At 43.8% G+C, this 239,987-nt stretch overlaps 2 protein-coding genes across 2 annotated transcripts; one reads left to right on the top strand and one right to left on the bottom strand.

Annotated features, from left to right (window-relative positions):
• Positions 1-10,565: 10,565 nt before the first annotated feature.
• On the bottom strand, positions 10,566-229,964 carry TG (thyroglobulin). Its single transcript, XM_039523028.1, has 48 exons — positions 229,901-229,964; positions 228,063-228,171; positions 226,724-226,821; positions 225,251-225,454; positions 223,054-223,213; positions 214,952-215,058; positions 213,488-213,631; positions 212,028-212,213; positions 207,906-208,970; positions 205,457-206,044; positions 202,765-203,007; positions 201,577-201,714; positions 200,148-200,225; positions 195,588-195,700; positions 192,295-192,406; positions 186,349-186,549; positions 182,889-183,098; positions 181,598-181,752; positions 179,729-179,885; positions 169,773-169,997; positions 160,008-160,157; positions 157,984-158,154; positions 151,484-151,606; positions 149,164-149,279; positions 148,035-148,143; positions 145,812-146,009; positions 142,102-142,269; positions 139,811-139,876; positions 138,263-138,343; positions 135,841-135,978; positions 133,734-133,910; positions 132,690-132,801; positions 130,879-130,958; positions 129,150-129,287; positions 123,891-123,956; positions 113,327-113,461; positions 112,009-112,173; positions 111,296-111,518; positions 107,683-107,776; positions 98,226-98,388; positions 89,070-89,269; positions 52,193-52,357; positions 50,867-51,034; positions 38,906-39,087; positions 33,377-33,484; positions 14,551-14,691; positions 13,533-13,723; positions 10,566-10,935 (listed from the first exon to the last, which is right to left on the bottom strand). The coding sequence occupies exons 1-48, from the start codon at positions 229,962-229,964 to the stop codon at positions 10,814-10,816; spliced, it is 8,307 nt and encodes a 2,768-aa protein (XP_039378962.1). The 3' UTR covers positions 10,566-10,813.
• SLA (Src like adaptor) lies at positions 62,121-86,842 on the top strand. Its single transcript, XM_039523416.1, has 8 exons — positions 62,121-62,292; positions 67,258-67,351; positions 73,406-73,505; positions 77,183-77,269; positions 78,596-78,699; positions 80,389-80,520; positions 83,269-83,401; positions 84,671-86,842. Exons 2-8 carry the CDS (start codon positions 67,273-67,275, stop codon positions 84,888-84,890), a joined length of 855 nt encoding a protein of 284 aa, XP_039379350.1. The 5' UTR covers positions 62,121-62,292; positions 67,258-67,272; the 3' UTR covers positions 84,891-86,842.
• Positions 229,965-239,987: the final 10,023 nt, after the last annotated feature.

Here is a 239,987-nt window from a genome sequence, read left to right as displayed (position 1 = left end):
TGTCTTGGACTCTTGTCTCCCTGGTACCCGACCCAGCCTGACTCCTGATTCCCATTCTGATGACTAGGTCTGACTGCCCAGGACTCGGTCATGACACTTTGTCCCCCATTTAGTCACTTCTACTTGCAACAACTGAGTGCAAAGTGGTATTAAAGAGATTTTGGGAAAACATGCCACTGTTAGTTTGACATCACCATAGTATGGGACTGAAAGTGGAAATTCTGCCTCTGCATGCACAGGGTTGTGCATGTACATTTGAGGGCATAGTTTAGCAGGTGATGAAAGATTTACAGACTAAGGGTTTTAAAAACTTCAGCGCATTCAGTCTTCTGAGATTATTTTTGGTGTACTTTCTCCCCAACATGCACTTCTGCTTTGAAATAGGAGATGTATTCGATACCGGGCTTATTGCGAAAATTGAAGTACTCCCTACACTTGCTGCTGCAGCAAAAACTGGGTTATAAAGCAGCACAGATTATCTCAGAGTATATGCATAGCCCTGTTAGGGCTCATCATGACAGCATCTTGCAGTTATAGAAGACCTTTCATCCCAAAGGCGCTATACAATTTATACAAGGACTCAGCCACCCACCACTGGGAAAGAAAATGCTTCAGGACCCTATTCTTATCTAAGGCACTCAGTAGCCCTTTAAAGAGCAAGGAAGGAGCTGATTGCCCCCCCCCCCCTGCATATGGAGTTTGTGCTCCACTACTTCCCACAAGTTCCCTCCCTTAGCAGGTGGGAGATGTGGTAGAATTCAACTTCCCAGTGGGTAAGATAACTGTCTAAGGTACTCTCCTGCATTGTCTGTACTCAAGCAAAGCTGGTCAACACCACACGCTGTTGCAAAGGAATCCTGGAGATCTAACATGGGGAACTGCCCCAGTGTCCTCAACTCACCTGAGCTATGAGGTAGAGATGGTCTTGAATTGAAAATGCCAGATCTGAAATTCCCTGAACTTTGGGGTGGGTTAAAAATGCAGATCCAAATGATGTATTCTCTGGCCTATCTCTGCTATGAATGCACTGCTCCACCTACAAATGTATCCACTAGAGAATCAGTCCCTTTATCTTTTGGTCTCTTCATCATCATACTCCCAATTACAGGGTAGCGCAGTGATCTCATCTCTTCCTATATTTCCCTTCTCACTCACTCCCACTCTTCCCATTGCTGGTCTCCTTTCAGTACAGCTCTCCCATCGCCTTTGCTGCCACTACATCAGCCATCTAGCATAGTCTGTCCAACACTTTAATAATTGTATTCCCCCTTTTAAATGACAGTTCGGAAGCCATACACCTCTAGCCTGTGGTTCACCACCCTTCGTATCCTAACTACCTCTCCTTGACTTCCTGCCCAAGTCTACAGAGGGACTCAGGTGCCTAAAACCCAGCTGTAGGTACCTGAGTCCCAGTTCTAAGCACCATTGCAAGCCACAATCCCTGGTTGGCTACTGCCAACCCAGTAGGTGCCTAAGCTCACTCAGCACTTATGTTGTCACTGTAAGAGTTCCTCAGGTACCTTGTTTCTCTTTCTGGGCACGTGCACTGCTGTTCCACTCTAGGCATCTGGCCACCTATCGCCTGCCTAAGCCCCAGAACATGTCATGAACCCCTGGGAAGATAAACATTCCTCTACCTCGCTTGCCTCCGGGGTCTGATCTGGCAGGCAACATCTGACCATTGAGCATGGCAATGCCGGAATCCCTTTGTGGATCTGGGCCTCTGTCTCCAGTGGCTCACACACTTTTTCATCTCTGTTGTGCATTGCAAAACATTTGTATGACTGATGCATTATACCATTACATGGTGTAATACAGTTGTAATACTTGGACTGCCACATCATCCAGAAGGCTATTGCCCTTGTAATGGAGAGGTCCCACATGGTCCCACCTATACTGACTATCTGAGGCTCAAAGCTCACCTCCCTGGAAAGCTATTAATAACAATAATAATAATAATAATAATAATAATAACAACAACGTTTCACGCTAGAGAGCTGACCAAATTTGTTTTGAAGGCAAGGCTTTTCATTGGAAAGGTGCCTTTTTTCAGTTTAAACATTTTGTGGAAACTTTTTATGACCGCCTGCTGCAACGGTGTTTTTCAGTGTAGCCACTTGCCTAGGAAGATCTGGAGTGACACACTCCAATTCACTTTACATAGGCCACTGCACAGCTGTATGGTAAGATTTTTAAAGCCAACAGGGGATTAGGAGGCCCAGGACTCTTTAATTTTCCATGGATTGAATGTGCTAATTCCTTAATCACACCCATAGCTTTTAGGCAAATCCAAGCTTGGCTGGATTAGATCCACTACCTAAAGGACACAGTGTCATGACTTTGTTGTTTTGTCCCTTACTAGAGAGTGCTGAGTGATGGCCTATGCGGCAGCTGGCTCAGTTCTGAAAAGATACCATCTCTTAGCGGGAGAGAATGCATGAGAAATAGCATCCATAAGAGAGGGAGATATGCTTAAAACAATAACATATACCAGCTTTCATAATGAGTCAAGCTGTGCTGTGGAGCGTGCTATTTTCCACACCCGACCATATGGCTAGGCTGCTAAACTTCTGAGTAAACCGTTTGGCAGGGGCCCTGATGAAAAACTTAAACCATCTTTAACTCTCTGTAGCTGCACATCGGCTCTCATCGAGGTTTGCTGCATTCTAGCACTGCTAGCATGGAAAGGTCTTTTCCTGAAAATTCCCTTAAAGCCTGGAGTGAGGCAGCTAGAAAACTGGGAGGTGGCGCTCACATCAGTATGACTGGGTGTCGCTAAAGAGGAATCAAGTGTGTATGTCCAGGGAGTCGGATCATCTGGGTTTTGCATGAAATCAACGCCATGGAAATAAAAAAAAAAGTTAAAGTTGCTGGTTAATCTCTAACTCTTTTTTAAACTGGGTTCTCTCTCTGTCTGCATCTTAAATCTTTTTTGGGATCCCTGCTTTGACACTGGCTCGCTGCTCAAAAGGTTCTCTGTGATTACATTTGCTTTTCATTATGTTGCCAGTGGGGAGGAGCAGGGATGGTGGGAGAGCAGTGGCACATACCTCCACAGTTACTACTGCGTAAGTCTCTGCTATGTACGTTACAAAGGATACTGAGGTTGTCTTTAGTACAGTACAATTGCTGGAGAGCATCTACAATGGAAGCAATTTCAGCTACAGCAATTACAGCTGCCATTTGGCCCAGGGAAAGAAATCAGCACCTTTGCTGGCTTTCTAGAATAGAATCTTTCCCAATATGCTTTACCGTTGCCTAGCATCTTCCATACAAATGTATCACAGGATGTGCCACGCCTTAATAGTCAACAACTTAAAATGCAGATACAACCCAGCCTCATGTACCCAAAGCCTGGATAACGTGTCTGTCAAATATGCTCTTCAGATGAAATTTCTCATAGTTGGGGGGTCAACTAAGAGGTGAATTTTTTCAGGGGGAGCGGGGTAAGTTTCAAGACAGTTTTCACTTTTGATAAGTTGTAGTTTTTTTTTCTTTTCTGGTCATGCTATGCCTGTGCCGTGTTTTAGTCTCCGATCAATTTCAAATTGAAATCTGATGATCTCGACTACTCAGGTGAAGTAATAGCTTATGCTCCATGCTCTGCCACTGATTTCACTTGTGCTACTGTGGAGTTAATTACTGCTTGTAGCAGAGTGGAACCCTGCTCCTGCCCTGAGGGGTTTGAAAGCGGCCTGGCAGGGCTCGAGAGCTGCTGCTCTAAAAGCTGGGCTGATTGGGGAAGTGGCTGCAGCTGGGCCACAGCCCAGTCAGGCCACAGCTGGCCCCTATAAAAGGCCAGGGAAGCCAGAGGCAGGCAGTCTTCCTCTGCCTGAAGAGGGAGAAGGGCCTGGCTGCAGGGAGCTAAAGACAAAGTACCTGAGGGAAGCAGGGCTGGGGACAGGCTGAGGAGCTCCAGCCTGGAAAGCCCCAGGCTGTGGCCTAGCATTGGGCTAACAGGTACTAGGGGTTGCAGAGGGCAGCCCAGGGGTAGACCAAAGCAGCAGGTCCAAACCCTCCTTGCCAGTGATGAATAGGCTGATACTGCAGTCTGCCCCAGGATGTGGGGCTAAACAATGACTGGCAGTAGCCATACACTGAGGCAAGGTGGGGATAGAGGGTGGGGGTTCCCTGAGAGAAAGGGGTTACTGCCAGGGGGCAGCACCCCCATGTAAAAGGGCACTGGGTCCAGGGAGGGACACGGAGGCCAGAGGACAGGTGGATCACCGGCCTGCAGAGGGCGTTCCAGTGCTGGAACAGAGCTAATTCCCGGAGTCACCAGCAGGAGGCGCCGCAGGGGTGAGTCTGGCCCGTCTACACGTGGTGGAGAATGTGGGCATAGCAGTCCGCCCCTGATACAAGGGGCCAGGGCAAGGACTGTGGACTATTGCCTGGAGCAGAGACTTGAGAGACTAGGCAGTTTGTACCACATTGCAAGACTGAGAAGGACTGAGAAATAAAATGGTGGAGAAGACGAGAGACTATTATTGGAGAGCCTGTGTGGCCTGGCTCACCGAGCAGCAGGCAGGGCTGCTTCAGCTGCTGCAGGGCCAGGCACTTTGGGCTGGAGGCCAGTGCCAAGGCCTAAAGACTGTTTAGCCTGTGGGCGACGGGGACACTGGAGAAGGGAGTGCCCCTACTGGGTTGGGGCAGAGAGGCCTCACCCAGACAAGGCTCCCCCTGTGAGAGTAACAGGGGGGCCATCAGCTTGTTGGGCTTGTGGGGAGCAGGGACACCTAAGGAGAGAGTGCCCCTACAGGGCTCCCAAGGCCCGGGCCAGCCCAGAAGGAAGGGCTAGGGCCCACACAACCAGGACTGGGGCCGTGGCAGGGGGAAGGTGCCAAGGGTGCTTCCACTGCCACACCAAGGGCCACATCAAGAGGCATTGACCCCTAAGGTAGAAAGGGGAGTGCCTGAGATAAAGGCTCGGTCTGAGACCAGCCCCAGAAAAGGGGTGGTGAAGAGTGAGGCCCCTAAAGACAAGGGGTCTGGGGCAGAGAGGCCTCATCTTAATCAGGGAACCCACACAAGGGCCGGGAGGGCCGATGTGGGAACCCAAATGGAAGTGGGGACCCACGTAGGACTAGGGAGATCTACAGTGGGGACCCAGACAATAGAGGAAATAAGCAGGTGGCTCCAGAAGATGGAGAGCCTGCGAGCAGAGAGGGATTCCCTGCGGGCCCAGCTGAGGAGAAAGCTGGGCTGGTAGGACAAACACCCCGCCTGCCCCTGGTGGAGGGGTTCTTGAGGTGGGGTGTGTGTAGCAGAGTGGAACCGTGCTCCTGTCCTGAGGGGTTTAAAAGCGGCCTGGCAGGGTACATTTATCTGGCAAAACCATCCCCCCCCCCTCCATGGCAGAGAGTCTACAGACTTGGGCTCACACTATGGCACTAAAATTAGCTGTGTGGACATTCTGGCTTGGGATGGAGCTCAGGCTCTGAAGCCTGGCAAGGGAGGTGGGTTTCAGAGCCCAGGTTCCAGCCTGAGTTGGAATGTCTACACTGCCGTAGCACAAGCCTGATTCTGGAGACGTGTGCTCTGAGACGTGCTACTGTGGGGGGGTTGGTTTTTTTTGTTTTTTTTTTTGCCATGTAGACATACTCTTAAAGACTGGAAACAATAGGACCATTTCTGCTGCCATACCAGTCAATGGTAATGTTCATCCTGACTTCAGTGTGTTTGGGCTCAAAAGTCCAGGTGGGAATGGAAAAGGGGACATGGGGTGGGGGTAGAAGACTGGGAGGGAAATGGAGTGGGTGGTGTATTTGGTGAAGTGGCATGAAACTGCACCCATCCACTCCCTGGGAAAGGACCAGAGGGCAAAAGAAAGGCATGAAGGATGGATAGGGATGGGGACATGGAGGGGCACAGGGAACTGGGTGGCATAGCAGTGGGACATGGAAAGGAGAAGGAGACACAGAAGGGGAGTACGGGGCTCATGTTTGGCGCATGATAGGACTGATAAATTTCATCCAGTGTATGTGGAGTATTTTTTGGGCACTCAGCCACTAATGATGTTGAGAAGCTTTACAAAATCTGATACTTACAGGTGGCCTTTCTACCAAATGGAAGGTTGAGCCTGTTACCTCAGGAGGCCTAGTCAGAAATCAGGTCCGGGGTACGGATCAAACACTCATGGTCGATAAGACTGTGATTGGAAGGGTTGGAGCTCAAGCTGTGGCATTTGCATCTAAATCCAAACTTCCCACAGGGAGCAGAGGGGAGTTGGACCCAGCATTTTGACTCATGCTAGAGTTGGGCAAATAGTGGGGGGAAAAACAATTTACTAACTTATTCACAAAACAAGTTCATTACTGGATCCTGTCACGTTGGTGTCCGAGGCAAGGTAAGTCAACTAATATCTTTGATTGGACCAACGCCTGTTGGCGGAAGGGCCAAGCTTTCGAGCTACACAGAGTTCTTCTTCAGGTTGTTGTCTGGTAACTAGCCACAAATGAAGCTGATTAGTGGTTCTGTTGCTGGGTGTGATTGTGAAGTTTTATAAGAACAGTCCACTTTTGTACATTGTAGCTGTATTTAATGATGTTGTGGTGCTGAATACAGTGGGTTGACTGTGTTACAAAGTACACATGAATAGAACGAGGATGAGCATTATATGACATTTTTCTTTCTGGAATTTTGTGGGTGTTTATTTTGAGATGTTTTATTAGTTGATTTGAGTATTAAAAAGAAATTGAGGTTATTTAAGTTTAGGAGAATTGTTCATTCCAAAATGAGACTATGAAATAAGCCAACATATACACTGGATAAAGAACATTACTGGCTTGCATTTAGAATATATTTGTGATTTTGTAGATTTGCATATTAAGCATTTTTTTCACTACTGTGATGCCCATGCATTATCCTTCTCATTTTTGAATCCTTTTTTATTTAGCAGGAGTTATGGAATGTTGGCTCAGCTGTCAAATGTGTTTTGTTTCGTTCCCAAGGACCATTATTCTCCAAAGTGATGATTTGAGTCTGGAGGTGGTACTACACGATCTGCATGCAGCAGAAGTTTTCAAACAGTCCCTAGGTCACCATTGCTCCACAGCAATTGCTCCCTGGTGGTCTGCAGAATTTAAACATTTTGAGAACCAAGCAGTGGGTGGCTGGGATAAGAGTTGGCCTGGGAGATGGTGTCTCATATCTCTGGAATGAGAAACTGGAGAATCACCATACAAAGTGAAACTTGGACTGAATAAGTTTCAGACAAGTCACTGCATATTTGTTTAGTGGAAAAAAATAGAAAGAAATAGTCATTTTGTTGGCTGGTATTGTCCAATAACAAGACTGTCACTTGCAATAAGAGTCCTTTAAATCTTTGATATCTAGAGTCATGTCACACAAAAACAAAGGTCACAGTAGTGGAAATCAAGTGAGAGAGCTGGAAGGACCTTCTTTCATTTAAACTCACCTCTTCTTATAATGAACTACTGAAGCTTAGCTCTGGATCAACCCCACATTGGTGATGAGTATATAATATAAATATGGAGCAGATCTTCCCACTCACACCCACTATAATATGGGATTACTTGAGATTAAGTGGACAGTTTTAAACAATTAAATCTTTACGTGATACATTTCCCAGATCACACTTGAAGGGAAAAATTAAATCTAATCACAACCATCAAGTCACTATTGATGTCTCCATAATCACTGTTAACAGAGCATGTTTGGCTGAGCTATAAAATTAAGATCTGGGGTTTCATATTTTTAAGTTTTCTAATCTTTTTCATTCTGATATGATTTAGCCACTCACCATAAAAGCGAGACAGAGAAATGATGACCTCATTTCCCTAGCTTTGTATCTTTTTCTTATATCTTTAGGCAATAAATCTTTTGATTCCTCTGTTATTGTTTTGACTGCTTATTGAGCAGGATGTTAATCTTGAATCCAGGAGTGCTATATAGTGAATTGCTGTCCTCAGTAAAATCTTTGGAAACCTAGATCCACGCAGATGGCTCTAATTGCTCATTCACTGGCTAGAGTCCCAGCCAGCAAACAAAACTTCATGGATAATTTTATTATTAATGCATTTCAACACCACTGGTGAAACTTGGGCCTTTTTGGAGTCAATGGGAGTTTTGCCATTGACTTCAATAAGGCCAGGATTTTACCCAATTTCCAATAAGACAGTGTACTGTATTACTTACCTGTGATAGATTTGTGTACCTATAGTAGATACATGTTCACATCTTCTCTAGATACCTACATGGGGATCAAATATTTAATAATGGGCTCTTCGATCTTGCAGAGAAAGAGGTAACATGATTGAATGGCTGGAAGTTGAAGCTATTCAAATTCAGACTAGAATTAAGGCATACATTTTTTAACAGTGAAAATAATGAATAATGAACAGGTCGTGGTGGATTTTCCATCATTGACAATTTTTAAATCACAATTGGCTCTTCTAGGAAGTGATACATTTGAGGAATTCTTTGGGGGAAGTTATACAGTGGATCAGACTAGATTTATCACAATTGTGTCTTCTGGCCGTGGAATCTCTGAATCTCTGTGTGCATACCTCTTGATTCCCACCCACAACACACTGTCAAAGCTTATATCACTTCATTATTCTTGGACCTCCATTTTTTTTGTATAAACTTGCTGTTTGCAAGTTTCCTGCTTCTCTACAATGTGCCACATCAGGATCACATTCCTACTGGCAGCTTGTAATGGGATGAGTAAGAAAAAAGAAAACAAAATCAGATGCAATACTGTGGCCTAAGCATCCGATGGTGGCAACAGACGGGCAGTACCAAGTTACAAGTCTATGCTCAGGGATTTGCCTAGCCACGCCCAGACAGGCGTGTTTCTCCTGTGATCGCCATCTTCACGGTATTTCACTGAAGGGAACTGTGTGTGGTCTTTGCCTAAAGCTGAGAACTCACTGGTTGTTATGGTTACTGTCAGATGTATGTGCAGAAATCTTTTTAAGAGTTATGTAACATGTAGAACATGGTGTTCCAAAGCTCCTGGAAGTGAAACTGATCTCCAAGGTCGGGGTGGTTCTCACAGCTAACTCAATCCAGAGTTAGAACAACTGACATTTTTTGACCTGGCCCAGCTGAGGGTTGACAGCCTAGACAAGGGACAGGCTTAGATCTTTACAAAGCATAAAAGAACCCAAGACAAAGATCTTAGATAGGGCGACCATTGGGGTGAACTGAAGTTAACACAAAACCCAGGTTATGAAGTGAGACAAAAAGTCTGGAACAGTATAATAGGAGAAAGAAGGGCACAAGACGGCACCCATTTTGGCGGCAACACTGTCAGTGGGACTGTCTCATGGAAAGTGGATCCCAGCTCTCTCTGCTGGACAAGCGACGTATGGGTGAGAAATACCTTATCAGACAGGAATGAGATTTGTTTATATGGGTAGGCTCTAGACTGTTTTTTATATTTCTTACATCTATAAGCATACGTTTCCAGTCCTTTGACTTGCTTCTATTTTTGAATCTTTGTCAATGGCTTGTGGCCCAGCTGTGACTGCTAGCAACAAATATCCCCAGTGGCCAGTGATGGGGCACTTAAAGGGGAAAGCTCTGAGTTACTACAGAGAATTCTTACCCAGGTGTCTGGCTGGTTGGTCTTGCCGACATGCTCAGGGTCCAACTGGCTGCCATATTTGGGGTCGGGAAGGAATTTTGCCCCAGGTCAGATTGGCAGAGACCCTGGGGGTTTTTCACCTTCCTCTGCAGCATGGGGCACGGGTCACTTGCAGGTTTAAATGGTGGATTCTCTGTGACTTGAAGTCTTTAAATCATGATCTGAGGACTTCAGTAACTCAACCAGGTTAGGGGTCTAGTACAGGAGTGGGTGGGTGAGGTTCTGTGACGTGCAATGTGCAGCAAGTCAGACTAGATGGTCCCTTCTGACCTTAACATCTAGGAATCTATGAGATGAACGTCTATGTGTTTTTTCTAAAGGAACAATCAAGTGCTGTGTGAACGGAGGTGAACCTAGTGAACTGGGAGGCAGGGCTTCCACGGAGGCAGCAAATGTGTGTGCACTATGAAGTCAAGGGACCGGGCACTTGAGTGTACAAAATGGGGTGTGCAGACAAGTTGGGACTTGTAACCTGGGGCCAGAGCATAACTCCGGCAGCTAACTCTCTCCATAGATTTAGCAACAAGTTATCTCTGCTCTGCCCCAAGGAGTTACTTAGGGAACCTAAAGGTTGAGGTATGCAAATGGCTGGCCTGCAGAGGGAAAGGGCAGGGCTTGCTGAGACCAGAGTGAGCTGCTCGTGTTGCCAGCAGCCAGTGGCTTTGGGTGAGTTTCCCCCAGTGGGCATGGATAAGGCTCCTTCGCACCGTAAGAAGTGGTAGCAATTCACCCTGTACCCCTTGGTGACCCCAAAGGGACACAGATACCCAGTCAGTTTGTCTATTTTGCAGACTTCTTGGTGCTTTGGTATAAATGCTGACCTTGTACGTGGCACTGCTACTAGCAGTCCATCCCACATTAGGTTTCCTTTCATTGACTAAATGACTTTTTTAGGGTTGCAAGTAACAAATTCTGACTTTTAGGTTTTTTTGTTTGTTTGTTTTTTGCAGTTTTATTGCACACTGGTCTTACATCACAAAATACAGTTTCTTTTGGCTTAAAATTATTGCTGGCAGACTACTTTGCTGTGTTTCACTTAATAATGCACATGTATTTACACGGAATGTTGCTGCATCTAACTTAAGCTTTCATGATCGGAAAGGTACTGCAGTAATGGAAACAACTGTGCCTGTATTCCGTGACACTGTCACACAGATGTACAGTGACATGATTAACCAATCTAAAATGCAGTGTGACATTCTATTTGCTGTAAGCCACCTTGTCTTCCACGGACTGGCTCTGTGTGTCTTCAGAATTAAATGCTACACCTGGTTCTTCACTGGGACTGCTTTCCAGAGATTGCTCTCCATTAGCTGTTCTGCCTGAAACCACAATATACATAGGATTAAAATAAATGCAATATTATTTCATTGATGCAGCATTTGAACACAGTGGGCTAAGAGCAAAATGCTTCATCGATGATATTTTAATAACATTTTTATGCAGATGTAAACTTCCCAGTCAGCTAATTTGCATTTAGCAGCCCACACACAGACTGCATTGCAGAAATTACAGATTGCTTAATGATAAAATTAATGATCAAGGTGTTAACATGCTCTAAGTAACTGTCACTGGAATGTAAACCTTAATTTGCAGTAATTCTGTGGTGCAGTCTTGACCCTCCTGTGTCAGAAGTGGAGGTTGCCTCAAGAAGATTATAAAAAGTTGTTTTTGCTTCCCCCTCCCAGTGTAGCTTAGCCGGCATGCGCTCACATGCTTGACATTCTGGTGCGCTGACACCACATGCTTGCCTCATACTAATGGAACCTGTCATTCAAAGGATTTGTCAAACAAAACGGTGAAAACAGAAGTAGTACAACATGTTTGACTAAGTCCGGAAATTCTCTCAGTCAGTCTTGAACCACGTCTGATCTGCTCACAAAACTAGGGGTGGTTCGTTACATCTCTGCTATGGCTCCAAACTGTCTCTCAAAGCTTTAGGTGAACATTTTTGCTGTAGTCTGAGAGCCCTCAAATCTACCTATTGTGCAGGAGGGGGAAGTTTCCTGTGCAGGATCGTAGCGTTAGTCAGTGGAATTGACCCGGTCATGCAGATGGAATTTGAAGCCCTTGCAACTATCCCTGGATACCCACAAACATTCCATGGCTATTTTTTGTGGTTAATTTCAAGTTAGTAACATGGGCACTGGAAAAAGCCATATAGTACTTTCCATTATGCACGTCTCACTTCTGGTTTTGGTGAACCCCGTGCAAACCCATGGGAGCAATCATGAACCTGAACACAAAATATATGTGTGGGCTCACTATGAAATTCAACCCAGAAAACTCATTTTGTTGAAACAGACACCATTTCAAATTCTGTGATCTGCCTGACCCCATTTGAACTGTTCCCTACCTACAGTTTGCAAACCAGTTTCAAACCAAACTTGGAAGCGTTCATACAGCTTTGGTTACAAGTCATTTACAATGAAATAGACTCAGAATCTTCTCAATATCTTGCCAATGGCAATGCTAGTAATGAAATAATCCTTTCCACTATTTATAGAAAGAGTGTCAATAAATTATCTTCAAGTAAAGATAATAAGACAGCATATATTTGGAATAAATGTAACTATAAACACAGATGTTCCATTGCCCAGTGCTATGGTCTGGGTCAGATAATGAAACACCTATTTCAAGGTGGAGAACTTTTTATATTATTTCAGATTTATTTCATGGAAGTGAAATTACGGAGAGCAGCTCAGCTGTGTATATGCTCAGCCATTTCTAATCCAGCCGTGAATAACTTTAAATACATGCAACTACAAATTTTCAGCTAATTCTATATGCTGGAGGCTTGATTCTAGAAGGCACTGAGCACTGACTTCAGTGGGAGATGGGAACACCTGACAGAAGCACTCAGAGCCTTGCAGGATCAAGCTCTAGATATTGCCGAAGAAACACTGATTACTGCTAATTTGACATTTCTAAGATACATCATTTTGGGGGAGGAAGTAAAAGTAGCAAAGAAGCATGAAAAGTGTTCTACAAGCTAATTACACCCATTTGTTGGTTTATGATCACCTATGGCCAATGATTTGGCCAATTCACCTCCAGTTTGGCCAGAAAAATTGTGTTCTCTCCTTCTAGACCATACATGTGAAATTTGATGGGGAAATGACTCTGGTTTGAAGATTTTGGAAGGAGCGAGGCAGGCAAAATTGGATTTAGAATGGAAGCCTGTTTACAACCTTAACTATGGAGAGGTTACCCCAAACTCCTACCTTCCCCACCTATCTATGCACCCGCCCACACATATGACCCTCATCACTGTAGTATCTGAACATCTCCCATTAGTTAAAAGATGGTGATGTTCCATACGTTTCACTTTCACAACACACCAGCAATGGTTGCACACAGGGCTTTGCTATGTTTTCTCTGATCAATGTGGACAAGGATTTTTTTCTTGTAACTATTATAATAAACCTTTATTGTAGACCATATGATGGGAGATGAGGGACAATGTGCTCAATGCAGTTGTTGTTGACATAGTTTCAATTTTAGTCCCTCTTCTGCAGTCTCAAGAGAAGTTTTAAAAACAAGTTTTAAGAAAAATTATCCCATTACCACACCGATCAGCACAACCACGTTAGCAGAGGCAATCTGTGAAAACTATTTGCTAGCACAAAGGGAATTATGGTGTAGATAGGGCCATAGCATGGACAGGACTTTAAACAGAGGCTTCAAGCCCTATTAAAGCAGCAAAGAATCCTGTGGCACCTTATAGACTAACAGATGTTTTGCAGCATGAGCTTGCATCCGAAGAAGTGGGTATTCACCCACGAAAGCTCATGCTGCAAAACGTCTGTTAGTCTATAAGGTGCCACAGGATTCTTTGCTGCTTCTACAGAACCAGACTAACACGGCTACCCCTCTGATACTTGAAGCCCTATTAAGTGACAGAATATTATCTACTTACCAGTAGAAGCTTTGAGTGTTTTGATATAATCAGACCAGAAGGAACATTCTGCTCTTTTCAGTCCTTTGCGATTTGGCAAGGAAACAGTGAATTCCTTATAGTTATCACCATTAGCGTGTGACAGGAACATGGGCCACGGGGACACAGCTCCAGTTAATTTTCTTGAGAAGTTATGAGGATAGTTCGGATTTCTGAATGAAGAAATAGAAAAGATTACTAGAAAACAGTGGCATAAACATCACCAGTTTATAATCTGCACAGTGTATGATGGGGATTGGCTGGCTCAAGGGACCGGAACTTTTCACTTCTGGGTCACTGGGTCAAATTCAAGCCTGGTTAGCAAAAATGTTGGGCATGGTCATCTGATAGTATTTGGTGATCTATGATCAATTCGTACTGGACAAAACATGCATCACTCAAACACCATCAGGGCTAGCATGTTCACTGGCCACCTCAGCAGGCTTCAGACTCAAGACCATCCTCTGAAACTCTCAAAAGGGGCACAGAAAGTGGCAGTTTCCAAGTGAAGACTCCACACAAGCATCTCACTAATATTTCTCACACACAGAATGGGCCCACCTGACTAGTGCAGAGGAATATTCACAGAGTGGTGTGACAAAGCTTGCGCCACTACTTCCTGTGCTTCTAAAAGAGGACTCCAGGCCAAAATGACCCTTGTCTAACCCTATGGTTCTATAGTCAGATGTGGCTGCCTAAAGTTAAACTCCTAAAACTGGATTTAGTCACCAGTCGCTCCCATTTATTTGAATGGAATTTGTGCATGCTCAGCACTGCTAAAAGTCAGGCTATTTTTATGTAGGTGACTGACTATTTTATGCATTCAGGTTTGGCCACAGCCTTCTAACATTACTGTCCGAAACCTTACACATCTATCTAGATCCTACTCCTGTGACTGGAGACTATTTGAATAAGGGGAGAACTGCACCCTAAATTTGCTTTTGACTATATATCCCCACCCCACAAGATAGTAGATAGTACTTTAAGGTCACTCACTTACCCAGATTTTATGAAGTTGCCTATATACTGCATTATTTTTAAGGAAAGGCTCTTTTCTTCCAGAGTAAATTGTTCTTCATACTGTGGGTGGAACGGCAGTCCAAAGGCGTACTGAACATCAGGCAAGAGCTCCAGGCCTGAACTGAAAAATACACATACAAAAAAAGTAATGACCCCCCCCTATCCATTTACTTTGGGGGGTGGGCAGAATAAAAAAAAATAAAATTAAACATCATATTAAATTTTTCAAATCATTAAAAAATATTAAGATAGTGTTCAACTCTTCTGAAAACAAGCCATAAATATACACAAACGAGGAAGTGGAAGCAAAGAGAATTTACAACAGATTCATTCAGGAGTCTGGGGGAATGTGCTACAAGAGGGAGTGGTGGAAAAAAGGAAGACAAAATTTGCTGAATTAAGGCTGCAGATAAGAAATGGCAGAAGGAACAAAAAACAAAACAAAAAGAAAGCACTTGGCTGTTACTTAAATGTTCAATAATATTCGACCTGCTGTGTCACCAGGCCTCTTCCAAAACAAAGCTCAAAGAGGAGAAACCAAAAGGAAGGGTGACATGGACTGTGGCATTAATGATGGAAGAAGAAATCTCTGTTTATTTCAGAGACTTGGGATGAAATCCTGGCCCTACTGAAGTCAACGGCAGTTTTGCTTTTGATTTCAGTAGAGCCAGGATTCCATTTGTTGGGTCTTTGGAGTCCAATACAGTTTCTCTGTGGGGAACCTGGGGTGTAAATCTACCTTGCACTAGCCTGCCTGCCGCACAGTAACCAGACCCTGATGCCGCACTAAACAGTTCCCTGGTGCGTTTTGATCTACTTCCTTTCAAAGCGGGGTCAAAGTGCACTACCAGGGAACTGTTAGTGCATGGAAGCAGGGTCCACGTGCCCAGCTAGCATGCAGCAGGCTAGTGGGAGGTAGCTTTGCATCCCAGCTTGCTGGGCGCTGTTTGTGTAGACAAGCCTGGGGATGTTTATGCAAATTTCTTTTAAACATAGTTTTATTCTAGTTTCTTTGGTTGGGGTGAGGAGAGGGGAGTTGATCCCTGCAGCCAAGTTCTCCTTAAATTCTGAATGGTAGCCTAGCAAACATGCTGTAGATACCGCTGTCGGTCAGAGTAGGCATCTGCAACTCTCTTTTACTGCAGTGGATTCATTCCTGCATGCAACATGGAGTGTTCCAGCAGCGACAGAACTCTGGGCAGGCAGGATGATGCCAGACTTCCAGGACCTAATAGTTTGGGATATGTACTAGTATATCAGGAGACCAACCAAAATAGGTTGCTCAGCAGAAGTAATCTTCTAGTAAAGCGGTAACAGAATTGTGCTCAACACAGAACTGTGGGTCACAAATCAGAGATGTCCTTTTCCATACTCTGTCTTGGTCAAATATTGATAACATCAAGGCAGTCCGCAGCAATGGATTTTGGAGCAAGTCTGTGATGAATAAAACCTAGAGCCACTCAGCAAGATTCTATCTGTGAGTGGCTGCACACCGTTGCTATCAAAAGCAGTAGCTGGGGACACAACTGAAACTACTTTATTTATGGACATAAAGTGCTGCAGCATTGATAAGTCCCAGATGCTGCCTCCCCTGGAACAAGGTTTGCATTTCAAACCACCCTAGGCAGGCAGACTGAATGGAAGATGACTCTCTTATAGGCCAGGGTCAGAGGGAAGGTGGTGCTACTCTGTCTCCAAATTCTCTATTTCAAAAAACATCCACCCATCCTACTAAATGAAACACATCTTTGCTCTTATTTTCCTTAGTCCTATCATAAAACCTCAATAATACTTAGCATCTGGAAACGGAATTATTTACAGATTTTTCACTAAAAAAGTAGGCCCGACACTAGATTAAAGCATATTTTTCTTCTCCAAATGTTTATAAAGGATGAAGCACGATTAGAGTTTAATAATTCTGCTTTAAGAATAACTTGCTTGGCCTTCTACATTTCTAGCAATGTTTGGCATCAGTGCTGCGGCCAAAGTAGTAGGTACTTAAAGGAGCCGTTATGTTTAAGAAAAAGAGTCTGTTTGGAATATAATGGCTTCCATCAAATCAGTGATGAGGTAGTTAAAGGGCAAATTCATCCATTTAATGGAGTTACTCCAGGGATGAAATTGTCTCTCAACAGAAAACAGGCAGGTTGTTCCCCGAGGCCTCTCACACAATGAGATGATGTTCTCTGCACTAGTAGTTATAGATACGGAGTTAGATCGCAGTTTAAGAGCTTGCTAAACATACTTCTATGAACATAACTACCGGTAAGTAGGATGTTGTTTATTGTTCTTGTCTGACAGTACTGCTCTTTGGCCAGTGGGTGTCAGCACTAAGAGGTCAGGGAAGAAAAGACAAGGTTGAAGGAGAGGGAGGGAGGGAGGCAGTGTGAGTGTGTCTCCCAGATGACCAGGCAGCAAATATCTGTGGAGCTTTTCTCTCCCATGGGCAAAAATCTTCCCCAAGGGTTTGTATTGCCACTCATCACCACTGGATCTGAGTGCAAAGCACTAGAGACAGGGCCACCCAGAGGGGGGAGGAAAGTGGGGCAATTTGCCCCAGGTCCCGGGCCCCGCAGGGGCCCCGTGAGCCCTGGCCCGGCGGCAGTCCAGGTCTTCGGCAGCGGGGGGCCCTTCAGTGCTGCCAAAGATGCGGAGCGACTGAAGGGCCCCCCGCCACCGAAATGCCACCAAAGACCCAGACCGCCAGGTGAGTACAAGCGCAGCAGCTCCCCTGCTCTGCCCCAGGCCCCCTGAATCCTCTGGGCGGCCCTGACTAGAGATTGCTAGGAGCACTAGAGTGCTAAGAGATCGTGAATGACCTGGGGTCCAGCAGGAGCTCTGAACAGACAGGAGATCAACATTACTTAGATTTCAAAAGCCTTTGAGGTCAGTCCTAGGACCAATCCTATTCAATTTATTCATAAATGATCTGGAGAAAAGATCTCACAAAACTAAGTGATTGGGCAACAAAATGGCAAATGAAATTTAATGTGGATAAATGTAAAGTAATGCACATTGGTCAGGAAAAAGATCTTGGAGTTATCGTGGATAGTTCTCTGAAGATGTCCACGCAGTGTGCAGAAAAAGATATTCTAGCACTAAATGATTAGGGGTTTAGAGAAGGTCCCCATATGAGAAAGATTAAAGAGGCTAGGACTCTTCAGTTTGGAAAGAGAAGACTAAGGGGGGGATAGAGGTATATAAAATCATGAGTGATGTTGAGAAAGTGGATAAGGAAAAGTTATTTACTTATTCACATAATACAAGAACTAGGGTCACCAAATGAAATTAATAGGCAGCAGGTTTAAAACAAATAAAGGAAGTTCTTCTTGACTATAACAATGTTTAAAAGGGGACTGATAAATTCATGGTGGCTAAGTCATAAAATGGCTATTAGCCAGGATGGGTAAGAATGGTGTCCCTAGCCTCTGTAGGATGGAGATGGATGGCAGGAGAGAGATCATTTGATCATTGCCTGGATGGACCTTTGGTCTGACCCGGTACGGCCTTTCTTATGTTCTTATGTTCTTATGAGATCAGCAGCTAAGAGAAGCACCTGAAGCAGCCACTGACTCCCTTTGCAGTACAAGGGAAGCGGGAAGCTGAGTGTCTGTAACAACCGGTCTATAGTTTCCCTGTAATTAATTCATTAGTTCTTCCAGGGAGTATTTCTTTGCTGTCACTTCCCTTGCAACACTCCCCCTTTTCCAGAGGGCTCCCCACATTAGCTCTTAACTGGCCTGCTTCCATCCTGATTCTAAGTGGGGAGGTTCAGAGCCCAGTGGGGGGTGATTTGGCGGGTGTCTTTAGGAAGGACACACCGTAAAGACCAACAGTAAATGGGACTTTTAAATAATATGTTTTTAGGTGCAGACATTCAAATTAAAATATATCCCCCCCCAAACTGTTGTTTATAAAACAGCACCATCTAAAGAAACCTCTTTTAAAGCAATACACCAGTTATATTAACAAACCTCTGCTGAAGAGAGTTAATTGTAATGATATATGTAATGCGTGAAATCCTGGCTCTATTGAAGTCATGGGAGCTTTGCCACTGGGTTCAACGGGGCCAGGATTTCACCCAATAATATTACTATGTATAGCACTTTTCAGTCAAGGATTTCAAAGCATTTTCCAAACATGAATTGACTCAGCATGATACCTCTCTTATGAGATAGGGTATCTGCTTTACAGATTGCTAAACTGAGCCACAGAGAAGCTAAGGACTGTATTGTACTATCTGTATTGAACTGTACTTTGCTCAGTGCTTGATTTCAGTGGAAGAACTCCCAGAGTTGGGCACTACTCAATATACGTAAAGCCAGCTGGCACAATCTGGCACTAAGAGAATTCCCCAAGGTCAACCAGTAATTCAGTGGCAGAGTCAGGTGTATAATTCAGAAGTAGAACTGGTTGCGGATTTTTCAATGAAATATAATTTTCCTCTGAAAATACCCATTGACTCCAAATGCATTGGCTTTGGCAAAACTGTCCTTGAATCCAGAATGGAATTTCTGAAAAGAGAGAGAGAGCGAGCCCCAGAATAGCCTTGGGCAGGGACTTGAAGCTAGATCTCTCACATCCCAGGTGAGCGTACTAATCACTGCATTAGTGTGTATTCAGGGATGGGGGTCTCAGTCTCTTGCAAATGCTAAAAAATCTATTTTTCATTCTCATGTGTGGAACAAAAACAAATGTCAAAACTTCAGAATTATTCATGAAGCAGACTTCTTGTTTTCTGTCCAGCCCTACTCAGGACACACAATTAGAACAGGAGTGTGAGATGCAACAGACCACAATAGTTTCTTTGAGCAGGATCTTAGCTACACATACAACTGTTGTTGTCCATTCAAATTCTGACTCATTCTGTATTATTTCCCCTGAGCTGATATGCAGATAATTCTGAACTTTATCCATGTCCTGTATCTAGTTCATTATTTCACTCTAGAAAATCAGTTTTGGATTGTACAGTGGTTTGAATTTTAGATGAATGATGGACTCTCAAATGGAACCCTTCTCTTTTGTTACTCTCCATCAAATGTTCCTTAAGCCTATTATCTAACAATTTGAGCTAATCTTACAACATTCTGAGTCACATATTCTTCTACTTTTCAGCTGGTTTTATGACATTTTTTTTGGTTTCTTTAAAAAAAACTCCATCAGACAAAGATATAATCCAACATAAATCAATGTTGCAATTCAAAGGCAATAAATTTTAAACTATTTTGCAATCATTCTAAAGTTGAAAATAACAAGATAACTATAATTCTTTAGTGAGAACTACTGACAAAGCAGGGAAATAACTTAGTTGAACTAAACCTAGGTCATTAGCAAACTCACCAAAGGGATGCTTATTTGCAAAATGTCTTTTTGACTGCATTGAACAATGATGATTAATATTGTCCTCCTTGAAAGGCAGAGATAACTATTAACAGAATAGACTTAGAGTAGTCTAAGCTATATGACTTATAACAGGAAAGACACGTCTAGCCGTGTTTCCATTCCATTTTGCGTTGTTAAATTCTTATTCATAACTACACAACGGGAACAAATACATGGGGATTTAAACCGGGGGCGAGGTGGGGGAGTGCCATAGCTCAGATAATGTGTGGATGGAATTTAGTTGATATCCTCTCCCCAAAATTCATTCCATCTTAATCCGTGTGAAGAGCTTGACCCAGGTTTCCTGATATGGCATTAAGTAATTTATAGGCAATAAAAGTCCCCTGCTTCTACATTGTTTTGAACTTGCTCTTTTGGGTAGTGAGTGTGGTAGGACCTGGGTGGGGGAAATGCAAAGCAATGAGAGAGTCCGACGAGACGTTTGAGGCAAACATGGAACAGCAGCTGATTTGGAGAAGCTTAGGGTACGTCTGTACTACCTGCCGGATCGGCAGGTAGTAATCGATCTATCGGGGATTGATTTATCGCGTCTCATCTAGACGTGATAAATCAATCCACGAATCAACGCCCATACTCCACCTCGGCAGGAGGAGTAAGCAGCCTCGATGGGGGAGCCGCGGCAGTCGACTAGCCACCGTGAGGACGGCCAGGTAAGTCAAACTAAGATACTTCGACTTCAGCTACGCGAATAGCGTAGCTGAAGTTGCGTATCTTAGATCGATCTCCCCCCCACCCCTAGTGTAGACCAGCCCTTAGAGTTGGTATGATCTTCAACCCTGCCTTGGTTTTGGCTGCAGACATTGAGCAAAATCCTGCAATGCCGTGTGGTATCAAGCCAGACCTATGTACATCCCAGTGGGCAGTGCCACCATAACAACTACTAAAAGAGGTGATGGATTGTTAGGGCTGGCCTCTCTTGGAAAATTAGATCAACCCAGCTATGTCACTCAAGGATGGGAAAAATTCACACCCCTGAGCCACATAGTTAAGCCAACCTAACCCCCAGCGTAGACAGCACTAGGTGGGTGGAAGAATTCTTTGGGGAGATGGATTAACTACGATGGGAGAACCTCTCTGGTCACTGGGGGGCGTATCTACACTGAAGCCCTACAGTAGTGCAGCTGCAGCAGTAGAACTGTGCCACTGTAGCGGTCTAAGCAGGGCCGGCTCCAGGCACCAGTGCAGCAAGCAGGTGCTTGGGGTGGCACGTCCGGCTCTTCGGTGGTGGGTCTCTCTCGGAGGTGGCGGTAGAAGTGCCAATCATGGCTTCTTTCCCCACCCTCTCACCCCCCCGCCGGTTGGGGCAGCAAAAACGCTGGAGCCGGGCCTGGGTCTAAGTGTAGATAGAGCATTAGCCTCAGCGGATTTAACTGCCAGCCTGGGGATCTCAGCATCAAGCTAGGTTCTTTTCTCCTCTTGTATCATCACCAGTAACAAACGTTCTGCGGGCCAAATTAATCCCTCCGTGACGTGTGCAGACTCACTCCCGTCAGCTGATTTGCATAGGTGCAACTGGACCTCTAATTGGAATGCAGTAAACAACCCTGTTGATGCACAAGGAAAAATAGAACCCTGCACAGTCTCTTGGCTGTGGTGGGGCTAACAGGAGTAAAGCAATGTACTATGACTTATACTAGCATTGAAGTCATCAGATGTAGAACTGGGGAGTAAAAAAGTATCATTTTTACATAGTCCTTTGTAACAGAAGAATGGAATTTTCAGTGGCTTCACCCCAGGCTACAGAGGGAGTCAGTGTCAGAGCTGAGACCAGAATTCAGAGTTCCTGGTTTCCAGCTTCATGCCCAAGGCACTAGATTTTGATTGCCACTTAGCAGTAGCCATAGCAAGCCTATGTGTTTAGAAAAAAATCACAGGTTATTTATGGTTAGAAGGTAACACTTTCAGACTGATTTGACAGAACAACATGGGTGAAATCCAGGCCTCGATGAGATCAACAACAAAACTCCAAGTGACTTTAACGGAGCCAGATATATAGCTGAAGACTATGATTCCAAATTTCATTTGTACATAATGGATCACACATTTGCACAATCCTTTGACCCCTTTGAAAATCAGATCAAATGGTACAAATCCAGAATTCTTTTCTCTAGAACTATCGGAAATGATAAATTCACTTCTTTGTACAGTCGTCTAAATTCCCTTTGAATGAATACTGATAGATTTACCGAGAAAGAATCAGTGTCTGGTGATGACCCTGGCCGCACCAATCTTCTAGAAAAGGAGCAATCTTCCAGCAATTTAAGCATTTTGTTTGTATTTCTATGTTCATCCTTATGACTAACAAAAAAATAAAACCAAACCGCCTAGTGAAGAAGATCCTATTTGGCTGCAGACAAAGAAGAAAAGAAATAGCTAGACATTTATAGTAGCATAATCGGCCAAATTACTCCCAGGTGCGACCTCATAGCCTCCAGGGATACATTTGGCTCCTTGCGTCTCCACATATTACATAATCCTTTCAGACAGTTGGCAGAATAGATAAAAGAGAAAAACATTTCTCTTGGTTTCTTTAAGGAAAATTGGAACGTATGGAAAAAACTTACAGGAATGACAATTCCTACTGGCATAAAACGGTCACCCTTTGTACTAAACAGGCCCACGCGGATACATTTGAGTTGCAAGACCGCCTGACCTTTCTTGGGTATTTTCATATGATTCAATCACTGTATACTACTTCAACTGTACATTAGGGATGGACAAATTGAATCAAACAGATGTCAGCTAATGGGAACAGTGGTCCAAGTTAAGAATGTGAATGTTTGTTATTAGATTTTAATGCCAGAAGGGGCCATTGTGATCATCTAGTCCAGGGGTGGGCAAACTTTTTGGCCTGAGGGCCACATCTGGGTGGGGAAATTGTTGGCAGGGCCATGAATGTAGAGTTGAGGCAGGGCGCTGGGGTGCTTGAGGGAGTGTGGTGTGTGGGAGGGGTGTGGTGTGCAGGAAGGGGCTCAGGGCAAGGGGTTGAGGCAGAGGAGGGGTGGGGGTGTAAAAAAGAGCCCAGGGAAGGGGGTTGGGGTGCAGGAGCGGTGCGGGGTGTGGTGGGAGCTCAGGGCAGGGGGTTGGGCTGCAGGATGGATGCGGGATGGGGTTGGGGTGCAGGCAGGGGCTCAGGGCAGGGGGTTGGGGTGCAGGAGAGGGTGCACATTGTGGGAGCGGGCTCAGGGCAGTGGTGCAGGGAGGGGTGTGGAGTGCAGGAGCGGGCTCAGAGCAGGGGGTTGGGGTGCAGGAGGGGTGCGGGGTGTGGTGGGAGCTCAGGGCAGGGGGTTGGGCTGCAGGATGGATGCGGGATGGGGTTGGGGTGCAGGCAGGGGCTCAGGGCAGGGGGTTGGGGTGCAGGAGGGGTGCGGGGTGCGGCAAGGCATTGGGGTGCAGGCAGGGGGCTCAGAGCAGGGAGCCTGCCCTGGCGCCAGCCCGCACTGCTCCAGGAAGCAGCCTGCATCAAATGGTACACGTCCCTGTGGCCCCTGGGGCAGGGGGCGGGGGGGGAGAGCTCCACACACTGTCCTCGCCTGTGGGTTCCACACCCGAAGCTCCCATTGGCCACGATTCCTAGGGGCCATAGGGACGTGGTGCCAGCCGCGTCACACGGGTGCCAATCCCGTGGGCCAGATCCAATGCCCTAAGGGGCCGGATCCAGCCCGCGGGTCATAGTCTGCCCACCCCGATCTAGTCTGAACTGCTGCATAACATAGGCCATGGAATCTTATCCAGTAATTCCTGCATTAAACCCAGTCCAACGTGGTTCAGCTCGAGAATGTATTTAGAAAGACATCCATCCAGGCCAAGCATGCGCCTGGCAACTGACACAGACTCTGAGGGCCGGAGCACCAATAAAGGGCTGGGAAGGTGGACGCATTTTGTGCAATCCAAAATGTGGATTCCAAATGCCAAACTGCACTTATGGAAACTGAATGCTTGAGAACTTGGCCCTTTGGTTGATGTGTGTAGTTTCAAATGATACTTTTGCATTTTTGGTCCCCCCAAGACTTCTAGCTTGTTGTTGCAGAGACACTAGACTGCTGCTGATGTCTTCCCTGTCCATCAGCATGGCCCTATCAAATTCATGGCTGTGAAAAATGCATCACAGACTGTGAAATCTGGTCTCCCCCATGAAATCTGGCTCTTGGAGGCGGGGCGGGGAGGGTTGTGGGATTGCAACCTTTACTTCTGTGCTGATGTTACCTTCCGAGCTGGGCAGCTGGAGAGTGGTGGCTGCTGGCCAGGAGCCCAGCTCTGAAGGCAGTGCCATCGCCAGCAGCAGTGCAGAAGTCAGGGTGGCATGGTACGGTATTGCCACCCTTACTTCTGCGCCACTGTCAGCAGCAGCTTGCTGGAGCCAGGGGAGGTTCCCACAGGTGGGACCGTGGAGCCTGGCACACAGTAGGAGCCCAGCACACGTAGGAGTCCTCGGCCGGGGTGCCCTCAGACCTGCCCCTCCCTGGCTCCAGGTCTAGCTCTTGTGGGGTTAAAGGTTGTTAAAGGGGCAAAAGGGGCCTTGGGCTGGCTGCATGTGTGTGTCTGGGGACCCCAGCGCCACCCTTACTACAGCACCATGGGTGGTTGCCCACCCATAAGGCTGGCCCTGCCTCCACAAAAGTGATAACTCCCCTGTACCATGCCACCCTCACTTCTGTGCTGCTGCTGGCTGCGACGCTGCCTTCAGAGCTGGGCTCCCAGTCATCAGCCACAGAGCTTCCTGCGGCCAGGGGAGGTTCCCAGAGGTGGGTCTGACACAGCCGCAGGAGTGGCCCATGCAGGGAAAGAGGAAGTCCTGTCCCTCCCCAGCCCGGCTGGGATTAGCAGCTGGATCTGCTGAGTAATGAGGCCCCCAAATCTGAACATGACCACCCTAAAGGAAGAAATTTTAGAAAAAAGATTATATTTGGACCAGTAGGCTGGATATCAGAGAATCAGCAAAGAGACTTGAGATGTGACATGATTAGATAAGTGGGAAAGGAAGATTATTTTAGCGGAAGCGTATGGGATGGATAGAAGAGAAGTGAGGTTTGAGCAGAGTAGATTATAATAGTCCAAGGGGAAGAAAACCAAGTTTTAGTGGAAGCGGTGGAGAGAAAGTAGCAGATTTTAGAGGGATTTCAGAGGGAAAAGTGACAAGACCTTAGCAAGTGTAAATGTATACTCTGATTACTGATCCTGATTGGCTCAGAACTCCACACATCTTCCAGCATTTGTTACCATGGCCCCCTGCCCACCATCTTAATCCACTTGTTTGTCTCATCCACATGTTAGGCCTTGTCTTGTAGATACGTAAATTCTTAGAAGCAATTTCCTCGTACAGTGCCTAACACAATGGGACTCAACATGGTAGGCTGCTGAGTGCACCTGAACAATAATAGTTGGGCTGAGGTTCTCTGGGCCTGTTATGCAGGTCAGATTAGATCATTATAATGGTCCCATCTGGGATCATTAATTAATTAAATACATTTCTTGAAGTATAAATATAGAATGTCTGTTTTTATTCTGCCATATTATTGGTACGTTTTACCGCCAACATTTGTATTATCGTTATTAATCAGAAAACCAATATACTTCGTAGCTGAGTAGATTCACATCCAAACTGAATCTGAATGAAGAACTCTTCCCATCCCTTTTATTTATGGGTATCCTATCTCCTGCTACTGAAATGCAGCCAACCATGAGTACGTGGCAGCTGCTCCACAGCGCACAGCAACAGTACAGAAGTGAAGATTACAGCACCCCAACTACAGTTACAGAAAGTAAGCAGAACGCAACTACTGAGACAGGAATTTGGGCAGGACATCAAGGTTAACAACAATTACTCTTGCAAGAACTATTATGGAATTTTTACTGACTGTGCGATAGCTCCTCACTTAGCATAAATCAATGTAGCTCCACTGACTTTACTGGAATTACATCGATTAACAGCAGCTCATTAGCTGGCCCTTTAAGTGAGAAGGACCTTGATTTTTATACATCATCTAAAAGACAGCACCTCCGGCTGCACAGCGGGCCTGAAAACCACGTTGGGGCTTTGCTATAGTAATAATTCAGTCAGAGCAGCGCCACTTAATGAATCATTAACAAGCCAGATCACATCTGGGGTTATACAGAAACAGCCTAGAGCAGGGGTCGGCAACCTTTCAGAAGTGCTGTGCCGAGTCTTCATTTAGTCACTCTGATTTAATGTCCGTGTGACGGTAATACATTTTAACGTTTTTAGAAGGTCTCTTTCTATAAGTCTATAATATATAACTAAACTATTGTTGTATGTAAAGTAAATAAGGTTTTTAAAATGCTTTAAGAAGCTTCATTTAAAATTAAATTAAAATGCAGAGCCCCCCGGACCAGTGGCCAGGACCTGGGCAGTGCGAGTACCACTGAAAATCAGCTCGCGTGCTGCCTTCAAGACTCGTGCCATAGGTTGCCTACCCCTGGCCTAAAGGGTTAATGAATAGCTTCTTTGTCATTATCGGTACTATTTACAAAACCAAACAAACAGAATCATTGTGGTCACAGTGTACTTATCCTGTCGCCGTTTTCCTGTAACTAAAATTATATCCTGAATTTCTACACTGTAAAAACAACCAGTGCTGAGCAGCCACATTCTTGCTGCATTGTTTAGAACCAATGTTTACTCTAAGGCTTTATGTCTTCTGCAGAGGGTAAAAAAAATTCCATCTGTGTTATATGTTTTTGCTGCAGATCATTAATGCAGGAGTTGGCTATGCATTATTTTCCTTACTCAAATAGAAACTGAAGACTAAAACAGACAGACACAGTGTCACGCCAAGCTGAGAGAATTTTACCATATGGATAGTGATATTAGTTCACCCACTGCAAGTTCCACTCTGTTATTTGAGAACCTTCAGTTAATGGTTTCCTGTAATTCTGCACATATATAATAAACAGACGCGTCGACTGTTCTTTCCATCTATATCCGTGTGTTTGTGTACGTATAAAATAACATAGCACACACTATGTGTGCATAGATACATATCAACAACATTCTAATGCAAGACAAAGTTCTCTTTTTACCATCATCTCTATATTTTAATGCTTCTAACCTTCTGCAGTTATTTATTAATTAACTCTAAAAAGTTTTGGGAGCCCAAATGACTTACAGTGGACCAGGTAGTACCTTTTATTGGACCAATAAAAGATATTATCTCACCTACCTTGTCTCTCTAATATCCTGGGACTGACACGGATACAACTATACTGTGTGTTACAGTGGCTGACACACAGAACTTGCAACATGTTAGACTGTGTGATATATGCACAAGGTATGTGTAAAGCAGGCCTGCACAACATGTGGCCCGCGGAGCCTCACGGTGCGGCCCGCCGGGGGATTCTAAATCCCCCCCACACGGCGCTCTGCGGGCAGTCCAGAGCCCTTTGAATCCCAGCCGCGGCAGGGAATCAAAGGGCTCTGGGCTGCCTGCAGGAGCAGGGAGCCCAGAGCCCTTTAAATCTCAGCCGGGGCCGGGATTCAAAGGGCTCTGCGCTGCCCACAGGGGCAGGGAGACCAGAGCCCTTTAAATCCCAGCCGCGGCCGGGAGTCAGAGGGCTCTGGGCTGCCTGCAGCTGCTGGGAGCCCAGAGCCTTTTAAATCTCAGCCGCGGCCGGGAGTCAGAGAGCTCTCGGCTGCCTACAGCCGTGGGGAGCCCAGAGCCTTTTAAAATCCCAGCTGCGGCCGGGAATCAGAGGGCTCAGGGCTCCCCGCGGCTGCCAGCAGCCCAGAGCCCTTTGAATCCCAGCCCCTGGCCACTGATTGCCCCCTCCCCAGACCTCTGCCCCACTGCCCCCCAGGACCCCCACCCCCTATCTAAGCACCACTGGTCCTTGTCCCCCGATTACACCCTCCCGAGACTCCTGACCCTAACTGCCCCTTGGGACCCCAGCCCCTATCTAAGCCTCCCTTCTCCTTGTCCGCAACTGCCCCCTCCTGAGACCCCACCCAACTTACCCCCAGGACCCCACCCCTACCTGTCCCCTGATAAACCTCCTGGACTCCCATGCCTATCCAATTTCTGCCTGTCCCCTGACTGCCCCTCCGAACCTCTGCCCCATCCAACCCCCGCTGCTCCCTGTCCCTTGACTGCCCCCCGGAACCCTCTACCCCTTCTCCAACCCCCAAACCGCTTACCGTGCCACTCAGACCAGCGTGTCTGGCTCCGTGCAGCTCCAGACAGTTGCTGCCATGCTCCCCCATGGAGCCCACAGCCCTCTCCCACCCCCAACACCTGCCTTCCAGATTTGAACACCTCAAAATTCAGGAGTGCTCAAGCTCGGTTTGGGCAGCTTTTACTTCATTTCTCCCAAATCAAATATACTGATCCACTGTAACTTGCTGTAGAAAAAGTAGGATAAAATTGAGCAAGAAATGCTTATTAGGACTGGAATTGCTATTTTCAACAGCCATTGCCTTTTTGTTTGTTTGAAAGGAAGACAGTGATATTGCATTGGCAAATTCCCCATAGAAAGAAAGAGTGGAACAAAAGAATAGTAAAGGCACCTCAACTTTTCCTCATTTATGGAGGACAGTCTTATAATATGCATCCAGATATCCTCCAATCACACAAGCTGAAAATTGTTCCACTTTACTGCAGCTCTGTAACCATATGGGACCCAATCCTGTCTGTGTTTTGTGCACATCCAAAATTCCGGCTGAATGACCCACCCTGGGAGCGAGTTACCAGTGACCCAGGGCTGGGGCGGCAGGAGGTGTGCGGGGGGGCACTGGTGGGGGGGAGCCCAGGGCTGGGGCAGCAGCAGGGTGAGGGGAGGGCACTGGTGGGGCGGGAAGGGGGAAGCCCAGCGCTGGGGTGACAGGGGGTGTGGGTGGGGGGAGAGCCCAGGATTGGGGCAGCAGGAGGGTACCGGGGGAGCCCAGGGCTGGGAAGGGGGACAGCCAAATTTTTTTTTGCTTGGGACAGCAAAAAACCTAGAGCCGGCCCTGCCAGGTTCCCCCAGCCGCCGGAGCCCCGGGCCCTTTAATTTGACCCTGAGGGCTCCCAGCCACCTCTTCAGCTGGGAGCCCCTGGTTGATTTAAAATAAAGTATCACCTCCCCACCCCCAACCTTCCTTTTTGGCCCACAGCTGTTTTGGTGGGGTGGCGCTGGGGAAGGAGGGTTTGTTTCCGCAGGGCTGGGCGGCCCTGGGGCGGGGTGTTTCTGCGGGGCTGGGAGGTTTCGGCCCTCAGCTGTTTTCTTTGGAGGAATGTGGCCCTCGCCGCTTTACGAGTTGTGCAGGCCTGGTGTAAAGTATCAAGGCATATGTAGCAGGACACTTGAGTTTTGAGTCCATGGTAGAGCAGGAACTAGAAGACATGAAGGGATCATTGTATTGTGCAACAACCTGTTTGGGAACAGCCATCTTCACAGTATGATGATTACTGCTATCTATGGAACTTGGGTACTTATATGGTCCCCAGTACTGTTGGACCTGATCACATGACAATGTTTAATGTATTTATCCTTACAACACCTCTGTGAGGTAGGGAAGTGCTTTTGTCTATATTTTACAGATGGAGAACTGAACTGCGACACAGGGAGGCTAAGCGACTCTGCCCAACGTCACACACGAAGTCTATAGTAGAGCAGGGAATCAAACCTGCCTCTCTCAAGTCCCAGAGGAGCTCCTAACCACTGGGCCCTCCTTCCTCTCCTCCATGTGAAATTATCACAGCTTGTACAAAACACTCTGCAAGTCAATAAAGTGAGTCATGTCATATGCAGCTTCCCTGTCGCAAACATTTCCATATACTAGAGATAGGCTCAAGATGTAAAAACTAGACACAGGGTCAAATTTGAACTTCTCATGGCTTGAAGTAAAGCTGGGGAAATAGTGAAAAATATAGCTGTAAAAATGTATTCAGCAACAAAGAATCCTGTGGCACCTTATAGACTAACAGACGTTTTGCAGCATGAGCTTTCGTGGGTGAATACCCACTTCTTCGGATGCAAGAAGTGGGTATTCTTGCATCCGAAGAAGTGGGTATTCACCCACGAAAGCTCATGCTGCAAAACGTCTGTTAGTCTATAAGGTGCCACAGGATTCTTTGTTGCTTTTACAGATCCAGACTAACACGGCTACCCCTCTGATACTTGAAAATGTATTCAGAGATTTATGGAAAAATTTCCAATTACCAGGGAAATCTATACCGGTAGCTAAATTATGAGAAACTGTGTTTATGAATAGTGTGTTCAAATGAATATTCTAAAATGTGTCATCTGAATTACTCAGATTCAATCATTCAACTGGCTCTAGTTTGAGGGGGTCCTTTTGGACACATCTCTATCATACACAAGGATTTTGTATCTTACTACCTTAAGATTACAGGGTTTTTCTCATGTTATTGACTTGAAAGCACTCTGTGATGAGTCTATTCCATGCAAAGTCACACAAAGCAATGGACTCATCAGCATGGTTTGCTTGGTGTGTAATGGAGCGGTCAGACAGTGTGCTGGAGCGTGTACTGGAGTGATTTTCACCTGCCAGAAATGAGAAGAAGAATTCGGAGAAGCTCAATTAGAAACAAACGACTTACGTGGCCCAGGTAATATTTTTTATTGTTCCTCCCCCACCTTGTCTCTCTAATATCCTGGACTGACACGGATACAACTACACTGCGTGTTACAGTGGCCCATACACACACAACTTGCAGTATGTTAGACTGTGTGACATACCCCCAGATTTGGGCGCAGTATGGAGCTGTGCACTGAATAAGACTGGGGTCCTATGGAAAAAATGGTATGTCATCACGTATAAGTACAAGGGGATCAAATTAAGGTTGCACAGGCAACCTGAATTCTGGTATTTCCTAACTTTCAAGGGCCTGACTTTGCAACCTAAATAAAGCTCTTTTAACATCATTTTTGTTTGTTTTCATAAATCAAAGCATGAGTAAAGATGTGCCTGGACCCTGAAGTTTAGCTCCAACCTGAACCCGACACTTGGAAGATTCAGATCTAACATTCCAGTTTGGGCCCAGTTCTCATTATAAAGTGACTTAGCTCCAAGCTGCCCAGAGAGCCTGAGATTCTAACTGAGGAGTTCCTGGCTCCCCGTCTTGTGTTTTCACCACTAGACTACACCTTTCTACCTCCCTAGTGTCAGGCACCAGCTTTTTTGCAAGTGGCTGTGGGAAAGTGAACTAATAATCTTTGTTGCAACTAATTTTCTTCTATGATCAGTTCTGAACTGACCAAAAGGGAGGCACAAAGAATGTAATACGTTCAGCTGGAAAGCATGAAACAAGACTGAAAGAACTGGCTTAGATCCTGGCTGGCTAATATATAAATATCTGAAAAATGTGTACTCAAGCCAGGGAAAGCTATATAAACTTTTACTGATATGGGGAGTTGGAGAAGTAGTAAATCTTGCAAATACAAACAAGATCTCTAAGGGGACAAGATGAGGTGGAAAGTTTGCTGAATCCTCCTTGATTTCTGTGGTTCTAAAACAAACACTTCCTATGGGATCCACAAGCACTATCACATCTACCCCACAATTACCTGCTAGTATAGCCAATAAGTGGGCTATCTCCATTCTCCTGCAAGATGAAACTTGCTGGCTGAATCGAGAACACACCTTTCCTTTTTATCTTGTTAGGTTTTGGCAGAGTGTATCTCTGTTCCATTTGGAGTCTTGTAAAAGTCACTTATCTAAATACATTGGTAACCAGACAGAATTGTGTGACTGTTCCTGCAAGAGTTCCCGATGAAATGACGGCTCCCCAGGGAGTCAACTCTTCTCTGCTTTAAATAAAGCGACTATACCTGCTACAGCACCACAGTGGCCATCTTCTGTAGCCCAGATCTCAGTTGGTTTTAAAATGCTCTCTGCCATGCAATCGGAAACAAATGTATTCACAGTTTGTAGCCCAACTTCAGCTAAAACACTTTCCCGACCCACCAAAACAAAATCTCAATCCACTCAGCCATCCCATCTCTTCAGGGAGACACTGGGAAAAGAGAGCTCTAGCCACAATGCCATACATATTAAAGACACTACTGGACCAGGTGAATGGAGGACATGGCGAGAGAAAACTGCTGTACTAGAAACACTATGGCCGCAATTCAAGAATGCACTATAAGCATATGCTTAAGGGTAAGTATCTGCTTAAGCGCTTTGCTCATTCAAGGTCTTTAGCAGCAATGATGCGAGATGTTGCCTTTACTGACTCTCTGACACTTCTGGCCTGGGAAGGAAGGAACCAGATGCTTCTCGTGGCAGTGAAAAGCCCCAACCGCTAGCTGGAAACTAGGCTGCCGAGCCTTGACTTCTCTGGAGGGACATGTTTAAACGAGTTTGAAAATCTCCAGATAAAACAAGTAAAAGCTGATTAACCTTCATAACCTGCAGTTCTCCACTATGGAAGAGGATACTTGCAGTCCAGTAGAATTGGGGGGTTGGGCTTCGGTACTTATCAAAACCATTAAAAAAATTGTTTGAGAAGCTGTTTCTAGCTGGAGTTTAAACCCTTTCTTTTAAAACGTGATGCTGCTTCTCCACATAATGCGAGTAGCCCCCTAGAGTCACAAAAAGGAACCCCCTCATGCTAAGGTCAGACATGCTTGGCTTAGGCCCTGATCTTGCAAACACTCATGCATGAGAGTAACTTTCCCAGTGAACTCTGGGAAGGTGCAGCCAAGGCGCAGAGGAGAAAGATGGCTTTAAAAGACCATCACACCACCCAGGTTTTGGTTGCTCTGGGAACTAATGCAAACCCTGGTTGAATTATAGCATCCCAGAAGGCTGCTCTAACTTACGGCAGTCTTGCCATTACTGCCATGGGACTGCTCTGCAACCAAGAATGGCCGCAGCACAAATTGGTCCTATGGTGCTCCTGCACTGGGGAAGTTTTCCAGGGACCACTGAAGTTCCTTTGTGGCCTGTCAGTGCCACCAGAGAGGTGGACAGGGACTGGTTCAGGGCCCAGAGTCTGGTGCAGTGACCTGCCCAAGGTCACAAAGGTTATCTGCAGCAGAGCTGGAAAATGAAGCTAGATCTTCTGAGTCTCAGTCCAGTGCTTTAACCTGATCATCCATCCTCTCTAGTCGGAAGGTCATCATTAAGCTTCTCATCGTTGGGCAAACAGTCAATGGTAAAGCTCCATTGACTTCAACAGGAGTGGGCTTAAACCAATGCTGAGCGCATCTCAAAATTCCACCCCTTTCCCTTTTGTGCTTTATCAAGAATCATCACACTTAAAAAAAAAAAAAAAAAAAAAAAGTCTATTGACCATGGATGACTTATGCCCAGTACCACGCAAAGAAGGAAAAGCTGGTCCAGAGACTTGTCCAATGAAGAGCAGAGACAAAACCAGACCAGACTACCCTGGTTTTGGTTTCACAAACTCCACATCCAAACAACAAGGTAAGACAGATCTTACCTGCTCTGAGAGGAGCTCACGGGCACATGGTACATGAAGACGTTCCCTCTGGAGTTATCAGCCCAGTCCTTGGCCATGCTGATAATGGGACAGGTGATAAAGTGGTCACTGAAAAGAGGCAAAGAAGAGAATATTTTCATATGGAAACAATTATTATGTAACCAGAAAAGACTTCAAATACTCTTTCTATTTTTGACGGCAGGCTTCCTCAGGTCTCTCAGAATGGCTTCTGCCTCCTGTACCTGCCTTTCTCCCTAGTGGACTGAGCCAGATCCTCTGCACACCCATGCTCCACAGGGAGAAGGAGAAGGCAATTATAGCCAATGTCGTTTAGAAAGCTTTAAAAATTATGCTCTAAAAGTATGTTTTTCCATGCATAATAATGTTGCATATTTAAAATCTGACATCTTAGGAGCTTGCAGGCCTAGGAAGCATTCTCTCATTGGTTCCTGGCTTTCTAATGGTATAGATCTCCTATTTCTTGCTCCAGTGGTTTGCAAAATATGTATTCAGTGACATTTTGTGAAAGCAATTAAATAGCTCATTGATTAAGGCTGAATATCACCCATTCTGGATCTCGGATCTGTGTAATTTTGGAGGGAACTTCTGCATTTGGGAGAAGGAAAGGAACATTTATTTGGCATGTCTTAAAAGGCATCCATTTGACACTGCTTGGGGATACGGAATAGGATAAGCAGTTGTCTGGGAGAGATGGCTTTGTGGCAGGGGCAGCTCTAGTAATTTTGCCGCCCCAAGCACGGCGGCACGCCGCGGGGGGCGCTCTGGCGGTCGCCGGTCCCACGGCTCCAGAGGACCTCCTGCAGACGTGCCTGCGGAGGGTCCGCTGGTCCCGCGGCTCCGGTGGAGCATCCACAAGCATGCCTGCGGAAGGTCCACCGGAGCCACCTGCCACACTCCCGACGACAGGCAGAGTGCCCCCCGCAGCATGCCGCCCCAAACACACGCTTGGCGCGCTGGGTCTGGAGCCGGCCCTGCTTTGTGGGCAGAGTAAAGAGCAAAGTGATTCCAGTTACATGACAAATCTAATTTACCACATGGATCGGAAATTTATCAAATAGAAATCACCACCACACACTTTTATTATGTGCACAAAGACATCACACAAGACAGTGTGTGTGTATACATCCAGATCTACATATATGTGCATACATGGTATGAAAGTCAGATATTTCAATTCTTGTTCATTGCAGTGAATATGCTACCCTTGCTGCTTCATGGAGCTTTTATAGGAACTGCCGTAAGTGAGCAGTGAGGGGAAAGAATATATAAGAAGAGCACAACAATTCATTTCTTTATTTAAGCATTTCAACTACATGGCCCCTCCCTAGGGGCAGCTATTTTAGTTCACCAGAATTTATTTTAAGTACACAGAACCTCAGCTCAGAAACCACAAAGACCTGAGCTGACTGACCACAACTCTTTGTAGGCGCTACGGCAGGCAACACCCATCAAAAACTAAATCCACTATTCTTCGTAAACCTCTAAGCATGAGGTTTTATCAGAGCAGATGGTCTTTGAAATATCAGGAGCTACACCACTTTGAGACCATTAATTCTGGAGGAATATTCTGAAATCAACTGGCCATTAAAAACTAAATTCTGTGCAGGAGGAGCAGGGAAAGGAGTCAAATATTCTAGGGAAATTAAAAAAAAAATGAGATACTGCAACACTTTAAAACCTGTACATCTCTGCAAACACCTATTACAGTTGTAGGAGAAGAAGAAGCTTGGATAATTGAAAAAAAAAAGTTTCCTTGGGTATTTTAAGAATAGAAACTAATAGCACTGAGAGTACGTGTGGGTTTGTGTACCTTCTTATAGCTCAGAAAATACTGTATAGAAAAAAACGGTGAAACAATTTAAACCTGGAAAAAATATCTAAGAACACTACCAAAGCAAATTAAAAACAAAACCAAACCCCAGAAATACTCCTAACTCGTAATACATAGGGCACTTGGGTTACAATTTAACCACTTATGCTTCTTTCTCATGGTCTATGACCCCACTAGAACTTGACAGAAAAATTATAGCCCCATAACATGAAACTGGTCTGTGTTTATATATTTACTCAATTATTTTTTAACCCTTCTTCTTCCCTATCTAGCCATCTTCAGTATTTATAAGTTATGTATCACCGCCTTCTCCTCTCTGAAATGTCTGCCACAGCCTGGAGTAAATATTAGGGTGGAAGTGTTGTCTAGTGGTTAAAACAAGGGACTTGAATTTTGGTGACCTGGGCTCTCTTACGGGTCCTTCTACTTACTCACTGTATGAGTTTGGGCAACTCATTTATCTCTGTGAATCAATTTACTCATCTGATAAATGTGGGTAATAATATCCACCCCTAACGGTGGGTGCTCTGGGGCTTGTTTAGTGTTTATAGCTGGGCCCTACCAAATTCACAGTCTATTTTAGTCAATTTCACAGTCATAGGATTTTAAAATAGTAAATTTCACGATTTTAGCTATTTCAATCTGAAATTTCACGGTGTTGTACTTGTAGGGATCCTGACCCCAAAAGGAAGTGTGAGGGGAAGGGGGATACAAGGTTATTGTAGGGGGAGTTGTGGTACTGCTACCCTTATTTCTGCACTGCTGTTGGCAGCGGAGAGCAGCGGCTGCTGGCCGGGAGCTCAGCTCTGAAGGGAGAGCCATAGCCAGCAGCAGCACAGAAGTAAAAAAGACATGGTATGGTATTGCCACCCTTACTTCTGCGCTGCTTCCTGCCGAGCTCAGTCAGCAGCCACCACTCTCCAGCTGCCCAGCGTTGCAAGCAGCACAGAAGTAAGAGTGGCAATACTGCAACCCCCCTAAAATAACCTTGAGGCCTCCCTGCAACTCCCCTTTTGGGTCAGGACTCCCAATTTGAGAAATGCTGGTCTCCCCGTGAAATCTGTATAGTATAGTGTAAAAGCACCCAAAAGACCAAGTATCATGGGGGGAGACCAGATTTCATGGTCCGTGATGCGTTTTTCATGGCCATGAATTTGGTAGGGCCCTATTTATAGCATATATGGAGGCAGGGCCTCGAATGAAAGACGTGTCAGATGAGAAGTACCAAGTCTGAATATTATAATGGCTCCTTGCTGAGGTAGCCAACGCGCGGGCTGAGAGGTGGTGCCTCTTGTGAGTGACAGATTTATATATAATGGAATTTCCATGCTGCACTCCCACAGGTTATCATAATTCTCCCCATGGTTTTTAGCATGTTTAGTACTAGGATCCATACTGGAATAAGTTGTACGTAGACACTACAGTGATTGGCACCCCATAAACATGACAGACAGATGGATGGACATGGTGGGAAAACCCAGCATAGTGGTATTCTTGATTAAAAAAAAAAATCCCCAAATAACAGGCTGCAATTTGCTCCTTGAAATGATATCTGCTTCTTGCTTGTTTTCTCCTAGGCCGCAATGCACAGGCACACCAGGCACACCCAGAGGCCTTTCCCAAACACATTCATTCATTGGATTCTTGGATCAGATTTTCTACATTAACCTTGGCTCACTTTCAGCTCCCTCTCCCTTGGCAGTGGCCTGCAATGCAAATGAAGGCTGACAGGCTACTGAAAAAAAAAGCATGCCTCCAGTGGCATGCAGAGTGACCCGAGCACCATACTATGTAGCACAGACACTGGAAATCAAAACACTGCAGCGGCAAGTGTGAAACACACGAGTCTTCACATTGAGACAGCTCAGCAAGTCAAACTAACCCACCGCTAAATACATCTACTTGGGAATAAGGAAAAATCTTCACAACAAACCTGTATGGAGGGCCGTCCCTAGCTATTCTGGGATCCTACGCAGCCCCCCCCACCCCCCTCCCCATGGGGGGAGGGGTGGGGTCCCAGGCCTCTGTGGGGGGGGAACTGGCCTCTGGCCTCCACGGGGGTGGGCACAGGGCTGGCTTGGGGGACGGGAGGAACCAGGGGCAGCTCCAGGCCCCAGCACGCCAAGCGCATGCTTGGGGCAGCATGCCGCGGGGGGCGCTCTGCCGGTTGCCGGGAGGGCGGCAGGCGGCTCTGGTGGACTTCCCGCAGGCGTGCCTGCGGAGGGTCCGCTGGTCCTGCGGCTTCGGTGGAGCATCCGCAGGCACGTCTGCAGGAGGTCCACCGGAGCCGCGGGACCGGCAGAGCGCCCCCAGTGGCGTGCCGCCGTGCTTGGGGCGGCAAAATCGCTAGAGCCGCCCCTGGGAGGAACCACCCCCCAGCACGTACCAGCAGCGCAGCTGGGGCCAGGCCACTGCACTTCCTGCTGCCGGTGAGCGCAGGCCCGGCCCTGTTGCAGTCCTCAGGGGAGTGAGGGCGGGGCTGGGGCAGAGGAGGGGCAGGGCAGGGACGGAGCAGGGGCTGGAGCAACACACAGCTGTGCGGGGTACTGGTGCCCTACGCAGCTGCATACTTTGCGTATGGGTAAGGCCGGCCCTGCCTGTATGCTAACCAAAGATAGCAAAGAGTAGTTTCTGCAAAGAGGAAGGCTTTCTAATCTATTCCAATTAAACATGAAGGGTCAGATTTTAGCCACCTTTGCATGGGTGCAGTGGAGGAGAAGGTGCACGGAGGGAGCCAGGAAGTAGTTAGTGCACTAATTTAGGAGTTTGGCATTTTACAGTCACTGGTATAAATGACTACACAAGGTGCCAGGAAATGAAGCATCAAGCTCAAAGGCTTTCTCTGCCTTAGTTTAGCTGTCTGTGGAATGGGATCAATAATACACAGAGGTGGTGTGATAATTAATGCCCAAACCTGCAAGTCTTCTGTGTATGCAGATCCCATTGTTTTCCATAGGAGAGCCATTTGTGGAGAGCTTTCCAGAAAGGATAAACTATATTTTTACACTTTGATAACATACGCATGAGTGCAAAGGCCAACATTTTGAAATCTGACCTCTGAATGTTGTAGGCATCTAAATCCACACTCAGCCACCAGTTTTCAAAGTTTTTGGACTTGTCTAGTTTCTTCAAGAGCTGCTGTAAGGTGCTCCAAACCTCTGAAAATCAGGCCATTTATTTAGGTATCTAATTGTGCATGATGGTGACAAACCTTAGTCACATATCTTTGAGAAATGTGGCCCAGGAACTGTCATACTGTAATGAGGATCACCTAGGTGAGAAAATCCCTTCTTGCAACCAGATCATTTTTAATAGCAAAGGGTACCTGGACAAATACTGTCCAGTAACCTTTTTGGGCTCAATATTTTTTTTACTTCAAAATGCACCTGATGTGGAAAACCCATTTTCAAAAGGGCACCAAAACCCTTTAATCTTTTACTAACAGCACATGGCTATTAGAAGATTTAAAATAAACAAAAAGAAAAAGAAAAAAGAACCCCAAACAGCCAGCCTACTACACAATCCAAATCCTACAGCCTCCCTTTTCCCATCTCTTGATGAAGGTGCTTGGTAAGGTCCTTACCACCATAGTATCTGAGTGTGTATTTGACAATGATGAAAACCCAAATCTGTTTAACCCCAAATCTCACAACAGAATCCTAAAATGAATTTCTTACCGTGTGGCGTTCTCCAAAGCCCGGGAAAATGATGCATAATCGGCAGTCGAGTGCTGGAGGGAATAGTACCAGGCAGCTGCGTCTTCAATGAAGGAATTGGAGTCCTCTCCTCCGAGGGAATTCTGCAGAGCCTGATAAAAGGCTGTTTTGCTATTGGCTCTTCCTTGACTTTCTTCAAATTTCTGTGAGCAAAATCAGGGTCTTTTTTAAAAGTGAAAGTTAAACATTGCACAGAATGCCCTGTACATAGGCTCAAACCACCCTCTGCAGAATCACACGGGGAGACAGCACTCTTCACGCTGGTGAACTCCCATGGGAAGGCAGAGTGCTGTCTCCAACCTCTGCCATTATCATACAAAGATGCCCTCGGCTGAGGCTCTGTGGGGGATCACGGGAAGGATGCAGTAGGGGGATGCTGCTCTCTGCTGCATAGTCCTTAGATTTGCATCTGAAAATCGAAGCAGCGGGTAATTCAGAGCTGCATTACCTCCCTCTGAATCCTCTTCATCATGGCTACTACTAAGAAGCCATAGGGGGATGCAGCCATTAGCAGTGCAGCTACACTAGGGGCTACACTGCCAAGGTGGGGGGCAGTTCCAGGATAGAGGAGAAATCCCTTCCCCACAGATGCCTGAGATCGACAAGGGTGCAACCTTCACGCTTCACAATCCTCCAAGCCCTCTCCATCATGCTGGGAAGCTCCCTACTGGGAAGCCCTCTCATGGCTTCTTCCAGGGTGAGTCAATATAGCCCAAAGAAAATGGAGGATCAAACTTCAGTTATACTGAAGAGACCACAGGTCATATCCTCAGCTGGTGTAAAGTCAGAGGGTGCACACATGTGACCACAGGAGTAAGGAGGGGTGGAGGAGACAGGGCCAAGGCAAAAAGACTCCTCTTCCTATGGGAATCCAGAGATCGGCATGCAGAGAGCTGTCTCATGCCATGCCCAGTTTCCCGCCCCTGTTCTTGATGGAGCCAACAAGTCCTGGAGGCTTTTGACATCTCTGTTATTTAGGGATGTTATCTGTTATCCTTTTAGATCTTTCACATTCTGTTTTTAAATGGCATTGATTCCAGGTTTGGAAACAGAGCGACTTCTTTAAAAGCTTGAAACGAGATTTCCTGTCCACAGGAGACACTTGCACAGGTGCATGGGGGCTGAAATTTGGTAAGATATTTTTAAAACATTCCAGGTAGAAACATCTAATAAGCTGTCTTTATCATCATGGCTGGCCCTCCTGAAATAAAACAGATCCAAATCTGCCCAGTCAAAGTACTATAGATACTGTACTTCTACTGAATATTTTATTTTGTTGACCTGCGTCTGTTTTTCCTCAAACAACTCAAAAAATCTTTCCCACTACCTTGCATAGAATGTACCAAAAGCCACAGAAGGAATAATTGCTTTTCCAATAGATTCACAGAAATTAGAGATGGAAAAAAAAGTCTCAAGTCACAAAATCCATCCCCTGTTGCCATCATAGGATGGTCCTTACTACTCATTCTAGTGTTCTTTCCAGTCCAGTTTTCAATGACCGTTATCATGGGATCTGAAAGGCTCATAGATAGTGGGTAGGTGATGGGATAAACACAAAGAAAAGTGAAAGAGGAGTAATGTGCCCTGTTAGTTGCACAATTTCAGTGCAGCTTGGTTTCTTTCCCCCTTTTTTTCTTATTTTTAGGAGGTTCTGTCATCTAATTTGTTTCCATTTCACTGAGTGAGAATTAATGGTGTACATAAGTGCACATTTTTCGGCAAGAAACTGAAACATTATCACTAAGGAACTGATTTAAAGCCCATTGAAGTCAGTAGCTGTCTTTCTACTCACGTCCATGGAAGATCAGGTCTTTAGGAGCTGGCTGCATCACTTTATTTCTAACGATCTAGCGGCACCTTTCATTGAAGAATTGGTGCTGATGGATTTGAGCAATTTAGAAAGGGAGGAGTGGGGTAAAGAGGATAATCTTTTATGGACAGTGCCCAGTCCTGCTAATTGCTGAACACCTTGCATGATCCAGTCCTTATTGCATGTTTTAATAGAGAGAGCTTACACCCCCGCAAGTGACAGTAGCTACAATTGATGGAAGCTTTCTTCTATTCATGTAGCTGCATCTACACTAGAGGTCAGGTCAGCATAGCTATTTCAGTCAGGGATGTGTTTTTTTCACACCACTGACAGATGTAGATATGAGGAGCTAACTCCTGTGTATCACAGGCTGTAGATTTTCACCCACTTTCCCCTTTACTGAGACCAATAACTTGCATTTGATTAAAGCATATCATCCAAAAGGCATCCAAGTCTTGATCCGTAGACTTCAATAGATGTGGAATCCGCCACTTCCCTTGGTAGCCTGTTCCAATTGTTATTCACCCCACACTGTTAAAAATGTTGCCTTATTTCTAATCTGAATTTGTCTGGCTTTAACTTCCAGCTATTGGATCTTGTTCCGACTTTCTCTGCTTGAGAGAGATATTAGGTTACTTCAGCCCACCCTCTGGCCAGTGCCTGGGGGGATGGAGCCATGGCTCCACCTCCTCTCCACAACTTACTAAAAAGGAGGGGAAGGAAATACCAGGTGCACAGCCTCTGATCTTCCCCTAAATACCCCCACCTTGATGGAGGTATCCCTGACACGGCTGAACCAGTGCACACCGGGGAGACTTTATTTCTGTATATTGCTCTGTGCAGCCTTGCTGGGACTCATCAAAATCTAGCCCTTACATTGTGAGCTCTTCAGAATAAGGACCATGCCTCCTTTTATGATTGGAAAGCACTTTGTGCATTGTGGGCACTAGTGGAAAGAAATCACAAATACCACCCCCACCACCAAATTCTGTAGATCTACACCAGTGGTTCTCAAACCGTGGCCCAATCAGCACACAGCTGCGGCCTATGTGACACCCTCAAGGCCACACAAGTACTATAGGTATTATGTAGATGCAGCCCACATAACACATAGAGAGCGGCATATGTGGCTCAGTGGTAAATAGGTTGAGAACTACTGACCTACATATTCTCCGTACTGCCTGGGGTACAGAACTCTGTGATAAATATTTCCCAAGAGCTGATATGTATAAATATCCTGTTACAACACCTCCTATTGGGGAAGCACTGTAGTTTACCCTTTTTTTGCACTGTCTCATAATAGGTGAAATTCACAAACAGCAACAGGCCTTGTTCCACTTAAGCCCTATTTTGAGGTCTCTATCTATTTTAGGGCTTGTCTACACTTGAAATGCTACAGTAGCACAGCTGCGCTGCTGTAGTACATCAGTGTAAATGCTGACTGCCTACGCCGACAGGAGAGTTTTTTCCGTCAGCGTAGGGAATCCATTTCCCCAAGAAGCGGTAGCTAGGCTGACAGAAAAATTCTTCCATCAACCTAGTGCTGTCCACACTACGGTAAAGTTGGCTTAACTATGCTGCTCAGAGCTGTGGGTTTTTCACATCCCTGAGCAATGTAGATAAACCAACTTAATTTTGGTTTAGTGCAGACCAGGTCTCGGGTATTTATACAATAGCTGAGTGCCTCATAATCCTGTGGAGTAACTATGCCAACGGGAGCAGTTCTAGTAGTGTCTTTGCTGAAGCGCTAAAGTGGCACAGCTTCACTGTATGTGAAGACAAGCTCCAGGTTAAGAAATATCTGAAGTCCAAGGGATACATGGGAGGGATGGGGAAAGTGAAGTTATGTGTTCATAGAAAGCACTGCTAGTTCTAAACGTACCAGAACTCACAACACAGTGCACACAAAGCAGTGTCGATGTAGCCGTGTCAGTCCCTGCAGCCGTGCCAGTCCCAGGATATCAGAGAGACACGGTGGATGAGGTAATCACCAACAGAAGTCGGGCCAGTAAAAGATATTACCTCACCCACCTTGTCTCTAACCCAGAAAATGGGCAGATAAACATGGCTTGGTTCACATTCAGAAAAACAAAACACAATGCAAGTAACAACAGAGGCAGGCACCAGCCACTACTCAGCGATTAAACAGCCCTTCCTCCCCTACAGATCCTTGACAAGTTTCAACCTTAGTAGGGATTATCCATAATAGCCTTTAAATGCAGTTAGCAGTGCTGACAAAGAATGGATAAAAATGAATGGGCATGCCTGCACCCCCACAAAACAAACGTTGATAAGATTGTTAGAGGTTGAGTGCACTTGATAACATGTTTGTAGAGAAGTGTGAACAGTTAGGACAAAAGCATTGCACAATGGCCACATGACAACTCGGCCACCACCGTGGCAGCACAAATCCAACCCAAAAGGTGTTAACCCAGGGGAGGTGCCTTCTTAGAATTATCTGTAATTTGTGTGAATAGCCACAGGAAGGAATAGCTAGTGACCTTCAGCTACAGTCAGGGGCAGCTCTATGCTTTTTGTCGCCCCAAGCACGGCAAGCAGGCGGCTTTCGGTGGCGCGCCTGCGGGCGGTCCGCTGGTAACGCGGATTCAGCGTCCCCACCGCCAAATTGCTACCGAAGCCGTGGGACTGGCAGACCTCCTGCAGGCAAGCCGCCGAAGGCTGCCTGACTGCCGCCCTCGCAGGGACCGGCAGGGCACCCCCTGTGACTTGCCACCCCAGGCACGCGCTTGGAGCACTGGTGCCTGGAGCCGCCCCTGGCTACAGGGGAACAAAACCCTCACAAAGCTGTGTAACCCCCACAAGTGTGTGCCCATGTCCCCTCATGCTTTTCAGCAGTTGCACAGGGTGTGAAGCAGGGGCGCTGGAACAATTTGTATAGTGCAGGTGCTGTGGGCCATTGAATCAAACTGTAAACCCTGGATATGATGGAAAGCACTTCAAGCAAGGGGGTGCAGCAGCACCTCCTGCACCCCTAGTTTAAGCACCTATGGTGTGAAGGTGTCTAGAGCCCTGCGTGGATACAAAATTTGTATCCACATCCGATCCGCAAAAATGAGCCTCAGATATAAAACAGATATCTGTGGATTTGCAGGGCTCTAAAGGCGTCCCTCAGTACCCCCCTCTGTGTCTGTGCTGTTCCGATTATTGTGCACATTTGGAATCCCTGATTTCCCTTGCCTGTGTACATGCCTGTACAGGGTTTGTAAACCAAACTTGTGCTGGGCCCACTCGGGATGGAAGCACTCCCCTTTACTCTCCCAAATGTTAAGGAGTGTGCAGCAGACAAGGATAATATGAACAGCATTTGCCACATTGGCATCCAGACGGGGACCCAGGCACTGCCAATGAGATTTCAGCCCACCAAACACACACTCCATGACCATTCTACAGCTACTGATTCTGTAACTGAATTCCCACTGATGCTGGGGTATGGTTTCATGAGCCAATTTAGGAGCGGCAATGCCAAAACAAAAACTGGACAGACACACTGTAGAGAACCATATTGTTACTTGGGAATAAAGTGCCTTCTTTCCCCCTTCAAGAACAATCCCAGTCTTCTCAGGACCATAGTGTCATGAACTTTTCCAAGGTTTCCCGTGCTGGTATTCACGAATCTGCCTCAGTGGTCCACTAAGCCTTGCAGAATGAATGAATAATAAACTTTTCAGTTCACAACTACTTGGCCCATCAATGGCCCCTGCACAGTTTGGAAGCTCCATCTTCTCAAATTCAGCTATTATTTCTGGAACTTTTCTTATGGCAGCCACCTGTGGGTAGATCAGCATTAACAGTGTCACACACCTGCACAAACATGACCCTGACCATGGATTTTCCAACCCTGAAATGGTTTGCAGTGGACCTACAGCTGGTGCTGCCAGCTTCCACAGGGCAATAACCACCCACTTTTCTGAGTCGAGTGTCCTGGCATTGGAGGTTTGGTGCAAGCTCCTCACAAAGCTCCATAAGGTGTGATTTCCTCGTTTGGAAGTTCTGAAGTCACTGCTCATCATCTCGGGTTTCCAAAAGGATGCATGTTCTCTTGCACCACAAGCAACAGTCCAACCATGGGCAACCATGGCAACACCAGCATTATCATATCTATACCATGAGAGTGAATGAACTGTCATTCACCCTCCAGGTCAGCCATCTTTAATGTATCAGAAAGTTCTTCCCAAATTCCATCCAGCATCTTGTGATCACCTACTCCACTGCATAAATGTCTGTCCCGTGATAAGGAACAGGAGCAGAACCATGTCATCATCCCATCACTCCATGTCTTCCACCCAATTTGGTGGGGCAGGCATGATCAGGAACTACTACTGGGAAAGGCATGGGACAGTACCAACAACACACAACAAAGTGGTTCCTAGAGCAGTGGTGGGCAACCTGCGGCCCGCAGGCGGCTCATCAAGGTAATCTGATTGTGGTGGATGTGCTGGTTGCCGCTTCCCGCAGCTCCCATTGGCCAGGAACAGAGAACAGCAGCCAGTGGGAGCTGCAGGGGGCCGTGCCTGCGGACAGTCAACGTCAGCAAAATGTCTCATGGCCTGCAATCAGATTATCCTGATGGGCCTAGAGTGCTCCCCTGTGATGCACAGAACCCTGGGTACCACCTCTGAAATGGTAGCGCTGTTCTGTAACAACACGGCCATGTGGAGGTGGGTATGCACACGTACACAGCGTTATATACATGTCCAGCACAGCGTATGGGGACATTCAGCGTGGATATAGGGGACATGCATGAGCATATATACTGGGGTGGACAAACTTACTGAGCCTCCGAGCCGCATACGACAAACTTCAGAAGTTTGAGAGCTGGGGTGTGCCTGCCGGGGCTTGGGACTTCTGCCCCATGGAAGGAACCTGCGGGGGCTCAGGGCTTCAGCCCTGCTCCTGCTGAAGCCCTGAGCCCTGGCAGGTGTGCCCCATGGGGCTGTAGCCCCGAGACCCCCCTCCTCACTGGGCAGAAGCCCCTACCCCACCACCCTGCTGCAAGGCTGAGATTCCAAGCTCCCCCCCTGGCGCACGCCTGGTAGGTGGAGAATGGGAGGGCATCGGGGGGGCTCCACAAGCAGCACTTTAGCTGCAAAAGCCACAGTTTGGCCCCCCCGGTATATACAGTCAAGTAACCGAGTATATGCGCCAGCAGAGACACGGCCTCTGACAACTGCCCTGGGGACAAGCGTAAAGCATTCCAGCCAGTAATACATCTGCTTCTGCTCATGCAAATAAGTATCTTTGTTACTGTCAGCAGCCAGTCAGATTCATGACGTCGAACCCAACATCAGCTGGGCAAGAATTTTCATGTTCAATTGCTACTGTGAATGACCACCTGAAGGGACCACAGCTCTTAAACAGATGTTAATCAAACAAATGTTTTGCCAGTATGTAACTAACTGGTCTCTCTCATGGCTTCTGACACTAGATTTCACTATGAACCATAACAGTCTCAACAGCTGGAAGACCCAGCCAACAGGGCATATATTTTTCTGCGCCGCCTGTCTGCAGCTGGCTGGGATGGAAGCACTTATTCTGTAGTAAATGGAGGAGCAAGATCTTACCAGCTTCACTCTTTCCAGGATCCTCTGACACAGCTATTTCTCTCTAGGTACTTATCTAGGTTTTTAGCATAGTCTCTGAGCACCTCACAAGCAGTGATGGATTTTCTCCTTGCAACACCCCTGTGAGGTAGGGAAGTATTAACCCCAATTTACAGATAGGGCACTGAGGCACAGGATAGATTAAGTGACTTGCCCAAGGTCTGAAAGAAGGTCCGAGACAGAACCGGGAGTTGAACCCAGGTCTTTTAAATATAGTCCCGCGCCCTACCCATTACATCACTTTCCCAACCTGGTTAGAATATGAAGGCAGCAGGACACAATGAGGATCCCCTTCCACCTACGCCAAATCCATTACAAGGAGTGCAGGCCACTACCAGTTCTCATCCTCCATCTGATACAGGAGAAGGGGGGAAAGGGGAAGGGCTCTTTCAGATCCCTCCCCTAGATCTGACACAGCAGGAGGAAGAGGGAAGCAGGACAGCATGACGAGGCCTCCTCATGACATACTCCAGAAGGAGGGGAATACGCTGACACTGGTCGCCCTCAACACACAGACACATACACACACTAGGGTCTACTGATGCCACTAGATGATTTTGTTGCCTGTGCTGGATTTTGTCATCAGGCTTTGATTCCATGCAGGTGACCATGGCTGTGAGGCAGCATAGGACTTTGGGTGCTGGCTGTAAGAAATGGTATGAACAGTTTGTCCTCTGTTACAAGACAGAAGACAGGCTATGATTTTGCAGCAGTGAACACATTAGAGCTGAGATATTGAGTGTGAAGTTAGAAAGCTTTGCAGCAGCTCTTCAGTAAGGTATCCTGATGCCTGCAAGACAGACAGGAACCTAGAGCATTTGAAAGAAACTAAGGGTATGTCTACACTACCCACCAGATCGGCGGGCAGCGATCGATCCAGCAGGGGTCGATAATTGACCCCCGAGCGTTCTCTCGTCGACTCCTATACTCCAGCGCCACGAGAGGTGCAGGCAGAGTCGATGAGGGCGCGGCAGCAGTCGACTCACTGCAGTGAACACACCACGGTGATTAGGTCTAAGTACATCGACTTCAGCTACGTTATTCACATAGCTGAAGTTGTGTAATTTAGATCGATCCCCCCGCAGTGTAGACCAGACCTTAGGATATGAGAAGGCAGAAACAGAGCCAGAGTAGATTAGAATAATCAGCAGTTATTAAGAGGCAAAGGAATTAACTGTAGCCTGTCTAACATGGAGAATGTGAGATCACGGAGGCAGAATTGTTTGTGTTACATACCTGTACAGTAATTAGCACAGCAAGGCCTGGTCCTTGGTTGGGCTTCCGTGGCACTACTATAATTATTACTACTACTACTAGGGAGGAATTACAAGGACTTTCCAAATTCTCGTCTCAGAAGCTCAAGTTCTGTGTAAGTACTTAACAGGAAAGAGAAAACATCTGCACATCAGAAAAATCTGGCAGCTTCCAGCTGCCTCCCTTATTAACACCCTGGTTTGCCGCATAATCTTCTGTGAGACAACACAGTGGGATTTCACTCACTATTTATAATTAAGGTGTGATGCACAGAAGTGGTGGTAACACACAGGACTTCAGTTCCTGGCCCCAGCCACATGACCTGGGCCAAGGTTACAAAGGTTTATTCCCCATCACAAGACAGGGATCATTATGGGCTGACTCCAGTGGTTGCTGGTACGTCCTTGACCCTGGCCTTTTTAAAATCACTTTGAAAGGATTCAAAAGGAAAACATGAAGTCAAAGCAAAAGTAAAAATAGCCTGAAGGGAACCAATGCAGTCACTTTGTCTCTGTTCAGAATTGTCGTAACAGAGGTTCCTGTCAAATCCTTGGTTGTTATTTCTGAATGTACAAATGTCCTCTGTTACACCACCAGCTACTGGGCAGCATTGGGGTTTACCCTTTTCTTGCACTGTTTCACAATGGGTGAAATTCACCTCATTGCAGACAGACAGCAATAGGCCTTGTTCCACTTAAAGCCCTATTTTGAGGTCTCTCTCTGTCTTTTAGGTCTAGTTTACACTTGAAATGCTACACTACCTACACCAACGGGAGGGGTTCTTCTGTTAGCGTAGGGAATCCACTTCCCCGAGAAGCGGTAGCCAGGTTGATGGAAGAATTCTTCCATCAACCATGTGCTGTCCATGGTGGAGATAAGGTCTGCTTAACTATGCCACTCAGAGGGGTGGGTTTTTCACATCCTTGAGCAATGTAGGTAAACCAGCTTAATTTCTAGTGTAGACCAGGTCTCAGGTATTTATATGGCCCCCCCATTACCACAGTATCTGAGCACCTCATAATCTTTAATGTGTTTATCCTCACCACACCCCTGTGAGGTGGGGCAGTGCTATTAACCCCATTTTACAGATGGGGGCTAAGGCACATAGTAAGATTAAGTGACTTACCACAGGTCACACAGGAAGTTTGTGGCAAAGCAGGGACTTGAACTCAGGTCTCTAAAGCACTAAGCTAGCGACCTAGCCACTGGACTAGTTTTCCTCTTCAAAAATTAAGTAGTGCCTGGCTCATTGCACAAGAGTGAAGTTTAACCCTTTGTGTCGCAAGAGCCCTTCCTCCCATTCCTGCTCTCTTTAAATCTCACCTGAAAGCTTTCCTATTGTTTTAGATTCCTTACTAAAAGATATGTCAGTATCCAGCATTAATGGCCAGAATGGACTTTATCACCGGGCCCCATGGTAGCAAGCCTCGGTGTTTCGGAGCATTACAGTAGAGCACTGTAGCAATGTTAGTAAGAGTTACATTGATGGTTTGAAGTTCTGTTGCAAGAGGTCACAGCAGCTGATCTAAAGACTCCCAGCCAGTAGCACTGCTGAACATAGGCACTGACTCCGTGGGTGCTCTGGGGCTGGAGCACCTATGGGGAAAAATTGGTGGGTGCTCTGCACACATCGGCAGCTCCCCGCCCTGCACCCCCCGCCCCAGCTCACCTCCACCTCTACCTCCTCCCCTGAGCATGCCACTTTTCCCCCTAGCTCCAGTGCTTCCCGCCGTGAAACAGCTGTTTTGCAGCAGCAAGCACTGGGAGGGAGGACAGGGAACACGGCACGCTCAGAGAATAGGCGGGGGCGGGGTGTGGATTTGGGGAAGGATCCAATAGGGGCAGGGAGAGGGTGGAGTTGGGGTGTGGATTTTGGGGAAGGGGTTGGAATGGGGGCAGGGCAGGGGTGGAGTCAGAGCAGGGCCAGGGGGCGCGAGCTCCCACCGGCCCTGGGAAAAGTCGGCAGCTGTGCTGCTGAGCCCATTTCTCCATTTTGTACACAACCTAAATTCCCATTAAATCAGTGGTTACGCTCCAGTACCGAGCCCACTGTAAGTTTTTGTTTGTTGTTCTGGACAATTACTGAAGAATACTCTAGTCTTTCTAGATATACTCCTCTGCTCTGAGGCTCTTGCATAAATGGTCACGGAAATAAATATGGAGAGAGAGGAACAGACAATGAGAGAGGGACAGAATGTCTCCAGGGGGTCTGCTCACCTGTAAACAAAAATCACTAGTTTAAAGGGAGTTTGGCATAATTTATGGGGCAGGAATGTACCTCGCTCTTGAATGCATGTGTTAATTACTGAGCAGGGTAATGAAGAGAAAGCTGAAAGGGACAGGTTGGATGGTCAGTGCTATCATTTCAACGGGCTATAAGAACAGAGTAATTGCCATTAGGTAAAGGAACTATTTAACCACCGGGTCCAGGATTCTGTCTCCAACACAGCCAATGCCAGATGCTGCAGAGGAAAGTAGAACACGCCTGTAGTAGGACTATTTGTGTAATACTAGATAATTGTCCCCAGTGGGTGATCAGTTTGTGCCCTGATGCTTGAGGACTGATAACCCTTTTCATTTTGATCCTAGCTCATGTATCTGCAGATGCTATTCCTATTCATGGGCAGTTCTAACTTGGAAGCATCCTTATAAGAAAGGGGAGGATTCACAAAACAGAAAAACACAAGCAACGATACAAAAAATAAACCAGTGCAACAATCCATGAGCAAAAACATAAGATAGGAGTTGGAGAGGGGAATAACCTATGAATTTTGGACCCATATCTGAGTTTAGATTCTGAATCCTCAATAAAGTTCAGCAGGGTCTAAATGCAGGAGTTTGACTTGGGCCCATCCCTACTCTAGAGAAACCCAACAGCCAAATTAATATAAAAGTATCACCTACACAGTAACATACAACAGGAGAGATGAATACTACATGCTTTTCAGAAACCTACTAGACATGCAGACACATGCAAATATAAGCTAAACCAGCCTGGTCTCCCAGCTTTTTGCCCCTTCCCTGAACTACAGTATTATTGCATAAATAGGACACATTGGCTAGTCAAAACAGCACTTCTTTAGGAAGGACAATGCTTTGGTGTATTTGCATGGTGTCCAATTCAAGAATTATGAAAGCCAAAAAGTGTCTCCCCTGCCAGCACAGATCCTCTTAGTTAATATTTGCTTACGTGCTTTAAGAGTTGATAGTTCTTTTGCACAGTAAATCTATGCCTACCTTAATCGCCTTAGCTCTGCTGATCAGCCCGTCTTGCTGAGCACTTCCAATGAGCAGATCCACCTTCCTAAGTCGAGAACGCTGCAGGGCCGCAGCTAGAGGTTCCCGAAGGTAGACGCCATCAACCACTGGGCCCCAGTACTGAAATGGCCCGCTTATGGCTAGGAGCTGTGTTGAAAGGGAACGGAGAATAGTACAGTACAATCATGATCAGGATTTTCAAAAGTGTTCAGCATTAGCTTGACTCTGCGGCCATTGAAGTAAATGGTAAAACTCCCATTACATGGGAAAAGTGCTCTCCTTGAGACCAAGGGATTGGTAAAGAGATACAGGGTTTTCCAATGGTGAGCAGCTGGACCGGACTAGGAAGGACTTTCCCACCTGACCACGGCTTGTTTGTCTGTCTGTCTGAAATGATGAATTAAGCTGATGGCCTCATAATGGGTAAGTGTTCACATAACACAGTGCAAAATCACAACTGGAAGGAACGAGTGCCCTTGCTGATAGCCTCAGCAGAGGAGCCAAGAGCTGAACAGGCAGAAAGAATAAACGACTCCGTTGTTCCTAGGGCTGTTACTTCTAGTTTAGGGGTGAGCAGGGCTGGCTCCAGGGGTTTGGCCGCCCCAAGCAGCCAAAAAAAAAAAAAAAAAAAAGCCGCGATCGCGATCTGCGGCAGTTCAGCAGGAGGTCCTTCACTCTGAGCGGGAGTGAGGGACCCTCCGCCGAATTGCTGCCGAATACCTGAAAGTGCTGCCCCTATCCGGAGTTGTGGCCCAAACACCTGCTTGATAAGCTGGTGCCCGGAGCCGGCACTGGGGGGTGAGGCCCAACACTATGATGTGATTGAGAAACTTGTATTGTTGATGCCTCTTCTTTACCTGGGTGTGAAGGACTCCACCCTCCAGGACTGTCAGCATGGCATCTTTCATAAGCATTACACTTTGTTAAGTTAAATACAAAGCACAGTCATCTTTTCACACTGCCTTTTCTGCAGAGAACTATCATGGAAACCAGGGGTCTGATTCCCTTTTACACTTAGGCCAGCCATTCCCCACCCTGACAGGGATCATTGAAACTCACTTCCAGACACGTTTACACTGCCAAAGCGATGCAAAGGAGCCTTAGTTTAACTGAGAATCAGGCCATAAGTAGCAATGGGCCAAAGCCTCAGTTGGTGGATATCAGGGTAACTCCACTGAAGTCAATGTTAATTTATGCCAGCTAAGGATCTGTCCCAACATTTTAAAAAAGTTTTCCTGCCAGTTGCTGTACATGCAGCCTACATTTCAGTTATAATACAAAGTCACATATATTGCTACGGCTCACCCTAGTCTGTGCATCGTTGAGAACATTGGCAGGCAACTGGCGGAGGCAGGATACAATTTCTTCACTGCTGGACAAAGGGCATCCAAGTTCATTAGCCAGAACTGCCACTTGGTCCTGAGCTTTCTTCTCACTAATCACCGACACCGGGGAAAAAGCAGATCCTCCCTAGAAGAGAAAACAGACACTGAGTCAACTGATCCTATCAACATGTGCTTCCCTATTGCATGACGAGAAGATGACGGGGGGAAAAAAATCTGCTCAGACACTGCCTGGAAAATGGACTTTGCAAGAACTGCAGCATGGTCTAGTGATTAAAGCAAAGGATGGGTTGAGACCAGGGTTGGGTGCTAGTCCCAACTCTACCACAGATTTTTTTGTGGGGCCTTGGGCAAGTCACTTAATTTCTTTGTGCTTCAGTTCCCGCATCTGTAAAATGGGGACAACAATCCATGTCATGGCATTTTGAAACCTTTAGATGGAAAGTGGTATATATTATTACTGTGGTCTCACAAATCTCAGAGTTAGTGCAGTTTAAGCAATGGCTACTACTTTCATTGAGCTAATGTCACTTATTAATTACTATTGTTATTCCTTATTTGTGCTACACAAGCAACCAAAGGATGCAAACCAAGATCAGTGCTCCCATGTGCTAGGCGCTGTGCAAACACACAGGTGGCCAGGAGCCTCCACAAAGATCTTACAATCTACCTATCATACCCTGTTCGCCTCATGTCTGTAAGCATTGCAATTCCAACCATAGTAGGTGAACAGGATCTGGATTCTTCACTAGTGATGATGAAGCATGAGCAGGAAAGAAGCCGGCTTTGACTTTCAAAACTCAAGGTGAGTTTGCAGGACTAACAATTGTGGGGATGGGGAATCTCCCTTGTACTTTAAAGCTTGATGTGGAAGTTTTTGAGATACAGAGACTATAGAACATTACAGTGTTCTTCAGAGTAGGATTAATATTTAAATTATGAGCCAAAGCCACAGAGCCCAGCTGAGAACTCAGGAGTTCCTGGCTTCCAATCCCGTGTTCAGACCACTTCCCCAGACCTGTCACAGCTGGGGTCGTGTTTGGAAAAGAGCTCACTGGGAAAGGATGTCATAAAGTCGTTGAGTAACCACAAAAGCCACTTATTCAAAATACAGGTATGTTAGCATAGCCTGATAGCATCTGACCTACAACATCAGGGCTGGAATAAGCAGTGACATGGTTAAAAATGAGTCAGTTCTAATTTCCAAACATTTAGATCAGTTTACTATAATAATTGCTCAGATGCACTTCCGTCTTTAAAAAAAAAAACAGAGAAGCTGATTGCCTCTGCTGATTAGCTTTTTTCAATATAAAACAAGTTAAATACAAAACTATACACCCTGCAAAACACAAAAACAGAAGCAAAGAAAAAAAGTAAATGTATTTTTAATATTTGGTCTCTGAGAAGCCGTGCATAGCAGTTAAAAACTTCCACGTCCATTTCATTGCTTCTAGCAAGCATATCCATTGACTGTAGTAGTGAAGCATTCTGTCTGATTCCTGAAGTATACAGTTTCCAAATATAATCAGAAAGGGACTATTGTTTACATGCTGAGACAGTTCTGCCGGCTCACCACTTGGATAGCTCCCACAGATCCATTATTACTATACTCAATGATCTTTCTCTTTTGTTAAGTTAAAAGAAAAAACTTCAAGGATCTAGAAAGACACGATAGTTATTTATTCATTAGTTTAGTGGTAGACTACAGGAGGGCTGGAGATAAGCAAAGAAAATGTCAAAATATCAAGAGTGCAGCTTTTCCGGTGCCAAAGAAGTTACCGTAGAAAGGGATCTATGAGCTGAAACAGGCCAGGGGGAGTAAAGAGGCATGGATCATATTCCCAGTTGTGCCACTGATCTGCCAGGTGGTTTTTAGACAAATCATTACATGTGTAATAATCCCAGCCTTGCATGGATATTGTGAGGATAATTAGAAAATAAGAACGGCCATACTGGGTCAGACCAAAGGTCCATCCAGCCCAGTATCCGTCTGCTGACAGCAGCCAATGCCAGGTGCTCCAGAGGGAGTGAACCTAACAGGCAATGATCAAGTGATCTCGCTCCTGCCATCCAAAGCGCTTTGAGATCAGTGGAGGAAAGGGACCAGACAGGCCAGATTCTCTAGCTTGCTGCATTGCCTGAGTGGGGCAAAGGGAGACGAGACGGTTCGGAACTTCCCTGACTGAGAAACCTGTGCTTCTGGAGGAGTCTTTAGCAGAGGGAGAACCAACATAACAGGTTCCTATGCCCCCTGCACAGGGGATCTGATAGAGCTGAGGAGAGGCATCGTGGTGGTGGGGAGGATGAATATCACACTTCAGCTATTCCCAGGTAACAGACGGTCCTTTAGGGACAGTTGCCAGCAAGTGCAAGTTAGAGCTGTCCCCTGGTTGCTCTAGCTGAAGCAGAGAATCAGGCAACTACCTAAGAGCAGTTGAGAGTCTGGCCTTATGACTGCATAGTACTATTATCATTCAAAATTGGCGCCTCTTCTGCCTGCCCCGGGGAGTGGGGGATGTGCTCAGCCTCCACTGGATGGCACCCTCTGTGATGTTGGACAAGTTATGTAACCTCTTCGAGCCTCAGTTTCCCAGTCTGGGAAATTGGACTGATGTCAAATAGCTCTTTACAAAGCTGGGTGTTTCGATGGAGGGGGTGAATAAAGAGATACAGACTATAATTATTAATAATGTGACTGACAGCCAGGGTGTAGTTTTGGTGCACCATGTCTAGTTCACTGTTTAATGCACTCCAGGATTTTGTTTTGAAGCAGTTCAAGGAATAGGAGTGACTACTTTTTCCAAGCAAGCTATTCCCATGAAGGAACCTCAGTTAATCAGGACTATCGTGTCCCTCTGGCATGTTGCTGAGGTGTGGATTCCATTGTATTAGATGTGCAATTCAGACTAACTGTGGAACAGACGCCTTCATGTGGACCTCCTGCATTTGTACTTGTTCATGTGTGTTACATGTTACATATAGTAACAGACTGAACCACAACCCACACCAACACAAGTTCTCTCCTTCCCCCTTCCTCTTGTGCATAAGTATCCCATGATCTTAGAGAAACAAAGTGAGTGAGGTAATATCTTTTATTGGTGAGAAAGACAAGCTTTGGAGCTCTTCTTCAGGTTTGGGAAAGGTATTACGAGTGTCAGAGTTAAACACAAGATCGAACAGATAGAATATGCTTACTTATGCTAAACTAAGGAACCATTCAAGGTGAAGTGGCCTGCTAACACTGATTTTAAGACCATGATTTTTAGTGTCTAGCAAAGTTATGAATTTAATAAAGACACTGGATTTATAATAAGCCATAACAATCTGTAACCCACTAGCACCCCCCCACACCTCCTCCTCTTTTTTGTCCTATGACTACAGGGGTGTTAACGGGCCACTTCACCTTGAATGGTCCCTTAAAATATGTGCTAACTACTTATGCTAAACTATCTGTTCGACCTTGTGTTTAGCTATGGCACTCTTAGCCCTGGTCTACACTACAGAATTACTTTGGTGTAACGACATCGCTCAGGCGTGTGAATATCCACACCCCTCAGCAACATAGTTATACAGACCGAAGCTCTGGTGTAAGTAAGCCAACGGGAGAGCTCTCTCCTCTTGGCTTAGAGCATTTTCACCAGAAGCACTTCAGCTGCACAGATGCAAGTTTTTAGTGCAGACGAGCCCATAATACCTTTCCCCAGACCAGAAGAAGAGCTCTGCATAGCTTGAAAGTTTGTCTCTCTCGCTAGCAGAAGTTAGTCCAATAAAAGGAATTACCTCACTAACCTTGTCTCTCTACTATCCTGGTATTGATACGGCTGTAACAACAACTCAGCATATGGCTTTCTAGGTTCCCACCTTTACTGCATTTTCATATGGCTATTCTCAGACTGGCAAATTTTTAAGGAGGACTGGAACGAAAACAATTAACTGAGAAAGCAACTGACCAGAATCCTCCTCTTGGGTAAATCATCAGAACCCCCTTGACTCCAACGTCTTAATAAGGGCTGAGTTTGCTCTTGCTCCTACAGGAGCCCAAATCTTTCTTTGTTCCCAGAGCTCAGGCAATAGCTGTGTTATGACTGTTTAACAGGGTTATTGTGGTAGCACTTAAAGGCCAGTAAGAATAGGGCCCTGTTATGCTAGGCACTGTACAAATCAGAGTAGCAGATCATCCTTACTAGCTTCAAAATTAGCGGTGGCCCGGCACAGCACTTGTGTGTATGTTCAGTCTGCTTCAGTCTGAAGAATGAGAATAGTCCCATTGACTTCAGAGCCCAGGCTAAAGTTCTGTTCTGGATTGGGGCTATATGAGCAGCAGCATTAGGTGGGGTATTGGGTCAAGATGTGTGACATGTTCGCAGTGAGATCAGAAATGACACACAACTCACACTAACTTGAAACTCAGTTCACAAACCTTCCCTGGGAACCTGGTCCAGTTTTGAGAGACCTGGGCCGCTACACGGCTTGGCATGAAAATACTACCTCTCCCCCAGCCTCTGTCTTGCCTATTTGCATTGTAACTCTTTAGGGTCAGGGACCACCTACTACTTTATGTTTGTACAGCCCCTAGCACAACAGGGCCCCTGAGGCACTACTGTAACAAACATAATTATTGATCATCATCGCATGAAATCCAGGGAAAACCAGACAAGCAAATGCATACATGGCCTGAGCCTGTGTAGATTAGCTCAGCTTCTCCCTTGGCACTGCAGAACTACACATTGGAGTTTTCAGAGGAATCCCTGAATCTCTAGGAGCGGGGCTCTCCATGGGCCAACAGGAACTAGTGGCCACTGCACAGCAGAACAGAGCAGAAGCAAGAAAATCCCTTGCATTCCCTCCTGATCTCTGGGTATTTACATGTTCTGGGAGTGGGATCTCCAGCTTCTTCCAGGGAGAAAACCCTTGGTCTCCCCACCCTAGCCAAACACAAAAGTTCATAGCCAACTCCACAAGCTGAAACTCCCAATAGGTTATTCCTGCAGAGGGAAGAATGAGGGCCAGACCCTCAGCAGGGGGTAAATTGGCATCGTTCCAGTATATATTAGCTGAGCCCAAACCGCAAAATTCATATGAAGATCCAAGCTTCCCAGAAGTTTGAGGAGGTTGCAAAGGTCAGGACCCTTTCAGGGGTTTTGCTCTGGAACCCATGTCTAGCAGCGATCTCCTTTCTCTTCCTCTAACAGCAGCAGTTTTGCAGCAAGCTCAGTAACAGTTTGTTCTGCTGTTTTCCATGGTAGTGACCATTTCCTCAATCTGCTTTTTTTGATAACATTTGTATTCAGGAAGTACGTCTTGCCCTTTGGCTTTAAACCTAATCTAGGATCCAATACTATGCCTCATGGTTAATCACTCTCTTTTTTGGAGTAATATAGTAATATTTAAAAGTGATAGCATTATTTTCCCTCTTGGAGTGCTCCTGCTGAAATTTGTTTGAAGGTTGAGTTGGGCTTCGGGTGGGGACCCTATTAACAAAACAGTTAGACAAGCAAAATTCAAATTCACAAACAAAATTTGTTTCCTCATCATTTCCTCAGCCGCATCCGCAGACCTCAGGAGCAAATGTGAGAGCAGAAGCTGGAGACTACCCACAAAGAAGGCTTCAATTTTGAGCCAATAATTCTCCTATTTAACAGAAATATACTATATACACCAGCACAGGCCTATGATTTAAAGAGAGACGCATGCGAAAAACAAACATATGGAGGGTCCTGCTTTTCTCTTAATCACATTCACCATAGAAAACATTGTCTCTGTATGATTATTAATAATAACCAGGGATAAACTGGACATGAGCTTAAAAAGAGAGACCCTGTTTAGAGAAGCAGCAAAGAATCCTGTGGCACCTTATAGACTAACAGACGTTTTGCAGCATGAGCTTTCGTGGGTGAATACCCACTTCTTCGGATGCAGAAACGTTGAATGAATTGTTCACTCACGCTGGCTGAAATTCCCAATATCGCCAATTCCAAACATTCAAACACCGTGCGTCAGGCACCAAAAGATCATGAGATTGGCTTAAAAACAATCAATTTGGGGTTCTTTTATTTGCCTTCTGATTTTCAAGTCTTTTTCTGGGCACACATGGGGGCTAGAAAGTTGCTTTTAAATGAACGCCGAGATTCCCACATAATCATATGATTCCAGGAGCTGAGACTTTAAGAAAAAAAATGTCTCACATATCATGCAACTTACACCAAAATCACGAGAGTTAGCAATACTGCCCCTGTGCAGAAGGTCAATGTGAGACCAATTCACTGTATAAATCCCACTCAAAATTGGGGGTAAGTGGAATTTAAGTCACATACTGTTCTTGCTCTGGCTAGCTGCACTGGGGTGGCTCACCATGACCTATGGAAAGTCATTTGACCTCTTTGTCAGCCCGTTTGAAAAAATAAGAACAAATATTACCTCACTGAAAATGAATTGCTGCATTCGCGTGAAGCAATCCGCTCCTAACTAATGTCATTGCACCCTCCAGGCCAGCCCCATTTACAGGAATAGCAGGAAGCATTACACTGAACGTTGTGCAATTGTACAAAGGGTAATGAATGGCCATTTCAATGACAAGATGGCATTATGCTAGCCACCTTAGTATTATTGTGTAGGGACACTGCAGGCTGTGTGCCTCATCTACACCTGGAACTGGCAACTTCCTCAGACTGCAAACAACCGCACCTCTCTTCATTCACATGGACTCTGAAAACTCACGTCTGCAAAGTCTTTCAGTGCTGAACCACCAGCGAGCTATAGCCAAAAACCTGCACTGAAAATGGCTTTTACCATCTGCACTGCACAAGAAACTGTGCTCCCAGGGAGCAGTATCCCTCCATCACTGTTGTCCTCACATCCTCTCATGCACCATGGTCTCTTTGCTCTTTTCTTGTACTTTTGGACTAACTGTAAATCCTTCTTGGGCTACCTTCTGCCCTGAGATACTCACATTGCCACTGAAGTTAATGGAGTTACTCTGGACGGGTCTGATGGAGCAGAAGCCAATTTAAGCTGTCTTGAGCTCTGCCTGAAAGTGCACCATGCACGTGAATGAAGATCTAACAACATCAACAATAATAAGAATACCAAAGGGCAAGCCTGGGATCTGTCTAACAAATACCCCAGTGCTCAAGCTAACGAGATAGTCCATGCTTGCATTTGGCCAATGTCAAATATCAAGCTGTATTTATGGCTATTATGGTTAACAGTAATGCCCACAGAGTGCTAGGTGTTCTACAAAGAAGCAAGAAGGCCCAGGCCACGAGTCATGAAGCTCACAAGCACACATAAGTGAGGGGAAGTAGGACAGCATGTAAGTAGAGCAGTCAAATGGCATTTGGCCATGCCCTGAAAAAAGAATATTAAGGTCTTCCACATTCCCATCCATCCGCCAACGCGCTCAGAATTTTTGTCAGGACCGGGTGGACAAAGATCAAGGAGCCACAGCCAACTTCCTCTGGCTGCCACTCTCCACTACTTCCGAAAGAGGGGCATAGCAGATCATCAGGGCTATTGACTTCAGTTTACTCCACATTCCCAGCACAGCAGAAGAGGGTCTTCAAAAGGGACTTAAATGAGGGAAGGGTCTACTGGATGAGCGGATGGATGGGACGATGTTGGGGATATATGGTGGGTCAGAGCTAGGGACGGTTTTGCTGCACAAACATCTTCCTGTGAATGCTCAGATTTCTGAAAATGGAAAAAAAAAAGACTGTTTTTTCCATCAATTCTGACATTTTGCAGGTGGGAAGGTTTTTTTTCTTTTTTTATTTCCTGCACGGCTCTCGACAGATGCCATTTTACTAGTAACAGAGGAGATTCTGCAAAGCACAGTGTTCCTGTATCTCAAATGACTCACTTGCTGCTAGCCTGATGGTTACTGTATCAAGCCAGTAAGTTCCAGTAACAGGATATGAACACCTTTAACACAATTTACAAGCCCCCCACTGAATTCAGTGGCAAAACTCATTGATTTAGAAGGGAGCACAGCCAGACCCATATCAAATCTCTCTCTTCACCATATTTTTCAATACGGGATTAGCCTACAGTGCTGGTATTCCCCATTGTACAGATGCAAGATGGCTGCTGTAGTTGCATAGATGCAGTGCAGAATCCAAGAGCCCAACCTTAGCAATCAAAAGTGTGTATATGGAGAGTAGGGATTCTCATTTAACTCCCTCCAGCAAGAATTGATCTACTTCTCTTTAAGCATGTTACCCTTGTAATCTGTCTTGTTTTGGATCAGACTAGGCCTTGTTTTGGCAAGGACAGGTGTGTTTCAATCCAGCTTTGTGAATGCCATCTGTTGCTCAGTGCCATATTCCTTACACAATATGCTTCCCTGGCCCTCTCCAATAGAAAAATGCTCGTTTCATGTTCAGAGTCTTTGTCAGACTTCAAACTGCTACACTCTGCGCTAGATTCTGACTAACCCAGTGCAAATATACACGGGGGAGGAGCGGGGAGGATAGCCCCCCACAGTTGTATCCCCGCACACACTCGCAGGCCTTGCACTTCCTGGGCACAAGAACTGCACCAGGCTTGGGCTGCTGTTAGATATGGAGTAGAAAGGTGACCAGATCAGAAATGGAGTCTGATACAGAACCTGACTTGGGCTCCTCCAACGATCCCAGAGACACAGTGCTTCAGTCTGGAAAATTCTAGCAGGGAAATGCACCGTCTGCCGTAGAACTGTGCCTTCCAGAAACAGTCAGATCCTACAGTCAGGCTTTAACTGGTGGTGATAATCATGCAATGCTAAGGGAGCAATGGTTACTGTCAAACCCTCTCTCTAAGAGCACTAGATGTGAGAGCTCACCCTTGCAAACCCACTTCCATTCCAAACCTCCCAATCCTTTACCCTCTGTTCAAGGTAACAACCACTAGCATAGCACATAAAAATAAGGAAACTCTCCTCTAATTACTGTGGTTCACAGTTTTGGCACAACCTGCTACCAGGGGAATTTAACCACTCTTTCTTGGTTGCAGTAAGTCCTGTCGAACAGCTTCTACGGCTGTTGAGCTTTTCGATTTCATTAAGTGTCATGGCTCGACAATTAACTTCTAACCTGCAGCAATTTTAAGGCCGAAACATTAATCAACAGCTGAACTCTAGTATGTTTTTTTTAATCCTGTCATATGACATTAACATTTCAGAACACATGCCGGTCATGAAAACAATGGGTATATCAAGTTACCTTAAATAACCCACAGACTTTTATGTACAAGCCTCTTTCATGGGTTCACTGAGTGATCTTGAGCAGGTCATTTGATAGCTCTGTGCCTCAGTCTCTCCCTCTGAGATATAGGGATAATACTGAGCACAACAGATATGTTCTGAGGTTTAGTTAATTACTTGGTATAATGCAGACAGACGTTGAAATGAGAAGGTGCTCTATATACAGGCTTTTGATCAACATTGTTTGTCTGTTGTCGTCTGCTCAAAAACATTTAATGTTTTGCAATAGGAGTGGGCTAGTATTTGGACCAAAAGGCTGAGAATAAAGGAGGGTCTTGGGATATAGTCTGGCTGGAGCGAGGCTCAGCCTCTGATCTTGGGCAAAGCTTTGTGTTTCAGTCTGCCAAGCTGCGGATCTAGAAAAGGCAGGACCTTTCAGAAAACAAGCTATAGGCTTTGGAGGTTGAACTGTATTGGATAAACGCATTAAGAAAACAAGAACAGCACTTGATGTATAACTAGCAAAAAATACAGGTTATTTTGCTAATTTTCTTATGTGATCAGTCAGAACCTAGTGTTAAATATTCAAAACCTCCCTGTTTTCCACAGCCCACAGAGAAAAAGTGTCAGAGAGACCTTGAATAGTAACAGGAACCACATCTGTTGCAAACACTTCATGCCTTCCTTATTTCTCTCAGAGGAAGTATGTGGCCTGTTTGGCAAATGCCGTTCTACATGATAGGGTGAAGTTCACAACACTCTCATTTGGCTGGTTGCTCCTCGACCTGATCAGCTAGACACTGCAAGCAACATGAAAACTCTATCACGCCTGTTCCTTTCGTGAAACATCCTGCAAAGTGGAATACCATGCTCAGCATTTAAAGGTAATCATTGCTCTGATGCTTTCAGGCTAGCATTCTCTGCATACTGTGCCAAACCTTCCAGTCCTTATTCAAGCTAAAGGCAGTTTTGTCCCAGTAAACAGTGCAGGATTTGGACTTTAAATATAAAAAGCCATCAAAGAGAGAGAGATGCAAAAGGTCCATTGGATCCTCTAGTCCCTCTCCTTGCCAGTATTGTAAATGTGAAATGAGCGTGAATTATATATTTCTACTAAAAATCTTAAAATCAAATGAGAGAGACAGACAGCCGTACGGCCAACAGTGAAGCAAACGTTCACATGGGATAACGTATGAAAAACATCACAGATAGAACAGCAGGTTCATTTTTTAAACTCAAATAGTCAGGGATTCACTAATGAGATTTCTCTGTGTTTTGCGTGGCATTTGGATTTCACCATTTGTGCAAACTAGTAAAATGTGTTGTTTCAAATGTATACATTAGGGAATGAGGAGTGTGCTGAATAAAAGTGACGCACTCCCCTGTGTTTCCCAAAGATATGTGGGATTTAGCCATACACTTCCCATGATTAATTCTTTGCAAATGCAGGGGTTTAATAAGAAGTTAATGGAGAAAAACCACCCAGCATATTATAAATGATGAACCATGGAATTCCTCATTTGAAATGTGCTTGTTTGTAAGCAGCTTTCTTGGAGAACCGGGATTAGTCATGTTCTTGCTTTGGGCAATATCTCTTGGGCATTCTGAATACATCTTTGAACAATCTCTGGGAAAGCAGAGTATCAGAGGAGTAGCCGTGTTAGTCTGGATCTGGGAAAGCAGACTAGTTTAAGATATGCAACACTAACTGAAGTACCCCAACATGACATTATCTTAAAAATAGATATTGTGTGTGATAAAACTGAATGGAACATACATTTTGAGCCAAATTTAAATCCATTTCTGCAGGTGCAAATATTTGGTACAAAACTGTGCTCACAATTATTTGGGCCTACAATTTAGGTCGCTAAGATCCCAGTCCTTCAATGAGCTCATTATGGCCTGGATGGAGCCCCGTTGAAGTCCAAGGTGCTCTGTTTGGCCCCATATGCAGAACTCACTGCAGGGTCGGGGTCATAGCCCTTTAAATACCTGAGCTGTGGATGAAATCAAGAAGCAAAATGCCAATGCAACCTGAAATTGTGCTTTCAGACAATTGTGGCTACAATTATTTGCAGATGTAAGGATGGCTATGGAGTTGGGACTGAAAATGCAGATCTTCCGGTGAAATTCAAACTTTCATTAGAGCCTGAGTAATTGGTCTCTGTGTGGGGAAAGCCACTCTTAGACCTGCAGACAGACTAAGTGGTGTCAATGCAGCACCTCAGTGGTTATCATGCCTATGGGTTGAAATAAGTTTAATACAAGAGTTTGAACAGGACTATCTGACACGGTTGCCTACAATAGCAGGGAACTGGACTTGATGACCCAGGAGGTCCTCCCAGTCCTGTTCCTAAATAGCAGCTCCAGCAATCCACTTCTCTATGCCGGATATTGGCTCATTGGAACCATGTAAGCATAGCTTCTATAATCACTCCTTTCCCTACATCCAGTAGGCCTCTCTGTGCCACCCGTTTTGAGATGGACAGAGAAACCTGCCAACATAGCACACAGGGGATGGAACCCTGTGTGTTTGCTCTGCCCACGTACCAAGCATACACAGGGTTTACATGGTACATAATGCCTTGAGTAGACTCTCCACTCTTGGGTGAATTTCAGCTAAACAATTACAGTTTCATAGGCATTTAGTTAGATGACAGAGAATCTGTTCATCCATAAGGCCAAAATATATGTTGCTATGCAATTTTCCACCTATCTTCTAGTGGTGCATTTTATATGCAAAATTCAGGAAAAATAGCTTCATTTATTGTATCTTGATGCAGTGCACTGAATGTAAGTACACATTACTTATCTGCACAGTCCACTTATGTACTGAAGAACCATGTGTGCCACCCTTTATTTAGATAAATGAAATACTACATAAGGCCCATATACTCATATACCCATATACTCTGGACTCCCTTGAACTTACTTAAAAATACAACTTAAGAGCTGTTGTACAATCCATGAGCAATTTGAAAACACAGACAGGTCTCCCAAACGGTTCCCTTCCCATTTTCAAATGCCTGGGAGGAAAGACGAGCTTTGGAACATGCCCTGAAGTGCACAAAATGTGCCGTTACTCTGGCTAACGGCATAACGGCAAACTATATTGTGTGCCAAATGAACTGAAGCCCAAGGGCTGCTCTTTGCACTTTGGATAAGTGAATTGTGGGAAAGAATCGCAACTTTTCACTCACTTCCCAAATTATTTATTTATTTTAAACAACTCTCTTTAGTGGCAGTGAAATTTAACATGGAAAATGTCACTGAGATATATTTTAAAAAGTAGCTGTGGTGACATACAAACCCTAGCTGTAATTGCATGAATGGACTACACGTTACATTCAGAACTTTTTAGTTTTCTAAAGGCCAGGTTCTGCCAACTTTAGCCTCACTGAGCAGTTACCTGACTATGTGAGTAGTCCCACTGATCTCAGAAGGGCTACTCACGGAATAATGTGACAACTAGGACAAATGGAAAGTACTATGTTAAGGGAGGAATAATTAATTGCACAAATACAAAATGGGAAATGACTGCCTAGGAAGTAGTACTGCACAAAAGGATCTGGAGGTTATAGTGGATGACAAACTAAATGAGAGTCAACAATGTAATATTGCTGCAAAAAAAGTGAACATCATTCTGGGATGTATTAGCAGGACTGTTGTAAGCAAGACATGAGAAGTAATTCTTTCACTCTACTCAGCACTGATAAGGCCTCAACTGGAGTACTGTGTCCAGTTCTGAGCATCACATTTCAGGAAAGATGAGGACATATTGGAGAGAGTCCAGGGGAGAGTAATAAAAATGATTAAAGGTTTAGAAACATGACCGACGAGGAAAGACTGAGAAAATTGGGTTTGTTTAGTCTGGAGAAGAGAGGATATGATAACAGTCTTCAAATACGTAACAGGTTGTTATAAAACAGAGGTTGATAAATTGTTCTCCTTACCCACTGAGTACAGGCCATGAAGTAATGGGCTTAAACTGAAGCAAGGGAGATTTAGGTTAGACATTAGGAAAATTTTTCTGACTGTAAGGGTAGTTAAGCCCTGGTAGTTAATTATCTAGGGAGACTGTGAAATCTCCATCTTCGGAGGTTTATTAAGAACAGGTTAAATAAACCCCATCAGGGATGGTCTACATAATACTTAGAATCATAGAATATCAGGGTTGGAAGGGACCTCAGGAGGTCATCTAGTCCAACCCCCTGCTCAAAGCAGGACCAATCCCCAGCTAAATCAAACTAAGTTTTGCCTCAGTACAGGGGACTGGACTAGAGGACTTAGCAAGGTCCCTTCCAGTCCTACATTTTTGCGATTCTAAGAAAGATGCAGAATCTGTCCATATGTTGTTAGTTTCAGGCAACTGTATGCTCTGCTAACATGCACGTTACATTCAAAGAGATATATTCATCGCTACGCACAAAAGTCTTACATACAGCTCAAGTGAACAGTTTTCATTTCCAAAATTTGTAAACCTGAACATTCAAGAACACTCTGCATATTTTAACGTGGGTTTAAGCAACGTAACTCCCACTGAAGTGAATGGGAGTCATGAGACTAAAAAGTTTCATATATTTAAAGCTTTAGGGTAAAATTTTCATTAGGGTCTAAGTGATTTAGGAATAGAGCTTGCTGGGAATTTTTTGACTTTTTTTTTTTTGTTGGAAAATGCTGACTTGTCAAAACTGAAACTTTTAGTGGAAATGTGTCAATTTCAATGAAACGTTCACTGAGAAGGACTCTCAGGACCAGGGTGGAATTTCTGGTCAAAATGAGAGATTATCTAAATCTAGCCAATTGTGAGTATGGACAGCAGACTGTGGCCCCAAGATTTAAGGTGTCTTTGAAATACCTAATGTAGACAAGATAGATGAAATCAGCTTTTTCTGCACAGTTCACAGACTGTATGGTAAATAGAGTAGGCACTGTGCTATAGGATTTCGTGAGGGCCAATGCTGTCAGTTTCTCAGACTAGCAGCCGGAAAGAGATAAAAAATTATCTGATTTTAGGTAATGGTGTCAGGACATTTTGTTTTGTTGCTGTTTTAAACCAGGCATTGCTTAGCTATTCTGACTGTGAAGCTAGGCTATAACATAAGCCAACCTCTGACTAATGGTGGTTCTATGCTATTCAGTTCTAGATAGGTTCTTGTACCAGGTCACAAAGGAAGTTTCTATATTAAGTTTAGAACGAACAAGTTCCACAGCTGCCCACTGCAGTGTTTCATGCATCTTCCTCTTAAGCATTTTGTTCTGACACGACAAGATACTGACTAGATGGACCCTGGTCTCATCCAGTTTGGTAATTCCTATATTACTATGGGACCTTTCAGGATCAGAAAAATTTTGAGCCATTCTTTTTTTTAAAAATTTCTTTGAGCACCTACAGCAAAACCAGAACTGCGTCAAAAGGAAACAGCAACACAACTCTGCCTCTACTTGGCAATGAAACATCAAAGCCGACATTGACAACAGATACGTCAATCTAATCAATTGCTTCATCACTTCAGAACTCCAAATGTTGAGAAGTACATACACTCAGAAATACATGAGTTTATATTCACCGTTTTGCTGTGACTTCCTATTATGCTAAGGTAGTGGTAATGGAAACTTTTGCTATGTACAGTACTTCTTAGCAACTTCCCTAGTTGTGGTTTTCTGCTATTCCCCTGATAAAAGCACCAAAGTGGTGAGAGTTTAGCAAATAGATACTCAACTGCATGTAAAACATCAGCTTTCAAAAGCCAACTATATAGAACCTGAGAGTCTGAAATTGGGTCATTTTTATGCATTGGCACAGCGGGTGCTATCCTGAGTCCTTTTTTATGTCTCCTTTGTTTTAGTTCTGAAGTGCATTGATGAAAATAAAGAGAGCAATGGGAAATACTATGAAAACAACAAGAGCCCCAGCAGAAATAAACGTGCCACCCCAAACTGGTAAGCACTTTTTAATTTCTTTGAGGAAAAAAGTTATTGCATTTTTATTCATCTGTCTGACATATGAAAAAGTATGCTTGAGTGTGCTATGCAAGACCAGAGGTGGACAGTATAAGGTGTTTACTTTTAGGCGAGTTAGAACTCATTCTTTAGGAGTCATTTAAAAAAAATATTTTAAAATATTGTTTTAAATGTTTTAAAAATAATTGCCCTTCAGCAGCACTCTTTATGATGAGCTTCCCACAATCCAGGAGGCCCAGATCTTCTCCGTAAACAAGAAATTGCACATTTGGGGTGATTTCTGTGCATCTTTTATAAAACCTATTTCCACATTTTGCTTTGGTCAGGTTTTGTTCGTTTTAATCCCAGTCTGGGAACCCTAATAATAATCATTCTGCACTCACACTGATCATTTCAAACATTTGCACCAAAACTAATATGCAGGCAACTTTCCATGCTGCTAAAAGTTATATGAAGCAATGACACATTTCAAGGACGGCAGCTACCAAAGGAAGTGGGGTGGAGGGTAAATTGTCAGCTTGCCCTATGTAGACACACAGGATAAAAAATGTACAAGGCCTCCCACTATGCAGCCTGGATTGAGAGTCCGGGTGGGAGGGGGAAGAGACTCATAGCATTAATACTCCCCATCACAAGAAAGTAGGTGAGGAATGGGCAGAGCTCACATGCCACAATGTGCCGGCCAGCTGGCACAAGAGGGAAGTAAGCTAGTCTTATAAAGGGATGCAGGAAATTACTCCCCCCCAGGTGCAAGAAGAGACTAGGGGAACAAATATGACTCTGAGTCATAGTTCCTTCCCAGAGCTTCTCCGAGGATGGCCCAACTATGTGCTAGCCCTTCCTCAGGGCAAGGGACCAATCTGGCCAAGAGAGGCAGAAACTCCAGCACTATTTTTAGCACGAGCCAAGAACCAGCACTTCTATATTATCGACGTTTCGGGAAGCTGAGCAGCTCGGGGATTGATAATGGCATAAGGAGGAAAGCCCCCAGTTCAAATCCAGTTTAGACTGATACTTACTGAAAGTTGTTACTGTCAGATGACTGGGTTCGTGATCTGTGTGAAATGAGGTGACAGTCTCAGTCCAGTTTTTTGCAGAGCTGTCCAACTTGCATTCAGTGCCCTTGTTGGTCTTCCCAACAGAAAGCAAGAACTGAATGGCCTTGAAAACTGACCTATTCTTTCTCTCATAATCATGGTCCCTTCGGGCTGCCATTGGGGAACACTGAAGGGGTAGGGCGGTGAAGTTTGCATTGTTGCTGATCATGCTGTACTTGCTCTGTGGATACACCCAGGACTTTAGGGCTTGATCCAGTTCCCATGGATGTCAACAGCATTCGTCCCATTGACTGAAACAGGCACTGAACCAGGCCCCTAGTCTCTATGGCTGCCAATCCAGCATCGTTCAGACAATAAACTCACATTGCCAAATTCTGAATTTCTCCCTCAGCCGGTGTTTTAATGGAGGAAGGGTTTCAGGATTCGCTCCACAAATTTTATAACATTTTAAATAGTTTGGAAAAAATTGTTTCATCCTGGCTCATTTCAATAAGACATCGGTGATGCTGAAACTGAAGGAATGAAACAGAAGGGTAAAGGAAAGAACACAGAAGAGGAAGGAAAGGCAAAGTGGACCGTTACTTTGAGTCTGACTAGCTGTTCGGCAGTGATAACCTTTGTCGTCTGATCATTAGTTTTCCCTCCCATTGAGACCTGCACTCAGGTCATACCCCTATATTTCCCCTCCACCCCCATTTTAGTGCTGCTCAATGCACAAACAACAGAGGATCTTGTATTTTAAGCACAGCACTAAGCTAGGGGTATTGCGTAAGTGGCACTACTCTAGCAGGCACCTCTGAGTCACAATTCTTCCCTTGCTTCCGCCAGCCTATACCAGCGGGATGTTGCCAATTGAGCTGTGCCAGCCAGAGAGCAAGGGCGCAGGACCAGACATGCCAAACCCACAAAAAATGCAGAAATTTGGCTTGGTTTTGGCTTAATTGGCTTGTGAGTTGCTTGTTGACTAGTTTTTGGCTTGTAGCTTGTTGCTTTTTTTTTTTTTAATTGGCTCCCGGCAAGCAGGGGCAAAGGGGGGGGGGGCAAGCAGGGGCAAGGGGGAGGGGCAAGCAGGGGCAAGGAGGGAGAGAGCCAGGGGTGCACAGCGGGCCCACCACAGTCCCAGGCTGCATGCCGGGGGGGATCTAGTCACATAGAGTGTTGGCGTGCTTAGGGATTGGCTTGTTTTGGCCTTGTTTTGAAATGGGATTAGCTTGATTTTGGGCTTATTGTGAAAGTCGGGTGCTTATTTACCACCTGAAAGTTGGCAAGTGTGTGTGGGACCGGGCTTTGCCATTCTTTGCCCCTTCCTGCCCACTTACTCCAGGGAGGGAATCAGCTGGTGTGTAGGTCGCCCCAGTGTCTAGGTGGCCAATGCATGGGTGTTACGGGTATTATGCCCTCTTACTTCCAAATAAGGGTGCATAGTCCAAGTCACAAGCTAGTCCTTATTGAGCAGGAAATAAGTCTCTCAGCCTGGGACCACATACTTGTGCTAGCGGGGCTTGCGCTAGCCTGCTAAAAATAGCGGTGTGGCTGTTGCAGAATTGGCCAAGTCTTGGGCTAGCCACCCAAGCTCAGAACCAAGAGGTCGGATGGATCCGAGCTTGCATGACTCACCAAAGCTGGTGCCACAACATCCGGACAACTATTTCTAGTGCGCTCCCTTGAGCCCTGATAGCATGAATCCATTTACCCGGCCTAGGAGGCTTGCTTCCAGCTACAGTGTAGACATAACCAAAAGTAGTTCATCTTTAGCTTCATGCCTCACAAGACACCTCGGGGATATAGGTATCTAAAACAACCACGCACCATGTATTCGGGCATAAATACTGATTCAGTGGAAATAACCGTTCTCAGATTTTTCCTTTGTAACTGTTGGACTGTTCCATTTCAGAGACGTCTTTTATAACTAATAAACTGCTAAAGAAAGGATGGGTTTCAGAAACCTCCTGGGTTGTGTGGTCCCTGCATTAAAGTACTGGTATTTGAATTAGCCACTGGCAAACCTGAGAGTGATTTTGGTTTTGCAAAACCAAAACCCAGGAAGGTTTGGATCCAGATTTTATCTTAAATGGAACCCCAATGTTCGTGAAGTAGGGAGGATAGCTGAAGGGGTTCAGATAAATTAGGTTATTTTGCACCATCTCTAATGTAAACACAGACACTTTAAAAGGATGTAGCTGGTGCTATGATCACACCTCCCAGTTGAGAACTAGCAAATTAATGTGCAAAATTGAAACAAAAACAGAAGATAGACGTGTATGTCAAATAATTACAGATCCTGCAGCCTAGAGACAAAGTAACACATCCACTGATGCATAGCAGAATGCAAGCCACCATGTAAGCAAGCGAGAAGGGCTGATAAGAACAGTTAGTTTTCCACTACATATCTCAATATGGAAACTAAACCTTGCATAAATAGCTTCATGCTTTTAAAATGTGATGCTAAGATACTTTCATAAAATGCGACCAGTTTAAGCAAATGCCATTTCATTTAGAACTGTCACTTGTCGCTTTGCTTTGGTAGTTCAGGGAAGCAGTGTCATTTTTCAGTGTGTTTTTCCCTATCATTTATCTCCTTCCATTTATTTCTCTGCCATTCCCGAAGAGGATTCTACATTATGCACTATGTACACTAAGCCAGGTCTAGTAAGACTAAAGTACAAGGCAGCCTTTCACAGACATCGGGATTTGTGAACTTCTGTTGCATAACTGAAAAGTAATTTGAGACCCATTCAGCTCTTAGTATCTTTTTAAAATTACACACTATATCAAGCATATCACACTAGGCTAAAAGCTGGGAGTTGATCCAAGAGCATATCCTGGGGAACCCACCCCACTTAACTCACTGGCACGGGTCAAGTGGAAAACTGCTGACACCATTTACACACATGCAACGTGTTGATCAATTCATTCCTCCTTTAGAGCTTGATTCTGCAAGCCCCTGTGCAGAAGGATCCTTGTGCAGAACCTAAGGGTATCCTTCAGAAACCTTACTGCTCCTAATTGCCTAACAGGGCTACCTCCAAGCATGAGGGTTTACAGGGCCAAACTCTTATTGAACGGCAATCTGTCCTCCACTGAAGCACCCCCTAAATATATCCACTAAACAGATCATCTCTCCCTGGGCTCTGGTGTGAGAACAAGCATCCATCCAAAACTGATGTAGAAATTATTGATTTTTTTTACATTTTTTCAATTATTTTCGTTCCAGCAAGGTACCCTACCTATCAGCCTCAGTAATATAAGAATAAGAATAACCTCTCTCAGCTCCTTAAACTCCCTCCTCCTCAAAGCCCACTACTTTTGGTTCGCCTTCCGTTAATATTATTAATGAATAATAATTATAATTATTAATTAATAATATTAACAATCATCATTATTATGAAGGATTATTTGTAGGGTGGTATTGCCAACCCAACTCCCTCCTGGCCTTCGTTCCTGACGCTGGCCCCAGATATTAACGCATTGTGTGGGTTTCAAATGCTCTAAAGAGGAATTAGAAAGAAACAGACCTAGCAGGAAGTATTTGTGTGCATGCAGGTGTGTGTGCGTGCGAGCGCACACTCTTGTGACCTTTCTTCTCCACTCCCGTAATACACTTTGTTTCTTGTAAGCCCTTTCTACGCTAAGTTGAACTGAGACAGCAAGCGCCAATCAGGCCTGGGAGCTGACTCTGTCGTCCTTCAGTAAAGAATATTGTCATATCACATTGTTTGAAAATATGGTCAGTAGTTGTCATTTACACTGGGTTTGAGGCAATCCCCATTACAGCAAATGGGCACAAATTGTCCCTGCCAGTCCAGCAGAGGCTGCTATGGCCCGGGTGGGGAGCAGGTAGAGTTTGTACCACCATCACCCTCGCCAGCTATTTTGCCGAAGAGCAATTTTAAACTACCACCAGGGTTCCAATGGAAGCCGCAATGTATCAGGCCGCTCTCTCCCCATCTATTACTGCTTTTCTGGCTGGCTCCAGACCCCTCAGTGGAGGAAGGGCTGCAGCTGCCTTCCACTGTCACAACCTTCCTCCATGCAGAATTTCCACCACTCGGGAAACCTGCACTCTGGGGTATGCTGGAAGAAGCCAGCGCATCAAGCCCCACATTTGCACTGCATGCAGAAAGATCCCCACTAAGAGTTCGATCCTAGGAAGCCCTGAGCAGCCTCTCCTTGGGAGTTTTAGAAGCTTGGTACATTTTGGGTTCAGCCCTATGAAGATGTGAACACTTGCAGAGTGTAACTTCAGTTCCTGCAGCTTTACTTGCAGAGCAATTCCGGACTGGTGCAGGATGTTCCTCCCAAACTTCCTCCTTTCTGACCTCAGTTCTCAGAACGACGTTTGTACGTGAATGAGCAAACCACACAAATTTACTTTTCCTTTTTTTTAAATGAAAAAGCCTCTGTCTTCCATCACCAAGACAGCTGCAGTGTGGGGGTAGGAGCGCTGCGCAGCCCATTAGTCACCCAGTCTAGTAAGAAATCATAAACATAATAGGAAGGAGACATTGATTTTCTGGTTTCCTATTATTTTATGAAAAGTTCCCCCTCTTACTACACTTGAGGAATCTATTTTTGTACCTTTGAAAATATCAGTAAAGACGTACAACGCAACGAAAGTTGCCTTTATCTAATGTAATGCACCTGATCATCAACATTACTTACATTGTAATTTAAGCCATTCATGCATGATGGTATTATTCAACTGAGGCCATTTCCTAATACTATGCATATTTATTCATTTTGCTACTTTCAGACTGAGTCTCTTCTTTGCATATGGTGAGTATTAAACAAGGTCAGTCTGCAGAAGCTTTTGGCTAACTAGAAGTAAATAAAGATCTACAAACTTACAGGTGCTCCTATTTAGCTCCTATTTACACTGTTGCCCGGTAGGTTTTGAGGGTGACTTTCTGAAGACATCCACCCTAGCTATGAATTGTATAATCCTTTAAAAATGACATTTTCATCTTTTTCCTAGGTCAGGAGAGCGATATCCTTGCTGTCCTCTGTGATTATCCCTCCCCGGATATAAGCCAGCCAATATTTCACACCGGAGAGAAACTACGTGTGATATCAGAGTAAGTTGTTCCTTTTTGAATTAGCCCCCGATACAGCTGATGTGAGATAGGGAACAGCTGCTGGTTTATTCATTTGATGCTAGATGAATGCTGTGTTTTTTGTTTCTATTGAACAGGAGAATGTTCATGGCTTATTGTTGCTGGGAAAGTTGCTTATTGCTCAATGTGCAGTTCCAGATGGATCACCTCCTTTCAGGCACGCACATAGGGCTCGATCCTGCGAGTGCTTAACTCCCACTGGTAACTCGGGCCACTCAGCACCTCACAGGATTGAGCGATAGGAAATTCCAGGTGCCAAGTCAATGTACAGGGCCCAGTTTTAAAACATGGACTCATCCTGCATGATATAAAATGGGATTACTTGCATGAGACTGATTCAGCTTTGGCTAGGCATTAGAGTACTTAACCAAACTGAACCAATTTTAGAGTTGGAAAGGAAAAAAATACTTTATCCTTATCCAAAACTTTCACATAGGTTGAGGGTCTTTGGACTTTATATTCCCGTTTGGACTCTTAGATAGAGATTACCCTGAACCATGAATTTCAGATCTGGATCCAGATCACTTTCTCAGAGTTCTGAGGGATGCAGACTTGGAGGTCCCATTCCGACCCTTCTCTAGTGTATTACAGACACACAGACAGTTAGTCCCACACACAAATACATTATACAGAGCTAGATCCTCAGCTGGAGTAAACTGAAGTCAATAGCCCTGATGATCTGCTATGCCCCTCTTTCGGAAGTAGTGGAGAGTGGCAGCCAGAGGAAGTTGGCTGTGGCTCCTTGATCTTTGTCCACCCGGTCCTGACAAAAATTAGAGAAGTAACCAGTCTCCTCTAACTTTCATGAGTGGTACAAAGGATCTTACAACAGTGGAAGATCTGAGTCGTGGTGCTCTGTCAACCATTCCCCCACTACCCCAGATGTCCCATAAGGAGAAGGGCATATCAGGGGAGGGACCCTGGCATAGCAGGTGGCAGAGCTTCCACCAGCTTTCTGATGCTAGAATGTTTCCCTACGCCAGGGCAATTCTCCACCATTGTGTAAATGGTGCTAAATGGTCTTAGCAGACTGGAGATTCCAGCCCAAAATAGCTATGCTGATTTAGATCAGCTAAGGTTCCTGCCCATATATATATACTGTACATATGCTTCATATACTATATAGTACAGTCTAATTGTTAATATGGAACTCTGAAAATGAGATATGCATAGCACATATTTTTGTTTGTATGTTTGTCTGTTATGTACTGATCAACAAGTGCTGAAGTAAGCATTAAATGGAAAGTTCTCTTCCTGTTTTGATTCAGCTATAGTGCAGAAAAAAAACCTTGCAATGTTCTATGCAAATAGGCACAACTCTCCTAAACAGAGGGTCTGTTCTCCCCACTAGGGTATGTGTGGATGTTAATGGGAGCTCTGGGTATGCATACACTAGCAGGAGGTACAGTCTCTCTCAGGTCACTCGAGAAACACACCACTCTGACAAAGAAAAGGAGATATGCTAGGTTGGTTAGAGCAGCAGTGATAGGAGAGCTGCCATGTCAAACTCAACCCTTCTATGCTGCACACATTGCTCCTGTTATGTTATTTTTCTAAGCCTTTTATTCAAACAACTATGTAAAGGAGAGACAGTTCACAAGGAATAATGCTGAAATCACCACACTCACTTGGGACTCAAAACATTGCTGATAATCATCTGCATGAGTCAGGGCAGCAACACAAAACACAGAATCTACTCAGAACAGATTACCTATAATGATCACTAGTACCTGGAGATGGTTAACAGTGTTAGGTAAGCAGTGCCAGATTGGCCCCTGTGAAGATATAAGGAATACCATTCAAGGGAGGTCAGAGGCCAGCAATTGACTTACTGGCTGGCTGATTAGCCTTGCCCATTGCACCTGGGAAAAGACCTCCAGCTTAACTGGCAGATCCTCATCAAAGGAGGAGCAGGAAATGGAGGGAGGGCACTGCCACACCTCCCGGAGGCTGGAGCTATTGCAGGGAGGAACTGCTCCCAGAAACAAAAATGGACAGAAAGGAGACTGCGAGAAATCCTATTATCAAAAGGCTCTGAGGTAAGAGCCAGGAACTTTGGGTTGAGGAACTTATCAGGGGGTGCGGGAGAGATTTGTTTGTTGAGGAGACTGGGGAAAAAAAGAGCGAAAGAGAAGAAAGCAAAACTACTGACTGCTAGAAACTACCTTCCTTGGATTGGGTGAGAAGGTTCCAGGCAGAATTCCCCCAGGGACAGAACTGGCTCATCAAGACCAAGCTGGGGTCAAGTTGGAAAAGTGCCCCAACCTCTTAGGGTCCCTCACAGTCTGCTCACTCCCTGGACTTCATTCATTAGGGGCAGGGTTAACACAGGGTGGAGGTCCTAGTTTGGATAAAAGAAGAAATAGGAGTCTTTACTCGGAGACTTTTTTTCTGGGTAAGATTTTGAGACTGAGGGGGTATCTTTTAATTATTCTTAAGAGAAAATGTGAAAATACCATCAGCAAAGTTATTCTCATGTATGTTTTACCTCAAATGGAAACAGGAAATCCCACAGATTTCGCACACGCAGTAGCACTTTAGTGAACATGCTGTACGCTGACGGGAGAGCTTCTCCTGTCATCGTAGTTAATCCACCTCCCTGAGAAGCAATAGCTATGTCAACGGGAGACGTCTCCCACCAACATAGAGCTGTTGACACGGCGAGATAGATTGGTATAACTACATCGCTCAGGGGTGTGAATTTTTCACACCCCTGAGTGACATAGTTATACTGATATAGGTTGGTAGTGTGGACCTGGCCTAAGTGATTTGCCCAACGTCGGAAATAAAGTTTGATGAAGAGCCAGGAAAAGAACCCAGGTGTCTTGACTCCCAGTTCTATGCTTCAGCCACCAGGCCATCCTATGCATTAGTGCCTGATCTGCAGTTCATTGAAGTAAACGAAAAGATTCCCATTGACAACAATAAGCTGTAAATCAGTTCTATTAGACCAGGGGTCGGCAACCTTTCAGAAGCGGTGTGCCGAGTCTTCATTTATTCACTCTAATTTAAGGTTTTGCATGCCAGTAATACATTTGAATGTTTTTAGAAGGTCTCTTTCTATAAGTCTATAATATATAACTAAACTATTGTTGTATGTAAAGTAAATAAGGTTTTTAAAATGTTTAAGAAGCTTAATTTAAAATTAAATTAAAATGCAGAGCTCCCCGAACCAGTGGCCAGGACCCGGGCAGTGTGAGTGCCAATGAAAATCAGCTCACGTTCCACCTTTGGCACACGTGCCATAGGTTCCATACCCCTGTTTTACACTGTAAATCTAATCTCCAACTAGACTTTACTAATGCGCTGTTTCTAGCTATAATAAAGATGTTCAATATCAGAAATTTATTCTTGACTACAGAAATAGGTCTCACTACTTAAGCAGCAAATGGAACAAATTTATTGTTTAATATTTAGTTTATTTCTGTGGACCATTTAAATAATAATGTAGCAAACAGTGAGATTTAGAAGATGAAATAATGTAAACAAAAGAAACGTAGATCTATGCGTGTGTTTCTGAATACTCAGATTAGTTAACAAATACTGCATGTTAGCCCATTTTCTGCCTTAGTATGTTTTTAAAATGAAGGCAGGCTCCCCAAACGCATTTGACCATACTCATCTTCTTGCTCTGACAGTGAAGGAGGTTGGTGGAGAGTCCATTCCCTCACTACCGGTCGAGAAAACTATATTCCAGGAAAATGCGTAGCAAAAGTTTACCATGGGTGAGTACATGCTTTCTCCACAGCATTCCAAAACTACAGGTGCTGTTATTTCACACATACCATAGTTTATAGGATCAACTTTTCATTCTTAATTAGAGTACTATCATAATCCAAATAATATAATTACAACCACTAGCACCACCACCAGCAGCAGCAGCCTGCTAGAAAAATCTAAGTCAGGCAGAGATGACCTGAATTAAATATCTACATCTGAATTCTTTTGAACTTTGGGGATATTTCAATCCAGATCTAAATTTAGCAGCTGTTTTTATCAAAGCAAAACTCCAGTTCCAGAAACTTTGAGAAACTTCTCATTCACTTCTGGGTCCAAGTTGTGAGCTCTGGGCCCATCTCTAGTTTTAAGACACTGATAAAAAGATCCAACTTATAAGAACTGGGGTGAAATTCACTGCTATGCACAAGGCCTATGCACTATTTAAATCTCAATTAATACAATGTGGTGGCTTGAGTGGGTCCCTGGGCTGTTCTTCTGCACAGGGGTGAATCCCTCCCCCAATGAGGGAAAACTCAGTCTGAGACAAAACTGGAGTTTGTATGAAAAACAGACCAACTAGAACAAAAGAGGAACTCCAAAAGGCAAATGAGATCATTCAAGAACGGAATCCCTGCACATTAGAATAGATACTGAGGGTTCAGAGGTTGGTTAGTGCCGTCAGCTCCATCTGAGGAAATCCATTAAAGCATCTGCTTAAGTCTGTCACTATTCAGCAAAGCATTTTACCTGCTTAACTTTAGGCATGTCCTTAAAGTCTATTGACTTCAATGGGAATTAGCCCTTGCTTATAGCTAAGCATATGCCTAAGCCTCCTACTGAAGGTATCAGATACCTGACAGTACGTGGTTGAGAAAATCAGCATGCTTGGTTCTACTCTCCCACCGGTAAAGCCCATTGAATTAGATTCATGTAAAACCAGAGTAAAGTGAGATCAGAATCTGGCCTAGCATATGCAGAATAATTACACCTTTGTCCCTGGATTAATAGATGTGGATAATGACTCACAACAAGAAAAGGTTTAGTTATTTAAACTCGGTGACTTTTTTTAACTCTAGTAAATGTTAGTGTTTCAAATTAATTGAGCTTGAAGGGTTTTGCCCTCTCTTATAGGGCCATTCTTAATGAAATTACTGGCATGAGCGAGAAGAGCAAGATTTGCCCCATAAACTGAGGAAATAATCCTGGGAATAGTTAAGAAGGTTACAGTGTCATTTTTACAGTCCTTTTCTAGCTAGTCCTGCACTTTAAGGGCCACACGCTGCTCTCTTTCTCACCCATGTCATTCTAGAACTTCTTTTCCTGTTTCACAGCTGGTTATTTGAAGGGCTGGGAAGAGAAAAAGCAGAGGAACTTCTACAGCTTCCCGACACCAAGGTTGGCTCCTTCATGATTAGAGAGAGCGAAACTAGGAAAGGTGAGAAAACATAACATTTCCCCCCCCACCCCGAATCTCAGACTGCGGCATCTCCTTTCAACTGGGCTTTCCATAGCTCTTAATTCTCTGCCTTTTCACTTCACACACATCAGTCCAGAATTCTAAACCATATGTAATAAAAAAATAACATATTGCACAGTGCAACATCTTCAACAATCACCTACATAATAAGCAGTGCTAGAAACATGGAAAACCATGGCTTTTAAGAGTTCCCTAATCACTAGCACATACAAAACATTATTTAAACATTGTTTATTTGGGTGGTAGCACCCCAAATGCCCCAAGATCGCAAGGCATTTCAAACAGAGAGGATGGGTAAAAGGGTAACTAAACGCATTTCCTATTTAGTTGTGTGGTTGTTTTGTTTTAAATTAAATTAAATTAAATTAAATTTTCTTCACTTGAAATTTCTTGATCATTCCACCACCAGATTGGCTGGTCAGAAAATGGGCTCCTCCCCTAAGGAATTTTAATTTTTTGTCAAAAAAATAAAAAACCTAAAACATTTCAGCCAAAATCCAAAAAACATTGATTTGGGTGGTGCCTCAGGGGAGTTGTTATGTGGGTATCTCATACTCTCATTCTCTTCTGTAGGCTCAGCTCCCTGGCTGGCCTACATCTCCCATGATGCACAATGGTCTCCTCTCTTGTTGAGCAATACATGATGGCACCCCTGACCATAGTATTTCATGGGAGATATAATCTGGCTGGGGGCACAATTTTTCAGTTTTTGTGTGTGTGTTTTTGACAAACCATCAGAGTTTTTCCTCAGAAAGCAGACTCTTTGTGAAAAAATTTGACAGTAAATTAGGTTTTTGACAACACAAAACACTCTCTTCGGAAATTTTTCATCCAGCCTGAATTTAAATTGCCTCACAGCAATTGCCAGCTTCATTTCTAATGAGTGTACTCTTCCATCCTAACATTTGGTCCCTTCCCTCCTCACAAATGAGTAGCTCACTTATAAGTTAGATAAGAACATAAAGTGCATTCATTTTACAAACACATGGAAGTTTCACACCCAGAGGGAAGGACAGTGAACAAACGTTACTGAGTCACCTTGCATATTTTTAACTTTGCTAGGGGCAGGATGATGAGCACAGTATAAGAACATGAATGGAATAGGGCCCCCTTTGGCCTGTTAAGGAATTATATTAATGGGTTTCAAAGGGAGTGAATATAGTAGTCCTGCCCACATGGCTCCGATATGGGGCTTCCAAAAATTACAGGGTGCAGAATTAAATGGGAAAAGACCCTCAGAGCTCCATGGAAAGACAACAAGGGGAAGAAATTAAAAAAAAAAAACAGGTGGGGATTTTCAAAAGTTCCCAAGGAATCTAAGTGCCTAGAATCTAACCCCTTTGGGCCCTTTTGAAAATCCTACCAACAAGCTTCAAGGAAAAATTGTTGGCGCTTTAGAAGAACTCAGCCTTAGGGATTTAAGGCTATAATCACCAATCCTCTGCTTTATCTGTCTCTATTTTGAGATCTTTAAATCAGAAAGGTCATTTCGCTTTTTCAGATTATTCGAGGGCACACCTGTTACTGTGGCACCACATTTCAGAGCTGGTCTGACTTTAGTCAGCAGCCACAGAGGTCTGTGAAATGCACCTTTGTTTTCCTAGGATTGTGACTACTTGATGTCATTTGGTTCTCCTGTTTCTGCAGGATTATATTCATTGTCAGTCCGGCACAGGCAAGTGAAACATTACAGGATCTTCCGCTTGCCGAATAACTGGTATTACATCTCTCCACGGCAAACATTTCAGTGCCTTGAGGACCTTGTGAATCACTATTCAGGTAAGATTCACTTGAGATTTGTAACTGCAGGAACACAATATGTTTCACCAGCAATTGTAAAATATCATGCAGTGCATGGCACAGGGGGATCCTGGGACATGACTCAGGATCTTAGGTGTTACTGTAGTACAAAATAAATAATTAATGATAGAGAAATTTGGCTTCTGCCTACTGTATTTTTTTTACTTCACTCCCCGCCCCCCCATTCATATCTCCCCCGGCATTCCTCCACTATTAATCCAGCAGAAAGAAAGATTACAGCTCAGCTGAGTATAGGCAGTACAGATAGACAAAGCCATGTTAAATGACACCAGCCTCTGATATGGTTACAGCTAACATTGTTCAATGTAGCGTCACAACAGCATTTTCCCCCTGGAATGATGTGCCAGCTGTATTAGCTTGTTCACACCTACCATACCACACAACCTTGTTTGTATCAGTGCGTGCTGGGAAAATTAGCCAGTTACTCTACTATTGCCTTAGCTGCTTAGTTCTGGATTTATATTAGTGCAGCTCAGAGCAAATATGGCCTAAGACCTCAAAGTTTATGTAACATTATGGACTAAATTCTGATCTCAGTTATACTGATGTCAGTCCAGACATCATTGGTTTTAATGGAGTTACTCCAGATTTATGTCCGTACAACTCAGATCAGACAGTAGTCTTATATCAAATACCACAGTTAAGTAAGTGCTGCAGTGACATCATATGAAAACCAGAAAGGTTTAAAATGAAAGAGGAAGGAGGTTTGGAATAAACTAATCACACCATACTTGTGAAGAATAAATGGTTCTAGTCTTTCAATTAATAACAACAATGAAATCGTTTAAAAGGTGAGAAGCCACAATATTTGCATAATGCTGGCCAAATTGAAATACTGTGTGTAGGCCAAAAAGCCTACTTTTAAATAAGGAAGGAAAATGTTCTGTTTAATGACTTGTATGTTGATGTAGTAATATGATAAAAGGAGTTTTTTAGACCAGCTTGTGGAAAGAAGCAGTAATAAACTTGACAGGATACTAGTCTCTTTTTTGAAATGTTTCAGTTAGTTGATTTTTCCCTATTTTATTTTTTAAAGTATTTCTGTAGACGAAGGACATGAGAATCTGAAACTTTATAATCCACATCTGGATGACAATGATCAACATTTTGTCTCTGAATGACTTTCCCCTCTCTGAGAATATGCAAAATTGATAGTGAAATAAGTGTATGGAAAAAAAAACCCAGAATTTACCAATTACATAGTGCTATTCATTAACACAGGTTAGAGCAGTCAAGGGGCAGCTCTACTTTGTACAATGGAATATTTTACACGTGTTCCTAGTGGTGAACATGTGTTGATGCTTTGGTTGGGTAAGTTACACATGATGGATCTGACTGTCTGCCGCTTTGTCTTTTGCATAGTCAGGTACAGCAGCAGTGCAGAGTGAGAGCAGAGTAGGTGGAAGTACTATTCAGTCAGAATAGGGGCATTTTACACCCATGTTGTGCCCCAATGGTTAGTGCACTGGCCTAGGGTGAGGGAGACCAAGGTTCAAATCCCTGCTCTATCACACATTTTCTGTGTGACACTGGGGAAGTCAGTCTCCCACCTGTGAAAGGGGGATAATAGTCCTTCCCTTCCCTTCCCACAAGGGCTTTGGGAGGATATATGCATTAACGATGATGAGGTGTAAAGTAATGGATCCCATGCAAATACCTCACTAAGTGACTATGCAAGAGGCAAGGCAGTGCAAAATCCGCCTCTATTTCTCCAAATTAACACCCCTCTTTTGTCTGATATACCCAGTCAGAGTCCACATTCTTCTACATCACCTCAACAAGCTATGTGATACAGGGTGCTTCGGAATACCAACGCTTTAACAATATAACTAAATCAAAAGCCTCATTATACACGTTTAAACTGTGTTAGAATCCTGAATGTGCTCATCCCAAATAGGAACCTAATTAGGAATAGAACTAAGCTACTCAATAACATGGCATAGTTATCAACTTGCAACGCGAGGCCAGGTATGAGGGGTTTGGTGTGCAGGCTGCTCTAGGGCTGCAGCAGGGAAAGAGGACTCCCCCCAGCACCTCTCCTGAGCTGCAACAGCTCTGGCAGGCCTGGGCTGAGCCAGGGCAGGGGTTCATCTCCCCAGCAGCTCTGACAGGTCTGGGCTGGGCTGGGAGAGAAGCACCTCTCCCTGCTGTGTGGCCCTTGATAGCCTGCTGTATGGCCATACAGCTTACAGGGAACTTAGCTGCATACCATCATTGCCACAAATAGGTCTGTTTTTTACTCACTATGGCTGATATTCACCCTGAGTCCAAAGCTAGCACAAGGTTCAACTATTCTCAAAATGGGGCTTAGGTGGGAGATATGTTGTGCACAGGCTTTGTATGGCCTTATGCTCAGGGGTGTTATCATTACCAGAAAGAGTGTGGTTAGCTCTAGAAAGTCTGATGCCCTCAGCAGTTACCCTGGAGTTATAGCAATGTAAAAAACCGTGGTAAGCAATTAGGCCCAAACATAAGTACCAGCATGTTACAATAAAAAGCCTAGTAACAAAGAACAAAACCACCTAACACTGTATGCCATAATGCAATTCGACAATTGCATGCCACAGTGTCCAGCGTCTAAATGACTATCCTGCTTACCACACACTCATCTCCAAGAACGTTTAGTGGAGAAAACATTGGTGCTGGACAATGAGACGCTATTGTGCAATAATGGGTAACTCATCCTGTATTGGTTTCTTCATTCAGAGGTACCTGATGGTCTGTGCTGTGTCCTTACAACACCCTGCCTTGCTCAGTGCACTAACAACAATGCAGTGAGGAACCAAGAACCGCCTGTGGTGATGAGGAACAAAAACTTCAACTGGAAAAACATTCACAGGTACCACATCTTCCATACAGCATCTGAGTCTACAGGCTTATTTTCAACATGTTAAATATATACTTGCAATTACAGAAAATAATAAGAAGCTATTCACTTCTGCTGAGGTCAAAGCTGAAATTTCCCAAGCCACTGAGGGCTTTGTAACAGGGGAATTGGGCATTCAAATCTCTCAAGTGACTGAACATTTCAGTCTAAGTGTTCACTTATGCAAATGTTGGTGCATTTAACTACCTCCATAGGTTCTTACAGGCAGAGATAGAACTGCGATGGGTAACGTGGTTGACAATGAAGTCTGCCAAGGATATTCCCCCAATAAAGATACACACAGAGAGATTACACCAGCTGAGAATCTGGCCTACTATATCTAAGAATGAATGCACACAATCTGAAAAAGCTTCAACTTGCCCAAATTGCAGCAACACAGGCCACCATGAACACATTATCCCAGAGTTCAGCTCTCTGCACTGGCTCCTAATTTAATACAGAGCCCAGGTGAAGGTCTCTGTCATGATATTCAAAGCCCTCCATGGGATTTGTAGAACCATAAGTGGAACTGGAGAAAGAGGGTCAGGTTTCAGGAGGGAGATAGTTTGGTATCACACCAGAGGCTCAGGTAGGTGCTATCAGAGAAAAAACAAGCCTTTCAGCATAGAACACGTCTCTATGCATGCTCTGTAGAGATCTCTTTCCTACAACTCTAGCTGCCTGTAGCTAGATCTAGCCACCTGAGAGATCACCCCTTCCTCCACAACTAGATCCTACCAAGACAGTTACTTTCCACCTAACCTGTGACACTGTCAGCCAGTGTGGGAGGGGCTCATGAAAGCATGGAGCTGGGCTTGAACAGAGGAAACTACTCCCACAAGAAATAAGAATGACCACACAGAAATAATCAATTTCAGAAATACATGCTCAACTCATTTCTTCAATTTAAGCTTCTCTCAATAAGCTATGCAGCCCCCTCCTCTCATCAAAACAACTTAATTCACTTGCTCTCACAGACAAAACCCATACACTACTCAAGCAATTCCTCCTACAAGCTGGGAAGAAAGAGAGACTTTCGTTCTTTTTTTCTGTATTTTAAATACATCAAAGTTGCTCAGATATTACTGTGATGAGGGACGTTTAAGGAAACAGATGGGACACAGAAATGATCACATCAGCTATGAGCCAGGAGTTGTTTCTTTTATGCAACCATGTAGCACTAACAAACTAGTAAGTCTAGTAAACGTATCTGAAACATTAAATATAACTTTTTTTTTTAAGGCTCCAGATAAATAACGAAGAACCAGAAAACACACTGGCCATGGACGATTCCTGTCTCAGCTATGGCCTCAGGGAAAGTATTGCCTCTTACATCTCCCTAGCAGGGGAGGACAACTCTTCTTTTCTGAGTAGCAGAAAGAAAAAAAGCCAGTCTCTCATATACACTGGAAGCAAACGCAAGAGTACCCTCCATTTGCCAACTACATATTATGAAGAATGAACCTGAGACAGATGCAGTCTACAGAAAAAGAACTGAGATGTAAGAGCAAACCATGATCACCAGGCAATCCTACCACAGCTGAAAGACACAAGCATACCAGCGGGCGATCAAAGAGGAGATTGAAGGAAATGAAGCCAAAATTAATGCTGGTTTTGTGTTTGTATGTATTTTGAATGTTAACCAGATACTTTAAAAAACAACCAACCATTTCAGCTACTGTGTACATAAATAATAACACTGCACCTTTAATTTGCTCAAGCACAGGTTATAATTTAAGTTGAGAGAGGAACTCTAACTAAAAAATGATAAAGCGAAGCAAATGACTACTCAACAAAAGGTGAAATCACCACTGCGCCAAGGGCCAGAACAAGGTTTAGGCACCACTGAAGACTCACTTGAGCCTTCATTCTAGGCCTTATGTTGGCACCATCCTCAAGAGTGAATATCACACAGTGTTACTAGAAAAGGATGGGTTTGCTGTTCATCGCCTTTTCTGCGTCATTAGAAGACTCTCAGCAATAAGGCTATTCTCTTCTGGATGCAAAGTTATTTCCATCTCTGCTGCAGAGAAATCAGGAACTCACTGGCTCCCCAAAGACAATTAAAACGCAGTTGGTATCTAGCTTCCAAGAACTGCTTTGGTGACACTGAATCTAGACTGAATTTCATCTTCTTGGGGAAAATATAACAAACCTGCTCTTCACAATGGTTTAACCCAGCTGCTGGCAATGCCAAGTGAAATCACAAGACAGAGCAATGTTGGAGTTCTTCTCAGTGAGCTAAATGGCTTCAAAGTGGATACATGGGTGTAACGGAGTAGAATTCAGCTGCTCAGGCACAATCTAGTAATATACCCCAGGAAGCAAAGGTTTTAAAGTGAAATTTAAAATATGCTCAGATTAAGTCCTACAGTTATAGTGAGTTGCAGTATGTCTGAAATTTGTGTGAAACTGCTCAGATTTCAACTTAATTTCTTGAAGGCTACATATATTTATGTATAATATTTATATTAAATGCTTTTTATTTCTAAACTATAGAATAGTTTAGCAGCAACAGGTACAAGAGTTTTTTTTCTGAACATCTTTTCTGAAAAGATACATGAAACAGAAATAAGAGAGGGGTTCTCAAACTTTTTAACTGCATGATCCCATTTTAATGAAGTATTTCCTGCCAGGACCCCAGACAGCATGAAGGAAACCATTTTGACGACCTCACGCCATATGTGAGGTCACACCACAGAGAGGATACCATTTTGCTCTACAAAATTGCATCCTCAGCACACTGGGACCTCATATGTATGGTGCATGCGAAGTCACTCTGTGCAGAGGATGCCATTTAGTTGAGCAAAATAACATTCTCCATGCATTGTGACCTCACACACACTGTACAGGTGAGGTCATGCTGTGTGGACCAAAATGGAGTCCTCCGCATGGTAGGGATGGCCGTGACCCCATCGGCTGATGGCACAACCCCATTTGGGGTCACAACCCACAGTTTGGGAACAGCTACAATCAGATATTACCTAAAGCCATCTAGAGACCAATAGATTGAACCATCATGGACTATAGAGTATCTTCTGATGCACGTGTGTCTTTTTTGTATGTCTGTAAATGAGATCACAGTTTGGCCCTTTGAACCCTGATTCTCCAGTGCCTTCAGCTTCAGGGAGTCATTTACACCTGTAGGAATAAAACTGTACCATCCATATACATGAATTGAGAATTTTTACTTTAACACAGCCACTCTGCACAGGTCTAAATGACTATCCAAGGTAGGGAGCCCTGGAGAACTGGGTCCTTTATGGATATCTTCTGTACTTGTCTCTTAGCACAATCTCTGTATGTCTGTACTTTTTAGATCCTGTAACAGATCATCTACACTAGTGGTAAAAGTTCACAATAATCTATGTAAACAGTCCATCGTCTGATTAAAAACATTTGGGAACTTTAAAACATGAATGTAACTTACTTACAGATAGCGACCACCACAAAACAAAATAGACTCAGGAACTCTAGATGTTTGTACACTCTAATATATTGCTACTAAAGGGTCTCTCTCTTAACCAATGAAACATATATGTGAAGCATTACCATTTTCTAAAGCACATCTTTTTATTTATTCCCCATTAAAATAATCTGTAATCGCTATTCAATGTTAAGTTTGTTGTCTATGGTAACCTGAGGGTTCTTTAGCATATAGGCATGACAACACACACTTTTAGCTTACTAGCACACACCCCTCTTTGTGTATGAATATTTCAAGAAAATATTTTAATATTTACAGTACAGTAGTGAGCAGTCAAACTCATTCTAACGAGAGGGACCAATTACATTTTTAATTACAGTTTGATGGCTGGCACTACAAAGTTAGGATAAGACACCACCCTCCATTCACAGCAGATCTCTCACTGATAACAGTCAGGGTTTTGCACAAAGAGGAAGGATAACTATACTTTTAGTTAGGCCTTGTGTAAAACTTTACCATGGCGCGTAAGTCCCAGTTCCAAAGTGATTTCAGTGCATATGTCTCACCAAAAGTCCCTTGTCTCTATCAAAGTTCCATTGGTTTAACTAAAGGAGGATATTCACTGACTTAGTTATTGCATGCAGTGTAGTTGTAGCTAGGGTGACCAGATGTCCCATTTTTAAAAGGACAGTCCTGTTTTTTGGGACTTTTTCTTATATAGGAGCCTATTACCCCCCCACCCCCTGTCCCATTTTTTCACAGTTGCTCTCTGGTAACCCTAGTTGTAGTTGGTCCCAGGATATTAGAGAGACAAGGTGGGTGAAGTAATATCTTTTATTGGACCAACTTCTATTGGTGAGAAAGACAAGATTGTCCAATAAAAGTTAGTCCAATAAAAGATAAAGATAAAAGGTTCCATCGAGACTCTTATTTTGATTTAAATCTTGGTCATATCAATTTCTTAACTCAATTCCTTACCTCATTAAGCTAAATGGATATTAGTCAGGTTTAAATAAAACAGAGCCCTCGCAGAGTTTTGCACTGGTTTAACTAAATCAGTTTTAAAATGAATTTGTTAAATCTGTTACAGAGCAGACACACACATTCCCTGTGCTTTCTCGGGTGCGACTTTCAGCATAGACAAGGCCTTGGTTATGTCATACCTCCCAACATGCCAAGATCAAAATGTGGGATTCAATTTGTGACAAAGACCATAATGAGGGAAACAAGAATGATTCATACTGGAAAGTTAAAATGCTTAAAGGGATTTATTCATTTAATGAAAATAACTCTTCCTAGAAACTTAGTTTCATGGTTCTTTACTTCTGGCATAACTTATTTTCACCCCCACCCCACCAAAAAAGTGAGAGAACACAATATTGATGTTGAACTTTGGGACTAAAATAAGTAACATTCTTCAAAATGAGGTAACTTGGAGAGGTATGAGTCAAAACTCACTAAATAAAAAAAAAAAAATCAATGCACTGTTAGGACCAGTGCTATTTCTGCCCTTTGTTCACTCGGCCAATTGCAAATTCAATTATTCATTTTGTATGGAAATACTACAGAAATTGTACGTGCAAATCAACTGCACCTTTACATCATCATTGTTAGTTTTAAGAGTTAACTTCAAGTTGAGATGAATGGGGACACTTCTTTTGCTGTGTGAAACAGTGGAACATGCAATCCCTGTCAGCAAGTTACTGTCGCAACCACAAAGACTAGAAACTGACTTTTTTAAAAAAGTGAAAATTAGAATGTGAATCTGTCATGGAACTGGCAACATACCTCAAGGACGATGGATCCTTCAAAGAGGCCGGATGTTTGGCAGATCAGCTCTGTAGTCTAAAAAGTGCTGAATAGCAATGATATTTGCAGAATGGAAACTCTATAAATTATGAACCAGTTCTATGCATATACACATGAAAAACCACAGAGACAGGAATCAGAATGTCAGTTTGATTAAATCAGTCACTTAAATGGGTCTTACCGTGTGTTTGTAAAATGCCTAGCGCAAGGCAATCCCAATCTCAGTTGAGGCTGCTAGGTGCTGTTATACAATAATATATTTTAGTGAGGCTAAAATAAAATAAAAAAATATATACTGTATATATGTATAGAATAAAACCAGCAAGCACACTCCCTAGTTCTGTTAACACTGAGTCATGTCTTTTCCATTGGTATCCTACTAAGATACAGAGGAATGGGACTCACCATCAGCAATGCCCTCTTGAAGAGATTTGAATCTGCGGCACCTGCAAGTAGGTGGATACTGGTAACGTCTGCCCCACTACGATCAGCTGCTATTGAAATCTGACTTGGATCCCCTCCAAAGCTAGCAATGTTCTTCTGCACCCATTTCAGAGCTGCCACCTGATCCAGAAGGCCCCAGTTTCCACGGGCCACGCTAGAACCTGTGAGACGAAGTGGGAAGAGGGCAATCACTGCTCTGCAAGCAGACATGAAATACAGGTGAGACCCTTGAACATTTAAGTGGAGGAATGATACATTTTTAATATCAGTCCTGCAACTGGGACTGAATAAAACCGATATCACAGTTTATAGCACCTTCCTCCATGGCAGTCACTGTATAGACACCCCCCCCCCTTAGAGCTGTCTCCATTACAAGAGATAAAAGGAGACAGTTTTCAGTGCCCTGTGCCTTATTCCATAGAGGCTCAATTTAGCCAGTCATTAAAAGCAACTGGAATGTTTCTATTGACATCAGTGGGATTTAGACTGGGCACTGGATGCCAGAATGGGAGCCCTGGAAACTATTTCCCCTACCAAAGAGGTCGGGCACAGACAGTGACCATGCGAGCTTTTCCATTTCAACCCCGTGTGGGGGCATCTTATCTAAGGCCTGGTGCACACGTACAATTTAAGCTGACATCGCTGTACTGCTCAGGGGTGTGGAAACCTCCCCCCGCCCTACGTCCGAGCTCCATAGCTATGCTGACCTAACCCACAGTGCAGCTGCAGCTTGGTCGATGGAAAGATGCTCCTGCTGACCGAGCTACCATCACTGAGGGCGGGGGTGTGGGTGTTCCTACACTGACAGGAAAAACCCTTCCATCGCTGTAGGCAGCGCCTACACTCCAGGGTTATGCTGGCGTCGCTACGGCACCATACCTATGCCGCTAGAGCCCCCGTAGTGTAGACAGAGCCTAAGAGCTTGGCTGCATCTCTATTACAACCAAGCCAGGGGACTTTGTGGGTGTTCATTATTTGTCAGACACTGACAAGATACTTGGCCCTGTACGTGACACAAAGAAATGACATGCCTCAAAGAGCCTCGGATGTAACAGACTCAGCCAAGGCAATGGAGAAACGTCACAGGGCAGTTCTTCAGCTAGCCAGTGAGCAGCACCGCCTAGCTGCTTTCGTGGTCTCCTACTCACAAACACGCAGTCTGTTTCTTTTGCACCATGCGTACCCTCAACCCTCAGTTTCCAAACATAGCAGGATGTAGCATAGGTATACAGTAAGCGGAATCTCCCGAACAGCTTTCTTTCGTCCCCCTAGCTCATCCACTGAGCTCCTCCTAATTATATATCCTCCCAGTTACTGAGCCGATTGTCTCATTAGCCCACCAGTTGCCACCAAGTGTCAGCCATCCCCACTAGAAACTGGATGTTTGGCTCGCTCTGATTAAGTCTGCACCCTTCTCTGGGCTGCAGTAACCTCAGTGCGCAGGGTGCTACAGCCAGCACTCTGTCACAAGGAGCCATGGGACGGTCTTCACTTCGAATCCCCCCCACACACACACTTTATACCACTTCCACCCTGGGGGTGCAGAAGGCATTTGGCTGAGTGGCCCAGATGTGTGTGTGGGGGGTGAGACTGCAGCTAGATGGAGCAGAATAAGTGAAAGAAGATCCCCAAGTGCAGCATATCATAGAGAGACCATATTAGGAGGTGGAGGGGGTAGGGAAGAAGGTGGCTGAGACATCAGAGGGGTAGGCGTGAATAAACCATAGAGAGCACTGGGAACCCTGAGGACAATTTGAATTGGACTGGGAGATGGCTACTGGACATATATACTGTAACTTACGGTTTTGTGTACTGAACCGTTAAATGTCTAGTGGTCTGCTACACTGCTGCTGTTTTGTGTTCAGTTCAGATGCAGCCAGGTATGGAGGGGACACACACTGTGATCTCTGGGGCAGACTTAGTGTTATCCTTTTTTTGCTTTGTGTTTTCCCTCATTCTAAAACAAAAGTCATTTAGATTTAAAGTAGATGGGAAAACATAAAAGACAGAATGCCTTTGAGTGTGATGGAAGACGCGGGGAGATATGGTCCCATTTCCCAGTGCAACAGAGCAGTAGTGATAATAATAATACATAGATCTTATTGAGTGCTTTTCTTCAGTAGATCTCAAAGCACTTCACAAAGGATGTCACTATCATAATCCCCATTTTACAGATGGAGAAACTGAGGCACACAGAGGGGAAGTGACTTGCCCAAGGTGACCCAGCAGGTCAGTAGCAGAGCCAGGAATAGAACCTAGATGTCCAGAGTCCCAGTTCAGTGCTCTAATGTCTATAAAAGAAGGAACAGAGGGGGGAAGCGTTAAGGGCATCACTGACGAGTTCTGCAGCAAGGTCGAGCCAAGCACATGAGATGAAATCCTGGCTCTGTTGAAGTCAATAGGAGCTTCAATGGTTCAGGATTTCACTCGTTCTCTGGCAACGATCTGGAGATGATTGGAAACAGCAGGCTAACAATTAACACACCATGAGAGCAGCAAACTACGGATGAAACTTTTCTTCAAAGCCTCTGATATATTAGTAGCATGTTCCAGAGAATATTAACGAAAATATAAGAGTGGCCAGTTTATACAAAAATGAATAAAATGAATGGCTTTTCCAGCTGCATGGATTGCCATGAGAAAGAGGTTTTTATTTAGTAGTAACAACAATACACCCTCTCTTTCTGCAAATGGAAAAATCATGAATGTTGTTCTGTTTTCATTTCATATCTGTCTGCTGGGACTTTTCTGTCTCAATGAAATTAACCAAAAATCTACTATCCTCTATTAAAAAAGAAAAGAAAGTACTACAGCATTTCCCAATAATAATTCACAACATTACAGCTTAGAACAGAGACACTGCAGCTATGATTCTACAATTACAGGTGGGTTGTTTTTTAAATATAATACGGGAAGGGCAGCTGAGCTAGCAGACCAGCAAGCTATAATACTGTCCTGAGACCGAGGCCAAGATTTTCTAAATTGAGTGCCTCAAGTTAGACCTCTCAGTCCATATTTAGTTACCTAAATAGGTAGCTTCATCTTCAAAAATGCTGAGTATCTGCAGCTCTCAATACTTACATTCTTGTAGCATCTTTTCCTCCTGTACCCATCCTGTCCAGCCCCTTGCCATATAAATTACAACCCTCTGGATTCCCTTGCATCCCCTTACAGTCTTATAACTAAAATACAACATGTATTTTAATACAACCAACTGATACATCATCTCTGTGGCCCCCTATTACTGTTTGACATAACCATGAATTTTACAATTCGCCTCTCACAGCCCTTTTGCAAATGAGAAAAGCCGAGAACATTCTAGTACCATACATTCCCCAGGACTGCCAACTATTCAACAGTGCCCGAGAGTAACCTGATATTTTAAATGCGTGATGGTGTTGGCATTAGTTTCCCAATGACACTTTTTTCTAAAAAACTGGAACTTAAAGCAATAAAAGCAGAAATAAGCAATTCCTTGTTAAGTATCAAAAAGGAAGTGAAAATAATTGTGTGTTGCCTATGACTTTGAGTCACAGTGGGCCATTTATATTTACCTACCTGTCTTCAACACCTTCCTGTTCAAAACTAGAAAAGCTCTAAAGGAGACAGAACAGCCACGAACAGCAACCTCGTTCAAAATATGTGTTCCTTCCATTGCCAAGACCAAAATAATGTATCTTTAAAATAAGGATACATTTAAAGACACTCCAGGGAACAAATTAGTAATGGAATATGAAGTCTTCTGGTTTGTAGGTCAATAGTTCAAATCCAACCCTGGCCAATAGTGACTGAAAGCTCTCATCTTGTAATAGTTGTTCCCCAACAAAATATAATGAGGTGCTTAAATACCACCGTGCTGGGTGAAATATAAGAATCAGAATAGAATAGAATTTTAGTGGTCTCAATATAGTTCTTAAAGGTGTCTACACCACAACCATTGGCTCCCTCCTAAGAACGACAAGGACTGAATGATCATGGAGACTAGAATTTCTTGCCTATAGCCATATTGGGTTGAGAGACAACAGCAGAGCAATGGGGAAAGCTTTCATTGTCATAGCCTGCTCTGTGGATAGAGATCATCAGTATCCAGAGCTGTCAATTCAACTCTAAATTCACTCATTTTAAATATTGCTGCAAGTCTCATGAGAGCTCATCTAAGGAAGTGAAATCCATGTGAATTCTTTAACCACAGAGACAGGCCTAGCCACTAGTAAAATGAAAATACTGCAGGGAAAATATGACCAGTTCCTTTTGTCTTGGAAGAGTCAGACGGGTGGTGGAATGTATTTAATGAACCAAAGAACTCAGGCAAAGGATTTATGCACTAACATTTACTGTAGTTAGATCTGTTTCAGAGTAGCAGCCATGTTAGTCTGTATCAGCAAAAAGAACAGGAGTAGTTGTGGCACCTTAGAGACTAACAAATTTATTTGAGCATAAGCTTTCATGGGCTAAAGCCCACTTCATTAGATACATGCAGTGGAAAATACAGTAGGAAGATATATATATATACACAGAGAACATGAAAAAATGGGGGTTGCCGTACCAACTCTAATGAAACTAATCGATTAAGGTGGGCTATTATCAGCAGGAGAAAAAAAACTTTTGTCGTGATAATCAGGATGGCCCATTTCAAACAGTTGACAAGAAGGAGTGAGTAACAGTAGGGGGAAATTAGCATGGGGAAATAGTTTTTAGTTTGTGTAATGACTCATCCACTCCCAGTCTTTATTCAAGCCTAATTTAATGGTGTCCAGTTCCATCCTGATTATCACTACAAAAGGTTTTTTTCCCTCCTGCTGATAATAGCCCACCTTAATCGATTAGTCTCTTTAGAGTTGGTACGGCAACCCCCATTTTTTCATGTTCTCTGTATGTATGTGTATATATATATATATATATCTATATATCTTCCTACTGTATTCTCCAGTCCATGCATCTGATGAAGTGGCTTTTAGCCCATGAAAGCTTATGCTCAAATAAATTTGTTAGTCTCTAAGGTGCCACAAGTGCTCCTGTTCTTTTTGTAGCTGGACCGAAGACCCATGTCTACCAGGAATTGTTTTCACTACTTTGGTGATGGGCCTCGATATAAATCTTATGAACCATCTATTTGGAGACAAAGAACAAATTCCTGAGGAACACAGGAGAGTGAAAAGAAATGGGTATCAGGACAAAGATGACTATGCCAGACACAGGCAGTGACTTTAGTTACTAAGGCTCCATTCCTGAGAACACTTATAAACGGGCTTCGCTTTAAGCATCTGAGTAATCCCACTCTATGGGACTTAAAGGTAAGCACTAGCCTATTTTCATCGTCAAACCACACAACACACAATGGATTGGATTTTTCAGATTTGTTCAGTTCTAACCACCCCAGGTGTTGTTTGTATCATAAATGAGGAAAGTTGTTTTTTTCACAGTATCTTTTTTTGCCTACATCCAGACATACCTACAACAGTGCCCTTTCAATATGCACAGAAAAGCAGGTGTAACCCATATCTGTGTTTTCTCTACACTCAAAGCAACCACCACGTGTATATACCCATGACCCACCTAGCCCTAACACAGCTCTGCCACATAAGAGAGTCAGGAATAACTGCAGAGCTAGCAGTAGAAAAGGCAGGTTTTTTTGTTGCAAGAAAACTACTAGCTTTAACCCATTCGTTCCTGGGTTTGCAATTTATGATAAGCAAACATCAAAGGATCCAGGAGTTGCCTTTGCTTGGAGAATCAGGACTTTCATTCATGGTGTTGGGCCCTTTACATGGCATTTTAATATTCACACTTCTATATTTAGCCAGAATCAAGGGGTGAAAGCCTGGCCCCATTGCAGTTAATGGCAAAACTCCCATTGACTTCAGTGAGGCCAGGCTTTCATTCAACAAGTACTTGGAAAGGAAAACCTCCCAGAAGTTTCTATTTGATTTTGGTGTGTGCGCCAGGCAAAAGTTCTTACGGCATCTGAAGCAGCTTGGGGAGCCTTCGGTGTAATTTTCTGCTGCTATACATTAGAGAAAAGCATCTTAGGGAGTCTGCATTATGCTACAGAAAGGTAAAGGGTAACTACAGTAGTGGCAAAGTTTCTAGCTGCAATGAATGTGTGAACTCTCCTGTCTGACTAGATCAAAGTGTGTCATTTTGGCCCTGGCCAGCAGTGAGGCGTTGCCCCACCCTCAGAGGAGATAGGAGTGATTTGTACTCAGGGAGCTCCCCATGCTCCCCACTGTGCGGGAGTTGCTCCCCCGTCTGCCTAGGCTGCTGTGAAGTGTGGCCCCACCTCCTCCCTGTCCCTTTTGGGTCCCCAGGGGTACACTGAGGAAGCATCTCTGAGCTCTCCCAAACACAGAGATGATACCAGTCCCTGCCCTGTGTGAACTGGGCCAAGGGGCTGGGGGGAAGGTTCCTGCATCCTCTCAGCCAACACACCCACAGGCGGATCAGTCACTGTCTCTGTGAACAGCTGCAACAGGGGCAAAGAACGTTACAGATGCTGCTGTTCACTGGTCTCTAGGCGGTGGGTTTGTGCACTATCCCTTTTCACCCCTGAAGACCCAACTTCTAATTCCATCCAGAACACAGGTGAAAATGGGCTTGAAGGGTTTGCCCAAGTACTGAGAAGGACATCTGACCACACCACAACGCTACCATGCAATATTCAGCCCAGCGAGCAGACTCCTCTCAGGAAGAGACCAAGATGAGACGAGTTGGGTTGAAGGAGGTTAGTGGCAGATATGTGGGCAGTGCTGCGTAATGGAAGCTTACACAATGCCTATCTACCCTGTCTAGCTCTAGCCAATACTAAGTGTCAGTTTCATAAGCATCCGGTTCGCAGAAAACTAACCATAGTGATACTTTCCCCAGATGCAGCCCGTGCCAACCTCAGACCTAAATGCACAAGGAGTTTGCAGCGTGTAGCTCTCAGGTGGCTGAACTAAAAACAGGCATTGCTGGCGATGAGCTCCAAAAACACCTGACACCCTAGAAGAGAAATGCTGCTGTAACCCCGCACCAGGCAAAACTCAGCTGAGTCACTACACAGGCAAAACTCGACCTCAGGATCATCAGAAGTGTCATGTGGCAAGGTGCAGTGGCCTTAGCTAAGACCAAAGGGAAAGAGTTAGTTCCCTACACAGATCCCCCCAGGTGCACAGGATAGATTATTAATAAAGCAGTGGCAGGCACTGAGGGTCCAATGAAGAAATCCAGGAAACTCTATAAGGCGTGCAGCAAGGACTCTGAAAGGTACAGTCAGGGCCGCCCGGGGGGGGGGGCAAGTGGAGCAATTTGCCCTAGGCCCCCACAAGAGTTTTTTGGGGCCCCTGGAGTGTGGTCCTTCACTCGCTCCAGGGGCCCTGGAAAACTCTCATTGGGCCCGGGCCCCCAGAGCTTCTTCCACTCTGGGTCTTTGGCGGTAATTCGGCGGCGGGGGGTCCTTCTGCTCTAGGACGCGCCGCCGAAGTGCCGGGTCTTTGGCGGGAATTCGGCGGCCCCCCACCGCCAAAGACCCCAGGCCCCCTGAATCCTCTGGGTGGCCCTGGGTACAGTATCAGACCAGGGATATAAACAGTGTCCTAGTAGCCAGAGGAAGGAGGGGTCAGAACTCTAGACTCAGTTCTTGTGCTTCCTCCCCACATCCCTTTATCCACCCCCCATTTAAAGGCAAATAAACCCACCAGGCAAATAAAGGAAAAGAAAAATATTTTGTAAGTGTTTAAAATTAATCTAAAAGACCTAATAAAAGCCAAGCCAAACAGCAGGTACCTGCACTGCTCTCAGACAGGCAGGCATAGGTAGGTGCAAATGTGTATTTGTGCAGGCAGAATGGGTACTTTGTCCGTGCAAGGTATGCACCTATTTTCTGGAAATTTGGCCAGACAAGCCATTTATTTATAGTAGTCGGGATCAGTGGGCACGAGGAAGCAGAAGTCCCCAGCATTACAGAGCATGATGAGGAAAGTGTGCTAATTCCCAGCTTGCAGTAATGAACTGTGTGATTTTGCTGTAGTGTCTGGAATGGAAAATGGTAACAACTCAAGTCAATGGACGGTAACTCTCTATCTTTCAGAAGATAACATGGGCGACCTCTGTTGGCTCCGTGAGGCATAGACATGGTGGTGATGAAGCTGTCTTTAAAAAAAAACCTCAACTGGTCACTGCACATTATAGTAGCAAATCTTGGATAGGAGACAAGGGGCTGATTTTCAGAGGTGCCAAGCAGCTACCAATCTACATCTTGAATCTTACACAAAGTTGAATGTACTTATTGTCACAGAAGTCCCATGAGGCAGGGCAGCACTGTCATTTTACAGACGGGGAACAGAGGCACAGAGGGACTAAGTGACTAGTCCAGGGTCACACAAAAGTCCACAGCAGAGCAGGGAATTGAACCCAGTCTCTCAAATCTCAGGCTAGCGCCTTAACTTTGGGCCATCAACTCGGATTACAGTCAGACAGCACTTCTGGAAATCAGGCCCTAAGAGTTAAAAGTCAGACCTTCTCTTTGGCCCACTTCCCTTTGTAGTAGAACCTCAGAGTTCCAAACACCAGGGTTATGAACTGACCAGTCAACCACACATCTCATTTGAAACTGGAAGTACATCATCAGGCAGCAGACAGACAGACAGACAGACAGTCAGACACACACACACAAGTACAGGACTGTGCTAAACGTAAACTACTAAAAACAATAAAGGGAAAGCATCATTTTTCTTCTGCATAGTAAAGTTTCAAAGTTGTACTAAATCAATGTTCAGCTGCAAACTTTTGAAAGAACCACCATAATGTTTCGTTCAGTGTTACAAACAACCTCCGTTCCCGAGGTGTTCGTAACGCTGAGATTCTACTGTACATACAAACACCCATGATTTTATCTGTCAATAAAAATCAAGCTGCTCTTTTGAAATGGGATGATTGCTTTGTGCCCCCTTTTGGCTCATGCTACTCCCCATGTCCCTTTGACACAACGCTCCTGACGTTCCTTGGATGTGTCTTCCAAAACACTTATTCAAAGATGCCAGCTTATGAAAAGGCAGAACAAACAAACACTTTGGAAACAAACACTGCAGAATGTGATTTGCCTGCAGTTCAAAGATTCATGGCAGCGTACAGACTTACCAGTGCTAAGGAAGCCGAAAACTCCGACACGGTAACTTGCAGTTACAACGATGATATCGCTGACGGAAGCTAGGTATGATCCATCTACGACCGTCCTCCTCCCTTTCTCACCCTCACCACTCACACCATTGTGGAAGAACAGCAGCACAGCCATGTTTCTGCCCTGTAATGATCACAGACAAGTTAATGCACCAATGAGTGTGTCTGAGAATGATAGCGGCTCATACGCCTATATCGGGCTATAGTCTCCTTCAGGTCATTGCTGTGAACCTGATTATCCTCTCTTCTGAAACATTCCAAGCAATTCAAAACTGCCTGGCAATGACACTGATGAGAGGAGAACTGCCTGCGTGGCAGCAGCCCTAGAATTAAATTCAGTTTGTTGACTGGTTACCAGTCCCTGGAATGGACTATGTGCCATTTAGCTGAATCCAGCCTCCTAATCGTAGGGCTTGTCTACATGGGGATAACTCAGGAATTAACTCAAGATGTGAATTTAAAGTGGATAAATTAAACTGTATTAAACCCCTGTGTGGATGCTCATATTCAGAATTAAAGTGGCCTGGATTCAATTTAGCTTATCTTCCAAAAAGTCAATTAAACTAAATCAAATTAAGACCACTTTAATTCTTAATGAGAGTGTCCATAGAGGGGTTTCACACAGTTTAAACTCACACTTTAAATTAATCTAGATTAACTTTCCTGAGGGCAGGTCTACACTTAAAAATTACCTCGGCATAACTCTGTTGTTCAGGGATGTGAAAAATTCACACCCCTGAGCAGTGCAGCTAAGCGGACCTAAGTCCCCGTGAAGACACCGCTAGGTCAATGGAAGAATCCTTCTGTCACCCTAGCTACTGCCTCTCAGGGAGGTTGATTTATCTGTGCCAATGATTTATCCTGCCAGCATAGCTAGTGTCGAAAAAGCAGCATCAGCTCTCCCTAGGTCCTCTCTGCACATGCTATGGAATAGCTACAGTGATGCTGCACTGCTAGGGGGCAGAGAGGCCACTGCAGCAGAACAGAAACAAGAGTTGGCCATGTGGTCTCTGCAAACCATAGGGGACCTCAACCCCCAATGAGGGGATGGCTCACCCGAAAACTCCATGGGATGAGCCTTATGGAATTCTCAGTGTCTGGCTTCCTTCGGTGGGCTTTTCTGCCTGAGGTTGAAGCCTGGCCCTAATGTCAGGAATTATTTTCTGATATGCAGCCACAATTTTCCATTCCTCAGTTTCATCCCATTATTATATCCCCTGGGACCTTCCTACATCATTCTCCACTCTCCTTTGCTCAGTGGACAGTCATAGACTTTAAGGCCAGAAGGGAACATCATGACCATCTCGTCTGATCTGCACATTGCAAGCCACAGCACCTTCCCCACCCTTTCCTGTAAATAGACCCATAACCTCTGGCTGAACCATGTTTGAAAGACTTCAAGTTACAGAGAATCCACCATTTACACTAGTGCTGCAGAGGAAGGCAACCCCCGCCCCCCCCCACACCAGGGTCTCTGCCAATCTGACCCAGGGAGAAATTCCTTCCTGACCACAAATATGGTGATCAATTAGACCCTGAGCATGTGGGCGAGAACCACCAGACAGACACCTGGGAAAAAATTCTCTGTAGCAACTCGGAGCTCCCTCCAGCTAGTGTCCCATCACCAGCTGTCGAAGATATTTGCTGCTAGCTGTCGCAGATCAGCTACACACCATTGTAGGCAGTCTCATCATATCATCCCCCCATAAATTTAGCAAGCTCAGTCTTGAAGCCAGTTAGGTTTTTTGTCCCCATTGCCCCCCTTGGAAAGCTGTTGGTTAGAAAGTTTCTGATGGTTAGAAATCTTCATCTAATTGCAAGACTAAACTTCTTGCTGGCCAGTTTACATCCATTTGTTCTTGTGTCCACATTGGTGCTTAACTTAAATTTTAACTCCTCCCCATCCCTGTTATTTATCCCTTTGATGTATTTATAGAGAGCAATCATATCTCCCCTCAGCTTTCTTTTGCTTAGGGTACACAAGCCAAGCTCTTTGAGTCTCCTCTCATAAGGTAAGTTTTTCATTCCTCTGATCATCCTAGTAGCCATTCTCTGCACCTGTTCCAGTTTCAATTTATTTTTCTTAAACATCGGAAACCAGAATTCTACACAATATTCCAGATTAGGTCTCACCAGTGCCTTGTATAATGGTACTAACAATTCCCTTTCTTTACTGGAAATACTGCGCCTGATGCATCCTAGGACTGAATTAGCCTTTTTCATGGCCACATCACATTGGTGGCTCATAGTTATCCTGTGATCAACCAATACACCCAAGTCTTTCTCCTCCTCTGTTGCTTCCATCTGATGAGTCCCCACTTTATAGAAAAAATTATTATTGTTTGTTCCTAAGTGCATGACCATTCACTTTTCAGCCCCATTTCATATTCAATTTCAGCCCATTTCTATTATTCCAGTTTTCAAGGTCACCAAGATCTTCTTGTGTGATATTCCGGTCCTCCTCTGTATTGGTAATACCTCCCAACTTTGTGTCATCAACAAATTTTCTTAACAGACTCTCACTTTTTGTGCCAAGGTAATTAATAAAAATGTTAAATAAGAGAGGTCCCAAGACCAAACCCTGAAGAATTCCACTAGTTACCTCCCTCCAGCCTGACAGCTGTTGGTATTTTTCAGAGACAGGCTGGTGGTCTGTACACCAGCATCAAAGCACATCTGGGGTTAGTTTTTGCCTGCAACTAGATAGCATTGGCCGCTGCTGCTGTCATTTTCTGAACAAAATTAACTAAACATGATGATCCCATTTGCACAGGCAAAAGAGACGGCTGCACATCTGTGTCCAGCAAACATGTGGCCATCCGTGCAGCAAAAACAGAGGCCAGGAGCAAGTAGCAAACTGCCCTCAGCTTTCTCTAATTGTTAAGGGGTGACCCTGAGTTTTGAACTGAAAATGTGTTGCACCCTCCTCTGTCTGGTGGAAACTCAGTTCAGATGTTTGTTATTATGAGCAAAGTGGCATCCAGTTTGACTGAGTAATGTGCTGCCTTCATCCAGAAGTGCTGAAAAGTGCTTTCTCTGAAACTTCTGCCTCTGCTTCTCCAGAGAAAGTGCCTAATTCAGATGGTCTCCTCCCCAATTTCCCATTCAGAGTTGACAATTATGCATGTCCTGGCCAAGAAATTGGAGGAGAGGAACAAAGGAAGGAGAGAGAGCAGGTGTGAGGGTTTGTCTTCACTTGAAAATCTGGTCTAACAAACATCACTTTGCAGAGTCACGTTAGCTAACACAATGTTAAACATCACAGGGGCAAATCTTACTTAACATCATGTCAGCTTGTCAAAGAGATTCCCTAGAAACAGTCCCAGTCTAGCTGACTGCTGGGTTGTGTTTAAAGTCATGTTAGATAACAAGATTACCTAATTTCCTAGTGATAACAAGGGGAAAGGAGAAGAGGTGATAGGGAAAAGCAGAAGCTGCAGTAGCAGATGTGGAGCATCTTACTGAGAAGATTCAGCCTTCAAGTATTGGGGATAAACAGAATGCCACCCACTCACCGCATCTCCCCTACAATACACAAGGTTTAGATACAATTGCTTCTTTTCCCCATGGTTATTCTGCACAGAGAAGTGGCAAATTCCCCAGCTGGTTTGTCTTGTACATGAATCCAACCTTTTGAGAAGCACAAGGGATAATTTGGGTAGTGATCCCCTGATGAGCACAGATTTCAAGCACAGAGCTGCTGGTTCTTAGTGCTGTCATCTAAAGCAGATCTTTGTATTGAATTGTAACAACCACTAATCATCTCTCCTTCGCTTTTTGGAATTAATCATTTCAGCAGGATGCTCCCATATTTTCATATTAAAAATGAATTTTCATATTTTCATTTTATTTTCATATTAAAAATGTGAGATGTGTTGTATTGTCCAGGTTCTTATTTGGTATCCAATTAATTTTATACTAATTAATTAATTAGATAATTTTATCACATTATTTGTTCTCTATCCTGAGTTACAGTCAATTAACCAACGCAGCTAGGACAGGTGGCAGCTACATATTAGGGCAGAGAGAATGCAGGGCCAGGTCCAAAGCCAAATGAAGCCAACTCTTTCCATTGACTCTAAAGGCCTTTGGTTCACACCAAATTTGGACCATAGGTGGAAATCTGGAGTAACTCCACTGAAGTCAGTGGCGACACTCCATTGTAAAGGAGAGTAGAATCTGGCCTATTGCATGCAACACAGAACAATACTACAGAAAACACTGCAGCTAACTGGAAAAACTGGCCAGCAAGTTCCTCACACGCACAATGCTAGCACCAGCCAGGATTGTCGTGTGGCTATTGACTAACATTGTTTGATCAGTTCTGGTTTTGCATTTAGGAATGAAGCATGGATGGTCAAACTGTTAGCAGTAAAACATGCAGACAGACTTTCAACAGAGACAAGTCTAGCTCAGCTCCCACGACACACATGCACAGTATCAGCTAGGGTCCACACTAATTGGCTATGTGCTCTCTAGCAGCTGGACTGAAGCTGGCAGTCCCAATGGGCCTGATCCTGGGAGCGGAGGGTGCTCATCATTTCACAGGAGCAGATTTGTGCCTGGCAGGATTGGGCCCAAAATGAAGCCTCACCCTCATAAAAGAAATAAAGAGAATGAGTTAGGACTGGCCACATTTTTACACCAGCGTGTCCTTTGTGCCCAGTGCCAATCGCTCATGAAATCTGGACATGTCTGGATCCAGATCTGAACTCAGGACAGGATAGAATGCACCTGACCCAAAAGCCAGGAGCAGAGCACTCCTGAATTTCAGGGACTAGGATGCGAACACAGCTTTAGCTGCAGAGTTCAGAGCTCACATACTATGGTGATGGGCAACAGTATAAAACTGCCCTTGCCTTCTGCAGCTAGGTTAGCCATCATGCTAGACCTGAGCCTTGACTCCTTTGGTTTTTGTGAAACACGGAAAATAAAAGGCATTTCTGACAGGCTTTCTGGAGTTCAGAAATGTTTTCAATTATCCTCTCTGCTCCACTGCAAGGCATTTCAGAAGGGGCTTGGCAGGAGCATTTTAACCCTGACAGAACCAGTCAAGTTCCAGGATGTGTAACAGCCCTTGCATTAGGAGGTGTGCACCACACTGACGGCACAGTAAGGATGGGAAGGCAAGGAAGATTCTTCCCTGAAGGGTGCACAGCCGACATTAACCTAACTCTTTATTTAGGCCAGCAACGCTACCATCAGCCCTCTGCTTGAGCTGCATCAGGCAACCCCAGACAAAACCCAGCCCTGCTTTGCTAGCGTGACAAGCGAGGATGGCTACTGGTGGGAAAAGGAGCTCAGAAACGCCAGCTGTAAGTAGAAGTTTGCATGATGCACGTAACTATGTGTTCTGCTTTCTGGGCACTGGAGCTTTAAATGTTATTGGCTCTTCCCAGCTACAGGAGGAAGCTCCCATTTTGTGTTTCACTTCAGATGCAGAATGTTACTGTGCAAGCCACTGAGCTCTGTCTCTCTCCAGGGGACATCATATTGGTTGTTTTTGTTGTTTTAACTTCATCAAGACTGAAACCATCTGCTATTGCTCTTCGCACGTGGGTAAAAACATCAGTTTACCACAATAAAGAGCAGGGAAATGCCATTCTGGGGCATATTATCCTGTTCCCGCTTTCTGCTGTAAAAATAAAGGGTCTGAGTCTTCTCTCATTTACGCCAGATTTACCCACGCGACACTCCACTGACCTCAATGAAGCTACTTCTGATTTGCACCCATATGAGTGAGAGAAGTATTAGGCCCTGTAAACGTGTCGACTCACCCCTGCGGCGCCTCCTGCTGGTTGCTCTTCATATTTAGCTCAGTCCAGCCCTGGAGCACCCTCTGCAGGCCGGTGATCCACCTGTTCGTAGGCCCCCGTGTCCCTCCCTGGACCCGGTGCCCTTTTACATGGGGTGCTGCCCCCTAGCAGCAACTCCTTTCTCTCTGGGTCTCCCTTTCTCTCTCAGGGAACCCCCACCCTCTATCCCTACCTTGCCTCAGTATTTGGCTACTGCCAGTCATTGTCTAGCCCCACACTCTGGGACATACTGCAGTATCAGCCTACTCATCACAGGCAAAGTTGGGTTTGGACCGGCTGCTTTGTCCTACCCCTAGGTTGCCCCCTGCAACCCCCAGTACCTTTGGCCCACTGCTAGGCCGCAGCCTGGGGCTTTCTAGGCCGGAGCTCCCCGGCTCCTCAGCCTTCCCCAGCCCTGCTGCACTCAGGTATCTAGTTTCAAGCCCTAAGCAGCCAGGCCCATCTCTCTCTATCGCCAGAGAGAGACTGTCTGGCTTCTGGCTTCCCTGCCTTCTTATAAGGCCTGGTTCCTCAGTTTGGGGCGTGGCCCCCCCAGCTGCAGCCACTTTCCCAATCAGCCTAGCCTGAAGGCTGTCTTCTCAAGCCCTGCCAGGCCACTTTTTAAACCCCTTCGGGCAGGAGCAGGGTCCACCCTGCTACAGGCCCACAGACTCTCTTTCTCAAAAAAAAAAAAGAGAGAGAGCCCATTTGGATAGTTGGGGTTGTTGTAAACAAGATGCTTTCAAATAAGCCCCTGCTCTTTGGAAAGCAGTAGCTAATGGGAGCTGGCAAGCTTCCCGGGACGATGACCTGAAGTTTTTACTAAGCAATGACTTTGCACAGAAAGTCGATAACAATCTGGTGTTGCGGCGAGCAAACGGACTGTTGGCCACTTCTAAAACATACATGAAGTTGCACTCCAGCAGCTCAAATAATACTGAATGCAGAAATGCATGCTTGTACATTAGGCACATCCCTATACCAATACCCTAGGCCCCCCAGCCCCTGTTTACGCTCTTGTTAAAAGCTCAGCTAGAATACCCAGGCCAGTAGGAAGGTTTATTTTTTTACTTATTATAAAGATTAACTTAAAATTTTCAGTTGACAGTTTATCTGAGTGCAGTGGCTCCCACGCCACTCTTTGGAGAGGAACACTTTTGTGATCTGTGGGCTGGGGTATAAATTTAGCACTGCTGACTACACTCAATCCACAGCAGACCTTCCGCCGACATCAGTGGGAGGTTTCCACAAAGATCAAGGGTAGATTATGGCCTGTATATAGAAACTAAACTGCTAGTCATCATCACTGTTAGCTGTGGTACATTCAGTATCACCCCCTGGGAAAACAGTCTAGTTTTTAAGAACTCTGCTATTTCTGCCTTTAGTTTCCTTCCTTCCCCATCTTCTTTTCTGCCTCCCTCTCTTTCCCTGTCTTTGGCCAGCTCTACACTGCAACATGTTGTTGGCATAACTATGTCAGCCAGGGGTGTGACTGTCAAAGGTCTGCCAGCAAAACCCCGAGTACAGACACAAAGGAGAAAAGTGCATCTGCTGTTGGCACAGCTAATACTGTTCAGGGAAGTGGTGCTACTATGCTGGCAGAAATCCACCTTTTGTTGATACACACTGCAGCTACACTACAGGGCTATGCCAGGATAGCTATTCTGATATAGCAGTTGTGACAAATACAACAATTTCCTGCAGTATCTTTAGGAGATCTTACTGCATTAAGTTTATGCATCATCGTGGGCCACCAGCTGTATGTAATTCCATAGGGGCAGGTGACTGCAACCCTCCAGGAATTAAAAACAGTTGGAGGGGGTGATTAGGCAAATTGCCTGTGTCAAATTGTAATGCCTCCAGAGAAGTACCACCATGTGGCGAGGTTTGCATTTATTGTCAACAGACAAAGACAGGACGTTGGGATAAATAGCCTGAGTTTAAACTGACTCGGAGCTTTCTTTCTGATCCAGCCAATGGACAGGACCTGCTGTCCAACAGAGGCTCCAAATCCTTAAGGAAGGATTGAAAGGACTGATACCTGTCAGAGCCCCAGGCTGGAGTTGGCATGACCTCTGGAAAGCAGTTTAGTAGGCGCACTGGTTCTTTTATTGTTTTTAATATGTATTTTCTGTAATGCTTTCACTTTAAGAATAAATGTGCTTGCTTAGAAAAGGCTGTGTATAACTTCTGGCAATTGCACTGTTTGTGGCCTCTGAGGAGAGAGCAAAGTGCGGATGCTGGCCTGTTGAGGAAGACTGGCTTGCCAGGGATATCACAGTGTAGAGAGGGAACTGTGCAGACTGTAAAAACTCCAGTAAAAAGGGAGAGAGACGCGGGTCTCTGCTCAAGAGGTGATGGCTGAAGAGCGGGGAATCTAAAGCAGTAGACCACGGTGGAGAAATACAGATGCAATTACCCTGAACTGTGACAGCAGTCTCAGCAGAGCCTGTGTAGGACAGACGAGCCCTTGGTGTATCTCCTCCTCTCTGCCCATTTGCATTTCCTGCTCTGCAGACATATTGAGACATAGCTTAGCCAAAGCACAAATAACTATACTGTGAGGAAGAGTCCTGCACTGGCAGGAGACTGGACTGGGTGACTTACCATTGCTAAGGCTTCTCCGGCTCTTACTTCTAGGATACTATGGATACCACTTTAAACACTTCTGCTTATCGCAGTTAAAACATTTTCAGATAATTCCACTGTGACGCTAGCAGACCAGGTGCCAAGGCCCCTAGGTTTACTGAATATTGACAAATGCATAGCTGAGAACCAGTCTGGCTTGCCTTTGGGTTCATATAGTTATAATAGATATTAATGTTATAACAATATGTTTAGTGTTTTGACTTTATGAAATACTTGTAGGATGCTGCATGTATTAATCCTTCTTATAATCTCTGTATCCCCTGCTATAAGGCAATGCTTAAGTATTTGCTCTATAACTGTAAAAAGTTTGTTCTGAAACCGTAACTCACCAAACAGGAGAAACAACTTCACGTAATGCAAAATGCTGGATTCCTACAAAAGGTGTAAGCAAGAGATCCCCAGGACTAAGATGGGTTAGCCCTAATGGACATAAAAAGCTGGCATCTTTCAACAGCTCTGTCACCACCTGAAACCTAAGACTGCAACTCATTTGTGTGTGTATGTTTATCTGTTTTAACCTTGTAAATAATTCTAATTGATTTTTCCTAGTTAATAAAACTTTAGCTAGTTTATTACCGGATTGGCTACAAGCATTGTCTGTGGTGCGAGATCTAAGGTGCAAGTTGACCTGGGATAAATGACTGGTCCTTTGGGACTGGAAGCAACCTGAATATTTTGTGACCTTTGGTGTAAAGTGATCACCTATCACAGAGTCCAGCTTGCTTGTGTGGCAAGATAGATCGGAATGCCCAAGGGGGCTGTCTATGGCTCTATGTTAAAGCTGCATAGTGCCTGAGGACATTACATTTGTTACTCGATTGGTGAAAGCTAATTATAGAACTCACAACCAATTTGGGAGTTGTGCCCTGCATTTTAACAGTCTGCCCTGACGCTGGTATTCTCACTCGTGAGCCACTCCAGACAGCATGACGACAACATTTTGCTACACCATGTTCTAGTAATTCAATACTTACCATGCTGGCAGGCACAAACACATTCAGGTACAAGCAGTCTTCACTGACAGGAGAAGATCGGTGCAGTCCATCTCCAGGCTGCCAACAACTAGCCCTAAAGATACAGGCTGTGTTAATTTTGGCCAACAAACCAGCATTACTTTTGTACTGTTGCAGTTCATTTTATTTTGAGCTGAAGTTCAACAAAAAAATTTACACTTCAATAGCACCTTTATATCTGTGGATCTCAAACGCATTCCTAGCATTCATCTAACAACCCCCCTGGGAGGCAAAGAAAGGTTATTTATTTAGATTTAAAATAACAAAAAGGATGCCTATCCAATGTTACAGGTGCCCTAACAAATCATTCACAATACAATAAATACAACAAAATCCCAGCAGCATTCAAACAGTTCTTTCCACAGAAACTCAATCAGCCAGACACCTGCAGACACTCCTCTCCACCCCTTCATCATCCCAGAGAGCATCCCGTCAGCCCTCTCCAAAAACCCTATCAAACAAACGTCTTTTGCGTGTGTTGAAAGGTCATCACCATCTGGGCTATTTTGGACTAAGAGGAGTCCCACATACCGAAATGCAGCCACATCTGTGCTGTTTAACACTTTATGGACCTACAAATTTAATAAGGATGGAACTGATAGGGTTCTATAGAAACCACCCTAAAAACTTATGAAATTATCTCTAAGACTTTTTCAATTGTTGGACAGAAATCAAAATCAGGGATATAATTTGCTACTAAATTCACAATATATTTGGTTCAAATATATTATAGAAAAATTATCATCTTTTATTAAATTTTACAGAGTTTTCCCACAAGGGAGCTGTGTAACACAACAAGGCCATGCAACGGTTTAAAACAGACAGTGAAGCACACTGAATTGACATTGCAGGGGAAAATCTGGGTGGGCAACATATGCATTCCTTAGGTAAGAACATGGGCAGGACACAACCCTAGTGAACTTATTCATGAAAAACACCATGGTTGTTTTTCAAAACAAGTGTTCAGAGAGACATGTTTACATCTCATCAAAAATATGGCACCTCCAGAATTCCCCTAACAACATACAAGGGAAGTGGTTCAGTATGGACTCAGAGGAAATAGCGCCACCTACTGAATCAATTTGCTGTTTCTTGGAGATCTCTTATCCAAGTATGACCCAGCTCTACCTTGACAATAAATATATATGGGAAACTTCTCATGTCAGTAATGTTGGCCTGCAACTTTGATTTTTTGTTATAAAGAGACAAAAATATTGTGCTATGATGATGTACAGCCCCTAATATTATAATGATCTGCATTCATTACTTATACAGGAGACCTGGCAGTTTAAGGTCTGTGAGATTCTCCAAGGCAATCCTCCTTGTATCTAAGCTTACAATTATGAACAGTGCTTTTGATCTTAAACAAACAACAAAATACAAAGGCTGAGGTTTTTAAAGTCACCTAAGGGATCTAGACAGCTGGTTCCCATTAAAATTAATGGGAATGAGGCACCCACGGCCCCTAAACAGCTTTGAAAATCTCAGCCACATTCTTCACACTGAGGCAAGAGATGATTTTCAGATGGAGGCAGTAGAGGCCGATAGCCCTTACCAAAGATATACAGCAGCTGACTATACACAGCATTTTGGCTGCAGTCACCAAGAGTTGATGCTGTATATGTTACTGCAACAGTTTGTGTATATCAACTGTACGTAATCACTGTGCACCTGAATAAACAAGCCGCATCTCATCAGATCCCTTGAGCATCTGTCAAGCTGCATGGCTAATGTGGTTACGCTGCTGACACCCACATGGCTCAGGTGCATGCTGCAACACAAGACCACCAAACGCCAAGCGCTTTCAGCCACCCACAAAAGAGTCTCTAGCTACATTCACTTCTTGAGTGTGTTATTAAAAACCCTTGATAACATAGATCTGAAGTACTGGCGCTATTACCTGTCCCCCACAGGGCTGTCACAGGTCTTCTCTTGATTACTAGCCTCAGTCATCACGGGTCTTGGTCAATGGTCGTTAATTCTTGAACTCTCTCCCAGAAAAAGGTCAGCTGGGGCCCTTCACTGGGTCTGTCCATGTCCCTTTTACATAAGTACAGAAGAATGGCCCTACTGGGTCAGACCAATGGCCCATCTAGCCCAGTATCCTGTCTTCTCACAGTGGTCAATGCCAGATGCTTCTGACGGAATGAACAGGGCAATTATCAAGAAATCCACCTGTCATCCAGTCCCCGATTCTGACAGTCAGAGCTTAAGGGACACCACAGTATGGGACTGCTTTCCTGACCATCTTGGCTAATAGCCATTGATGGACTTATCCTCCATGAACTTATCTAGTTCTTTTTTGAACCCAGTAATATTTTTGACCTTTACAACATCCCTGTGTTAGGCTTTCTCCTTTGGTTTTCTCCATCTACTAAGACAAAAGTCTGCTATTCTCTGTACCAGCTGGGAATTGATCACTTTTGCTCAAGCAAAAGTTCATGTCTTGTGGCAATCTCATAAGAACAGCCATACTGGGTCAGACCAAGTGTCCATCTAGCCCAGTATCCTGTCTTCTGACAGTGGCCAAAGCCAGGTGTCCCAGAGGGAATGACCAGAACAGGTAATCATCAAGTGATCCATCCCCGGTTGCCCATTCCCAGCTTCTGGCAAGCAGAGGCTAAGGACACCATCCCTGCCCATCCTGGCCAATAGCCATTGATGCACCTATCCTCCATCCTCTCATTTCCTCCTGTGCCAGGTTCCTGTGTGTTGGTGCAGCAGGGCTCAGTTTGATTGATACGTGTTTTGTACAGTGCTTTAATAGTTTAAAAATATATATCTAGTTTCATGACATTTTTGTTGTTGTTGCATTTTTTTAAACTAATTGCCTGAGTTAAACACTTAAAGATTCCAGATGCACAGGTATTTCATACAAATGTATTAGAATCTCCTGTCTTTCATTAATCAATTTATATTTGTGACAGGTCACTTTGGCTCTCCTGGACTAATTAACGATAACTGGCTTCACACAACAAAGATAAATGAAATCCTGAAAGGTAACATGCCCAATGCTCACCAAGCCTGCCTCTCACTGAACATCAGGCTGTGCATTACAAGTAATGTTCAGAATCCTGTATTTTACTCACACCATTTCAATCAATATTTGTGTTTTCACAGAATTTTAATGATAGGAGGGACCCCTCTGATTATTTAATCTGACTTCCTGCATAGCAGAGGTCAGAAAATTTCACCCAGTAATTCCCGCATTCTATTTGAGCAAGAGCATAGCTGTTGGATTCAATGAGTTAAAAAACAACCACCTCAAACTGCATCAACTCCTTCCAGATCTCAGCAGAAAAGAAAGAAAAAAAGAAAGTGGAAGGAGCACTAATTTTTGAATCTCAGTATTATTTATAATACACTATGTGGTGTAGAGTTAAATACAACTTTTGGGCAGTGTGTATGTAGTGTAAGGTGGTTTTTCTGCTAGCAACCAAATGTAATAATTTTATCAACAGATCTAGTCATTTATGCCATGCTCAGCATTATGGTATCTTAGTGTCTGAATGGGTTTAGATTATCACTGACAAACAAAGACATCAAAGGACTATTCAACAATGCGCCTTCTCACCGAACCATTGTAGCATTCCAGGATTGCAGCCAGGTAAAAGGCTCTGGAGGATGAAACCGGTTCTCTGCTATCAGAGGTACTGCATATGGAATCCCAAAAAACTGACTAACATTTCTCCACTCAGACCCAACCCGGATAACTTGGGACCTGCCGAGCAAAACTCCATGGGATGGAATGTACACGGATGAAGTTAAATCAGGTGCAGAGATGGATGTGAATGAATCTATTTGGAGAGGGGGAAAAAATAAGAAAAAATTGTTTTCCTTGGAAGCCTAAATCTCATTTTCAAAAGGGATTTAGGCACTCAGGAACCTAAATCTCTTTTGAAAATGAGATTTAGGCTCCTAAATCAGTTAAGAGTTGCTGAAGTTAGCAATGCCTAAATACCTTTTGAAATTTAGGCCTTATGGACGCTGTCTCTTTAAATGTTAATGGAACTTAGGCTTCTGATGAAAATTTTACTAAATTATTAGAGGTTTACCCTGTGCAAAGTCTTTTTGACTTGATGATGATTTGGGGCTTCACCACAAAAGATATTTTGGGAGGTGTTCACATGCTTTTTGGATACAGCATAACAACCCCACCCAAACTGGGACCATCCCATACAAATCAGATGGGTGGCAACTCTAGTGCTTGGCTTCTACCATTCTCCCATCTACCAGACAAGCTTCTACAATGGAGCCTACTTCAATATGGTACTGCCTTGCTCTTACCTTGCCTCCAATAGATGTAAGTCGCTGGCTCCTTGAGTAAAACTTGACAGCTGTGGCCTTGCAGGCCATGTGTGCATATCTGTGTATCAGGGTAGAAGATGCATCTTATTGCTGATGGCTGGATTTCAAGGGTAATCACTGTGCAGGACTCGTTCTTGGAACAGGCTGTGGAGAGAGATCGCAAGCAGACAGCCAGAGAGAAAGCAAAGCAGAGGCCACATGTTTTCAAAATATCTGAGGTGACCATATTTCGCAAAAGGAAAATGGGACACCACCTGAGGTTAGTCTGAGCCCTTCCACCGCAATATGGAGCTGGCCTGAGCCGCTCACCCGAGCCCTGCCTGCCTGCCCCATGAGGCGGGGGAGGCCTGAACCCTGGCATCACTGCTTGCCCTCCACACCCCATTTTTTTTTTTTTTGGCAAAAGTGGGCATTTGTCCCATTCGCTCTTGCCAATTGATCCAGTCAGTAAAAGCAAATGGGACAAAGGCCCATTTTTACCAAAAAAGTCAGGATGGTTGGGCTTTAAAAAGGTCCTGTCCCGGCCAAAACGGGACTTGTGGTCACCCCAAAAATATCAAACCTCCCAAACAATTTCAGAGGAGATTTTTCAAAGGCACAGAGGAAAATGAAGCTCCTGACTCCCCTTGACTTTCAAATGGAGCTGATCCACTGTCTGCCATCTTTTGCCTTTGGAAATCACCCTTTCCAGTGGTTAAAAGTACCGTATTTAATACAAAAATAAAATGGAAAAGCCCAGTGCTGCACTGTAGCTCGGAGGTATAATTCCCAGCTCCAGTTGACAGATACGCACTAGTTCTGATCGAGCTAATACAGTAAAATGGCTCAAACTAGCAACCCAAGTATGTACTTTAGAACTCAAATTTGTGGCATCCTAAACAGTTCCTGGAGCCTTCAAATAGTTGTAAGTGGTTGTCACATCTGTCTCTTAGTCAGTTTTTAGCCTAGCTACACACAGTTATCTTTTAATTGTTACTTATAAATTAATCCCATCAGCTCCTCAAACATTTTGTTGCTGTTCAGCAAATAGCCTGGTGGCTAGTAGATGCATATGAGGCGTCAAAGTTATCCAAAAGCAGCTGAAAAGTATGCCACTTCACCAAATGAATTTCTGTTAGGCCTTTCATTAGGAAAATTATTTCAGGTCCCTCTTCCCAATTCAAGAAATGCTAGGGGAGAGTTATTAAAAAAAATTAGTTGTTCTCAACAACATGCTTCATTATCATAAGTCAGTACATCATGTTCTACAAAGCCAAAGAAAACAGCCATCTTCAATATAAGAAAATCAGTTCCTCACCTGACAGACAAAAATCTCTAGCAGTGGAGAAGTCATCAGAAATCTCTCTGCTGACTTGTGCAACGTCAAAGTTTAAGATGGATGGATCAGTAAGTACTGAGGAGGCACCCAAGAGCAGCCAGGAGTCCAAAGGCACTATGAGACAAAGCATAGGAAAATAAACAAAATAAGCAGACCAGCACAAACTTCAGAGGGAATAGCTATTCAAGGAGGAAAAGTGGCATGGTGCATCAGCAGACCTTGATTTACCTTTGGGCTGACTGAGAAGATCTTGGGTAAACTTTTCAAAAGCAAACTTAAGTGACTGGGGAGACCAAGTTCAATTTTCAAATGTAACTGAGGGCCAGATTTATGAAGGTACTTAGGGAACCTGAAGATATAGATAAGTGCCTAATGGGATTTTCAAAAGCACCTAAGCAGGAGAGGCATCTAACTAGGGTGAGCAGATGTCCTGATTTTATAGGGACAGTCCCAATATTTGGGGCTTTGTCTTATACAGGCTCCTGTTACCCCCATCCTCTGTCCCAATTTTCCACACTTGCTGTCTGGTCACCTTACATCTAACTGCCATTGAAAGTGATGGGAGTTAGGCATACAACTAACTTAAGAGCTTGTGTAAACCCCTCTGGGTGTCTAACTGCATAGTTGGGCACCTTTGTGCCTTCATAACATCTTCAGACCTTCAGTCACTTTTAAATATGGGACTTGCATTCTTAAATCACTTAGATGCTTTTGGAAATGTTACCCCTTGACCTATCTTGAGTTTATGTATATATAGCATCTGCTCTAACTCTCATTGAAGTCAATGGGAGTTTTCCATGGATTCATAGATTTCAAGGTCAGAGGAACTGTTTTTATCCTCTAACCTGACCTTCCACGTAACGTAAGCCATAGAATTTCAGACAGGGATTCCTGCATCAAGCCCACAACTAAATATGGACTTAGGATCTAACCTTTAGGCACCTGTTTTGGTTTTTTTTTTTTAAATTTGGCCTCAGTGTTTTTCAAAGAAGTTTTCAAAGGAAAACACCCAACACATTCAGAATTTTTTCTCATATGCAGCGGAGAAAAATAACTTATGTGGGTCTTTTAGAATCTGACATGCAGAAGTAGAAAAAAAAATTATGCGTTGGGACTGGGCCTTTAATTACTTTGGTTTCGTTCACCAGATCAGCAGGTTATAAAGCAGAGGGGCCTGCAAGCCTGAGATTACCCTCTCCATGTAATTGTAGGATGGAGGAATGCTGTCCCAGCTGCTGTCTTACGATTGCTGGTGAACAGCAATGCCTGCTGTTTGAGTTCACCTACCATGCAAGATGCAATTTTATAGCTGTGTATGTTTATTAAAGACTGGATTTAGCCTGTTTAAAGACAGCCAGTCTGTAAAGATGGCCAGCGTTCTCCTCCTGATTCCCATCACTGGAAGAGAGCCTTTTCTAAATTGGTCAGCAGGTTCCTCCATCATCCAAAGCACCTTCTAGCTGAAGGTTTTGGTGGTTCACATAAACAGGGCTATGACATGTTCTTCACCCTAGCAGTGAAACACCTTGCTAGTTCATGAGAAAAAGGAAGTGAAACTGACAGATTGGTCTTGTTCCACTGTTCACAGTGTAATAGAAGAATTTATCTAAGATGGTATGAGTAACACAGGAGAAATATCACAGCTCAGAGTTTCACCTTGACACTGCCCTTTGAACTATGTAAGTAAACCAAGAGGGGAAGATGCAGTTTGTGAATTCAAAATAATATGCAATTTATTAAACTGGATTATGAAACCAAAATATATTTTGTTAAAAGTCCCATGTTATTAAGGACAAATCCTGTGCTAAGTTTGAAGCCCACGTGGTCAGGCTGTCCTACGGGGGTTCCAGGGAAAGATCAGACAGAATGAATTGCACCTCACACGTTAAAGAGCTGCTGCAAAGCTGTGCCGTGGCTGTCATTTCAGCCTTGAGGCTGCAGACGCTTCGGCAGGTCCTCTGCTTCCACTCTCCAGGGAGTAATGTGGATTCATACCCTACCCATACCCCTGCCTCAGCCTGTTTGTGTCTGTGCTGCACATTCGTCGCCAACTGTGAACAGGGAGTGCAGGAAGAGCTGTGTGCCATATACACAACCTCCGCTAATCTTCCTCCCACACACTTTGGAACCATGCTGCTTCTCTTGCACTTCAGGGACCTGTGCCCGTGACGATGAAGGCTGATTGTCCCTAATTAGCTAAAAATAATTAGCCAGTTAATTTGGTACTGTAGTGATATTTTAAGAAAGAACACAGAGTTATTTAACGTTACAAATTAGTGTAGCCATCACTAGAAATACAATCAGTGGGATTGTGAACTTGTCCCTGCATTGCATACCAGGTGCACTATACTTTGGTTTTCAACTTCGCTCGAAGCACCAAGTATTGGCCAGAACAAGAGGCAAAATGTTCAGTGGCCCAATGATAGGACTCATAAGGCAAATCTTATTTTTTACGATTCAGAAGATTTCACCGTTTTAAAGCCAGAAGGGACCATTATGATCATCTAGTCTGATCCCTGTATGACACAGACCAAAGAATTTCTCCCAGCGGTTCCTATATCTAGGCCAATACTCTGTGGCTGAATTAGAGCATATCTTTTTGAAAAATATTGAGTCTTCATTTAAAATCTGCAAGTGATGCAGAATTTACCATTTCCCTTGATAATCTGTTCCAATAGTTATTTGCCTGCACTGTTAGAAATCCATGTCTTATTTTTTTCTAGGTGAAATTTTAGTGACTTCTTTTTCCAATTCCCACTTACATAATTTTTCAAAAATTCTGTTTTTATTATTATTGTTGTTGTTTGAACAAAAGAAGCTTTTTAGCAATGTGGCTTAAGCTACAGATTGTTACATAATCATTACGCTTCAACTTTGCAGAGCACAGAGTACCAATAATCCAGTTCTGACAGCATGGAACTGGTGAACTGTCTAGCTTCAGACACAAAGCTTCAAATTACTACTTACGTTCTGAAAAAGAGAGCTTTGTCTGGATTCCATTGTAAGTCAACATGTCTGGAGTGTATTGCTGAGGTTGGAAGCTATTTTCGCTAGGATAATTATATTTCCATAATGTCCACTGCGTGACCTCAGGCCAGTCATATGTCCTTTGAGTGCCTCAGTTTATCCCTTTATAAAATATGCATAATAGTTCTTACTAGGCCAAATTCACAGGAGTAAATCCAGAGTAATTCTATTAAAGTGAATGGAGTTACTCGGGATTTATACCAGTGTCGAATTTTGCCCAGCATAGCTAGCTCACAGCAGCGGTGCGAGGTTTATTCCTAGGGTTTGTCTACACAGCAACAAAAAACCCGTGGCAGGCCAACACCAGCTGACTCAGGTTCGCAGGCTGGGGGTGCAGGGCTGCTTCATTGTTATGTAGACTTCAAGACTCGGGCTGGAGCCCAAGCTCCGGGACCCTCTCACCTCGCAGCGTCCTAGAGCCAGGGCTGCAGCCCGAGCCCAGACATCTACACAACAGTGAAACAGCCCTGCAGCCCCGAGCCCTGTCAGCCCACGTCAGCTGGCATTGGCCTGCCGTGGGGGTCTAGTTGCTGTGGAGACATATCTCAAGGGAAACAAGGAATACAATTGGTGTATTTATCTTGATTAGAAGTTAATGGGTAATAGAGTTTATCCACCTGTATGTGCATGCGTGATCGTGTGTGAAAGAGAGTGATCCAAACATTCCATTTCATTTTAAAATACAGAAAATTCAGCAGCTGCTTTGCAACCCATATTAGGAACAGCACAAAGATCACACAAGCACAATGCAAAGATACAAGGAGTGCACACGGTATATGAAGAGTGTCCTTTTCTAGGCACAATCCTTGCTCGTTCTTTGCTTTAATCCTCAAAGAATTGACCCTTGCATCATTCATGTCTGATCCTTTCCATTTTATCACTATGGGAATGTTTTCCATTTCTCAAATAATATCTGTCGAAATTACTTTCAGCTTTGTCGTCTCACTGTCTCCCTGCCACTGAATTCAAGTACAGATACGTGCAAAATCATGACCATTTGGGTGACAAACATGGTGTGAACTCTGGGACGAACCCATTTCATTGCTGTGCTGTTGATCACATTGCTATAGACTTAGCCGATTAGTAGTCTTCTTCTTTCCTCCACCGAGCAGGTAACTACCTGTGTCCATGGTTCATTCCCACCCACTCTCCAATATGACCCCAAGGAAGGCCTTCCCAAGTCTGATCTAAGCTTGTCTCCTGCAGAAATTGCTTTTTCAATATCTTACAAGGCACACAGGTCCATAGAAGTGCTGCTTTGTTGAATGTACACAGTGCACCTGATGAGAAGTTACTGTTTTATACATAGTCGAGATGCCACTCGTTCTAACCACATTCTAGCAATTGCTTTGATTGCATAATTATAGTGGTCTGAATCCATCCAGCTCTGTAACTTTTATTGAAAAATTATAGATGTCTCATACAGAAGGCTTCTGTCTTCCAGATGTTTTATGACTAAGGTTTAGAGGGGAGGTATAGCTCAGTGGTTTGAGCATTGGCCTGCTAAACCCAAGGTTGTGAGTTCAATCCTTGAGAAAGGCCATTTAGGGATCTGGGACAAAAATCTGTCAGGGACAGTACTTGGTCTTACTGTGAAGGCAGGTGACTGGACTTGATGACCTTTCAAGGTCCCATCCAGCTCTATAGATAGGTGTATCTCCATATAAACTTTTCAAAAGCACTCAGTTCTGGTCTCTCTCTGCTGCCAGTGAAGTCAATGATAGACCAAAGCTTTGGACAATCCCACCCTTGATGTGTGGAAGTAGAGGCACACACACTGTAATGAATAGAGTCCAATTCAGAGAAAAATGTGTGATGTGCTTAGAGATGGCCATCAGCCAAATCCCCAGAGCTGACAAGCCTAATTTATGTTAGGAAGACTCGATGACCTTTCAAGGTCCCTTCCAGTTCTAGGAGATGGGTATATCTCCAATTATCATTATTATTTTTTTAACTCTGACCTGACACTGAATTTCACAAATAGCCCTTATATTTAAACTGAGCTAAACTGAACACCTGGATGCAAGCAATCCCAAACCTTTGGGGTGTTTTAAATTCACATCTAGAACTGAATTTTGCAAGTGACCTCTATCATTATACAGCAATGGATCAAGCCTAAATCCTAAATCCACCCCCCCCCCCGAACTTTGGGGTGTTCTGAATCTCTGTCTGAATTTTGCAACAGGACAATGTCTCTTACAGTTGTTCTTTCCTACTAAAAGTTGGCTGGTTCATTTTAAAACATAGTGAAGGGAGATTTCAAAGCTCAACAACTTTAATGTAAACCTCACGTAGGGTACACAAGATTACTGCAAGTCACCCTCTTCTTAGCATAGTCCCCGATCAGATAGACTGGATATTTTCTCTACAACATGATTTTATGGTATCTGCGCTTCAAATACTATGATGTTAAATTATGTCACATCCTATTTAAGCACTAACATAACAATTACACAACCATCAATATCTGAGTTACTCAGACTAGCCAAATTAATGGAACATTTGCTACTATCACTATTGATACAGAGCAGTATTAGCTTGGGTTCTTTAAGATGATTATAATGAACTAAAGTTTCAGCTGTCTTTACTAGTGATGGACAAATCTCAAAAAAATTCAGAGATTTGATGCCATAACCCTTCAAATGCTTTTCCAAAGCATCTTCCTCCTAACTCTGCAACACAGAGTTGAAAATAAATTGTCTTGAGAGATTTCTGGCTGGGAAGATAACGGGAACAGCTTTTCCCATAGCATTATAAGGTCTCTGCTCCCAGAGGCAGAACCAGGAAGAAGAGCAAGGATGCATGATAATAAAAAAGGCATCTAACCTTTTTGAACGTCAGAGTCAGTTTGGTTTGTGTTTTAGAAGCAGGGCCAGCTCCAGCATTTTTGCTGCCCAAAGCAGCGAAGAGGGGGAAAAAAAAGCTGCAATCGGCAGCACTTCAGCGGCTGCTCTACCACGCCGCTTCATTCTTTGGCAGCAATTCAGTGACGGGTCCTTCCCTCTGAGAGGGACTGAGGGACCTGCCGCCACATTGCCATCAAAGACCCGGACATACCGTCCCTTTCATTGGCCGCCCCAAGCAACTGCTTCCTGAGCTGGTGCCTGGAGCCGGCCCTGCTTAGAAGGTGGCTAAGGCTGATTCACCACTACCACCTCTCAGAACCAACTGACTCATAACTAGAAAATACAGATTTAAAGGTGTCCAGAACTTTATCTACCTCAATGGTAGGAAACACTTGGTGATAACTCAACATAGTTGGTGTATAGCATACAGTATATGCCTTCAGGCCTAATAGCGATGCCTCTCAGCAAATGCCTTTATTCTACTGCTCTCCAAAACCAGCTCACTAGTGAACATCAATGCAGCATGGATTCACTTCCCTTTTAAAAATAGGTTTAGTTCACATTTTTGCGAACCTACTTGGCTATGAATGAATCGGAATGAACCATTTTCTTAAACCTACCACATAATAACTATAATCACTTTAACCTACACACAAAGATGTTATTTATGGCATTGAGAAGCACAGTAATGTTGTTGCGCAGATGTGAAATGGAAGCAAGTGTCCTTTCAGTGATGCCAGTTATAGTAAGTGGTGTGTGGGACAACATAAGTGCACCAGACGTTTTTTAAAAAGAGTAAACTCCAACTCTTCAAACTACGACAAGGAAAGTGCCAAACGCATTGAAGGAGAATGTCGAGAAAGGGAAGGTTCTTATCTTATCTAGACCTCTGATATACCCACAGCATTTGGAGGAAGACATCAGACCAATTCAATTCAATAATTTCCAGGCACGTTCCTGCAACTGTTGCTTGTGTAAATAATCCTTAATCACACGACTAGTCAGTGGGATAACACATGTGAACAAGGATTACTCATATGAGTAAGATTGACGGATTGGGCCTATATTAACATGGCAAAGGGGCCCAGTGTCACCTGCAAGTATAAGACAAGCTTTGGCCCTAATGGGGGTGAACCATCTTTGTACAGCGTGCCCAGGTTTGCACTACTTCCCATTGCTGACTTGTGGCAGAATGCCACATATTGAAGGCTGTCTCAGCAATCCCTTTCCTTTCACTGGACCTGGCAGTCAAGTGAGAAGCCCTTTCTCGGCAGTGCAGCCCCAGTTAAATCAATGGGATGGCTTACAAGGATAAGGACTATCGGGTTTGCCAGGATCAGGCCCTTTAATTTCAGGCTAGTTCACAAAGTAGACGATTCATCCCACAGCAGAGGGTCAGCACAAAGCCTATGCACCACTTACATCTCTGTGAGCTTCAGCAAGACATAAGGGTGCTTGCTCATGCCGGCCCTCTGCAGAAGAGCAAATTTCACCTGCTGAGAATGAGAGAGAGGGGAAAGGGGGTGAAAGAAGGAAATTGGTCCCTCCATTCCCCGGCTTTCTGCTGTCCTGTGACCTCACTCAGGCTGTCTCCAGCATAACATACTGCTCCCTCTTCTGGTTGGATGCTGTGGTGCATCCACATTTTTTAAACGTGTACTGAGGTGAGAGGCATAACACGTTGAAAATATATGCTGATAAATGTATTCTCATGGGGCCAAACCTTACAGCCATTGTTCAGTTCTTCCTTGGGGAAAATCTCCCATTATCATAGAGCCATAGAAGATGGAGATGATGGCAAAAGTCCTAAGAAATCATCTAGACCATCTCCCAGCCAGTGTAGGACTGTTCCTTACTGTACATTAAGGTAAGTGGGAGATTTACCTGAGTTTGAACTGAGTAGGGCCTGTTTGATTTGGCCATGACTATCATATTTCTGTATAAAAAAGACTGACAGTATATAGATGTAGAGGTCACCATTTAAAAAAATGAACATCTACTAATGGTCACTACGTCATGGTGTCTGAAATATGTAGTTAACTAGTTATGTCCTATTCTAAATAGAGAAATAAAACGCAGTATCTCAGATACCACGGTGAGGAAATGTTTTCTGCCCAAAGTCTCCAATTTGTCAAGGTTGTTTTGAATTCTAATGTTGTCCTCCAAGTGTTAGCAACCCCTCCCAGCTTGATCATGCAAATGTTTAAATATCATGGGTTGTAGGATCATAGAAATGTAGGGCTGGAAGGGACCTCAAGAAGTCATCAATTCCAGCTCCCTGCACTAAGGCAAGAGAATGAAAAAGGAAGCTGATGAGGTTAGTACCACTTTTAACAAGGGGAGGAAGAGAGGGCTTAAAAGAGAACTGCCTTTTCTGGATTTCCAGGTGAAAAGATAGTTTGTAAAGGAATGGAATTTTCCAGCTTGACACTGATCCACTAGAAACCCTTATTAGCTCACTTCAGTATTTCACCAAAGGAGTCATCTCTGTACATGCTCATCCGGACACCTGTTTTCCTCCCGTTATACAGCCACATCTACACAGACCTTACAACCAAGTTTAAATAATATGGTTAATAATAAAAAAACCTTTAACCTTACACACTGCTTTAAATATCTACAAAGTGCTTTACACATTAGCTAATTCTTGTGTGCTAAGTCAGTATTATTATCCCCATTTTCCAGATAGAACAATGGAAGCAAAGAGCTTAAATGACTTTCCTAAGCCCACACAGCGAGTCAGTGGCAGAGAAGTTTAAATGTAGTTGGTGCCAGATGTGTTTTTATTATGGTATAGTTGGTCAGGTTCTTTCCATTTATATACAGCACTGACCAGAAATGCCATTTATTTATGGAAAGTCATTTCTGCAAAGCCCCATACCTGCTGACAGTCTACGTGCATTTCTGGAAGACAGCAACTGCGAAGTCCCAACAAACAGCAGTTAAGTTTCATCCATTAAAGAGATCTCTCCATAGTCAGGAGAGATTGTGTCAAACCACAGGGTGTTCACTGGGAATTCTAATTGATCAATGTAATTTAATATGCAAACAACAGATCAGGCAACTTTTGTCATATTATTTCTACCATCACAGGAAATAATAAAAGAAGAAATGGCGAAGGGCCTGATTCACCACCGCCTTTCTTCCCTGATTCAAAGTGAATCTTTAAAAAAAGGCAATGCTTTATGTGGAATAAAGCAGATTTCAACTTGGAGTTGCGATTGTGTACAGTCATTACAGGCTACTATATTCCTCTCCCTTCCATTAATCCCATCAAATGGGCTCTGCGCTATGAGCCCTCTCCCTCTAGTGCCATGTCCTCCATCACACCACATGCTAACATGCCTTCCTTTATGACATCCCGCCACTTCTTTTTGGGTCGGCCTCTCTGTCTTCCTCCTTCAGTATTGATCTGTTGGACTTTCTTACCCACATTGTTGTCAGGACTGTACTTTACACGAATAAACCCTCTGTGTCTGCGCACCCTCATTTTTGGGTGTTACTCTGAGCACATCTGTCACATACACACGCCTGACATGGTCCTTCTTCCTTACGCCACTCATTCATCTCAACGCTTGCGTTTCAGTGGAACAGATCATTTGCTCATGTTTCTTCTTTGCTGTCAAACACCCAACACCACACATTAAAACTGGTCAGACCACTGTTTTACAGACTTCTCTTTTCATCTTACTGGTACCACGTCTATCTCTCTCTCCATTTGAGTCAGGCATTGTGAAGGGCCATAATCCATTTAATGTGGATGTAAAATTTTAACTGCAGTTTCTGCGAAGAACTTTTTATATAGGCCTGGAGTCCACAGCTTGGCCTGGGCCATGGGGGCTGGCTAACAGAGAACAATACCTAGCTAAGAGAAAGCTGGGGTAAACAGATAACCTTGTGTGTTTCAAGTCAGTGAGCGGAGTCAGCATAACTCAATATAATTGGGCGTCCTTATCACGAGTTATAGACACATGAAGCGCTGAGGAAGGCCTCATGGTTACTCCCTAATGCAGGGAGGAGATAGTGGTACAATACCCCTCAGATCTCAGACAGAGTTCAGGAAGAGGCCCAATATAATTGACATGAGTTATGTTACCCTCCCCTCACAAATGTATGCCAGTCCTAGCCACAGAAATGCAAGGGTAAACTTATAAACAATTGTTAAGTATTAATGACTGCTTTTTTGCTTTAAATCTCTAGGAATGTACCAGTTAGGGGACATGGTTCAGACCTGGGTCTGGGTTTGCAGCAGGCTAGTGTGTCTAGCTCAAACCAGGCAGGGCACTGAAGTCCCAAGCTGCCAGGGGAAACAGGCTCAGGGATAGTCTCAGCACATCAGTTGGCAGCCCCAAGGGGTTTTCTGTGATCCAACCGGTCACAGATACCATTCCATTTATAAATGATTAATTCCTTCTTGAATCCAGCTAAATTCTTGGCCTCAATAATACCTTTGTGGTAATGAGTTGCACAGGCTAATCATGCCAGCCAATAGCTTGTCTATTTTGGTTAAATGATACATAAAGAAAGAAATTACCTGCTATATCTGTACAGAGTAAAAAAGGGAAACATAAATGGATCATTATACAAGTGGTTGTTATGCAGAGCATGAAAAATAAAGGTTACACATTTCCTCAATTCTTTTCTTTGCCCTAATACACTATGACACTCACCATTCTCTGGGCTCCAAGGAAACAGAACAGGTGGGCACACATTGGGTATAGTATTCGTCATGGTTGCTAAAAAAAAAAAAAAAAAAAAAAAAAAAAAAAGACAGTTTGTTATAACAATGTAAGGTAGATAGGTTTTTAAATCTAACTATATCATCTCTGAACCTGCAACTTCATTTCTGGGATTTGCACATCCACAACGCAAACCAAACAGACTTTAATATCTTTGCTTCCCAAACACTGGCTTTAGGCTGTAGCGCTTGTTCATATCTGCTGTTATTTTAGCTCTTTTTTATTTGCATGCCAACATACCATGAAATATATAAAGATTCAGCAAAATTTCCGCAGCAAAATAAATATTTTATAGTGGGCTAAAGCCAGAGGACTTTATTTGAGCAAACGTCCATTGGCATGTGTAAGGCCCTCCAGATTTCAGCCACTGACTTTATACTTTCTTTTTTAGCCTCAAAACTTTCATCATAATTGTTCCACTTCTGGTCCCCGGAGCCGGAACACACCTGCACAAGTGATACAAATTTTTGTCTGCAAATATCTTGATTTGCATTAACATCTGTGCCGACTTTTGTCTTGATGCATGGTACAGTGGGAACGCATTAAAACTTCTTCCCCATCAAAAAGAAATGCAGCTCTCTCCATTCTCTCTTCGGCTCCCCATCTGGCCTGTGCCATAGGCGCCTCTCTGCAGTGCCTTTGTCCAATAAGAAGTGACAGCTTCTGTTGATCGAACTGCCATATAATGCCTAAGCTCGGAGTGAATGAAATGAAAAATCCTCTGGACTTTAACAGGGGGGCTTGTTAGTGAGAAGAAGGACGGTCACGCAGTTAAGGCACTAGCCTAGGCCTTGAGAAATGTGAGTTCCAGCTTCTGTTCAGTGACTTAGCCTTTCTGTGCATTGATTTCCCCTCTGCAAAATGAGGGTAATAGTACTTCCTTCCCTCACAGTGGTGTTGTGAGGACACATATGCACCTTTTAATGTATTTATCTAACATAGGTTAGGGGTTTGTTATAGAAGTGGATGGGTGAGATTCTGTGGCCTGCATTGTGCAGGAGGTCAGACTAGATGATCATAATGGTCCCTTCTGACCTTAAAGTCTATGAGTCTATGAGATAAATAGCTAATAGTTTTAAATTAACTGCCCTTTTAGAATAACGTAGGAAGAGCAGCAAAGAGTCCTGTGGCACCTTATAGACTAACAGACATATTGGAGCATGAGCTTTCGTGGGTGAATACCCACAGACCCAGACTAACACGGCTACCCCTCTGATCCTTTAGGAAGAGTGAGTCATTTTAACTACAGTTGAATTACAGATTATTACAGAGACAGCAAGGCACCTACAAAATGGGGACAAATCCTTTGGCGTTTTTTGCCAGTCAAGCTGCAAATGACTAAGGAGGACATTTTGTGTCTGCTCCGTGCAGCTGGAACACAGAAGCAGGTTTGCCTTCAGCTTCCACTGGGCTTTATGCTATGACAAAACTCTAGAATTTAGAGATAAAAGGAACCCAATTGGGCCATCTACACTAACTCCCTGCCAGAGCAGAATTGATCTCTGCAGCACATTTTACAGTTTAAATGTTGTGCCAATGCATGAGAACCAAGCAATGAAAATCTACCATCAACCATAACTGACCCGCCTAATTTCAGTGCCCAAGATGAGTGAAATGCAGAGCATAAATGTAAATTCATCGCTCAGTTATTTCAGTTCTAATAACCAAAGCTGTCAATAGTCACCCAGAGAAGGATTTTCAAATGCTGTTTCAGACAATTAGCTCAACATCCTCCACTGGAAAGAGGAGACAAGAAGCGAAAGCTTTCTGTGTATTACAGAGGAGAAAGGAACTAGACTTAAAAATAGCAGTAATGAAGCAATGGGCGGTATGATCCTGCTCTCAATGAAATTCAGTGGCAAAAATCTCCATTGACTTCAACAGGGGTGGAGCAGGATTGGGTCCTTCCTCCTGTCATTTGGTACAAATGCAGGCGTTGATCCACCCCAGCAGGCCCTTGCACCCCTGTGGAGCCCTGTCTTCAGTGGGATTCTGCACAGAGGCAAAGGCCCACACACAGATTGGATTGCATATCCAGTAGATTCTGATATAGTAACCCCTCTGCCACATGAGCAAACCTCTATTGGGCTCAATACAGTGGTGATATTAAATGGGCTGTGGTCAGACTAGACGATTGAATGGTCTCTTCTGCCTTAAACTCTACGGAACTGTAGTCTGTTTGAGTAACGATAGCAGGATCGGGTTCAGACAGGCCTCCATTTTCTCTTAGTGTTTCTGCTGCATTGAAGGAAAGCCTGAGAAAGTGGAACCCCACCCACACACTGTGGTCAGCTAGTCAGAAAGCACAGAGCTTGTTGCTCAAAATAATTTAATACTTTCCAAGAAGACAAAGAAAAAACCAAACAATTTAGGCTCCAATGTGGTACATGCAGAACAGCCACCTGCAGGCAGGATTCTAATTATCTCGGAAAGCTAAAAAAGAGACTGCAAGTCTAACAGAGTTCAGTCACCCCTCCAGCAGGCAGAAATCTCCCACCGTGTTCTCTAAGGTCTGAGGCGCATATTTTTTAGGCCACACACAGAGAATTCAGGGTGGCGGAGACTTTTAGTGTAAAGCAGGGCTTCCTAAAAACCATCACAATCCCTCCTTCCCTGTTTCCCACCACCACAAAAAAACCAAACGAACAAACAATATTTGTATGCAGAAATGAGCCTGAACCAAGATCCCAGATGTTTTCCTAAAAGATATGCTTTAGCAATTATTTGGGGGAAGTTCTATGGCCTCTCTCTGGCTGTGTTATACAAGAGGTCAGACTAGACAATCACAATGGTCCCTTCTGGCCTTGGAATCTGTGAATGAAACTATAAACATTCCCTGAATCCAGGGAAGTTTGAATCCAGCTCTGGAGCTGAACTTTGCAGACAGGGCCGGCTCTACTGTTTTCGCCGCTCCAAGCAGAGCACTGAATTGCTGCCGGGGACGGCGGGGGCAGTCCGTGTGCCATTAAGGTGGCACGCGTGTTTCCGCGGCGGCAGCAATTCGGCAGCAGCTTCTGTCTTCAGCCAGAAGACAGAAGCTGCGCCGCCGTGGACAGCTGAACATAGAAGCTGCCGCCAAATTGCCCCCGCCGCAGAAACGCACGTGCTGCCCTAACAGCACACGGACTGCCCCTGTGGTCTGCGGCGGCAATTCGGCGTGTAGCTTGGAGGCAAAACCACAGGGACTGCCACCCCTTGCAGATTGTCATCCCAAGCACCTGCTTGGAATGCTGGTGCCTGGAGCCGGCCCTGTTTGCAGATTAGGTCAGACGGTCCACTTCCTAGAAAACAGGTGAACAGCAAGAGACGGTTCACTCCGAAATGCACCATCCCAGGAGCGCTGGAACAATTTGTATAGCAGGGGTGCTGAGAGCTATTGAACCAAATGGTAAATCATGTATATAATGGAAACAACTTTAAGCCAGGGGGTGTGGCAGCACCAGGGGCAGCTCTAGCTTTTTTGCTGCCCCAAGCACAGCAGTCAGGCAGCCTTTGGCGGTGCGCCTGCGGGAGGTCCGCTGGTCCCGCGGCTTCGGCATATCCGCTGCTGAATTGCCGCCGAATCCGCAGGACCGGGGACCTCCCGCAGGCAAGCCGCCGAAAGCAGCCTGACTGCCGCCCTTGCAGGGACCAGCAGGGCACCCCCTGCAGTTTGACGCCCCAGGCACGTGCTTGGAGCGCTGGTGCCTGGAGCCACCACCGGGCAGCACCCCTAGTTCCAGCACCTACGCACCATCCCGTTATTCTACTCCTCCCTGTCCTGCCATTGCCCACCCCAACTGAATTAGAAATTATCCTCCCTGGGACCTACCCTCTGGAATATACAAGTCAAAAAGCCACATGACTATATTTTTCCACCAGATAAATGAACAAGAGGAATTTGCTGTTCCAAATTCTTCTACATTTTTTTTGCAAACTTGGTGTCGAGTGCACCAGTATAGTTACTGTAAGCAGAGTAACTGCAAGTCTCCGAGAAAGATTTTGCATTATGTGGGCCATTTAGCCGTGGAAATGTTATGTCCATATTTTCTGTGCAAGGCACTTAAATATCTAAGTGCTAATGACTGGCAGCCATGTTACTTTTGTTCTTTCTTGTGTTTTGTTCTCTCTATCTAAAAGAAATGTGACTGTCACCGAATTGCTCTGTAAGTAGAGAAAAACACCATAAATTATATTTTTGAGCTACTCGGTAGCTTGAAACTGATTGCTATTGCTGACTGAAAGGTTTCCACCTTTTTTATTTTTGGACAAAAAATGGCTTGTTGATTAAATGTACATTTTCCCAAGAAAATTTCCATTTCATTTACATTTTTGATGTTTTTGTTAAAAAAAACAAAAGTGTTTGGTTTGCAGTTGTTAAAAATCTAAATGATCCTGGGTTTAGTTTTCCAAAACTGAAAATTATGGGGTTGTGAGTTTTCTTTAAAAACAAATAACAAATAACCCCTGACCCTAAACTAATTCAGTGAAAATTTTCATCAGAAATAATATTTAGTTTTGTTGAAATTTGTTATGGAAAATAAAATATATTTTGACCAGTTCTAATCATCTTCCCTCTTTGTGCTGTTCTTGTCTTCTGGAAACACTTCCTTCAGCTAAATAGGCTAGCTTTTATCAATGGCTGAATTATTTCAATGCACACTAGAAATGTGGTACTATTGGTATTTAAACTCTGGACATAATCCTGCCTTTACTAAACAGAGGAACAAAAATCCCATTGACTTTGTGGTTTAAAAGTCAAGACCTAGATAAGAGAATATTGGCCTCCACATATCCCAGTATGGCTTCTAAGATTGGTGCGGTTTACTGACTGCTGCACCTTAGCAATAATCTGGACAGTGGGAATGAAGTATTTGGTCTTGTAACTAAACTGAGGGTCTATAGTGGGATATAAGAGATCTTTGTTCAGTTCCTGGCTCTGTCACACACTTTCTGTTTAACGTTGGAAACTCATTTAACCTCTCTGTGCCTCCGTTTCCCATCTGCAAAATGGGGATAAAAATACACCCTTTGTCTGCCTCCTCTAGCTGTAGCCTCTTTGAGGCAGGGCCTGTCTCTTACTATGTGTTTGTCCAGTTCCTAGTACAATGGTTTCCCAGTCTTGGCTGAGGCCTCTAAGCATTACTATAAAGCAAATAAATAACATCACACAGAAGACACTCTAAATGGCAGACCACCTGCATTACTCACCAGGCTTCTGATACCAGCCAAATGGATATATTCTGACATCTGCAGAGCTGCAATTGGAAATCTGCCAAGTGCTTTCTGTTTCCTCAGTGCAGGTCTGGATTCCTAAACTGTTCAGAGTCAAGCAGAGCACCTCACCACCTACCAGGAAAATATCCAGTTACAAAAATAACCATGGTAACTTTGTTTTAAATAATATTTTTAAGAAAATTAATATTTTCTGGTTCCACTAAGTATTATACGAAAGTTCCTTCGGCTCAGAAATCAGAGAAGGAAAAGACCCATTAGGTCCTGCTCCCATTGAAGTTAATGATGAAGCTGTCTTTGATTTCAGTGGGGACACTATCAGGCAATTAGGGCTGGTTCCAAAGCCGACTGATGTCAATGGGAGTCTCTCAACTAACTTTTCAGCACCTCTGAGTAATGGAGGGCCCAGCCCCAAGATTTTCAAAACCAGGCCTGATTGTAAATTGGCAGGATTTTCAGAAGTGTTGTACACCTAGCACTTCCAACTGACCTCAGCAGGAGCTAATGAGTGGTCAGCACTTTTGAAAATCAGGCCACTTGCTTAGGTGCCTAAATATGAATTGAGAAGTAAAATTTTCACAAACACCTTAGGAGCCTACGTCCTTTTGACTTTAAATCAGCTATAAGTCACATGGATGTTTTTGTAAACCATTAGGCACCCAAGTCTGCAAATGTTGACTTGGGCATCTCAAGCTAGATACTCCCAAAAATGAGGACTGCCCAAAATCAGTGGACAATTCGAAAATGTATGCAAGATCATGCTTGGGAGAACACAAGAAGCTAAAGTTAAAAAAAATTTTCAAAGCACATTAAAAAATGAGACGCCCAACTCCCATTGAATTTCACCAGGGTGTGGTGTCTAACTCCCTGAGACACTTTGGAAATCAGCCAAAGTCTTTAGAGTGGGGCTAGTACTGGATGTGGGGATATGGGTGATATACTATTTTATCCATTTGTGTGAAATATTGGTAGAGCTATAGCCCTGCTAAGAAACCACTCCCATGAGATGTTATTTATGGAGCTAAGGCTGGTAAGTATTTTACTGCTCTGGTAAGATGGCTGCAACATAGGAAGCAGAGCTGTGTAGAGAACGACAATTCCGTTTCAAAATTAATTTTTGCTCCGCACTGGAAGAAGGACATGACCCTTTGAATGTTTTTGTGAAAACAGAATTATGTGGAAATGTCTGTTTTCTATTGAAATTTGGAAGAGTGTGTGTGCGTGTATGAGATGCCTGAAAGTCTAATGTTTAGAGCAGTATCCTGGGATGTGGCTAGGGTGACCAGATGTCCCAGTTTTATAGGGATAGTCCTGATATTCGGGGTTTTGTTTTCTATAGGCAACCACTCCCCTCCACCCCCATCCCGATTTTTCACACTTGCGATCTGGTCAGCCTAGATGTGGGAGACTCAGGGTCAAGTCCTTGCTGTGCTTAATTCAGAGGAGAATTTTCCAACTCCGACCATTCTGAATCAGGCTCAGCAGGGCCTTGCACGCCGGTTTCCCGTATCCATGGATACTGCCCAAGTCACTGGGCCGCAGAGTATGAGAGAGTAGCTTGTCACCAGAAATGTTCCGAAGGGGCACTGACAAGCTCAGCGAGGGCTTTAGCCTGGCCACCTCAAGCTGAAAGAAAAGCAACATTCAATGTAACGGACACAGACTGAAAAACGAACTCTATAAATCCAGCTTCAGTAAAGAATACCTGGTGACTGAGAGTCATTTAAAAGCCCAAATCCTGTGCAACAGGGGTCAGCATCACATCGGCGCTCACACTCAAAAAACCTAACCGGAAAGAAGAAAATACTCCAGACTTTAGTACAATTGGCAGCCAGTTGAAACTATAGCCTTGTTCACAATTCCTGCAGGGGTCTGCCTAGGGTTGCCAACATTGTATTTCAAAAACACAGAACTGTTTTCTTAGCACCCCTCGGAGGGAGGAATAGCCTGTGATATTGGGCCAGGGGTGGGGTGCTCACTGCTCAGTACCACAAAGGGTGGAGCGTACCAACCATATGGCAGCTGAGGAAATCTTCCTCTCCCTGCAGCAGGCAAGCACTCTTGGCTGCTGGGACTCAGCTCTGAAAGTGAACAGGGCAGCACTGAAGGGCCAGGGCTGGGACCAGAGTGGAAAGATGCACCAGTGATTAATGGCCCTCTGCTGACTCCAATCCTTGAGCACAGGCCCATCCGCTTTCCCTGCACAGGCTTTATCTAGCAGGGCAAGTGGATGGGGCTTTGTGTCCTGGAGCTGCGCTGAATGGTTAGGTTCAGGAAGGGGCTCTGTCTGGCAGGGGGGTCAGTCCTCCCGGGGTGTAGCCTTCTCTTCCCTGCTCACAGAGTCTCTGCCAATGTCCCCCGTAGACAACCATAACTGCTGGGTGGTAGCTACTCCAGCTGCAGCAGTGGGGAACAAGGTGGGCAAGGAGCCTGGTCCTGGAAGCCAAGACCACCTGCACAGAGCCCTTCAGCTTCCCCTGCCACCAGGCCCCCTCCTGACCACCTTTTCAGCATGGCCCCATCAGGTCTTCATGCCCCCCGATAACCTTATCGTGCTCCCCCAGGGGTCCGCGCTCCATGGTTTGGGAACTGCTGTGCTATATACATACATTGGTTCAGTAAATCCTGGGACCAATTCTGCATTACTACATAGTCTAATTTTACAAACTTTATCTCATTGGAAGGTAAGGTCATAATAAAACTGGTTTTGCATAATGATAATATTTTAATACGCTGAGGTACGGGATAAAAGGCATCCTGCACTGATTTAGTAGGGGACGGGCAATTTTCTATTTAAATAAGGGACTTCCCTTGTAATATGGGACTGTTGGCAACCCTAGGTCTTCAGGTCCTGAGAGTTTAGTTACCAGTAATACATTAATGTTTTTGGAAGGTCTCTTTCTATAAGTCTATAATATATAACTAAACTATTGTATATAAAGTAAATAAGTTTTTTAAAATGTTTAAGAAACTTCATTTAAAATTAAATTAAAATGCAGATCCCCCCGGACCACTGGCCAGGACCCAGGCAGTGCAAGTGCCACTGAAAATCAGCTTGTGTGCTGCCTTCATCACGCATGCCATAGGTTGCCTACCCCTGGTTTAGCCAATACACTGCAGTGAGGAGTTGTATAGAATCTGCAAATTCACACTGCACTCTCTAGTTCTTTGTATTGTATGTATAAGAGCTCAGCTGTTGTTATTTAGAACAGTGACTAGTGAAAACATTAGCATAGATGCATTGTGTGTGTTTTTGACAACAGTTCTATCCAGCCAATCACTGATTTTGTGATATCGCATTATACAGACTAGCTAATACAATGAATATATTATAAATTCACTTAAAATCTTGTGATTAATATTTGTAATATATTGGTTATTCTCCCAAAAAGATATACTGCTCTTTAATATTTTTAATGAATATGCCTGATCCTCTCCATTTACATGATATGGTTTTGATATTCTGGATGTGGCCAAAGCCCCATGCTAACAAAACTGAATTGAGTTGGCTCATACCCATCAGAAATGGCTTTTCCGCTCATGTCAATCTTGTTTCTCACTGAGACTCCAGTGACTTTACGGAACGGCAAACGTGTGTAGAAGCTCTTCACAGTCCCTTCTAGAGTGACTGAAAACATCAAAGGGCAAGTTACTTCTTCCTTCAAATGATTTATAGCATTAAGCGAACATAAAGAGGAGGGAGAAAGCTACATTTCTATGACACCGCGGTGATTTCTCAGTGTATTGGAAAATAAATTTAGACCAACATGTTTGACAACTAGATTTGTTTCTACGCAGGATGAATGCCCAACAGGCATTCTAATGGCAGAAAGATGGGCTGATAAGTAAGGGACTCAAGTTCAGGTTCTGAATTCCCAGGCCAGCAGGGACTTGTATTGGAGTGATTCCAGTCCACTGAATGAGGTAGTCCACTTCACACTGAATGCAGCATCTCTGGGTAGACTGGGAGAATGCAGAGTGGGTAGTGTATGCAGCTTCCCCTTCCCTTTGGCTCTTAATAGAGTCAATGTTCAGTACTTCGGGTGTTGGGTTCTTTCATTTAGAACAGAGCGATATTATGGGGCTGGAAGCAATAGGGAAGCTAAAAATGCTTTAAACACTTATCTATTAACACAATTACTGCAGTTGCCGTCAATGATTGTGAATGGGAAGGGAGACATCCCAAAGACAATCTCCATATTCAAATACTGTTCAGACTAGGGAAAAGTCTGAGGACTCCTGGTGCAGTTTCCTTTGGCCCCTCTGATATAGATGCTAACTGGGATGCGTTGTGAATATCCTTCCACTAGGAACTGAAGGGAGATCACCAGCAACTGGCCATCACATAGCCATGACGCCTTTCAGTTACTAATGTTAGTCTTTCATTGCTACTTCATGTTATATCCAGAGCCACCTAGTCTTCCTTGTTGCGGGTCATAACATTCCTACATTCCCATTTGACATCCTTCAAAGTAAAAGCTGAGATGCTGACCGATGCCGCCAGGAATACAGCACACGTCTGTCTGAAATATCCAATTTAACACAGAAATTAAAGCTCACCTATTTTGCGATACACGGTCTGCAGTTGCTGGGGTAATACTGTCTGACAGTTTTCGGGGATGTGGTTGATGTAATTATCACAGATCTGAGCCTCTGGATAGAGTGTGCAGGCAAAATATGTGCTTGTGGTATTCTGAAGAGCAGTCAGCTGACAAAATGCATCTTCTTGTGCACAACCTAAGAGTCAGAGCAGCTCCGTTTTATAAACTTAGCTATTTGTGTTCCCCTTTCTCTCCATTCCCATCTCTCACTTGTTTATAAGTCTTAATATTAAACCTTTAGCACAAATACTCTTTATTGAGGTGTGTATTATTGTTATTATTATGCTATTACTGTATAAGAAAAATAAATAGGGACAAATTCTGCTTTTAATTGGTGTAAACTCAGAATAATTTCCTGGCATGAGTGGGGTTACTCCAGGTTTACACAGGAAAAGCTGAGAGTAGGATCTGGTTCACAGTCTTTTTTTGTTTTAGGCAATCTTTTAATAAAACGGGGACCAGAACACCCAAGAAACAGATATGAGGATTTCCAAACTAATTCAATATATTAAACCTACAATAACAATTGCATATTTCTTCTGGTTTATAAAATAAAAGAGGCAGTATCAGCAAATATTTTCTAGAACGTCCTATGAAAAGTCTGTCAAATTATTTCTGGAGAGTTTTTCTCATGCACTAAAAATGCTTCTATGCACATTGACCATATGAGTTGGTTCCTTTTTGTGGTTTACCTTGAAATTCACACCCTGGCTGGCTGCCTTCCTTCCTTGCTACAGTAGAGGAATTTTGCAAAACTCCAAGGCTCTAATGCACTTAAAAAAAATAAAATAACAAACTGATCTGGCCAGTTTGCTAATTATTGTGCTACCGGGTTGATGCCCTGATGTTGCAAAAATTACACAAGTGTTTTAAGCATGTGAGTAGTCCCATTGACTTCTTAAAGTTAAATATGTCTATAGTGTTGGGCATCTCTTTTAGTAGCTGCTTTCCTGTTAGTCAGAGGGCTTGTCTACATGGCCCTGCAATTCAGATTACATGGGCATGAATAGAAGTCTACATCACAGTGCTGCTCTGTAACTCCCCCCTGTGGCTGCTGCGGGTGCAAACTAAAAGCTTCCTAGTTCAAGATAATACAATCCTCTTCAAACAGGACTATGTTAATGTGATCCAGGAATCTTTTAGTTCACACCTGCAGCATCCACGTGGGGGAGTTACAGGACAGCACTCTGGTGTGCACTGCTGTTTATACCTCCATAGTCTGAACTATGGAGCAGTGTAAACATAGCCAGAGACTTAGCAACCCATCTTTCCAAAATATGGAAACAGGTTATCCCCAACATTTGCACACTATGCCAGCGTTGTTTCATAAAATATGTACTATAGACAATAAACTTGACTTGAGTGATGTCTTGCAGAGCTAAATAACAGAGGGATAACAGGTGCCAGGAAGATGACTTGAGAACACTATGCATTGATCGCCTTCTTTATTCTTTACGACCTTTTAGTCCATTTCCAGGTCAAACTGTGGCTAAAATAAACCTTTCAGGATTTGTTTATGCATCATTAAAACAGCAAAAATGGCTGCAAACCATTTTTTCCTCATTTGCATTTCCGGCACTTGGGACATCACAATGGATGAACGGGCAATAAAATACAGGGCCTGATTCTCCTCTCTCTTACCCCATTGTTACCCCACAATGTAACTTCAGCGATGTCAGTGGAGTTACTCGGTAGTATGAGAGGAGCATCAGGCCCATATCTGAGCCCCAGTATCATGGAAAACTGGAGATATTGTCACCTTTTATAACAAACGTTTTTGAGCATTACTCCATGACTTTTGTCCTTTTCTTTACCTAGGGGCTAAAGGATTCACTCAAGTTTTTACCAACAACTGTGCCTATCCTGCAAAAATTCATGTTCTGGAATTCACCACTGGTGTAGCTCCACAGCACTAGTGTCGGCAGGACTCAGATGATTTTAACATAATGCCATCTAACTTGGTAGTAAGAACAGTTGGGTACTGTCTACACCACAGTACTATTGAAACTGCTGATTAATTATTGTTTCCCTACTAGCATGTAGAATAAAGGTCTATGATTTCTTACGTGTGAGACACCAGAGTGTCGCCTGGTCTGCTGAATACTTGTGTTTGAAGAGCCAGTACTGCTGGGATGGGAGGGAACGGCTTTGGTCTAGTTGTATCAGGCTGTTGTCCATTAGGGAAAAAAGTTCCATTACAGAATCTGATCCACATGAAAAAAAAAAGCAAGATTTATTTACAATCTGGGATACATTAGGATTGTTTATACATAAAACTCTGAATTTCACAGTGTGTCAGCTGTAACCTTTTCCCAGGGTTAATGTATATCCAGGTTGGTTTTAAATAGGACTGCCTCAGGGATAATACCTGTGTATTTGAATTGTGTTTGGATTGGGATTTAATCTTTTTTTCCCGCAAGAGTCTCTTAAGGGGCTGAAATAAAGCACAATATGCTCATATCACAGCATCTCTCTGTTAACTTTATCCATTGCAGGATCATTCCTCACAGTATCTTTTCTAGTACGTTAACCAAGTTAGTTTTAATGACCTGAAGTGATGCAATTTCCACCAGTTCCCTTGGGAAGTTATCCAACAGCCCACTATTAGCAAGTTCCCCGCGCCCCCACTACTTAGCCAAAATGCTCCTTTTATTAATTTAATCCTATATCTCCCAGTAATACCCCCACATACCATCTTAAGTAATTCTTCTCTATCCCTGGCATGTGCTCCCTTCAAATGTGTGTAGACTGTGGTGCCTTCCCATTGTTGTCCCTGAGCTATTTTTGTCTCTTTTCAATTATTCCCCTTAAATAAGCCCATGCAACTCTTGGGACATTTTTGTTGTTTTTCCACTGATCTCCTTCCAGTTTGTCAATAAACACTCTCTTATTTGTCAAAAGGGAGGAGCAGACCACACCGCACATTATTTTGGCCCTGTATGACTCCCACGTTATTTAATCCATGAAGCACTAAAATAGTCAGCGAAAAATTGAAACACAAAACCAAAGAAACACTAATACTTTACTGTGTCTATTCATTTTCTCTCATCATAAAATATTCATAAATGTTGCCATATGTTCTAAATATGATCGTGCTGTAATAAAAAGTCTCACTCTTGCAGATATTTCCCCAGATTTCTCAGTAACTCTGTATTTTTAACAGGTGACCTGCAAGTCTTTTTACCTGGCAAGACCCAACCCTTCAGCCTCCTAGGTTTCTCTGGAGCTGTCCTTAAGTGGGTCCTTAAGTGTGTGTGTTTGTTTCAGTATTACAAAAAGTTACAAGAGGTGGGTGGGTCTCGGGGGAAAAAAATCACCAAAAATGTGTTGAATAATTTATAGACAGCCCCTCTTGAAAGAGTAGCTGATATGACTCATCCCTAAAACACAGTGCAGAAAGCTGCATTCCTTACATTGCTTTAGGTTTTAATGATATCGTCAGTTCTTGCAGGGAAAATGTAGAATCTCAAGGCCCTAAACTCAAGTCTTGGCAGGTAAATGAAAAGAATTTCAGTCAATGTTTTAAATGTTTTTATTCCTCCTTTTAAAGTCTAGACTTGTGTTCCACTAATCATATGGGAGCTTAGCCAGTTACATGGGAATTTTAGTTCATCTTTCATGCAAATTATATGAGGTAAATCAGTAACAGTTTGCCATATTTTACCATTTTAAAGCTTCCTTAAATCACACCTGGATCTCCCATAGATATTCATCAAAGCTTCACAGAAGGATTACAACTTTGTATAGATGAACCAAAACTCTGCCATCAAGGGGCCACATTCTTTTCTCAGTTACACTTGTGTAGAAACTCTAGTGACTTCAGTTGAATTACTTTGGATTTACACTGGCCTAACCAAAAGCATAATCTGGAACAGTAGGTGTCTATAGACAAAAGGCCTATGATTCTAGTTTCAGACTTCAGGTTTGGTTCCATTAAGTTCCCAAAAGTCTGTGGGCCAGAACCTCAGCTGGTGCAAATGAGCATAGCTATGGACCAATACGTTCATTCAGAAGCTTATCAGAAGAAGCCAAATCTTCGGAGTCTGTACAATTCTCATTAGAACAGGCTCTCCTCTGATATTCCAGCACTTTCGCTTCTGTCCTGGCCATGGAAGTGCAGGGACATGTGAAAATGAAAGAAGAAGAGAATCCGTGGAGAAAGTTCAGCGGGGTTCTTGTTTTGTCTGAACCAATCTGCCCAAGCCTACTCATTCCCCATGCATGTACTTCAATAAAGAGAAAAACAATAGGCTTGACATCGTGTGTTCTGGGCACGCACAGCCAAATTCCGCATTCTCCTACACTGTCTTAAACACATCCTCCTTGTTTGTCACATGAAATATATCAAATCTGAAGTTTCCCCTTGTAATTTCACACAGTCATAGAGTTTAAGGCCAGATGGGATCATCTGATCATCTAGTCTGACCGCCTGTACATCACAAGCCGCCACCGTCACCACCCAGCATCTACTGCAGTACTACCCAGTACCTGGTAACATTAGCTCGGCCTGTGTTTGTAAAACAGCAGCATCACATGCAGAGGATTTCGTCCGGGTAATCATATCAGAACCTAGAACACAATCAGAGCTATTTATTATTCTGTATTATTGGTATTAATATAGTGCCTAGAAGTCCTGGTTATGGACTAGGACCCCAATTGTGCTAGGTGCTGTACAGACACAGAACAAAAAGATTGTCCCTTAAGCTCATATTGATTCCAGTTGCAGTTCGCCTGTGAAACACACTGACTATTAGTTTCTAAACAGGTTTCAGAGGGGTAGCCGTGTTAGTCTGTATCAGCAAAAACAACAAGGAGTCTTTGTGGCACCTTAGAGACTAACAAATTTATTTGGGCATAAGCTTTCATGGGCTAGAACCCACTTCATCAGCTGCATGGAGTGGAAAATACAGGAGCAGGTATAAATACACGAAAGGATGGGCATTGCCTTACCAAGTGTGAGGTCAGTCTAACGACATAAATCAATTAACAGCAGGATACCAAGGGAGGAAAAATAACTTTTGAAGTGATAATGAGAGTGGCCCATTACAGACAGTTGACAAGAAGGTGTGAGTAACAGTAGGGAGAAATTAGTATTAGGGAAATTAGGTTTAGTTTTTGTAATGACCCAGTTTGCTGATACTGAGTTTTACCCAAGTTAACAACGAACATTTTACAGTGCAATGTTACTATCTAGGCAAACAGCTTAGTAAGTTTCACCAAAGGATGAAACAGTTATGTCTGCACTTAGCCCCTGTTTTGTGTATCAGTCCCCATGCTTCAGGGCACAAGCAGTTCACCAGCTGGAGTTAGGAAGAAATTCCTCTCTGTGATATATACTGCACAAGTGAATTACACTACAGGAGGCTTTACAGCTACCTCTAAAGAGCCAAGCACTGGCCACTGGTTGAGATGGGCACCAGATTAGAACGATCACTGGTCTGCTCTGCTAGGGCAGTTCTTATATTCTGAGTGTTGGATTTTCAAAAGTTCTGGAACTGCCTTAAAGTGCTTTTGAAAATCCCACCATGTTGAACCAAAATGAATCCACTAAACTCAGTAAATATCCATATTCAGTAAATATTCAATACCAAGGTTCTAGAAGCATGCAGGCCTATGTATTCCTAGAGTGGTAGCAAAAAAGTGTTTTGGAATATTCATGCAGTAAATCTACTGGGAACAATGGAAGCTTGTGATGAGTCATGATAATTAAACGAATCTATCTAGATATTTGCAAAGTGCCAAATTACCATGGTATCTAGGGGCTGACAATGAAATAAATGGCTTGTGTCTCCATAGCTTCTCACATAGATTTCAGAAACAATGGGCCTGATTCACCTCTTGCTTACACTGATTCTACACCAGCATCATGCTATTGTAGGTGAGAAAAGACTCTTGTCTAGGGCCGAGTTTTTCTGCTGGTGCAGCTCCATTAAAGTCAAATGACTTTTCCGTTTACACTCGCAGAGAATGTGGCCCCCATTTTTTTGGTCTTTTATCTTTCCGAGCTCTTATAAGTCACAGCAGGCTAAAACTCACCTCTCCACAGGTAAACACGCTGAAAGCTGCTGAAGGCTCCTTCCGTTTCTTCTGAGAGCTCAGCAGCTGACAAAGAAAGAAATGTTCATTCGTGCAATTGCTAAAATTAATTAAATGGTTTATGGTGAGTGGCCAGGAAATTATATCAAACCACATTCCAAAGCTGAATACAACTGTGCAACAACATTTACAGAACAATGACACTGAAGAAAAGATGGTCTAGTAGCTCGGGTGCTAGCCTATGTCTGGCGAGCCCTGTGCTGCCACAGACGTCCCGTGTAAACCGAGAGAAGTCGCTTGTCTCTCTGTGTCTGTCGAAGGGAGAACATCCCTACCTCACAGGAATGTCGTGAGACCAAATACATTAAAGGGTATGAGGTGCTCAGATACTGCAGTAATGGAGGATATACAAGAACCTCCACCCGACGTGGGTTGAGAAGTCATAAGTACTGTAAGCAGCATTTCTCTGTCTGTCCATATAGATTCTGATGGCTGCTATGTTGATGGGTGCAGTAAGTACTGCAATATGAATCTTAAATGCTGTCCAACCAGTCAAAGCATTGGTAACCAAGTGTATTATAATAGTTAGCATTTTTTATCTTAAAAATGCTGTAAAAACATCAACTGACCTACACAGCACCCCCATGGGAAGAGGAGGGAGGGTCAGGTAAGCATGATTATTCCTTTTTTACACATGGTGAATCTTTGGCAGACAAGTTAAGTCCCAAGGTCCTGATCCTGCAACGGGATCTATGCAAGCAGACCCCATGCCCATATGGTCTCTCACTGAATTCAGTGAAGCTCCACAGGACCTGGGTCTCTGCCCAGACAGATCCAACTGCAGTACTGGGGTCCTTACTTTCAGAAGTGTTCATCAATTTTTGGCCACTCAAGCAGAGATATTCGGGCATGACTTTTAGAGCATTCTGAGCATTCATAATGCCACTCAATTTAAATTGTAATTGGTGGTATCCACGCCTCTGAAAAATTAGGCCCTGGAAGGCAGCTAAAATTGTGGACACTTGTGATAATGTTGGGTTTAAGTTTTCAGAACCTGGTGCCTGAACTACATATACATAATACATGGTGCTGGGTAAAAACTGGCAACTGAACACCATCAATATACAGTTCAGGGTACAAAAGCAGTTGCATACACTCATCTGTTTGCACATGCAGTTATCCTGTTTAAATGTGAGATTCCATATTTTGAGATTGATTCACTGCTATATTTCCCCACTTTTACCCGGGTGTCACTTCCGTGGAGTGGTGAGTCAAGACCTTTGTGCACACAATTGACCAGCTGCATCTGCATGCCCGTAATTTTAAATGCATAATTAATTTATTCAAGCTGTTGCGGTGCCTCTATTTTTTTTAATCTAACTCTAAAAGCTGAATAATAATTTTTAGTTCCTCAAGACAACACACCGCACAAGGTATCTGTCTTACATATTGCTAAGGTTCTTTTGACCTTTCTATCTAAATAAGGAATAAAAACACATAACTGCATAGTCAAAGGATCTCTTGGCTTTGAACCATGGTTTTGAGTTTACAAACCTTGAAAATTAAATTGCCATAAAATTAATTTATGCCAAGAGTTTAGATCATATGAAATCTGGAAGCACCCATTGACTACAGTAGAAATGAGACCATGGATACCTTTGTTTTTAGACAGACGGTTTACTTGAACAGATTTGAATTAAGTGTTCAACAAAGCCCTTGCAGAACAATGTAAAACAATGTGTTTTGAACTCTGTTCATTTTCATTGACACAGGTAGCCACTATAAAGTACAAGGGCCCATCTGGTAGGTTAAGTCATAAAAATGCACCAGACTAATGGATAATTCATAGACTCATAAAATCGTAGGACTGGAAGGGACCTCGAGAGGTCATCTAGTCCAGTTCTCTGCACTCATGCAAGGACTAAGTATTATCTAGACCATCCCTGACATGTGTTTGTTTAATCTGCTCTTAAAAATCTCCAACAATGGAGATTCCACAACCTCCCTAGTCAAATTATTCCAGTGCTTAACCACCCTGATAGTTAGGAAGTTTTTCCTACTGTCCAACCTAAACCGCCCTTGCTGCAATTTAAGCTCATTGCAATTCAATTCATTCCACTTGGCTCATGCATAGCCAGATCCTGCAGTCCTTATTCCAGCAAAACTATCGCTGAAGTCAGGGAGAGCTTTCACTGAGTGGAACGGAGAAAAGGGCTGGAGGGTCTATGTGGACAGTGAGTATAGGATAATTTAGCAAACGTAATTTAAGATGGAAGAATTTATTTACTTACTTCCAGCGAACTCTTGTCCTCCCAGACTGAATAAAAACTGCTGCTTTTTTTCATTGTAGTTCACCTCTTTACAAATTCTATCTCCTCCAGGCTTTGAGTTTCGACTCCAGTCATTTCTATGGCAGATCAACACATCTGGGTAGCTCATCAACCCACACAGGATAGTACCTAGATTCAATTGAAGAGAGAATTGCACGTTTGTAACAATATGTATACTGCACCTTTCATGCAAGGGTGTCAATACTCTTTGTAATCATTAAATAAACCTCAATATCACAGTGAGACTGGTAAGTGTCATCCCTTTTTTAAACTGGGATGCTCAGAAAATTGGGCCAATTTTTACAAATTTTGAGTGCCTAAAGCTGAAGACCTAAATTCATGCCTAAGACATATAAGCTTGTAGCCTGGTTTTCTGAGATGCTAAGCACCCACAAATACCTCCTACTTTACAAATAACATTGAATAATAATTAACACCACCCAACTGCGTGCGAGGCATTTCATAGCAGACATAGAGACACACACTCATGGCCTCAGAAGTCTTACAATCTTGGGCCCTGAACCAACACAGCACTTAGGCATGTGCTTGAAAGCTTTATTGGACAGGAGCCTGAATTCAGTCAACTTAGGTGTAAATCTTCCCAAAAGTTATGCCATGAGTCAATGGCATGGCCAGGTGCAGAATCCAGGCATTCTGGCTCCCAATCTACTTCTATAATATCTAGACTCATTGCATTCTTGGTTTGTGGTGGCTGTCATGGCTAGACATAAAGGTATTCTACATATACTTAAAATGTCCTTTAATACACCTCTACCCCAATATAACGCGACCCGATATAACACAAATTCAGCTATAACGTGGTAAAGCAGTGCTCCGGGGGGTCTGTGCGCTCCAACAGATCAAAGCAAGTTTAATATAACGCAGTTTCACCTATAATGCGGTAAGATTTTTTGGCTCCCGAGGACAGCGTTATATCGGGGTAGAGGTGTAATTCATTTTCTAAGTAAAGGTAAGTATTTCCTACTAGCAGTGAATGCTCTAAATTTTTAACCAAAAATACTAGTCAGATCCATGGATTTTGAGGCATTATTGACCCAAACATGCTATCACAAGTAACTAGACAGCTTCATAATGTGCAAAAACAATGAGGAGTCCTTGTGGCACCTTAGAGACTAACATTTATTTGGGCATAAGCTTATGCTCAAATAAATTTGTTAGTCTTTAAGATGCCACAAGGACTCCTCGTTGTTTTTACTGATACAGACTAATACAGCTGCTACTCTGAAACCTGTCTTCATAATGTGCAGTCATTTCATAATCTCTTCCACACATTCAGATAGCAAGACCTTAAACACATAAAAGGAGGCCAACTCATTCTGACAATGAATGCATGCGAAGTGGACAAACCTATAATGGGTTGCTTTTTGTTTTGTATTGTCCTTACTAGAAATTTGATGGGCCTGATTCACTCCTGCATTACTCCAGTTTTGTGCTGATGTAAATCCAATGGCTTCCCTGGAGTTATATTGGATTACACATTAGTTAATCAGGTCTGCTGTGTTGCCACTTTGTTGAATGACTCGTGACTTCTACAGTAACATCATTCTGTGGTCTGCACCACTAGCTCTCATGAATCAAAAAAACTAAGCAATGAAATATATCATGAAGTTTAACATAGGAAGTAGAAATGAAAAACAAATATCAGGGTATCAATCCCGAAAGAGCAGACATATACTTACTGTACCACATCATAAATAAAATTGCAAGTATATTACAAATGATTTAGAAACACCAAGGGTTGTTCATCTTGGCATTTTGCACAAAAAATACAAATTGCACAAAAACTGCCAACAAAATCAATCTTGGTAAACACGCTCTGTTGGACTTTCATTAATAACTTGGACTTTGTGTACAATACGCATAATCTGTTTCCAAGAATTAAAGTTCCAGAAAAATGGTAGCTAAAATGCTAGCCAAGATTCCTTTAAAAACTGACTCTCTTTCACATATTTATTGTTTCATGGGACACTAACATTTTTTCCATATTTATGACACGAAGGAAAGTTTATATCCAAAGCCATTGATTTGCAAAGCACTGAATTTTCACATGGCATAAATAAATCCTGGGCTCTGAATAATGCAGATGTTCTGTGGGAAAAAACAGTATTAGCCCATCTAATCAAAGACCGTATTATAATGCACAAGGGGCAAAGTCACAATCGCATGGACAACCCTAGTTCTGGCATTTTCTAACTTTTAAGTGCTGCAGTCTCAGGCTCTGGTCTTGGAAAATTAGGCGCTTACAGGTGTATTTAATTGTATACGTATAAACATTCCCATTGAACTCAATTGTACCACCCATGTGCTTAAAGGTAAGTATATATATCATCCTTTGCAGAATTGATACCTTAATAATGTTTTGTTAATGCAGTTTTTTGTATCTATTGCACTACAAAAGTGCATGATTCTTTAGCAATGTTCAAGACATGTTGTCCCTGTCCCAGTGAGTAAACCCCATTCATAGCACTTTCAACCATGAGCAGTCCCATTGTCAAGTACGATCAACTGCCTGGAAATAAAAGAAAGAGTTGAACAATTCTTGCAGAACCAGTAATGTAAAATCAAATGACTCAGAGAGGCCCTGATTCGGCACAGCTCTTCAGCACATGCTTAACTTAATTAAGTCAATGGGATTTAAATGTGGGTTTACAGTTAAGCACATGCTTAAGTGCTGGTATTAAATGGGCCAGATCGAATACCACCATTTACATCGAAAGGTATGACCTCTTGGACCATATCCCAGTGTCCAAGCCAAGATGCACTATAGTAGCGAGCAACAGCTACAGAAATGTACATTGAGTAATGAATATCATCATGACAGGTAAGCACAGCCCTTAGAGACGATACAGCAGATAAGACCATAAATCTGACTGATTGACCGAGAACCAATGATCTTGCCAAGATACTTGGGATAGTCTTGAAGTCAGTGAGATGCACTGTACAGGATGATATGTGTTTGCATGATTGTGCCCACACTTAGTTTAGTGTGGGGGTGCTGGATTGAGTTAGTGGCCTGTGATATACAGGAGGTCAAACTAGGTGATCTGATGGTGCCTTTTGGCCTTAAACTCTGTTATTCTAACTTTTGGAAGGACTGTAGGGGAGATGGATGAGGCAAGGGAGAGAATGGCCAAGACTGCCCTGATCAAGGTAATAGCCTTTGCACATGGGTTGGGCTTTGCACTCCATCCACCTCACTGCATTCTAGTTTGACTCCAGTGATTATGGAGTATCTGGGAAACTATAACCTGATGTAAAAAGTCTGGTTGAAAAGCTCCTTTTCCTGCTCATAGAAAAAGGTAATCAGTTTATATCTTAAACATTTCATATTATATTTTAATTCCCCCATCAACAAACAAGTAGCCACTTCTGGCAACCTTGCTGACAAGCCTCATTACTGCAGTACATGCCATTTAAAAGATGTATACAAATACAGAAAGGGGATTACTACCATAAGCATCCAGTGTTTAGACATTCTGCCTGCCCACATAATGGAGTGAGATTCACCCATGGACAAAGGTCTATGTGCCACTTAAATCCTATTGACTTAATTGAGACTTAAGTGACACAGGCAGAGCAGTGACCCTCTGCACAGGCATAAATTGCACCCAGTGGTTTGCTTTTTGCCTTTGCAGTTTTAACATGATTACCTCCATCAAGTACAACCTGGCTGAGGATAAAGCCATCGCAGCAAGGATCCTGGCTGCAAGCCTGACGGCAGAAGAGATGAACATCTGTCAAAGACGTGCCAGCTGCCGAGAGAACCACTGAGCTGTACACGCCAGAAAGCACATTCTGAAAATCCGTCAGCTCAAAGGTCTTGAGACCAGACATGGTGAATTCTTGTCCTGAACAGAACAGGAAGAAAAAGAAATGCGTGTTCCAACAAGCGTAGGAGGCAAAGCAATAGTCACGGAATATCTCCAGACCTGAGCTGGCTGAATGTTTTATAATAAAAGCCCAACATAGCGAAATCTTTCTGGCCTTTAAGTTTCATTACAAATCTGAAACTCAGGCTAAGTTCAACAACAGGTGTACATATCCAGGCTATTACAATCTCTCTCAATTCTCAGAGAGTCTAAAACACCAAGATACAATGCACAAGTGTCTGCCCAGGTTCAAGTGGGACTTGACTTAATTTTGAGCAAATCTGAGCTCAGTTTATGGTTTCTGACAGAAATCAAATGAAGCCAGTGAAAGGAGAAGTTTTGGACCCCTGCCTAGCACTTTGCCATTTGGGATGGTTTGTTTTGAGCTTTGGAGTTTGTGCAAGGAGTGTGAACCCACATGAACAAAAAATGCAGAGGACAGATGACAATGTGTGGTTGAATGGTACCTTACCATGAGTAAGTCCTATTGAAGTAAATGAGATTACCTGGGGAGCAAGGTATTTCTCAGTGTAAGAGCATCACAATTTGTGTCAAAATGAGCCAAGATAGCCAAACAATGCAGACACAATGAAGTGACACATAAAATACAACATGTTTTTGCTAAGGAATTCCTTTCTGTGAAAAATCTGTATTTCCACTCCAAGCAGATTCTAGAGTTCCTTCTGATGAGACATTAAGGTGGACAGGTTTGAATGGGGGTGCTTAAATTGCATCCACAAGATTGTGTGTGCGGTCTCTGTACACAGAAATGGTTATTTTTAAGCAAGTGGTGCAGGTGGAAATTTTGTGGGATTAATTTAGATGTTCATGTTTGACATTAAAGATTGACTCAAATTGTAAAGGAAAAGGCATCAAAGGTGCCCTATAAAATGTGTTTTTGTTGGGTTTGATTTTGTTAAAATAATTAACTTTGTGCTGTCTTGACCTGAGAATTTCAGGAAATAATATAATTAAAATAATCATCCTAGAAACTTTCAGATATAATCACCTTCAGTCACACTTTCAACAGAGCATTAGCTGATCCTGAGATACGAAATGAGGCATTACATAATAGTCATTCTGCCTGCCCACGTGTTGCTATGAATTTCAACCAATAGAACTGATAATTCTTATAACACTTGGTAGTTACTTAAAAAGGTGAACAATGTTGAGTTTTAGGCCCCAATATTGTGATATTATAAAAATGGTTTTGCTAAATCTAATCTCAATAGAAATATTTTGGGGATATTTTTGAAATGTTGATGACTTTTTAAAAATCGGAACATTCCCCTGAATTGTCTGTGTTTCTACAACACCTAGCACAATGGGGTTCTGATCTAGGATGAGGTGCTATAGTAATACTCATTAATCATAGTAATAATTGTTTAAAAACTGACCAGTCTAATATTACTAGCCAAGCCAAGAGAAAAGCCAAATTTACAGAGCATAAATGGTGAAAAGCAAATTCCATTTTAATGATCTAAGGTTTTATCAAGGGGTAAAAATTAGGACAAGATTTTAATGTTGTATAGGATTCTTTATAATATTGTATCAGATTTCTGTAATTAATAAAAAGACAGAAAACCTAGGCTAAATAAAAACTTCCCATCATACAGAAACACAGAAGAAAGAGAATAGGCCAAGAATGATCAATGCCTTTCTACTCTTCTCATCTGTCCCTGCCCTCTCACCCTCCACCCTCAGCCCCACATTACAGTTACAAAGAACAAAAGGTGTGCGACATACCCACCTGATCCCAGAGGATGGTTAAAAAACCACTCAAGCTTCCTATATATAAATCACACTACAAGAAAATAAATCTTAATAGAATAAAAAAAACCTTTATCCGTTAGTTCTGGAAGACTGACAGAAGCTGTCGTGCTGCTATTCAGTGCCTGACCCTGCAAAGACTCATGTCCTCATGAAGTCCAGGTCTAACTGTTGGCAGGATCCATTTTTCACTTTTCTAGGGAACTGAACTATCAGTGGAGGTTCAGTACCTACCTTTTTTCAGATACACAGTCACTTCATCCTTCTCTTGGTTCCCCACTTTAAGCAGGCAGCTAAGATTAGCAATGCTAGTGGCAGCAGAATTTCCCATAACACCTTTCATCTGAGACAGACAGAGACAATATAAAAGTGCTTTAATTCATAGCGTTGAAAATACAATCTATTCACGCTTATGAGGATGATGAATTAGTATATAATGTTCACAGTTGCCACAACTCCCTGGGGCCATCTAGTTCTGCTGTTTGATCACAACTCCACCAGATCAGGGCATGATTCTTTGATGCTACTCTGCCGTATTAACAACGGCGGCGTAGTTTCGTAAACAATGAGTTGCCAAAAGAAAGTGGCAAAATGCCATCTAGCTCAAGACCCTGGAGTGGAGGAACGGACAAACATCTGACAACTGAAACGATTATCTGTTTCAGTGTTAGCATAGTCTAGATCTTTGAAGAATGGGAGTTTGTAAATGGTGACTTGGTTGGAGTTGTAGCAGATCAGCACAGGGGAGGCAAACATCTTCTAGGAAAGACCAGTATAGGCGGCAGTCCCGGCAAATTTAAGATTAGCTTTCTTATTTCACATGCAATAAGGGCAGGCAGTGCTGGAGGTTTGAAACCTGGATTGCTGTGTTTTATTCCTGACTCTACCACTGACACACGGTGACACTCTGGACATGTTAATTCATCTCACTGTCTGTCTTACTGTTACTCAGATGCAATATGGGGCAATGGGGATGCTATTCACAGCAGAGATGCAGGAATTAGATAGCACTATACTGTTTCCAAAATGTTCAAAAGTGACTAATGATTTTGGGTACCTCCATTTTAGGGTACTCAAATCAAGAGTCCTTAAAGGGGCCTTATTTCTAGTGGGTGTTTGTCCAGCACTTTCTAAAAATCAAGCTTCTTTAAGGTGTCGCAACCAAACACAGAGGCACCCAAATATCACTTTTGGAAAACCTTCACTCTCATTTCTTTGCTAACCCACCAGCACTTCACCATTACCATAATAGAACACAGTGTCTAAACAGTCAGGAAACTCCCTGGTATTCTGACAATGGGTTCTCATACTGGCTCTCAGGTATTGTCTGGGCTACGCATTTTAAAGAACTGTCATTGTTTACCAGTCCAGAAGTGGTACAGTTGAAGTTGGTTTCAGCAGCACTGTGCAAGTCACACAGCACCTCAGAACCCAGAGCAGATACTGTGACAAATCCACATGACTCATCCGTCTCACAGTCTGAAAGCATGAAAGAAATGTAAAGGTTCACCATTTCATTTACACAACGCCACATGTTTCCAGCTGGCTGAGAGTCGTGTCTTCTGTATGCACATGGACTCCTCCTACTGGATTTGAACCATAGCCCTCAGCCATATTACAAATTGCACCAGTTTAACTAAAACAGGTTTTGAAATCAGTTTATACCAATTTAACTAAACCACTGAAAAACCCTGTTTGGACACTCTTAAATCACTTTAAACTTAGCTTATACCAAGTTAGCTTCATTGGGTCAGGAAGCTCCTTGAGCTAAATTGACATAAGCCAGGTACAAATTGATTTAAGTCTCCACACAGGTTTTGCAGCAGTTTAGCTAAATCAGTTTAAAATCACACCTTTAGTTAAACTAGTGCAATTTGTAAAAGAAACAGGAATTTCCAGAATGGATCAGACCCCCATGTCTACCTACTCCAGTAGTCCATCTCCGACAGTGGCCGGTTCCAGCTGCTGCAGAGGAAGGTGCAAGAAACTGGACACTAGGAAGTTTAGACTTGAAATTAGACGAAGGTTTCTAACCATTAGAGGAGTGAAGTTCTGGAACAGCCTTCCAAGGGGAGTAGTGGGAGCAAAAGACATATCTGGCTTCAAGACTAAGCTTGATAAGTTTATGGAGGGGATGGTATGATGAGATAGCCTAATTTTGGCAATTAATTGATCTTTGATTATTAGCAGGTAAATAGGCCCAATGATCTGTGATGGAATGTTAGATGGGGGTGGGATCTGAGTTACTACAGAGAATTTTTTCTGGGTTCTGGCTGGTGAGTCTTGCCCACATGCTCAGGGTTCAGCTGATCTCCATATTTGGGGTTGGGAAGGAATTTTCCTCCAGGGAAGATTGGCAGAGGCCCTGGAGGTTTTTCGCCTTCCTCTGCAGCATGAGGCATGGGTCACTTGCTGGAGGATTCTCTGCACCTTGAGGTCTTTAAACCATGATTTAAGGACTTCAATAACTCAGGCATAGGTTAGGGGTTTGTTACAGGAGTGGGTGGGTGAGATTCTGTGGCCTGCATTGTGCAGGAGGTCAGACTAGATGACCATAATGGTCCCTTCTGACCTTAAGTCTATGAATCTATGAAACCCAGCACCAGGCAGATATGGGATAACCTGCTCCCAGGGATACAGACCAGGCTTTAGTTACTCATGACTGAGCTGGAGGACAAACTATCTTGACTGAGACTAGGTATGTAATGTAATGAGCATGGCTTGTAAGAGTGCTGCGGCCTTTGCTCAAGAAACCAAAGCTAGTCAAAGGATTCCTGGCCAACTATTTCTCTACTGAATTTAGTCCCTTTTTCTTTCTCCACTTATTGCCTGCCAAGAGACTTGTGCAAGACTGTTACTGGAAGTTGTTCAATGAACATTTTATGCATAGTGTGTGGCAGCCGTGAATGGTTTGGCACAAACATTTTTTTCAGTAGTCAGAATTCCCTATCCGAGCTGTGTGACTAGTCTCACCACACTTTCTGGGGCTGAAACACATGCCAAGTGTCTCCAGGGTCCTTTTTGCTGCTCAGCCACCATCCACCTCCCTTTCTTTGCCTCTCCTCCTCACTGCTGATGTTGTATTCACTTTCCTGCATGATTTTAAAACACTCTCCTTTCTCTTTCTGCCTTCTAACTTCCTCACTTCCGAACATAAAAGGGCCTGATCCCAAGGCCATTAAAATCAATGTAAGGATTCCCAGTTGGTTTCAATGGGCTTTGAATTAGCCCCAAAGTCAGTACACATGATATGACCAAAGGACTACTCTCAGTGCAAACACAGGTGATCGTGCATGAATATTAAAACTCACAATGTCCCTGTGAGGTAAACAAGAATTGTTTTTCTCTATTTTGTAGGTACTTTACAGAGCTAATGTACAGAGAGGTGAGTGGTCTGATTTTCAGGGGTACTGAAAACCCAGTGTCCAACCAGAGTCAACAGGAATGATGGGTGTTTAGCATTTCTGAAAGTCAGACCATTGATGGCTTGTCCAAGGCCACATGGAAATTGAAAGCACATACACAGACAGAGACGTCCTCTCTGTAATCCTCTCACAGTGAATTTGAACTGCAAGGCAGACAATGCTAGGCTAAGGCAGAACAGTAAATTCAGGGCTTGAAGGCTGTCGTCTTTGGTGACCTCTACCGTATGTCATACAGATTTGCTGAGAGCCATCCCTTACCTGAAATGCACTGCAAGAGCGCACTCTGAGGGTCTCCTTGGATGGTTTCCGAGCGAAGGATCCTAGCATCTTCTGCACTGTAGATCAGTTTGGATTCAGGAACTCTTTCAAATTTTCTGAGCACTAGAAGGCAGATAGCATTGTCAAGTCTCCTGCCTGTTATTTCCATTGCTTCTCAGTTTCCAGAGAAACTCAACACAGACTTTACTTTAAAAAAAGAAAACTCAAGGTGTGTAGGGGGAAGGATTCATTAGTTAAATGAACAAACAATATCAGTTTTCTGTGAAACAATCACAAAAAAAATAAAAAATGTCTGAAACATTTGTCTCCTGTGAGGTGTTAGATGCTCAGGACCAGGTCTCCATTTGGAGCAGAATGTGGTAGTATGAGGCCATAAATGGACAAGAAAGGTGACTTCTTGCTTTTCAGTCTTCATGTTTACGCAAACTGTGAGCGCTATTTGGGGATGAGCATTCATTTTACTGTTGGACTGAGTAGAGAAAAGGAAGCCAAGGAGTTAAAGGATAAGGTTATTAAACTGACACATTGTGCGTAGGGAGGATCTGCAGCCACCCAACGTAAACGTGACCACTTTCACTGGTTGAGACAAACCTCAAACGTACAGAGAAGAATGTAGCCCCCTTTGAGTGTAAGCTATTTGGAGTAAGGAGTGTGTCTCACCACACACAGTGTCTAGCACCATGGGGCCTCAATCTCATTTGGAGCCTCTAGGAGTTACTGGAATATAATTAATTAATTTAGATCTTGTTACAACTCTCTTTGTCTCTTTGGCATGTAAGCTTAGTTTCCTTTACAGATCGGTCAGTAAAGTCAAAGGGAGTTTAACTGAGCCCAAGTTAATTTAATGTGAGATTAATTTACAATACTGTGTGCGTCATATCTGAATGTTGTCCTTAGCATGCAACGGGGCCCATCAGAGAACCAGGCACCTTCCCTGTTTTTATTCTCTGATGTTTAAGGATACATCAAAAGGGAGCTACCTTCTCTCTGAGTGAAGGTCATAAGAACATAAGAACGGCCACACTGGGTCAGACCAAAGATCCATCCAGCCCAGTATCCTGTCTTCCCACAGTGGCCAATGCCTGGTGCTTCAGAGGGAATGAACAGAACAGGAAACCATCAAGTGATCCATCCCCTGTCACTCATTCCCAGCTTCTGGCAAACAGAGGCTAGGGACACCATCCCTGCCCATCTTGGCAAATAGCCTGTCATGGACCTATCCAGGTCCCTCGAGGTGAGAAATGTGCTTGTGCTGTAAATCAGTGACTGCAGTCTAGAGCAGTCTAGAGCAGTTAATCACTTTTCATCGCCATAAATTCACTTTTGAATTTTTTTAAAAGGGGGAAAAAGAAAGCCCTGGATAGCATCCCTCCAAAGCTGGTAGTTTTTAGTTCATCAAAGCCAGATTTATTCCCATGTAGATGGAAAAGTGAGAAATAAATGCTTCCTTTCTTTTCCTCCAACTGAACATGACTCTAAAATAAAACCTGATTGTTATATTTGTCCTTGAGAGGAGGAAAGGAAAACAAGACAATTTAACTAGTCATGCTGGACATATAACAACTCCAAACAATACAATCTTGCCATGGAAACAAGAGTCCAAATCATTTTGCTGGACAAAGCCATTTTGCTAAAGCAAATGTCCCAGAAATGGTCTCCAGTACAACAGCAAGTTCTGAAGCAACGGAAAACTGAATGTGGAAATCTGTGTGGCATATCCTGACTTTCTTTGGTCGTTAACAGAGATTCTATTACAATACAGGAATATTAGCTAAATGGAGAGAGTGATGTTAGATGAAAAGTCATCAGCAGGTTGGTAAAACCCTTGGATGGGGTAGATTGAAAAGTGCTGTTACTGATGTTTTTACTCATTTCTTGTGATGCAATGACATGAAACACAAAGGCAATGGAGCAAATTCTGCTCTCAGACACACCAGTATAAATCTGAACTAAGTCCACTCCACTAAGGATTACAGAGTTACTACAGATTTACTTTAGCATCACTAAGAGCAGAAATTGGACCAACACACAAATATTTGGAGAGAGCAGAAACTTCTCCTCTTGGATCCTTGCAAATCCTGCAGCCACTTGACAAGGGGGCAGAGGGCAGATCACAGCTCCAAGAGGTTTAAATTATAGTCTGGTTTTTCATGCCAGCTAATCCCCTTGTGATCTGGTGAAATGTATCCTCCCTTTGGGTTTCCACTGGGGTGGGAGTGAGGAGATATCCTCAGAGGGTGTAAATCAGTACAGCAGCATTGACTTCTGGCCCATAGTATCCCCTAAGGTCTCTCTGGGAGTTCAGGGAACGAATTGAGCCAGCAGCATCACCCAGTTGGCCTGACCACCCTCTCTCCTCAGCCGAGCACCAACTGAGGGGAGGTTTCAGACTGATTGTCAATAGAGCCTCCCCTGGGTCTAACACAACCAGAGTGACCAGGCATCCCGGTCTGGACTCAGCCCCCAGAGCTCTGTGCATGGAGTAGCTGCAAGCTCAGCTCTCATTCCCTTGCACACCAGAGTGGAATAGCGAAGAAGAGATATTACACCAGGATCCAAGAGCAGAGCTTTTGCCCAGAAATGTCGGCATAAACCACAGAATAAAAGCTGAGGATCAATTTTTAAAACAATCATTTGTCCTCTTAAAGCAAAACAGCCAGCGCTAATTGACAACAAATGTTTGTTGTTGTCAAAGCTGAGTCAACAGGTGCTTTTGATAAAACCGTCATTTTCTGCTTGGAAAGAACAAAGGAGTAAGCCAAAAATGTAACACACACACACACACACACACACACAAAATCCGGCACTTTAACTAGGTTGGGAAGAGGTTTGAAAGGCAGGGGATTGGGGTGGGTAAGATGGGAGGAGAAAAGTTTTCCTTCTTAAAGCACAATGCCAAAAACATTCCACACAGAACAGTTAATTCCTTCTGTTCAAATACACAGGATGAATGAGTGTTGACATTATGTCTGTTTAAAAAAAACAAAAACAAAAAAAACTGAAACAGATTTCAATTTATAGGAAACAGTCAAAATAAACTACTTTTTCTAATTTTGTTTGAAAATGTTCATTAAGGTTTTTCATGTTTGGATGAAAATGTTTGAGGTTTTTTTAATGACTTTTTCCTTGGGGAGGGAGCTTCCCATTTTCTTTAAAATAAATAAATAAATAAATTCCACAGGAAAAGGGTAAAAAAAAATTTAGGGGGTAGTGGGACAAAAAACCTAGACACAAAAATGTTTTTAAAAATTAAATATTTTGTTCCATGAAAAATTTTGAAATAAACAAAAAATGTTGAAAGCTGCCAAAAAAAAATTTTTTTTAATTTAATTTAATTTTAATATATTTTCTGTCAAAAAAAATGCATAATAAAAAAAGTTCAACCAGACCTAATGTTAATGAATTTGCTATTGGTTGTTCATCACTGGAGGGATGGAAATAGAACTGCACAGCTATGTGTCATAGGCCCTGTTCTGATAACTGTTCATGAAGATTCTTCTTTAGCTCAAATGATAGGCTGTACTCTTGGCGGAGGAAGATGTAGATTCCATCCGTGCTGTTGCTTTACAATTCTGAATGCCCCTGGTTTGCAACATAGTGACAGTGAGGACACCCCAGGTGGGCCCAGATTTTGTTATAATTTATCACTTTCTATTTTTTTTTTTTTTTTTTTTTAATTCATTTTTTGCATTTTTTTTTTTTTTTTTTTTTTTTTTTTTTTTTATGAATTTTATTTTTTTTTTTTTACATCCCCATTTACTCCATTGTAATATTATAATAGAGAAATGATATAACAGTGTGAGGATGGCTGATTGGATCCTGATTTGAGGATCTTTCTCTGGGGAGGATTGACTTCTTTCTTCTTCTCTCTCTCTCTTTCTCTTTCTTCTGAAGATGGAGATTTTTTTCCCCAGAAGAAAGATAGCTTAGAAAGAGAGAAGAGCTATTGGGTCAATCCTATCCACCCCCTTCCACTATCAATCTCCTCTCAAAGCAGGATCAGCCACCCCAGATTACACTGTTATATCCCATTCTACAATATAGTTAATGGAGCTGGTCAGGATGGAAAAAGTAAAAGCATCCATATTTTCGATTTAAAAAAAAAAATCAGAACTTTTTGAAATGCAAAATATGGTTGAATTTTGTAAAAAAAAAAATCAACAAGTTCTAGAGTGGCTCAGAAATCAGGGAGATTTTGTGAAAATTCCATGACATTCCCCCTAAATTTTAAAATTTTGAAGTATCAGCATTTTGAAATTTGAAAAAAATTAGGCAGCTCTCGTAGCTGATAATGTGTAAAGCTAGGATGCGTATCAGCTACTGGCCTCTACTGGATGGAATCAGAACTGCTTAAGCAGCAGTAATTTTATCACTGTCTACGTGTGTGAGGGTATTTCTATACCACAAAGAAAAGCCTGCAGCACCAAGTCTGAGCCCAGGTCAGTTGACTCAGGCTTGCAAGGCTTGGGCTGCAGGGCTGAAAATAGCACCACATTTCAGGAAAGATGTGGACAAATTGGAGAAAGTCCAGAGAAGAGCAACAAAAATAATTAAAGGTCTAGAAAACATGACCTATGAGGGAAGATTGAAAAAAACTGGGTTTGTTTAGTCTAGAGAAGAGAAGACTGAGAGGGGACCTGATAACAGATTTCAAGTACACAAAAGGTTGTTACAAAGAGGAGGGAGAAAAATTGTTCTTTTTAACCTCTGAGGATAGGACAAGAAGCAATGGGCTTAAATTGCGGCAAGGGAAGTTTAGGTTGGACAGTAGGAAAAGCTTCCTAACTTTCAAGGTGGTTAAGCACTGGAATAAAGTGCGTAGGCAGGTTGTGGACGCTCCATCATTGGAAATTTTTAAGAGCAGATTGGACAAACACCTGTCAGGGATGGTCTAGATCAGGGGTGGCCAACCTGCAGCTTTTCAGAAGTTAATATGCGGCTCCTTGTATAGGCACCAACTCCAGGGCTGGAGCTACAGGCGCCAACTTTCCAATGTGCCAGGGGGGGGGGCTCACTGCTCAACTCCTGGCTCTGCCACAGGCTCTTCCCCCACTCCACCCCTTCCCGCCCCCTCCCCTGAGCCTGCCATGCCATGCCCTCGCTCCTTCCACTCCCCCACAGAGCATCCTGCACACCATGAAACAGCTAATCAGGAGGTGCAAGGAAGAAGGGTGAGGCACTGATTGGCCGGGTTGCCAGTGGGAGGCACTGGGAGCAGGGTGGGGGAGCTGCTGATGTATAACTGTGGCTCTTTGGTAAATTCTGGCTTCTTCTCAGGCTCAGGCTGGCCACCCCTGGTCTAGCTAATACTTAGTCCTGCAAGGAGTGCAGGGGACTGGACTAGATGACCTCTCGAGGTCCCTTCCAGTCCTATGTTTCTATGAAATTCTCTGTCAATTCCTTCACTACTGAAAATCTTCACTTCATACATCTTTCATTCAACATACACCAAAAATGTGTTACCAAATTACTAGTAAAAGACAATACCATGCCATCACTTTTTAAGTAGTGATCCTCATTAATTGCACCAGTGAGGGCATGAGAAAGCCTAGAGTTACAGACTTATAGGCTGAACTGATCACTTTGGTTGAGGGTAAAGTACAAGTTTTCTGACTGAGGAACATGGCTGCAAATGACCACAAACAAGTTTTGGGTTGTGTAATGGATTATCTCCTGTAGTTATTAACATCTCTTTATATTCAGTATGATTAGCATGTTGAAATGCAGCTTTTCCCTACCCTGTCTCTGAACTTTTAATGGATTGTCTCCTAGCTTTACTTAGTGAGACTCTGTTTTATTTAATTTTATGTCTGAGATTCCTGTTCCACTGCTCTGGATGCTGTATACAATCTAGTCTGTGGCCATAGCTTAGTATCCTGGCAATAAAGCAACATTTAGAAATAACTTTTAAAATATCACTTAAAGATCTAATTATTAATCATTAAGGGACAGATTAAAATAACCTGACTCATGCTGGAGTCCAGTCCGCTGATTTACCTGGGATCACTCATGGAGTAAGGCACTACACAACATGAGCATGGGTACCAAAATCTAATACTAACCAGTGACAATGTGTTCATTTGTCTAACACTACAGAGCAGGTCTTATGAGAGCAACCATGAGTGCTGTTTACATTAGGAAATCCTTCGCTCTGCCCTGGTCCTGCTATGTTATACTGTAATGACTCCACCAGACAGAGAGCAAGAAATGACCATACAAACCATTTGTCAATTATCCAAGGGTACCGATGAACATACTTCACCCACTTCCCTTTCAGAAATAATGTTTTCTCCAGCCTAGTAAATAAACCCACCAGCAAGGAGAATGGCAGGCATGCGGGATGAGGAAGAGACCAGATTTATAGTTAAGTGAATTCCCATAACCTTTCAGACTCAGCTGTCATTAGAAACCAGAATTTTGTTAAGGAGAAGTTACTTGCATAGGATCAAAGTGAATGCAATTATTTTTCTGATACCTACCTATGCACTGGGAATCTGTCAATGGGTGGTCTGTTTCAGTCCAGTCCAGTGTCATTCCAAGACTATCAGCACAGAAGGATTTCTTAGTGATGGGATCAGCCTGGGAAGGTCTATACTGTCCATCTTCACTGCACTGTAAACCCTGCCTATTTCTCTGACAATCTGTGATACCTGTCACGTGAAAAGGAAGAGTTGGATCACTATGTATCTTGCACTCAGTGTATGAGTAGGACAAAGGTATTCTAGAAGAAGTGGATGTTTTACTTCCGAAGGCGAGGGCTCTCTCATGTCATTTACAGTGAGCATTTCCCAGCTGCCGTTCCATCACATTAAATTATTTTTATTGTTATTTGCATTGTGGTAGAGCCTAAGAGCTCTAGTCATGGACCATGTACAAACACAGAACAAAAACACAGTCCCTGCCATAGAGAGCTTATGGCCGGCCTATGGGTCCCTTAAGATCCTTGCATTCAGAGAAGGAAGCATGTTTTTTATGTGTGTTTGTGCAGTGCCAACTACAATGGGAAGCTGAGATATCAAGAACAATAATAAGGAGCCACAAGATCTCACTAAACCAATTTGCTTCTGCTATTTTTTTTATTCCCCTGTTCTTGGAGAACCAAGTCCTCCCAGATATTCCTAAATTATAAAAAGAGCTTTGCTTTAAATTTGAAGATGCTTTTTCTAGTGCTAATTGGAGCTTTTAAGGATTCAGAAGTGATCAAAGGTTTCCTCTACTCCACAAAGGAACAATAATGGCAGTCAGGATTTCACTCTTCTCCCCGTACCCAGCCCAGCAAATCCTCAGCACTTTTTTTAAGAGACAGCACTCTACCAACAGCAAGCTAGAGGAGAAAGGGGAATAAATCCAAAGGCATAAAATTTATCCCTATACAAAGGGCCAGCACGGGGCCAATGTCCTGCTGAATCTCACCTCCTACTTCAGAAAATGACTTAAGTGGGATTTAAGCAGTGCATACGCTTTGCTCTGGTCCACTGCACTAGGAGGAAATTCACCTACAGAGGACAGGCCCATATATTTAAGAGTATGGTTTTATTATTATTATTTATTATTATTATTATCATTGAAAAGTTGGTATAGCCCAATTAGCTAAGAGTATCAAAGAAATCCAGTAGCTTTGTAAAATGAGAAAGCAGTGTGCATTGATGTCTGAGATTGCAACTCACTTTTTCATTAATCATAAGCTGACTAAAGGTTGGATAAAGGGGTCAGGCTTTAAGTGACAATAATGCCCAAGGAATGCACTGACTAAACCCCCCAGTTCATACACCCATAGAAAGTATTCTGTATTGAGAGAGAAGTTTGCCCAAGGGGCCAGTCTACTCTAACATCAGTCTCCTCACATGTGTTTTGGGGAGTAATGCAGAAGGTGATACTAATGGGAAAAGGTATAAAGGAGAAATAAGCCCCCTTCCTTATCAATCCCAAAGAACTACCTATATGAATAAAACCATGGGAGAAAATTCACCCTGGCATAACTCCTTGACTTCAATGGATTTTCAAAACCAAACAGATACAAGGCAACATGCAAGACGGTCATGCCTTCAACCATTCAACCCAAATACCTTCCCCCACGTTATCAACATACCTCTGCTCTCTGCTTCCTCTCTTTTCTATGCAAGGGCTAATACTGAAAACAAACCGAGGGATTTAATCTGTGCATTCTTTTAGGCATCATTGCCTTTATTTTCATAGGTCTGTGGGCCAACAGACACAATTCAGGTTGTTTTTACTAGTATACAAATTACTAAGTATATTGATCCCCGCCTTATGAGCACACGTTGTGCTACAGAAGGACATAGTTATCAAGGCAAGGTTTTAGTTAGGTCCTTCCTTTAGTTAGGTGAGCTGAGGCAGGTGAGGTAATATCTTTTATTAGAGTAATTTCTGCTGGTGAGAGAGAGTAAACCCAGACCTGAAAAATTGCTCTGTGAAAGCTCAAAAGCTCTCACCACGTAGATACTGAATGACATTCTTCCATGATGATAATCAGGGCACTTACAATGATCAGCAATGAAAGCTCCAACGGAGATGGTAGTTTTTCCCACAGGACACCTGATGCAGGAGGAGCTTCCTGTCTGAAATTGATAGAACCCAGGAGGACACGGAATGCATTCGTCATTCTGAAAGTAGCTGCCTGAAGGACAAACAACTACAGAGAAAAAAACATTATTATTTCTATGGAATTCAACGGAAACTTTACCATTTCAGACATCCATACACATGTTCATAAGCAGAACACAGCTGTAGTATACTTACCATTGACTTCAATGGGTTTTGGAGCAAGACCTTGATGAGCACATGTTCACCTTAGGAGGGTTTACCAACATTGCCCCACTTAAAATGTTCACCTAAAGCCTCCAGTGACTGGAATCCAGGGAATCTAGACCAGGATCCTAATTCAGATGTGTGATAAACTCAGGACAGACAGCTGCAGGGAGGGGGTAGAAAACAGTCCCAGAAGGTTAAAGGCCCTCCTCCCTATCAACTGAGGAGGGGTGACTACAGGTCAGTCAGGTTCAGCTGAGAAGAGGGTTACCAGAGATCAATTAGAATCAGCTGGGAGGGAATTATCTGAGGTCAGTTAGGATCAGCTGATTCCAACTAAGGGCTGCCTGAGACCTTTTTAAACCCTCCCCTGTTGAGAGAGAGGGAGGGAGAGAAGGAGTCAAGCTGCCAGTAGGTGAGGAGCAGCAAGACAATGAGACTCACCAGGAGGGGAGGCTGCATTCCGTTCTCATATGGGAGAAAAACCAAGCCCAAAAGACTGGTGGAGAGAAGGAATGGACTGCCCCTGTGCAGCCAAGAAGGACTGTTTTACACAAGCCCATCTCACCAAGGCTAAAAACAGCTGAGGCTGGTGAGACCGAGAAGGTGCCTTGCCACCGATGGGTTTAAAAGAAGACCCTCAGACCAGAGCACATCAAACTCTGATGGACCTGACTCCAAGTGGGAATGTTCAGGATCAGGTCCATCTGTAATAAGATACAACTGTGGGGGCAGATTACAAAATGCAACAAAGGCTTTAGACAAAAATAGGAAAATTCACATTAACAGAAACTCTGAAAAACTCAGGGAAAAGCCACCATATGGTAATGCTTTCATGAAACAGTTCTGGTAATGAAATTGTTGGTAGGTAGTTCCAAGCAGGAAAGTAATTGTTGGATTAAAGACAACTAACTTATTGTATACATGACAACCACAACACAAAGATTTCCTCCCCATAGGTTAACAATACCTTTCTGAGTTCAGCATTTCAGAACAAACCAAGAGCAAGTTTTCCAGCTGACAGTCTGCATGTTAAGCAGATGACTAATTGTCTTCTGGGCAATCATGTAATACCATCTTTCCTTTCAGATCACTCGGACCAGTATCACCACCACAGATGAGCCTCAGACACATTTACCAGACAGTATGTTTACCTGCTATTTCACAGCTGCTTTCCAGATGTAGATTTCCTTCAAAAACCATCAAATATATATTTTGGGGCAATGATATGGTGCAAAATTTCACTTCTGTTCTTGCCCAGTGTGTTGACAGCAATTTAAACCTGTACCAAAGAGTAACTCTAGTAGAACATTGGCCATTACCACTATAGTCCACAGGGTGGATGTGCTGTATTTGCATTTAATCAGCCAACATGCTGCCTTGTGAATTAACTAACTTACTGAAATACCTCAGTGATAAATCAGAATGACAGCCTAATAACAACCATCTTCCTTCTTTCCTCTTCAGATTTGTCATGTTCCAGTAGAAGAGTCTGGGAAAGTCATAGGACTGGAGGATTCATTTCAATAGGCACCAAAGCAGGCAAACCAGGCACAACACATATCAAAAATCAATTAAAGAAGTACAAAATCCTGGAAGAGACAGGACACTCATCTCTCACGTATGTTCAGAACACCAGCCTATTTGTTCCATTTGTCAAAGAGGTTTTCCAATGTATGCAGAAAGGATCATACAAATAAAAAAGAACCTCAAGGGAAGAAACTTTTTTTTTTCCACTTACAGATGAAATAAAGAATCTACAAGCCACTGGGGAGGCAGAATGCAGAGGATGATGGAGAGATGAGTTAAAGCATTTAAAGTTTTAAAAGGAGAAAACAAACTTTTCAGAACTCTCTCCTCTGTTTCTTGTTGTAGAGCCACAGAGTGGAAGTGGCATGTGCCTGATATCATATGTATGTAAACAGGAAGACTAGATTTATGTCTGGTTTATACCCTTACTTAATAGAAGCAAAAAATGAACAGCAAGGAAAAAAGATGAAAGGTTAAAGCAAAAATGGAGCTGTCAAGCCTGGATGTCTTTCTAAAAGATATGCCCGAGTTCAACCACAAATTATGCTCAATGAAGCGATTATGGGTGGAGTTCTATGGCCTGTGTTATTCAGGTCAAACTAGATAATCATAATAGTCTCTTTCTAGCTTAAAATCTATACATGTTAACCAGGCTGGAAATGAGAGGAGAGCCTGAACGAAACCCAAGATCTAAACTACTGCTCTGGATTTAATCTTTATACCCCTAAAATGGGAGAAACCAAAACCTTGGATCCAACACTTCCATATATGAGTTTGAAACTTGGTGCTGTTCTATCTAGATTCAGGCTCTCAGGAGCAGGGGGCACTGCATTCTCAACAGCAGGACCCAGACTATAAAGCACCTCACAGCCTGGCTGTATTCAGGTCTACGTGCAAGAATCACCTCGTTTATAAGCTCTTCCCCCAGGAATAGCATTTATTCTGCCCCAGGACCAGCCCACAGTGGAATGATTGCAGGGGAGTGGACAGAAGCACCACAAGAGAAGGGCAGAGGGGAAAAAATGGGAATAGAAGGAGTAAAAGAGGGAACTTAGTTCCTTTAGGATATGCTAAATGCTTCCTCTAATTGTTGTTTGGTGCTTAGACCTCATGGCGATAGGCACCACAGAGATACTCCAAAGTCTGGGGATACCAGTGTTTGGGTAGAGCCTATCACAGAGAAAGATTTGAGCTGCTAATTCAGTTGTGAACCTAGCAGCTTTTTTATTCAGACTGATCTCTGTTTGAAACAATCTTAATACAAGTTACAAAGGGGGCGGGATAGTTCAGTGGTTGTGAGCATTGGCCTGCTAAATCCTTGAGGGGGCAATTTAGGGATCTAGGGCAAAATCAGTACTTGGTCTTACTAGTGAAGGCAGGAGGCTGGACTCAATGATCTTTCAGGGTCCCTTCCAGTTCTATGAGATAGGATATGTATATCTCCATATATAAAATTCTAAATGGAAAAGGGAACTAGCATGAATTCATGTCACCACCAAATATAAGAGTGACTAATAAACAGGTGTCATGAAAGGCCTCAGATTGTCCTCCTGAAGTGAAAAGCTTTTCCAAGCTCACAAAGCCACTAGCTGGCTGTATTTAAAATTATTTTTTCACTAACACCTTAGGCAATCATGAGATTTCTGTTGCCACATTCATCAAGGTTCAATTATGAACAACCGATCACCTCAAACTGACATAGAACTATATCCATAAAATACTCTATAGATTAGGATTAGTCAATGTAATGATAATGCAGATAAGAGTAAACTAAGACATGGCAAACACGAACAAAGAAACATCCATCTTCCAGCCAGGAAAACATGCTCCTATATGCCTCCAATACAAGCAAACCTGAAGCAACAAATTCACGGAAACCAAGGTCAGAAGGGACCATTGTGATTACCCAGTCTGACCTTCTGAATAACTCACCATAGAATTTCCCCAAATTAATCCCTAGACATGCCTTTTAGAAAAATATCCAATCTTGATTTTAAAATGGTCACGATGGAGAATCCACCATGACACTTGTACCAATGGTTATTTACTCACACCATGAAAAATGTACTTATTTCCAGTCTGAATTTGTCCAGCTTCAACCTCAAGCCATTGTATCATGTTAGACCTTTCTCTGCTCAACTGAAGATCCCAGGATCAAATATTTGTTCCCCATCTAGATACTTATAGGCTGTAATCAGGTCACCTCTTAACCTTTTCTTTGTTAAGCTAAATAGATTGAACTCTTTGAGTCTACCATTATAAGGCATGTTTTCTAATTCTTTAATCAATCATTCTCGTGGCTCATTTTCTGAACTCTCTTCAATTTATCAACATCCTTTTTGAATTGTGGGCACCAGAAGGACACAGTAGTCCAGCAGCGGTCACACTAGTGCCAAATATAGAGCCAAAATAATCTCCCTACTCCCAATTGAGATTCCTGCATTTATGCACTCCTGGAACGCAATAGCTCTTTTGGCTACAGTGTCACACTTGGACCTCAAGTTCAGCTGTTCACCATCACCCCCAAATCTTCTTCAGAGTCTGCTTCCCAGGATACAGTCCCCTATCCTGTAAGTATGGCCTACATTCTTTGTCCAGATGACAGGAAGGAAAATGTAATGGAGATGAAAAGGAAGATTAATGCACAGTGCATGTCTCAGAAGGAATACACTGAGCACAACAAATTCCTGAGACCACCAGAATGGCTCACTGCCATCAAGAGTTATCCAAACTGCCCTGTAGCAAGGGAAAAATGTCATGGAACAAGAAATAAAACAACTAACTAACTAAATAAGCTCAGGATCTGAGAAAATATTTTGTAGCTCAACAACCAACTGGACCAGGAAAGAGAGAAAAGAGAAAGGAAAATGGCTTTCACTGCTAATTATATTTAGCATGTAAAGGTAAATCTATTGAGGTTCTGATTGAAGAATCAGTCTCAGATGGAGTTTTTTCCATCTTCACAGCACCTTACAAAAACTCCTAAGTAATAAGTTAGGTAATAATTGGAGATATACCAATCTCCTAGAACTGGAAGGGACCTCGAAAGGTCATTGAGTCCAGCCCCCTGCCTTCACTAGCAGGACCAATTTTTGCCCCAGATTCCTATGTGGCCCTCTCAAGGATTGAACTCACAACACTGGGTTTATCAGGCCAATGCTCAAACCACTGAGCTATCCCTTTACAAAAGTCAATTAAAGTTTCTAATATTATCGTCATCCCCATTTACGTATGGGGAAACTAAGCCAAAGAGGATAAATGACTTGCCATAGGGCATGTATGTGACGCTTAATAGTTAGTAACCACAAACAACATATAATAGCAGAACCAGGTTAAGAACTCAGGAGTTCCTACCTGGGTAATCCTGTGTTTAGAGACTCCTAGGCCATGACCTACTACCTTCACCAAATAATGCACAGCTGCATTTCTAGACTAAGAACTAGAAAATGAAATCCCTATAAAAGCTGGACCGTGAAGCATTTTGCCACACTCAACAGTTCTTTCAAAAGCCCATTAAAACATTATTTTACAAAGGCAGTTGGTAGAATCAGCACAGTACAAAACAGGAGCCATCAAAATTAATTGTACTCTTAATGCTGCAGCTAACTCATGTTCCTGATCTTCACTTTCTGTAGTATTTATACATGATAGGTATAAAAAGGTCCACTCCATTTAAAAGTCCGCCTGCTCTGTGCACCACATTCCATTAAATTCAATGGCAAAAATTACCTTAACGCCAAGTTAAGGTTGCTTGGTGTTCTGTCGGTCTCGTGCAGAATGTTGAGCTGAGCAAAACTCAGACTTCTGAAACCCTGGAAATGCACAGTCCAGGCTGTCCAAATATTTTGATTACGTTCCCCCAGAATAAAATTGACACCCATGACTAAAAAATTGTAGCAACTTCCAGTCCAGGTTGGGCTTGTGATTAACTTTTCTTTAGTTATGTTAACTGAAGGGTGAGTTTACAGCCATCAACTTTAATGAAGTCTGTGATTCATCCAGTCAGGAGTACCGCTCAGCTCAACAGTGCATTGCAGAAGAAGGAAACCATTTTGTGGGGGCCTATAACTCAGGAACCTCATTTGACTCAAGTCAAATGAGCCCAAATATGGATCACTAATGCTAGCCCGTGCCTCAATGAGGCACACCAAATTTCAAAGGAACCTGAGCTACCATTCAGCTTCTAGAGCATTTACAAAAGTCAAATATTAAGGCAAGAATGGATACTCTTCCCGTTTTTCTCCATCGGCACATGTGTAAAAAAATTACATTTTCCTTCAATATAGTTCTGAAATTCCAATCCCCCAATGTTTTAGAGGGTGCCATGGCACTACCTTGGGTAAAACTCAACAGATTGAGACCATTTTGACTCACATCACATCAATAGTTTGATCTAGCTCTGTGTGAAAAACGAAAAAACAAGACAAAACAACAAAAAAAACCCACCTAGAAATGTTTTTGAAAAATGGTTATTTTTCAGGGCTTATATCTCTGCAATCTGTAGCTCAAATGACCCCAATTTGTCAATAACCCTACACTGCCCCTTCCTGCGGCACAACAAATTTCAAAGGAATCCAACTAATAACGTCAATTTTAGAGGCGTTAGAAAGGTCACCCTTTAAACGGAAGTAATGACAGAACCTCAACTTTAATGGCACTGCCAAGCCACTATAAAAACAACCAGTTCCTTTATTACTACAGTAATACATCTTAATAGCCAGATTGCTGGAGGAATCCAGTTTAGGTCAACAGTTATTGAAAGTTGTTAACATATGATGAATGCTCAGGGGGAACTAAATTGGTGCTTTCAAGTCACTTTCCCATCCACGTTTGCACTATTGCTGCCTGTGACTACACTACAGGCTTTATTAGCCTGTACATAGGTGGAGAAATGTTCGGCTGATTCTCCCTGCTAAGCAGACCAGGTGGGTTTCATTGGCTCTCATCAAGAACATTTGTAAAAGGGGAAATGGGGGGGCGTGTGGGGAGAATCCCTAACAAACAGACAGATTAAGAAGGCACTAGGTCTAAACACTGTCCCTCATTAGAGCCTTTTCTTAAATTGAAAATAACAGTGAGCTTTTGGACAATACCATTTTACATGGTATATCTGCATATCTGAGTGTGTATGAATGGCATGGGATTTCCCTCCAAAAACTGATGTAGCATTGACTGTCTTCACTGAATTTTTTACCTTGAGTTAATTGATTGGCAATTAATTTGGGGGAAGTTAACATGGTGAGCCTAGCGTAAACTAGAGACACTTGTAGCCTAGAACAAATGATTGGGAAGTGTCCATGCTAGCCTTGAAGGCCTTGTCTTCACTAAGAAAAAAAGGTATGTTTTTTCACATGTGGTAAGAATCATAAGGTACAATTCTAGTGAAGACAAGGCCGTTTGCCGTTTTAACATAAGTTAACAGGTTGAGGTGAACCCTAGGCTTCACCATAGACTTTAGGTGAACATATGTTACCTGACATGAGTTAGGAACACATGTTTTCTCCTAGTGAAGACATACTGGTACAAAAACTGTGGGTTTAACTACTTTGGTTAGGGGTGTGATTTTTTTTTAATCAAAATAGTGATACTAGTATAACCCCTAAGGTAGATGCAGTTACATCAGGATAGCTTATTCCTCTTCCCATACACGAATAGATATAACAGCACCTTTATACCAGTATAACTACAGCCACCATAAGAGAGGTTGTATTGTTTTAACTATCCTGGGGTAATGAAAGCATTACATAGAATCATCATAGAATCATAGAATCTCAGGGTTGGAAGGGACCTCAGGAGGTCATCTAGTCCAGGCCCCTGCTCAAAGCAGGACCAATCCCCAACTAAATCATCCCAGCCAGGGCTTTGTCAAGCCTGACCTTAAAAACCTCTAAGGAAGGAGATTCCACTACCTCCCTAGGTAACCCATTCCAGTTCTTCACCACCCTACTAGTGAAAAAGTTTTTCCTAATATCCAACCTAAACCTCCCCCCTCTACAACTTTGTAGAGTAGACTAGACACCAGAGCTTTCAACCCAGAACCTTTCGCCAGCACTAAAATGCACATAACTTTTAAAACAACAAAGAAAAAGAAATGTTTTGCCAGTATTCCCACTGACAGCAAGATAGGAGCTTCACTCCTTATCATCTGGCAACACCCTGTTACTTATTTTTATTGTTTGGGTTTTTCTCCTCTTTAAGATATAAAAAGCATCAAAGGGCTGCAGCATGTTCAGAACTCTAAACATAAAAACTCCAGCTTGTGTTTCCAGGCCAGCTACTTAGTTGGCATTGTAAGGCATTCGATTTTGTTTTTTAATAAAGAACATTAAACAGAACAATATGGGACTGAAACTAACTAAAGATGTCGTCAGTATTATCTGGTGTGGGAAAGCCAGGGCATAACTGTTTTTATTCTCTGCTCTCGGACATAACAGTGAACTCCCATCAGGCTGCAGGGAAAGCAGACAAAGGGTGTCTGGGGTTTGACAAAGGATTGTGGCAGAATGGCAGATGTGCTCCTTCTGGGTGAAATTCAACTCTTTGCACCACCCACAGCCTTCAAAACAGAGTTTGGGTGGGAGTTAAGCAGTGCTTAGGCCTGGGCTGATTCTCTGTACTGGGGTGAATTTCACCGTTTATACCAGTCGGATTGTTTGACCGTAGTGACATCAAGCAGCTTTCAGTGTTTTTGTTGTCCCTGTAATGTGCTGACCATAGGGGAATTCTCCCAGTGAAAACAGGGCCCTGTGTGCTTATTCTGGCAGGTTGTCTTCATATGAATTTATTCATTGTCAGGGGCTTTAAATGGATACGGCTTTTAAAAAATAGCAAGATAATGCTGAAGTTTGCCACACCAAGAGTATTGTTGCGTCAGGAGCTTGGCCAACACCCTCTCCTGCTCAAAGCCATTCTGGCTCTTACCCTGTAGTTCTGAGGAATTCCTGTCCAGCTGGGTGATTTTATTTTATAAATCTTTTATAATTGGAGATATACCTATCTCCTAGAACAGGAAGGGACCCTGAAAGGTCATTGAGTCCAGCCCCCTGCCTTCACTAGCAGGACCAAATACTGATTTTTGCCCCAGATCCCTAAGTGGCCCCCTCAAGGGCTGAACTCACAACCCTGGGTTTAGCAGGCCAATGCTCAAACCACTGAGCTATCCCTCCCCCACATGTAGTGATGTGGGGACTGGGGAAGTTGGGGCTCAATGGGCCATTGAGAGGGAGAGGGGTAGGAGTTTCTGGAGGGCTGGCGTACGCAGGAATATTGGGGGAAATTGACAGAAGGAGCAAAGTCACTAAGGGAAGGGGATCTAGGGGGAACGTGAGTCAGTGTCCAGTGAAGAAGGAGATACAGAAACCTAACAGCAGGGGAATAAGGGGGCAGAGCGGCAATCAGGTTGTGTGTTGGCCGGGGCTGAGAGAACTTCCATCTGCGTCTTGTACTGGCTCATCCAGCTCCTGGGACTTTGCCCAGGAATACAAGATCCCAGGAATGCTGGCACCTCTGCAGCTGCTCAGTGAGCTGGATTCTGTTCTGGTTCATGCATCACCACCAGACGTTTTAGCAGAGTCTTTATTACTGGTGGTGGTGCACAAGCCAGAAAGAGCCTCCCCTGACTTTCAGATACCAGGCTGATCTTCCAAAAACATGATCTTCTTATTTACAAACTGAGCACATTTCAGATGAAATCTGAGGGTCAGACACAGAATCTAATGCTGCCCTTTGCAGAGAATCACTTTTCAGAGTGTAACTGAACTTTAAGGATAGCAAGAATAGCACAAGTCTGGCTCCTGCCTCAGTGAGGGCCTTGCATTCACGTTGGTGCTTCAAACATCCCACCCATAGGTAGAGACTGACACCTGAGAAGTGTGCCAATGAAAGTTTCTTGTTAATGTTCCAACTGTAACTTTGCACTGACTCACAGTAACCACAGTAACAAAGGAGGGAAAGTCAAAAGGAAACATACCACATCCTTGGGAATTTGGGATTGCTCTCCCAAGAGATGAACTTCTTCGAAACCCACTCCTGCATCCGAGCTGAACACTGGGAGATAGGTCAAAATCTTCATCTCGGGGGAAACGAATGGACGTATCTGCTGGGAACTGTTTGGTGTCCAAGTGTAACACAAAGCCACCACTTTCAATCAGTGCTACAAAGCGTCCAATGAGATTCTCCCCAACAATTGCTTTTTCTAAAGGAAAAAGAAATAGAGCCGCACAGTTATGATACTGGATCTAGCTGGAAAAAATTAATATCAGGCTGATAAGCTTTAAACAAAAGGTACAGATAGATTTGGATTCTCCAGATGCTTCAGGGGACAGCTGACATGTAGACGTCTGTATAATGCTTCCACAGTGGGACCCCGGTCTGTTTGGGAGCATTTGGTGCTATTTAATACAAACAATAACCAGACATTAATAACACCCCTGGGTAATTGGCATAAACAAAATTCAATTTTTAATCTTGTATCAGATTTGAGACACAGAACCCAGTTCAGGATAACATGAATTTCAGAGAGTTGAAGTTTTCATGATCAGATTTAACCTGTATACATTGTTTCAGTGGACACTGCTTTCTCTCTCTTAGAGTCATAGGGTTTGATGCCAGAAGGGACCACCAGATCGTCTAGACTGACCTCCTGTATATCACAGGCCACCTCCACCACCCAGCACTTGCACACTAAACCCAACAACCAAAATTAGATCAAAGTATTACAGCCCACAGGAGACTAAGCTATTATGTGCCAGAGACAGAGAATAAGAGGGACCAAGATGTATCAGTGCTCAAGGCTCCTGCCGTGTCAGGGAACTGATTAAGTGAGATATCTGACCTGGGGGAACATTCCTTCCCAATCCCACATATGGTGACCAATTAGAACCTGAGCACGTGAACAAGAATGAGCCAGCCAAGAACCTGAGACAGAGAGTGTTTGGTGAGACTTCAGAGTGCTGGCCCACCCCAGCCAATGACTCATCTCCGGCCATGGCCATCCCTGATGCTTCAGAGGAAGATTAAAAAGAAGCCCAGATTACACTCAGTGGGGGTGGGGAGTGGCAAATTGCTTCCTAATCTTTAACAGTGTAGCAACCAGCCTCTACTGCTCTGCGGCACCAGCACTGGATACCCACCTGTGCAGAGATGACCACACCCCTCTTCCCTGTAGCTCAGGATAAAGATTAATTGGAGACTTGCCTTCCAGGGGAATGTGAGTATCCTTCCCTTTCCTTTATTCTGTGACCAAACAACCTGGCTCTCCTATTGCTTCTGTAAGGACAGTGTCCTACACTCAGTATGTGTGGATTCCTTGGTTTGGATGGGCCAGGAGAGAGACAGACACAGTAGGGCTCTTGGAGGAGATTTTGTTTGCTAACCCTTGTGAGAAGCTTTATGGCTTCATTTGAACCGTTCATGGATTTTGTTGCTATGAATTTGCAAGGTGAGAGCTTCCAAATGGCCTCCGAATAGCCATAAGTGATGCCCAGCGTGGTAATACATCAAACAGGAAGCATCCCAGGTATACATTTTGTACTGTCCTTGGGTTCTCCTGAATGGAACGACAGCTTCCAGACTGTGAATGCTGAGTTTTCAAAGAAAGCATGTTATGTGCGTAAACAGAGAGTGAGGTATGCGAAAGTGTGCATCCTACGGTAAAATTATTTTCAGCAGAGCAGCCAACTCAAATCAATCATTGTACTTCTGCACTCTTCTGTGTCTAGTTTCTTGACTATGTGCTGTAACCTAGTGTGGGAACTTGGCAGATAAGTATGTGAGAGCTGAAGTGTTTAGACTTCAAGGTCGAGGCTAGTTTTTATCTGCTGGTAGGCAGTAAATAGGATGATAAGTCAAACAGGTGTTAGGATGATAATTACCCTATGGGGTTACAGCTGCGGCTGTGTTAATTTTGTTAACCAATTAGCAACTGCTTGCTTGCCTGCTTCAAGAGTATAAAGATGTATGCTGGAAAGAAATAAATGACTTTTGCTGCCAATCAAACTGACTGAAGAGCTTTGTTCATATATGCCTGCGATGCAACAAATGGTGACCCCGACGTGATAGAATGAGGACAGTGTTGGTGGCCTGAACTGAAAAGAAGAAAAGGAGGCGCACCTGAGTCTCAGTGTCGGCGCACCTGAGCTCAGTGTGCGCACCTGAGTTCAGTGTTGGCGCACCTGAGCTCAGTGTCGAGTGGCAAGCCGCAGGGCGTCTGAAAGGAGGCACACCCCAGCCCAGAGGTGAGCAGCTAATATGGGAACCACTGCATCAGCGGAAGAAAGGACGGTGCATGAATGTTTGATTATCCCGTCTGCTGCGATGGGGACGGAGAAGGGACTTTCTGTTCTACCATGTTCAATCTTTGATAAATCTGTTGGGGTGCTGCTAGGCTCCGTGCTTTGGAAGTCGGTGGCTCAGGGCGATAAGGAGGCCTTCTCCTGAGTCCAGTATGGAATAAGGCGAAGGAGATAGTAGAAACTCACGGCCGAGGCAGGAGTGCAGGTGGCCCTTTCTGAGCTTTGCCGCCCAACGCCGGAATGCCTTCTGTGTTGCCGGTTGGAGCCAGAGAGTTTTTCGGTGGTGAGGACACGGTGATACCTTTGGCTTCCAACCCCTACCCTATGGATGATGTTGCGCTCCACTACCCTCCAATGTGGCTATTGGCCCCGACATGATTGATCCTGCTACGGTGAGCCTATGGAGACAGCCTCCAAAGCCATGCCGTGTCCACGGGACCTGGGGTGCCACGTGGAACATGTGCCATCAAAGCCATATCCCGATTTGACTATGTTTACTCAGTTTACTCAGTCTGATGCCTTCTATAAGGAGATGGAGCGCCAGGGTCGACAGCTGCAGCATATATGTGACAAGTTGGACCAATTGGAAGGTCTTCCACCTGGATCATCGCGATCGCATCTTCACAAGTGCTTTGACCCTCCAACTGGGGACCCTCCGGATCCGGTACAGCGCTGGCATGGAGTTTTAAGAGAAGCCATCCTTGAAGGTCTAACACCTGAGGCCTTTCCGGTGATTGCGCCAGACCCTCAACACCCTAATCATAGACGGTGGGCCCCTTTGGACTGGAAGTTGATCCGTGAGGCACAGAAATCGATCATGGCTTATGGACTAGATAATCCGTATGTACAGTCTATCATTGAACAGGTATTTGCTGGCCAAGCAATGTGTCCGTATGATGCGATTAAGCTAGCTGACATGCTTCTTACACCTACACAGAAATTGTTGTGGAAAGATGATTGGGCTAAGAGAGTTGACTTGGCTCTTGTCCGCAATTTGGATTTACCGGATGATGATCCTCGGCGCGTGGCCACTGCTGATATGTTTTTGGGAGCCGGTCGCTTTGTTGACCCGCATTTGCAAGCCCGCCTCGATCCCGGATCCTGCAGCAGTCGCAGGAACTGGCATTGGCTGCCTTTAAAGCGGTGACCCAGATTGGAAATCCGAGCCCTCACTACGCTAAATTTATGCAAGGCCCATCGGAACCGTATTCCACCTTTTTGGATCGCGAGGCTATTGATAGATCTCTCTAATCTGACGCCAGAGGCCAGAACTGCAGTTGGACTTGATCTTGCAACCCAGAATGCAAATCCCACTTGCCGCCGTATATTAGCCACCTTGCCCAAGACTGCGACCCTGATGGAAATGATTGAGGCATGTGGTAGGGCCGCTATGCTTGAGGAGACGGATAAGGCAGCAATTCATGCTAAGGCACAGGCCTCTGCACTGGCCGTGGTGTTACAACCCCTGCTCGGGCGACAGCGGGGGGCTAGAAAACCGACCCGGCCAGCCGGCCTGTTTTGCTGCGGAAAACCGGGCATTTCCGGCGGGACTGCCCTATGCAAAATGGGCAGCGGGCCTCTGATGTGTTACCTGAAGCTGCAACTGGCGCTTGCATACGATGTGATAAGTTTGGACATTGCGCCACCGACTGTTGGGCAAGGATGGAACACCGCTGCCGGAAGCGGATCACGGGCGCCCCTCGGAGGAGCGGCGACACAAGTGCCTCCACCCGCCAACCCGGCTGCCTGGAACACCTCACGGAGCAACCCGTGGCAGTGCCGGAGTGGACTTCAGCGACAGATGTAGTTTTAGAGACTGACGAGGTACAAGTTCTTCCTTCCAACACCGATGGTCCATTAGGATTTGGCCTGAGTGCCCTTTTGATTGGCAACATCAAAACAAGGTATTTTTGTTTTGCCTGGCCTTATTGATGCCGACTATACGGGAATATTGGGATAATGGTACGTGCCCTTTGTCCCCTGTGACTATAACTGCTGGTACACGTCTTGCTCAGTTAATACCTTTCAAGGGATGTGTGCCCGATCGACCCGATTGACCGCGGGTCTCGAGGGTTTGGATCCACTGGCCCTCCCACACTGCCTTTGCTATGGACATCACTCCCACCCGAACTACTCGGCTTCAGGGATCCGATGGGCGGCAGATCACTCAGGGAGGTTTTATTGGGGATGCAATGCAGAGTGGGGTAACTGAGGCACCTGTGACGACAGAGGTAGAAGATCCTGTGTTTACCTTGGAATCAGAGCCCACTGAAGCGGTTGCAGCTGAGGCCCCCATGCAGAATGATGTAGGAGATGCGCCATCTAACCTAGTATCAGAATGCCCAGGGGCAGTTGTAAATGGGGCCCCTCTACAGAGCGACATGTGTCCTCAAGAACTGCCTGTGTGTAGAAAGGGAGACGAAGAGGAGCAAGAGAATTTAGCTGTGCAGCTGGCAGATACTGGCTCACCCATTTTTAGTACTGAAAGCTCTGGGGCTCAAAAAACATTTGTGCCTGTTACAGCTGCAGCAATTGAAGAACAAATCATTGCAGAAACTGTAACATCTATGGAAACCTCAGCTGAAACTTTAAAGCCTTTAGAAGCAGTGCCTGGAAAACTATTTCCTGAACTAGTCCAAGATATTACCACTGCTCATTCGGGATTTGAGGCTGCAAACAGTAGGACTGACGAAACTGCAACAGTGTCAGTATTAGAGATGACTGCTGCAATGGTGGATGGAATGACTGAGAAAGCAACAAGATGTACACACCCTGAGCCCCTGGAGAACAACTGCTTGTTAGCTGTGACAGGATCCTTTTTGTTTGATCCTCCCTGATTGATTTAATTGATTGAAATAATTTTTGCTTTGCCTGAATGTATAGGATGATATCCTGATAATTTCCCCCGTAGAACTTGAACCACGATGGTGGTGGAACAGAAGAAAAAACACTCACATCATTGATATTGCCAATGTCTAGAAATTCCTGACTAAAAGGGCATTGAGAACTGACCCTGGTAAAGAAGCAAAGAATTGCACACTGGCAGGAAAAAATTTGGGACTCCTGCTAAAAAATGTGGTATTGATTGGATTTTGGGGTTTATTTTACAGGCTGCGCCCTGTGTTGTGGAATTTTTTTTTAGCATGTATTGCCCTCCCTAATTGGATTGTAAATGGTATTACCCCCCCCCCCATTACTACCCCTGTTTTTTAGAGCCTAATTGTTTTTTGTTTTTAAAGTTTGAGATAACTCAGCCAAAAGGTTTGTTGAGTATTCTCAAAGGGGGGGGAGTTTATGGTGTTATTTAGGCATAAATCTAGGTAATTTGGGAGAATGGCTTTGAATTTATGTGACCCAAAATACCTTTATGTAAAGTGCTTTTGTTAGTTTTATTAGACCTTTTGTAAATTTTGTGTTATGTGCTGATTATTGGTAGTTGTATGATTGTTTGATATTTGATGTAAGTTAGTGTCCATGAAAAGGAACGGTTTAGCAAGAGGAAATATGGATCGGGCCTAGGCAGGTAGGCAATAGACAGAGGCTTGGAAAGGAAAAAGGATCGGCAGGCAACAGACAACAAGCTTGGAAAACTGGTTGATAACCTTGAGGGTGTAGTTGATAGAGAAGGTAATTAACTACAAGCGAGTAATGTTAGGCAGAGTAAAAGTTAACTCTGTGATTGCTAGAGGGAACAGCAGTTGAATTTTGCAAAGTTGCTAAAGAGTAAAGTTTTGGTGTTTTTGAAATGTTTGTAAATAAATTTAGGTAAAGTTATTAGTTTGTAATTGTTTGGTTATAAATAATTTTGTTGTATTAGCTGAAGAATGTATATAGTGCTATGTAATTGAAATTGTATTAGGCTTAAGGGCATATAAGTGGTGATGTTTTTTGTTTGTGTTTAAAAGTAGAAGTTAAAAGTAAAAAATTTTTAAGCTGTTAATAGCTTTGAATTTAGAAGTAAGCCAAGATGCAATTGTATTACTGTAAATGATTTAATTGATGAAGTGATTCCCCTGTTTTGTCTGAAATTAATAAGGGTATTTGTGTATTTTAAGTAATGATTGATTGCCCAGTAGGGGTATATTTGTTTTTGTATTTTAGATAATTGAGGAATATGGATGTTAGCTGCTTAGTACTTGATATACCATGCATTTGTTTACAGAGTTAAATTTATGTTATGTGTTTTATGTTTGTTTGTTTGTTTCTTTGTTTGTTTGTTTCTGGCCAGAATTGTCTTTTGCGTTTTATGTGGTTTATGTTGTGTTTTTCTAGGACCCCCACTCCCTCAGTGTCAGTTTGATCACCTGACATCTGAGGGATGATTAGAAGTTTGCCACAAGTTGGTGTGCTATAGAGAAGGGGGGACTCCTGTAGAATTTACACCATTTATTTGTTGTGCTTTGTTTTTGTTTGGTGTTGTTGGGGTTATGTTAAGAATTGCATGGTTATATAGGTTGGGTTTATAAAGTTTTAATTTTGGTTTGTGATAGATTGTAGTGTTATGATGTTATGAGTTGGGAATGTTTTGCTTATGCCTTTTTTCTTTTTTTTTTATTTTTTTATTTTGAGAAAAGGCGGGAGATGTGGGAACTTGGCAGATAAGTATGTGAGAGCTGAAGTGTTTAGACTTCAAGGTCGAGGCTAGTTTTTATCTGCTGGTAGGCAGTAAATAGGATGATAAGTCAAACAGGTGTTAGGATGATAATTACCCTATGGGGTTACAGCTGCGGCTGTGTTAATTTTGTTAACCAATTAGCAACTGCTTGCTTGCCTGCTTCAAGAGTATAAAGATGTATGCTGGAAAGAAATAAATGACTTTTGCTGCCAATCAAACTGACTGAAGAGCTTTGTTCATATATGCCTGCGATGCAACAACCTAGGAGTATCTTTCCAGCTGAATTAAGTGGGAAAATTTCACAACTAGGTGCAGGCAGCTAATGACGCAACTCTGTACAGCTGGCTGCACTGAATAGACTATAGTATTATTATGCTTATTCTGCAAGAACACTCTTAACCTGCAGCACACAAACTAAATCAAGCAAAAACAAGAACACAGATACAGCGACTCCAGGAGGAATATGCCATAAAGAAAGAAGAGGCCAAAAAGAGTGTTAGGAAAGAGAAACAAGACTTTATACACAAAATGGCAAAGGATGCACAGATCACTGTTGCACAAAATGACATGAGGACACTCTGCAACATCACTAGACAGTTGTCAAGAAGAAAAACAATACCAACCAACCAATTCAAGGCAATAAGGGCAACTTAAAAACAAAGTCATCAGAACAATTAAATACACGGAGACAGTACTTTAGTCAAATACTGAATGGCAAGTCAGTGAGCAATCTCCCAGGTACAAAGGAAGGAGAAGATCTGGATGTCAAATTAAGACCTAGCCCCAGAGCAGAAATAGAGAGGACAGTCAATCGGTTAGAAAGTGGAAAGGCACTAATTCCAGACAACTTTCCATTGGAAGCTCTTAAGGAAGACTTGAACACAGTAAATATTTTGAAAGGCCTCTTACAAAAGATATGGGAAGAAGAAAAAATACCAAACAAATGGGAAAATGGTCATATAATGAAGCTACCAAAGAAAAGAAACCTCAGCCAGTGTAAAATCTGGAGAGGAATTCAACTGCTGTTTATCAGGAGAAGGATAGCTCAGTGGTTTGAGCATTGGCCTGCTAGATCCAGGGTTGTGAGTTCAATCCTTGAGGGGGCCACTTAGGGATCGGGGGCAAAATCAGTACTTGGTCCTCCTAGTGAAAGCAGGGGGCTGGACCCAATGATGTTTCAGGGTCCCGTCCAGTTCTATGAGACAGGTATATCTCAAATTATTATAAGGTATTTACACATATTATTCTAGACAGAATAAAGAAAGCAGTAGATTCAAAGTTAAGACAAGAATAGGCAAGATTCTGACAGGGGACATCATGTACGGACCAAATAGGAACCCTACATGTCATCATAGAACTGTCAGTCAAATGGCAGTCACCGTTTTATATGAATTGTATAGATTTCCAAAAAGCCTTTGATGCAGGGGATAGAACAGTTTTATGGAAGTTGCTATGCCACTGTGGACTCCCTAGATTCTCTGATCAGTAAATCATCTAAGAACTTTTGGGTCCTTGGATTCCAGTGGGATAGCAAGCCATCCTCAAGACAAAAAGGGAGGAAGAAGAAAAATCATTGTAAATGTTTTGTAATGCTACTAAATATGTTATGATAGGAACACCTCCTTGTGAAGTTATTTTGTGCTCCGGGGATGCAGGTGAAAATTCTTTCTGTCTTCACAAACTGTACAGACAAGGTGCAGACAGGAGAACCGAGATATATCTCTGAGTGTGTGCAGGGAACAGTTACAATAGTAAGAAACTGAAGCTGTACAACTTTAATTGACTTTTCTGCTCCCCTTGCAATCATTCAGGTGTAAAGAATAGCTCCAGCATGAGAAAAATAGGATATTTTACATCAATTCAGACTGAATTCATACTTTCATCTGTAACTGTTGTAGTGTTCAATCATTCCCTGAAAAGCATTTCAGGACTGGGGGGAAACTGTAGCATGAACAGGGGACAAAATGTATTCCCAATATTTTAGAAGACTGTTCAAAATAAACTTGAATATAAAACTGAATATAATTGTACGTGGATCCACCATACACAAACAATTTAATATTCATGTTCCCCAAATGGATGTAAACACAAACAGACCGTGTAATTGTACGCTAACCACACAACCACTCCACTCAGAGCCAAGTTCTAAAGACTTTTGAACTCAGTTCCGATCAAGCAACAGCACCGGAGGGCACATGGAGTCTTGAAATCCCCAACTTAGAAGAGGGAACTTGTGGAGGTAGGGTTGTTTTGTTTTTAAATGCTGGGAATGGCATTCCAAAGCCACAGTACTGCAGACATGCCAGCACGAGGGGTACCTGAGCTGGGGATAAATGCACCGTCTCTTCTTTCTATGTTGGCAGAGGCCAGCAGTGTTCACTGCTTCTAGTCAAGAAAGGAGTGCCTTGCTCTGATTCTGTAGCTGACTTGGCAACCACACTGATGGACTGTGTATATACTTGACACAGGATTTAGGATGTAAAGAGTTAGGCACCTGGATCCTATGGGGATGAGGGCAGTATAAGAACCTATATAGAATACAATAGTATAGGGGAGGAAGTTTGACAACAGGTGCAAACTATGGCTTCCACCAAGTCCAGCTCAAGTCGTATGTAACACAACTGTTCCCACTGTTGGGGACATGATCAGTGCAGTGCAACAGCTGGGATAAGCCTGCCCATGTCAGAAACACAATGATTCCCAATACCAGCTGAGGGAGGCTCAGATGGAGAGTCCAGTTTGACAACTATATTCAAACACGATTCCTTTTCATAGTGTAGTCACAGCCTGAAACGGGCAAGTATTGATCCTTCTCAAAGCCAAATTTTGAAGGCCTTAAATTTCAGCTCCAATTCAGAGTGGGGAAAAAACATTCCAGAACGGCCCCCCAACGCCACTTGGCATTCCTGACAGTTTTTAAGCTCATTATCCTCTCCCAGAAGTAGGCAGAGGAGTATAATTAACAGCCAAATAGGCTACGTAAATAGAAACGTCAACAGAGGGGGTAAAAATACATACCAATATCATGTAAATCAGGGAGAGAAGCTGCTGGGATGCCTTCAAGCTGAGCTTTCCATGTGATGTTCACCCCCAGTCGGTCCACACTCAAACATTCCACCAGCACGGCAGAATCATCGCAAACAGAAACGGAACCCGTGTTTCCAAATGTATTTACCTTAATAATGATTTTCAAAAGAGACAGATGTTAAGGTTTGTGGCCTTTTCGCCCTCACTGCTGCCTCTGTATCAGAATATTTACATGGGCCTATGCTCAAAACAAGCATTTGACAAGAGGGGATGTTTTCAAAAGCATCTAAGTCCCATTTTTTAAAATGACCCATGCGCTGAGAAGCCTAAGTACTACCGACTTTCAGTGAGAGTTAGGCTCCTAAGTGCCTAAGTCCCTTTTGAAAATGGGCCTTGGGCTTCTAAATCACTTGGATGCTTTTGAATTTTTTATCCAAGGTCTTTTTTATACACAAACCAGATATTGACTCTAAGATGAATTGCATTTACTATACGTATTGCATATACTGTTTCTTGTACCAGAATAAGACTGCTTCAATGATTTTCCTTTGTCACAATACCTGTGGCATAGACAATGCAACACACAGGAGATTTCACTCCCTATCTAAGGTTTTTTAACTGACTCCCATCACCCTCATGTCTGAGTAATTTCCAGTTTATCTGACTGGCATGGTGAGGTTCCTAGTAGGCTCCATGGAATTGTTACCTTTTCTCTTTTCGGATGATATGCATCTCTGCCTTAGGTAGGTAGGGGCTAAAATCTGGGTCCACTGGTTGCTGAGAAACTACCACCTCAGTGCCATCACCCAAGAGCTCTGGCAGAATAGTGATTGACGGGCTATGAGCCTCATGGGGTCAAACACCACAGGATATGCCACCCACAGAGAACCTGCCTGGCAGTGCTGACTTTGGCTCTGATTTCTGGCTTCCAACTCCAGCTCGGATGCTTGGCTGCGGCTCTACCCACTAGACCTAACTATGTCTCCACCCACTAGGGCAGACCACTCACACCCCAGCTGTGACAGAATTCACTGGTGTTGTGGGAGTGGACTGGAGGGGGCAGGGTAATTGTTGTAAATATCATGCTGGTTATAGTAGAAAAGGTCTATCAAGCAGGAAGGATCTGCAGCTTGACCTGAACCTGCCCACCACAGTTCAGCAACTATTTTAAGAAATATTAATGGAATAGTGTAAGTATCAAACTAGTTATATTCAGTATTTAATACTGATTGAATTGTATATTGTAGGAAACCTTAGCATGTAGGAGACAGTATTAAAACTGGAATTTTGCGTATGAAATGGAATAATTGTTATGCATGGTGGAGTGAGATTCACCCCTCTGCAAAGGGCTGTCACAGTGTCTATGTACCACTTAAACAAAGCATAGGCCTTGTGCTGGTCTTCCACACAGGGTTGAAGTTCAACCAGTAGAAAGGGTTAACATGAGAAAAGAAGCATATCATAGTTTGGTGAAAGCCACTGCACTGCACATTTAGACAAGACCACATATGAGAAAACATACTAGTAATGAAATGAAATTCAAGAATGGTCAATTTGACCCTGATTATAAAAAAAAAACCGTCCTAACACAGAGATTTATTATAATGTGGTGTTAGCTGATGCTGCATGAGTCAGAATATAATCCAGCTCACTCCTCTCCATAGCTGAAAGTCTGTATAAAGTCCTGGAAGTCTGTGGAAAAATTCACTCCAAATGATCCAAATTAAATTTTTGGTCTGTGATCAGCTGTGAATGGGTTATATATGAGACGCCATATTTTTTTGTCTCTGCCTTTTCATCTCCAGAACATAAGATGCTGCACACTTTTTTCACCCATCCAGAAAAAGAGACGTAGAATACCTGAATGTGACAGAAACCAAGGGCCTTCAATTCATCGAATATAAAGATCTGGAATGCCTGCAGCAAACCAGCATAGTCAGAGCTGCAGGTCTTCTCAGAAGGCAGCAATAGCTCAAAGTGTGTTTGAGCTTGGACATTCTGAAATAACTGGAGCTCTGAAAAAGAAAAAAAGGTTTAGTGCCCTTAATATTTATGATGCAACATTTACCAAAGCTACCTTTCAAAATTACCTAGGGGAGAGGTATAGAAAAGCCATTGACACTGCAAGCCAAGTTTTGATCTTGCATCAACACCTGTTCTGCAAATACTAAAGTCATTCAGAAATTATTTTTTTCTTTTTTAAAAAGAGAGACAACTGCTTAGGCTTAGGTTGAAAGATGGATCAAATTTTAGATTGGATGCCAGAATCCAGATCCAAATGTGTTTAACTTTTTTATTTTATTTTTTGGGTGGTGGGCTGTGCGTGTGTGCTGGGGGCGGGTGCTTTGCTGTGGGTAGGAATGTTTGAAACCAGCATTTCAATTTGGCCTACTGTAGAGACAACGGTCAGCTGCAAAGTTGAGTTCCAGAGCTGATCCATACTACCTCAAACTTCAGTAGTGTTCAGCTCTGACATTTTGACCAGAGCCCATTCCTGTCCAAATCATTGACAAGGCCAGTGGTAAGAAAGAACTGACCACATGAATTCAGAACAGACACATGCAGCTTCCAAGATTTGAGGTGATTTTTGTTCTTTAACAAAACAAAAACACCAAGTGGCAGCCAATGAAGATGGCAATAACCTTAGGGAACAGATTGCTACAGAAAGACACAGAAGTAACAAAGTTACTTGATTATGCGAATAAACATTTGAGGTCTGCTAAATTCAGACATCTGGCACTAATCTGTTCTTTCAGAAGTAAGCGATTCCATCAGAGCCATTTCATGACACCAGCGTCTTTTCACTTACAGAGAAAAATCTATATTTAGATTAAATATCCATCTATTTATATCTTTATAATTACAAAATAAGAGAACAGTTACAGGTTTGGGAGCAGCTGAAAGGCAAAGATGAGGATGAAGACAGAGCGCAAGATTGACTTACTGCACATCCTTATTTAGAAGTCACAATCTAATTACTTCCTCCTCTTGTAATTTAAAGGTGGCTTCAAAATGAGGGCAGCTTCTGTTAAATCTATTTAGTTTCCCCTGCATCCTCCCTGGTGAAGGTGCAGGTACTAAACATGGGTGGCTTCTAAACATTGATCTGCGGTTAAATATGAGAACACTCCTCTGTAGCAGCTGTACTTACTCTGACAGCTTTGAGAGAGGGGGGGTTCTGAGAGCCAACGACGACTCTCTCTATCACACAGGAATGTCGCATTGGAAAAGGCGCTATGGAAGCCTTGACGACAAATCATCTGGCACTTCTGAAAACTCTGATTTTGTTCAGAGACATTTGCACAGAAAAGTGCTCCATTGACCACGTAAGACACATTGAAAGGCAGGGGGCATTGGGGACCTGGGAAGATATGAAGAAAAGGAACATGTGAAAGATAAAACTCTGAAACATTCAGGATAAACTCTCCAAGTAACCCTCATCAACCCCAAGGGGAGCACACACAGTGTGCTAGACCTAGGCAGGTAGTTCCCACTGATGTCAGTGGTCTTGATCCAATGCCCTTTGAAGCCAATGAAAGGACTTACACTGACTTCAGTGGGCATTGGACTGGGCTCAGAGACTGCTGCATGCATGGCTTGAAAGTATTATTTGGCCATTAGAGTGGAAAGGCCTTCATATCAATTTCATCCATCTCATCAGAAAGCTCACTTGCTTGCCAAATATAGCTCATCTTCCCAAACACTGACTATGTCATAGCACCTCCTCTTCATGTCACTCTTCAGTGCCGAACATTATGGCGTGGAGCTAAGAGAAGAATATCAGTTGCTCATTGTCTTAATTTCCAACCCTTATGCTACTTTACAAGTTTCCCTTACAGCACCTGTTTAAAAAATGAAGTGTATTATATCTCAGTAAAAAGATTTTCTATCCTCTTAGTAATTCCCAATCAGCTCATAAGCCCAGAGCAAGAGGCCAGGAAGGGAGGTGGCTTTACAAACTCCCAAAGCAATTCCTGAGACTTCTGGAGACAAATACAATTATCAGCACAACACCATCAGTTCTAACATATAACACAGGTAATTTCTATTATCATCAGTTTATCTGTTGTCATCGTAGGCGTTTAGGGCAACCTCTGTTAATAGCTCTTCACACGGGTCAATGTAAAACCAACCTGCTGTCTTCTATATTGCTCTAATATTTTTCACAACCAACAAGCCACATTGTGCTCTCATCTATAGTGGCCCAGTATGGTTAATTCTAATGGGGTGGGCTGCTGTATCAAGAGCAGACTTTTCCTCAAAGAATGTAAAATTTAGAGTTGCTGCCTGTGCTCCTTTGTTTTTCCTGTATCATATATAGGTTTCAGCTTGGATCCCTCATTACTGAACCCAATCAGTAACTTCCTTGTTTGGTCCAGCCTCCAGTTCCTTCCTCATTCTTGTTAGGCTGACAAGCAGCTCACAAGAGAAAGGCTGTGTTGTCATTTTTACACTTCTGAAGCCCATTTGCTGTTGTTGTAGGAATGAAGAGTGCCTTTCGCCATCCATCCAGTCACTGGCAATTCATTCCTGTGGCTTAACGGTCACTAAGTAGAATGTTGACTCCTCTCTCCCCAGCACTTTTAACAATCTACCTAGGAAAGTCATCATATCCAGGGACTTGCATCTGAATGTACTCAGAATATCCTGTCTCTCTTTCTCCCCGCAATTCATTTATGAGTAATGGAAAGATGGAATGTGAGTGGTGCGGAATATGAAGATACTTAGAATTAACAAGATGTACACATCAACAAGAAAATGTTGGATTCTATCAAACTCTATTACATGGACGCAGAAAATGAAATATGGGGAACCCAGCTATTATGGAACTGATTGCTCTAATGAAAACTATATTGTATTCAATGTGCACTTGAAAGTTACAACAGTTACTGCTGTCTTTTCTGATATAGACAAATGGATTTATAGTACTCTACCACTATGTCAGATTCATCTGCTGACAGGCAACCTTCCCATCTTGGAAATATGTCCAGGGTAGTGATAAAGACTTGGGCTACTTCTCAGGCCTATTCCAGAGCTCTTAACAATAGTGATTAGTAATCAGGAGTTACAGACTGGATGGACAAGCCACTTGAAGGAAAATAAGAACGCCCTGAACTTTCATCCTAAACTCTAACCAAACTGTTTAAGTTCTAAAACATTCCATTAACCTTTTTTTATCCATTTTTTTTTCATTTTTTTCTGTTTCCAGAAGTAGATGTGACAAAATTCCAGGAGAAAGGTTGTTCTCGGGGTATCTTCACAGCCTGACTGTACACAGAAGGTAACAGGAATCTCGCAAGAAAACCTGTTCTTGTGAGATTTTCCAATACGTCTTTCTAACAATTTGGGGCTGGAGAAGTAACTAAATCATGAATTGTTACTGATCACTCTTGTGCCTGCATCCATTAGAGATGGGGGAAAAAAACCTACTGGGCATTGGACGCTCCAAAACAATGCCTGGCACCCATGCAAACCTGCCAACATCTTGGAGTGTAGCTTCCATTTTCAGCCCATACTCAGGGAAAACTGCTATTGACCTTCAGTGGGAGTAAGGACAGAGAAAAGACTTCAGAATTTAGGACCTAGTTTGGATCTTCTCCACTGGTCCTTTCTGCCAACTCATGCTCTTCCTGGAGCCTGTCAACAGCTCTTTCACCTTTCTCTGCTGCTCTTCTGATACCTTGAGAGCATTCTGGTTTCCTAGGCTCCCTAAACGTCATGTTCTATGTGACTAGCATACATTGCTGCAGCCCTGTGTTGAAATAGTTAGATACATGTGTAGAACTCTGCAAATCCCAGAATCACATAGGGAATCCTACATACCTTCTTGTAGTTTGGTCTTTTTTCAAATCTGCCAACAACATTAATTTCAAAAATAGAACAAAGTGCCCAAGAATATCCAGCAAGGGATAATTCTGGCCTTGAAGAAGTTTTCCTAGATCTAATTTCTGTGAATTTATTATTGCAATTTGGACCATATTACTGAAAAATGTTTAATTTTTTCTGCTTCAGTTCAGTGATGGGGAATCTATAACAGTTATTGGAAATTAAGTTTATCCAAATCTCTCTGAAATCATGCTGCAAATCTTGACAGAATTCCAGATCTTTGTGGTTTTGGCGAGGCAGGAAATACTCTGTGAACATGTAGTGTTTTGGCCCATCCACTTTATCATCCTGGTCAAAGGCCAAAAGTAGGAATTACAGAAATATACTTTTTTTTTTTCCCAGCCAGTTAATTTTTTTTCAATCCAAGGGCAGGCTGAGACTGGGATCAGTTCAAGTCTTGGGCAAAGTGTTCAGGGTGGTTCTTAGATTAGCATGACTGGCTCATCTGTCTTGACTCTTCATTACCACTAAGATTGGCCACTGAATCCAAAAGCCCTCTCCCCTGCCCAACCAAACACAACCCTCTGAACTTTAAGGAAGTTTGGAAAATGCGCCCAGCCTGGCTGGAGCCTCTAAATACATAGATAAATAAAAATAAATCTCTATAACAGATTGAACAGGAACCTAAATCTCAACACAGCTAAATGTTGGGAAAGCTTAGATCAGGGTCCTGTTCTGGATCTGAACCTTGTGTAAATGTTATTTTGACTGTTGCCACAACTCACTTTCACATGCTGGCCTTTCTCCTCTTACTCGTGTTCCAGGCACCTCCTCTCCATTCTCAAAGACACACCAACAGCTTTCCTGATCCTGGTCACACTGGACTGGTGAGAAGTTTCCGTTGTCCTCTTCACACTGAGGGATGTACCCTTTGCCAATTTCTCGTAAGCTAACTTTGGACTTCAGCATACTACAGAAGCCAGGGCCTTTAAAGACAAGAGATTGATTACAAAGGAAAGAAGAGTAGAAATGGAGAAACTCTGAGCACCTACAGAAATGAACTTCAGTATTGTACAGTAATTGTCCAAAACACTATATCTTACCATAATGGTACTTTAAATTTGAGGCTATTACTGAAGGAAACAGAGAGATTATAATGGACACATTGTCATGAGACCATAGTTAAGTTTGTATCAGTATAGATATCCATGGGACTTTACTATCTCTACAAAATGCTGCCATTTTGAACCATTAATATGCAAGCTATCTGAATCTTCAAAAAGTGGATCTTATATAAATACGATACTGATGATACTGATATTTTTTCAGATTTAAAACAATTTTGCTTCAACTGTGCTTGAGCACTTTCTGTGTTCACTTTCCATGAGTATTCCAGCGAATAAGCTTTACTAGTAGAGTTGGGGGGGAGGGGACTGACAGTTTTCCCATGCCATGAAAATTTTCAAGATTAAAAAAAAATATTCCCATCCTGAACTGGCACAAAAAATTGAAATCTCAAAATTTTTTGCAAAACAATTATCAAACTTTTTTGGGTCATGTCAGTAAAAATGTTTCATTTATATAATTTCAAAGAGTTACATTTGATTTTGACCTTTTTATGTATTTAACTTATTCCTTTGTTTGTTTGTTTGTTTTTTTAATCCTTATTTTAGTATGAAGAGGATTGGAAGGATTAGTCTGTTTATTAGTAAATATCAGTAAACATCAATTTCACCTTGCACACACAAACCTATGAAAAAATATTTCCATCAATAATAATCAAAATTTACAGATTGGCAAAGTGAAAAAAATGCTGCTTGAGAACCTATTAGAGTTTGATTTAAGGATATTTACTTTGTACCTTTTGACATAGGATGCTGACAATTTATGTTTTTATAGAGCTTTAACTTTTGAATCTCAAAATCTACTGTTATTAAATAATTATTGTCTGCCTTCTCATTGCCTCACACACACACACACACACAATAATTTCGAGCAACTATGAAAATTTTGATTGATTAAAAATTTGGTCAAAGATAGACATTGATATTATCTATCAAAATTATACAAAAAATAAAAATCAAATTCTGTCAAGCCTAAATGTAAGTTAATTAAATTTTCAAACAAAAAGTCATTTTGAACCAAAAAAATAAATTTCTCATTTTGAAAATGTTGAAACAGAATGTTTCATCAATTTCAAATTTTTGTTCCCCAGATGTATTTGTTTATTTATTTTGAACCTGGGGATCCATCAAAACTGACTCTTTCCTGTGAACTGTTTTCGTTTTGACAAATTGGCTTTTTCTGACAATATTTCATTAGAAGATTCCCAACTAGCTCTATTTATTAACACTAATACACACAAAAAAATCGAATTTTAAGCGCCCAATCCTGCCAACATTTATGAAAAGACGGTTACTCACTGTTGTAACTGTTGTTCTTCAAGATGTGTTGCTCCTATCCATTCCAGTTAGGTGTGTGCGCCGTGCGTGCATCTCTCTTGAAAGAAGCACGCAACACACTGCGCGGCTGAGCGCCCTGAGTGGCGCCGCCGCCGCTAGCGCTATATATATACCCCAGCCGCCCGCCCCTCAGTTCAGTTCCTTCTGCCGCTCCTACAGAAGGAGGGGGAAGAGGGCGTCTGATAGGATAAGACAACACATCTCGAAACACAACACACAGTGAGTAAACGCTTTTTTCTTTTCTCTTCATTGCCTTCCAGTGTTCCAGTTAGGTGATTCAAGCCTTACCTAGGCGGTGGGGGAGAGAGAGAGGTGGAGCAGTGTGAGTGCTGCTGGCTGTGGCTGCTCTCTTGCTGCACCTGGCTGCACCAACGCGTAAGTGTGTACAAGGGTGGCGGTGGACAGCCAGGAGATGGGGTGGATGGGGAGGGGGATGGGGATGCGGAGGGCGGCACTGGAAGGCGGTGGCGGAGATTGAACTTGCTGGTAGTAGCAGCATCAAGGCAGCAAGCTCACATGCGCATGTTCAGGAGGAATCAACAGGAGAGGAGAAGAGGATTGGAGAAGAGCTCCACTCCTTCCCATCGCTCTACTCTGAACAGTTGGGCGAGGGGCGGCGTGGTTTTGTTAAGCAGTAGTAAGGTATGTGCGCAGCAGCGCGTGCAGCAGCTGCTGCAGTTGCAGCTCATGAGAGGCGGGAAAAAAATGAAAAGAAAAAAAAAAAATGTCCTGGTTTAAAATGGACCACCTTAGGAAGGAGGGGAGGGGGGGGGGGAAAGCCGGTCTGCACTGAAGAGGTGTCTGTGGTGGACCAGGTGGGTGTGGGAAAGCTGGCAAGGCATGGTCTCTCTGAACTGAGCGGTTATGGCGCAAGAGGAGGAGACAGATGGAGCAGACGACACGTGGAGAAGGGCTCAAGGGCAGGGGCCTGGCGGGGGCTGGCCAAATCCAGATCAAAGAGATTCAGGGGGCCACATGGAGTAGGGCGGTGTGGGATCAGGAAATCTAGGCGGCGGAGGAAGGGAGGAAGGAGATCGGGAGAAGATGACGATCGGGCGGCGGGCAGATATGGCATGAAGATTTGCCAGGTGCACCAGAGCATGAGACTCATGCTCATGAAGTGACCAGACCAGAGGGAGGAAGGATCGCGTTACAGTAGAGAACGAGGGGATTCGATATAGGTCAATGCATTCGCTCATCAGAGATTCCCAGATCAGAAGGTGAATCGCCGGTGGTAGCAGCTAGAGCTGTCTAGGACCAGGCCTCTGGATCCAGCGAGGGCTGATCACTCAGGCATGTCAGCATGGGTCAGCCCTGCAGAGGTCAGAGGGAGCAGGGCAGGTCTGCAGGGTCGGTGGCCTGCGAGCAGATCGGTCCCCGGAATCCATGGAAGCCAGAGAGAGAGAGAGAATCCCAGAAGCAGTGCCAGTGAGGCCTCTCAGGCAGGCCAGAGCGCAGTGATGGAGAGGTGAGGAGTAGGGAGGGAGCTGAAGCCTCGGATGTGCGGGCGGAGCGGAGGGAGCGGAGGGAAGGAGCAGGTGGGAGGCAGGGCAGAGGGTGGTGTGGAGGGGGCAGAGAGGCCGTCTGGAGGGAACAGAGACTCTGGAACTGGGTAAGAACAGAACTGGTGGCACTTCCTGTTCTCCACCACATCTGGGCAAAGGCCACCGAAACTCCCACCACATCCAATGACCTGACCTGACTCACCGGAAAGGACAGACCTGCTGAGAGTCGGCCGAAGAGAGGACGCCACCAGTTAAGCAGAAGGTGAAGCGGAGCTGTTGAGCGCTGAGGAAGAGAGAGATGCATCGCAGCAGCTTGTGCATGCAAAAAACAATTGCCTGCTTGTCCATGCCAATGTTGCGTCATTGGGCCGCCCTTGGACATGGCAGCAAGGCATTGACGCGCCACTGATGGAGAGAGTGAACGCTCAGAGTGCGAGGCGAGGCGAATCACCTGCAGCTCACGAGAGGTAGACTGTGAGGAGGCTTGGGCGGAGGGTGACCTGGCTGTGTGTGGGGGCTCAGTGTGTGGCCCTCCGGGGTCAGAGCGGCATCCGTCACACCACCGACCATGGCTGGACACCACACGCATGCAGCCCAGCGGCGGAAGCGCGTGGCGCGCGTGCAGGTGGGGGTGGTTCGCAAGGGGCGAGAGGCGCAGGCGATGCAAGCCAATGTGCGAAAAGGGTGAAGAAACTGCAAGAGGGAAAAACCGGGAGCCGCGTGCAGCGAAGGGCGGAGGCAGGGACGGGGCAGGAGGCGGTCCAGGGAGGCGAGAGCCATCGTTGAAGACGAGGGGGAGGCTGAAACTGCACAACTGGCAGGGGCCAAAACAAAGAAGGCCTGCGGCAGCTGGAAAGCAACCTGGCCCCGAATGGAGTCAGCCGAGACGCATCGCGAGACGATGCTTTCCAGCGTCCGAGTCAAGGCTATCATAACAGGCGGCATGCAAAACTTTGGTGGCCTTGCTGTCAGTGGTCGGGCGGGGGTTGGGCGGATATACCAATCGTGCGGGATCGCGGCGTGGAGCGGCAGGACGGCGGCGGGCAGCGCAACCACCACCATGCACTTGGTGAAAAGAGAAGGCGGCGAAACTGGGCGCGCGGGGGAAAGAAAAAAGCAGCGAGGTAAACATGTAGAGCACGGACGGAAGCGGTAAATCGCGGTAGCGAGGAGTAGCGGCGATGATCTCAGAATGATGGTCAGGAGGAAGGAATGAGAAGCGGGAGTTACCCCGGAATCGAGGTGCCGAGGTGGGTTACCAGAGCAGACTGAAGGTTGAGCAGGTAGAGGTTGAGATGTCCCGAGCTCTCGGAGTGACTTATGGAAATCCTCTCGAATCCTCAGGATTACGTCTCGCCCTCCCTGGGTCCCCTATCCCAGCCGACCTCCTCTATTCGAGGGAAACTCAAGGACTGGTCCCCTGGAGAGGGAGGACGGGTGGTGAGGGAGGGACTTGCTCAGAGAAGGTGGGGTGGGAGGGTGGAGTGGAGGCGAGGGGACTGGGGGACAATGTGGGACTCTACCGGGAGGCAAAAGTCATGGGAAAGGCATTGAAAAAACACGAGGGAAGGGGAAGATGGAAGACAAAACGGGAGAAAGGGAAACGTGGATGGAAAAGGGAGCCACTAGAACTCCAGAGTTCCAGGAGCGGAAGGAGGAACTGAAAGCAGACTGCGGGCTGCAGGAAGGGAAGGCTGAGAAGCGGCGCGGACTGCTGGGCGCTATATCTAGCGAGGGCAGCTAGAGCGGCTGCAGCCGCGCCAGCGGAGGGGCAGCGCCGCCCTAGCGACAAGAACACAACTATACGCTCATGAATAGTTCCAATTAACTCTATCCCAGCTTGGGGCAAAGTGTTCAGCCTGGTTCTTACTCAATGGGACTGAACCTGTATGCAAAATGACATAGATGTAAGATCTTGCATAACTGGGAACTAAGTTTGTACTCTTGCATATGTAAATTGTGTATTTTCACAAACCACTGATAATGAACAGTCTGAAAGCAGAAATTGTTTGCCAACAATTTCAGTAACAAGAATAAATTCAAGGGTTTTGCAATCTTTTTTGTGGACAATTTGCAAACATAAAAAAAGCAAAATTTGTTAAATAAATTATTTGTAATGATTTATTCAGCCAGTAGTAAGACGTATTGAAGGCATCTTGCAATTTTTTCAATAAACAAATTAAATGTATTTTAATGTGCTGAAAGCCCTAAATGGCACAGGCAAAAGGATCTGATTCACGTCTATCTTTTAAAAAGATAAAAGGTTCCCAGATGTCCAGATAGGCCTGTTCCTATTCCACTGAGCTGCTAGGCACAATTATGGGGTGTCATAGCAAGTGTGGAATCCCACTGGAGCCAGGCCACAGATTGCCATGTAAATAGATGATATTTTATACCCGCTGTGATTTTGTATATATGTTATTTTATAGCCTTTGGAGGAGGATATTTTAAAGTTCAATGGTACTCAGAGACTTCCTCATAATTTATACATCAGAATGAACCATGGGACTGTAAAATGCAGGAACCAGACCTCCAGCTGATGTAAATCAGTGAAGCTCAGCTGAAGCCAATTTACAACCATTGAATACATAAGATTAAGGTGGTTGACTTGGTCAAGGGGACACTGCAAATAGGTGGCAGGCCCAGGAATAGAACCAGGCCCCTCGACTCCCAGTTGTGTAATAGAGAACCTGTGAGACAGAGACAATAAATGGTTGAGTTTCAAAATGGTTTAGCCAGCAAGTTGGTGAATCCCAGTACTTACATAGGGGGCTGCCATCTGAATCCTTGCTGCTGTGTTGACCTACAGTTCCTGACGTGGGATCCACACACCAAGCACCTGTGTCTGACTTCTGTAGCACAGTATATTCTCCAGTCTAAGATGGACCAATTACAATGTCACTGTAGGGTGATGTACTTTACACAGGGCTGTTGCTAATGCGCAATGTGCACCAGAACCCACATTTCAAAAGCCTTCATCATAAAATCATAGAACTGTAGGGCTGGAAGGGACCTCAAGAGGTCATCAAGTCCAGCCCTCTGCACCAAGGCAGGACCAAGTAAACCTAGACCATCCCTGACAGGTGTTTGTTCAACTTGTTCTTAAAAACCTCCAATGATGGAGATTCCACAACCTCCCTTGGAAGCCTGTTCTATACCCTTAGAATCAGAAAGGGTTTCTTAATATCTAACCTATCTTCATTGCTGCAGATTAAACTAATTATTTCTTGAACCTACCATCAGTGGACATGGAAAACAATTGATCATCAACTTCTTTATAAAATCCCTTAACATATTTGAAGACTTATCAGGTCTTTACTCAACACAAACCATGGCCAGCTTTCCTCATAAGTCAGGTTTTCTAAACCTTGTATCATTTTTGATGCTTTCCTCTGGACTCTCTCCAAGTTGTCACATCTTTCTTAAAGTGTGGCACCCATAATTGGACACAACACTTCAGGTGAAGCCTCACCAGCATCAAGTAGGATGCTACAATTACGTCTTGAGTCTTATGTCTTAGTCCTGCGGGGAGCAATGGGGCTCGGAGCTCCAGGCTTCAGCCCCACACTTCCACTCCTGGTTTCAACCCTGCAGGGGTGCCAGTGCTTGGAGATGGGCTTCAGATGCAGGGCCTCACTAGGGTGACCAGATGTCCTGATTTTATAGGGACAGTCCAGATTTTGGGGTCTTTTTCTTATATAGGCTCCTATTACCCCCACTCCCTGTCCTGATTTTTCACACTTGCTGTCTGGTCACCCTAGGCTTCACAGCCCCCTGAAACCAGCTCACAGCCCACTAAGGGGTCATGGACCCCCTGGTTGAGAACCGTTGTTTTATGTTCCTTGTATAAGCAGAGTCTGAATGAATGCTTCCCTGACAGTTAGCTGGGATGGGGAATGATTTGGTTGTATTTATTTAAATACTGTTTGCTCCTGCTCTGCTTACATATTCAGCAGATACAGTGGTGTCAAAGTGATCAACTTTGGCTGGTGTTGGGTACAAATCTCCTTAGCACTGAATGCAGGGGTAGTGAAATATGGTTGCCAATGTTGTAATTATTGTAGGAACACCACAGGAAAAAGAGCCTCGTTAAGCCAGGGACTCAAATGTCAGAGCCCTGAAAGTAAGAGGGGTGGGGACAGGTATCCCCAGCCCGAAGGCTTCACTCATCAAAGGTTTAACCTGTTCCTCCCCACTGTTCAAAGAATGGAGCTAAATAGGCTTCATTAGGAGCCTCTTTGTTATGTTAAATGCCCAATCAGAGCTGAAATCACTTGAGGTGGGACAGTGTTTCTGACCAGCCTGAACAGAGCTGAACATTACTAAGAGACTGGTGTGCAGAGGTCACAGTAGAGAGGCAGGTGGCAGCAGAAGGCGACTGACAGTCATCTGGCGAACAAGTAGCTCGTGCCACAGAGAGATATGATGAGCAGCTAGCAGGGCAGCTGGTGGAGAGGTGTGGCAAGAGCTGTGAGCGGGTGGCCAGCAGAGCGGTGGCGGAGAGCCGTGACAAGCAGCCAGCAGGGCGGCTTGTGGAAAGGTGAGAGCAGTGAGCAGGCGGCCAGCAGAAGCAGCCAGCAAAGTGGCTAGCAGAGAGGGGCGGTAAGCGAGTGCCCGAGCAGCAGAGTGAGTAAGGTACCTCTTTACCCCACCCGGTGTGGGGGGAGGTGAACTCTGCAGATGCACCTCTGAACTCTGGGTCTGCACTGACCAAGCACAGCAACTGTGTTTGGGGTGCAGAGAAGGGTTGGGCATGTAAAAGGGACTTTTGGGTTGCTGGACTTAAGAACCTGAGGGGAAAAGGACACTGCCCAACCTGCTTGGGGGTGAGTCTTTTACTCATGGTTTATGTTTATGAACTCCGTTTGCAGTGTTTTCCCAAATTAATGCCAAGTTACTTCCCTCCTTTTATTAAAAGTTCCTTTGCTACACTCAGACTCTATGCTTGTGAGTGGGGAAATACTGCCTCTCAGAGACTCCCAGGGGTGGTGTGTAAATTTCCCAGGTTACTGGGTGAGGGCTCGAGACAGTTCTGTGTTGTATCAATGGAAAGGAACCCCTAGATATTGAAGGGTTACACTTGCTAGGGGTAACTCATTATGTGCCTTTCTGATTTTGTTCTCATATGCTTGGGCTATCCTTTTGTAATCCTCTTTGGCAATTCATCCATGTTTCCACTTTAAAAGCTTCTGATGGAGCTGTATTGGCCTCCTATTATTCTTCCTGTTTTTCCTTTGCATCAGGATAGTTTGCCGTTGTGGTTTCAATATTGTCTCCCTGAGAAACTGCCCTCTTTTCTGAAATCCTTATATTTTCTTCCAAAGGGACCTTACAATTAAAAACATCTTCCAGTTTCATGTAAGAAAGCAGTGACAAGATGAACTACAAAAAACAAATAAAAGCTGCTTGTAAGCCCACAAGCTTGATCCAGCAAAGAGAACTGGGCCCTGCAAGAAGCAGCACTTACCTTTACAAAGAATTCACATGGAAATCCTATAAAAACCTGGGTTTAAAATTACATTTTATCCTTTGTCCACTTCTTCAAAGCCCCATTTGGATCATTGTCATATAACTAGAAAGCACCGTGGAGCCTGTCCTGGGGCCAGGCGGAACTGATTTCTGTCTCTGAGGCCCAAATCTTCCCCTCCATTGGAAGAAATCATTGGAAAGTTCCTCTTAAAATTCAATTAACTGAATAGTGTCATTTAGGCACATTTCTTCATTGGGGCTAGAGCAGAGCCACATTGTCCAGGGAAAGCTTCATCAGGAATGGCACCTCAGGAGAGACCGTCACCTCCCCAGCTCCCTGTGTGGATGGTGAGCACACTAAACCATCCTTTAAGGAGGGTGATGTCTACTTTCCTTTGGGCACAGACCCTGCTCAGCATCCTACCTCTATGCCTCCACCTGAAGGGTGACATGAACCCCCAGGGGTGCATGGTGGAAGCTCCTCAGCACAGGAACTGCAATTGCCTGTGACCTTGCCAGGGCGTTAAACATGGTGGGGAAGGCTCAGTTTGGTCCTCCCCTCCCCATCCCCCAGTTACACTTATTTACCTCAAGACAGGAGGGGGTGAACAGGTCTGCAGCAGTAGCGCTGAGCTTTGATCCATTCTGTTTCCAGCGGGAAACTAACGCATTGGCTCGAGATCGCTGACATGATGTCTGGCCTTTGAGAGAGAAAACGTATGGCTGAATGAAGGAAATAAATCTGATCTCATCATGCCTTCCTGAATAAGACAATATCTGACTAGGGTGACCATATGTCCTGTTTTGGCCGGGACAGTCCCTTTTTTAAGTTCTGCCCGTCCCAACTGTTTTGTCAAAAGTAGGCATTTGTCCCATTTGTTCTTGCCAACTGCTCAGTTGGCAGGAGCAAACAAGACAAATGCCACTTTTGTCAAAAAGTGGGGTGTGGAGGAACGTGTGGTGGGTGAGCCCAATGCCAGTCCCATGCGAGGGGGAAGCAGGGCTCAGGCAGGAGGCAGGCAGGGCTCGGGCGAGCAGCAACCCCAGCCTCCTGCAGACACACAGAAGTACATAAATTGTTGGGCAATAGTCAACATGGTATCTGTAAAGGGAAATCATGTTTTACTAATCTATTAGACTTCTTTGAAGGGGTCAACAAACATGTGGACAAGAGGGGGTCCAGTGGACATAGTGTACTTAGATTTCCAGAAAGCCTTTGACAAGGTCCCTCACCAAAGGCTCTTAACGTAAATTAAGTTGTCGTGGGATAAGAGGGAAGATTCTTTCATGGATTGAGAACTGGTTAAAAGACAGGGAATGAAGGGTAGGAATAAATGGTAAATTCTCAGAATGGAGAGGGGTAACTAGTGGTGTTCCCCAAGGGTCAGTCCTAGGACCAATCCTACTCAACTTATACATAAATGATCTGGAGAAGGGGGTAAAAAGTGAGGTGGCAAAGTTTGCAGATGATACTAAACTGCTTAAGATAGTTAAGACCAAAGCAGACTGTGAAGAACTTCAAAAAGATCTCACAAAACTAAGGGAATAGGCAACAAAATGGCAACTGAAATGTAATGTGGATAAATGTAAAGTAATGCACATTGGAAAAAATAACCCTAACTATACATACACTATGATAGGGGCTAATTTATCTACAGCCTATCAGGAAAGAGATCTTGGAGTCATCATGGATAGTTCTCTGAAAACGTCCACACAGTGTGCAGTGGCAGTCAAAAAAGCAAACAGGATTTTAGGAATCATTAAAAAAGGGATAGAGAATAAGACGGAGAATATATTATTGCCCTTATATAAATCCATGGTACACCCACATCTTGAATACTGTGTACAGATGTGGTCTCCTTATCTCAAAAAAGATATACTGGCATTAGAGAAGGTTCAGAGAAGGGCAACTAAAATGATTAGGAGTTTGAAATGGGTCCCATATGAGGAGAGATTAAAGAAGCTAGGACTTTTCAGCTTGGAAAAGAGGAGACTAAGGGAGGATATGATAGAGGTATATAAAATCATGAGTGGTGTGGAGAAAGTGAAAAAGGAAAAGTTCTTTACTTGTTCCCATAATATAAGAACTAGGGGCCACCAAATGAAATTAGTGGGCAGCAGGTTTATCATAGAGTTGGAAGGGGCCTCAGGAGGTCATCACCCATCCTGAACTATTTTTTTTGCCCCAGATCCCTAAACAGCCCCCTCAAAGATTGAACTCACAGCCCTGGGTTTTGCAGGCCAATGCTCAAACCACTGAGCTATCTCTCCCCCCAAATAAAAGGAAGTTCTTCTTCACACAGCGCACAGTCAACTTATGGAACTCCTTGCCTGAGCAGGTTGTGAAGGCTAGGACTATAACAGTGTTTAAAAGAGAACTAGATAAATTCATGGTTAAGTCCATTAATGGCTATTAGCCAGGATGGGTAAGGAATGGTGTCCCTAGCCTCTGTTTGTCAGAGGGTGGAGATGGATGGCAGGAGAGAGATCAATTAATCATTACCTTTTAGGTTCACTCCTTCTAGGGCACCTGGCATTGGCCGGTGGGCTGGATGGACCTTTGGTCTGATCCAGTATGGCCATTTTTATGTTCTTATATTAGGGGGGCAGGCAGGGCTCGGGCAAGCGGCTCGGGCCAGCCCTGGCAAGAAGTGGGGGAGGGGGCTCAAGCAAGCCCCACATAGTGTTCTGTTTTCCCTTTGGGAATATGGTCACCCTAAACATCTCAGATCTCATACACATCACCTTTGTACTAATACATGGCCTCAGATCGGCAGCTGCCATGTGAATTCTTCGTTAAGTGTTAATTCTGTCTCCTATATCAGCAAACGTGGCAAACAAACAAGGACGAAGTGCTCATGGGACAAATTCATCCCCAGAGTAATTTCACTGACTTCTGGTGAGTTGGCCCAATAATCTCTGCTGGCTCCTATTCAAAGAAAATCAGAACCTACAAACACATGTCTTGGAGCTGACCAAGAAACGAAATGACAATTAATGTGATCATAAAAAAAAATATTCCAGGTTTTTCAAGTTTTATGTCTCCTGGCAGAAAACTCAGTATTATCAGCCATGCAATATGGATAGACCAAATGCATTTAAAGTTTAAAAGTGGAAAAAGTAACGTGGTTCCTATATATTGAAAGAATTTGAGAGGTCCTACAGAAAAGTAATGCATCTCACATGCAAAAGAAATTATACTCTGTTGAAACAAACCTACAGCCACCCAAGTTTTCATTATTGTCACTGTGCTGCAGACTATGCCACCTGCAACTGCACAACAGGAGCAAGAAGAGAACTCAAATCCATATACTCCAAAAGCTTATGCCTCTTCCATTTGAGTTACAACCCCCATTCAGCAAAGCACTTAAGCACATGATTACCTTTAAATATGTGACAAGTCCCAATGAAGTCAGGGACCTACTCACATGCTTAAAGTTAAACATATGCTTAAATACTTTGCTACATCTGGACCATGAATTGCTATTTGATGTTAGCAGCAGAGGGCCTCTGAAGCTCACTGGAGCATTCCAACTCGATGCAGTAGAGGGCAGAAGTTCCCCTTCTACCTTAGCCCAGTTAATCACACTGTAGATCCAATTTCTGGGGAATGAAGCAGAAGATTTCCTTGAAAAAAACATGTCCATTCCTAAATTCTATCAAGCAAAAGGGTAAATGTAGAAGTCAAATATTGCAGATTTTTTAAAAGGGCTTCAGAAGGGATCCTGGCAATTACAGGCTGGTGAGCCTAACTTCAGTACTGGGCAAATTTGTAGAAACTATAGCAGACACAGATAACAATGATTTGTTGGGGAAGGGTCAATTTGACTTTTGTTAAGGGAAGTCATGCCTCATCAATCTATTAGAATTCCTTGGGGGAGTCAACAAGCATATGGATGAAGGGTGATCCAGTCAATACGTGGACTTGGATTTTCAGAAAGTCTTTGACAAGATCCCTCACCAAAGGCTCTTAAGGAAACTACGTAGCCAAGGGGTAAGAAGGAAGTTCATTTCAAGTATCACTGATGTTTGAAAGATAGGAAACAAAAGGTAGGAATAAATGGCCAGTTTCACAATGGAGAGAGGAGAATAGTGGGATTCCCCAAGAATCTGTACTAGGACCTGTGCTGTTCAGCATACTAATAAATTATCTGGAAAAGGGGGTGAGCAGAGAAGCAGCAAAGTTTGCAGATAATACAAAATTATTCAGGACAGTTAAGTCCAAAGGAGAATGCAAGGAGTTACAGAAGGAACTCACAAAACTGGCTGACTGGGCAACAAAATGGCAGATGAAATTCAACAGTGATAAGTTCAAAGTAATGTACATTGGAAAAAGTAATCCCAACTATATATATATAGAGAGAGAGATGGGTTGTAAATCAGCTGTTACCACCCAAGCAAGCGATCTTGGAGTCACTGAGGATAGTTCTCTGAAAACATCTACTCAGCACAGCAGTGGTCAAAAAGGCTAACAGTATTTGAGGAACCATTAGGAAAGGGATAGAAAATAAAACAGAAAATATCATAATGCTACTATGTAGCTCCATGGGGTGCACAATACTTGGAATACTGTGTCCAGTTCTGGTCACCCATCTCAAACAGGAAATAGTGGAACTGGAAAAGGTTCAGAGAAGAGCAACAAGGATGATCAAGGGTATGGAACAGCTTCCATATGAAGAGACACTAAAAAGAGTAGGGCTGTTCAGCTTAGAAAGAGGGGTATGATGGAGGTCTATAAAATCATGAACCGTGTGGAAAACAAGTGGATAAAGAAGTGTTATTGATCCCTTCACACAATACAAAACCCAGGGGTCACCCAATGACATTAACAGGCAGCAAACAAGAGGAAGTACTTTTTCACAAAACGCACAACTACCCCGTGGAACTCATTGCCATGAACTAGGAACCCAATATGGCTGTTCTTATGTTCTAAATAGCCTGCCAAGTAGTCGAGACAGACACACAGAGTTCATCTAGCTACAAAACAAAACTCCTTTCTTCCCTTTGCTTTCTTTTGTGAAGGTTTAAAAAAACAACAACCTTGTGTTAATGCTACATGCGATTTACTAAAAATCTCAGTCAAAACTAAAATATAGACACGTATCAGCTAAGAATAGGGAAAACTGTAGGACGAAAAGGTTAACTTACATTTTGGGGACTGTGCTGAGCGTATGATCAGAGAATCTGTAATGTAGCGTCCTCTTTCATCCACACACCAGCAGTGACCTAGGCAAGAAATAATAGCAGCCCTACATTAGAAAAATGTATGTCCCTTTCCTTTGTTGTTATTATCACATGCTGATCTGAACCGCAGGAGAATTTTGTTGTTGTTGTCTGGACTACTGAACACAGTCCATATGGCAGCATCACCATGAAAACAATATAATTGCTAGTTCCACAATCCAGATCAGTGAAGAGGAAGCTGGGTGCATTTTTTGGATGAATAGTTTATTCACCAAAAAAAAAAAAATACAACTTTGGCTCCACCGAAATTATTTGTAAATCTGGGACAAAATCAGTTAATAGTTTCATTCAAAACAATAGAAATAGTTGTTATAAAAAAGTTGAAACATTTGGCTTTTTAAATGAAATGTTTTGATTTTTTGCTTAAAAACATTTTGTTTCTAAACTTAGCTAGATTATTTTTAAAAGGATAAAAAAGAAACAGAATTAAACAAACGCAAACCTAAAAAAAATAATTGGGGGTTGAATAAAATGTTCTTTGCACCACATTTTTTTTTCAGTTTTTCATTTTGGCAAGAAAAAACAAAAAGTTTCCAATATCTGCATCAGGGCTCTGGTTTGTACTTTAGCTGAAGATTCAGGGTATTTCTTATTTTATACTATCTGGCACATTTTGTGAAGAGTAAACTCACATGATTGGTGCATGAACACATTGGGCTCAGTTTACCTAGACTGATAACCCAAAAGACTTTACTGGAATCATTTGAAATATTATAGGGTAATAAGTCAGATGAAAATTTGGCTGATGGTCTGTAAAGTTTACAAGAAAATTAATTTAAAAAAAAACAAGTTCTGAATATTCTCTCTGTTGTTGCTGTATGAACATGTAACACTAGGTCTGGCCAAGCTGCAGTCTACCAGAGGCCCAATGTCAGAGGGAAAGGGAACTCTAAACCCAACTAGAGCTGAGCGGCAGCTGAGCCATTCCCTGCCATAATTTAGATTAGCCTAAAGATTGTTCTAAATTACTTCAGGTAAAACAGACCTCAAGGGGCTACTTCATTGTCCTCCCACATCTGGCTGCCAGGAATGCTCCCTACACCTGGAAGAGTGTGGGTGACACAGCCCGGTATGCCAGCTTTATGTTACCCAGGGATTCCTCACAAAGGAAAGCCAGAGGGACAGAATTTGGCCAAGTATCTTCATGGCTCATCCATAGTCTTTCTCCTACCAATACAGATATATATTTAAAATAACATGCGGCAAATATATTTTTGGTTAAGAAATAACTTGTTATTTCTTCTAATTTTGTTACATTATATGTCAGTCTGACCTGTCTATACTCATCTCAACTCAACAAGAAGCAGTGAGTATTTTGCAAGTGATGCCTCACCGGTACTCTGGTAGCATTGGACTGGTTCCCAGTTTCCCAGACCATCACACTGGGGAATGTAAGGATGAAATCCCAGGAGCGTAGTTTGTCCAGCAGAACCTTTTGAAGTAAAGTGACTCCGCCAGTAGAAATGCAAGGCTATAAAAAAAATAAACAAACCAGGATATTCTTTAAAAATGCACATGTACAACGTCCTACTCTATTCCCTTTATTTAGAAGGGAAAATACTACAAATACACTGGGGAATTTAATGAATGGGAAATGTCCAGATTCTAATGTCGCCCATTGTGCTACATAAGAAAAAGGGTCAGACTCAGCCCTGATGTAAGCAATTGAAACTTCATTAACTCTGATGAATTTACATTCACGTTCAGCCAGGCTGACTTTGGCCTATAGAGCTCTGGTACATACAGATAATGTTTTGGGCGAGTTTATGCATTATTTCCTGTAGCAGGGTGAAACCCTGCTCCTGCTGTGAGGGGTTTAAAAGCAGTCTGGCAGGGCTTGAGAGCTGCTGCTCTAGGCTAGGCTGATTAAGGAAGTGGCTGCAGGTGAGGCCACGCCCCAAACTGAGCGACAGCTGGCCCCTATAAAAGGCCAGGGAAGCCACAAGCTCAGACAGTCTCTCTCTGCCTGTAGAGAGAGATGGGCCTGGCTGCAGGGAGCGAGACCAAGTACCTGAGGGAAGCAGGGCTGGGGACAGGCTAAGGAGCTGGGGAGCTCTGGCCTGGAAAGCCCCAGGCTGCGGCCTAGCAGAGGGCTAAAAGGTACTGGGGGTTGCAGAGGGCAGCCCAGGGGTAGGCCAAGGCAGCAGGTCCAAACCCCTTTGCCTGTGATGAGTAGGCTGATACTGCAGTCTGCCCCAGAGTGTGGGGCTAGATAATGACTGGCAGTAGCCACTACTGAGGCAAAGTGGGGATAGTGGGGTAGGGGTTCCCCTGGGAGGGGGAGACCCAGTCAAAGGGGCACCGGGGTCCTGGGAGGGACACGGGGCCCAATAGTAAACAGGTGGATCACCGGCCTGCAGAGGGCGCTCCTGGCTGGAAAAGAGCTAATTCCCCAGAGCAATCAGTAGGAGGCGCCGCAGGGGTGAGTCTGACCCTGTTACATTCCCCTTTAAGCAAAGGCCCTGTTCTCCAAAAGTTTAATTTCAATCAATTTTACCAACTTCTACTCCTCCCAACCTACTTGATTGTGCTGCCAGTCGGACTGCATAGTCACTTCCTGCCAATAGCTTTTCAGAGAATGCGATCCCTGATTGAAAGGTCTCAGCAAAATGAAGAAGATCGTTGTCTGTTAGTCTAAGTCCTTTTGCCATTAAAAAGCTCTGTCCCAAAGGAATATGGGAGCCATTCGAAGCTAGGATGAGTTGTTCTGCTTCATCAATGAACTGCATAGCTTCCTTCTTTACACTTTCGCATGCACCAGGGCCTGTATGTTCAGCAAAGGGTTGTTTTAATAACTTTTATCTTACTCCAGTAAAGATTCACACATTTATATTCAAGAGTCTCTTATTTAACATTTCTTGGTTCTTTCTATATTTACTTTGGTTTGCATCAGTTAAAAGAAAAACCCTTTGTACACACACGGGGGAGGGAGTTGGGGGGGGGTAAGTGATCAGTAAGAGGAGTTATTATTCTTTATTTGTATTACGGCATGTCCCAGAATGCGCTAGGCTCCATGTAAACAGGCAGAAAGGCTCAGTCCCTGCCTTGAGTCAGTTAAGACAAAGGTTGGGAGAAAGGATGCAACATACAAGCAAAGTGTCCAGGGTGATGATTGGCATATGGCCTGTCATTTGCATTTTCTATGCTTTGTCTTTTACTAATTTCTTGTAGCCAGGCACTTTGTGAACAGGCTCCATGCAAGCTTCTCTGCAAATATATATCTGTGTTAATCTAATATTGCTCTTCTTCCAGTCCTGCCCCCTGAACCGATAGTTGAGTTTTCGTGTGCTCTTTCCCCCACTGGAAGTTTTCCACCCTTTGTCCTTTCCGCCACCCACTTGAGGAACTAAGATGGTGATTCTAGCTCCCAGGGCCATCTCACAGCTCATCTACCCAAGTGGTGCAGTGCAGAACCCCACTGCTTTGGTAGCAACATGATATACAGGTGAGCATAGTCTCTGACTCTGTGGGTGCTCCAGGGCTGGAGCACCCACAGAGAAAAAAATAGTGGGTGCTCAGCACCTACCAGCAGCCTCATCAATGAGCTCCTTCCCCCTCACCCACAGTGCTTCCCACCCGCTGGTGGGCCCCGCTGATCAGTTGTTCCCCCTCCCTCCCAGCACCTCACACCCACCACGATAAGCTGTTCAGCGGTGTACAGGAGGGAAGGGGGCAGAGTGAAGGCAGGGTGCGCTCAGAGGAGGGGGCAGAATGGGGCAGGAAAAAGCAGGGCGGGGGCAGGGCAGGAAGAGGTGGGGTAGGGCACGGGCAGGAAAAGGCAGGGCAGGGGTGGGGCCTTGGGGGAAGGGGTATTGTGGGGGCAGGGCCTGGGGCAGAGCAGGGATCAAGCACCCCCTGGGAAATGACAAAGTCAACACCTGTGCAGGTGGGATTTTCGAAAGCATTCAGTGCTGACCTTACTCTTCTCCCACTGACTTCCAGGGGAGTTTTGCCACTGAGTTGATGGGAGCTGGGTTAGGCCACTGCAGTGTGCTTTTGAAAATCCAACCCCTCTATCTAGGTACTTACATGGTCCTCATCGCTGCAGCATCTGACTATACCATGCTAACTACAGCCCTAAGTCAGGAATGCATTTAAGCATGTGTTTAACTTTTATCACATGCTTAAGTCCCATTGACCTCAAAAGGACTTAAACACATGCTTAAGTGCTTTCCTAAAGAGGTTTGCTTTTCTGAATCAGGCTGATGGCAAGAAAACACTAAGTAATAAGAATAGCAAAGAAAATTCCTCTTACCTTACTTTTTTATCCTTAACATAATGCTTGTATGATAAGTGCATGTAACAAACCACTTTCATAACTTGTTATTTATTACTTCCATAAGTCCCACACCCATCTGTACTTGGCCAACCCCTTCTCATTATCTGTGTTTTGATTGTGTTCAAATTCCAAAAAATGGTAACCGTACATTATAAAATCTACTTGACCCTGGTATAAGGCTGTCTGTCATTTTTTCCACAGAAAGGATTTTCTCTATTTTATTTCTCCATGTTATGTTCACGGCATACACACACAGAGTTAGAACAGTGGTTCTCAAAGTTTTGTACTGGGTGACCCCTTGTCACACAGCAAGCCTCTGAGTGCGACCCCCCCTTATAAATAAAAAACACTTTTTTATATATTTAATACCATTATAAATGCTGGAGGCAAAGCTGGGTTTGGGGTGGAGGCTGACAGCTCACGACCCCCAGTTTGAGAACCTCTGAGTTAGAAACAAAACATAAACACTCTTCCGGAAAGGCTGCAATTTAATACTGTTTCATTTCTTAGAATCCAGAAATCTAACACACAACAATCAATGGAGAGAGAGAGAGAGAGAGAGAGAGAGGCTGCTACCTAAGGCAGAAAGGCACAACTCAATCCATCTTGGACCCAACTGCATCTTTCGCAGACTGACTGCAGAAAACCCAGATCTCATCCTTGCCTACAGCGTTCCCTAGCCTGCAAGCAGAAGCAGGAAACCCCTTGAAACTTAAAGTGATAGCTTGTCATTTGAACAGTTTTCAATACACCACATGCCTTGCTACTAAAGTTGGGGCAATCTATTCTTTTCCAAAAGACAGCTGTTTGCTAGCAGTGACTGTGGAATCAATGGGTCCTTCCCTGAGTCAATATCCTTCTACTTCGTAGTTCTCTAGATGAATTTTTCTTACTGGAGTAAATAAAGAACCAGGAACTTTGTCATGTTACTTACATGCTGGGATCTTGTTCTCCTTGGCCTTAGTTCCTTGCAGTTCTTCTCCCTTGCTGTCAACACACCAACAACTGCGCAGTTCAAAGTGGCCTAAAAGGGCACTGAAATCAGCGTAGGACCCCGGGTAATGGGTGAGCTGACCCTGCAGAAGCTGCCAGAATGTATATGGATCCAATAAAATGTTCTCTGACACAACTGTCACGTTGCCCTCCAGCACTCCAGGGGGAAGAGCATCAAAAGAAGAATACTTGGCCAATGCTGGGAAGATATTCTGGTGGCCAGCCACATACAAGCCTTTAATAAAGGCTGCAAAGCCTTGGGAAGATGATTCTTTATATTCAAGTAGTATGTTCAACAGGTCAACAACAGGCAGAGTTTTGCCTTCGTTATTCTGGGTGATCCACCTTTGGTACCATTCAAAAGCTTGCTCAGGGGGGCCATTGCATTGCACCTGTCTCCAGTTACCGTCGGTGCTGCACTGTGGGATGTAAACACTGGACAGCTGAGACAGCGCCCGTGGGTCTGACAACAGGAGCTGCACCGTCTTTAGAAAAACCTGAGCAGCAGTTACTTGGCAAGCACTTGGACCTAGGGAAAGGAAAATATGCATTCAATAATCTCAGGAATGCACCGTAGGTATGTGACGCAAGCTGACCTGAGCTTGGTTACTTTGCAAACACATTTAGAGAAATTGCTTATTGTTACTATTGATTGTATGCCTGTTTTGGGGCAATTATTATTATTTGTCCCATTATTAAAAGAGGACCAAATCCTGAGGTTTTTACCCAGGGCCAGGTTTTCAAAGGCATTTAGGCACCTAAAGATACAGGTAGGCACCAAATGGGATTTTCAAAAAGTCACCTAAGCAGATGAGGTGCCTACCTGCATCTTTAGGTACCTAAATACCTTTGAAAATCTGCCCTCCATCCTTATTCAGATAAACTCCCACTGGAGTAAAAACCAAGCCCCATAGATACCACTGGGAATACTTGTGTAGCAAAGTACTACTGAGCATGTTCACCCCAATCTAAAAGGAAATTTGAACTCCTTGCCTCATTTCTCCCACCTAACTACATTTTACAGCCATTTATAGGACATACCTTCAGCCCTCAAACAAAGCACAGATGTCAGTTTGTCTCCTTTGGAGGCCACAACTGCCAACATCAGGGCCAAATCGCATTTTGTAAACACTTGCTAGTGGCTCGATAAAAACAGCAAAATGTAGTAGCACGTCTCTTTGAGTCCAGCAGACCATTATGAACCTAAAACACCAGTGTTTTGTGCTCTCCCCTGGCTATGGTACCTGTTTGCTTCTGACTGTGGGCCAAACAGGTTATAGATTGCAATCAATGAATCTCTAAATGCTGCAGGACATAGCTATTGAGATCTCTCTCTCTCCGTTTGGACCATCATGGCAGTGACAGTTTGCTGTCTGCTTTGCTATTGTTTTCTGATGCTGAACTCTCCAAAACGTGCAGCAGGTTATTTTCAATGGGGGCCTGGGCCTCTGGGACCAGCTTACTCTGCCCATCTGCCGTTGTTCGAGCCCCTTGAGCTTTAAATGTCAATATAAGACCTCTTTTTTTAGCCAAGGCACTTCACTCTTTCATTATATCATATTAATAGAAGAGTGGAGGAGGGCTGTGATTACATTTTACAGGCTTACGCCCAGTGTCATACTTAGGCACTAGAACATCTAATCATCAGCTTCATTTACAATGACAATTGCTATATAAGAGACAGGTAACATTTGACACTCAATTTTCTGAACTGACTGTGGGACCCACATTAGGTGTTTTGGCCTTTGCCCTCTTTAGTGGCTGGTACACACATAAAGTTAATGTGTTTCCTACAGCTAGCAGTTGAGGGACACAGTCCTGTAGCTCAAGTAATAGAAGCTCATAGGTTTAGCTCAGAATGTCCTGGGTCCAACCCAAGGAGGGTCAATGGCATTTGCATGGATTATTTTGTTCCACAAGAAAAGCAGTTTTCCACTCTGTCAAAAGACAGGCTATTCTAGAGGCAGTGAGCAGCGCATGATGTATCAATTGCATGGACTCACTGGGTTTCATGGTCATTAGCTATACCATTCACAGTAGCCACAAGGACATCAGCAGGGACAGAACTCAGAGACATGCTCATTAACAAGGATAGAGCTCACATCTTTCTGCTCTGAATGTGCAGGTCCTACACCCAGTTGTGCTAAGGGGGACTCTTCCTTCTCTCTCGGAACATTTGAGGGTATATTCTCTGTGATCCCCCAACCATTAGAGGGCTACATGAACAAATGCTGGACCACTTCTGATTCTTTCCAGCAGAGGGCAGTTGTGCTTTCACATACTAGCCCATATATTTCCAATATCGAATAAGAGGAGAAATAGCATGAACAGCAGCACAATCCCTAAAAAAAAAAACCAAACACTTCTAAAGCATTAATCCCTAGACTTACACTGCATGGGCTCCCCAGCTTTTCTTGTTGTTCCTGGAATAGCTCTGCCTTCCAAATCAACACAGATGCAATTAGTTCCATGGCACTGGACCGGTAGGAAACCTCCTTCCGTTGTACAAGAGGGAACAAACAGATCAGACCCTGCAGGTTGGCTCTGTTTCAAGCTTCGCAGACTTTCCCTTTGCTTCTCACATGCAGTGGGACACCTTGGACGTTTGCCTAGCGTTCTTGAGCCTGGGACTTCCTTACCTCCCGAGTCCACACACCAGCACACGGCTTCGTAGCACTGAACTTCCTCATACCTCCCCTCCTTGGTGCACGTCGGAACAAACAAATCCCTGGGCTGCTCAGTGCAATCTTTGGACTTTAAAGCTATTTTTACCACCTCCCCTAAATCTTCAGCGATGTTTTCAGGGACAGAAATAACATGTTGTAAAAAGACAAAAAACTCTGGAAGTTCCAGAAGAGAAGCAAGAAATTCCACCCCATTCTGATTGTCCTGTAAACTAACTGTGCGGCCCAAGCTATCCACAAGAGGTTGACTCAGATTGAAGCTCTCCTTTGATGTTTCCAGTGACAACCCCTCGGGTCGTTCTGCAAAGCCTCCTCCGTTGTCCTTTCCTGTCACGCCTCCCTGCTGGAAAAACTGGCCAATGCTGAATTTCCCTCTAGTGCCGAGCGCTCCTGTAAAGTTAAACTGGATCAGGTTCTTCAAGAACTTTCCTCCAAACAGGTTTTCTTGGAAGCGCTTTGGGTTGGTGGTGAACTGAAGGGCGACTCGCGCTAATTGTCTTGATGGAAACATCCCTCTGACTGCGTCACTGAGAATGGATTCTAGTGCGAACAGCTGACTGGCATCCTGCTTTGCTGTGACAGGAGATAGCAATCCAGAGTCCACAAACAACTCCTTGAAGGAAGGAGGGCAAGAGCTTGAAAACCTGGCTATAGTCTCTGACTTCACATCTGGGATGTCAAACAAACTGTGCTGACTGAAGTGCCCAACAGGTCCATAAAAAAGCCTCGATAGAGCCTGCTGTCTCTCTGAGGCACATGTTCGTTCTTCACCTGGACACAGGAAAACAAGGAGACAAATATTTTGGTATTAGTGACATAGTATGAGCTGTCACATTGGGGGAGGGGGAATAATCCCCAAGCACATGATTCCATTAACCAATCTTCTCAGAGGCTGGTGGGAATGAGAGGGGTGTGGGGTGGGTGTATATAAACCAGACCCAGCTCATCCTGGGGGTGGGGGGAGAGGAGTAGAGGCAGCATCCAAGAACACAGAGAGGTGAAGGAGCGCTAAAGGAAAAACAGCCCCAGAAAGGGGCATGAAGAGAGGCCTTTTCCTAAGGGAAAAGGGAATGAGTTTGGGGAGAGCTGGGCACCGGCTGGGACCAGCCTGCCTAGGAAACTGTGGATTTGCCTGAGAGGCTAAGTGAAGTAATGGGGAAATGGAAAAAAGAATTTGGGTGTAGATGATTATAAACTAAATACTGACACACCTCTTTTATAAGTAATCCTTCTCCCCTGAATCCCAACCCCTTTCCATGGTGGTCAGGTCACCAGGAAATGGCTTGGTGACATTCAGAGCTGTAGGATTTGGGGCTTAGCTGGAGGGCCAAGTCACAGTAGTGATTGTTTGCTGAACTCGCTGGGGCTGGCGAGAACCCACCGTCTCACTGAAATCCTAGAACCCACAGTCCCCATTGTTAGTGTTCGTGGCAGCCTCTGCTGAGGCCACACAGAAACTAAACTACCCTTTCATCTCTAGTGCCCAACGCAGGTTTGATGCACACGGGTGCGGTAGCTTGCACGGATCCCATTGTACCTGCTTTGTGGATAAACATTTCAGTCTTTTAGGCTATCAATCCAGCAACTTGTCTGAGATTCTCTGGTCTATGTCCTCATGCAAGACCCTCATTTTGAACTTTCAACCCTTACTCCTGTTCTTGTTTTTTCATTTGTTGTCCCCCAGGTCACATGACCCTCACCTCACCTGAGGGGGTGGGCCTTTAGCTCTGGTGCGATCCGCCCACCACCTCCTAGGATTCCAGTAAGCCAGCCCCTTGACGGAAGATCTATACTTGGTGTACTTCTGGTTCCTTCGTTTGCACCCTCTAGCCTGCACTCCTGTTCCTGCTTTTGGATTCTCTCCCTTAATTAGTTGATCCTTGTCCTTTTGTAGTTCTTCCCTTCCTTATTTTTAGTGGAGGGGTGGCTATTTGTGTTTCTTTTGGGTGAGGTCCTTCGAGGGATCAAACAGGCCAGCACTTTTGACCCACACAAAACAAATACATACTTCTAAAATGTTCTCCCCTCCCCCTCCTTGAAGCAAATCACACCAGCATGTAAAGAGAAGGCAGTTTGCTTGACAAAAGCAGCAAAGAATCCTGTGGCACCTTATAGACTAACAGACGTTTTGCAGCATGAGCTTTCATGGGTGAATACCCACTTCGTCGGATGCAAGAGTGGACTCCACTCTTGCATCCGACGAAGTGGGTATTCACCCACGAAAGCTCATGCTGCAAAACGTCTGTTAGTCTATAAGGTGCCACAGGATTCTTTGCTGCTTTTACAGAACCAGACTAACACGGCTACCCCTCTGATACTTTGCTTGACAAAACACTCCTGTAATATCAGAAAGAGGTAGATTAAAAAAAAGTGATTGTATTGCATGTGGCTGCTAGACCAGTCTCCCCAAGAATATATCCTTGTGAAAATTCCTTTTCAGTGGTTCGTCGGCAGAACCTCCAATTTCTCTGCTTAGATTTCCTGAGTTTGCCAAAAAAAGATCTGCATACCTGAGTTTTAAGCAGCCTCAAGTTATGTCACAAAAACCCATCAGAAGATCTCAGAGGAGCAGTCAGAGAGAAAACAACCAGCCCTGCCAGATGCGGAGGCCTCCCAGAGGCTCTTTTGCAATATCTTTGCTCATCAGCCTTGAAGGCGTGCAAACAGTTTCATTTTACAGTAAGCCCACCTTTACCTAAAGCTTATAGTGACTCTGGATCATGAGTGACACCCAGAATTGATTGATTCTTTGTCTACGTGGCATAACTATGTCTAGTAGACAGAAAAACTAATTTTGCCTAAGGCTGCCTGCGTTAAGCCTTTGTAGCCCCAACCCTCCAGCATGAACCTGAATATTTAGGCATTACTCTCCAGAATGAAGGGTTTTAAACAAATCCTTCCCTGCCCCCATCTGACCCCTTTGAGATTTTCTGCTGTCATCTTCCATTTTGGGCTCTGGCTTGATGCATTTTTTTCCTTAATGAAATCTCCCTCGTTTCATGAAATGGCAGCTCACACACCTTTTCTTTGTTTGCGTCTATGGGACTTGGCAACCTTCATGGTCAAGTAACACAGGGACAGAGATAGGGAACAAGGTGGCTGGAAAGAGACCTCAGAAGCAATGCACCCCCACATCAGAGGCATCACAGCAGAAAAAGAGGGTTAAACCACAAGTGCAGTGTCACCAGCACTCACAATTTTGTCACAAGCCTTGTGATATTGGGTGTTTTTTTTAAAGTCCCAGCTCTTGGAGTCAGGTGAATCTCAGCTTCTATTTTAAAACAAATGTAACTTTCTAACTGTCATTATTAGGGGAAAATGCTTGAAAATGTGAACCCAAAAAGAGCCAAAATCAGGAGGGCAAATAAAAGGAACCCACCATTTATTGTTTTTAAAAATCTAATGAATTTTCAGTGCCAGATTCATAATTTCTGAATGCTTGGGCTTGGCAATATTGCCAAGAGAACTGGTGATGCACCTTTCACTCAGGGGACACTCCCATTTCAGGATAAAGGCTAGGAGAGAGAGGGGCTGATGTGAGGTCCTGGATAGGGGGCCATCCCTGGGTTGGATGGGAAGGAGATGAAGTCTATTTGGTGGTACTGCTATTCTCTCACAGGACTGTCTTGTGCAGCTGTGGGGCCAGAGAAGAAAAAGGGGTGGAGAGAAAATAGAAGCCTGAAGGAAATTCTGACCATAACTGTGGTATTTTGCTCCAAAATCTAACAAATCTTTCAGGAGGATTGGGGAGGATACGTAATGTGCGTTTGTGCATCTTATGTGAAAGTTAGTGCCAGGAATTTATTACTATATCACTCCAGTACATACCACAAGTCGGGAGCTGCCCTTGCCTCCTCGTTCCCTGGATCTCCCGCCCCTCAGGGTCCACACACCAGCACGCCCCTTCCTGCTCGCACTGCACTGGGGCATAGTCCCCATTATCCTCACAAGATGGACTATAAGTATGTCTGAAGCGACTGGCTGCAAACCTCTCGACCTCACATTTAGAGGGGCCTGGAAGAGAAATGCTGCTGGTTACGGAGGAAAAGTGTTAAGTGTTGGAGCAAATCTGCATTCAGTCCTGGTTCTGTTATGTCTGAATAACTCCTTGACGTTTGTTCAGGGAAGGCCCCGATGCTCAGGTTTTTTTAATTGTTAGAATTCCTTCCTCAAAGTAAACAACAGAGACTAAAACATCAACACACTTTTCAGCCATTTTAGTAGCTATTGCATAACTGTAAATGCAGTAATTTCTCATTCAATGGAGCAGGGCTACATACGCATTTGCTTTTAAAGTGAATTTAATGGTACCAAGTGGACAGACAGTATAAAAACTCTCTTTATCCACACAATGGGTCCAGCGTAGGCAATGGCAATATGAGCCAGCCCCACATTTCCTTACCCTGGGCCTGGTAGGATGGTATTTGCATTTCCCGGACAGGACAATCCCTGGCCTCTCTGCTGCGAATATTAAGACGAAGGCTGGCTGTGCTGTGCTGTCTGTACACTAGGAATAGATCCGAGGCCACCAACTCATTTTACATCTGCCAAAGCGTATATAATGGTCTATACCTGTAGCAGCTTTAGAGGATGATGTAAAACTCCCATCATGCAACTACCCATTTGTAATACAGTGTCTTAGCACATGTGATCAAGCCTCTCTCTAGCAGCAGTTACGGTGCTAAAGGTAATAATTGGAGATATACCAATCTCCTAGAACTGGAAGGGACCTCAAAAGGTCATCAAGTCCAGCCCCCTGCCTTCACTAGCAGGACCAATTTTTGCCCCAGATCCCTAAATGGCCCCCTCAAGGATTGAACTCACAAACCTGGGTTTAGCAGGCCAATGCTCAAACACTGAGGGGCTGAGAGCCTGTGCTTTGTTCTCCATTGACAACTGTCATGTCTGAATATATGCAGCCAGGGTCTATTTCACAATGCTATCCATGTGAGAGGGAAAAATTCCTTCCTGACCCTAAGAGTGATCAGCTAACCCCAGCTATATGAAAGGCAAATGATTTCCGCCTAGCTGAAAGAATACCTGCTTCGGTAATGAGGCATTGCATTCTCATGGTGAGTGCGTGTTACAAGTCCCCCACTGTGCCTGGTCTGCAGAGCCCCAGCTAATGAAGGTTAGCTCTTCATTTCAAGTAGTAGCAGCTCATGCTTTTAGCTCTAGAGGTTCCTGGTTCAGTCCCCCTCGTGCCACCCAAGAGCATGGCGATCACGCTTGCATTCCAGAAGTCTTGTGTCACTCCTGGGACTCTGGTCTGGTGCTACTGTACTTACATCTGAACCTGCCAGAGGTCGCTAGCTGCACCCCCAGAAACCGTCTCTGCAGAATCCGATAGATGCTGGTCTCAGTAAATGTGTGGGCAGGTTGCAATGCGGTGAAAACTGTATCATAAACTTCCTCAAGCAGCAGTTCCAAGCCTGTGAGAGAAGAGAGCCTTTCAGCACAGGTGGGGGGCATTTTAAAAAGAGAGGCTTCATCTGCCATTCATACACAGCTGAGAGGTGACAGAAATGGATGCCTCCTACCAGACAAACATCGACTCCTCCATCATTCGAACTATGAGGCTAGATGATGGGCATTTGGTCACATACGTAGCCCCACTGAACTATTTGTGAGAGTGAGTGCCTACCTAAATGAGTGAGGACTGCATGATCTACCCCCTAAGAAACTATCTGTTTCAGGGGCTGGGTTGAGCTGCTTTGTGGTAGCTAAGCAAGCTGTAACTGTGCATGGGTGACTGGACAAACAGTGTCCGAATTACAGAAATGTAGGGCTGGAAGGGACCTCAAGGGGTCACCTAGCCCCTATCCCAGCCTGAGACAGGACCAAGTAAACCTAGACCATCCCTGACAGGTGTTTGTCTAACCTGTTCTTCAGTGATGGGGATTCCACAACCTCCTTTGGAAGCCTATTCCAGTGATTAACTACACTTATAGTATGGAAGTTTTTCCTAATGTCTAATATTTTTACCTAAGTCTCCCTTGCTGAAGACTAAGCTGATTCCTTCTTGTCCTACTTTCACTGGAAATAGAGACCAGTTGGGCACCGTCCTCTTTATAACAGACTTGCTGGGGCCCAGGGCAGAAAGCCAAAGCCCCACCACTTGGGGCTGAAGCCGAAGCCTGAGCAACTTAGCTTTGCGGGGCCTCCTGTGTCACGGGGCCTCGAGCGATTACCCTTCTTGCTACCTCCTAGTGCTAGCAGAAAAACAGTTGTTTTTGGCACAAGTAGGCTGTGGAGTTTTTATAACATGTTTAGGGGGTGAGGGGCTCAGAAAGAAAAAGGTAGAGAACTCCTGCTCTACAGAGAAGGGAGTTGTTCAGTCTCCAGGTCCATTCAGTTCTGCACCTCTCTGCTGAGACTGCTAATGAGGCAGCCGGTCGTGTTGGTGGCTTTCTGATATGCAACCAGCCCAGTAGGAGCCGGACTATTGACAGCAAGGACTCAAAAACAATAGGAAAATAACTTTTGATCACGGCTAAACTGGGCTGGCCAGTGCAACTGATGATGCTTTGGTCAGACACTCTTAATGAGAAAATGTAGCTAGTAATCACCATCCTTAAGTGATCTTGCCACAGATATGTATCTGCTGTGCCTGCTCACAGATGACTCCAGCTTAGCCCTTAGCTTTCTCACTGAAATGAAGCTGTGGTCTGGGTGTCTGTTCATTATTTACCCTTCTCTGAGGAATTCTGAGTCTTGTTGCTAAGACAGAGCAGATTTTGGAAGGCACTTACCAGTCTTTGCTAATTCCCGCCCCAGACTGTCAGCGCAGTAACAGTACCCAGAGACCTCTGGGAACATGCTTCTGAAGGCGCTAAATGTCTGGAATGCATCTGGAAACCTAAAAGGAAAAGCAACAGGTTATGAAGTGGAAAGTTGGTGGTGACCCTTTGACAATAACAAAGAAATCATATTCTTTCCCAAACTCCCACTGCAGAGATCACAGAACAAAGGCATTATGGCACTTCTGGTTATGTCTACCTTATGTCTACCTAGTTATGTCAACCTTACTCCACTGTGATTCAAATTTTAGTGTTTCCTTTTATTAACAAGGCCTTAGACTATGGAGCAATGTGTCCTGGCTCCCCACAGGTCAGGATTAGTCCAAGATTTGCCTTGCTCACTATATACTACAAGAGTTTATACATGTGTTTCCTCAACAAACGAGCCTAAGCACCTTCGTCCTGGATAACAGAACCCAATGAGCAAAAGGCAATGAGGTCATTTCTTGGTCTGATTTCAGGCCATTATTAGAGTCTTGTTATTAGCACCTAATGTACTACAATGATGAAGGCGGCAGAAACGTTGACAAATAACACTGGTCTACAATTTTTGAGAAGTCGTCCGCTTCAGAGATAAAATGTAGTATTTATTATGTATTTTGATGTGCTGAATTCAAATATGACAATTAAAACAACTGATTGGCCACTGTTTCTAAGATATAAGTTTTTTTTTTTTTTTTCTATATATATTATGTAGATAGTAGTAGATTTTTTAATTAAATTGTAAACCTAGGTCTTTTTTTGTTTTATGGTTGCTTTACATTTACATGATAATACCTGTCCTGTGTTGTTTATAAAAAAAAAAAAAAAAAAAAAATTATATAAAAAAATTAACAAAAAAAAAAAAAAAAAATATTATAGTATAGTTAGTCCTATTCAGTGTCTCTACGGGCGCTTTTTCTTGTATCTTTGTATTCATTAAATGGAGCATCTCTTGTCACTGTCAGCAATAGTCTGCAAGCATTGATGGGCTCCATTTACTGATTGCGATTTCTTCATTGTTGCAATGTCCTGGTGAAATGCGCTGCCTGCTCTCACTGCTGCTCCGCAGCTCCTGGAAAAAAAAAATCTAGATGAGAAAAAAAAAAAATCTTTTTGACATGTTGCAACAAGGCTTTTTTGTATGCCTTGAGGTTTTTCACCAACAACCTGTAGTTGTCTGCCTTGTTGTTGTTTAAAAAAATTTTTGCCACCTGGAAGGCTTTCCCCATGCCTTTTCTTTTTGCCGCTGACGAGTGCATGGTCAAATGCATCATCTAAAAAGTTCAGATCTAGGAGGAAGACAACAAAGACACCTTCCTTCCTTTTTCTTTTTTTTATTTAGCTTTTTCCACGGAGGAAAATTGAAGTGTGTGTGTGTTTGTTGTGTGGCTTCAATGTTCTTCATCAGACCCAGCTTGATGTAGTGTAAGAATTGTGTAAAAACTTCAAACAAAAACAAAAATGATTCCACTTTCCTCCTTCCCTCCAATCTGACTGCTCCATGGCCAATCTTTCTGGATAATGAATCTCTCTTCTCTTCCTATCCTTGCACAAAAATCCCAACAGTAGCAGAGAAAGCAGCAGTACAGCAGTCAAGCAAGAGAGCAACGCAAGCCAAAAAAAAAACAAAAAACCTGCAAACACTGGTTTATGCCACTTTGTTGTTGTTTCAGTTTTTTCAAAGTTTGTTTCATTTGTTTCATGTGACTGATGACTACTTGATGACTTTGAATTGAAAAATTGCAAAACATGCAATAAATGCAGTAAAAAGCTTTCGAACTGAAAAGTCTCAGATCAGTGAACTCGATCGTGATCAATCGGCTGCCATCACCATCACACCATCGATCGATGTTCAGGCTTCAGATCATGTACAGAGAAAGAGAAGATGAAGAAGAATTGAAGAATCCTTGGACGAAGACAACACCTAACATCACCTGCACCAGATTCACTGTCTGTGTGCTGGGAGATTCCACTGCTGGCTCTTTGTTCTTGGTCCACTCAAAGGTCATTCAGTTCCAAGGTCATTTCATTCAGTTTATCAAGTTCAGAGAGTAGAGGAGGGAGGAGGGAGGGTCCTGTGACATTGATGGTTCAGGACTGTCAAGTTTCATCCTCTCCTCTTCCTCTCCTCTCCTCTTCTCTCTTCCTTGAGACTGAAATCATCAGGATTCCTCTCTCCCAGTGTGGAACCAGGGGGTATCTGATAGTACTGGGGATAATGGATAATACACAGTCCACTTTTTTTTTTCACACACCTTTCTTCTTCACCAACTTCCCATGTATGCATTAATTGCTGGCTGGCTGCACTGGGTCTGATCATTGGCAAATTGGCACTGCAAAAAAAATTCTTCCTTCGATTTCCTCCACAAAGATTTGTTTGTTGCATGTGTGTGCATACATGTGTGGCCCACCTGTGTCCTCCTGTCCTCCAATTTTGATCTGCAAAAAAAATAAGATAGGCTTTCTAAACCCCATATGGTTATACTTTTGTTTTTAGTGCAAAAACACTTCTAAACAAACTTATCTGCACTGTTCACACAACACTGCACCACTTCTATCTCTGCTCAACAACAGAAAAACAGAAACAAAAAACTAGAACCAATCAACAATTTTATCATTCATTTTCATTTTTTAGTAGAGTTTTTAACAAAAGTTTTAATTTTTTTTTATTTCAGAATTTTTTTTATTTTAGAAGCATGTAATTTTGGATCCTGGTCCCACCTTTGAAAGCGCAGCAAAAATTGTAAAATACGTGTCAGTGAGACTAATGCAATTACAAATACCCTCTCGTTAGCAGCTTTCCACAAAGTCACACAAGATGACAGAAAGCCTAAACAAAGAGGTTATTTTTTCCCCCACATCTGCTTTCTACGCTGAATTAAACATGGAACAGCAGATACAAACTAACACTAATTTGTTACATTATGAAAACATGGGTCAATGGATTAAAAGGAAAGTTTTTTTAAACGTATTACAAGTGAGACTGACTCTTATTTCTGGAGATCAAAGGAGCTCTGGATTCTTTTAAAATATTCTAATAGTGACGATAGCCAGATTCCAGCAAAGGAATGATTTAAGAAGGAAATTTAATATGGTCAGAGTTGAAAAAAACACCCCATAATCTGTGTGATCTTAGCTGACAGATATACCAGGGCTTCTTCAAGCAATTAGAAGATACAGTACTCTAGGTTCAGGCAGTATGGCAAATGAAACAGTTTCCCTATGTTTTAATAAACCAGATTAGCATTATACATCCATGCTCATATTCCTAAACGTGATTTAGGCACACACCTCCCAGCTGTGTGCAGTTGTGTGGTGAAATCCAGCAAAGGGCTGTGAAATTCACTATCAAAGAAGTAAACAGAATCAAATAATCTAGTCAGGCTTTTCAACAATGATGGATGCTTTAATAAGCAGAAATAACGTATTACACCCTTAGATACCATGGTGATTCGTGCTGTATAAAAACCTGAGACTGGGTGGGTGGAGGGGTAGATACATTCTGGACTGGACCCTGGGATACTGGTCAGGGATGTTGCACAAAGGCGTTTGAAGCTCCTCTTTGCTTTCCCCTGGTTCTACTGCAGCTGTATACAGGGCTGGTCCCCCATGCAGTAGCTTGTGGATACTACAGTAGGCTTGGCTGCAACATTCCCAAGAGACCAAAACTGCAGCCAAGTATCACTCTGGCATAGGGCTGTCTTGGCCACGCTTCCAGAAGTGAAATGGGAGGGGGGATGTAAGAGCCCCTACATCAGCTTCACACCACAGATGATCACTCATACTCTGGAACAATCCTCCATGGGCTGGTTAAATCATCTTTGGGGCCCCTTTATACTGGTGCTGCTGCCACACCCCAAGAGAGAATCTGCCCACTAACAATAAAGTTGGCATGATAAAAGAAGAGCAATCAAATGTCATGCTCCAGGACATAGATGGATTGTTATTGGGGTAAGGAAGAAATTCAGAAACAAATTATTAAAGCCAGAAGGGACCTGTACGCTCATCACAGACAGCTACAGCGGCACTGGAGCCAGCAAACACAGCTGTAAACAGGGGAGTCTGAGTGGGACTTCTGTTGGAGGAGAGGGTGGGAAGCCTATGACAGATACAGAGGCAGCAGTGGTAGTGACCCAAGCAGTAGAAGACACAATGAAGATGACTGCATGTGGAAGCTGCGGCATGTACGTGATCCTGGAGGGGTACCTGAAAAGAGTTTTGTCTGCATGAAATGCTGCCTGATAGAGCTGATGGAGGAAAAGATCCGAGGATTGGAGATGCAGGTGGAAACTCTGGTTGAGTTTAGAAGGGGGTTCGAGCAGATGATGGAGCAAAGATATGAGGAGTCTGAAGGGAAAAGCTCAGATTTGCAGATGGAAGCAGGACCAAAGAATTCTGAGGGGAGACTGCTGGGTGAGGAATGTGGACAGTGGAAGCATGTGACTAAGAGAACCAGGCAGAGGAAAACACTGACTAGTTAAGGAGAAATAGAGCTCAGGAAGAGGTTTGCAGAGTTGGAAAATGAAGAAGGTGGTCGCTGAAGGTGAGAGGGCAAGGAAGAAGAGAAGAGCAGCTAGTCCTATAGGAAGAGGGCAAGTGTCAATGGTGATAACACCACCAAATATAAGCCCCAGGAGGATACGGGATGGGTTGTGGAGGATTGCAAGGATGAATAGGAATTGAGAGGACTTGCAGCCAGAGGGAACAGGGGATTGACCGGAAAATCACACCATCACCAGGAAAAGGCAGATCTACGTGATTGGGGACTCCTTTCTGAGAAGAATGGACAGACCTGTAACCAGAGCAGATCCAGGGAACAAAAGGGTGTGCTGTCTACCAGGTGCTAAGATATGGGATGTGGACCTGAGGCTGAAGAGGATCCTAACAGGAGTGGGAAAGAATCCACTGATTGTCCTTCATGTGGGAACAAATGATACGGCTAGATTCTCGCTGGAACGGATCAAGGGAGACTATGTCAGGCTGGGGAAGATGCCTAAGGAAATTGAGGCTCAGGTGATCTTCAGTGGGATTCTGCCTGTTTCTAAAGACTGGCAACAAAGGTGTGACAAGATTATGACGATCAACAGATGGCTCAGGCAGTGGTGCTCTAAGGAGGGCTTTGGGATGTATGGCCACTGGGAGGCATTCATGGACAGATGACTGCTCTCTCGGGATGGACTTCACCTGAATAGGGAGGAAAACAGACTTCTAGGATGGAGGCTGGCACAACTGATTAAGAGAGCTTTAAAGTAGGAATTGGGGGGAGATGGTTGGGAGATGTCCAGGTTATCTCCACGACGGATTTTAACATTGAGAGGGAAGAAAATGAAGTAAGAAAGGATACTGTCATGGGTAGAAGAATGGACATAAGGAGGAAGGGTAGTGTAGATACCAGTCTAATAGGTGATACTGGCCATGGGAGTCTTCTAGTCAATTCAGGTTCTTATACCATGCCTATCACCATGGCATCTGAACATGTACAGCTTTCAGACAGACTGCTGGGTAGATACATTTCTGGACATGATTTTTAAATAATTCAATTTAAAAATATACTACAGACCAAATTATGCCATGTGTAATGTGTGGATAGACACATGATCATATCCTGGTATTGGTCATTTCTGTCCTGAGGTCAGAATATGACTAAATAAAATGCAAAAAGAACAAATCAGGCCCACATAAGAATGCATCTAGGACTGCATGTGCCTAGCTTTGAAAATCCACCCCTTACATTCGCTATTCCTTTTTTAACCATTGTCCCCACTATTTGCTTGTCCTTGTCCAGCAGTGGATAATGACAACATGGCCAAGATCTTAACTCTCATACCCAGTCACAAAAATGGCTGAAGCAGATGTGTGAACTGTGACCATGTTCGTGTTTCTGTCCTATGTGTTCTGAGACGGGAGCAGGCGTAAAGAAAATGGAAAAGGAAAGGAGAGATACATGGATTTGTTGGTATCATCAGGGAAAGTGGGGTCTTGGCTTACATTGTTATTCATTTTTCAGTGACTCTAAGAAAGCCCCCTTTTATCATCAGACTGTGGAGCTCCAATAGTATCCACCGTTTAGTGACCACACCCAGTGTCAAGAAAAGTGGCTGAGTTGTGTTTTGTACATCAACAACCAAATAACACAGAGAGGCAGAACCTTCATGGAACTATGACAATTTACAGCAGCTGAGAGATCTGCCCCAGAATCTTTACTGTGGAGGAAATGATGCAGGAAACAGAAAGAAAATAGTGTGGCTTCTCAGCTCCCAGACTCCTACTTTTCTATCTCTGGATTTTGTTCTGCTGCTCATCGCCACAGCATCTGAGCACCTTCCATGGAAAATCAATAGCAATAGCAAAGTCCCTCATGGACTCCTTGAGTCCCTGGCTCCTCTCCTTATTATGCTTGGAGTAGGGTTTCTGGATTGATTTTATTTATTTCCATTCTTGTAAGGTTGATTTGTTTCAGGGTAATTTTGATTATTGTGGCTGAGGCTTTTTCAGGTAGAAGAGAATGTTCATGTTTTGAGTGTCATTCTTGGGGTGCAAAGGAACCATGACCCAGTGGTTAGGGCATTGCACCTTGGAAGACCTGGGTTCAAGTCCTTGTTCTGCCACAGGCTTTTTGTGTGACCTTGGGCAAGTCATTTAGCCTCTCTGCCTTAGTTCCTCATCTGCACAATGGAGATAATAGCCCTGCCCTACCTCACTAGGGTGTTGTGAGGATAAATACATTAAACACTGTAAGGTGCTCAGATGCTGCAGTAATGGGGTCTATGTAAGTTCCTAGAGAGAAAGGTAGAAAGCTGGAAGTAAAAACAATCTTGCTTGGATTTATACGGTGATATGGAAGCTATTCAAACCTAGTCCTGAAGCCACTTTCTAGGCAAAACTCCCAATTGGGAACAGCAAAATGTCATTTTAAAGCATCACTTTCTTCACTCTAGTTGCTTTTTCAGTTGTCCGTACCCACCAACCAACTAGTGAAACAGACACATTATCTTTCATGTGCCAAAATAGCCTCCTCTGACACATTGACAAATTTGCACCAGGCACTTGGCCTGCCTTGCAGTACTTTTATTTTTGCTTAAATTAAAGACCAAAACTCAGAACAACAAGATTCACATTTAAATTAGACTCTCTTGCCACTGAAATAGGCTTCAGCCAGAAGACAGGCATTATGTTTACTTTACTGCCCTCTAGTGGAAAGAGACGAGCAATGAGTCTGAAGTCATGACCAGTTCGCCGCATTAGAGAGAGGCAGGCAAAACTGTTTCACAGAAAAATTGGACTCAGCCTCAACAGCAGCTGTGCAAAAGGAGAGCTGTCCCCAGTCAGGTCCCCTTTTCCAATCCCTGTCCCTCCATGGCAAACCTTGCTACTTCCCTCCCCCTTCCTGCGTCTCAACAGGACTAGTGTTTCCTGCCCCATCTGTGTGTTTTAATGTTTTAAAGTCCCCCAGGGGCCTGCCCCAGCTATGAAAGAGCCCCGGTCTCTCTCTATACTCCTCTTTTCACCCTCTGTTCGTCTCCCACTGGCTGACTTGCTGCAATGTCCTTTCACGCACCCTCACCACTGTGGGTGCAAGAGCCTCTGCTCTGCCACCCGAGAGATGAAACAGCCACCTCCCTGACTCTGCATCTGTGTCCAGGTCTCCAGTGGGAACATCTTTCATCTCTTACCTGTCCCTCTTAATTTCTCTCTCCCGCTGCTCTTATCTAGCTCATTCATTGTGTTAATTCATTCTGTATGGTGAGGGCTGCCTTGGATGACAGACACCGTACAAAAGACAATCATACTGAGATAGCTGAGGATGCATAAGGATACTCTGGTTCCAATGCCTGTGGGGTTAATGAGCTGGCTCCGGTTTTTAAAGCACAAACTGCTACTGAGTAAACTAACATAAGTCTATTCGCTTTTGGGAAATAGACGACCTATCAAGCTCTTTATCTGGTCCAACCGGCAGAGGGAGACAAAGACTCACTGGGGCTAGTGTGGGCTACAGCTGGAATATGCAAGGATGTAATGACTCACGGAGGTCTGCAGAATTGCCACTCAGCTGCAGAAATGTCTGCTCCTACCTGTTATAACTGTGAACAAGATCAAAGACCATCATGTCCGTCATGTTGACAAATTTGCACTGGACAGGCAAAAATTCTCCATCTGCTGAGCACTGTGGTGGGCTCCTTTCCCCAACTCCATGCAGAATGCGACGGTCTCGGATCTCACAGCTCCCCGGACCTGATGGAAAACAAGTATTCACCGTCATGAATTCATCTTCCCACGACTGCGTGACAGCAAGCCGCACAGATTCATAGATTCCAAGGCCAGAGCCATGATCAGGCAGTCTGCCCTCCTCTACAACACAGGCCATAGAAGTTCCCAAAATAATTCCTAAAACAGATCTTTCAGAAAAACATCCAATCTTGATATAAAAATGGTTAGTGATGGAGATTGCACCACGACTCTGGTAAATTGCTCCAATGGTTAATTACTCTCACTATTAAAAATTTAAGCCTTATTTCCAACCTGAACTTGTCTAGCTTCAACTTCCAGACACTGGATTATGTTATACTTTCTCTGCTAGGTTAAAGAGCCCATTATTAAATATTTGTTTCCCAGGTAGGTACTTACAGACTGTAATCAAGTCCCCCCATTCACCTTCTCTTTGTTAAGCAAAATAGATTGTGCTCCTTCAGTCTGCCATTATGAGGCAGGTTTTCTAATCCTTTCTAATCATGAATTGTGGACACCTGAACTGGACACAGCATTTCAGCAGTGGCTGCACCAGTGCCCAATACAGAGGTAAAATAACCTCTGACTTGAGATTCCCCTGCTTATGTAGCCAAGTATCACATTAGCACTTTTGGCCATGGTGTAGCACCTGGGAACTCATGTTCAGCTAATTAGCTCCCCCATCCCATCCTCTTTTTCAGTCATTGCTTCCCAAGATAGACTCCCCCATCCTGCAAGTATGGCCTACGTTCTTTGTTCCCAGATGCATACATTCACATTGAGAAATATTTAAAGGCATATTGTTTGCTTCAGCCTGTAGTAGGAACAGAGCCTGAGACATAAGCCCTCGAATCAGAGGCCTGGTGTGAGGCCTGAGGCCTGGGCTAAAGTAGTGGCCAAGCTTTGCTGATAGAAAGCAAAGTTAAGTTGCGAGCAAGAGGCACGCCCTGCTCACAGAATCTGGCAAGACCAGGGCTGCTATTGCAGAAATATACATTCCTAAGTAGTGCTAGGCACTCACGTAAACACATTCCAGAAGGGTGGTACCTCAATACCAAACACATTCACCAACAATAACAGGAACACGCTGACCCATCCTAAAGGTAAAGTCAGGATGACAGCATGATGGATAGAGAAGTTTTGATTGAGCGGATAAGTATAAGGCAATAGGTGGCACCCAGATGCATCAGAGCGTGGCACCCAGATATGTCAGAGGGGCGATATGCAACTTATTCGTATCGGTGTATAAAGAGGTATCTCAGAGGGAGTGTCTTTGGCCAGTCTAGTGGGGGAATGAAAGTCCCACCATCCACTGAGCTGTGTCCATTGTCATGGGCATACATGTGCTAGTGTAACTGTAGACATTGATCCGGGGAGCTAGGACCATGCTTTGTTGACAATAAACATGGGTGGGTGCCTTCGTACCTTAACAGATCTTGTGGTCATTGGGCGGTTCACTCAAGGTCTGCCATGCCAGCTGTCTGTGCAGGGCTGGGGTCAGCACACAGAGAGAATGCACACACATGCAACCAAACACCTGACAACACAGCCCGGTTTGCCAAGCAAACCACATCACTCTGTATTAGTGACCTGATACATTATTTACCACTCTTCCAAATTTTATGTCATTTGCAAACTTTATCAGTGATGATTTTTTTGTTTTCTTGCAAGTCAGTGATGAAAATATTAAATAGTGGAGGGTCAAAAACAGATTTCTGTGGGACCCCACTAGAAACACACCTGAGCAATGATGATTCCACATTTACAATTACATTTTCAGACTTATCAGTCAGCCAGATTTTAATCCATTTAATGTGTGCCATGTTGATTTTATTTGTTCTAGTTTTTTAATCAAAATGTCATGTGGTATGAAGTAAAATGTCTTACAGAAGTCTAAGTATACTACATCAACACTAGTACCTTTATCAGCTCTGAAATGTCCTGGCAGCCAAGCGTATGACTTGCCATTCATCACACACAAGCTTTTTATTTCCCTTCCTCCAAACATGAAATCAAATCTACATTTTGTTGAACTTTACTTACATCGTGTTGGCTTCCCCGTCTGCCTTGTGCCATAAATCTCCATCCCTTCAGAGTCCACACACCAGCACTGGCCTGGCCCCACATCACACTGCACTGGGTCAAACTCCCCTGAATTCAAGCACTGTGGAACGTAGGAGATAGCGCTGCTGTTGACGTAATGACTTACCAAGATCTGCTGTTTTTGGAGCTGGCAAAAGGATAAACCTACAATACCAAAGAAGCATCATTAGTGGAAGGTGATTGCTGGGCACAAAACCATTAATTTTTCTAGATGACGTCTGAGTTTTCTCTGGGCCACATCGAGACCATGAATTTGTTCTGTCGCTCAGTCAGGTTTGCCAAGGAGAGTGATAAAATATTGCAAGAGAGCCTGGTATAAGTTTCAGATTAAACTCACCATTTTGGGGTACCAGGGAAGGATTTATGGTTTTAGTTACCCAAGAGAAACACAGCAATTCTACCTGACATCAGCTGAAATCAGGCAAAACCTGCTGGCTTCAGGTGAGTTCTACTTCATGTTTTCAAGGCCAGATTACCAGACTGAGCTGAGGTCAGACTAGATGATCACAATGATCTCTTCTGGCCTTTGAATCTATCACTCACCAGCCAACCTAAATGAGAATCGACCTGTTCATCATATCAGTGACCTTACTTCACGTTATACCAACTGATGGTCTGAGCTTCAAAATCCAAATTTAGGGGGGGTGAAGCCACGTGAAGTGAAATTGTACCAGAAGGTTGGGAGTGATTAAAGCCATAACAAGGCTGTATCATGTCAATTTCTTGCTCTTTCCCATAAGATCCTGAGGAGGGGCACATTTTCCTCCCAGCTGCCATTAAAGCCATAGCCACTCAGTTCCTATTAAAGACAATTAGTGTTTTGTAGTAAATTCTTCCCATAATCCCAGGTCCTTGCACCCAACCTGACTACTTGGGTGTGGCACTGGCACTGGAAGGCAGATTTAGCCCTTAGAAAGTAAATGAGTAATTGTTCCTATTAAAACAAGTAATTGATCATGGAAGTGCAAAGGAAACAGTGAGAAATCCCACATGGAGCTTGCATTTGCATATGCTATTGCCACATGCTACTTGTAATTTTTTGTATGTGAAATTTTGGCACCTGCTTTTGAAAATTTATGCCCCATTTAGGACCAAACTCTGAGGGATGGGGGCCCAAGGCCCCTGTTTCACCCCCACACCCCCACCTCTCTCCTTGTGCCCTTGCACAGGGACAGGCCACCACTGATTACACTGAGATAACTCACACAAGAAGGGATTGCTCAGTTTGCATGATGAGGTCCTGAGTAACTTAAAGAGCTTCCACTGAGGAAGATCGATAAATCACCAGGAGCCTGCTGTTGCTCTCATTGACGTAAGTGGCCAAAGTCCACTTGATTTCAACAGTTGTCACACTGGGATGTAAATAGCTTTTTTACCACCACCCATGAAAAAAAGTGATGACCTCTGACTTACAGGCTATTGGAACTCCAGTCTGTTTAGTGCCTGGTACCTCAATACCATTGGCATCTACACACCAGCAGGAGAGGCCATTCGTATTGCACTGCACAGTCCTGGGGAGAAGACACACATCATCATTTTCCATTGGCAACAGAATTGTCCATCAATATGAAATATACCTGTCAGCAATGGGATGGTCACAGGACAAAGAAGAATGTGACAACACAGCAGTGGCATCAGGAAGAACTGTATTCTAGAGATGGTTTCTAGGCTATTCAGAGCTAACTGATGGGATCTCTTTGGAATTCTCATAGGGTCCCTCCAGTCTTCATTCAATTCAGTGCCCAGCCCATAGTATGATGGGTGCCTAGCTGTGCAACCTCGTATCAGATCTACAATCTGTTCATTTAGAGACAGGTCTGAACAGCCCCAAATAGTGGGAAAGCTCAGATTCATTTTTTAAATAATGCATTAATTTTTAATGATAGGCTTGTCTATCACTCTAGTGTCTAAGCACCACACACACACATTAATGAGCTTATCCTAGCAGCGCCCGTGAGGTCGGAAAGTGTTGTTATCCTATTTGGGGGGATAAGGAACTGAAAGACAGCCAGATTAAGGCCCAGATCTCCAAAGGTATTTAGGCGCCAACTCCCGTTGATTTTAAAGGGAGTTAAGTGCCTAAATACATCTGAGGACCTGGGCCTATGTGATTTGTCCACAGTTGCACCGAAAGTTGATAGCAGAACTCTGACTGCTAGTCCTGCACCTTAACCACAAGACTATCCTTCCTTTCCGGAACCGGATCCAGATCCAGATCCACTCTGCGCAGGTCAGTCTCTTCTCTAACTCAAATCTAGGCCAGTCTGGTAATTTGAGAGTCCCAATCCAGTTGCTGGTCCCCCCGGCCCTTTGTCCCAAGGAGGACGTAAACTGTGCCAGCCCTATATCCGGTGCAGATTACTTCCCCTCTCCTCGCTCCGGCTCAGCTATGCAGGCTTGCACGCTGGGGGTGGCAAAGCTTTGGCTCCAACCCCTCCCTGCCACATTTGTGGGAGGGAAAGTAGCAACCCAATGGCGGATGCTCTCCCCTGTGGGTTAGAACCCACCAGGTGTGTTGTGCAAAGGACAATCTGTCCCATCACATTTAAAACAATCCCGTTCTTTTTTATTAATAGTAGGGACCCCATAGATAATTCCAAACTAGACAGAGACAGAACTCATTCAACAGAGTCTGAAGCTGGAGCACAGCCCTCCTCATCCACTACGTTGGGGTCCAATCCCGCTCAGCCACAGAGCTCCCTTTGCCCTCAGTGGTACAGGATTGGGGCCACAGGCGGCTGTCCTATCTTACCGGAACTGGCCATCTTCCAAGCACTGAGGGACGTAGACTTCTTGTTCCAAAAAGGCCTTTTCCCTCTGGAGCTCACAGGGGCGGAGAGGCTGGGACTCAGCCTGGTACTCTGCATGCAATAAACAGGGAAGATTTCTCTAAAGTCCTGTTAGATCCCGAGCCTGACTCAGCATTGTCTCCAGCAGTATAGTCTGTGCTGTCATTTTGGGTCTAGTTTTAAACACCACAATGGGGTTTCCCCTTCTTTGGTGACATTATTCCACAGTTGAATAGACCTCACAGTCAGGAGATTGCAGGGCCGCCTGGAGGAGGCAGGGGACAAGTGGGGCAATTTGCCCCAGGCCCTGCAGTGGCCCCCAAAAGAATATAGTATTCTATAGCATTGCAACTTTTTTTTTAATGGAAGGGGCCCCTGAAATTGCTTTGCCCCAGGCCCCCTGAATTCTCTAGGTGGCCCCAGAGGATTCAGGGGGCCTGGGGCAGGGCCAGGCCTTCTGCAGCAATTCAGTGGCGGATCCCTCTAGGAGGGAAGGACCCACTGCCAAATTGCCGCCGAAAAATGAAGTGGTGGCGATAGAGCAGCCTAAGTGCCGCCAATTGCGCTTCCCTCCCCCACCCCCCACCACTTGCGGCACTTGTACTCACTGGGCATCTCTCCGAGGCTTCGGCAGCACTTCAGCAGCAGGTCCCTCACTCGCTCCGAGTCTTCCACTGCACTGAAGGATCCGCCGCCGAAGACCCAGAGCGAGTGAAGGGCCCATCACCGAAGTGCCACCGAAAACCGAGAGCCCTGTGGGGCCTGGGGCCTGAGGCAAATTGCCCCACTTGCCCCCACCCCCTCTGGGTGGCCCTGGGAGATTGTACCAGGTATTGGCTACTCCCAACTCCTAATGATCAAAAATCATGAGCTAGTCTCCTCCCCCTAATCCCCCCTGCCAAAAAAAAATCATGAGATTAGTTTAAAACAATGAATTTTAAGAAATAATCCATTGGGAGTTGTGTTTGCCTGATGGCTGCCCTCTTGGCCAACACAGCAGGGATTGAACCAGGGGCCACCAGAGCTAAAAATCATGAGCTGCTACAGTTTAACCTAAAGAACCAAGACTCTAGGACTTGCGTCAGTATCAACCCATATCTTCTGTGCATTAGCACAGAGTGGGACAGGTAATAGACACTCACCAATGGGTTATATTTATTTGCCTTCCGGGGTCACGTTTTTGAGCTTCTCTCTGTAACCATGAGGGCTAGAAACCTTTTTTTTTTTTTTTTTTTTTTTAGTAATGCAAGTTGAGATTCTGGTGAATTCACATTAAGGCACCACATATCACAAGTCTCATCATAAAATGGAATAATGGCTAATCAATATGAATAACCGGGGTGCCTAAATTTGAGGGCATCCTCCAGGATCCTTTGTATTTCCCTGCTGCCCCATTCTTTTCACCCAAGCATCTGTGTTGGCCAGTCAGTCTTTCCAGTAGTTTCTTTTGGAGTGATCAGCCCATGTCACACCTCCCTGGTGCACGCTGACTTCACAGAATCGGAGCTTTTGCTGGCCCCAGGAGCATGGGCCATAGCTTGGAATCCAAACTCAAATCCCTGGCAGCGCAATGACCACTAAGTCATTGGCTCATCTCTTTGGTATATAAGATCAGTCTTGTTTCATGGTGTCTTGCCCAGCGTAATGGGGCCCTGATCAAATTCTGAGCCTGTAGGTGCTGCCATAATATAAACAATCAATAATAATGATGTATTGGTGCCAAGTTCTCAGGCAGAGGCTAACGCAGCATGGCTCCAGCCTGATACGCAGAAGGGACAAGAATGAGTAAAGGCAAACTTACCAAATATATTGGCTGATGCTGTGCTAATAAAGCAGAAAAGGATGCTGAGAAGTACGGGGCCCATCTTTCGATGCAGGAGCTATGACCCCTTCTTATGCTGAGGGATCAAGACCCTGCATGCTCCGCGCTAGCTTCTGCCAGACTTTTATAGCAGCCATTGTTTGAATAGATTCACTTTTGAGCTGGTAGACTGAGCACTAAGTAGGGTGACTGACGCAGGTTATATTTCTAAGAAAATCATGAGGGCCTCATTCACCTGGAATGTTCCCAGTGGATTTCTTCATCAGTCAGCTCTAATCTCCTCTCCAGGGAGCACTTGTACACCTAGTCACCCGAAAGGAGAATGAGCAGAACAAACAGCCAGACCAAATGCAGTTTAGTTTCTTTTCAGGACTATACCTGTGTGTGTCTTCACAAAATGGTTCTGTGTCAGTACAGTACAGATCTGCATCTGAAAGACAACCAGACAGACACATAACCAACACGTGCTGTCGGCTGTGTTACTATATTTACATAACTAAAGCTAAACCATCCTTTGTCTGCGCTGTCTAGTCAGAACGTGAGCTCTCTGCAGCAGGGACTGTTCTTACTATGTGACTGCACGGTGTCTAGCCCCATGGGGTCCAGTGGGAGTTGAGGCCTGCAGGCACTATTACAATACAAACACCACAGAATTAGGTTACCTGGCTTCTATTCCTTCCACTGCCACTTAACTTCTCTGTTGCCTCAGTTTTGCTATCTATAAAATAGGAATAACAACACTTAATGGTGATGTGAGGCCTCTCTTATTAATATCTGTGAAATATTATGAGATCCTGGCATTGAAATCCCCCTAATGTGTAAATCATCATTAAGGAAGGGTGGGAGGGGTTGTAGCTATGAGAAGGGGAACAGGTTGGTGAAGGCATTTCCTGGACTGAGGGTGAACTACCTCAGGAGGTGACTTCGTACAGCTTGGGAATTTTGGTGGCTTCAATGAATTTTATCCAAAGAAAGTGGTTCTGTTTTTACCTTCTGTGCCCAAGACCCAGGACATGAGGGCCAAGACTGGCTGTGGATTCAGCAATGCAGAATAAAGCTTCTATTGTGTGTACAGTAGAAACGGCAGCAGGTCCTGACTCTTGGGAGCAGAAAGCCGTGTAAAAGCCGACTACAGCACATACCTCGCTGAACCGGCCAGGTCATTTGCTGAGGGTCTCGGCGGACCACTTTTTGAGATGGATTTGATTTACAAATGGAGTCATTTGGGTAAATATTACAGGATCACTGATACCACTATTACTTTTAGTTCCTCAAAACATCCCTTGGACCATCCCAGTTCAGCCGAGACTGAAACAAAAACCCTTTCAGGGATAACTGACTTGTTGAGCTCTGGCACTAAGCACCACTTGAGCAGAGCTAGATCTGCGTCAAAGCCCAGACATGTGTCTTGGGACAGGCACATTCAATGGGATGCAACAGCTTGTTGGGGCGGGCGAAAGTAGTTTACAGAGCAATTTGCGCAATCCACATTCTTCAAACATGGTTAAAAGCACTTGAAGTCCATGGCCAGCCTGAAATTCAAAACAAATGAACCCCAGTCAATGACATGATAAAAAAATGGAGAGAGGATCGACTGGTCCACAACACTGTCATCACCTCAGCACTCTCGCCACTGAAGATGGAAGTACCCCTTAATTTCATGTAGAAATGATTGGGAGCAGGGGACGGGGACTGGGAAGGAGTCTCTATCACTGTTTATTAGACCATATTGGCAGACTTCATTCCACGCACTAATGATTTAGATGTCATTAAACTACTTCTGGAAACAGTTTCTTAAACTTCCAGTAATGATTTGCAATGACTAAATAAATAAAGCAGCTCTTAAACTCTAGACCAGCGGTTCTCAAACTTTTTTTTTTCCCCCACAGACCACTTGAAAATTGCTGAGGGTCTCGGCGGACCACTTAATGATCTTTCCAAATGTTGTTTGTACTGTTAGCTAACTATTGTAAAGCAATTCGGATAAAAGCGCTATATAAAAAAACCTTAATAATAATTAACTTTTTTTGTTCTACAAATAAAAGCACACACAACTCATATTTTAATATCAGTAGTCTTACCTTTCTAACGCGAAGGATGTGCCCTCTCTCCCTCGCTGTGGCAGCCCCCAAGCTGGGGCTGGGAAGGAGGGGGGTCTCTCCCCTGCCACAGCAGCCACAGAGCTGAGGCTGGGAAGGAGGGCGGTCTCTTCCCGGCAGCCACAGCCCTGGAGCTGGGGAAAGTCGCCTCTTTCTCTGGCCACCGCAGCCCTGCACATCCCAAATTCCCCTCACCCCCTCTTCTCACCCCACTGCCCTCTCCCACCTACATCCTATTCCCCTCAAGGCCACCACCTCACCTTACATGTGCATCTTCTCCAGTGTCCAGGCACCTAATTAGTGGAGCAATGCCTGCGCAACTCCACTAATTATGTTGGTGGTCCTTCATTCTATCCGAGGATCACCTGAATGGAGCTCGTGGACCATTGGTGATCTGTAGACCACAGTTTGAGAACCTCTGCTCTAGACTATGAGCTTTGTTGGGCAATCTCTATTGGGGTTGCGGAAGAAAGGGAATGGAAGGTGCATTGATAAGATGACTTACTAAAACCATGAAAACTTTAGGGATAAACGACCTGATTTTCACTGCATCCTCAAGTCTCCACTTATGCACGCGCAATTTTCCACACACTTTCCCAGCACAAACGTGTCTGTGCAGTTGTGTTGGGGTTTGCATGTACAAAACTCCATTGGATAAAAGGGTTTTGTGTATGAAAAATGTTACCACTGGTGCCCACAGGTGCTTGGCTGTAAACCAGCAGTGTACAAAATGAGGCCTCAATCCGATTACATGAGCCAAACAAAATGGGAGACTCCAATGTAGCTCAGGGAGAACTTTTGGGTTTGCAGTGCCAAACAGCCAACGTTGTCAAGTGATGCAGACACAGTGGCTGTTTTTTAAAAATGCCATTGCTTTTCCAAGTCTATGCAACCAAAGATATTTATAACTGAGGGAACAGTCCTCGCTCCATTCCGATGAGTCCAGAGAAAGTAAAATTGTAGACTGATGTTACTGAGTACCAGCTTTAAAGCTCACAAAAAAGAGGAGTGGAAAGATGCATATTATAGCACTGGCCATACTGTAACAGGCAGAGGGGAGATTTGTTTCTGAGCATGAATCACTTTTCCCAGTCTCTTCTTGTCAGGTTTCGGTTCACGGTGATTTTTGTTTCTGGATGTGGTTTTTTTAAATTAAGAATTCCAATTAATCAAGTTATACAAATTACAGATGATTTCTTTGTCACTATATTTCTAAACAGCCTCACTAGCCAATGCAATTTTGTGTCATTTTGTTACTCAAGCAAAAGTTAGACACATTCTGAACATCCAAGGAGCAGAGACTAAGGGTTGAGAATTTCCAGAGTGTAATTTAGCATGCAGGTAGGAATCAGGGATTTGTAGAGGCGTCTTCCGTTAAGTTTTCACACAATAATTTGCCAGCGCGTGCCTATCAGTCCATGAAAAAAAAAATCAGTCTGCTTCATTGTCTCTAGCCATATAGATGGCCAGAGTCACACAGTTTAAGGCTAGGAGGGACCCACCAGATCATCTAGTCTGAGCTTCTGTATATCACAGGCCACCAGCATCACGCAGCACACACACGCCAAACCCAACCACCAGAATTAGACCAAAGAACCGTAAAACCTACTTTAGCGACTACCTCTGAAGAGAGATCACGTGACACGAGTATCTACTTGCCTAGGCCCACAGAACATTTTCCCCCTGTAATTTAACTGTGAAGAGCGACGACCTGTCATCAGTGACCAGCGACCACATTTTCTTACTCCCATCCATAAATACAAACCTGTAAAAGAAATCAATCTTCTTCACTTCTGCGCTGCTGCTGGCGGCGGCACTGCCTTCAGAGCTGGGCGGCCAGCCAGCAGCTACCACTCTTCATCTGCCCAGCTCTGAAGGCAGAGCAGGGAGCAGTGGCTGCTGCCTGGGTGTCCAGCTCTGGAGGCAGAGCTGCTGTTAGCAGAGCACAGAAGTAAGGGTGGCATAGTATGGTATTGCCACACTTACTTCTCCACTGCTGCTGACGGCGGCACTGCCTTCGGAGCTGAGAGCCCGGCCAGAAACTGCCGCTCCCCCAGCCACACAGCTCTGAAGACAGTGCAGAAGTAAGGATGGCAATACCACGTCCCCCCTAAAATAGGTTTGCTATCCCCCTTTGGGTCGGGAGCCCCAGTTTGAGAAATGCTCTGTATTTTGGTATACTGTATGGTACTACTGTATTCATAAATCCAAGAGATTTTAAATACAGTACAGTGCTGTATTGCATAATGTAGTGTTCATTTATGAGGCAATTAAAGTTAAACATGAAACATAGGAAATAATAGTAGCCTTTCTGTACAAAAGTGCCGATTTTACAACAAACTTTTGAAGACAGACCACCTCTTCTTACAAGCAACCACTTTTGCTAACTTCCACGAGTGGTTACTCTTGGTAGGTTTTACTGTACTAGTCCTCAGGAGATTAAATCTTGTGTGTCACAGGCAGAGAATAGGCGGGACCAAGGTGCACCAATGTGCAAGGCCCTTGCAATAGCAGGGAATTTAGCAAAGCTTTTGATAAAAGTTTCCAGAAAGTTAAAGAAGTATGGATTGGATGAATGGACTATAAGGTGGATAGAAAGCTGTCTAGAAAGTCTGGCCCAATGGGTAGCGATCAGGCTTGATTTCTAGTTGTCAGCCAGTATTAAGTGGAGTGCCCCAGGAATCAGTCCTGAGGCCGGTTTTGTTCAACATCTTCATTAAAGATCTGGATGATGGGAGTAATTGCACCCTGAGCAAGTTCGCGGATGACACGTAGTGGTGGGGAGAGGTAAATACGCTGGAGGGTAGGGATAGGGTCCAGAGTGACCTAAATAAATTGGAGGATTGGGCCAAAAGAAATCTGATAAAGTTCAACAGGGACAAGTGCAGAGTCGTGCACTTAGGATGGAAGAATCCCATACACTGCAACTGGCTGGGGGCCAACTAGCTAAGCAGCAGTTCTGCAGAAAAGGAGCTGGGGATTACAGTGGAGGAGAAGCTGGATATGAGTCAGCAGTGTGCCCCTGTTGCCAAGAAGGCTAACGGCATATCGGGCTGCATAAGTAGGAGCATTGCCAGCAGATTAAGGGAAGTGATTGTTCCCCTCTGTTCGGCACTGGTGAGGCCACATCTGGAGTATTGCATCCAGTTTTGGGACCCCCACTACAGAAAGGATGTGGACAAATTGGAGAGAGTTCAGTGGAGGGCAATAAAAATGATTAGGGGGCTGGGGCACATGATTTATGAGGAGAGGCTGAGGGAACTGGGCTTATTTAGTCTGCAGAAGAGAAGAGTGAGGGGGGATTCGATAGCCTTCAACTACCTGAAGAGGGGTTCCAAAGAGGATGGAGCTAGGCTGTTCTCAGTGGTGGCAGATGGCAGAACAAAGAGCAATGGTTGAAGTTGCAGTGGGGGAGGTCTAGGTTGGATATTAGGAAAAACTATTTCACTAGGAGGGTAGTGAAGCACTGGAATGGGTTACCTAAGGAGGTGGTGAAATCTCCCTCTTTAGAAGTTTTTAAGGCCTGGCTTGACAAAGCCCTGGCTGGGATGATTTAGTTGGTGTTGTTCCTGCTTTGAGCAGGGGATTGGACTAGATGACCTCCTGAGGTCTCTTCCAACCCTAATCTTCTATGATTCTATGAACTAAGATATACCCAGATGATCCTAGCAACTGACCCCGCATACCATGCTAGAGGAAAGTGGAAAAAACTCCAAAAGGCCCCTGCCAATCTGACCTTCCCAACACCACATATGGCAATCAGTTAGAACCTGAGCATGTAAGCATGAACCAGCCAGCCAAGCATCTCCAGCCATGACCATTTCTGATGCTTCAAAGGAGAGAGACAGGTACAATGGTTTTCCTCTCATGTATCCATTTGGTGACCCCATGCAGTTTTTCAGATTGCCATTATATGTATCTTTTTGCTATTAGAAAAGCTAAATGTATAGAACTGTGTGTATTCACACCTGGGTATGTCTGAAAAGGTGAAGGAACCAGAATCCACTGGAGTTTCAACCCAAATGGGAGCATATTAAGGAGACAGTCCAGACATAATGAAGCAGATGCACCTCCATTCATTTCAATAATGGTGCAGCTGCTTACAGTAGGGTCTGAATTTGGCCCTGCCCCACGGTCTTTCAGATTTGAAAGGCCACTTCATTTGAAGGTACTCTCCCATTTTACATCTCTGACAAATTTGGTTGAAAGGAGGCAAGTATAGAAAGGTTAAGTAGATGTGTTGCAAAGTGTTGGAGCAGTAATCAATGTCTTGTCTCTCTGAATGTAATCAATGAATTGTATGTACATAAAACTAGTTGACGGGCTTTATACAATTAAGTCACAGTCCCCTAATGCTTCAGAGTATATAAAGCATAGATCAGTTTGCTGAAACTGTTAGTTCACCAAAAGGGAGCCCAGGCACTTAACCAATCTCAATAGGCCTTTATTGTGAGTATATTAGAATGCAATCAACATTATTGCTATTATAAAACAAACCATAAAAGAAAATACCTTGCTTCTCTCATGGAAGATCAAGCAGCTCAGTGCCGCCTCTCTCAGACCTTTCAGTGGCAATGCATTGAGAGGCACTAACTGAATGGAGAGGGCTGTAAGCAAGTCTAAAAAAGACTGAGTAGGTGTTTAATCACTTAATTTGCATTAGACTAGATTTTAGTTAATCACCCAATCCCTAGAAAACTGTGTTAACTCATCTACTGTTAACAGCATCCCAAATGCACATACACTGTGTCTTGATTATATGGCATGTTTTGGAAGTTTATTATATTCATGTTTTCTGCACTATTTCACATTTTTCCAGTAGTTATGAGTTGTCCAGGCTGGTGCAGAATATCTGCTAGACAAACACTCTTTTCTTTATTCTAGTGTATTTTCACTATTGTCAAGTGCTCCATACCTATTCTCCAAGTATAACAAATACACACAGTGTATATAATGCTTATTGCTAAAGACACCACCCCCATCCCCAGTGCTTGGGACACCACATAGCATAACAAAACCATTTTTAAATATACATGAAAGCATTGTAACAAAAATCACCCTTGATAAAGTGATCAACTAAACCCATTACATGGTGACTCAATACAAAAGAAAAAAGGTAAAATAAAATACAGGAGCAATGGTCATCCCCCAGATTAAAAAAACCTCTTGACTTTAATAAATGCTCTCTAAAAGGAGGGAACATCCTGAAAGATTTCACAAGGTGTAAAGTGAGGGCAGGGTAGAAAAGAGGTTCCATGTTTGGGACTCGCCCCAGCAAAGGTACATTGTGGTATGAGGGTAGGATCACTACAGACAAGTGTGTGAGAACTTATATTCCCATCAGGACCTGCAATAAAGTTAAGGCTGCCCAGCATTTGCAATTATAAAGACCTATTTTCAGTTGCTTATAACTGCAAACTTTAACCATCCAGGCTGAAATTCTCCATGCCGGGGTCTGTCTGCCTCAGGCTGATTTTTTTAAACCTTTCATCAAAATAGTTGGTTTCTGAGATCAAAGTTACCTGAAATGATATTATTTTGATCATGTTAAAAAAAATCCTTATAGCAGTTTAGTTGAGAAGCTCTAGAGCAGTGGTGGACAAGCTGTGGCCCGGCCGCTGCTTCCCACAGCTCCCATTGGCCAGGAACAGCAAACTGCGGCCACTGGGAGCTGCGGGCGGCTGTGCCTGCAGACGGTCAATGTAAACAAACTGTCTCACAACCTGCCAGTGGATTACCCTGACAGGCCGCAGGCTGCCCACCACTGCTCTCGAGCTTCTATGCCTTGGAGCAAGAGTAGGAATTTGGCAAGGGAGAGGTGTCAGAAAGACAGTGAAAAATCCATCCAAATTTGGCCAAATTACAAGCCTCTGAAAGTCACCCTGTGCATGTGCTCAGCAGAGGTTTATTAGAGACCTACCTAACAATAATCTCAGAAGATTCTGTTTACATTGTGCATGCTCCTCCTTTCCGAGCTCACTGAGCATGCTCCAGCCCAAGGCTGCAGGGGCGGAGCAGAACTTCCCCTACAATTGCCTCCCGCCTCCCCTCCAGGCACCAGAACAAAACATGGAAATCTTCTCTCCAGTGTTTTAAATGGTTTCCCAGCCGACACCCCGGCAACAGGAGGACGAGACAGCCTAACTCAACTGCACACGGCTGAGGAGCTGAGGGGTGGCAGGGGCAAGTGGAGGGGAAACAGGTGTAAGCTAGAGGATGGACAGGAGCACACAAACAAGGGGACATGCGAGCAGATGAGCAAAAAGGGTCAAGCTGGGAAGTGGGGAAAAGGGGCAGAAGAGGCTGTATCCACTTGAGAATTTTCCCCTCTCAAATGTAAAACAGAACACAGGGACCGAGTCCCAACATTCGCTGCCTAGCAAATACCCGTGAAACCCACTTGCAAAGTCTCTCATCTTCCTTAGCGGCTGGTTCAGAGAGGATAACAGCCAACTACTATTAGTCGTTACGCTATCAGCTCAAGTGGCAGAAGTCTGCTGTGGATTTAAAGGTTCCAACACTGCTGAGCAGCCCTGGGTGTGTCACAGTATGGCTCCGTACGATGGAATTCCTTTTGGGTTTTTTCCCCCTTGTTTCCTTTTTTAAAAAAAACTAAGTTAAAAAACTACATCAAAAGAACACTATAAAAGATGGCAAAGTCAAGCATCCTGAAGTTAGAAAACAGCAGAATTAAGCTTGTGTAACCTTAATTTGGCCCCTTTGTGCACATGCATTGTGATACAGTCTTTAGTTACGGCATCAAATACTATTTTTCCCCCCAGCACTTCTGCCTTGTTCAGTGCACAGCGTAGATGGTGCTTTGGGAATGAATCAGTTGTGTAGTGAATAAGGCAGTTGTTTGTAAGATGGCTGCCTCATTTGATGAGGACGCTGGAAGGCATGTGGTGAATGAGGCAAAGGACTAATAAATAATAATAATTGGAGATATACCAATCTCCTAGAACTGGAAGGGACCTTGAAAGGTCATTGAGTCCAGCCCCCTGCCTTCACTAGCAGGACCAATTTTTGCCCCAGATTCCTAAGTGGCCCCCTGAAGGATTGAACTCACAACCCTGGGTTTAGCAGGCCAATGCTCAAACCACTGAGCTATCCCTCCCCCCAGGATGGGAAAAGGATAGTCTTATGATCAAGACAATTGGATGACATTCTGAAAATTGGAACCTATCCTTGATCCTGCCACAGAGTTCCTATGTCACTTAAACCAAAATTCACAGATGGCCCCTAATTGTGATTCTCTCTTTTTCTAGGTGCCCACCAGGGAACATCTGGGGCCTGAATTGCAGAAGTGCTGAGCACTTACAACTATAACTGAAGTCAGTGCATGCACTGACCATATAAAGTGCTATAGAAATGCTCTGAAAAAAAAATCAGGCCCCAAGTGTTTCACAAGTTGGGCGCCTGACCATTTTAGCCTTAATCTCTCTATTACTCAGTTTCACATCTTTAAAGTGGGGTTGATGATACCAAGTGACCTTAAAGTTTGTGAAGCATTCTGACACTACAGTGATGTGTGTCATAGAAAAGTCCATGAAGAAATGAATAATTTTGTATGCAGTGCAGGGTTTAAATGGTAGGTGGTAAATATTAAGCATTTGACTACCAAATGAACAAAGATAAACAGAAATATTGAAAAGTTACTCATTCAGGGGGCACTACCTATCCTGTGCATTGAAAGAGGCAGGGTCCTGTGGGGTTAAAAAAAAGTGACACCTTCCAAGTTAAAAGACTAACACAATGCATATGGCAGAAGAAGGCTGAATTGCATAGGCAACCTTAATTCATACATTGCCTAACTTTTGATTACTTAACTTTGAAACCATACAATACTTGACAGTAGTTTTTTAATATGTAATATATATATTTAAAAGTGTAGGCCCTGGCTACATCAGTGACCATCTCCTAGCACCTGCATCTGAGACCACCTCCGGGTCCTCAGCTCAGCGCAT

This window comes from Mauremys reevesii, linkage group 2 (genome assembly GCF_016161935.1).
Source record: "Mauremys reevesii isolate NIE-2019 linkage group 2, ASM1616193v1, whole genome shotgun sequence".
Classification (NCBI taxonomy): domain Eukaryota; kingdom Metazoa; phylum Chordata; order Testudines; family Geoemydidae; genus Mauremys; species Mauremys reevesii.
Note: the sequence above shows the minus strand (reverse complement) of the source record. Positions and strands in the feature narration are given on the sequence as shown.

Excerpts from the sequence above, each read along its gene's own strand:
- SLA (XM_039523416.1), top strand. The coding sequence starts at position 67,273 with ATGAAAATAAAGAGAGCAATGGGAAATACTATGAAAACAACAAGAGCC. Across the intron at positions 78,700-80,388 it reads AGAGAGCGAAACTAGGAAAG|GATTATATTCATTGTCAGTC; the intron begins GTGAGAAAACAT and ends CTGTTTCTGCAG. Across the intron at positions 80,521-83,268 it reads CCTTGTGAATCACTATTCAG|AGGTACCTGATGGTCTGTGC; the intron begins GTAAGATTCACT and ends TTCTTCATTCAG.
- TG (XM_039523028.1), bottom strand. The coding sequence starts at position 229,964 with ATGGGCCCCGTACTTCTCAGCATCCTTTTCTGCTTTATTAGCACAGCA. Across the intron at positions 213,632-214,951 it reads GCGGGAATTAGCAAAGACTG|GCTTGGAACTGCTGCTTGAG; the intron begins GTAAGTGCCTTC and ends CTTCTCTCACAG. Across the intron at positions 160,158-169,772 it reads CCCAAATTCCCAAGGATGTG|TTGTTTGTCCTTCAGGCAGC; the intron begins GTATGTTTCCTT and ends TTTTCTCTGTAG.